Source organism: Festucalex cinctus, chromosome 1 (genome assembly GCF_051991245.1).
Source record: "Festucalex cinctus isolate MCC-2025b chromosome 1, RoL_Fcin_1.0, whole genome shotgun sequence".
NCBI classification, from domain to species: Eukaryota; Metazoa; Chordata; class Actinopteri; order Syngnathiformes; family Syngnathidae; genus Festucalex; species Festucalex cinctus.
The window spans coordinates 21,220,695-21,509,052 of NC_135411.1; the positions used below are offsets into that span (position 1 = coordinate 21,220,695).

Below are 288,358 nucleotides of genomic sequence, written 5' to 3' on the forward strand. Positions count from 1 at the left end.
ATCCAATGATTCATCTCTAGTCGTATTTCGTCTGGAAATACAGGATAAATCTTTTTTTTTTCTTTTTTTTTTTTTGTAAGCTGCATCTGGTGTTGGTAATATTGCCAAGTACGTTCTTCACGTCACATGACTTTCAAAGTGTTTAGCTTGCTCCAAGTGCTGTAAGGTTGTTTTTTTGTGTTTTTGTTTTGGTGGCTGTTTCCCAGCAGCTCGATGCTTCTCTTCCCTAACACATACTTCGCTGTTTATATCACATGTTTATTGGCCTTGTACGGAAGTAGTCATCTCCGCATCTTGGTCAGCATCAAAGATCTTAGGAAGCATTGACACAAAAATTGTGAGCACAAGCATGGATTCGATTCCATATGGAAAACACATGAGCTGTGGTTCTATTTCGTTCCTCCCGACCGCCAGGTGGCGGTGCTGTAACCAGCACGGAATTCCCCTTGTCGCGACGGACTCATACAACCGTAGCTACATTCGTAACTTTCGTTTTAGACTTTCATTGTTAATTTGTATATATATTTTTATGAAGTTTTTACACAATAGTTGCCCAATAAGAGGCACATTACATTCCACTATTCTTCAAAAAGTCTCACTGACTGTATTTTTCAATTTGTTTGTTTGTTTGCTTTACTCCACCATGTTTCTCTCGCAGGAATCCAGGAAGGCTCCGAGTGCACCAAGTGTAAAAATGATTGGGCTCTGCGCGCCGCCATCGCGCTGCTCTACGTCCTGTGCGCCCTGCTCACCATCGCCGTGGCCATCCTTGGTTACAAAGGTCGGTGACGGTGGCTCCTCGTGCGTTATAACTGTCACATGATTTCGAAATCAGATGTTGACAAGAGAATGACACTTATCTTAATGTAATGCCAATTAAACACTTTTTAAAAGGTTACATCATTGCCAAAAATACTCTGCAAGGCATCTTCAAAATTGGAACAACTGAAAATCAATTTGTTAAAAAGAATAAACCCAAATGAAATCCACGTGATGTGTGTATGAAAATGATTTTACACTGGCACAGTTTAAACTAAAGTGTGTCCAGTCAATCCAGCCAATCGCAGCAGATTGCAGAGTAGCAAAATAAAGCTTACGGTGTAATGATACCGTGTAAGTGCTGTTTGCAGTCTGTGTGTTTGCAATCCTTTGGCTCCATAATGTCGACCAGATGAGCCTGCAGTGACTTCAATGGCTTAACGAGGCCTGACCAAAGTTTATGGATGGGTGGTAATTTGTTGTCTCGTGAACCACACTTTGACTCATGGGCGTCAGGAATGGTTTGCGTGAATGTTTAATGGCTACTGTGTTGTCTATTTGCTCATCCACGTGCTGTATTTCCTCAAATAAACATACAAACAAGTTTCTGGTTCAGTTTTCAGGATGAATTCAAATGCAGTATAAACTTTACAGGTGAACTTCATCGGACCTTCATTCTTCTTGTTGACGTTCAGCTCTTGTGAAATTTGTGCAAAAAATACAAATCGGGTTAGAAACATTGTAAGTTTAGAGAAGGTCAAATTAAAAACTGTCAAACACTGTGCGTTTTAGGTGCATCCTATAAAATTTCACCCAAAAGCCAAATATCCTTTAAAGAGGAAGTCAACACCCCCCAAAAAATCTTTGCAATAATGTGTTCTATGCAGGCCTAATAGTCTAAATATTAATAAATACGGCACATCTTAAGTCAACAGCAAGTGGCACAATGGCCGCCCCCTGAGATGGATAAAAACGGCTTGATTTTGCTTCATAACTCATATTCCACAAATGTAATATTAACCAAAATGTCATTTTTAGACTAGTAAAACACCATATAACATATGATTGTCAAGAAACTTTAACTTTTTGCGAGTATACAAGTCGTTTATGCAGAGTTGTTAAGAATAGGTGGTGGCACGTGGGTTGTGAAAAAAAAAAAAAGTTGTATTTTCCTATCAGTTTGTAGACACTATTGTAAACATACAAAGAGAGAGTTAACTACTAATCCGATTGATTAAACTCAGTCACAATGTGAAATATGGGCCAGTTTAGTTGAACACGAACCTACTTTATTCATCTGTTGTATGAATTACAACAGGTGGATATATGGGTCAAGTGTACTTTCTTTAATCTACTGGAGCAACATTTAATTATTCTGCCTCTCCAGTCTCACTATATATTGCTGGCAGGTAAAGGAGCAAATATACATTATTTATAGGGAATAAATTATGTGAGCGATTTTGTGATAATGGATCATTTCACACGGCACATCTGATGATCTCTCACTGCCACCACGCATGCTAATATGCCACAGTACAGTGGATGGCAATCACTTTTCTACATACGTAAAGTGCAATGTGCATATTGTATACTGTTTTTTTTGTAATATGGTGCCCTCTGGTGTTAAACAGCTTGCCTGACTGGATATATATATATACCGGTATATATTCAGTAAATTTGCAATATCCGCTTCTTTTCATTGATGTCAGTGGTCCAGAGAATGGACAGCGTCACCGAGGGAATGCAGAATTATGGCGGTAAAATAAACGCTGTGGAAACCAACTTAAAGAAAATTGGTGAGTTTGATGTAAATGTAAATGTAAATGTATATACTGTAGATGGATTTGCAACTAATGCACTGCAAACGTATGGGGGGATTACTGTTTGTAGTCCTCTAGGCTGACCTGAGGTTTTGCGAGGTAGGTCATTTTTTCACCTTTTCACATTTCCTCTTCAGACTATCAGACGGGTGAGAAGTCGGTAAACAGCACCAGCGACATCAAGACATTTAAGTCGGATCTGGAGGCCTTGCAGAACCAGCTGAACGACATCGCCGTCAGGTCGACCCAGAACAGGAACGTGCTGAGTGAACTTCAACTGACCGGCGACGACACGCAGGACAGCCACGTCTCGCTGCAGAGTTTACTGAAGGGCAACGCCGCCTCGCTGCGCGGCGTCAACCGGACCTTGACGTCCTACGGCGGCATGATCGGCGACCTGCAGACCGACACGGCCAGGCTCCAGTCCGAGATCCAAGGTCAGGCCAAAGAGCAGGGCCGGGCTCAGGTCAGTATCAGCGCGCTGAACATCACGCAGGCCCAGCAGCGCAATGTGCTGAGCTCGCTGCAGAAGACGGTGGAAGACGCGGGGCAGGCGGTGCAAAAACTCAAGAATGACTATCAGACTCTACAACAGACCGCCAGACAAACTCGTGCAGACACAGACTGGCTCAAGGAGAAAGTCCAGAACCTTCAGATTTTGGCGGCAAACAACTCGGCGTCGGCGCGGTCCAACGGCGAAGCCTTGGATGATTTGGGGACTCAGCTCAGCACGCTAGCGAGCCAGATCCAGAACACCTCCGTCCTCACTGAGGGACACGATCAGAACCTGCGGGAACTCATGGACCACCAGAGGGACCACGATAACTCCACCTCGTCCAGGTTTGACCGGGTGGAAGCGCGCCTGGACAAGCACGAGAGCAACATGGACCGCGTGACGGGCAACGTGAGCTTCTCCACGCAGCTGCTCGGATCCATCAGCTCGGACCTCAACAGCCTGAGGTCGTGCGCCGAGACGGTAATACGCCAGTCCGACGTGCTTCTGGGCTTGAACAACAGCGTCAGCGAAGCCAGGGCCGAGAGCAGAGACCTGCGCGCACAGCAGGACGAGCTGGTGGCTCGACTGGACAAAGAAGTCAACAACCTGTCTGTAGTGATGGAGGAGATGAAACTGGTGGACAGCAAGCACTCGCAGCTCATCACAAACTTCACTATCCTGCAGGGTAAGAGGAAGAAATCGGCAAGAAATCCATATATAAGGCGCTACAGTAGAGGCTGGGGTTACGTTATGCATCCATTAGATGGTGCTGCGCTAAAGGGAATGTCAACAAAACAGTCAGATAGGTCAGTCAAACTTTATTAACTCATTCACTCCCAACCACTTTCACTTAAGTGTTTTCCTGGATTTTGACTGATTTTTCAAGGCCCGCGAAATAGTATGTTGTATTATTATAAAAATATGGTAGATACCAAAAGAGAGATTCGAGTCTCTTCTTTTATCAGGGAAAAAAAGTACATTCCTATCTGTTTCCGCTGTGCAGCAATTAGCAATAGAACATAGCTAGGTTTCGTCGTTTTTCACAATTCTGCCCAGAACTGTGGGAAAACTGTGGGAGTTTTAATATGGCCTGGTTGATCTCTTATACTCTGCTGCCACTCAACCATTTTCTACAGTAGAGGGACTGCATCAAAGCCTTCTCTATGCTCTGGCATAAAAAAACAAAAAAACACACGTATAAATACGTCTTTGGGGCACTTAAAACATTTAAAATATGACGTATTTTTCCGTTTTTGGGAGCTAATGAGTTAATAGATTACAAACCAGCGTTCTGACAACTCCATTCACTCCCAAAATGAATAAACAGCTGTTTTATTATTTTCTCTCGGGTAAAGTATTAGTATTAGCTAGCGATCCAAGATGGCGGGATCTTCTGCGCATGCGCGTCACCGATCGTGCAGGGTCACCGATAGCGTCTTGACAGCGAGACCTGTTGCGGCTCAATATTGATCCATATATAAGGCGCTTGGTCAGCTTTTGAAAAAATTGAAGGGTCTTAGGTGTGCGCCTTATAGTGCGGAAAATACGGTAGATGAAAAAGTTTAAGAAAAGAAATACCTAAAAAGGTGCCCAAAAAGTGACCATAAAATGTCCAAAAATGAAGAAGAAAAGCAGAAAATGTGCATTAAAAATGTCCATTAAATTGCCAGAGAATTAAATTAAAAAAAAGGCAGAAAAAAACATTCTAAAAGTAACCATGAAATGTCCAAAAATAAACAAAACAAAAAAAGAAATCCCAAAATTGACCTTAAAATATCGACAAAATTGCCAAAAGTGTCAGAAATTTCACAGAAAGGCAGAAAAGCCTAAATATGTATTTAAAAAAAAAATTACACACAAAAAATCCCACAACACAAAATGAAAGGAAGAAGAAAATTAAGCTCTACGTATTGGATGCTGCATATTTTTTGCTACACACATTCTGGTGCAGCACTAATTAGCTCTTGGGCCCTCAGTCTACATATAGACTAACACTAACACTGTTTAGTTCATCACAATGTTCAAATGTTTTGCGGCTCCAGACAGATTTTTGGTTATTTATTTGGCCTAAAATTGCTCTTAAGGCAGGAAAGGTTGCTGACACCTGCCCTAAATTGTCGCCTCTAATCGTCAAACCCTGAACCTCAACTGTAACCTTACATTGCAACACCAAACCCCAACACCTACATTTTCATGAGGAAAATTAAAAAGTAACCTGTGTTTTGTGTATGCAAAAAAAAGTCTCTGTGGTTATGACTCAAATAATGAAAGAAAAAAAATGTTTTCATGAAAGATATTCACTAGTAGCCATACAACTGAACACAACCTCTTAATTGCTTCTAATTGTCTTTCAGGTCCACCAGGTCCGAGGGGCCCCAAGGGAGACAAGGGGCCCCAGGGCCCGGTAGGCAATCCAGGCCAGAAGGGTGAAAAGGGAGACAAGGGGTTACAAGGAATGGCAGGTTCTAAAGGGGAGAAAGGTGCTGCTGGCCCACAAGGTGGAACGGGTCCAAAGGGTACACCTGGCTCACGAGGGCTTCCTGGGGCCAAAGGATCAAGAGGGCCTGGGGGTCGACCTGGAATCCCCGGAGACAAAGGAGACCCTGGAGCTCAAGGTCTTCCGGGCAGAGATGGACTAGCGGGTGTGCAAGGGCCGCAAGGCCCTCAGGGTCTCAGGGGGGCTGCGGGACCTGCTGGCGCAGAGGGACCACGTGGGCCTGTCGGACCCATCGGCCCTCCCGGTCCTCCAGGGTTGCCCGGGTTACCTGCACTGGTGCCTCCGATTGTTTTGAAGCCCTCTGCGGCCCCCAAACCAGCTGAACCACAAACCGCGGTGACAAAGCAGGCTCAGATGCCGCGGCCTGCCCCCACGTCAGCTCCCGGTTGGTATAATTTGGTATCATTTCAACATACCTGTACACTATATTAACTGAAAACTGAAAATTAATTGCAAATGTTGCAAAAGTGTGGGCTAAAATAGGTGCCTCCAGAATTTGCATCTGAATCATTGAGGTTTGAATTTGAATCACCAAACTTGAATAATTGCATTGAAAATTTGAATTAGTATTACACAAGTTGAATTTGTGTTGATAAGCTGGCACAAGAAAAAAAAAATGAAGTTTCCCTGATTAACTTAAAACTGCTTGAGTGAAGAAGAAAAAAAAAATCTTATAAGTCGCATGTTGTCTAATGTTAGCTTGACTTTTACGCTACCAAAATATGTTTCATAGTTTCATGTTGTGAACTGAGTAGCAAAAAAAATGCTCACCTAATTCACAATAACTGAGGAAAAATATGTCTTTTCTGATTTAAAGTGAGATTTTTTGGGGATGCTACAAAGTGTTGGGTTTTAGGCAAATCACTATGAATCATTCATTCTTGTAGGCAACAAAATGAAACAATTCTCTTGAATAAGAACATGGATGGTGATGATCTTGCTTCTCGGAATCTGTTGCATCATCCTCTCTCTCTCTCTCTCTCTCTCGCCACATCTTTTGACATTTTGCAGTCATACTTGGAGTTTTTAAAAAGGAGTAAGACTGTTTTGACAAAGTAGCGAGTAGAAGGTAACTGTTGTCAAATGTAGAAAGTAGAGCTAAAAGTACAAGTCATCAGAATTACAAATACTCAAATTAAGCTCAGATAACCTGAAAAATTAGCATAACATCAGGATTCCTTAATTCCTACTACTGATTGATTGTCAAGTAAGTGATTAACCGTAATGATTTATTTTTAGGTTGTCCAGCAGAATTTAGGAGATTTGGAGACAGCTGCTATTACTTCTCTGCTGTCACTGTGAAGGTCAACTATGATGAGGCCAGCACTTTTTGTTCCAACATGGCAGCTCATTTGGTCATTATCAACAACAATGAGGAGCAGGTGAAGGGAAATGCGCGTTATTACTTGTATATATATATATATATAAAAAAAAAGTGTCAAATTGTCAGTCTAAACGGCGTGATCCTCCTCAGGTGTTTGTGAAGAACACGGTCACAGGCAAAGGTTTTTTCTGGCTGGGCCTGACTGACAAGGAAGAAGAAAACGTGTGGAAGTGGGTGGATGGAAGCATCCCAGTTTTTAAGTGAGTCTTCGTCCATCTTCCCCTCGCTTTGAAATATCCAAAAACTAAACTTTGTGATCCATGTATGGCTCTCAAAGGAAATGGAATCCGGGCCAGCCTGATAATTGGACGCGTGGTCACGAACACGGTGAGGACTGTGCTGGCCTCATTCAGAACGGCAACTGGAACGATTTCTACTGCACCGAGCGCTTGGGCTTCATCTGTGAACGGACCGCCAGTGGTCAGTATCTCCTACTGTATATCAAGAGTTGGGTTTTCCAATACTTTCGGTTACCTGTTAAAAATGTAGTCAGCACCATAATATTAGTTTTGTAACTTGATTTCATTAAATTACGGTGGTGCCCGGAGATCCGAGTTTTTTTATTTATTTATTTTTTTATTTTTTTATTTTTTAGGTACAAGCTGTTTTTTTTCCTCACAGACTTGAGCCAATACATACATATAAAAACAGCCCCTTAGCTTAATGCTGTTGCTAAATAGCATACACTGCCCGTCCCTGTCCAAGTTAAACATTGGCCATTCAATTTTTTATATCAAAATACACATTATAGCAGTTTTGTTGTTATAGTATTGGATGGGGTTGGAATGGATTAATGGCATTTTCATTCATTTTTAACCTGACTAAATTACAGACGTTTTTTTTTGTTTTTTTTTTTTTTTTTTTTTTAGGAAATGGAGCAAATACCTTATAAAACTGTATATTAGGGGTGTTCCATATCATACCTTCTACGATATTAACGGTGTTTTTTTTTTTGGGTGATAAGAATTTGAAATATTGCGAAATTGACGTGGTGACGTAATCCATAACATCATGCGTCATGTTGTCCATTTGGACGTACACGCGTCGTTTGCTGTTGCATAAAAACAATGCCGGAGCGTGTGACTGTGAGCAAAAGTTCATGATCAGACGCACTCCTTATGAAAAATAAAAAAGTAGACGGTGGTTGGATAATACTGAAGCGGTCGCGTATTTTTTGGCTAAGATAAACAACCCGCGGTGGTTATTTTACCGTGACTGGTAAGTCGCCGCCGAGTTGACGTGACTTTGTGATGCTAACCGGATGCTAAGCTAATATGCTCTCGACAGAAGGCGTACACGTTGCTATCGCGCAGCGCCCTAATAGTGTACATTTGTGTTATTCATACTCGCTAGTAATGTCTACAAGAAATCATGGCATGTTCTCGCTCCTCTGATTGACCAATCAGAAACATTCACGGCAAAATAACGCTCGGAGGAGGGTTGCCAATTACGGCAAAATAACTATTGCCTAAACAATCCATGTTGGGGGACAACAGGAGTGCTAAACCACACAGGAGAAAAATAATGGACTTTCTTGACTCATGCAATTTGCTACTGACTTCTGAAGGTTTTTGTGTTTGTGTTTTCTTTGTATCTGCTAAGTAAATGTGCTTCGTGCTTTAAGCGGTTACTGTATGTTACAATTAGACCTTTCTGGGTAAAAACTACCTGGCCTGTTTTATTAATTTCCATTTCATTTCATTACGGTTGCTATATTTGCACTTTGTTTACATTTCAATTGTGGGAAAAAAAGATGGTTTATATATTTTGCTGTAATAAAAGTGTTAAGCACCAATCACAAATCTATTGTTCAATAATTATTACCAAATAGCGTCAAAAATATCGTCACCGCAAATTTCTTCGAAATATCGTAATATTATTTTTAGGCCATATCACCCACCGCTACTGTATATAAATGCATACTTCTTATGATTTATTTGTCTCATTTTCCACAGCATCAGCAACGGTTTCATAGCATCATCTTGGACTGCACGAGCAGCATTTAAGAGTGTGCAAGAAAATTGCAACAACAACGAAGATGATGAACTTTGTTGCTCAAGCGGAGCTTCACTTGGAGAGACTTCAATGCACTTTTTGTGCTGCAAAACACATAACATGGACACATAGAGTGCACAGCCCACATTAGTCTGTACTGATGATTGAAGGACTTGAAGATGTGTGTCATCTAATTCGTTCATTTGTGCAGCCTCCTTATTTGATAATCATCTTTCACCATGTCATTAATCTTTATTTAATCCAAAGATATACAACAGACACCATAACAGGAACCAGACATCTATAGGAAATGCTCAATGTGAGTTGTGCTGCTGTTTTAATGGAATTTTTTTTTTTCGCCCTTAAAGTGCCAATGTGAAATTAAAGCGTGAGGCACAAAGACACAAGATGCAATTTTATATATATACATATATATTTTTTACAAGATGATTCTTTCACCACATACCAAATATAGCATGTCCAATATGCCACGTGCTTATTAAATGCATAATCACTTTTCATATAGAATTGATATTTGCCATTTTGTGTATTATTCAGGGAATACTGTAGTTTAATCAGCACTATTTAAAATATCTTCACAACATTTATGACAATAAAATGTTTTTATGGCGGTGTAAGTCTTTTGTCTTCAATAACAAACTCACAAAATGATCACAATCAGTGGTGAAATATTTCAGCTCAATGCCAATAAATAAGCAGCCTCACATTAAAAAAATAAAAAATAGATCAGCATTCGTTTCATGCACATGATAATTGACCATTCAGAAAATTACCGGAGAGTGACCAGGGGGTGGTCATGGCCACCACATAGCTCCGCCCCACTTGTACTTCTCCATCAGGATTCTCATCGCGAATCTGGCCCATGTGGTTCTCTTTCTTGGCATCGAGCCAAGAAACCACATGCAGTTGCACACAATTCTCCACTACTTGTCTCAACCGAGCCTCTTCTGCTCTTTCCCAAGTTTTCATTACAGCTCATCAACTTCATCCTCTGTTTGTTACAACTCTGCCAAGATTGTTCATAAAAATGGACACGATCACACTTTTTTTCTCTCATTCTCTAAGAGCATATTACTTGTAAAAAATTAAATAAAATAAAAGCAGATTGTTAGTCTGTTAGAGTAATTGCCAAACTTATTGAAAGTTTCTTGAAAATTATATCACAACAAATTCAACAACCAAGAAAAATAATTTTGTCCTGATTCAATCATTGCAGACAACCATGAATATATGAAGAATATAAATAAATAAAAAAAGTTTTTTTGTTTTTTTTTATCCAGTACATTGTTTCGTTCTATCTTCCCCAGTCACCACACCCTTTTTTGTTTCGAAAATACATTTCATATATGGCAACTTATTCATTGAAAAGGAAAAATCTGAATGTATAATATGCAAACAAAAATACACAAATAATACGGCCAACAGGCTTCACAATTTCATCAAAAAAAAAGTGTGCGCTGTCAATGTAAAAATAAAATTAAACAGGTCAGGAAATACACAATCCGTATATATAAAATATGAATTACTAAATTCGTTTGCCTGCTTATTAGTTTTTCTTTTCCTATTTATTAGTTTTAATATTCATTGGAACAAGTCACATTTTCTCGCATTACCGGACAAGACGACGTCACATGATCGCTGTCGTCATGTGACAATGACATATCTTTTTTTTATGACAAGGACCGGGGATAAGCTATATGGTTACGTCATCTCTAGCAGACTTCCACTCTTAAAATATTAGACAAATGAGTTTAGTGAAATCAAATGAGTGATATTCGAGTGTTATTTTGATTGTCCCCCAAAGTGGACTTTGACTCGCTTTCCCAGCATGCCTTGCGTGTTTGCTGTCCAGCGAGAAGGAGTGACTGTGTAGAAAAATCGGCCGGGCGACGCTTTTTCACCTTCAACCGTGTGGTCGCTCGCTACTATGCATTTGTATAATTCCAAATAAGGACGAACAACAACAACAACAACCGCGGAAGGTGACGTTTGTTGCTCCAGCGATGCCGCTGTTCGCGACCAACCCATTCGACCAAGATGTTGGTGAGTGAAGACCAACCGGGGAGATGCTACATGCTAACATTGTTTGGCTAGTGTCTCGACTGGCCGAGGACTTTTGTGTGAGGCGACTCAAGCGGACAGTTATTACTTGTAAACTTGAAATTGTGTGCCGTCGTGCCGTTTGAAATGGCGTAGGGAGACACGTCAGTCACGTGGTGAGTGTGTGTCGTTAGCCAGCGGTTGTTAGCGCTGTTAGCTCAGCTGGCTAGCTTAGCAATCCTGACACATCAATTCATGTGATGACGAACAGGGAACGTTTTCAACAACAGAAAATTTAAAATGAAGCAAAACAAACGAGGCACTTTGGCCAATTTTTTTTGTCGGCAAATCGGAAATTAGCCGGCATTCCGAAGCCTCATTTAAAGTTTGTCTTGTTCTATAAACGAAGTGCGCAACGCGTTTGCTCATGCGTTTGTCAAACATGTTAAATAATGTTGACTACCAAACAAACAAGTGGCCATTGAACGTTTTCGTATGCTAGTATAAAAGTGTATGTGTAACTGTAGGTATTATCTCAAAAGCTTTTAGTTACAAAATAACAGGTGTATTTTGGCCATATTTAGCTGCTATTGTAGCGAGCAGTGACGGGAGTCGGAGGCAGAGTGTTGAAGTCCGGAGCCAAAGACCGGCGGTTTATTGATATCAGCTTCTCATCGTTTAACAGCAACAACCACTCACTCTGTGCGAGGCTCACAGACCTACCAACATTTTGTTCTTTTATCCTTTCATCCTTTCATCCTTTCATCCCAACAAACTCCCCCTTCGTCCCAACGTTCCGTGGGTGAATTATGTTCTGATCACTACACAAGCCCCCCCAGAATTCACCCACAATCAAACTCCGGATGACGGGGCGGCAACTGCCGGACCCCTGCGGGTACATGACCCAGGGAGCGAGGGCGGGAGGGACACAGCAGAAACACCAGAACAGACCCGCGCACCAACTGGCGGGGATGCAGGAACAACTGGAAGGGACCCCACACGGTCCACAAGGCGCAGCGGCGGGGGGCGGCAGCGGCGGGGGGCGCGGGGTGGTCCAAGGGGTCAACATGGTCAACATGAGCCGGTTTAACTTGCAACCCGGTGTCGGAGCCCCGAAGCGACTGGGTGTCATGGTCGGAAGCCTGGTCGGCCGACATCCGGGAAAAGTCGAGGCCCAGCGGTATCGTGTTGACGGCTGCCCTGGACAGACAATCCGCGACCACGTCGTCCTTGCCAGCGATATGTCGGATGTCCGTGGTGTATCCAGATATGAACGGCAACTGTCGCTGTTGCCGCGCGGACCACGGCTCGGACAACTTCGACATGGAGAAGGCGAGCGGCATGTGATCGACGAAGACCGTGAACTCACGGCCCTCCAGGATGAAGTGGAAGAGGCGGATGAACCTATCACCATCCCGAGGAACTCCCGAAGACCCTGGGCCGTCCGGGGTCGAGGAAAAGCGGCAACAGCTTCCACTTTTGCCGGGAGCGGGGTGGCGCCGTCCTCGTTGATGAGGTGGCCGAGGTATTGGATGGAGGGCACACCAAAGACACATTCTGTCGTAGTGCCGTAGGTCCGGATCGGTGCATCGTTGGCCGCTGACAGGTGCGGGCCGTGAGCGCCCCCGGCAGCATCTTCAGCCGAGGCAGGCAACACGCTTCTGCGGGCGCCGGAGTCACAGAGTCTGGAGAGGGTGTCCACGACAAACAGCAGCCGGCACTCTGCGCCCCCACTCACAGCTGCAACTGAGTGGAGGCGTCGCCGTTTCCCGACGCAACAAAGGAGCAAGGGGCGCGGCACCTCTTCGCCTTATGAGGTGCCGTTGCGGCCGCCGGGACTGGGAAGGCGCGTGCAGAGGCCAAGACCTCGTGGTTGTGCCGCTGGGTGGCCAGGAAAAAGCGGTCGGCTTCTTCCGCCAGAGCACGTGGCTCGGAGATGGTAGTGTTCGCTAGCGCCGTAGCTCTGGCCGCCGTGGAGCTCCCGAGCGCGGCCTCGACGTGGTAGTAGCGCGTGGAATCGTCCGTAATTCCACGGATGGCAAACTGAGCTTCAGCTTGTACAAACCACGTCGCCGCGGCCGACTCCCAAAACTCCGGTAACTTGAGATCAGCGGAGTTCGCCATGTCGCTCAATTCGATCAAATTCTCAGCCTCGGAAACGTCAACGAGGCGAATGTCGGGGTCACCAATGTAGCGAGCAGTGACGGGAGTCGGAGGCAGAGTGTTGAAGTCCGGAGCCAAAGACCGGCGGTTTATTGATATCAGCTTCTCATCGTTTAACAGCAACAACCACTCACTCTGTGCGAGGCTCACAGACCTACCAACATTTTGTTCTTTTATCCTTTCATCCTTTCATCCTTTCATCCCAACAAACTCCCCCTTCGTCCCAACGTTCCGTGGGTGAATTATGTTCTGATCACTACACTATAATAGATTTTATACGTTTGAATGTTGGCGTTTCAAAGCTTCCAAGATGGAAAGAAGAAATGCGTTTGTGGACCTCCGTTCATTCTTCACAATTTTCCGACAGTAAAAATGGACCAAAATTGTAAATTTCTTGAACATATATATTTTGTCAATATCTTGAAACCAAGGGAACAGATCATAGGTTTAAATAATATTAAATCAGCACCTAATTAACATGCCATCACATTTGATACTTTTAAGGCCTTATAAATGAGTAGTAGTACGAAAAAGTGGGTTCACTTTTCGCAAATTCAACTAATCGCTTCAAATAAACCTTCCCTATTTAAACTTTATGTAAAAACCTACAGAAATGACCTGCTCCCTCTAAGGCAGTGATTCCCAACCTTTTTTTTTTTGTCTTGTGTAGCCCCAGAAACCTTTCATCATATCATGAGTACCCCCTCACTTGATGATGACCTCCAAAAGTAGAACGTGGCATAACAGGTTATTGACATCCACATACAAAGGCATAAATGGAGTATTCGCAGAGCTGTACTTTGACGACAGGTTTTTAAAAGAATTGTTTTTAATGCCGTGTAAATGACAACAGTCCAGATCATAGAAAAATATCTTGGTTTTGTGAGATACCTGCTACGCGTGGGCAAGGCCCAAGAAGGTGGGAATCTTGGCGACATTTTAAGGCTATGCATTAGAATCCTTCCAGGGGTGCTTGTTGGTGTGGCAGACGAGGCTTGCAAGGTGAGTTAGACTCCAGGGGGACTACTTACAAGAAGCACTTGTAGTTTGGATTTGAAACGTTCTAACTCCAGTCCTGTAACTTGTCGTCTGCAGAGCAAATAATCTCCATTTGATGGTTTTATTTTTAAATCAACTGCCTTGTGCACATGTTTCCTCCCAATAGAGAAAGCAACCAGTGAGATGAACACGGCAGAGGACTGGGGCCTCATCTTGGACATTTGTGATAAGATAGGACAGTCGCGTACTGGGTCAGTACATATGCAAAAGTGTTACATGTGTCATGTGTAGAGGTTCAACAATGAATCTACAACTTATCAATCATCAAATTAATTTATAATTAGTGTTGATGTGATTAATAATCATTTAGAGATCTTGTTGAATTAAAAATGGAAATAATGGGCAACATTTTTGTTTGTTTTCTGACATGTTACAGCCCAAACCAGTAACTGGATCTTAATTAATTTGTCTGTACATTTTCTTCACTGTCAAATTCAAACAATGTCCTGTTTTTGAGTATAGGGATGCAAAAAAATTGCAGATTCATCGATTATTAAAATAGTAGTCATATGTATCTTTGTTGCTTGGCAGGCCTAAAGAATGCCTGCGCTCTATAATGAGACGAGTGAATCACAAGGATCCTCATGTGGCCATGCAGGCACTCACTGTAAGCACACACAACAACCTTCTTTCTCTTTTAGGAAAACGAATATTTCTGAGGAACACTGAAATACTGTGCCACAAAGAATTCTGGTTCGGAAAAAAACTGATGTAAAACCACAAACTATTATGTGTGTGCTGAGCATGTACCTGATGAAGTTTACTTTTGACACTGAGTGTCATTAACATGTCATTATGCGTGTGTGCATGTGCTGGCAGCTTCTTGGTGCATGCGTGTCAAACTGTGGCAAGATCTTTCACCTGGAGGTGTGCTCCCGAGAGTTTGCCAGTGAAGTCAGTAACGTCTTAAATAAGGTATCCTATCATCTCTATGTGCATATTCTGACTTGATAGTGTTGCATTGCCTCTAGTTGGATTATTATTGCTCCAAGGGTCACCCGAAAGTGTGCGAGAAGCTGAAGGCGCTGATGGTGGAGTGGGCCGAGGATTTCCGCAGCGACCCCCAACTCTCCCTGATCTCTGCCATGATCAAGAACCTGCGTGAGCAGGGCGTCACGTTCCCCGCGGTGGGCTCCCAGGTCGGATCACATCCCAGAAAGCCGTCCGGTTGTTGGTTTTGGATCGAGTACAGCGTGTGAACTTCTTTCTCTTTCAGGCGGCAGAGCAGGCAAAAGCGAGTCCCGCCTTGGTGGCAAAAGACCCCGCCGCCTCCTCAAACAAGAAAGAGGAAGAAGACTTGGCCAAAGGTAAATTCAAGCGTCTCCTCAATGCGTGTCATTTAAGTCATCTAAAATATCGAAGTAAAGACTGCTTGTTCAGTTGTGAAATAAAACACAGCCAAAATATACTGCTGACAAAGGGATAATAACACAATAAAGCCATTGGTTTATTTATTTCGTTGTGCTCTTTTAGGATTTTTTTCATGTGTAAAGAGAAAACTATAACATATGTAAGATGATGTTGTGGAATATAAATATATTATTCATTTACTATAAATAAAACTTTATTTTTTTTTCAGCTTGTAATTAATGTTTAGGAAGTTAGCTTGTTTTAGTTGTTGCACGTTATTAATTATGAAAGTATTTTACCATTTAAAACAAAAACAAAACGCACCACATTTGAAAAGAAACTTAATGGGACTAGTTTCTTTTCAAATGTGGTGCGTTTTTTTTTATAATAATAAAATAATTTAATAATTTAATGGGACTAATTATTTTTCCCTTTTTTCCCAACTAACTTATGTACGATAGTTGAGGATGCTTTAGTAAAGAAGAAGCATAATGTATATATTTTTTTGTCTTTCTATTTGAACCATATGTTTCCACAATCTTATTTGTTGCAACACCAAATGTCCTCCTGTCTGTGTTGTTAACTGCAGCCATCGAGCTGTCCCTGAAGGAGCAGCGGCAGCAGAACCAGACGTCCTTCTCCGCCCTCTACCCCAGCACGGCCTCACTCATGACCGTGCACAGGTCGGACGGACGCAAGGTGCGCGCCATCTACGACTTTGAGGCCGCCGAGGACAACGAGCTCACCTTCAAGTCGGGAGAGATCATCACCATACTGGATGACAGGTCAGCGTGCACACACAAAACGGCAACAGCATGTTGGTTTATGCCATGTGACTAATAAATACGTTCTTGTCTTCATTTCAGCGACCCCAACTGGTGGAAGGGGGAGACGTATCAGGGGGTGGGCCTCTTCCCCTCCAATTTTGTCACTGCTGATCTCACAGCAGAACCTGAGATGAGTACGTACATACACACACACACACACACATTAGTAGCACAGTAATCTCTAAATTAATACAGTTTGTCATGGCAGTTGTGTTTCAGGCCCACCAATGACATAGAGACCATATTAATAGTTGAATTTATAAAGCCTTAAAATACTACTCCTACACATTTGAAAACTTCTTTTAAAAACACATTGTTGACAATAAGCATATTTTAAGGTGTTTTTAATAAGAAAAAAATGGCACACAATGTACGTTTTAGTAATTTAGTAATTACATAAATACAGTATGTGAAGAATTTAACAATTTTTGCATCATGATTTGATGCTTTAATTCAATGCCTTGTGCAGTTCCTTCTCATATGTGCACGTAGGCCACCAGGGGGCACTGTAATGCATACAGCCATACGTGAAGATTTGATGATGAAACTCAGGAGCCTGGCAACTAATTTGCAATATTAGGTTTTTTTTTTCCCCCAAAGCGGATAAAAAAAATGTTGTGCACACAACACTCGCTTGTCTCACTCGTAAGTTGAGGTATCAATAAAATTAAAAAAATAAATAAACAATTGTTTTATCAATCAAGTGTTAATAAAATACCCCATACACAAGTTGTAATCACATTAAATTTTGTTGAAACAGTTAAAGCTAATGTATTTTAATGAGTCAAGTAAAAAAATGTTCTTTACAATATGTTCTACCGTATGTGACCTTCCTCATCTAAACAAATGTCTTCTCATTTGTGGAATGTGAATTAAACAGAAAAATCCACCTGTTTTTTTTTTTTCCATCGAAGGGAGCGGCCATTTTACCTTGTACTGCCACTAATTAGTGTCAGCTGAAAATGACATCACAGTGCCTAAGGGCTCAGTAACGACAGTCACAGCTCACCTGTTTTCTCCGTTTGGTCATGTGACAATCACAAGATGAGCCCTGAGCAACTGTGATGTCAAATTCAGTGGACAGCAAGAGGCAAAATGGCCGCCCTGAGATGGATGCATAATTGCTGCTTAATTCATTAATCACAATGCCCTGTTTAGACTAGTGAGGGTGCATAGAACATCATATTGCAAAGAACATTTTTGGCTTGGCTTCCCCTTAAACACAAAAAGATTGTGTAAGAAAAAACGATGCTATACGAGGATCACAATAGGTGACCCACAGGAAAGTGGGGTGTTACTGTATTTCTTTCCATAACAAGGAGCTTGTTTTGCACCAGTGTCTCCTCTTGCCACAGTGAAGACGGAGAAAAAGACGGTGCAGTTTAGCGAGGACATTCAGGTGGAGACCATCGAGCCGGAACAGGAGCCTGTTTTTATCGATGAGGTAAAAAAAAATGAAATGATAAAATGGCGACTACTATATTTATCCAGGCATTACCGTGCTTCAATAAACAAAGTGGTTATACTAAAAATGTACTTTCAGGACAAAATGGATCAATTGCTGCAGATGATTCAGAGTGCAGACCCCACGGACAACCAGTCAGACAGTGTTGAGTTGCTCCAACTGGAAGGTAAACGACATGCTTATGAGGAGGCGGAGTTACGAGTCATAGGAGCAGTTTGAAACGGGGTTAGGAATTCAAATATGGAATAGATATTCGATTAGTCCTGTGAAGGAAATTGAAGTTGTCAAAGGATGAATATTTTCTACCTCTAGACTTGTGTTAATAATATATTAAATATAATATATATAATACAAGGAACAAAGTGCAAACAAAAGTAGGGCATAACTGAGGAAAGATTAAAAAATATCATACGTAATGTTTTGTTTATGGAGGATTTTAGAGTTGCCTGTTGGTGTTTTTAAGTAATGTAGTCTGGTTATGCTACAGTAATATTTGTGCAGTGGGTAATAGTTAGCTTGTTTGTATCAAGCATCTATTTGTTTGCATAACACTTTTACTGCACATTAAAACGTGAAAAGGAATTAAAATCTGCTACAAGTGGACATTGTTCAGAGTAATTGTAATGTTAATATTTTTAATACCTATACTGATTGAAATTGTCATTGAAATTCAACTTTTTGAAATTTTAATTGAAATTTAGATGTTAATTTCAAGTTCAAATTTGTAATTGTAATTGAAATATGTTTCATTGAAATTGTAATAGTCAAATGTGCAAATTGATTACATTATAAAATATTAATTGTAATCAAACTTTGAATTGAAGTTTACAAAATTGTAATTGAAATATACATTTACTTGAAATGCAACTAAGAATTAAAATGCCAGTTAAATTTCTATTTCGATGACAAACTGAAATTAAAATAGTAATCAACATTGAAATCTAATTTCATCCTAGTTCCGCCCCTTTGGTGTCGATGTAACTTGAGTTTTTCCGCAAGGTTGAGCATGTTGTATTCTACCACTAACCTGCACCTAACACAGTAGTAAAGTCAGAATAACATTTCTAGTAAATATACAAACAAATTGTAAAAGTAGCAGTAGCATATGTAAGTGGAATAACGTTTGTTCGTGTGTGTCAGGAGCGTGCAATCAAATGGGACCCCTCATTGACCAGAAACTGGAGGACATCGATCGGTACTTCCCATCATCAAACACTCGCAAAGTGTCGTTATCGGTCATTCACGTTGACGTGTCTGTTATTTGTGCGCGCACGCGTGACCAGGAAGCACTCTGAGCTGTCGGAGCTCAACGTGAAGGTGATGGAAGCTCTGTCGCTGTACGCCAAGCTCATGAACGAAGACCCCGTGTACGCCATGTACGCCAAGCTGCAGAGTCAGCAGTACTACATGCAGCAGCCCCCTGCCGCAGTCACGCAACAGCAGCAGGTATCATCATCATCATCATCATCAATCCCTCAGTCAAAGTGTCGGAATCCTAACGTGCGTCTTCCGTACCGCAGGTGTACCCGGCCGCTCCCGTCTCAAGTTCCTACGGCATGAGTGGCGGCGGCGTGCCAGGTTACAACGTGCCCGTGGAGCAGCTTCAAGGCCAGACGCCCGCACCCAGGTCAGATGAGACCGCCAAACACAATGACAAGTACTCATGTTAAGACCTGTGAACTCTGCCCGGCAACCACCAATTTTCATGAATTTATTTTTATTTTTTTAATGAAATTGTACCTACATGCCTACTTGGTCGTACTACTACTATTACTACTACACTTTAAACTGGCATTGCTAGGCCAGTGCTACATTGAGATACAACAGAACTGCAAGCCATTATTTTTTTTTTGTTTTTTTTGTTTTTTTGTATTGACTTGGAAGCACAAACTTGAGATGCGCGTGCTGCATGATGGCACTGAGCTCAATTCAACTGGCTTCAGGCAAAATAGTAGATAATTCATCGAAAAAGGCCTCAAGCTGTTTAAGGTCAATACCACTTGAAGTTTACTGTCAAACTAATCATAAAACAAGTACAATTGCACATTTTGTACTGAAAATGACCACAGTTTTGCCTTGGTTAAATGCCATTGACATGATAACACTCTATCAATAGATTTGAGATAAACAAAGTTGGACAGATTAATGCAGTGCTTCTCAATTATAAACCAAAATGAAAATTTTATATTTTGCGCTTCTCAACTTTGTTTGTACCGCTAATACTCCTTGTGCACTAACAACAAGAGTGCCACTGCCACCTTCTGTTTTGGATGTGCAAATGCACTTTATTCTCATATTGCAAAAAAACAAAAAAACATTTCTGCTTATATCTTTGTAAGGTACTGTACAACATTTTCATTAATTTTATGTGTTCTAAATAATAATTAAATAAAAAAAACAAAAGTTTGAAATAGCCTTAATAAATTAATAGTTAATTACATTTGTACATTTTTGTTAGAATTTCCAATTAATTAAAATGTAATTTTTCAATCTATTTAATTTATTTATTTTTTCCACTTAGTTCAAATTAAGTTATTTTAAAAATGAAATACGTTAATTTGAAAAGGTTGAATTGGATAATGGGGAAAATAAACAAAGCAAAAAACAAGAATAAATATTGGAAAAAAATATGCACTGGAAGTGCTGAACCGCAAGTATGTGAGGGTCCACTGTACAGTAAATACATCCACACAAAAATCAGCACACGTTTGATCTTTCTTTTTTTTAAATTAGTTTAAAAAACTTTTTATTTTTTCAGACATCTAACAAGGAAAATTTGAGATACAACACTAATTCTGTTTTTTACATTTAATTTTAATCTTCCCCCAAATTTTTTAACTTAAAATGAAGCATTTGTTGAATAAAATAGCATTGCTTACTTTAGCTGACTTTTAAATGAATGAAAGTGTTTCTTCAAATTGTCCATTTCGATGCAGGTTTACTACATTATGACGTACATTTTTCTCCAACAACTTGTGTTCCTTTCCCCAGTGAGGCCCACATGTACATGGCTCAGCCTGCCATCTACGCCGCGCCAGGCGGCATGCCGCCGGCCGACGCCTACCAGGGCGGGCCTCTTCCCGGCACGAGCCCCGCCGCCGTCACGCAGGCGCTGCCTAACTACGGCGCCCCCGCTGGCCACATCGCGCCGACCTCCGCAGAGCCTCCGCAAGCCCCCTACTCAGAAAAGGCCTTGCTATAAAGGCCCCCAACTCCCCACAAACACTCATTTACACCAAAAGTCCGCATAGTCGCGCCAGATCAGACATTTCGTTCATGTTTATTTTGTGGACAATGCTGAAATCCAACGTAAAGATGCCGAGCTTCCCAATTTTCCAAAATGGCAAAATCAGCACAACGACCAAAATGTATACTTCCGCGTAACATTCTAAAACGTTTGGTCAACGTGAACACAATTTGCTTTCAGGGGTACAATTATTGTCCCAGGTCAGTTTGTTTGTTTTTCGGGGAAAAAAACAATCCCAGTTATAACATTGTTTATAAATCATCCAAATTATTAGTTCAACTTGATTCAACCATTTCCGTAATTACTACAGTATATGTTGATTACACTTCTTAATAAGCAGACGTTTTCTCCTAAAAATCTTAACATTGGTCACTTTGGACTGCAACCTTACAGTAATTAATTATACTGAATACCGGTATATAATGTTAAGAAAAAAATCAAGTTTGTTATTTTTCCAAACCTCCTGTTCACTTGTTTTACAGAATCTGCATTTCCTGCACTAGCTCAGTAAACCTTGTTTAGAAATATGAACATACGTTGTTAATTTTGTCTTTGTTGTTTTCACCTTAAAATGAATCTCCCAAAACATTACTTCACATTGACACAACTTCAAAATGTGTCAATTTAACCAATTTCATTGTTTTATTAAGTAGCAAAGCAGAAGTTTCCTCCAGCGCAATGAATGCAACATCACAAACTTAAATTGAAAATATTTCTTAGTTCCTACTTGGCATAAATTTAGCTCAATTAATTCAAATGAATTAACAAGTGAATTCTAAACCAATTGTCATCATTCTGTATTCATTGTGCATGTGGCAAGAGCAAACATGGAGATACACGTATCGGGACTCGAAATCCGTAACTGCATGGGAGTTGTGCTAATTTGTGACATCAGGGCAAATTGGAAGCGTTCTGCGGCACTGTCATTTCTAGTTGCACTTTTATGGTGTTGATTTGTTGACGTAACATGTCCAGTCTAATCTCTACCGACACTTACATGCGACAGCAGCCTTTTTATTCACTCACTCACTACTCGACAGTACACGCTACTCTTGTGTCATACAAAAGTGACATTGATTTAGTCTACATTCTGTATATATTTTTTCCAAGTACTGAAAACTGACGCCACTTTTATTTCTGGGGCGGAGCAAGATGAGCAAAGCTAAGCATGCACATGGCTCTTGTAAATATTAACACAGTTCGCGCTCGGCCTCAACAACACCTCGGTATGTTTTGTCTTTTTCTTTTGTAGAGTATTTTAATTTATGTGTTGATTGTTATATTATATAATGGGGCGAGAGGGTGTACGTATTCCAGGAAGAGCGGAACGACGGGTGATGTTCCGATTCCGCTAGTTGTACATTATAAAAGGAAGGAAATCTCTTCATGTTGCTGTTTGTGATTGTCGTACTATAGGATGAGAACACAAACAAACAAACCAACCTCCTTTTGTGTATTTCAACGCTTAACTGAATAATATGACTTTAAATCCCTCCCTATGCTGTCTTTACTCCACACAAGGTGAACTTGTGTAATTCGGAACGACTGGTGATGTCATTCCCTTGAAATGGAGAAACAGTGGAATCACTTTCATTTCATTTTTGCCTTTTAATTTGTATGAAATTGATTTGAGGGCTAATATGTGTTGATTGAAAGCCAACTGGAAGGTGCTGCCTGTTTTTTTTTAAGTTTTTTTTTATGTTTTTCCTTTCTACAACATGGTTACGATTGATTATTTTTAAAAAGTAAAATCGTAGCCTGCTCTTTAATGCATTCTTTTAAACTTACTTATCAATTGGTAGTCACAATAAAAAGACAACAGGCCAAATGTATAGGAACGTGTGTGGTGGTGTTTTGTGTAATTCAATTGTTTAGCTTATAGTCATTGAATTTAAGTATATAAATTACAACTACTTTTTACATTGCAAATCCAATTTTAATGTCAAACACAATTTCAATTTTAAATAAATTTCAAATTCTTTCAATTACAAATGTGATAAATGTTTCAATTTATGACTATTTGAATTTTTTCAATGCCAACAGTTACAAATACCTTTTTAATATTGCAAATGTTCCAATTTAGATTGCTATTTAAAGCAAATCACAATTACAACTTCATTTTCAAATGTTAAATTTAGTTACAAGAATTTAAATTAATATTTCAATTAAAAGTATAATTTCAAGTACTATTTGAACTGAATTGAGAATTAAACCCAATCAATTTTCAATTTCAATCACAATTTCAATGGGTATAATATAAATTACAAATATATTTTAACTACTATTACAATTAGTCCAAATTAACTTTGCTTGCTATTTCAATTAAACTTCTAAAACTATTATGTATTCAATTTTCATTGCTATTTCAAGCATAAATTACAAACTGAATCAAACATTAGCAAGCGTCAACATAAAATATGAAACATGCATTGGATTAAAGTCCTTAGGAACTATGTATACAATTAAAATGCAAACAAATTTAAGTTCGATTGCTGTTTCAATTAAACTAATTAAAAACTATAGGATTAAATCCTTATACGAACTGCTAGCATGTAGGTCATATCTCAGCCATCCATAAACTGAAAATGTGAGGTTAAATTGAATTTCAAAAGAAAGTATTTCATCACGAAACTTAAAACCAGTCCTGAAATTAGGACATACTGTCTGTCTTGTGGTTCCAACAACACCTGGAAATCATGAAACAAAACGTGACACGTAAACAGAGTTTGCCAGAGATGCATTTTTCATTGGCCCATTCTATATGTGACAACAAACCCCAAATCACTGAGACATGTTGCCCCAGACTATCATAGTTCTTGTTTAATGTTAGCTTAAAACAGCAACACCCTGAATCCCTCCTCGAACGAGTCTCCATGATTTGCTGCTGGAATTTTTGTCTATATACGACGCATGTTTCAAAATATATCAAGTTTAAATATTTTACTTTGGGTTGTGCAGCTCACAATGTGCTACTCTCTTCCCAGGCAGGACACAATTACACTGACCATATTTTATACCAAGAAAACTACAGTAGTTCGTTCAGGTATTTCAGTTTTTAATTGCACCCTCTGGTGGAGAAGAAAATTGCAACGTAATGTAATTTTAAACACAAATAAAATTTCAATTCAAATATTGTAAAGTTTCAGTTGTATGGTCGCCTGATGAAGACCTTTGAGTTCTAATTGTTCACCTGTGTAATGTCGCCGTTGGCTCATTATGGGATGGAAGTGCCTCGTAAAAAGTGAGCGCTACCGTAACAATAAAGCAGTCGTGCTGTCAGTGTGCAGCGTAAAGCTCGCTTCGTTCCCGGAGCGAGCAGAGTCCACATCGCCGCTCCGTCGTCGTCAACATCATTTATCGCCATCATTTTTCATGGTCTCCTCTCGCCATGATGACTTTGGCCAGGGCTAAGATGCTGAAGCTGGCCACGTACGAGCTGCTGCAGTTCGCCGCGATGGCCGTTCCCTCGTTGGTGCTTGCCGAGCGCTTCGCCCGACTGCTGAGCGACGTGAGGGGACGCGACGACACCGCCTACTGGCTGGCCGTGGCCTCTTCGGTGGCCTACGTGGCCTCCGGCGCCCTGCTGGTTTGGGTGCCTCTCAAGTATCACGTCATAAGGGGGCGGAGACTAAAGACCACACGGTGGTGAGTACGTTGCGCTGATGATGTCATGCGTGCAACGATAACCATAGAAGAACCGGAAGTGCAAAGCTGTGTTGAACTGTTAATAAAGCATTTAAAAACAAAAAAAAACAAAAAACAAACCGGAAGTGCAACTTACCGGGAAAATGTTTTTACTTTGGTGATTTGAGTTACGAGTTTAAATTGTGCTGTGACCACGCTCTTAACTCAAAACACTCATGTTAAATCATCTTAAGCCATTGAAACACATGTAAAAATAATATTTTGCAGCCCCCTTCAATAAATAAATAAATACAGATAGCACTAGACTGTACATAAAAACATTGCATAATAGAATAATTACTGTAAATAGAAGTAAAGCATTGAACTTTTTGTGCGTCATGAAAAAGTTGCTCCAATATTGTCCAAATGTGTTTTTCAATCATTTGTTTTCAAATATCTGTTGCTGAAACTATTGTACAATTGTGACTATTGATGCTAACCTGAACATGTCAATGGCACTTTCCATTTATGTTAGCATTAAGCTAGCAGGCTGGTATCTTCAATTCACAAAGTGTAATTTTCCCGTTTAGCTGGACAGTAATGTCAACAGAGTGGAATTAACCAGGTTGACAGCTCTGTTTTGAAGAATTGTTCACTATTTGCAAAAGTACCGTGATTATAGTATTGAGTTTCGTTCATTCATTTGCCCTCATATGCAGGCTAGCCCAAGTTTAACCTCACAAGTCAAAGCAAAAAAAATCATCTGACTGATGGCTCGTATCTCAAGGCACCATTAATTATACTTTATTGAATTGTAACAGCAGTATTGTCTTCAAAAATAATTATGAAATGTTTGACTTTCAGCATGTGATAGATTTTGTGTGTCTCCCCCCCCCATCACCTAGGAGACCAACAGCACTGGCCTATCTCCTCTTGTGCACGCTACCTTGCTTTGCCATTGTAATAGCAAGTTCCCAGGTAAAATACATAATACAATATACAATATAATACAAAGTTAAAATGCAAGTCAAAAAAAGGTAACTAGACATGTCAATCCAAATTAAGGATTGTCAAATTTATCCATATTTCGTACGGTATGTTCTCGAGTCAATATGAAGCCAACTGCATGCTATTCATTTGCAATGAGGACTTAAGTCTTTCAACAAAATAAAAAACAAAAATTGCCACTGTCACGAGAACATGCGAGTTATTCAGTAACAAAGTCAGTAATGTGACCAGTTGCCCATTAACTTTACTATCAACATACACTTGTTATTTCAACTGTAATCTAAATGTTTTTTTCCCTAATGTTTGAAGTCTTTCTCCCTTTCTCCGCCTCTCAATAGGTGCAAGTCAACGCTGGCGTGCGTCTGGACCACTTTGCTGAGTTGCCCGTCTCCTTAGTGATGTTGTCGCTCATTTGTGTGGACCTGGTGGAGCGACTGCGGCCCTGCAGGCTCCTCGGACAATGTAATGTTCAGATTAGAGACCAAAAACAGGTCCAATGACTTATTTGTACAATTGTGTGACCTTGCATAATTTACATGACTTTTGAAATACGTCATATATATATATATTGAAAAATAGGATGTGATACCTCTAATAACCTATTTCTTATTCATATGTCAGTAATATCCGATGTTTGAAATGACCCAAAGCTGGCTGTTGTGATTTGCAGCAGACAACATGGACCTGACCTTTGAGCTACTGAGCCCGGTTCTAACCCACCTGGAAACGGTCAGCTCCATCTCCAACACTGCGCAGCCTGATGAAGCCCAGAACGGTGCCCCACCCAACCCCCAAGCGGAGCCCCCCAACAAGGCCCACGCCCCCCACGGGCGTAACGACCTACCCGCAGGCCGTTCCACGCCCATCACCTCCAGAACATCGGGCGCCGCCTACCCGTACTCTTCCTCCAGAGCCTTCTCGGGCCGCTTGGGCTTCCTGGGGAGGAGAGACGCCAGATCGGAGGCGTTTGTGGATTGTTTCCTGTTCTGGTTGGACACGGTGGAGATGGTGCGGGTGGCGGGCGAGCCGAACGTCTTCTACTCGGCTTGGGTGTACCCCGTCTTCATCCTGGCCTTCCTGTCCAGCCTGCGGGCCGTCCTCGCCCCTCACGGCCCGCTCTCGTCCTTGGCCGGGGTGGCCCTCCAGGACCTTCCCTTCTTGGTGACGCGGGTGTCCCTGCTGGCTGTCTTCGGACCCGTCACGCCCATCTTGTTCCCTCTGAAGAACGCCTTGGTCAGCCTGGCCTTCTTCTATTTCACCTGCATGACCAGGATGAAGATATTCAAGAAGCACAGCATGTTCTGACCACACGCATCACATTGTAAATATTCACATGAAATAATGGAACACTTTTGTACAACACACGGGAATCCAAGGAACAATACTTGGTTCTTGAAATTTGAGAAAAAAAAGTGGACTTCTCCCAGCAAAATTTAGTATGTTCTTCGACGTCTATACCAGTGAACTTATATCATTCTGAGACAGAATTAGTAGATTTAGCGCCATATACATCTCGCTAGTAGACTGGTGACATCCGTTTAGCATGACGAGCCCGCTGAGTTTGACCACCTCGCTAAAATCATGAATATTAATTAAGTGTGGTGACGTGTATCGTGTGGTTCCCCATTGAGAGCAAGCGACGTAGCCTCCCGTCTGCAGAGCCCTTATTTTATACATGTATTTAAGGCAAGTTGTAAAATGTCTGAAGTACGGAGCCCCTAAGGTACGGAGCCGCAAAGATTGCGAGGGAACGCAAAGATTGCGTGCCGTCGCAAAACATTTTGCAAGAGAACGCAAAGTTGTTTTGCGAGGGAACGCAAAGTTGTTTTTTTCGCCTACCATGTCACCTTGGCTGCGACGTAAACACTTCCGGGTCATCTCCCATGTGAACAAAAGCGACGAGGATGAAACGTTTGTAAACATGAAACAAAACAGTGGGAAAGCTTTCCAAAAGCGACTAGGATGGAGCATGTATTTTTCCACTGCTTTGTTTAGATGTCGCTTTTGTTCGCATGGAAGATGACCCGGAAGTGTTTACGGCCCAGCGAAGTTGACATGGTAGGCGAAAAAAAACAACTTTGCGTTCCCTCGCAAAACAACTTTGCCTTCTCTCGCAAAGATTGCGTAGATTGCGAGGGAACGCAAAGTTATTTTGCGAGGGAACGCAAAGTTTTTTTTTCTACCATGTCACCGTAGGGGCTCCGTACTGAAGTCCTCTTGTTTATGCATAACAAATTTAAAACAAATCTTTGTTTCGACTAAGTACTGTCTCAAATGTTCTCCAATTTAAATACCGTAAATGTATGGATCATATGCCGAGAAACTACCTTAGGGGGAGCAAAATCGCGGCCTTGCGGCTTCCAAAAGTCTTGGCCTATCGGCTATCCAGTCATATATTCAGATCATGTGGTTCATCGTCTTCGCTGATTCTTCTTCTACGCTTTTCATCATTACCCTGTGGCTGCGCTATAGCGCCACTCCAGACTTGGCATATACATAACAGCCGTTAAATGTCCTCAGCATCTTCTTTTGGACTGTGTACAAGATTTTTTTTTTATTTTTTTGAGGAACCAAAAACAGGACTTTGCTTCCTTGTGAACAGGGACTTAGTGCTTTCCTTGTGTTCCTCTTGTCTTCCTCGTCAAGTTTTATCAAGTTCACCTATGCTTGTCATCCTGGTTTTGTCAGTTTGTATGTCAATGTCCTTGCCATGTTTCGCTCCTCGTGTGTTGGTTACTTTGAATTTGGTTATGCTAATTTTTGTGTGTGTTTTGGTAGTACCTTGTTTGCCTTTTTGTGTTTGTTGAATGAAATTTCCTTTTCTTTGAGCACCTGTGCCTCCTCGCCCTGCTTCCCTGCGTTAGGATCCACCGCCACGTTCACGTAAACCCGGCAGGCAGAACAACCTTTTTATGGCAGCCATGGCTTAGGTAGTAGTACAGAGTAACCGGAGAGTCCGCTATTGTCCCAAATTCCTGACGCAGTCGTCAGTTAAATGTTTGCCATAAACCAGGGGTGGCGAGATCCGGTCCTCGAGGGCCGCAGTCCTGCTGGTTTTGGATATTTCCCTTCTTCAACACAGCTGATTCATGATCAGCTCATCAGCAAGCTCTGCAGAAACCTGATAACGAGCCTGTTAATTGGAATCAGCTGCACTTCGAGTAGGGAAATCTGCAAAACCTGCAGGACACCGGCCCTCGAGGACCGCAGTTTGTCACCCCTGCCATAAACTGTCAAGGCTGCTAATCCTCCTCACGACCGGGTGCAGCTACTGAGATTGACACCCCCGTACCGGTCGAACTATAAGTCCTACGGGGAAAATGAACACATCCCGGGAACCGGCTCGACCTCGGCTTTCCAACGGCGTCGGTGTCGGCCCTCCACGACCGTCCGGTCCGGAGATACGGGGCCGCGAAATCGGCCACCTGACTCTCGGGAGATGGATTGAAACACCCGTACCGGTCGAACCATAAGTCCTATGGGGAAAATGAACACATCCCGGGAACCGGCTCGACCTTGGCTTTCCAACGGCTTAGGTGCCGACCCTCCACGAGCCTCCGGGCCAGAGATAACGGGCCGCAAAATCGTGGACCATGCTGTCCTCCTCCTGCTGCTGTTTGTTTGCTCCGGCGAGGGGGAGGGGTTTAAAATTGTGAGGGTGGAGTTCGCGCTGAGCTAGTGACGTGTAAAACCGAAAAAGGTGGGGTTAGTGACGTGTAAAACCGACCAGCTGAAACTGCCCATTTGGGAGTGCTGTTTGAGCTAATGTGATACAAACGCCCGTAAGAAAGGGAAACATTTATTAACGTTTATTTCATAACTTTGGGGACTTAGGCTATGGCAGTGCTTCTCAATTATTTTCTGCCATGCCCTCCCAAGTAAGAATGAAACCCCCCCCCCCCCCCCCCCATAAATAGTATCATTTGTCTATAAAATTGTTCTAAGCACACCTCTGCATAACACTGTATTCGCATTAACGTATAAGAGAATAAAAAAAGAAAGAATTATGGACCAACTTAGACCAACAAAGAATAACTTTATTAACTGTAACAGAAAAGATTTAAAGTGCATCTGAAATTAAAAAATAAAATTAAATCCTTAATTAAACTATAAACATTTTTTTTACTGACCATGTCAAACCATATGATAAGATGCAGAAAGTATGCAGACTTTGTGAAGGAGGAAAAGGGGGTGTCGCTGTTGTGGGTGGTTCGGAAGGGGGGGGGGGGGGGTCTTAGTCATTTGAATTCAGGCCGTGTGCCTCCTGCGCTCGCCCTGATGTTACCTGCTGCTGCGCCATGACAACAGAGGCAGGGAGGCAAGGGCATTGGCTGCAGCGTTTACACCAACACAAACGAGAAGGAGCACAAACTCTGTGACACAGGTAAGCAGTGAAAGAGGACCCTTGAAGGGAGTGGGAGGGGGGGGGGGGACTCCCCCCCAACATGTCTGATTGATGGGGAAGACACGAAGTGTGATGACACCTTGTTGGACCCGCTGACTCCCCGATACTTCCCGACGAGAACCTGTGGGCGACACGGGCAGAAGTCCCTGGCGCAAGAAAGTTCCTCACCCGCAGCGCAGGCACCTTCAGCCTCGTCTTCCTCCCAATGCTGATGTCTTGATGTATTGCTGTGGGCTGGGCAACTGGCGGCGAGTGCAGTCCACTTATGTAAGTGACCAACGTTCGTGCATCTGCAACAGGAAAACTACAACATTAGAACACAAATGACTCATGAGGGATGCATTTGACTTTGAAAATTGGGGCTGATGGACGTAGATGAGAGAGGGAAAATAATATCAACTAGCCAATTACAGTTGTACAGGACAACTCACTTCTCAACAAGCAACACTTTGGTAAATTTTAAGGGTGTGCCAAAAATCAATCGATTCTCATAAGAATCATGATTCTCATTTAGTATAATTCAAAATCGATTTTTAAATGTCCTAAAATCGATTTTATTTAAATTATTTTATACTGTCTTCATCTTGCCCTTGTTTACTGGGAACACTGTTTATGTTGTACCCGATTTGGCCACTTAAGGGCAGTGTGGTTCCGTGCCTTGTGATATACAGTTAAGTTGGAGCTACATTAGAGAGAAGAAGGAAAAGGTCATGATCAAGTTATGCCAATAATAAAAGTTAATTTTTTGCAGCGTAGCATATGCCAGTGAGTAATGTTAAGCTTCTGGATATACATTCCTGAAGCGTTTTGTATGAATAGCAATTCTTTTGATCGATAATAGTGCCCTGAGTAGCGCGCTAATTAGCATTAGCGAGTTAGACTGGTATAGATCGTGACAATAATATGCTCATCTATAAAATGAAGCAGAAATAATTGTCAATCAAATCATTTTCAATCAAAAATCGATTCTGAATTGAATCTCAGACCCAAAAATCGTAATCAAATCTTGAGACAATCAAAGATTCCCACGCCTAATAAATATGGAACAATTCATTAAAAAAAAAAAGGAAAAAAAAAAGGCTTCAAATTGTTTAATGCCACTCCCAGTTGAAGTTTACTGTCAGATAAACATTAAGAGAATTACACTTTTAAAGTATTTAAAACAACCACATAGCTTTGCCTTAGGAAAGCCCACTTAGTTTAATGCTAACAAATCCATGCTAACTGTGAAGCAAGTAGCAAGTACGTGTCACGGTTTTAGAACAGACATTTAGTTAGGTCTGACTGCTGTTTTAAAGGGGCTGTCTGCCGGATTCACTCAGGAAAATGCACTGTTTAAATACAGGATGTACACACTTTAACTTTCTCTCAGTCTGCACATCTGTGTTTTTGTTAGTGTTTTGTGGTAATTTCGTCCTTGTAAACGGGATGTTTCTGTGGAAAGACAGTGTTTACAACCCTCCTGCCAATCGCAGCGCGGGGGGGGGGCGTGTCGCAAACGGGCCGGGCGAACGTGTCAGCCGCGTGACGTCACTCCCGCGGCAATTTGAAAGCACGCACGGATTTTTTTTTCTTCACTCACGCTAGGGCTGTGGAATTAATCGAAATTCAATTACGATTTCGATTATTACACTCTACGATTACAAAATAGGCATAATCGTACAAAATCGATTATTAATAGTAGAGCTGAAACGACATTTCTGCCTCGGATAGCCACTGAGATAGTCGTAGTCAAGCTAACGGCAGTATGCATGACAGTACACGGGACTGTGAGAAACCAAATTTCAAAATACACTTTTATTTTGAAGTGTTACCGGAAGCGCGTCATCGGTGCTGTAGATGTGCGCCTCTATTCGAAGTTTTTGAACAATGGCAATATCAATGTGCACCAAACTGCTGGGTTAAAGTGTGTACATCCTGTATTTAAAAAGTGCATTTTCCTGAGTGAATCCGGCAGACAGCCCCTTTAAACTATTTTCTCTCTGTCTCTGTCTCTCTCTCGCTCACTCACTCACGCACAAGAGGACATTCTGCTTGTAAGCAGCTTAGGGACAGATCAGATGTTTCATTTATGTATGTGCGCACGTACCCGCGGTCACATAATGGCGACTGACTGGAAGCGATCATATGACTCAAGGGAACTCCACTCCATCCTACTGCATCACAACGTCACGTAACATCACTTCCTCGGCACGTTGCTGAGGAAATAGTTAAGCGATGTATGTGACCCTTGTGGGGAAATTCACACAGATCACTTTTAAGTACACTTGCACAACTTCATGACATCCGAGACAAGTAAAGGAATAGTGCACTAGTGTCAGAGAGGTGTTGGTGACCTCTGCCAAAGAGGTTATGATCTATGGATCATTTAATCAAAAAACATCTCAAATTAGTAGACTACCTCTCTGACATTGTCAACCAACAGTGCATGATAAAAGAAGAATTGTCTTAATGAGGTGGTCGTGAGCTGCAGTGAGGGACTTGGCTGCTCGTTTGTTGATGCTTATAGGAAGTTAGTGGAGCGCTTGCACGCTTCACCGCATCCGGGCGAGCGTTCAAATGGCGTGTTGCTCCACTACTTCAGCGTATCATAGCTCCTATCATCTCCATTATGTAAGAACTTCTTCACAACATGCAACTCCAATCGCCTTGTAATTGGTACTAACCGGACACTGGAATAAAACTACAGTGGTGCCTTGAGATGGGACTTGAACTTGAAGCAACTCAAATCACCATCTCCCCATAATATTGAAATGAAACAAGGAAATGCCATCGACCCGTTTCAGTCTTTCTTTCCACAAAAAAACCCCAGCACCAACTAATAATATATACTAAAAAAATAATAATAATGTAATAGGCTATCAATATAATTAAAAATAATTACAAACAAATTACGTAAAGAGTTTTGAGTTCCAGCAAATGGATTGCCATTGTGCTGCTTCCCGCCTTGGCCACCTGGGGGCAGTATTGGATACTGTACATGGACGTCTATCCAGTTTAGACGTTAGCTGTGCCTCGCGCAGGATAAATAATAATATGACTCTTAGTCTAAATGTCTTGCTGCAACATTTGTGTTCAAATATTAGTTGCTCCAAGGATATGTGTTTCCTGTTAAGAGTTAGCATTAAGCCACTTTTTTTTGAAGAATTGATCACTATTGGCAAAAATGCTGCATTGTAAAGCACATTATCTTGTGTATAAGTAAATAAAGTTGCCTTGCATTGTCTATTGTGGAGTTGCGTTGAGTTCACATCTCATCATAATACAACTTTACTCATGTTACATTACCATCAAAACTTTTCTCAAAACTTTAACAACTTTTATTAGTGCTGTCAAAGTTAAAGCGTTAACTAATTAATTAATCAATTTTTTTTTTTATCGTATTAATCATTGTATTACCACAGATTAATCACACTATTAATTTTGACCGCAAATGATCCTTTTTAGCCACAGCAGATGGTTACGTTAAAGGTCGCTGTTGGAACTTGAGCAATAAACATAACTACATGCATTAAAGTAAAGCATTTAATGTTTACATATGCCGTAGTTCATTTTGTTCCCATTTTAAATTATGTAATTATTTGACTAGAAAAAGCAGGATGAGCGTATGCAGTAGATATAAATTTTTGAAGACGTCCTTATAACATTACATGTCGAAAAAATTAACACATAACTGGCGCGCTTCAAATTTATCGGGCAAAATATGTTGGGGAAAAAAAGCCTTTTTAAGTCAGTGATTAATCACGATTAATCAAAATTCTAAGATGTGATTAATTTGATTAAAAAATTTAATCGTTTGACAGCTCTATTTTTAATACAACTTTACTGGACTTTAAACAATTTAATAAATATTTGCAGTTAATTCTCTGAACTTCCCAACATTTTCCTCATAATACAATTTTAATCTCATAAATATCTGGCAAATTCTTATCACTTTCTAACTTCCTATTTAATTATTTTTTTTCTTGACATTTTACTTTTTTTCAGAGTTCTACACTTTATTTGACGCTGCACAAGAACCAATATATGACACACAAAAATGGAATAATGCAGTTTTATGGAATCTACCTGCAATAATTGACATGAACTAGAAGTGCTTGCAGTGTCGTAATTGTTGAGTGAATTAGATTTGACACACAAAAGACTATCACGTTTGAATGCTGTCACTCACTCACTCACTCACTCACTCACTCACTCACTCACTCACGCACGAAACATGGCTGACAACCCCAACGCGCATGCACTGGCGGGCTTATTTAACCGGCGTGCACCGCGCGTCGCGACAGCTCGGTCCTGCAGGACGCGCGCAACAGATGCGCACCGGGAATAAGCCGCTAATACCCGGAGGACTCTCAGGAGAAAGCCACCCACCCTCACGCAACTTCTCAGTCCCACGCGTCTCCGTCTCCGTTGAGGTAGCAGCAGAAGAAGAAGAAACATCGTTCGCTTTTGTTGTTGTTGTTGTTCCTTTCATGTTTTGAGAGCATTTTACGCGTGTCACTGGACAACGTGCACAAGTTCCCCTTCCCGGTCTTGCAGCATAGTGGTCCATATGTGTCAACCAATAGGCGTCGCAGGTGAAACCCAAACTCGGACACGCATGGAATGACAGAAGCGCTCGTTGGTAGGCAGGATGCCGCCCAAGAAAAAGGTAAAAAAAAAAAAAAAAAAGTCAATTTGTCGTGTATTTTTTGCGCGTGCGCGTGGAACAGGAAGTGTCACAGAACGCGCCATCTGTTGCACTGTGCGCTAATCCCTGTGAGGCCTTTCCACTCCAGTGAATCAACCAGTGCGCGTGTCCGTCCGCGTGCTGAATGTCCATCACTGTGGTGTGGATGTAAAAGGAGTTACGTAATCGGAACCACAAGTTGATGGAGCCTATGAAGCCAATGCAAGGGAGGGTTTTGATGTTGACGTTAATCTAAAGTGGATTTTATGACTATTCCACTCAAATTAAATGCAGGTTGACGTTGGTTTTTCCTGTGACGTTCAAACTGAAACTCATATTGTGTTCACAACATATAGTGACTGTATGCCTGCTTTCTCGGATTGATATCAAGAACAGCACTGCAAATTATGATTATTGAGATGATGAGATCGAACTACAGCGGTGCTTTGAGATGACCGTTATTCGTTATTCGTTGTTTGTTTTGACTTGTAAGTGCAAAGTTGTGATTTGAGCACTGGATGGTGGCAGTGAACTCACTTCAACTCACATGAGCAACAGTTTGACAGCTAACAATGTAAAAGAAACTTCAAGATGACTATTTCCACTCCTATTCGAAGTTTACTGTCAAACTAAACATGACGCAAAGATAATTGCACAATTTGGATTGAAAACAACCACATAGCTTTGGATAATTGAGAAAGTCTGCTTAGCTCAATGCTAACAAACAATGCAAAACGCCACTGAAATGCTAAAAATTAGCATCGACAGTTTCTGGTTGAGAAGCAAAAGATATTTGAACACAAATGGTGGAGCAACACATACAAACAGATTATATTATAATACTCACAGGTAGGGCAGTCAATATCGGATATTTTTAGGATTGATTATTCTACTGATTAGTCCATCAATTAATCTATTTATCAGATAACATTTTATTATGCATTAAAGTTGATTGCAAAATCATCCTTCCCTGATTACTGTTAAATAAAAATTAAATCAACTACGCAAAACAATTAAGCAATATCACATCAAGGGATCGATGTTGAATTTACCAACTGCTCTGAACTGTAACTGTTTCAGTTGCTGGTTCGGTCATTGTTTTCTACAGATGTTTGAAAATGTCTTATTTTGATCAAACACAAAAATAATCAGTCAATACATAAATATGAGAATACTTACTGTTACATTCTCTTTGCATTCATATTCTGTTCTTCTAAAGTGCAAATTTTGTAGTTATATTTTTCTCAGAATCAAAACAGATTACTGGTATTTCCATTCATTTAAGTGGGGAAAGATTATTTGAGATAGTGTTTTGAGTTATGAGCGTGGTCCTGCAACTAATTCAACTTGTATCTCAAGGGACCAATCGTCACCAATTAAATTTTGAATTGTACAGAAAGCGGAGTGATTGAAGGCAGCACATTGTACTTGTGGTTTGCACATCCGCCTCACATTTCAGAGGTTCTGGGTTCAATTCTCAACCTTTCGTGGGGTTTACTCGAGTGTCCTCACACATAAAAAAAAAAAAAAAAAAAAAAAAAAAATGCATATAAGGGTGACAGGTCATTAGAAACCGGATAAACGTGAGTTCCAATGGTTGTCCAGTCCCGGGTGTAACTGAACTCAGCTGAGAATAAGCAATATAGGAAATGGATGGACTTGCTGACATTTATCGTTTGAATTAGAAGGTAGCATGGGGTGCTACTGTTTAGCACGTCCTCGTCACAGTTCTGAAGTTCTTCGGTCAATTCTCAGACTTAGTGTGGATTTTCCCAAACATACATGTTGCCTTCTTTGAATGCTAAAATTGTCCATAGGTGGGAATGGTTGTTTGTCACGTGCCCTAACGATTGAACGGTGACCAATTCAGGGTTTACTTCCCCTCTCATTCAGTCAGCTGCCAACTGCGACCCTGATGTGGACAAGCAACACAGTATGATGAAACAGCTAGTTAGCATGCTAACTGGTTAGCTGTCAATTCGGAATGACATATAGCGGTTTTGATATATGTGATGAGAATGATGACATGCGGCGGGTGTCGTTTGAGTGTCGAGGGGAAAAGTTGGCAGCGTGTCTTTGCTTGGCCTACTGTCGGCGACATCTTTTAAGCCTCTTACACCGCCTTTCCGTCCACATACCTGCTCTCCTTTCCGCGATGGGATGTGGGGCAACAATCTGGAAGGTTCAAGAAGGAATACTGTGATTTCCTACCAGATTATCAAACATTTTCCTGTACGAAATAACGTGGGCAACATGGTTCAATGCTTGTGGCTAGCTTTTTTTTTTTTTTTTTTTTTAAATCCTACTTATATCACCGATTATTTATATATTAAATTTTTCAGTGATTTTTTTTTTTTCCACTCACAGCGTGTTACGGCAGGCTCAGGTAGCAACAAGCACTAGCTAGGAGGAACGCGTGTGAAATAACAGTGAATGTCCAAAGCTTGGAATAATTTTGCACTTAACAAAAGAACAATGCCTACAATGCCACGCCATGTGCCTGTTGCAAAGTACAACTGACTTAAGTTACACAACTGCACATCTATGCTAAAGCAAACATGGTTAGCTAATTTAATTTCGCCTACCGTTTGTTAGAACAAAATGTTACCCCTCCACAGGTTGTTAGGATAGAAAGAATTAATTAAATCGCTTAACTGAACAAATGCTAACAAAATAGACTAAACACAAACACATTAGATGACATGCCGATGGCTTCAACTGACACCATCACTTAACACGCAAAGTGGCTAACGCCGCTAAGCTAACAGCAAGCCAACCCTACATTCTCAGTCACTCACGCACATATAACATCACAGATACTACAGTGTAGAATGTGAGTCAACACCAAGTGACAAAAAATAATACCTCTACCTCACATGAATATATTGTTACTATATGCAGGAATCTTTAAAATGAATATAATAATATTTGGTTGCTATTTTTCAGATTTTGTCTATATCCCCGCCATAAACAAGGGATTACTGTACTGTACTCAACTTACATTGCTTGTTTGGGAAAGCCCATGCAGGGCTTTTTGCCTTTTGCAGGCTGCTTTGCTCAACATTTTTTCATCACACATCTGTCCGTCTCATCTGCTATGTGTGTTTGCCATCACAAGCACCTGTCTGTGGTGGGATCACGAAAAAAGGCAAAGGAAAAACAAAATCACAGCTCAATGTTCCTGTTTTATGGTTTGCATCACACATTCCTTTGTGCTGTTGGCTGTGCCCAAGATGTACGTGTATTATGACTGTAAATGAAGTGTCTCCATAAAAAGTGTAGAGCTGGCCGGGCTTAAGGTTAAAGATAAAAATAATAACATTGTAAAGCTATACTGTATTTCTTATCTAATGGCTGACATGAAGTCGCCCCTATCTTTCCCTCTCTCTCTCTCTTTAAATCCCGTATTGGCGTGTGCTATCTTAATCTCCTTACTGCGGCACAATCATGACCCAGAGAGCCAGAGAGGTTCTTTATCTGTGAAGCCTGTTGATTTTTTATTTCTTATTTTTACATTCTATAAAATACAGATTCGAGTATTCAAAGTGTTGGTGTGCTGTTACCTTTCCCAAGTTAATAATCACGTCACAACACAACAGGATTGTGACGTGCACAGTATGTAAATGAACCGAGCCAGCTAATGACGTGGCATTAAGATGAGATGCCAAGTAAACGAGAGTCAGTTAGCACCAGACACTTATTTGAGGGCCAACAGGAAATGAGTCACAAGAGGGCTGCTTGACAGCCAATCAGGTTGGCTTATGGACACACATTATTTGCATGAGTGAAAATGTCGTTGACTTTGCACACAAAAAAATGCATTTGATGAAAACCACACATTTTGGGGTGACCAGAAAAAAGTAATGTTTTCTAGTCAGCGCTCGAGTAATCAATATGTTTCTAGTCAGCACTTAAGTAATCAGTTCATTTTTGTAGTCAGCATGCAAACGGTACATTTCTGATCAGAGCTCGAGCAGCAGCTTTCAAGCAGCCAGTACATGTTTGTAGTCAGTGCTCAAATAGTCAGTATAGGTTTAATAGTCAGCACTTTAGCAGCAAGTCATTGCTGACTGCTTGACCAAGCAGTACGTGTTTTGTTTCTAGTCAGAGCTTGGGCAAATAGTGTGTTTCTAGCCAGTCTTCAAGTCAGCGCACAAGCAAGTAGTAATATATTTGTATTTGGTACATGAGCAAGCTACTGAGCCCCTCTGGTGTCAGGGTCTGATTTTTTATTTTATTTTTTTCGCTAATCTGTACCCACAGTTTGGTAAACTGTACCCACAGTTTAACAATCTGGACCCAAAGTTTTGTAAACTGTACCCACAGTTTATCAATCTGTACCCACAATTTAGTAAACCGTACCCACATGCATGCGCACGCAACGCTCGAGTGGTTGCTTGACAGCAGTATTAGCAGTGAACGGCTGCTTTTTTTGATGATGATTATTTTTTATCTTAAACTGTAGACTAGTTTTGGCAGTTTAACGATGCATTCGGATGAATGGATGACGGAAAGATGAAGTTTCTTTAGCCAAGTATGGCGTATTAATTGCGGAGCACAACAAAACACGTCTGCATTTCACCAGCTTTCAGGCTTAACATGGAAGTAAAAGAAAGAAAGAAGAAAAGTGTTCGAGCGGCTCACAGTGGCACAAGCGCAACATTACACATTAACTGAATACATAAGTCTACAGTTTAAGATGAAACGAAGCAGCCGTCCGCTGCTAATACTGCTGTCAAGCAACCACTCGAACGTTGCGTGCGCATGCGTATTACATAACGCCACAGAAGAGCTAAACCGTGGGTACGGTTTACTAAACTGTGGGTACAGATTAGTAAACTGTGGGTACAGATTAGTAAACTGTGGGTACAGATTGCTAAACTGTGGGTAGAAATTAGCAAAAAAAACATTTAAAATGCAGACCCTGACACCAGAGGGGCTCCGTAGCAAGCAATTCGCTTCTATCCAGCGTTATAGTCAGCACTCAAGCAAGCAGTCAGGGTGTTCCAAAATGTTTTGACCCCAATTCGTAGGCCAATAATTTTGACAATTTTCATTGGAATGACCTCAAATTTTCACAGCTTGTGTAGAAACGTTTCAAGTTTTTGTGTGTAATGTTTGGCATTTATATCTTTTCAGGTTAAGAAATACCGTTCACTTCAAAGGAAAGGCATTTTGCGTGTTAGAGTATGCTCGAACTCAGTCACCGAAGACAGTGCAGCGTGCCTTCTTCACAAATTTTCTTTTCTTTGTAAATTTAACCAATAAAACTTATGACCTTCAACATAAAGTGTATTTAGTTTCATTAAGATCCATCAAGTAGTTTCCGAGAAATGGGCATTTAGAATGGGGTCAACCATTTTGTATATTTATTTCTAGTCAGCGCTCAAGAACATAATTTACAGTATCCAGTCAGCACGCAAGTATTCAGTATGTTTCTAGTCAGCACACGAGCACTCTTTACGTTCTAGTCTGCGCTCTAGTCAGCATTTGAACAATCTACACATTTTTAAGTCAGCGCTCAAGCAAGCAATACATTTGTAGTCAGAAATCGAGTAAGAAGGACATATCTCATATCAGCATTTTGGTACATGTTTCTTGTTAGAGCTCTAGCAGCCTGGACTGTTAGTCGGAGCTTGAGCAAGCAATATGTTGCTAGTTAGCACTCTAGTCAGCATTTAGTAAGCACCTGAGCAATCAGTGCATATTTCTAGTCGGCACTTGAGCAATCAATACATGTTTCTCGTCAGTGCTTGATGATTTTGTACAGAGGAAATTGGGTAGTAGAGCAATGGTACGTAAGAGATAATCACAGATGCAAGATGATTTGTTCCAGGCACAAGAAGACCTCTGAAAAAGTCTTCGGCATCATTGAATAATTCAGCGGTGGCTTTGTGTCTGCGTTATTGGCCGGGTGACATTCGGAGAGCCGGGTGCCGTGCGAGCAGATGTCGAGCAGAGTCAACAGAATACGGCCTCGGGAGAGCCTGAAAGTTGTTTCTGGAGGGCTGACTTTGCGCAGTGTTAATCAAAGCGGAGGAGTAACGAATGCACTCGTGTCCTTTTTCAGGGAGAGCGTCACGACTCGGATGCCGTTGAGGAAAGAAACGCCCAGGTTCAGTTGGAAAAAGCAAAGGTAATCCACACTCACAATAGCCTTCTTTTACTCTCTAAATAGTCTTGCTGAGAAGAATTAAGATTCATTGCAGAAATTAGGTTGATTCATTATTTAAGTTTTTGTGCACACGTTTCTGTAGTACCGGCGTGTGGCTTTCGCCGTACGCTGCAACTTCTCCTACACGCCAGCAGATGACGATAACGTGCCAGTGCCGGGCCAGGCCATCACCTTTGAGGCCCGAGACTTCCTCCACGTCAAAGAGGTTGGGAACATTTGTTCTGTGTTTTCTTCTGGTGCAATAGTGCCTTGAAGGTATGAGTTTTGTTTGCTCCTTGACCACATTCTTAACTCAAAGCACTTGTAGCTCAGCTAATCTTTATCCATTAAGTGGTTGATTTAAATGAACAACATGTTTAGTTTGGCAGTAACCTTCAGACGAAACAGCTTGAAGCCTCTTTTTTTTTTTTTTGTAATATTATTTACAAGTTCCTGTATATGTGTCAAAATGCTGCTTGTGAAGTGAGTTGAGTCACCTGCCACTATACACGGGTCATATCTGAAGTTTGCGCTCACAGCAAGTCATAGAGAAAAAAAAAATAGATCCACAGCATGTATCTCGGAAAAACTCGTAAGTCGTATCTCAAGGCACCACTGTGTTAACAGAAATTTAATAACGAATGGTGGATCGGCCGGCCGGTGAAGGAGGACGGCGTGGTGGGCTTCATCCCCAGTCCCGTCAACCTGGAGACCATCCTGATCAGGAGAGAAGTCCAGGCCAGGAAGGCGGCCAAGGCCTTAGCCAAGTACGGCATCATGAAACTAACGACTTTCAAAGTGCTGTCAAATGAGCTCAAATCAAATCTCGATTGTTTCAGCAAAGCAGCATCACAAGTGGCTCAAGACATGAACTCAAAGAAATACACACCTCCTTCGCAAGGTGAGAATGAACGGTCAGTATGTTGCCAAATTTATTGACTGTATGTACTGTAATTGTACACCCACTGTCTCCTTCAACAGCCAATCAGCAGGTGAAAAAGAAGCCGGTAAGTCAATTCTTTATCTTTAACGACGAAGACTTCCAACTAAGGGTGCACAGTTTGTACAGAATATGCAGGAGGACGGTATAAACTTGACCTACAGTATAGATTTGGACTACTAAGCAATCGCGATAGCGCTTGTTGATGACATCATTGTATTATTGACTGAGCGTGATGGCCTCAAGCAGGTCTGGCTGGAAGAGCTGCCAGCCATACGTGTGTTTATGTCCAACATCAGTCCTCTCTGTTTTCTTGCCTGCTTTGGAAATGACCATGCAATGTTAGGCGCTAAGCTAACTCGTTCTGCATCAGCTGTGATGTGCAGTTGGCTTGCTAAGCAGTGAAACACTTTACTCACCTATGGCGGCGAATGTATTCTACACGTCTGACATATATCATTATTATTAAACGGAGATAATCATGTGGCCTATAGCTAATCATGTGGTGGGAAGAAGCAAGAACAGCAGCAGATGGCGAAGCCATGCTAACTGCTAATCTAACGTCAAATTCAGAGTACTAGCGTAAAACCAGAATAAGTGTTTAATCGGTACAGTGCACTCTAATGCTGCATTCAAGGAAGGTGGGAAGTCGGATTTATCGCACTCGGATTGTCCCAGTTCTGACTCCAAAACGTTCGAGGCGAACGTAAACAACAAAGATGGCTTATTCCGATAAATTTCATTTGTTGTTGTAGTTCACACAGTGAACCGTCGGGAAAGTCGAATGCAGCATTAGAAGTACAGTCAGCTGAGAGTTATCAATTATGAACAGCAAATTAACAGTTATATTTAACAAGTGCTAAGAGAAAAAAATAATACAACAAGCACACGTACGGAAAACGTAAACGAATCAGTACCAGACATCAGCCAGGAGAATCCTATAAGTCAAACTGGCATTAATAGAAACATTTACAATTTCCCCTAATCCGAACCCCTGCCTACGTGGCACTGTTTCAAAATGTAAACAGTGCGATATAAAACAGAACTGATTTTTTGTTGTGCTGACAGGGGGAGCAGGTGTCCATGTACGACGTGGTGCCGACCATGCGTCCTGTGGTTCTCATGGGACCTTCACTGAAGGGCTTAGAGGTGAGTCCTACCCTCTTAAATTCCCCATTTTAATCCCCCACTTTTTTTTAATATCTCTATGATGAATCTGGAATGCCCTTTCCTGTCATTTCAGGTGACAGACATGATGCAAAAAGCCCTTTTTGACTTTTTGAAACATCGATTCGAAGGCAGGTCAGTTAAATGTGATTGGGTTCAGGCAGGAATAAAATATTGCAATACATAGCCTACATATATTGGTGTCTTTGGTTTCCATCTCTGTGCAATGTAGTCTATCCTTGAGCTACGCTATGTCATGGCTGCAATAACAAAAGTCGTGCATTATACAGTAAACTGGGAGGTGCCGCAGTATATTGCGAACAGTCACCCTGTTAGCAAGCTAACTAGCTAACAGGGTGACTGTTCGCAATATACTCCGGCACCTCTAACTCTTAACTAGCTAGCTAACAGATCAAAGCAGACTCTCTCTTCCAACATAATTCATTAATTTAGTACTCAGCTAGATTTAAAAAATAAAATTAAAAGGCATCCTCGATTTCCTTTGGCTTTCCGTTCCTACGACAGCGATGTACCTGAATGTGAACGTTTATGTAAATTGGAATGTGCCATAGTCTAGCACTAATCAAGGCAAACTGGCTGCTACTAAAATCACAATTACAGTAAATACTAAACAGAATAGCAAATTCCGCTGCGTGGACACGTAATTAGTTCACCGTGCACAGATTGTTAAAACCAAAAGCACTCATGTTGGTATTGTTGTAAAACCGAGGACCCCCTGCATATTAACTATGAAACGTTACTATTTGTTTAATGCAGAATCACAATCACACGGGTGACAGCGGACATCTCTCTGGCTAAGCGGTCCATACTAAACAACCCGGGGAAAAAAGCCTTAATTGATCGCACCAATACCCGTTCCAATTTAGGTACATAAGTTTATGCTAATGCGGGCTACCTTTCAATGTAACACTACTCTTAAATCGTGTTTTGTACTGTACTCTGTTACCTTACATTTTGTCTTTCTCATTGCTCTTTTGTCGCAGATGCTGCTGGTACGGAATGCATTTCCATATTATCAGTGTTTGAATGCTTCATCGTCCTGCTGCTCTTCCCTGTCGTGGCCGATCATATAATCAACCTTGTCTGCCTTTGGAAAATGCTTTTGGTGTTGCTTTACAGCTCTTGGGTCTTGACACATTGACTGTCAAGTTATTGCTCTTATGTTTTTACTCATTAGCAACATTGTGCACTTGCACAATTAAAACACATCACCACAAATAAACGTGTTTTTTAGCGCCTGGCTAACTTCTAACATTAGCTGTTATTAGGATTTTCGAAGAGTTTGACTGTATAGACACACGAGAGAGGTCCCCGTGTCGATGTTACAGGTCCGCGCAGGATACTAGCAGGATAGCTATTAGCGTTGTTAGCAATTCGTTCAAGCTGCAATCAACCATTTTCACATTTCTCAATCCCGTTCGCTCCCGGCTGTTTTACTGGATTTTGACTGATAATGTGAGGCCCACAGAATATTGTGTACTATTGCTATAAAAACATGGAACCTATCAAATGAAAGATTCGAGTCTCTTCTTCCATCAGGGAAAAAAAGTATATTTCTATCTGTTTCTGTTTTGCAGCAATTAGCATTAGAATATAGCTAAGTTTCATCATGATTCACAAATCTGGTTAGAACTGTGGGGAAATCAGCTCGTTTTAACATGGCCCTGGTTGATCTCTTATACTCTGCTGCCATCTGCTGGCCGTTATTGTAATAACTAACATTGCTTCAACCGTTACCACTAATATATACCAGATACTCTCTGAATGAGCCGTCAAATTGAAATGCACGTTTGGAGTGCTAATTCAGAAAAACAACACCAAACTAACTGTAATGTAACTGTTTACCTTTGTAATGTTCAGTATGGAGACAATTGGTGAGTGACTGAGCCATGAATTTCCTCTGAGGTGTGCTTCTGTCATTGCAGCCCAGATCCAGGGGGAGGTGGAACGTATATTTGAACTGGCCCGCAGCTTACAGCTGGTGGTGTTAGACGCGGACACCGTCAACCATCCTTTACAGGTGTCCAAGACCTCCCTGGCGCCCATCCTCGTCTATGTCAAGATTTCCTCTCCAAAGGTAAACTCCACATGTGAGGAGTTAGTGTGAAGATGTTATCTTCAGACATGATACGAAATGGTGCCTTGAGATACAAGTGACCTAACTTAATCTTTTTTCGATATACGACTTGTCATTTGGTACAACTTGCTTCATTTTTGGGCGCAGAATTGCATACTGTAGTGTCAATAACTCGATTCACTTACATTGGCAAATATTAAAAAGTCCTTCTAAAAATAAATAAATAAAAAAATAAAATAAAAAAAAATAAAAAAATAAAGAAAAGAAAAAAAACAGGCTTCAAGGCAGTGACTGTGGTGGTCCGATTCCCGGCTAAAGAAGCTGACTCTAGGAACATGGAAAGTTCATAGCTCACATAGCCAATGACTAAACTCATATCCCAAGGCATCCTTCCCTGTATTTACTTAAATGTACTGACTTTTCTCCAGGTGTTGACCAGGCTAATCAAGACCAGGGGAAAGTCTCAGACCAAACACCTCAACGTTCAGCTGGTGGCTGCAGACAAGCTTGCCCAGTGTCCGCCGGTGAGCGCCATCTCGGGGCCAAATATGGGTATTTGTCAGGCCTCATTAAAACAGGAAGTATCAGCAATGGCTGGATAAATTCATCAAATCAAATATTACATAGACTTCATAAAGCAGAAATAAGCACACTTCAATTGAAGTTAAATGCTACAGGAGAGGGGGAGAATGAAACTAGATGAAATGGGCGGGCTATTTAAATTGAATGTGGAAGTACAGTGGTGCCTTGAGAGACCCATACATACATAAACAGTGTTTTTTTTTTGTTTTTTTTTTTGTTTTTTTACATGGAAAAATATATAATTTTAATGTACTTGACAAAAACAGAATATTAAGAGAATGTAAAGAATTAAACCGTTTGTGCGTCAGGAAAAGTGCTTCTTCTACTACTACTACAGTAAATGACTTAGTAAGGTGCTGTAAAATTAGCCATTTTTTTTTGTAAAGGATAATAAATATATGCCCATGGCCATGAGTATTGTTATATTAAGTGTTTACATGTTTTCCTTCTAAAACAGCGACTATAATGCTAAATGTTGTCAACTTGTCATGTTGCATTTTTTGTTAGCATCAAGCTAAACAAAATTTCGTGTCAAAGCCATGTGGTTGTTTTAAGTAGACAAGGTGTGATTGATACTTTTGGTTTGATGTGTAGTTGGACAGTAAACTTCCACTGCAAATGCCATTGCAGCTTGAATCCTCTTTTTTGATGACTTGGTTATTATTTGCCAAACTGCTGCTAATTTCGAAATGTGTTCACTCAGTTCACTGCTGCCACATAGCGCTTGTATCTTGAGTTTGCGCTCAGAAGTCAAAGTAGAAAATTGGCTGAATGACAGCTGGTATCATAAAAAGTTGGGTCATTCATATCTCAAGGCACCACTTTAATTTTAAAGGTAGATTTAATGTTCAAATCTTGCATTGGATTTCATGAACAGGTGTTCCTAATGAAATACCCTTTGATGTTATTTATCCTGTCAGAATGACTTCATGTCTGTTTAAATTTACATTTTTTTTTTGTGTTGATTTTTTTCTTGTCCATAGGAAATGTTTGACGTCATCTTGGACGAGAACCAGCTGACGGACGCCTGCGAGCACATCGCCGACTATCTGGAGTCGTACTGGAGGGCCACGCACCCACCTGAGATGGAACCCGCCAGCGATCTGGTGGCCCGGCTAGCCGAGAACACGCTGCCCACCAATCCAGCCGTCCTGGCGGTCAGTAACACGGAGCACACGTGACGCGTCATAACACCCAGTGTGATGTCATGTCCTTTCATAACATAACAGAATCCCCAATCTGATACAGTGTACAGTCAAACCTCGGTTTTCGAACATAATCCATTCCAGAAGGCTCTTCCAAAACCGAATTGTTCGAAATCCGAAACAGTTTTTCCCATAATGTAAATAATTTTAATCCGTTCCAAGTCAAAAAAACGTTTTCTGTTTTTTTTGTTGTTTTTTTTGTTTTTTTAATTTACTATTTTACACCATAAACTGCACTGTATACTGTTTACCATAAATAGAAAAGGGTAGAAATAGACAATGTTTTATTTTAATAGAAGATATCCTATCTACAATGATGAAAAAAAAAAAAACGCACTTACAGTATTTCTTCAATCTTCATACATATGTTCATTGTTTGCAGCTTTTGGTTTAAGTTGTTTGTGTCTGTATGCGTGTGTGTGTGTGTGGGGGAGGGGGGGGGTGCGTGGGGGTGTGTGTGCGTGCGTGTGTGTGTGTGTGTGTGTGTGGTTTCCTAAAGAAAGACAGAAAATATGCCAAATGTATAAACGAAAATTAAGGCACTCACATTAATAAAGAAAGCAAATTAAATTAGCGCAGTTAATCAAACGTCATTTAGAACATAACTTCCGGTACGTGCTCTTATTGTGAAACTAAATGGTGACATTTCCGGTTTCGAGCTTAGCAGCGCAAAATCAATTTACGAGTGCTATGTGGTAACGTGCGGATTAGGAAACACCGCCCAAACATTCGTAACAAACATTTTAGAAGGAACAAGCTACAGCTGATTCTGGCAAGAAGGTTACAGACAAGAAATAAAGACAACAGGACCCACCAGTCATTGACACACACGCTAGCGCCAGACTTCCTGCTGCTATCACTGCTGGCGAAGACTGATTCTGTTCAAGCGGCCACACGCACGAACGCGAGAGTAAATTGTGTCACGTGAACTCGCTTTCCAATGAACAGACTACAAATTATGCAAATTAGGATTCAGTTAAAGTTGAACATATCAGACTTAAGGAATAGACAGCTTTGTAGCCTTTTCTGCACTCGGCGAGTGAGTCGCGTTCAGGTACGCTCGGCTTTTTTCACTTCGACAACCGATTTTTTGGACGAGTTCTGAGACATAAAATTCTCGAATTTTCTGGTCGAAAACCGATTTGGTCGAGAACAGAAGCGTTCGAAAACCGAGGTTTGACTGTACTATAAATATAGCAGGAATGCTTATATTTAGTGAACATCACTTCCATTCGTTCATCTGTCATCTCATTTCTCCCTATCATCCAACTCTTCCACTGGAAAGATGCACAAGTGATGTTTTCCGGTGAGTGACAAATCATCCGAGTCATGCATCATTGCATTGTTTTGTCTCCTCTTTCTACTATCCACAAGGTTTTAAATCTTAGCTTGCAAACATCACATGACCAAAGCCAGAAAGCAGGTGAGCTGTGATTGGTCGTTACCTGAGCCCTTAGCCCTGTGATGTCATATTCAGTCAACAGCGAGTGGAAGAATGAAAAGGGTTTTGCTGCTTAATTATATTGCACAAACGCAATGTCGTGTTTAGAATAGTAGCGGCGCATGGAACATATTGTAAAGAACATTTTTGACTTGACTTTCCTTTTAATACAAAAATAATAATACATTCAATTACTTACCTGTGTGAACATGTTGATAATGATGGTGGTTTAGTGCTTTTTGTTTTGAATTCCACGTTTTTCCCTTCCCTTTACCAGGATGAGCAAAAGAGCAAGAAGTCGGCAGCGTCCAAGAGGAAGGGTCCCCACGACAACCCCTCCGGCCCGGAGCCGCCCTCCTCGGCCCAGCAGAAACCTGACGAGGGTCGAACAGAGGACGAGGAGGAGGAGCGTCTCCTGTGTAGCGAAACCAAGCGAGCCCAGCACTCTCGCCACCACCATCATCATCACCACCATCACCACCACCGCAGGACGGAGGCCAGTCACACCCGCAGGCTCGAAGAAGAGGAAGACGAGGAGGAGGAGGAGGACGGTCGCTATAGCCACGGGGACCGCCACCATCATCACCGTCATCATCGCCGCGACGACGACTACGATTACCACAGGCCGCACCAGCATTTCATGGCCGACCATGACAACCAGCACGGCAGAGATCGAGAGCGGGAGAGGCTCCGGACTAGGGACAGGGACAAGGACCGAGGCAGAGACCCCAGGCTGAGCCACAGGGACTCGCATTTACATTAGCTTCTGCTCTGACTTTATACGAAATGTAAACTAAAAATAGGATTGACAAACATTTGTTATTGTATATTTGGAGTTATTTTTTATTATTATAACATACCTTATACTCTAGTTTTGGTGCAAACAGAGCACTTATAATTAAATCACTTCTTACTTGCATAAGTGGCTATGTTGCTTTTGTGGATAGATATTCTGGATATAGAAGCAATGTATTACTATTCTTCTTAGTACAAACCCTAGCAAGAATTATGGAATCGCCAGTCTTGGACGAGCACTCAGACGTTTTATTCTGTAGATCAAACTCAGATAAAAAGCATGAAACAGTCGTAAGGTCATTCCAAAGTGCAACATCATGGCTTTCAGAAACACGAAAAAAAATGAAGAAAAAACATCAGTAAATGTTACTTTTATAGAGCAAGTGCAGGGAAATAAATATGGAATCACTTCATTCTGAGGACAAAATATGGAATCATGAAAAACAGATAAAGAAAAAAACTAGTATTTAGTTGCACCATCTCTGGCTTTTATGACAGCTTGCAGTCTCTGAGGCAAGGACTTGAGTGACAAACAGTATTCTTCATCAATCTGGTACCAACTCTCTTTGATTGCAGTTGCCAGATCATCTTGCTGTGGACCATTTTTCTCAATTTCCACCACAGCTTTTCAATTGGGTTGAGATCTGGGCTATTTACAGGCCATGACATTGACTGGATGCGTCTTTCTCCAAGGAATGCTTTTCACAGTTTTTGCTCTGTGGCATGATACATTGTCATCTTGGAAAATGATTTCATCATCCCCAAACATTTTTTCAATTGAAGGGATAAGAAAGCTGTCCAAAAATGTCAATGTAAACTCTTGACTTTAACAACCTTCCCATGCTGTTTGTACTTGGTACAGATCTTCGATACAGCTGACTGTGAACAGCCCACATCTGTGGCAACCATACGTGTAGAGTTACCTTCTTCAAGAAGTTTGATAATCCTGTCTTTGGTCTCAAGAGACATCTCCCTTGTTGGAGCCATGATTCTTGCCAATCCACTTGGTCCAGCAACCCTCCAAGGTGTGATAACTGCACTGCTGACTAACGGGCAGATGTAATTTGAGGCAGGCGCCCAATTAAGGAAAGGAAATTGACTGGGTGTGTCCTTATTTTCTGCTCAAAATGGATTGATTCCATATTTTTTCCCTCAGAATGGAGTGATTCCACATTTATTTCCCTGCACTTGCTCACTAAAAGTAGCATTTACTGACCAGCACAATGTTTTTTCTTAATTTTTTTTCTTAATTTTTTTCGTGTTTCTGAAAGCCAAGATGTTGCACTTTGGAATGACCTTACGACTGTTTCATGCTTTTTATCTGAGTTTGATCTACAGAATAAAACGTCTGAGTGCTCGCTCAAGACTGGTGATTCCATACTTTTTGCTAGGGGTTGTAGTACTACTCATGGTTCGTTACACACAGGGCTGGACTGCATGAACAACTCTGCCCTGACATTTTTGGATTAGACCAGCCAACATGTGCACATGCACAGACTCACTTATACATGCTTGCAACTCTTTTGTCAGTCATACGATGGCCAACCAAGTTCCACAAGTCAGGCTTCATGATATTAAATGCACACGTATGCTTAACAAACTCAATATAAACAGGATTAAAAAAAAAGAAAAAGCAATGATTTTATCATATCTTAAAAATCCAATGACAGAAATCAGGGCTCGTTATTGCCAACAACCTCACGATACGATACAGGGGTCATGATACAATATGTATCCCAATATATGATCTTCGAGGCAATATTTTACATGAATTTGCTTGCATTTTTATTATGACAGTGATATGTATACCTAAACGATACGTTTATTATGCTGGATGGCAAAAATGATTTTGTTAGCAGCTCTTCTGCTTTTTCAAGGTACCTGCTGCAAGACCGCTAAATCCTTCAAGGGGAAACTCAATATCTCACTTTGCTGTGATCTGTATGAATACATGGCAGCTCTCGACCAATTTTGTAGGAACAGAGAGGACTGACAAGAGACATTTGAAGCCACCTTTAATTGTCATTTAAAGCCATTTATACACAATTGATGAGCACAAGCAATGAACAGTGTGTAATCTATTTTATACATTCATTTGCAGAATAACAAAACAACAAACAGATACCAATCAATTGCAGCGAGTCATCCCAGAGCCTAAAAAGTTCAGTTCCGTAGGGTCAGTCAGACATGGCTGAAACTCACGCTTACTATTATTAAATAACTGAATACAAACCATGTACAGTAGAACACAAATACATGGAACGTGCCAGTGTGATACATTTGCCTGAGATGAGCACGTTCCTACCGGCCAGCGCGGATCACAGGGTGATAATCGGCTCGGGCGTCTCCTCCTCGGCCTTCTCTATCAGTTTGTTGGTGTCCACCACGTCGGGCTGCGTCCGCTCGCGGCCGAAGTAGAGCGGGTTGTCGAAGGTGGGCAGCGAGCGCGGCGACTTCTTGTACAGGAAGAAGGCGAGGACGGCCAGTGCGGACGTGATGGTGATGATCAGCACCACGATCAGGCTGGTGTGCCTGCGCGAGCCGCTATTGTCATCTGTGTGTGGCTCTGCACAAAAATTGTTCGCACAACATGGGGTTATTTTCATAAGTTTGTAAACTATTAACTATTGTATTGCTTTTAAAAGAGTTTTGGTTATATATATATATGTGTGTATATATATATATATATATATATATATATATATATATATATATATATATATATATATATATATATATATATGTGGTCTTCTCCGGGTACTCCGGTCTCCTCCCACATTCCAAAGACATGCATGGCAGGTTAATTGGGCGCTCCGAATTGTCCCTAGGTGTGCGTGTGAGTGTGGATGGTTGTTCGTCTCTGTGTGCCCTGCGATTGGTTGGCAACCAGTCCAGGGTGTCCCCCGCCTACTGCCCAGAGCCAGCTGAGATAGGCGCCAGCAGCCCCCGCGACCCTTGTGAGGAATAAGCGGTCAAGAAAATGGATGGATATATATATGTGTGTATGTGTGTATGTATGTGTATATATATTAGGGGTGTCAGGCGATTAAATTTTTTTAATCTTAGTTAATCGCATGACTTCAATAGTTAACTCACGATTAATCACAACTTTATTTCTGTTCTTAATGAACAAGAAAACATTTTTTTTAAGTTTTCATACTCTTAACAAAAACAGAAAAAAAATATTAAACTAATAGAAATATGGATACATCTTTTAGTCATTAATACAGCAAGTTCATAATTCACAAAATTGCATTAAAATTGAAAAGATGTACTGAAAAAAAAGTGCTAGTGTGATATTGATTTGTGTTGGTCATTTTTCTGCCACTAGATGGCATGATTGCATTTTTTAAGCTATTGGTGACGGTTCAGTGCATTTTTCTTTTCATATTAATAGCAATCTAATCTTTAACATGAAGTAACTTGTGAAATTCTGCAAATTTTTTAAAATTGCAAAAATATAACTTGACCCCAGTCTCCACAAATATATGCATTATTAATAAATGTATTACTGCTAAATTTTGACTGGATGTCTGCTGCGTTGCGAGTGGAATTGTTACTTTCCAAGTAAGGGGCGGTCAAAAAACGAGTGCCATTAAAGGAACTTTAAAGTAACTCAAAATTAATGCACTAATTTTGACACCTCTAATATGTGCTGTCAAAGTTAAAATGTTAACTAAGTATTTAATCATAAAAAAGTATCGCATTAATTAATACTAATGTATTAACGCAAATTAATCACACTTAATTTTGATCGCAGATGGTCAAAATTCTCCTCACAATGGGGTAAGTAGGAGCTTAGAACTTCACCCCAAAAAGCTGCCACCAACTAAAAAGGGCAACTTGCACATTTGTTATTGGGTAATGGTTCTTGAGACTTTTTTTTTTGTGTTTTCAAATTTTGTGTCGATCAGTAAAACTGGTGAAGCGGAAGTATTTTCTTTTGATCACCACCTCTTTCATGGCGATTCCTTGAATCGGTCATCAAATTTGGTCCCCATGCTTGGCCCACATTACAACACATACAAAGAAAAATCATCTTCACTGATTCCTAAGTATGGGCTCTGGAATTCCCTCAAAATGACTACTTGAAACTCAACTACCAGATTTCCTGTTCAATCTGACATTATGTTGTGTGGCGTGTTCTGAATGTCCTTTTGTGAAAATAGTAATAATAATAATGAGGATGAACTTACGATAGCCAGGTTCCGTTTCTCTGGGCATCACTGTCGGGCAACAAGAAAACAAATATCACTTACAGGAGCTTGAAGCTGCTTTTCAACACGTTTGACACGAGCAGGTGCTACCTTTAGGTGTTTCGCAGATGTACGCTCGGTCATTCCACCTCAAGCCGGATGACCACTCCCCATCCGAGGTTCGGATCTCCGCGTAGTCCCTCTCGGCAGCATCTACACCCCAGTTGGTGTAGTCCAAGACTGTTTTGTCCAACCACTGCCACGAGCCTGATAACCAACAGAGGATTTAGGTGAGGCGCTTCAACGTTTCTTTATTGAAATGACCCTTTTTAGAAACGCGTGCCAAGTGTACCTTTGTGCGTTTTGTACAGCCCGATCCAGAAGGAGCTGTGGCTGTCCTGGAAAATTTCCAGATTGCTTTGAATGAACGCTTGCTCGTCAGGATCTTCGATGCTGGCCAAAAATCCACCTTAAGAACAGAAAGTGATTTAGTGTTTTAGTCCTTCGAGCAAATGGGATTCAAATTTGGGAATGGGGTGGCAAAACGTTAGTGCTCAAGGATCACCATGTATAAAACGGGAGGATGGAGTCTAAAGAACCGTGTGAGTAAAATATGTCAAATTATTACTAAATTATCTGACCTTTTTTTATTCATAATAGGGATGTAACGATATCCAAAAATCATGATATGATATTATCATGATATGAATGCCACAATATGATAATTATCACGATATTGTGGGGGTGTGGCGATATTTAAAAAAGGTCACAACATTGAAAAAAAAAAAGAGCTCATACCAAAAAAAGTACAATATTGTGTTTTTGTACAAAACCGCAATACATATAAACCACCTACAATCTCTAATAAGACTTCATATTGAGGCCCTTACTTGTTAATGCACGCACACATTGAGTTCCTCCACATATTGACTCGTTTCACAAGCATATTACCTTACCATTCATCTGACAATTAGCATAGATTTTAAACATAGAAGGCCAAAACATCCCGAATGAAAATTAAATTACACTAATAAAATAGCCACCAGAGGGTGCTAGAATTCACAAATGGAAATCAACCTCACTTTTTTAACGGATGTGTTCCTTTTAAATATTGTGAACATAACGACGATATTGTGGCAGTTTTGACATCACAATATCATGATATTGCCCTTGTCGTTACATTCCTAATTTATAATATACATTGGTGTCTTGAGATGAATTTAATTTGTACCGTGACACCTCGTGACTCAAAACACTCGCATTTGCCAAATTTGTAGTTATGATATATTTTATCCAGACTCCCCTCAAACAAACAAACGAAAAAAGTATTTTAATAAGGAACAGCACCCTACCATTTTGTATTTGTTAAAAACAGACAAACTTCAGTCATTGTTCATACGCAGCACAGTTCAAAAGGAGTAAGCGTCTGTAAGCGACAAAGGGAGGCATTTATTTGTCTTAAGAAGTTCATAACTCAGCAACTTCATTGCGGCATAAAATTGTGACCGCTGTCCTAGGCGCACACACAAAACACATCTTACCGTGTCTGGCGCAGCTCGTGGCCGCATCCGCCCACTCGATTTCATCGGTGACAAACATGTAGCAGTGACTCTTATATGGCAGCCATGTATAAGTTTGGCTGTAGTCGGCTATGGTGTCATCGGGGCAAACTCCCGGGTAGTTGGCTGACTGTGTTGGCGGCACATCTACGAGAGACAGTTGGCGACGGTGAATGTAACCTATTATATTGCTCATTATAAGCTGATGTGCAAAAACACGGAAATAGGAAGTCCCGCCTCTTCTGTGGCATATACCCCATTTTGTTAACGAAATAAAATAAAAACGAAATCTAAATGAAACTACATTTTATGTTTACAAAACTAAAACTATAATTATAGCAAAATGTCCTTTGTTTTAGTCTTTGATAATTAATTTAATGCATGAGCCTTTGAGGATGATTTTAATTTTATTTATTTTGATATTAGCCTGTATAAGGACAGTTGAAAGTGAGTCACATGGAAGTGATGTCATCTAGCAGCAGCCAATAAAAAACCACATGACTTCGCTCCCATGCTGTTTTTTTTTTTTAAATATTGCGCACAAGTAATACACATTTAAAAAATAAAAATAAAACTAATACTGATACTAACTAAAACTAAACTAAAACGAAGCATTTATTAAATAACTAAAAGTAATAAAAACTGGGAAAAAAAACACACCCCAAAAACAAATTAAAACTAACTAAATTTAAAAGAGAACAACATTCAAAACAAAATAACAACTAAAGTAGTGAGCACCCCGCCACAACCCATCCCCCTTAACCCCCCACCGCCCCCGGCCTCATACTAACTGCTCCCAAGCTGTATATGTCTCGTCTGTATGTACGTATAGCGTATAGTTTATATAGTCGTCTGCTGGCGAGGTGGGAGGACCAAGATGGCCGCCCTGTGACAGCAACGGCTTGCACTGGCATGTATGGGCTATCGGCTATCCAGTCATATATACAGGTCAGTGGTTAAACCACACAAGCGAAGAGTTTGCAAGTACAGTGGTACCTTGACTTGCGTGAGTTTAATTTGTTATGTGACTGAGTTCATAACCCAATTTATTCAGATCTCTTACCTCTCAACAGCAAAAAAAAATGAATCTAGAAAAGTTTACTTGCATCTCTGATTACAATTTTTTGAAAAAATTGACTCTTTAATTCATGATACGTTTCGTTATTCATGATGTCATTAGTTGGTTAGTCACCTCGTTTACTTCATTTGCTTGCTCTTTCATTCATTATTTGTTTATTGGGTGGTTAGGTAATTAGTTTACTATGATTTGTTTTGTTTATGTTTGTTTTTTTAGTTAGCCGTTCATTGGTTATTTTAATCATTCGTTTGTTCGTTAGCGATGCATGGTGACGGTTCAACCTTTGTCTCAAAAATTGGAGAGAAAAACCGTGTGCGCGTGCGCGCATGTGTATAATCTGCTCGCACCTGTCGACTGCATGCAAACGCCGTACATGGTGCGATCGCAGGAGGCCGTTTTAAATTTTCCATCCACGTCCAAGTATGCGCAAGGCCGGTCCTGGCTGGGCTCCCCTTCAGCCCAGCTGGCGAGGTTCATGTGCCAGCCGTCGATGTATCGGAAATAACCGCCGGTCTGAAAGCCAGATGTACGTTATTTACCAAGACAGAATACGTTTTCACCACCACGACGTTTTGGCGGCGACGCACCTTCTCTTTGTTCAGTCCGATCCACAAAGGGGAGTTGAGATTCAAGGCCAACAGCTCCACGTAGGCCAGCGTCCACTCGTTTCTCAGGCTGGCCAGGTTGGCTTTGGTGCCATCGCAGTGTTTCTTGGCGTCGTCCCACGTCATGTTGACAGGCACGGCCATGATGCTGTCGTTTCCCAGGGATACAAAGATGTTGGGAACGGCCGGTTCGCTTTGGGGTGGGAGAAGTGGGTCTGTTGAGGACAAGGAAGGTACTTCAAAAACAATTCATGTGGATGAGGTTTGATCCAGGGACCCTTAACTCATTGACTGCCATTGACGGAAAAAGACGTCAAATAATGCATTTTTGCTGGGCTGGCAGTGAATGTTTTAAACACAATGTGCCAATATATTTTGTGATTATATTGCAGCATCCTTTTTTCCCTTTTTCTTTTTTTAAGGCAAATTTTGCTTCAAAATCCGTCAATTTTGGTTACATCTCATCTTAACTCATTGACTGCCATTGACGGAAAAAGACGTAAAATAATGCATTTTTGCTGGGCTGGCAGTGAATGTGTTAACAGGGGTGATATGTACTTGTTTTCCAAGCACAACCTCATTCTCCCAATGTCAATAAAGTTTAAATACCACATCTCACCTTAAATGTAAGAATTGAAAAGTTGCCTATTTTTGAGAAAAACAAAAAAAACATGCTGTTCTGTAAAAAAAAAAAAAATCTTTTTAGAGAAAAATGTTAGAAGATTAAAAAAAGTTTTCATTTCCATCCCTATATATATATATATATATATATATATATATAAAAAAAAAAACAGGTCAAGTTCAAGGGCTTCACAAATACACAATTATTAGCAACATCCCATAATTTAAGCCCCATAAAAGGGCAAGAATAAAAACTAAAAATATATATATATATATATATATATAAATAAAAATACTACCACTACTACTACTACTACTACTACTAATAACCTAATTGTGGAAAGAAAAGAACAATAGTACATTTCCAGTTGACAGTGCAGAAAATGCACCGAGTAGTTGTTTTCCAAAGTAAAAGTAGATATTTGCAAATGCTTTATTTGGAATCAAATGGATTACAGAAATTGAGAAAACATTTACTGTTGACAAGTTGAAATTCCAAGAATTTTTCAAAATAAATATTGATTATCAACTAATTGATTAACCTTTGGACCTCTAGTCACAAGTCATAACACCTGTTAGCCAGAGAGGCTGAGCTGCAATGTATTTGCTTACTCAATTGACGTGGCTAGATCATAGAGATGTTACACTTCCTGTCCCTTCCCTAATACGTTCCGCATGAGAACTCTAAATGTTACGAACCAGAAATTCTTCAAGTATACTGTTTCGCCCATATTTTAAACATGATTTGCATTGATTTAATTTTAAGGGTGTGTGCTAACTCCTTTTTAGTTGCTAAAGATGGCGCATGGCTTAAAACTTTGTTTGTAAACGGCTTGTTTCAGACATTGTGTACATACCAAGACTTCTGGTACATATGAATCCATTGGTGTCATTGCAGGACTTAATCAACCATTTGCCAATTCCATTAGTGGGGTTGTTGGTCATGATAACACAACTTTCCTAGTGGATAGAGACAAAATATTAGTTGTAGGTACTGTAGAGTCATCAACAGCGGATGCTCTGACTGGCTGATCACGAATTATAAGAAATTACAACGATTTTATAATGCAAACATTCAAATTGTCTAATTCTTGAAAGTGTACCTCGTTCCATCTTTGGTAAAAAGTCCCTGGACGACGCCGATGAACCTAAAAACAATTGAAATATTTAGATACAAAGCAGCAAAAACCCATTACAGTATATTCCATTCATACACAAAATTTGCACTTACAGAGTAGCCCCAGTTGGTGTATTGCCTCGGTTTCCCGTCGCTCCAAAAAAATGCATCTTGCTTTAAACTGTTCAGGCCGATCCATAGGTCTGCTGCCACTTCAGCCATTTTGGTGACCAAATATGCTGCAGGTTTTCAAAGACAGACCTTTATTGACCAAGGATGAACTATGGCACTTTCTTTACAATGTATGTAATATAAACACAGCGCACCTTGCACACGCCTCGTGGGTATAGAGGCTAAATTCCCACCCATGGAGTAGCACTGTTTCCTTGCCTCTTCCCAGGTGGTCTTGCGATTACTGTTGATGCTGTAGCACTGGCGATGTTAAAAAAAGGAGTACATTTAGACCTTTACTAAAAAAAAAAAAATCCCATCAATTAGTACTAGTGGAAGTCCAAATAGTCCAGTACAAGCCTCTAAGTTTAAGAAGTTCTGCCACATCGAAGACGGGCAATATCCTTACCCTGGAGTCAAATTGCATCCACTTGAGTGGACAGCCGCCTTTGGGTGCAACCGTGGGGGCCGCGGTGGTGTTGACAGGCGCCGTTGTCCCGCGTTTGCAAATAGACTGATGCTCTTCCCCGCAGTTGAAGCCGCGCCACAAGCCTGTGAACGCAGATGATGACGAGATGAGGTGAAGAGTGGTTTGCATGGAGAATGTCTGACACGGTGGTCTTTAACCTTGGTGGAGGTACTGAACCACACCAGCTTCCTATGTGCATTCACAGAATCCTTCTTTTTTGAAAAATAAACGTATTCAAGACATACACAGTAAATACTGTAGAGTAAATTTGACTATAGTGGGACCAAATAAACTCAGTTTTAGAGTAATATTTACACTTGGAAGAGAGTAAAATAAAGATTTGAAAATGAATAAATAAAAGTCACTCAAGGGCTTGAGACAGTTAATCTACTCCCTGATGTTTGAATTATTTTAACTGTATTTGAACCTAGTATTTAAGTTTTAAAAAATGTCCTCTGTAGTAAACACATCATAGCTTAAAAATAAAAACTTTTTTTTTTTCAAAAATTTCTTTTGCAGTATTCCAGTTACTTCACAAAGATTGGGGAATATCAAAATAAACATGATTGGACAATATATTTTTTCCTGGTAGTGAGGAGGATATGTAAGTCTGTGCATGCTGTCGAGTCACACTGCGAGTGACGTCATGCAGTCGACAAATTCGGCCTTCGGAGGACCCAGCCTTGTGAATCTGGATACAGGCAATGTGTTTGGTCTCCTCTTGAATATAACCAAACAGTAGGCATGGCATAGCTCAGGTAGTAGTGTGGCATTTTCCCAAGGTGAACATTACGAGTTTGTTCCACCACCCTTGAGCGACTTTTATTTTTTTTCCCCCAGTTCTTTATTTTACTCTCTTCCAAGTGTAAATGTTGCTCTAAACCTGAATCTATTTGGTCCCACTCTAAATAGAGTTAAATTTACTCTGCAGAAGTTACTATGTAGGTATAGGGCTTACTTGTGAACAAAATGAACAGGGAGCGTAGCCTTTTCCTCGAATTTGGCTATTTTCACCTTGAACTCACAAAGTGTTCTTGTCGTCCCCATTTCCGTCCAGCTCGAGTAAGTGTTCCTTTAGTTTTGCTAGAGAGCTAGTTGAAATGCTTCGAAGAACTCAGACAGACACACTCACTCCTGTCGACGTGAACGCGCAACTGGGACACGGCCCACACGTCACAAACAGCAACTGGAAACAGTGCTGATGTGTGAAACCCGGAAGTCCCGCCTCCTCTGTGGCAAATCATGCAGTTAGGACATTGACTCCCATCACACAACTCTATATTTTATAGAGCACTTTCAAACAACCACTGCTGTTTTCTTAAGATGGAGCAGCAGATGTCTGTCCCTTTTCAAATTACATATTAGCAGCTGTTATTGGTATATTTTGTTCCTAGTTTTCGTTGCCCCTTTTGTTGTCTATCCTGTCTCCAACTTCATACAGTATAAGCAGGTTAAGGTGGTATTGTTACTGCTGTCATGCTGAATACTTCTGATGTCTTAATCTAATGTGTACTCACCCATAAAGTAGGACATAGCAACACAGTTCTCATCATAGGTATTTGTATTAGGTTGGTCCTCGTCCCATCTTTGGTACCCCACTGAAGTACCATCCATCCACCTTGAGTGACAAAAAAAAAGGAGAGTTATGCTACAGTGCTTTTACAGTTTTCTTGATTTCTCGGTTGCTTTCATACATTTCTCAGATCAGAATTGTATTTCTCAACACTAGTAATTAAATTTTTATATCATTCTCACATTCATCCAAATGATTATGTATAATTTTCTTGATTCCGACATTATCAACTGATTATGTCGTGTTGATCAAAATGTATTACAATGGGACTCACACCTCACAACATTTTGGCATCATTCGTTGTTGTGATGTGGATGACAATTTGTGCCCCAAAGGAAGTAGGAAGAATGGACTGTAAGTCTGACAGTGTTGCATGCACAATTTCCCCTAAGAAGATGGTCACCAATTAGGGATAGATCGATTATCGGCCGGGCCAATTATCCGTCCCGATATTGAGCATTTTGCCAAACATCAGCATCAGCCGTTTTTGAAGACTCCATCCATCCATCCATCCATCCATTTTCTTGACCGCTTACAAGGGTCATGGGGGTGCTGGAACCTATCCCAGCCGTCTTCAGGCAGTAGGTGGGGTACACCCTGAATTGCAGTTTTTGAAAACTCATAAGGCCGATATTAAATCCATTTATTTATTATTAAATAATAATATCATTAAATAAATTTCACAAACTCCCGACAATACATCTTGTATCGAGCCTGTTGATTACCACCAATCTGAACCACTGGTGGTTCGGACGAATCACAGAGCGACATTGTGTTTGGGGCGAACGGGGCGATAAAAGAAAAAGGGGGTCTATAAAGCAGCACATACCCTCCACTTGTCAAACTTTTTTTTTGTTTTTTTAACTTGTTAAAAAACAGTGACCACCACAAACCACCCACCCCGCCTCTGGCGTTATACTAACTGCCTACGAGCTGTATATGTCTCACATGTACGTATACCGTACAGTAGTCTGCTTGTGAGGTGGGAGGAGCAAGATGGCCGCCCTGTGACTTCAACAGCTTGCACAGGCGTGAATGGGCTATCGGCCATTAAGTCATATATTCAGGTCAGGGCTCAGTCATTCCTACTCACCAAAAGGAACCATCGAAGTCCACTGATAAACCAATGTAGTAGGTTCCATAGCTTCTGGAAACCTGCATTGACAAAAAACTAAATAATCAGCTTTAAAGCTGCAGGTTTTCGTACCCACCGAGCCACAGTAAGCGTCGGCACCTGTTTCCATATGAAGATGTTTTCAGCTTCACTGTTTATCGTCACCAAGTCACCGTGGTGTTGCTTGCAGTAACGGCGAGCATCTTCCATAGCCATTGAGACTCCGTTGACAAAGTACTGACTCCCTTTCCACTCAAGCCAACCGTCGGAGGTCGTGTTAAAGTCTGCTGAAGGGAAGGAGGTCATAAACATTAACGACACGGCCCAACCATAACGTGTATTTTGATGGCTGCGGAGTGTCACATTACCGACAGCAGTGTCGTTTGGAGGTGGCCTTGGAGTCAGTCCTGTACAACAAAGACACACAAGAAATGACTCATTTGTAGCGGAATAAGGCAACTGTACACCCACTGGTTTTAAGACAAAGTCATCATTCTAGCACGTTCATTACCCGCGCGGATCTCACAAATCCAGTCGTTGTAGCTCTCACAGTGGACGTCGTTCCATGAGCCTGTGTCGTCGGCTCGATATATGCGGAACTCGCCGCAAGATTCAGAATTTTGAAAATTGTTTGGCTCGCCCTCCTGCCAATGCAGGAAGTTTACCTGTGGGCGAACAAAAATAAATAAATAAATAAAGCAAAAATAAACAATAGTGTAACGATATATCACGTAAACAAGGTCATTACGAGAAGCACCTGTGGCTAAAGCCAAACTGTGGCAGGTTTTTAACTTTCTTGACCTGGTTTTCCCATCTCTGATTGTCACACCCACCTAAGTGGGGTGAAATTCATACTCAACAATTGACCCATCCCTTGAGGGAGCAGAGAGCAGCAGCCGAGGCTGCGCTCACGAATCTTTTTTGGTGGTCTAACTTCCCAATTCAAACCCTTAATGCTGAATCATAGGGAAGCAAATGGGTCTCATTTTTACAGTCTTTGGTATGTCCCGTCCGGAGATTGAAGCCACAACCTCCAATCTCAGGGAAGACACTCTACTACTAGGCCACTGAGCTCATACAATGTTGTAAATTGGACATTAATATACATAAATAAAGGAATGAATGGGGATGAAGGGAGAAATCACACTTTTCTGGCTTGTTTGAAATATGTTGTAATGAATGACTGGAAATAGATAAGCCAACAAATAATGCACTAAAAATGAATAGATCATGAGGTTACTTACATAATAGATTAATTAGTTAATTAAGCCTCTTTACAATATTTGTGGCTTGTGTCAATTGCAGTGCACTTACCGGGGATCCATCGCTCCAGACATAACCTGCACTTGGGTCAGCAATATGAAGTCCAATCCAGGCCTTTCCATGGCTGCATTAAAAAAAAAAAAAATGTGAATACTATAATTCGTTCTACATTCCAGTCCTGTTTGCCTTGTTTCCCCGCCCCCTCAAAATGGTGCGTACCGTCCCACAAACAGCTCAGAGCTACTGTGGATGCTGAGGAGATCTCCTCCAATGGCCCGACAGAAATCTCTGGCCTCAAACCAGGTCTTCTCGAACGAACGAGGACCTGTGAAGAACTGGAGGGCGAGACATTTTTTTTTCTTAAAAAATTGAACAGAGAGAGACAGAGAAAAAAAAAACAATTTCCTGACTGATGGAGGTTATGAAGTCACTCCGGAATTGTTATGTTCTGGGGTTGGATCCCAAGCACGCAGACACACAAATAAGATTTTAACTCTTTATTCTAGTGATGGCAAAATGAAGCCCCGTAAAGCAGTGAAGCCCTGCAGTGAAATGCTTCACACACACGTAGGGGCTTCAAGATGTTTCATTTCCTCGACTACGCCATCATGTGGACAGAAAAATGTATAACATGCTTGGTGCATGCAATAAAATGGTGGGGTGTAAATCATGCTCTAAATACAAAAGAATATATATTTGAAGAGTGTTTTAACATGAATTGTTCTGTGTTACTTTGTCTATGTTTGTGCTTATGCAACAAGTGAAAATGTGAAATAAGGAGGTAAAATAAAGTGCTTATTCATTTTTATTTAAAAACTATTTTTTCCTAAGTTTTTGGACTCAGGCGGTTTCTTTTTTTTGCAGAGAATTTCACCTGCTTTGGAAAAAAACTCTTTCACATGGTACTGATGAAGCAGGGGTGCATCGATATGAGATAGCAAGTTTGTATAGAATTGGACGCGTATATTTCTGTGATTCCCAGTACTGAAGGGGACTTTCAACTGTGAACAGAAAAATGTGAATTTTATGTGTTGTCACATTTTATTTTATTTTATTATTGGAATCTGTTAAAATAGTACCGTAATTGCAGTGCATTACCTTCTGAGGTGAGATCTGCTCAAAGTGCTCCTAAACAAGGGAAAATCTCTTTCTTGCTGGTTCCATCGCAAAAAGAGGCTCGTCAAATCGAATGCCAAAAGCAAAAAAAGTAGCGCAATAAGGGACCCGAAAACACAAAAAGTGAAGGGGAATCCTTGGCGTTTCTTTGCCGCTTTTATTTCGAACTACACTCAAACCGAGCGAATCATTTCCTGAATCAGTCACGTGGTACACCTGCTTCGTGGGGCTTCAAACGTCACCACGTACGTCATCAACACACGCATTGACAGGCCGTTCATGAACCACTCACCTGCATTACTCGGCACACGCTTCAGGGATTCGACCCGAGAAGCACATCACTACTTTATTCGCATAACATCGAGAGGCGTAGAACAAACTTGACTAAACGAGTTAACCACGGGAATGTATCGAGAATCACGAGACGATAAGCTAACTTGGGCCATGGAGTTGCACAGAGGAACAGAGGTAATACTCTGACAAAAACACACCCTTCTCAGACAGGCTTATATAGACAGCGAATCAATCTGATTGGTTGTGGCTAGACATGTGGGTAACAGGACTGACATGTAATTATCTGATTGGCTGACCAGATAAAGAGATTAAAGATTCTTGACATCACATAACTTCTGACATCACATAGTGTCTTAACAGTTGAAACGAGATGCTGGTTACATCAGTTCAAAAACAGACACTTCACCGCACGGTCATGACCCAAACATAACCCTTGCATTGCCCAAGCATAACCCTTGCATGACCCTAGTCATGACAGTAAGCATAACCCTTGCATGACCCTATTCATGACAGTAAACATAACCCTTGCATGACCCTAGTAATGACAGTACCCCCCCTTCAAGGAAGCCTCCTGGCGGACCCCAAGGTTTAAACATAACCCTTACATGACCCTAGTCATTACAGTAAACATAACCCTTGCATGACACTAGTCATGACAGTAAGCATAACCCTTGCATGACCCTAGTCATGACAGTAAGCATAACCCTTGCATGACCCTAGTCATGACAGTCAGCATAACCCTTGCATGACGCTAGTCATGACAGTAAACATAACCCTTGCATGACCCTAGTCATGACCGGAATATGGTTTAGGGTTCTGTTCCCTATGAATGAATACATTATCTAGCTATAACAACAACATTAATTTGAGCAAATACATTTCAGCCCTATGTATTAATCAGTACCCAAACAGTAGCACTCCTCTTTAAACTGAAAACCCACATTATCACGGGAAGAACATGCAAATTCGAGTGAGGTCCACCACTGAGTTTTGAACCTAGAACCTCAGAACTGTGAGGCTGACATGTTAGCCACTCAGTCACCATGTCGCCTTTTGCACCATTTTTAATCGTGAGACTTTTCAGTCATTTACTCTGGGAACAACTCGGAAGTCAACCAGTGTCACAATTTCATTCCCACAAACTCAATTTTCAAGACAAACCTTTGAACAGATGTTGCTCGTTCCTGCTCTTATCCAGCCGTCTGCACACTGTGGTGGGGTGACGGTAGGCGGGGACGGCGTCAAGACCGCCCCTTCGGCTAGATGCTTGCAGATGTATTTCTCCTTATTGTCGCAGGGCAGCAGATCCCAGAGGCCAGCGAAAATGCCAGTTGTCATGGCCACGCAGCCTTGTCTACTACCTTAAGTGATAAGAGAAATAAAAAGTATTTATTCTCTCTCTACTAAATTTTTTAGGTCACGAAAGAATGTACTTCGATGTAACGGACAAATCTGAATGCTACGATTGATAGCTTCACCATCTATACACCTCCTCAACTTGTAAGAAAACACATACCAGGCATCTCATTATTCCAGTGAGTAAACTTGACCGCGTTGTCATTGGTCCACACAAACTCATCAGTGTTCTTTTGGTTTGAAAGGCCCAGCCAAAAGTACTTCTCAGGCCTTGCCCCCACTAAGCTGATCAAGAAGGCGTTGTCCACCCTGTAGACAATTAAATTCATACAGTACTGTACTTTACGTTCTAGTTCAAGGATGCATGCTGTGAGTGGGTCAGTGGCCCATCACAGCCACAAATTGGTGCTGTGGTGAAGAAGAAAATCTATTTTCATTCCAATAGTGATTTTACATTTAATTTTGTAATAAAAAAAAATAAAAAAAATAAAATAAAAATAATAATAATAAAAATAATTAAAAAAAAACAAACAAAGTTCATCATCATAGATCAAATCGTCTTTCTCCATGAAAATGAATGGTAATGACATTAATCCGTTCCAGGTTCCCCCTAAAGCGCCCAAAACAAGAAAGACTTTGTGTTTTTATTGACAAAAATAACACTCTATGAAAGTACACTTTAGAAAAACATAAAATAATGAAAAAAAAAAAGGAATTAAAAGTAAGTCACAGTTTTTGTCACACTTTTTTAAATCCTTCTATTGTTCTGCTCATTATGGTGTGTATGCCTTGGGGGCAGCATAAGACATGCATACGGATATACTGTGCTGGAGGGTCAGCTCCTCTCTCACATTCTCAGTACAGCAGTAATATTACCGGTAGTCATTCTTTGCAGATAATAAACAATATATGCCAGTGAGTATTGTTATATGGTCTTTCTGTGTTGCAGCTAGGGCTGGGTTTAAAATATTGAGATAGTGATATTGTATCAATACGCCTTTTCATATCCCAATATCGATACATAAAACCATGTACCTCTTTATCTTTTTAAAGAATATTTTCAAATGATATTTGCCAAATAGGTGTTTGTTCTGAAGTGAGTTCAGCCTGCCACCATGCCGCGCTTGCATCTCAAGTTTGCACTCACAGTTCAAAGCAATAAACAATTAAATAAACAAAAGAAAATCAGCTGATCCATGGCTTGTATCTCAAAAAATGTGTACATTAGGTCATGAATAGGTATGATCGTATCTCAAGTTCCTATGAAAGATCCCACAGTAGAGAGAGATCCTCTGGGTATTTTGTCAAAAGCAAGTCACATACATTTTTTAGGATACCTGAGAATTGTTTTAAATTGTGGAGAAAATGGATAACTGTGTCATTAAAACAGAAGTCAAATCAAAAATTATATTTATAAATGTGTGCAATTTTAGAACCTATTTTTATAAAGAAAATGTTTGACTTGACTTCCCTTTTTAAGAATGCCGCTTTTCCACTGCATACCTAGCGACTTGACTCAGCATGACTCTACTTGGTTCTGACATTGTTCTATAGCCAAAACTACCGGTAAGTATTTGCTGGTACTGCAATGGCGTTCTCCTCTTCAAACAGCCACACATGACCTCCACTAGGAAGAATATTACATCATTTCTACCAGGTTGTGCTGTTCTTTTAAGATGGGTTCACTAATATTGAGAAACCGCTGAAGGAAAATATACAGTATAATAACCCCATTTCGGTTTGTTAGCGTATTTCATTCTGACAGATATCAAATCAAATTTGTCAAATCAATGTGCAGTAGAGGACATTGGTTTAATTAAGAGAAAATACTGTTGTTTTGTCTGTCTCCTAATCAAGTGGTTAGTAGCCCACCAAATTGATTTTACATAAAAACTGTCATGAAATATAAATTACTCCTACCCGTTTGACACATCAACCAAGTAAGACTCTGTTGCCTTGCAGTCATTCTTGGCTTCGTCAAATGTTTTGGTCTCCGTCCCCACAAAGTAGCAGTAGGAGCCATGTCGTTTCCAACCCTGGAAAGCACATTAATTCAAGCCAAAATGTCATCATATTGGGTCAGTAAAATCAGTGGTGGGAGCTAATGTAAGTAAAAATAAATTGTTTCAGTACTTGAGTATATTTTTCAGGTGAGTATATTTTTCAGGTATCTATCTATCTATCTATCGTTAGCAAGCTAATATTGTTACCTATGTAACAATATCTATCTATCTATCTATCTATGCATGCTTCTATTCCGATCTGATCAGTTTTTGTGTTTTGCCATCTATGGATTTTACTTGAAATGTCACTCACAGCTTTGCAGCCAATATCCACATGAACTTCATCTGGCTGGTGGTTCGTACTGCTCTGCTTCATGCAGACGAAGCCGTGTTTCTCATCACAGGAGCGATCTGCCCAGTTGCCATTCTGTGGGGCACAAATAATGTTGCCTTTTAAATAATGTGTTCAGAACCAAAAACAAACAAACAAACAAACAAACAAACAAACAAACAAACAAAGCAACATTTTGCTCCTTGCCTCGCCCCGAATTAGAACGCAGTCCTCGTCGTCCGTAAAGGGGGTTGGCTCTCCATACTCCCAGGTGGTAAAAGAGACATCGGCCATGTCACTCCACTCGAAAAAGCCCTCGATCCTCCTGTCGTTTAGGCCGATCCACAGCTCGTCGGTGGAGGCTGCACACAGTGAGTGAGTGCGACCTTTTTATTTCCAACACGTTTTTTGGAACATTAAATCATTAATTCAAGTCAGTCTCTGAACCGCTTGTCCTCATGTTGAAGTTTTTAAAAATGAACAACAACGGCACAAACGAACAGCACTAGCATCGTAGCTCGTAATTTGATATTAGCGAATACAATACATTAGATAGCATGCACGTTGGACAATAGAAGTTTGAACATTTACATTTAGAGAAACAAATAAAATATGCCTATATTTTAAAATTCACTTAAAAGTTTAATAATTGACTGCTCATAAGTGAATTTAATGCAATACAGTAAGCTAATTCTAATTTTGTGATTACCAAACTTTACAGATAGGGGACGTTTGAATATTTTCATTCATCGTAGCTTGTTTTAAATGTGCCTATGAGAGCAATCAAACGAACTGTGCATTAGAGTGGGTGAATCTTAGGTAATTGGTCATTACGCTTGTGTATATAAATGTATTTAATATTTTAAAATGTAGCATTTAGTTAGCATATCAGTGCCAGTGTTTCCAAAACTTTTTTGTCTTGTACCCCTCACTCTCCCAAGTGTAGAATGTAACACAACTGATCATTTTATATTTATTTCTCTAAAAAAAAATATATGTTGCTTTGGAAATAAATAAGTAATGTAAATCTTAAAAAAATAAAATAAAACAAAACAATCTAAATAAATAATAAACCTGCCTTTGTTAACTCAACATTTACCACAAAACAAATGGAAATCCTTTGAGTCCCATTTAAACAACACTTTGTAGTTACTTTCTTTTAATCAGTCATTGTGTTGTCTTGTGATTTTGGTGTGTCTGTGCCACAAGTTATTATCTGCCCAGGAAACGAGTTGTATTGCACAATACCATTTTATTAAATCTATTGCAATATGCTTGCGTACCTGTTACTGCACATGTATCCCTGGTTGAGGAATACTGCTACACATTATTGTTTTGTAATTGTTTTTGGTTTATAAAGCAAAATGGTCACCGAGGTCGATATGTCAAAAACATCTGCACATCTGTTGAGTTGAAGCCCAGTTCAGTTGACTGTGATAATGCTAAGTGCAATTAACACAATGCTTCTTAATAACTTCATGTAGCAAAAAAAAAATAAAAAATGTCGATAGAAACATTATTTCAATACCATTGCAGTTGGTCATTTGTTTACAAGTTTCAAATGAAGAATAGCGAATACGGCACTAAATGAACGCTAGTATGTAACCTCAAAATGTCTCCCAATGTAAACCAAGGGTCATGACTGGGTCATGGTAGGGTTAAGTTTGGGTAATGCAAGGGCATGACAGTGTTATGTTTGGGTCATGCAAGGGCATGACAGGGTTATGTTTGGGTCATGGTACTGTTATGACTGGGTCATGCCAGGGTTATGTTTGGGTCATGCAAGGTTTATGTTTGGGTCATGACCGTGTGGTCAAGTGACTGTTTTAAACTGATGTAACCAGCATATAGTTTCAACTGGTAAGACGCTATGTGATGTCAGGAGCTATGTGATGTCAAGAATTTTTAATCTCCTTATCTGGTCAACAGCCAATCAGATAATTCCATGTCAGTCTTGTTACCCACATGTCTAGCCACAACCAATCAGATCGATTAGCTGTCTATATAAGCCTGTCTGAGAAGTGTGTGTTTTTGTCGGATTATTACATCTGTTCCTCTGTGCAACTCCACCACCCAAGTTAGCTTAGCGTCTCGTGATTCTTGATACATTCTTGTTGATTCTCATCTAGTCAAGTTTGTTCTACGCCTCTCGATGTTATGCGAGTAAAGAGTTAAAATCTTATTTGTGTCTGCGTTTTTGGGATCCAAATCCAGAACATAACTCCAAGGACCCTGTAGTAATATTTCAGAATAATTTTCAATAGAGCATTACAAAATGGTATACGTTCCTATTTTTTTACATTTTCAAACTTCTAAAACAGACCACTACAGTTTTTGATCTCTAGTTTGACTGCCACCAAGTTTTGTGTTCGCTCACCATATCCCAGTTGAGAGACAACAAAGCTGTGGTCCTCAATGTTGCGCATGCTGACAAGCTCCCCCTCCTCCTTGCGACAGTCCTTCTGCGCATCAGACCATGTTTTGGGGGTCCGAATGAGATGGAAGCAGTGGCCGTTGTACGGAATCCAGGGGCTTGAACAGAATCCTTGCTCAACTGAAGATAAGGAAAGAAATAGAAATATTGCTCAATGACAACCTAACAGGAAATACAGTACCCAGGACTTATGAGTTGAATGTGTCTTGCAACTCAGTTTACTCATACACGAAATTAGTGTTCCCCTTTGAAATGAATGCCATTAATCCGTCCTAACCGTCTCCGCAAAACTGTTTTAGATCAAGAAAATAACTCTAACTTGGTCAGGTCCGTTAGCTCATAGCTGCCCAAAAATTTGCCCAAAAATATCTTTACAATAGCCAGACCATTTGACCATTTATGACTCAAACATCTTCTAATTAGCAGTTTAACACCTTAGCTGTTTACAGTGGATACTCCTGCAAGCCTCTGGCTAATAGTTTTTAGACCGGATTCGGGTTCGACTTTCCCACCCTCTGTCTGCACACTAGGGATGTAACGATATCCAAACATCACGATACGATATTATCATGATATGAAGGTCACGATACGATAATTATCACGATATTGTGGGGGGCGTTGGCGATATTTAAAAAAAGGTCACAATATTGTAAAAAAGAGCTCATACTAAAAAAAAAAAGCACAATATTGTGCTTTTGTACATAACATCAATGCATATAAACCACCTACAATCTCTAATAACAATATTGAGGCACTTACTTGCTTAATGCAAGCACACATTGATCGCTTCACAAGCAAATTAGGTTCCCCTTCATCTGACAATTAGCATAGATTTTAAACATAGAAGGCCAAAACATCCCTAATGAAAATTACATTGCACTAATAAACTAGCCACTAGAGGGTGCTAGAACTGCACAAATGGAAATCAACCTGACTTTTTAACAGATGTGTTCTTTTTAAATACTGTGAACATGACGACGATATTGTGGCAGTTTTAATATCATGATATCACGATATTGCCCTTATCGTGACACCCCTACTGCACACATCATGCACACATTGCATACTTGAAAGAGGTAGTGTGCAGTTTCAATTTTTTGGCCCCACGTGGCAGTAGCGATCCATTCTCCTGCTTTGAGAGGCTTTAATGCCAACACACAATGTACAATTTGGTAAAAAGCCATAGATTGATTCACAACAAACTAGCATCAATGTTGTACTGTTATCTGATTTGGAACAATGGATATTCATCACAGACAGTGCGGCAACACATGTAGACAGACAAACATACTTACAGACATACGGTGGAAAGGGGACTGAAATTTTCATTCATTGCAATAGAGAAATATATTTGGAGATACAAATGGTTTGTGTAACTCATTAAATTCATAAGTGAAGGTACCACTGTACCAGTAATGTTTGATAATATTTCAGTCATGGTTTACATATTGCTTTGCCTTTAGATATATATTGCTTTAAATAGATGCCTTTCTCAATTTACACGAGTAAATAAATACCCACTGTGGCCACTGTTTGTACTAGGAGTGAAAAGTTATGGCGTACCCTGTGGAGGAACAGGCGGCGCTCCGGCTTTGTAGCAGATATAGCCGATCTTCTTTGAGCAGGGAAAAGTTTCCCACCTGTGCTGCCCAGCCGAGTCCAGAAGTGCGCAGTTGTGACCCGGATAAGGAAGCGGGAATCCTAAAACAAGAGCAACATCCTTCTTTTTACTGGAGCAGAATGTTGACATAAAAAATAAAAGCCTTATTTCCGGAAGGAAAACGTACCACTAGCCCATCTCAGGAATCGCATGGGCTTGTTATCTGTCCACTGCCAACCATGGTCGGGGTTCAGCACCAGCCCGATCCAAAGCTTATTTTTCACATTTCCTAATAGTCCTGTATGATGACAACAGAAGGGGGCAGGTACACACAAAAAAGAACAGGGTAAAGAATCTTCCGCTTTTTCCTCCCGCCAGTTGTTCCTCATTTTTCTTGCTTAATCACAAGGTCACCAACAATCATAAGAACTTCTCAGGAACAATTACGTAAAACTAATAGGGAGATAATAGCGTAAGTAAGACTAGATTGCCTTCCATGATGACGCTGGAGGGTGCCCAGGACAAATAGTGCATTTCTGCATAACTGTATAGATTGTTATATTCGTCTTGGTCGTCATGGGTGTGAAGTATGACTTGGTAGCTTTATATGGCACTTTTAAATACTTTTCACCTATGATGAGAACTTAAAATTGTTATATAGGTCAGAATCTCACACTGACCTGACCTGCAGGAAAGATGTTGTATTAATAAAAATTGAAACCTTATCATTTGCCGATGTTACAATTTATCATAATCAAGCTGTACAATCGTCTGGCATCTAACAAAAAGTAGTTTTTGTTTTGTTTTGTTTTGTTTTTCCTGTGGCTTTATTTTTGACAGATAGATATTAATGATGTCAGTTGCATCTACCTGTGATGATGAGTGGTTTGACTACGAGTTGTATTTGGTGTTATTATATCGTAGTTAATTTATTTTATACTTGATAAAATGCTCAAAATGTTGCCAAGTTCTACATTTTATAATGGTGACAGTTTGCATTGATGTGTTGCATGTAGCATTGCAGCTTTTATTTAATAAGTTACATTAATAAAACACTATTAAATAAATAAAATGTTCATAAATGAATAAAACATCAATAAAATTACAAAATCTATGAATTAATAAAAATAAATCTCTTTATACCAATGAATTAAATTCCAACACATTCAATTAAAATGTGTCATAATAGCTGTTTAAGTGTGTCTGTGTATTGTATTTAATACATGTAATATAATAATTATAATTTTACAAAATATTTCACAAATTAATTCTTAAGTTGCCTTTGGCACAAAGAAGCCTCCATGTTAAGTAAATAAAACATCTTTTAATTACTCTATCATTAATTCTATTAAATTAAATTAAAATGGAATTTAAAAGATGGCATTCACGATTATTTTGAATTATATACATTTAATAAATGAGTATTCAATAGGTTCACTATAATTATTAAATATACCATTTCACAAGTATACAAGTATACAAATATTTTTGGTTTATTTAATTATACCAACTTGGTATGTTATTGTATAACTATAGAATCAGAACAACCTGGAAGTCACACTTTGTAGGTTCTATTACATTCGTGGGCTCTACTGTAGTTTTGCTGCTACAGTTGAAGAACAGCAAAGTTCCAGAAGGTTGGGCAGGGTCTCACCTGAGATAAAGGCTTGCTCGGCGCGATTGGTGACGCTGACCAGGGTGGCTCCCTGTTGTTTACAGCTCTCGTCAGCCTCTGCCCAACTAAGAACCGCCTGAGCGTTGAGCTGGTAGTACGCTCCTGTTTCGGTATTCTTCTTCCAGTATTCTGTAGCTGGGCATTGACACAAAACAATAGATTATTCATTCTGTGACCACACTCCTCTAACTAAAAACACTCATATCTCAAATCATCCTTTGCCAATGAAATGAATAGAAATTAAGTGGCATTACAGCACTCTGTTCTAGGAAAAAAAAAATCTACTAGCGTGTTTTAATAAGCTTTACAAAAACAAAACAATCATGACATGATTAATTAAATGTAAGTAATGAATGAATGAATGTAAATGAATGTAAAATATTTGACCATCATGATTTAATGCTTCATTTTAGTTTATTCTCATGCACCTTCTCGTGTTCCTTGGCCACTAGGGGGCAGTATAATATAATAAAATGAGTGGCTCTTCTTTGTTTGCCTGTATTCACATTGTCAGTATTCTCAGTGATTCAGTAAGTTGCAATATTATGTTTTTTTTTCTTTTATATGATTTTGTCTGTCTACATCCATTGCTTAAGGGTTTTAAAACTGCCACAGTGATGTTAATTGAATGTCAATGGTGTTTTCCATTGTATGTTAGCATTAAGTTTGAGGGGCTGATTTTTGGGCAGTTTTAAAAACTCTCTAAGTTTGATGATTACTTTGATAGTTAACTTAAACTGGTATTTGGTAAGTGCTGAAATTTTGAGGGGAGATGAGCTGAGCTGAGTTCACTAACTTCACTGCCACCAAAATGTTAGCGTTTGTTTCTCAAGTTTGTGCACGCAAGTCAAAGCATATCTTGACAAACTCCTAAGGTGGATCTCGTATCACTCGTATCTCATAGCACTGCTGTATACTTTGTTCTGGGGAAGAAAAACACCCAAAGTGTACTGTACATTAAACTCACATGTTGTCGGGCAGTATCCCCACTGCTCATGTTCATATTTGGTCCCGATGGCACACCAGGGGCGCTTAATGGAGGAGTCATATGGTGTACAGTCTCCAAACCACCGATCTTTATACTGGAAGGGGAACATGCATGGCTTTCCATACGCATTCCCATCAATGGAGTACAGTACTACAATGGGAAGAAGAGATTGCCAAAATTCATTAGGAACTTTACATTCAAAACTTTACTCACAAAATGCTTGTAATAATTGACATTTCCTACATTGTGGATCGTGCATTTAATTCACAAATGTCTCACTAAACATGTTATATTGTTGAACGTACAGTATAAGTAGGATAATAGTAACTTGTTAATTTTCAGATCACAATATTATGGAACTTTTTTTTTAAAGTGCAATTTCATCATTTATTTGCAACCGAAGAACAGACACAACATACATATATTCAATTTTAGTTTCTTGAAGAACACATATTTAGACTAGGGGGGCACATACAACATATTGTAAAGAACATTTTTGGTTTGACTTCCACATTTAACCATGTCGGAACATCAATTGGAACTTTTTAAAAGAGAATGTGTATAGAGTCAATACAAATCATCAGAAACAGAAACGGCCAGCAGGTGGCAGCAGAGTATAAGAGATCAACTAGAGCCCTGTTGAAACAAGTTTTCCCCACAGTAAACAGATTTGTGAATAATGTTTAAACTTAGCTAGATTCTAATGCTAATTGCTTTCCTGATGAAAGAAGAGACTCTAATCTTTCTTTTGATATGTTCCATGTTTTTTTTTTTGTTTTTTTGTTTTTTGTTTTTTGTTTTTTTTTTTTAGCAATAGAACACAATATTCTGTGGGCCTTGCAACATCAGTCCAAATCCAGTAAAACAGCCAGGAGCGAAGTGGGTTCCTCCAGTGAAAATGGCTGAGAGTGAATGAGTTAAAAAAAAAGAAGCTCTGAACGATCTCATGGCACTCTGCAAATCTTCCCCAGTGATTTGACATTAAAGCAAGAACAAATGTGCCTGTTGATCCCGAGAATTTTTCTTTTCTTCTTTGTTGTAAGTCAAAACACTTACAGTACAACAATTTTCCAAGCTGCTCAAGACATTATGAAATGCTACGGGATCATTTCGAAAAATGAAGCAAACAAGTATATTGCCTTCACTCTGAGTGAGGAGTTCCGTGATGATCTCTAAGTTGAGGCCCTGATTGTAAAGTAACATTGTGCCGTGGCTTGTACTGTACTGGAGCTGCATAACTTTTCAAAATTGCTGAAGAATTCAATTATTGAAATGAACCTATAGGAGCAAAACACACAGCTTGCTCTATAGCTAATACATGTTATATCTGGTCTCCGCAACTAGCTACTGTACCAAGTAGCATAGCATGCAGGCTAACCCATCCAGCATTCAAGATGTATCCCAAGTAACCCACCCAGATTCTACCGTTGGCTACAGTGCAATGCGAGATTCTACTTAAGGTAAGCCATTTTGAAAAGAACTACACCGAACTATTTTGAAGTTAGAATAATGCTGCAGCAATGTGTCTACTGTTTATGATACATTTTCAAATAATTGAATATCAGGCTTTATGAAACAATTATCATACGTCTTCTCCATTTACTGTTTAGGTAAAATGTCTTTTCCGGGAACTAGATCATAGCTCTGAATCGCGGTTCCTGAGTATCCAGACGGTTTTCCATGTCTCCCACAAGCAACACAGGAGTTTCAAACAGTTAGCTAATTAGCAAGTTCTGCATGAAGACTGATAACGATCGTCAGCTGTGTTGGCTGGGGAGACATGGGAAAACAGTCTGGAAAGGGGTACTCGAGGTTCAGAACCAGTGAAATAGATCATACTAATGCTGCATTCATGTAGTATTGAAATTATGATAAATATCACATCTTGAGTAGAAAATTGCACGTGAACGCCCCTGGGAATTTATTTTGAGTTTCCGAGCTGAGAGAACTATTCAAGTTTCAACATGGCGGAGCACGCCGAACGATTCGTGAATGACAAGACATATTAGCGCTTATGAGGGTGTTATCGTCCGCTAGCAGGTTGTTTTAGAATATACACAATTAGGTAGCATACACAATTCAATGTCCTGTCCTTTGCCACTCATTATTTGCCTTAACTGTTCAGTTTTATGAGTAAAGAGTACATCAGCTTCCATGTGTATTTATTTATTTATTTATTTGCTACAACAACAAAAGCACATGAACAGAACTCAGTTAGGAATTCTCAAGTGGCAAGGTCCATTTTTCCCATAGCACATGACGGCAGGGTAAGTTACAATTCAAGTCAAAATTTGTTCTCTGATGTCAACACCATTCGTGAATCAGGATTTTAGGCACGAGTCCAGCCCCTATAGCCAGCATTGTTGTCAGTTTTTTTTTTTTTTGTTGAGAAAATTGTTTGAGATTTTTTGTTTAAAATGGCTGAAGTCGTAAAATAAATAATATATTTAACAAAAAGATAAAAACAATAAGAATTTTAAAAAAAATTCTAACTTTAAAGGCAGTCAAATAAAAAATTTAAAGCAGCATAAACATTTTTTTAGACAAAAATATTTCGAAATATATTTTTTTAAAGTGGTCAAATACAAATGTAATTAAAAAGATGAAAAGAGCAATAATAATGTCAGAATAAAGTCTTGAACACATTAAAAAAATATATAATATTAAACTTTGAAATACTGAAGTTGAAAATATTTTTAAAAATCTATTTAAAAACAAAACACAAAAATAAGACCAACAGAATTTGTATTATTTTTTTTTCAACAGTAATCGACCTTCGTGCGTATTGTACCTCTGTGAGTTCTCGAGCAGGCGCCGTTGGCCGTTCCCGTAATCGTGAAGCTGTTGCCAGGTCCCGTCGTCCTAGAAAGCGAAATACCTCCATCCGACTTGAGTTCAATATACAACTCTGGTTTTTGGCCTTTTAGTGCCAGCAGTGTCCCGTTCACGCATTCCCACTTCTGCAGGTCGCTCTTATCGTCGCAATCGTACACGCTGACCTCGCTGCCGACGCTTTTGCCCTGCGAGCCCAGGCACTTTTTGGTGGAGGTGACAAAGATGCGGTTGCCGCTCGTCCAACGCACGTCTAGGCAGCGGGATGACCTTTTCAGTAGACACATGCTCAAAGCTTTGTTGTACAACGTGAATGGAGAGTCTGCATGGGAAAGTGAAAAAAACAGGCATGCATTTACTTCGTGAAGATTTTTCAACAAAACACCATAAATGTCCAAATGCTGGAGGTCTATGTTACGGTTTCAATTGACCTATTATAAAGTTCAAAAGAAATGATTAAAAACTGTTTTTCAGTTTGAAAGGTGCTGTTTGGTCAGGACAATGTAATTATTCCATTTCATTTACTTTAAGAAATGCATTTTTTTATGCAGAATGAGTGACTTTTTCTCCTCAAACCATTATGACACTTAAATAATTAAATGCCTCGGGGAAAACTGACCCAGGAATACTGTATTATTGCTGTTCTAAGAAATTAGCACAATAGGATGATTAAGATTAGACTTTTTTGTTGTTGTATAGCCTACAATGCATTTACAGCAACCTCTTATAATTCAACACACATGTTCACCAAAGACTTAGACTTAGACTTGACTTTACTGATCCCTTTGGGATGGCTCCCTCTGTGAAATTTACATGTCCAGCAGCAATGAGAAGAAGATAATAAAATAAAAAATAATTCAATCAATCAATAAATAAGGTTATTACACCAGAGATTTAATTAATAATAATAATAATAATAATAATAATAATAATAATAAAGCATACCCCCGAGTTATTTTTCAGCTTCCTGAGTCGCTGTTTATTTAAAAATAAGCGATTATTATAATTAAACATTTGTCTAAATGACATCAACTCATACATTTGACCTGCTGATTAAAAAAAAAAAAAAAAAGTGGATTTTTTTTTTTTATGGCAAGTCATTTGACACTCAGAATAACCTACACCAACATATTGGACCTGCAAGAGATGATAGCTCACAGAGAGAAAAGAGTGTAGTAATATGAATACTTTACCATCTAATAGCAAACATGAAGACATCGGGACAAGGAGCACAACGGCAGCTAGCGTTATTCCGGTATTCATTTTTCCGATAAGTGCCCCAGACGTGGCCCGTATGTTGCAAGCAGCGGACTTGTGAGCGTGACCATGAAAAGGAAGACTTCTTAAGAAGAACCGACCCCTTTTTTTTCCTTTTTTTTTTCTTAGACTAGCTTCATTGAGAAAGTGGCTCCATTCACTTCCTGTCCTGGTGCAAGGATGAAAAAAAAAAAAAATGCTGTGGAAGGCGTTTATGCTAAACATGACACATCAGTTACAATTCAGTACAGTGCTCCACTCATCATTGATTCAAAAAAATTCGGATAAAAGTCAGTTTGATTGTGTAATGACTAACGTTTGAATACAGTTATCGCAACACTATTTGAATTTTGCTGTCATGCTCATTTTTTTAATTTGTCGGAGATTTTTGTCCATTTAGACCATGGACCTGCAGTCTTTCCCAACATGGGTCTTGGATCAGTTTTTATTCTGATTATTTGGAATTATGGGATGTCCTCTTGTCTTGCGATGGAATAGTCACTCACAGAAAATGATTCCAGATAAAACAAAGGTGAAGCAATTCTCAAAAATAGGAGACAAATGCAACTAAATAGCATGCTGTAATAGTGGTTAGTAGCGGCGTGAAAAAATATTAATTACTCATTGCATTACAGTACCTCGATATTGATTTAGCAACTTCCGCTCACAAATGATTATCGATTCAGTAAACGGCCGCATTCATATGCAATGACATTTGATCATACGGTGTCATGGAAAGCCAGTGGTTCAAAATTGTGTTATGGATACTTGAACCATGACACGCAATACCAACATGAAAACACGTCAGACTTAGAACTCAAAAGTCACCGTTTGGAAGCATTACACAGAGTTGAAGTCAGTGGGTTTGGAATTGTTGAAGTTGGCAAAAGTATTGCCTTATAGGGCTGAAGTTACTACGCAATGCTTCTGAACCCAATTAGGACCCGACCATAGCAAAGATGGCAGTGGATGTTTGTGCCGGAGTGTTCGCTATATTTTAACAAGAAAATAACAAGTGTATGTGCTGCATTGAATACCCCCTTTTTCTCTTATCGCTCAGTTCCTTAGACCCCAATATTAGATTTGGCAGAGGCATCTTTTGTTGAATTATAGTTATAATTTTTTTTTATTAAAAAAAATGTTTCCACTTTCCTCCTGTAAACATCATTAAGCATATAATTTATACATGTATTTAAGGCAAGTTGTAAAATGTCTAAAATCCTCTTGTTTATGTTTCACAAACTTAAAACTTCATAAATCATGCTGTATTGCCTCAAATGTTCTCCAGTTTCGATACTGTAAATGTATAAGATCGTTTGCCGAGAAACATTTCTTGGGAGGAGCAATGTGGCGGCTTGAAAAGTCTTGGTCTATTGGCTGTCCAGTCATATATTCACATCAGCTAGGTAGCGCTAGTGCTAACGCAGCGCTAGCCAAGATGGCGGCATACATGGTTTCGCAGGCGAACAGGTATCCTATTCTGTGCATTTTTTTTTTGGTACCATTTAATTGCTTGTTCATGCACTGCCTAGGGCTCTGTGAACATTCACTATGTCCACCACGAACTTAAAAATACTGGCGAATATCGAGACTAGCATACAAGTCTGTATCGCTGCAATTCATGATCTGAAATGAAATGAAATGTTTTTTTTATTTTTATTTTTTATTTTTATTTTTTTATTTTTTATTTTTTTGCTTTAATCCATGAAAAAGTGTATTGCTCTTAAAAATTATATGTTTGATTTGATTTATTTTTGCTCTTATATCACTAGTTATTGTGAAGTCCAGTAGTGTTTGTACAAACCTTCAAGCACATACACTCAAATCCAGTCATACACTTGATGCGCTTCACTGCAATGGCTTACTGGGTGGATCGTTTGGAGTTGTTCTGGTTATTTCTGTTGGGCAATATTGTGGTTAGCTTACATAACCAGTGGAAAACATTGTTTGCTTGGTCTTTGATTGCTGAATTATTCCCAGCGAACTGTCGTGGACTTTTTTTTTTCCCTCGGATAACTTGTAACTTCCTCTGGACAGATTCAGCTGACTTCCTGTTGGATATCCCCTCCCATATGAATGGCCCCGTATTTACTGACACAGCACAGTTAAATGTCGTTTTTAGGGGGCTTGTAAAACATGGAAGCATGAATGAATGAAATCAAGCTTCAAAATTGCTGCTTCAGATTTATCTTGCATTTGTCCACCTGTGCCTTTTCTACAGAAACAAACAAAGCAGGATATTCCTGCAGATCATCCAACAATCAGATGATTAGATGAGTTAAAAATAATGCTTATTAATGCTTATTATCTTTGGTTGCCTAATGCTAATATTAAATCCAAAAGTTAGCAAAATAAGTTTAACTCTTTGACCGCCAAAAACATTTAATGACATATTCTAAAATCCTAATGAATGCCGCCAAAAACGTTCATTTACGTTTACGTTTTTTTTTCTCTTTCAATGGGCAGCGCAACGTCTTGTGCAGTGCTGTCTTGTCACTAAACAAAAAATATTAGTGTAGTGTCAAAGTCACTGTTGTGAAAAAAGGTATCTTTTCACAAAAAGCTCGTTTTTCTCTTTAATATTTTGGTATTTGCTCTTATGTCACTCAAATGGTGATTACTAAAGAACGGAATAAGGTAGAAACATACTTTTTTTTCTCGTGAAAGAATGGAATCCAATGTTTCATATGGTATCCACCATATTTATATCGTCATAGCTCACAATATTCTGTTTGCTTTGAAAGATGAGTGAAAATACTCCAAATCGGCTGGCACCGTTGGGGTTTTTTGGATAACGTTTGGCAGTCAAAGAGTTAAAAACAAAAACAGACATGCAGTATTTGGAAAGTTTCTTTGCAACATGGAAAAGGCCAAGTGAGACAACACAAGAACTTTTAACCAAGAAGAAAAAGAAAGGTGCATTCGCAGGAGACCTACTTGAACTATGGATTTACTGCGACAGGTGATTCACACGCACAATTCACAATTATATGCAGCAATCAGCAATGGTTTTGCGGTGACTTGTTGGCACGTTTCGGGACGCCGCTGCTAATATAGTGACATAAAAATGTGGTTTACTTTCACATATATTGTTTTACTGAAAACACCCCTCGTATGGTAGCATTCATAAGCGTTACCATAGTGACCATATTAAAGCATTGTTGTTCCCCTTGTTAGTGTTAGTCAGTTTTGTCAATGTAAAATCAGTTTCAGTTCATTTTTGTTTTATTTAAAAGCATTTCGGTCATTTTGTTTCATTACTGAAAATGTTTTTCAAATTTCGTTTATTTAGTTCGTTTTTATTCTAAAATAACGTTTGCAGTGACAGCGTGTTGACTGTTCATGGTTGTGTCAATTGCATATATAGCAGTCTTAAAAGACATTATTGCTTTGTTGCTGATAAGGAGAACACGTGTGCGTGAAGAGTGTAGCAACATAATATCCTGTTTTGGGTCATTCACAAGTTAACGCTCTCGAACATCTATCGTAGCATTTTGTAGTTTCGCTTCCTCCCTCTTGAGTTTGTTGGATGGGGCTGAAACATGCTCACTTCTTCCTGATTGCTTGTGTGGGCTAGAGTGTGTTCTTTGTTCTTTTCAGTTATCACAGATCCCTTTGATTGTACTTTGCAATACGTGACCCGAGGAACACATGCAAACCTTTGATCAGGATTATCACCGGCAAAGGTGCAAACCTGACACACATGATTGAGGGCTGACAACTGTTTTTTAAAGGGAAACAAACAGTAGTTTTTTTTGGAGCACAAAAAGCTGATTAAAGAAGTTCTCTTGTCGTACAAAAACCTATGTCCGAATTTGGTCAATTTCATGTTTTTTCACCAATCTATACTATTGGTCAGTCCACATATGGGTCTGTTATTTTTAGAAATGATTTGCTGGTCTAAAGTGTGGAAATGTGAAGGCAAACAGCGTTGAGTGGCGATGGAGACTCCTGTATTCATTGTGGTCATGAAAATGTCGGTGATTGGGAAACGTGAAAACTGTCAACCAAGTTGAATATCTGAAAATTGTGGGCAGCACACAACAGTATTGGCTGGAGGAGCTATCTTAACATTTTTGAAAGTGTAAACCAAGAGTGTCCAAATTTTTTCCTTTGAGGGCCACATACAGAAATGAAGGACGCAAGAGCCACATAATGTTATGTAGAGAAATTGTGTTTAGTCCTAAAAATTGTACAAATAATTTATTTGTGCTTTTTCATATTTAGAAAAATACTACAGTATATAAACCATTTATTTGTAATATGGCAGTAGGCTTAATGGAATTTTTAATTTTTGTCAGTTTTTATTAGTTTTCAGGGTGGTTCTGTTACTTTTTATTAGTTTTAGTTCTTTAATAGATGTTTAGTTTTAGTTAGTTTCAGTATTAGTATTAGTTTTATTTTTTAATGTGTATTACTTGTGCGCAATATTTCAAAAAAACACCATGGGAGGAACGTCGTCTGAAGGTGCTTTTCTATTGACTGCTGCTAGATGACATCACTTCTGTGTGACATACTTTCAAACGTCATTATTCCGGTTTATGTAAAAATAAATCTACTAAAAATCACACCAAAGATTAAAACGAAGGACATTTTTTTCCTATAATTATAGTTTAGTTAGTTTTGTAAACATAAAATGTAATTTCAGTTAGTTTTCGTTTTTTAACTCATTCACTGCCAGTCATTATAGAAAATTTTTACATTTCCAATACTCACGTGATATTCCATTCAATAATTATATATAAACCGAATCTACCAAATAACAGAATAGACTCCCTACTTTTTGTCCCGTCCCGTTCTTTTATAATTGAAAGCAGAAAAATGTAGGTTTGCCAAAATACAGCCATTTCTCCCATGGACTCTGAAACTGTGTTTATTTCCTATAAAATGGGGCAATGATGTCATCTACCGGTGGTTGGGCATCAGTAAAGTTGTTTCCAAGTTTGATATTTACAGTGGAGCATGCTCAGATTCGCCCCCATTTAGCACCGCTCTAAAAAATACAATTGACAAGTATACTTGTCAAAGGCAGTGAATGAGTTAAAAAGCATTTTCGTTTTTATTTTAAGTCGGTAACAATATTGTTTTTTGAATTTTACTTTTAGTTATTTTGTTAGTTTTAGTTGACTAAAATAACCTTGAATAGCGCCTGTGTTTTTCGATACCCTCCCTTCTTACTTTGACCATCTCCAAACATTTTTGTTTTTATTTTATTTGAACTGAGTCAAATGCCATTTTTAGCATATGTCGCGGACCACTGAAAAATGGACGGCGGGCCGCAATTGGCCCCCGGGCCGTAGCTTGGACACCACTGGTGTAAACTTTTGTTGCCATTTTGGCCTTAAAGTACGTGCCCTGAATTATTTAGATATACATGAATATATAGAATTACATTAACATCGGGTTATCACACAATTAAAGACAGGATATTTTTCAGTGAGCTGCCGTGGCTTTTAAATCGATATATATGCTGATATTTTACATTAATGTGCATATATTATTATGAAAATGGACATATGCTTGGCCAAATTGTATTTTAATTATGTTGGATGGCAAAATCGTTTTCTTCTTCTAACGTTAGCAGCACTTTGGGACAGCCAGTGTCGCAATGCAGCTTTTGGCGATGTGCCACGGAACTTTACAACTGAATGTGCAATATCAACTCTGAAACCTGCGTAATATAGCCAAAGTGTATTGTAAAGCGGTCCAGGATTGATTTTTTTTTCTTTAAGCACAGACCATTCCTTCCTTGTAGTTTCCAAATCATTGATGGAGCAGATGAGAGGGGGCGGGATTATGTAAATTGGATTAAGAGCGCGACTCGCTCATTTTTAGAAATAAGCGACAAACTCATAAAGATTTCATTGCTAAATGTAACGCGTGTTGGGTGTGCAGGCACTCTAGAGAACACACATTTGTACACAAGCGATTCATAATAATTTTTTCCACAATATGTCCTTTTTAAATCCGAATGTTTTTCTTTTTTTTCTTAATGTGTCTTTCTTAATGTGAAGTCTTGTAATCTAGATCTCTTTCAGTGCCAAGAGTGAAGCTGAGCACTTGAGGACCATAAAACTCGCAACAGAACCGTAACTTTGCTCAGTCAGTTACCTCAGTCTGGACTTTACGCGCAGGTCTGCCATTTCGGACTCACTTCGCATAGCTCGCTGGTCGTAATAAAAGTTGCACTCCTGCAAATACAGACACAAACTGTTCTGCGTTAGCTTTGGATAACGGTGCTGTAAATGTCTTACCATCGCTTAGCATTAAACCCCGTGTCATGTTTCTTCACACAATGAGGCGATTGCTTGTTCTACTCACAGGTAAGATTTCTATGTTTGTGTTTATCTATAACAGGGGGCAATTTAAATTTTTATGGAGACCTCCAGGGCCAGTTTCTCTGAGCTTTTTATGGTTTTTAGAAAGATGTATTGCCCACGATTAGGAGGTTGCCTACCTCTGCTAAGATCTCTATAGTTTACAAATTTACACAATTATTCAACGCAGCATTAGGTAGTAGGGTTGGTCCCATTCGATCCACTGGGTTGGTATCGAGTCCAATCCAGGCCAAAATGACTGGATCGCTATCAGATTGTCTTAGAACCAGTCTGATCCAATCCATGAAATAGGGCTGTTCAGTTATGGAAAAAATAATAATCACGATTATTTTGGCAATAATTGAAATCAGGATTATTCAAACAATTATTTATTTTTTGGTACAAAACAAGAATTTGTTTTTCAATAAAAAAAAACCCATTAAGACCAATTAAAAAAAATAGAAACTCTATAATTATAGAAGTTCCTTTTGGGCCATACAGAATTTATGAATTACTGGTATTGTATCGGATATGAAAAAGTAGTATCGAGCCATCCCTATTAAGTATGGAGGCACTATTATCTTTTAGCTCCAAAGTAATAGGTTTAAATTAGTTAAAATAGCGCTTGAATTTGAACATTAGTGCTTGAGTTGTAAATATGCATTTTCATACTTTAAATGTCATTAACAATGTGAGCTTTTCACATCATGTACAAATGCACTATCACAATATAATAATATCTTATATTTATATGGCACCTTTCATGCCAGGACGCTTATATAACAGGTTATTACATAGTTATTATATACCGGTAGTTGTAACAATGCTTGACTTTTAATGCTGCAGTTCCAACTCCATGTTTAAAACATGCTTAAATGTGGTCGGCAATCTGAGCTTTTCACAGCTTTAGAATTTTAGATACAATGCACGATCACACTGTGGCTCTCTAACAATACAGTATGGAGTTATATGATGCTTGGATTTTAATGATACATTTTCAATGTTTAAGACAGTTGTTGACAATGTGAGCTCTTCAAAAATAAATTGCTCTGTTTGAATAATTTACCTGTAATTTAGCAAAATAGAGCTTAATTGTAATAATTATGTAATAACTGTGTGATTGTAATAAATAAAATCTTAATTGTAATAATAATAAAAAAAAAACTTTAAAGTGCTTGGAAATTGGTTTTAAAAACAGTCTGCTTACATCCGCTCTGTGTTATCTCTCTGTGGTTAAAAAACAATCCAATACAGTCTATTTTGTCGCCGCATCCTCATGCCCTGATGGACAGTTTAAGTGCATGAACGGGGAATGCCTTCCCGCTGAAGTCGTGTGCAATTTCCAAAAAGACTGTGAGGATGGCTCAGATGAGTTCTTTTGCGGTAAGACTTGTACATTCATCTGATTTGAAATCCTCAACTAGATGGTAAATTCTTCAATACAATCGTATGTGAACTTCCCTCATTTAAGGCTCATGTGATTTTGAGGATCACTTGTGTGGTTGGAACAGCACGTATGCTTGGACCAGACAGTGGGCAAATGTCACCTCTGTTCCCGGACAGGACCATACCTTAGGGAGCCCGTGGGGTAAAGTCGGTTATCATTCAGCTGTTTTTAGTGTTTTATATGTGGCTATACTATCTTGTCGTTTGTTTTCAACAGGGCACGTCATGTTTATTGATGGCGAAGACTGTGATTTTTTATCCAATGCAATTTTGGAATATTCCATTGACAAAAGGGCAGCTGTGGGGTGCCAGCTCAGGTACTACTGCAGCTTTACAATGACACATTTTAATGACTGATGATGCCAAGCAATAAATAAAATGCATTTTCAGCTTCTGGTACCATATTCATGATGAAAACTCCCCGACATCAAACTCACCCATTTTTGTAATCATGGTTCGAGGGACAACTACATACAAACTGCTGAAGGCTGAGAGTACAACGGACGGCTGGCAGAATGTCCGCTATGTTATCGGGAATCAGCCCGGAGGGTACAAGGTATGATAATAATAGATACATTTTTTTTTAGATTGTGCACAGAAATTGATTGTTGATAAATGGCAAATCTGTCGAGACAAAAATGAGCACAGTATTGAAAAAGCTATATGCACCAGTGTTATATATTCAGGATTAGAGGTGTTAAAAAAGTCGATTCGGCAATATATCGCGATATTACATCGCGCAATTCTCGAATCGATTCAATAGGCGGCCGAATCGATTTTTAAATATCCATTTTTGATGGAAAAATATTCACCAAAACGTCTTAGGGTTCACACCTTAAGCATGGAAGAATGTTATTTTAATGGAACATTAAGCCATAATATTTTATTTTAATGCTGCTCAAACATGAAACAGATTACAACCTGTATAAGGCTGAATTTCAGATAAATAAATAATACAGTTTCATACAAATCTTACACTGTACAAGTTTACTGATTAGTGTTTTCTAAATTTAAATTGAAAAAACAAATCGCAACAATCGACTTGTAAATTCGTATTGGGATTAATCGGTATCGAATCGAATCGTGACCTATGAACTGTGATATGAATCGAATCATCAGGTACTAGGCAATTCACACCCCTATTCAGGATATAAAAAAATTTAACTGTAGTCCGTTACAGTTACAGAAAAAAAAAAAATAGAACTCATAATAGAACATCCTTTTGGCTTTATTCTACAGAATCATACTTATGAAAACAAATATAGTTACACTTGGAGGAAAATATAGTACTAATTACTCATAGTCTGCTGGATCAGGGAACAGTTCTGGAAGAGAAGTCATAATGCTAGCATCACCGTGGTTTTCTTTCTTTTTGAATTTTTGTAGAAAGGTCCATTTGCATCGTTATGGGAGTGAACGCAACTGACTTGATTCCCGGTCCACGGATTCATTCCCTTTAAATGTAGCCCAGGAGAAGCAAACGGTAAAAGCAGCAGCAGTCGACTCGTTAGAATCCATGCAGGGAATTGACGCACATAAAGTATGTTCACAAGGAACTGCAAGAAAATCTCCACTTGCGGATGATGTAAAGTTGGCAAAGGTGGTTACAGATCACCACTGTGCAGATCACCTTTCCACTCCAATCGTGTGTGACCCCACGCCCCCCCTACCCCCATTCCCCGACTACATAGATATTCACACACTGGAGGAGTTAAAAAAAACGTATTTTAAAAAATGATCAGCATTGCAATAATGGCACATACAATATTGTGTATGTGTAATAAATTTATACTTTTATATGGAATTAGAATAATCTTTTTTTAGGTAGGCGTTAAATATAATATCTATATTCTTAATATGAATATTCAACATTAGGGGTGTGAATTGCCTCGTGCCTGGCGATTCGATTCATATCACGATTTATAGGTCACGATTCAATTCGATACCGATTAATCCCGATAAGAATTTATTAAGAATTTCGATTGTTGCGATTTTTACCTAAAATTTAGAAAATACTATTCAGTAAACTTGTACATGCACACTAATATTTGTATGAAAATGTATTATTTATTTATCGGAAACTTATAACTGGGAGCCACAGTATTTAACAAACGGGTTGTGATCTGTTTCATGTTTGAACAGCATTGAAATAAAATATTAAGGCTTAATGTTCCATTAATATAACACTCTTCCATTTTTAAGGTGTGAATCCTAACCCGAAGAAAGACGTTTTGTTGAATATTTTTCCATCAAAAATGGATGTTTAAAAATTGATTCGGGTGCCTATTTAATTGATCCGAAAATTGTGAGCTGTAATATCGTGATATTTGCCGAATCGATTTTTTGTAACACCCCTATTCAACATGCACATCGCGTAATGCATATGGCATGTCTTTCCAGTATCATGCAGCTTTAATGATGATGCGTTTAATGAATTGATTTCTACATTGATTGAGAAGATTTAATACACGCAGCTGTTATATTTCTGAATGAGATAAGATGACATCCACCACATATTGTATGTACCCGAAGTGCAGAATCTGTTTGCTTGCACCATGATCAAATTCACCAAAATCACGTTTCACCACCAGCACCGCCACTTAGACCTGCTTTGAGCTGGTCTTTAGTCTAGCCTTCTTCATTCACCAAATCAGGTGTGCCGGGGCCATATAAAACAAAATGCCCGCTGCCCAGCGGAGTGCCCGTCATGGCGTAGTATAGTCTGTCAAATTCCCAAACACAGTAAATTAGACTTTCCCTGACACGAAAATCAGGATGCACCAATTTTTACGATGAGCACATGTACACTGTCTATGAAAATATATTGCCCAAATTGACAAATTAATTTGACATCGACTGACACCTGGGAACTGTTTTAAATAGTGAAAAACTCATGTCTCCTTAAAGTCTGTTAGATGCATCTCACAGGCACCATCTCACAAAAATATCTCATTCAACAGCTCCAGTTTTACTTCAGTTGTCCTTTCGGTGGATCCACGGATGTAATGTTGGACGACGTCAGCTTCGACAAATGCGCAGAGGGAGACATCCCTGACGTGTCACAGCAGCTCTCCTGCCATTTTGAAAAAGACACCTGTTCCTGGTACCATGAATACAGAGCCAGCATCCTTTGGCAACGGGTACGAGGGGGCTTTGGATACCCCGAAGGCAACGGTTCGTATTATTAGCTGCAGTATGTGCTTTACTCAGATTGTCACATGGATTTGAATTTGGACGCTTTCTGCCTTCACCCACAGGCACTTACATGCTCATATCCAGCAAAAGTGGCCTTAATGTCTCATCTGCAGCAAGACTCGTCGGCTTTGCTGTTGGTCGAGTCATTTGCGTGAGCTTCCGTTACCACATTTTTGGTAACAGCATTGGTAGGCATCTCCCTTTCAAAGTCATTTCACTAGAATATGCTTTTGGCTTACAATAGTAAATGGTTTGCAACTATATATCGTTCTCACCAGGTTCGTTGATGTTCATCGTGAGGCGACCTGGTCATGCAGAGGATATTGTGTGGATAAGGAGTGGAACTCAGGGAAACAAATGGAGATTTGCTGATCTTACCTTCTCCAGTGACGAACCAATACAGGTTTCTTCTTTTCCTCCTTTTCATTCACTCGCAAGCCACAATAATGGGCCAATTTCAGTGAAGTATAACAGCAGGCATAATATTGAACCTTGGGGTGCACCTGATCAATATAAGTGAAGCATAACGATTTTGATCATCGACATAATTGTGACTCGTCAACTAATTTTGGCAGCCCTATACTGCATAACAACATCGGAGAAAGCCGTAGGGGTGTGAATTGCCTAGTACCTGGCAATTCGATCCGTATCACAATTCATAGGTCACGATTTGATTTGATACCGATTAATCCCGCTACGACTCAATAAGTTGATTATTGTTTTGTTTTTTGTTTTTTTTTACTCATATTTAGAAAATACTAATCAGTAAACTTGTACATGTACATTGTGTGAAAATGTATTTATCTGAAATTTGAGGCTTATAACTGTGAGCCACTGTATTTAACAAACGGGTTGCAATCTGTTTTATGTTTGCATTGAAATAAAATATTAAGGCTTAATGTTCCATTAATATAACATTCTTCGATGCTTAAAGAGAACGTTCGGATTTTTTAACATGAATCTCAATTTCATCCTCACCTCCAGTGTGTGCGATCATCAATGACTTACCCCTGACAGCGTTCTGTGACACGAGTTCTGGTCCGGTGTTGGACGAGAGGAAAATAGTCCAGCAAGCTGGCTGGGGTCACGGAAATAAAGTTTTTTTCTTCTAAAAACAATTTGTGTTCAAAAGAGCGATACATTGGCTGCAGTGCGTCGGTTAGCGCTCTACAGGGCGACGCGCAGTGATACGAACAAACAGAAAAGTAGTGCCGGCGGTAATGGCGTCTGACTTTTTTTCAGAAAAGGAGTATTGTGATCCAAATGTATCACTCTTTTGAACACAAATTGTTTTGAGAAGAAAAACGCTTTATTTCCGAGACCCCAGCCAGCTTGCTGGACTATTTTCCTCTCGTCCAACGCCGGACCAGAACTCGTGTCACAGAACGCTGTCAGGGGGAAGTCAGTGCTGATCGCACACACGGGAGGTGAGGATGAAATTGAGAATCATGTTAGAAAATCTGAACGATCCCTTTAAAGTGGGAACCCTAACCCTATGTTTTGTTGAATATTTCCATCAAAAATTGATGTTTTAATATCGATTTGGTCACATATTGAATCGATACGAAAATTGTGCATTGGAATATCGTAATACATCGCCGAATCGATTTTTTTTAACACCCCTATGAGAAGGTGAGCTGTACTGCAACTTTGATTTTCTCTTCAAGTGAGGATTTCCTGACTAAAATGGGAGCCACCTCTGTCGCGTGGAGGTGGTTTGGCTCCTAAAGGTCCGATTTACAGGAAAATACAATCATTTGCCAATTATGCAATGAAACTGTCACTGCGAAAGGTGGAGACGCAAATGAATGTTGGTTGATGGTGGTATAGGACTAGGCGCTAATTCTCTATCAATATGTATCGTGATAGACATGCGATCAATGTCAATGCAAAATGTGTTCGGTAAAATGTTGGATAGAAAAAAATCAGTAAGCAAATCTCGACGCCAGCATTGTGCGTGTTGTACAATTACAATATTGACCAGTTTATTTGACTTTTTCATTGTTGCGTTGCCCTCTTAACCAGTTAAATATTACATGTTAAAATAAAATTAGCTACAATTGTGCTCTTTATATGCCGCTTGTGTATGTAAATTACTATTATCAATGTATTAGACTTTATCAGTTATCAGACCTTGTTTATGTCAACAATTTGATACATGTGTATTTTTTGCTCCTCTTCATACAATACTGTTGACTTTTCTTGCTGCTATTTTACATTCACTGCTGTATATTTGGTATCTATTATTGTTTATCCATGTATGCATTATGCTGATGTTGTCCACTTTGCTGCTACTCTAAACAAAGCAATTTCCACACTGCAGGACTAAAAACCGTATTCCATTCTAATTTGATTTACCTGACAGCGTCAATGAAAATTAAGCATGATTTGTACTTCCATCTTGTACATGACTGTTGCTGATGAGGTTTTTCGTGGTTCTCCAGTTCATCATTGAAGCTGTAGTGGGTGGTGAGCAAGGCACCATCTCCATAGATGACATCATGGTGTCAAGTATGGAGAATGGCTCATGTCCCGCTGAGCGCGAGTGCACCTTCCAGGGCTCCCTCTGCGGCCTGCAGCCCGTTCCGTCCGTAGACTTCAGCTGGAGTCGAACCAACGGCACATTCCAGCCTGCCAACTCCTCGGGCCCCCACACGGACCACACCCTGGGCACAGAACACGGTTAGAACCTCAGCACTACAGAAGATTTTGCAAATTGAAGCATCAGAACCAGCACCTCAATCACATGTGCAGGGTGTTACCTCAGTGCTCAGTTATGGAGACACCCGCCGGGTTCCAGAGGTCAAATAGAGACTGCGCTGATGGAGTCCACGCCTGCTCACGGTGAATGCTTAATGTTCTGGTACTACATGGAGGGAAACGCGGTGGGCCAACTCAACGTTTATCTCCGGACCGCTGACACTCCCGTTAAGCTCTGGAGCAGAAGTGGCAATCAGGGGAGCCGCTGGAGGCATGGACGAGTCACTCTACTTAGCCCGGATACTCCTTATCAGGTAGGAATGGTGACCTTGGGCTTGTATTTCCTCAGCTGTAGATGGGCAGAAGCCTTTTATTGATCCAAATGCATTAAATAATAATAATGATAATAATAATAATAATTTTGCTAGTGTTTCGCAATTTGTCAAGTGAAACGTGATTTTTTTTAAAGAGGTCATTATGAAGAAATGCAAAACAGCAAGAACTGTGGCAGATTGAGCGTAGCTAATGGATGCACTCAACATTGTCGAGCGATCAGACATCAATCTACTGGAATGCTGATTAATGTAATAGAAGCCATTTCCATATATATATTTGCCAGTATGAAACGTTTCATACTGCAAATGTTTACAACATGGGTTAAGATTCCACATGCCGTGGTTGGTGCTACTGTTTTGGTTCAGTGCAAGATCGTAGATAATTACAATTTCTGCGGGAGTCGTCCATTTGAGGATATTAAGTTAGTATATGTATTACTACTATTTAGATTTATTCAATGTGGTACACGAGTGTACTATTTTTCCATATGGAACATTATATAATGGACAGGACAATTTTCTGTGTCACGCTCTTGTCAGCTTTCTATAGCATATTATCTGAGGTGGCTAATCAAGATCTGACACGACGAGAGGAGGTAGGACTCAGACGCAGATGTAAAGTTGGCCAACAAGGCTGCAGCTTTAATAACACGAAACTCAAGACGCCTCTTAAAGAGGGAAAAAAGGCTGAACAAAAAGAGCTCCAAACTGGAGAGACAAAAAGGGCACTCAAAAACAGGGACAACAGAAAGCGCTCCACTAGGGAGGAAAACAAGGGGCAAACTAAGGGCGCAAGGCAAGGCAAGGCAAGGCAAGGCAAGGCAAGGCAAGGCAAGGCAAGGCATAAAACAAGGACTGTGATTCAAGGGCTGTGAGGACGCTTTCATGCACTGAACTGACACTTCGGCACTGAGGGGAGAATGCGGGTGGCTTTTATTGTCTGGCTTGATTGGTGGCAGGTGGTGATGATCATGGGCGGGGACCGGTAATTAGGGAGCGGCAGGAAGGGCAAGTGACCTGGGGTGAGAAGGGAATCAGAATATCAAAATAAAACAGGAAACATGACTATGAAAATAAAAGCATGGCCCGTCACGCCGGTGGCGGCGTGACAAGATCCAGAAAGAAAAAACCCTGCCACAGTTTGGCTAACCATTGATAGCTAGCTAGCTAGCTACCTAGCAGGTAAATGAGCACCATGGAAGCTAATTAGGGAGCTAGCTAGCTGGCTAACTAGCTAGCACCTTGGGATAAAGCCAAACTATGGCAGGGTTTTACTTTCTGGACCTGGATTTGCCACCTCTGCATTTCACACACACAAGCAAAGACACAATACCTACAAGTAGGGTTGCCAACTGTCCCGTATTAGCCGGGACGCCCCGTATTTTGGGCTAAATTGTTATGTCCCGTGCGGGACCTCAAAAGTCCCGTAAAATAATTCTCAATTCTTACACGAAATGCAGCAAAATGGCACCTTTGCCATTTTTGGACCACGGCTGCTCCCATAGGTTGACAAGTGACAAGGAAGTTGCTCGTAGCCAATAAAATGAGTCGCTGGGTGTGACGGTTATGTAGCGATCTTGCAAGGTAAGAAGGCAACTAGAGAGAGAGCGAGAGGCACTTCCTGGTTTCGTCACAGCTTCATGTTGCCTACACTCTAAATGCCGATCTTAATACATCGGCTGCGAACATATCAGCGGGAGCAATATAAGATGTATTCTCGTACTATTTATGAACAAATACTGCGAGAATTTAGCTTGCTTGCAAGTTTCGCAGTCAGCGCTTAACACAGCAAACTGCACTCTACAGGTCCTAGATCAGCTAAAACTGCAATGTCACTAAGCACGGCACCTGTCAGCCAATCACATGCATCAGGCATCGTCACGTGCATTTGTTGTAGTGGTTTATACTGCACAAGTGGCTAGAAAATAAGAATAATAATCAACTGACTAGGGGAGAGGTCGGCTTTCCCCACACACATGAAAATTTTTCATTGTAAACATGTTTAATATTTAAGATTGTCAGCCCTGACCCATTTATTACTGGGATAAATCCACTCTTAATAGACCACAGACCAAATGATAAACTTATTGGACAATTTTATAGGACGTCAGATAGTCGGGCCCAAATATATTATAGCCTACAGCGAACAGGAACACGCCACCTGAAAACAGCTCTCAACTCTCCCGCTTTGCTCACAAAAGGGACAATTCCTTTTCAACCAATAATCAGATTTCTTTCTCTCTAACTCCACAAAATTTTGCCAAATATGTGTTTGTCGCCCTGACAGGTGGTATTTGAAGCAGTGGCAGGTGATGGGCTGAGACGAGATATTGCCATTGATGACATGACGGTTCAGAATGGGGCGTGTCCTCCAGAAGGTTAGTGATGACATGCAAATGAACAATTTACACAACAATAAGCCTACATTGATGTGTGTGTGTGTGTGTGTTTTTTTTTGTTTGTTTAGGTTTTTGTGACTTTGAGATGGACTTTTGTGGTTGGGTGAACAACGCGCCGCCAGAGTCCACGGTCAAGTGGGACTGGCTCTCTGGAAGCGCCGGGGGCCAATTTGTCCCAAAATATGACCACACCACAATGTCCTCTCTTGGTAAGAGACAGAGGTACCCTTAAGACAGTGCTTCTCAAATCTTTTCTGTTACGCCCTGCCAGCGGAAGAACATTTTACATGCACTCCCCAACTATAAATACCGGTAGTATCATGTGTCTCTAAAATTGTTATGTACAACTCTACATAACATTGTATCTTTGTTAACATTAAAGAAAACAAAAATAGAAATATAAATGTGCCAAATAACTTTATTAACATTGTTTATACTCCCTGCACATATTCTAACGATTGGAGAGGCACTGCAACCTAATGTAGTGGAGGTGCAATTAAACTTTATTCTAGTATGGCAAAAAAGCCCTGAGGTCACATGTGCCCCACCGCAGTAAATTCTGTAGTGTAAATTTGACTCTATTAGAGTCAATTTTGACTTTATTTAGATAGGGACCAAATAGACTCAGTTGTAAACTAAGATTTACACTAAGAAGAGAGTAAAATAAAAAATATTGAAAAAAAAATAAATAAAGAAAACTCACTCAAGGGCTGAGGTTCGAACTCACAACCTTCAGCTTGGGAGACTGCCACACTACCGCCTGAGCTATGCCCCTCCTACTGTTTGCTTTTCTCCAAGAGACCAAAGATCGTTTTTGGTCTGTTGGAGTTAGGAAAATTCCACGCAATCATGGAATCAGCTGCAGCTGACATGAGCGATATACTACCATAAAGCAGGAGCTGTGTGGCTCAGGGAGTAGATCAGCTGTCTCCCAAGCTGAAGTTTGTTCCTACCTTGAGTCACTTGTATTTTTTTCCCAATTCTTTATTTTACTCTCGTCCAAGTCCATATAACTATTACTCTAAAACTGAGTGTATTTGGTCCCTATCTAAATAGAGTCGAATTGACTCTACAGAATTTACTGTGACCTATTAAAAAGAAAAGACTTTTTTTTTTAGAGGGCTAAAGTTTCCAGAAGTGTCGCTGAATGCTTAGTAGCCTATTTGTATTGCTGATGAATATACATAAATATTTTTTTAAAAGGGTTGTTGACAAAGATTCTCCTTGTTTTATTTGTGGCTTGAGGCCACTTTGTCTTATTCAGGCCATTTAAGTCTGACCGAGAGGAAGTGGCTCGACTGGATAGCGAGTGGATGGAGGCTGTCGATCAAGCCTGTTTTGAGTTCTGGCACCACGCTGATGGCTGGTCATCTAACAGTAAGCCCAATCTGGAATTGTATGATACCATATCTCTGTTTGCCTTATGAGTAGCTGTGTACACAAAAAAAAAATCACACTTCAATATCTCATCACCCTCTTAAAATAATTGCCTAATTTGAAGAGAAAAAAAAAATATATATATATTTTTTGCCGAAATCATCCATGACTTACACTATTATTTTAAGAAGGCGTTAATATGCACCTTAATTTTAAGGTCATGTTTGGTTACCATTGAGTAAACCACAAAGAGAAAATCCTCAGTGTAAAAGTGCTTCTCATTTGGGTACATGAATAGAAACACATTTATTAACACAATTAAAAAAAAAAAAAGTAAAGAAAATAATGTGTTCAACAAAATTCAGTTTGTTTTCTTTTTTAGAAACTGTAACATGTAGTTTGTCGTCTTCTTAGGTACATGATGTGGACAGTTTAAATAGTGTGATTGCTATAAAAACAACAATGACATTTTTAATGTTCTGGCTCCATGTAAGGATCCTGGAAGGGGGTGTTTAAAAAAAAAAAATTCTATACAGCAAATTATGGTTGAACTGTGCTTAATCCACCCTCATATCTTTGCGATGCTGCTTTGAATGAGTTAACAAGTTTGAGGTTTTGTTAGAAATCGTGTCGCTAGCTATGACGTCTGCAAGCCAGAACCTGAGCTCGACACTGTGTTTGTTTACTGAATAGCTTTGACTTTTTTCACGTTGCATTGATGTCCTAGTGTGATGCCGTTTCAAGTGAGTTAACAACGTTGACATACTGGCAAAAGCAAATCGCTAGCCATGATATCTGCTAACCATAAGCCGAGTATGTGCTGAGCTAGAGTGCAATGCACTGACACTTGTGTCATTTATTCTGGGGAACTTGCTATATCTGAATTCTGTATCAAATGTCCCATACTGAAATCATGGACTGTTACACCCCTATTGAATTGGTCATCTAAAGCTTCTTTTGAGGATTATTATTATTATTATTATTATTTTTTATTTCAGAGACATCAGATGTTACGCTGACTGTATTTGTGAACGAGACCTCTGGCCTGCGCCAGATTTGGACTACACGTGGACTCACCAACTCCGGTTGGATCCAAGATAAGGTTAATTACAGTGCATTGGGGTATCACCAGGTAAGTCAGTTCAGCGTCAAGGCCTGAATAATTCAGTGTAACGTGCATGAACTATTAACCTTTTAAAACAGATTGTATTGCAAGCCAGCAGTCAACCTTCAATGGGTTCAAGTTTTTCCCTCGATGATCTCCACATCATAAGAAACCAGTCTTGTCATGTTATAATCCCCACCACCACCCCGAATCCAGCCACCACCACAACCGCTCCTCCAGACTATGGCGTGCATTGCACTTTTGAACAAGGTGATAGGAGTGGTTTCAGTAACACTATCACAGAGATCCAATATAAACACTTCTTTCCGCTTAGTAATGCTGTTTGATTGAGACCAAATTGTATTCTGATTATACTCCTTCACAGTCCTACAAGGAACCCCATTGAATCTAAACACATCTTTTTAACATAGATCTGTGTAACTGGCTCCAAGAGGTTGATGACGATTTCAACTGGACCCTCAGTAGAGGACTGGATATGCATGCGCCTTGGGATGGACCTCTGTATGATCACAGTCTAGGAAATAACCAAGGTATACATGACTGCTAACACTTATTAAAAAAACAACAACAACAACAACAACAACAAAAACATTTGTGTTTGAAGTGTTTCACAAACACACAAAACCATCCAGCATCTTTAAGAGCTTTAATGCTGCTGATTCTTTCCATTTCTGAGGGCTCTCCCATGTTTCACCACTACAACATTTCTTTTGCTTTGGCATTCAATTAAATAAATGTTATTTGTGATCATAGTCAAGACTTGATCATTTGCATTACTAAATTAAGGTGAACATCATTCTTTGTTAAGCCTTTTTGGATCGGGCCACAACGAACCAAATTGTGGCTGGCTGAATTTGGTCAATTTATTTTTTTTCCCCACAAAGAATCTATACTATTAATTGGTCTCCACATATATGTGATACTATTGACAAATTATTCACCAATTTTGAGAATTGAAAATGGCTTTTTTCTTTCTTTGATGATGCAATGTCAATGATTGAACAAACGTGCAGTTTTTGAGGACACTTCATCACCACAAGCACGACGCCACTTCATAACATAAATAATAATTCATAATGTAATAATAAGATAACAGAAAAATATTCTAGATTATATATTAACTCATTCATTCCCAAAAACGTGTAAAAACGTTTTAATACTTTGTCCTTCTCTCCCAAAAACGTGTTTACACGTTTGGTTTTGTTTTTTAAATGCAAGAGCATACAGAATGCTTTGATGCAGCTTCTGACATGAAGAGGTGGCTTAAAGCAATGGTCGTTATTAAAAAAAATGACCAACAGGTGGCGGCAGAATAAAAGATATCAGGCAGGACCATGTACCAACAAGCTCTTTTTGCCAGTATTTTCACCAGGAATGTGAATATTGATGAAACTTAGCTATATTCTAATGCTAATTGCAAAACCGAAACAAATACAAATATATTTTTCCTTCTGGTGAATGAAGAGACTCTAATCTTTCTTTTGGCAGGTCCATATTTTCTAGCATCCATCCATCCATTTTCTTGACCGCTTGTTCCTCAAGGGTCGCAGGTATTTTCTAGCAATTGAACACAATATTCTGTTGGCCATGCAAAATCAGTCTAAATCCAATAAAACAGCAAAGTGGGTTGCTTCAGTGAAAATGGCTGAGAGTGAATGAGTTAAAAATGTTTTAATCACATTTATTTATGAAATTTGTAGGGCCATTTGTACTTTCAATGCTGTGTCCAGACTATATGGAAAGTGGAAACCCTGTAGAATACAGAATAAAATTAATTTTAAGAACTAACGAACATGGAGCAGATGGCGCTGTGCAAGCTTTAACGGTGACAGACATGTCATGTCGACCGATTATCTGCGGTTCCCAGAATACATTGTGTGGCGCAATAAATTTTTTTTAATGACGTTATCAGAGTTAATCCTTGTTAATCCCTGTCAAATGTGTTGCACTATTTTTTATTTTTTTTTTAAACAATCCTTGACTTTCGGTTGTGCGTAAAATAATGACATTCAGGCCAATTCCTTGATCACAGTGCAATGTCATAAGCATTGCTTGTGAAAGATAGTGTTTTAAGTGAATGCCATGTCAATTGATTGATCCTATTAATAACACGTGTCATAAATGATACTGAGGGCTGTATTTGATTGCTTAATTAAGAATTTAGACACTTAAATGCAGACTGCAGCTGCTGTAAATAGACAGCAAAGGCAAGTAAAATTGCCAAATTGGCTTATTAATAAGTTGACCATACAAGTTTTTAATGGACCACCATAAGCGAATTTCAAGCGGCCCGACCGTCCTGTGGTGAATTCAGTATCCAATGTCATCATGTGATGATTTAAAATGTTCAATATAATTTAAAAAAGCTCAACCAATGTCATCAACCTGAAATAATCAGGCTTTTTCCCTTCTTTTTTTTGTTTCCAAGGATTTTATTTACTTGTTAATGGATCTGGATTTGGTGACAATATGAGAGCAAGCATCTCTGCTGCCGTCAGCCATTTGACGTCGCAAATCTGCATTGGCTTCTGGTATTACATGTCTGGACCGTCGGTATCCACCATCGATCTGTTGGTTGAAACAGTAAGTTGCTTCTGTTTGGCCTTCGCAACACTTGCAATATGTGATTAAATATTTACTTTCTTAAATAGAAATCCTCCAAAGCATTGGTTTGGACTCGCAGAGGGACTCAGAATCCAGGATGGATCAATGCCCAAGTAACCATCGACATGGAAGAAATGATGCGGGTAGAGTTTTAAGTGTGCACAATGTATTGACCAAGATGACTGTCCATATATCCATTTTCTTTCGTCTAGTCAGGGTCGGGTCGCAGAGTCAGCCTCTTCAGCAGGGAAAGCCATAATTCGCTCTCTCCCAGCCAATTTGTCCAATCAACAGTTGCTTTGGTGTGATTCACTGGTTAAAATGTCAGCGACTCATAGAATGGAGAAATATTATAGTTACTTAAGCTACTTTGCTGAGTAACTAATTACTTTTACAAGGCAGTAACTGTGTTGCTAAGTGATTTACTTTTTGTAAGTAATTTGTAACTGTAACTATTTTCTTAGGGCAACATGCCCAACACTGTAAGTGAAGTACCATACCATTTACCATTAACCCCGCCTCAACCTAAATGGTGTTCTGTTATTGGACTTCTGCGCTCGTCAAGGATTGTCATAATCATACATACCATGTTCATGAATTAAATGAATTACAACATTTTTATTCTCTTTATAGGTAATGTTCACTGGCCACAGAAACAGCAACAGTGAGGGATTTATTGCGCTTGATGATGTCACAGTGAGCAAGGGGGCCTGCAAGAAACAGAGTATGTGAATTCAGCCTTCTCTCAACAAATTGCGAAGTGCAGAATCATTAGGGATGTCACAGTCATGTATTTGTATCCATATTTCTAGGTACTAAATATTTGGTACACTCTGAGTGCCCACAAAGAACATATCGTCACAGTCTTAAAATAATTTCAAAAATCATCTCCTCATGATGCAAATGGTTCAATTTTTGTGTTTTCTGAAAAATCTGGGGGGAAAAATGACTTATGCAATTATTTTAAGAAGGCATCGATCTTTGTAACTGCCTTGCACTTCGTCCATAGCCTACTCTCAAAACTATTGTTAATAAACGTTCAGTGCCATTTAAACAACCTCTCAATAACCAATACTGTATGTGTGTTTTTATGGCATGTCTGCATTGTAACTCCGGATCAAAAAAAGATTTTGTTTGTTTTTTTAAGGATCTTTCTTCTATTGGAGAATGTATAATTTACTGTTAGCAGTTTGCATTTACAATTGAAATTAAATTAGATTGCATTCAATTTTACATACATTCTTTTTATGTGATGCATTTTGCTCCTTCTTTATTGGCGTACCGTTACACCTCTTGGTGTAACCATGCAGAGACACGAAATATTCCAGTATTCCTTTTGTTCTCCGTCTTTTTCAGGTGTCTGCGGATTTGATTCAGACTGGTGCGATTTTGAGAACGATGTCAGTCACATTGGTCATTGGGCACGCGAAAAAGGCACCAAAGACAATGTGGATCACACCTATGGAACTGTGAATGGTGAGTGTAATCATTAATGGCATGAAAGAGCAAGCAAAGGCCGTCCGTCACTGCAATAAACAATAATCACACAATCTGATAACGCTTTGGGTCAAATTGTACAACTTCCACTCAGCAAGTTCAGTGAAACATAATGGACTCTTTCTTTTAGGTTACTATATGACTTCATTCATGTCAAATTCTGAACAACCTGTGGTCGCTCAACTGTTGTCACCTGACTTCAGTTCACCTGTGGAGACGTGTGTACGATTCTGGTGAGTCCAGTGTTGCCGTAGTGCACCTTTTAGGCCTGTTTCACACCGCATATAGCAAAGTACAATGCAGCATCAACAAATCTATTTATTGTTTATTTTTGCTCTTACATAAATTTTAATTAAATTCAGTGGTATTGAGATTTTAGACTGAAAAGAGTAATATAGTTTGGATACAGGCTGGGAAAAGCTTGAAGAAGCCTAAAATACACCCTCAAAGTGGTTCTCAAATATCTAGAGCCTGAACTCCCTGACATCCTGCCGTGTCGTTTAATCAGAAGAACCATTCCCCTTTTTTTTTGCTGCCATTGGTCGACTTGTCCTGCGCTTCCATAAATGTAAAGCCAAGGCTTTTCATTTATGGAAGGTGACAAATCTACATTGAGCCTAATTCACATCCATATAAGGGGGAAAAGACACTTAGCTACTTCCTGTTTGGTAGCTTGACAACCAGTGACAAAATATAGTAACGCCCATCCTCCCTGCGCTCTACATCAAGGTGAATTCTGCGATATACAAGTGCGGTGTGAAAGCCCCATGATTTGCTGTTGTCTGAAGATGAAAAATATAGTTAAATATATGTGCATGGCCATGTCGCATTTTTAACCAGGTATCGGCTGCCTGCTGGAGCATCTAACATGCTTTCTGTCCATGTGCGGAGCGGCGAAGTGGGTGAGGCTCTTTGGCAGCGGTCTGGAGCTCCCTCTTTGGACTGGGAGGTGGCAGAAGTCACTGTGTTCTGGCCAACAAAGTTCAACGTAAGACCTTACATTTTGGAAGTACGGTGAAGTAGTGGTTGGCACGTCTGCCCTTTGCATGTGCTGTGAGTTTTCTCTGGGTATTCTGGATTCTTGCCACGTTCCAAAAACAATCATGTAAAGCCTCTATCCCACTGACGTTTTTGAGTGTTTGCTAATGTAGTGAATGTTGATTCACTAAACAGTCGCCAACAGCTGTCATGGTTTTTTTTCTTGTCGCAAGGACATTGTGAACATGTTCAAGAAAATGATCGTTCTGACCTTGAACAAAACCTGAAAGGAAATAAACATTCACTAACTTCAAAAACACTCACAAATGTTTGCCCCCTCAGTGGGATGCAGATTTAAGTTTCATTGGAGAGAATTTAAATAGGAGTTAGAATACTTTTATAGCAATACAGTAGTCTAGTCTAGTCTAGCATGTCTGTAAATTTGGTAGACGCTCTACCCCTCACTGGGTAGATGCCACACCACCAGCGCAATTTGGTGACAAAATGTAGACTAGATTTTAGACTCGCTAAAATCACATCTTAGTTGTGACAAGGTGGTGATATGCGATTTTTGGTGGATTTGTACGAGGTGCAGGCAAACAGATTTTGAGCTCCGCGGACCTGTGAGGCATGCCATCCTATTTCATTCATAAACATGACAGCACCCTGGATCAATTCCTCTGAATCACTGTAGAAATCAATTCTTTGAACGAGTAAAAGAATACCAATAGAAAGAAAACTCCACATGTGCACATAGTTAGACCACACTTTGTGCATCTCAGCACAAACATTCTAGAAAATGCATGAATGAACACAACACAAAATGTACTTCCTCCATTCTACTCTCCCAAGGTGGCGTTTCGGGCATCCCACGAGCCAGGCATAAATTCCACGGTCCAACTAGACGATTTTTCCGTGACGGAAGGGGCTTGCTCTGCCACGGCCAACTGTGACTTTGAATCGGGACCGTGCAACTGGCTCAACAGGCTCACTGAAGATGGACACGGGTGGGTGCTGGCAAATGGGGGCTTCCAGGGTCCACCTGCAGACCACACCACCGAATCTCCGCAAGGTAGAGCCCCACTTTGTTTACTAATGCCTTCAAACTGAGACACAGACGAAGGGCTTTATTTTCGTGACTAACGTAAATCCTGAACTTCGTAACTTTACAGAAAATACAAATATTAATGCATGTACCGTATTTTCCGCACTGTAAGGCGCACCGCATTATAAGGCGCACCTTCAATGAATGACATATTTTAAAACTTTGTCCATATATAAGGCGCACCGCATTATAAGGTGCACCTTCAATAAATAACATATTTTAAAACTTTTTCCATATATAAGGTGCTACAGTAGAGGCTGGGGTTACGTTATGCATCCATTAGATTGTGCTGCGCTAAAGGGAATGTCAACAAAACAGTCAGCTTGGTCAGTCAAACTTTATTAATAGATTACAAACCAGCTTTCTGACAACTCCATTCACTCCCAAAATGAATAAACAGCGGTTTTATTATTTTCTCTGCGGTAAAGTATTAGTATTAGCCAGCGATCCAAGATGGCGGGATCTTCTGCCGATCGTGCAGGGTCACCGATAGCGTCTTGACAGCGAGACCTGTTGCGACTCAATATTGATCCATATATAAGGCGCACTGGATTATAAGGCGCATGGTCAGCTTTTGAAAAAATTGAAGGCTTTTAGGTGCGCCTTATAGTACGGAAAATACGGTACTTAAAACGTAATATAGAAGTTTAATATTGAGCCTCAGGTAGTCTGACTTAAATCATCTGCTCGCTGATGTAATGAAAACCCCACAATGTGCAACAGATGATTAATTCTCGTCACGTTAACCATTACGGTGAGTTACTCCCGATTTACTGTACATCCTGTGGTCATCTCCTCCCTGTCCCAAATGAAATTATTGTGTGGGAGTATTTGACAATCCAATCAAATGTGCTGGATTCAGTCATAATACTGTAGCAATTGCTTGTGTGTTTGCATTCAGGTCTCTTCCTGTTGAGCTTATCACCACGCACCAGCACCAATGTGGCTCGCATAGCATCAGAGTGGATCCAACTCAAAGATGCCACAGTCTGCCTCACCCTATGGTACCACATGGATAGCAGGTCAGCAGAAAACAAAACCCACACCAAACGGTGTTTTGACATTTCCGTGGATGCACTTTATCTTGCTTGTTTCCTCGTTGACTTCCTCAAACTGTGAGCATAATCACCTGCTTCACTTTGTGCAAAACAACACATACACTGGGTCAGAGTTCAGTGCACAGAAAATAAACTTACACACACATGCACACCCGCCCCCACCCTCACACACTCAAAAAAAAAAAAGCATTTAAAAAAAACAAACCATACTAATTAGCCATAATAATTAGATTTGAATTATCTGATCATAACTTTTTTTTAATACTGTATGTAACACATAAATAATAACAATGAGCACCACTTTGGTAAATAATGAACAGTTCTTCAAAGAAAGGATTCAAGCTGTTTAATGCCACTCCAGGTTGATGTTTGCTGTCAAACTGAATATAAAACAAAGAGAGTTACATCTTGTGTTTTTAAAACAACCACAATTCTTAGCCTTTCAGTTTGTTAGCTTAATGCTAATTCTAAGTAGCATCTGTAGTGTTCATAAGCCTTTCAGCAACTTGGGCTCTGGGTGGAGGAGTGGACTTGCCTTGGGTGCCGGTTGGCGTGGGTTCGCTTCCCCGTCTGGGAGACCATGTCTGTTTGTGTGCGTGTTTGTGTGAGTGAGTACAACAACAAAAAAAAAGCCTTTAGGCAGGGTTAGTAACAGTACTTAGGTTAGGGCTGCTTGATTATGGAAAAAATAATAATCACTATTATTTTGGCAATAATTGAAATCATGATTATTTAAACAATTATTTTTTTTTTAATACAAAACAATAAAATGTTTAAGCATTTAAAAATATTAAGACCAATTAAAAAAAACAAAAAAACAGATATACTATAATTCTGTGCGTTCCTTATGGCCCAAACAGAATTTATAATAATTTATATTTATTTATTTATGTTGGCAAAAACTTGAAGTTGGAGTGCAGCATGTGCACTGTGCAGTAGGACATTTTTTGTTGTTGTACAAAACAAGAAAATGTTTCGTAATCGAAATCGTAATTGAATTTCAATTAATTGCACATCCCTAACTTAGGCATGTATATATTTTTTAGATTCTGAGAAGCACAGCTAAATGGCGCAAACAGTATATCCGTCCATCTGTTTTAAGGCAGGCATACCACAAAGAACACAACGACCAATTAAAGCCGTTTAACAAAAATGGTTTAATTCTGTCCTAAAACACCATAGCACTTAATGGCACAAAAAAATGAAATATGCAAACTGAATGTTTGGCCGTAAATTTTTCAAATGATGCCACCGTCCAGTCACAGAAGACAAACAGAGATTACATCATTGTCAACCGAGAGTCATCAACTGTCCTATACAGAATATACAGCATGTGGAATAATAAAAAGAGAAACATCCATCCATCCATCCATCCATCCATCCATCCATCCATCCATCCATCCATCCATCCATTTTCTTGACCGCTTATTCCTCACAAGGGTCGCGGGGGCTGCTGGCGCCTATCTCAGCTGGCTCTGGGCAGCAGGCGGGGGACACCCCGGACCGGTTGCCAACCAATCGCAGGGCACACAGAGACGAACAACCATCCACACTCACACGCACACCTAGGGACAATTCGGAGCGCCCAATTAACCTGCCATGCATGTCTTTGGAATGTGGGAGGAGACCGGAGTACCCGGAGAAGACCCACGCGGGCACGGGGAGAACATGCAAACTCCACCCAGGAAGGTCCGAGCCTGGACTCGAACCGGAGACCTCAGAACTGGGAAGCGGACGTGCTAACCACTCGACTACCGTGCCGCCCAAAAGAGAAACATTGTAAGAATATTTTATCATTCTTGTGGTTGTTATTTAACATTGTCAAACTAGTTACTGGACTGTAATGACTCTTCATAGTCAAGCGCTCAGGTACTCAAGGCATCACTGTATTGGAATATAATATTCACGTCGTTCACCACTAATGGTCTTGTTTATTAAACGAGAGGCCATGCATTTGACTCTTAAACAGTCTTAAATGTGACTTCTTTAAGCCCAGAATTACTTACAGTATACTTGTTTTCCCTAAACGGATTGAACGCAGCGAGTCCGGGATCTTGCGAGTGCTCGTTCACTCAGGCCTGTCGGAGGACGAGGTGGTTTTCCAGAGAAACGCCACCAGTGGACACAGTTGGAAGAGCTTCACTCAAAGTTTAGAGCAGCGAAAACCTTTCCAGGTAGCCCAAAGTTAGACTTAATAGCTGATCGAATTTGGTCGCAATGCTGCAGATGATCTGTCTCATTATGTTTAGTTGCTGATTGAAGCACAGACAAGCAAAGGAGGCTTCATTGCCATCGATGACATCAGTCTGACACCCGGTTCTTGTCAAGGTACTAGCTTAGTTGTGTTTATCTACTACAGTCCGTCTCAATATATTTAAAATAATTCATTTTCATTTGTCCTTGCAGTGAATGAAACAACATCGACGTTTGTGGGCTGTACATTTGAAAACGACACGTGTGACTGGGAGGACGTTAGCGTCGGCCAGGGTCAGTGGCAAAGAGGAAGGAACGCCACTGGGAACGCTGGACCGTCTGTTGACCACACACTTGGAACGCTGCTTGGTGAGACCATACATCCAAACTGCCCTTCTGTTGTTGTCTCTACTAATAAGTGCAACATTGAATATTCAGGGGAACAATGGTTTGTCATTGGGGTGGTAGGTACCTCATAGTCTTACGTAAAACGGAAAATACCAATAAATACCAAATGTAACTTTTTGTGAGATGCCTATTTTGTTGTGCTGTAATTTCTGAACATTGTGGCATTTTGACAAATGCATGTGAGGACTGATTTTAGGATTTGGGTTAGAATCTCAGCTCGATGTAGAGGTTACACGTTCTTCGTGTGCTTGTGTGGGTTTTCCCTGTGATTATATTGTCAATAGGTGTGAATTTGAGTATAAATGGTAGTTTGTGTATAAGCAATTAACTCTTTGACCGCCAAAAACTTTTAATAACGATCAGTAAAATCACGACGTATATTGCCATAAACGTTAAATAACGTCAACAATTAAAAAAATAATAATTCTCAGTGCAACGTCTTAAGTGCAGCGCTGCCTGGTCAATGGGTTGTGGAATCTAAAACACTCTAAACTATTGCCAGCAGATGGAAGCATTGTATCTTTTTTCATCAATGATCAAAGCCTCTGTCATATCAAAGTTTTTCTTTAATAACATCTGGCAGTAAAAGAGTTAATGAATTTATTAGGCTGTAGCTCACCATTGACCTGATTGAGGACAAGCACTATAGATCTGTCTATCTCGTTTAGCCTGGCCTTACTGACATCAAATTCTGTATTTTCCAGGCTGGTACATGGCGGTGACTCCAAACAATGGGGATCACATGAGCCCTGCCGCCTTGCAGAGTCCCACCATGAAACAGGCCGGCGTTGACTGCACGCTCCACTTCTATTACAACATGTACGGAGAAGGTGTGTTACAATGTCGGCTACCATTATTAATCCAATTGGCGAGTTTTCTCTAAACTTCACAATTGCTTATTTTTAACCCATAGACAGCTCTCTGGTTTTCGTGTTGTTTACAACGCGACTGCTCAACGTAAGGTGCACAGGCAAAAATCAAATCTTAACAGCAGCAGCTTCCGTCCTAGACTTTTAAGTGCATGCCATGTTCTGGAAGAAATAAAAACCCAAATGTTCAGTCTTCCCCTGTTTAAAAACAAAATCATTCCAACCTGTGCAGACACGGAGGAGTTGAAGGTGCTGCTCGGTGAGAGCTCTCGCACCACTGTCCTGTGGTGGCAGTCGGGTGGCGGTGCCGATTTGTGGCAGCGCGGCGAGGTGTCGCTCGGTAGAAGGCGTCAGGATTTCACCGTCTTCTTCGAAGCCACCCGCGCTTTCGACAAGCCAGGCTACATTGCCGTTGATGACGTGAACTTCACCAGCTGCAAACTGCCAGGTAATAGATTAGACGGTACGGACACTCGGTGTACTTTTGGGGTGAGATGGTCACTGTTCTTGGATTTTTGTTTTTTCTTCCAGAGCCCCAACCTAGTTGCTCAGACAATAGGTTTACTTGCGATAATAACGTGTGTGTGGAGAAGAACCGAGTGTGTGACTTCACAGATGACTGCGGTGATTGGAGTGATGAGAGCAATTGTGGTAAACCTTTTTTATTGGTTTTTTTTTTTGTGATAGAGCCTGGAATAAGTTACTGGAATTTCAATGTGAAAGATTTGAGATACAAGCATTCTCACAAATCTAATAATAGTCGAATCTTAAGGCACCAGTGTACAGTAGTCTGAAAGATATTAAATGTGTATTCGGTGATATTAAGCATCACATAATCAAATAAACACTATTTTGCATTCACAGCATTTACATCAAATTGTGCTAAACCCAGTAAACAAGAACAACTACACTTACGTCTCCGGTCTATATTTGTGCCCAGCACAAGTCTGGTATGCTTGTAGTTAACTCTGTGTATGGCCGGGCTACTAGTTTTGGCCTTTTTGCAGATGCACAAAGATTTCTGCAGTTAGAAAAAGGAGTTGTACGCCGCTGTAGGCGTGAACAAACTGTCTTGATTTGCAACAAATTGAAATGGTTCCTCTCATTTTCCCTTTAAACCGGCACACGAGAGGTGTGTGCTGCTTGATATGGCGGAAGCAGAAACTGATTTGTTGGAGTCTATGCAGGAGATCAAAGCTGTCTGTGATGTGGGCACTTGAAGACTGAATTCCACCCTGATTGTTCATCTCCGTATGTGACCCCACCCTTTTAACTCATTTACTCCCAGCCATTTTCAATGAAGCAACCCCCTTCCATCCTGGCTGTTTTATTGGATTTTAACTGATTTTGCAAGGCCCACAGTATATTGTGTTCTATTGCTATAAAAATATGGAACCTATCTAAAGAAAGATGAGAGTACCTTCTTTCACCCGGGAAAAAAAGTATATTTCTATCCGTTTCCGTTTTGCAGCAATTAGCATTAGAATATAGCGAAGTTTCATCATGAATCAGGTTGATCTCTTACACTCTGCTGCCACCTGCTGGTTGTTTTTGGAATAACTACCATTGCTTCAACCGTTCTCTTCAGTTCAGAGGCTGCATCAACGCCTTCTGTATGCTCTAGCATAAAAAAAAAAAAAAACAACAACATATAAATACATCCTGCGATTGGTTGGCAACCAGTCCAGGGTGTCCCCCGCCTACTGCCCAGAGCCAGCTGAGATAGGCGCCAGCAGCCCCCGCGACCCTTGTGAGGAATAAGCGGTCAAGAAAATGGATGGATATAAATACATCTTTGGGACACTTAAAACATTTTTAATAGAACGTATTTATTCGTTTTTGGGAGCAAATGAGCTAAAAACAGAATATGGATGATAATAATTTGTCCAAATAATTGATTTCTACTGTGACTCAGATTGTTCCATGCACGCTCTTGTCAGATTAATGAGTGAAATATGATGACATCCATTAATGTGGAGCTCCGAATCTGTCAACCTACATCTCAATCACATTCACCAAGTTGGGGTTACACGACCTGCGCCACAACTTCCAGCAAGCATAAAGTTTAGTCTACGTTCTGCCATGAAATTTATCAGGGGCACCAGGGACACCCAGCATGGTGCAAAGTCGTTTACTAAATTCCCAAACACGCTAAACAAGGCTTGCACCGGCATGAAAATCAAGAAGTTTTACCCCGGGTTTTCACTGGATGCGGTTGCGGTGCGGTTGCGGTGCGGTGCGTCTTGACTGCGTGCTCCGGACGGGTCAATTTTTTTGTCAATCCACACCGGCTCCGCACAGCTGCGGTCCGGCAGCTCCGTCGCCGCCCACTTCCCAACGTGTCTCGCGGGACCGCGCGCGCGCGATCATGTGGCATTTCACAACGACAAACATACAGAAAGTCTGTGCTCAACAGAGAAGCAGAAAGAGAGGTGGACTTCTTTTGATTTAACCTTTTCTTCTTCTTCTGCTATGAGATTCCATGCAGCATCCTTTTTTTGGTTGTCCTTGTAAAGTATATTAATAACGAGAGTCGGGTCAGTGCGGGTCCACTCTTTATTTCTGTCTTCCCCGTCCGGCTGCCGCTCAGTACGGCAAGCGAGACGGGCACAACAAGCAATCGCGAACATCAAACTCACAATACATTACAGTCCTTATAAAAAGGATGTGCCGTGTCATATATTATTTTGTGGTTTTCCACCTCCAATATAAACCTCTCCTCGTCCATGTTCGCTGGTGTCTAAACCGTGAATGAGCACATGGCCCGGCGACGCCCACGTCACGTTTTGCTGAAAACTTGCGAAATAGGAGCTGGCGAGTGTTTTATTCTGAAAGGTAACCGGAAATTTATTTTGAAACTGCCTCGGTCTTCCTGTCCCGCTCGATGTGTTTTGTGCTAGCTTGCCATTTGCCGGAGGCCTACCGCTGCGGCGTCCGGCAAAAATAGAAAATAGGTCTATCCTTGCGGAAGGCTTGCGGCACACCGCAGGCCTTCCGCAGTCGACACGCAACGCACCCGCAAGCGGTGTAAACTGCACCATTCGAATGAATGGAATCTAATTGCTTGCGTCGCCTGACCGCACCGCAACCGCACCGCAACCGCAACCGGTGAAAACCCGGGGTTATATGCACAACCGCACTTGTGCGTTCTCCGAATATATCGAATACCAAATATAGTCTCAATGCTGAGATTAAAGTACACATAGTGCATAACAGCTATTTTTGCTTCGTTGACTTTTCTTTCGATATTTGTCGTTCTCAAGCACTTTCTGTCCCCGATTGATTAACTACAGAGCAACAAGGTGTGACAGAGCGCTGCAGCTTTGAACAAGGTCTGTGTTCTTGGGCTGACAGCCATTTGAACGAACCCGGAGCCAGATGGACTCGACAAAAAGGACAAGATGCCTGGCCTGCTGATGGACCCCCCCGGGATCACACCCTCAACAATGCTGCGGGTGATTGAAGAAATTGCAATGCACCAAGCCTGTTATGTTGACATGCTAGTCATGAAATTGGCTTGTTGCTGTGTCATTCATTGGTCATGTTTCTTCTTTGATGTGTCAAATGTTATTTTCTCAGGTCACTATATAACTCCAGAGACTCATCTCATGGAGAGGGGGCAGATATTGGAGATTCTCTCCAAAACTTTACTCCCCAGCTCAAATTGCACGGTGGGTTTAGTTGGAATTCATGTTCCATTTTGTAACATTACAGGAAACTTGAGTAAACTTATGGAATCAGCCGCACATGAATGTGAGTTATCGGAACCAAATCATCATGTACAGTAAGAGTCAGCAAGTCTTGCTCAAGTGAGACTTCCACTTTGCAAGTATCAAGGATTAAGTCCACCAGCATTTTTGTTTTTTTATTTAATTATTTGATTTGATGAAAACAATTGAACCAGCAATGCAACTTACTGTGACTCAGAAAAGAGCCTCGCAATTCAGGTCAATAGGAGTAAAACTATCAATTTAATTTATACTGAATACACAAGTGAATTCTATCAAGCATATGCTAATTCAAATATATTGTTGCATAAAGTATATTAGCTAGTGCGTCTTCAACGGATGCATAGTTTTACTTTTTTTGTTTGTTTGTTTTATTAACAGTGGTTAAGAGTTACTTAACCCCTTATCATACGAGCAATTTTGCCGAAAATGCTTTAAAAAAAAGTTGCATTCAAAAATAAATTTGAAGCTGTTCCTGAATCGCCATAGTTTATATATATTTTTTAAGAATGTTTGCCCGCCAGAGACCATCTGAATTTTAAGGGGTTACATTGTCTGCACAGTTAATAAAAATGTTATGATGACAAATTAATTCACTTTCCATTGCAAAATGTATTGGCATCAGTACAATTACGTCCTAGACTAATTTCACAACTTTCTGTTTCCATTTTTCAGTGTTTGGAAGCCGAAGTTATCCAGTAATAATGTGACTTGTGCATGAATGTGTGTCCATGCAGATCCGATTCTTCTACTACAGCCTGCAAGACAGCACAGGAAAACTTTTAGCACATTCCAGGATGTTCCGCTCCGGTACTGACGACACCGTACTGTGGCTCAGGACGCAATCATACAATTACAACTGGCAGAGTGCACATGTCACCTTCTCATCCTCTGTCAAGTGCAAGGTGAGTGTGCTGGAAGCTATCTAATTTGATCTAAATGTGCACCGTAGCACATGCGATAATAGTGTTGACATTACTCATGTTCACTTCTTGTCACCTGTCTTTTAAAATAATAGATTGCACAAATGCAGTTTATTCTTGGCCTAACAAGTGCTTCATCCATGTTAACTGATACAGGCAGCTTTATTAAGGGCAATATTGTGATATCGTGATATTAAAACTGCCACAATATCGTCGTCGTCATGTTCACAATATTTAAAAGGAACACATTTGTTAAAAAAGTCAGGTTGATTTCCATTTGTGCAGTTCTAGCACCCTCTGAAGCGATCAATGTGTGCTTGCATTAGCAAGTAAGTGCCTCAATATTGTTATTAGAGATTGTAGGTGGTTTATGTGCATTGCTGTTATGTACAAAAGCATAATATTGTTTTGTTTTTTTTTTTGTTTTTTTTTTAGTATGAGCTCTTTTTTAAAATATTGTGATCTTTTTTAAATATCGCCAACCCCCCTCACAATATCGTGATAATTATCATATCGTCAACTTCATATCGTGATAATATCGTATCGTGATGTTTGGATATCGTTGCATCCCTAACAATCAGCTAACAATTTATGTACATACACCAACTTGAAGGGATTAAAGGCATTCCCCTTAATTCAAGTGGGAAAATGATTTGATATAAAAAGTACTGTAATAGTGTTTTGAGTTCCAAGCGTGCTCACAAAGCAAATTAAACTCGCAAGGCAATGCTGTAGTTTGTGTGCTTTTTTTCCCCTGATGCCATTGATGGCAATGAGGAATGTTTTGACGACCTGGAAATAGAACTTAGTGTGGAAAAATCTAGTTACTTTCAGGGCTACTTAATAAAGGATTAAATATAGAAAAAACAATAAACAAATGGGATGTTTCTTCCTCAGGTGGTTTTCAGGTATGAGCGAGGCGCTGGTGTCAGAGGGCACGTTGCACTAGATGACGTGACCTTCTCCAAGGAGTGTGCCTTCGACCCCGACAACAGCCCACTGCCTGACACGTCGCCCACTTCAGCCTCCCCGACCACACCTGTAACCTCCTCTCCGCCCACCAACCCGTGTCAGGTAGATACTTCGAAAAGGCTGTGACATGACAAAGCATGCATTGTGTGCAAATGTATTTGTGCTTGTGTTACATTACAGGATGGTGACTTCTTTTGTTGGCGTTCAGAAGGGAAAATGTGCATTCTTTCCACATTAAAGTGCAACTACCGTCTTGACTGTCCCCAGGGGGAGGATGAGGATGGCTGTGGTAGGTTGCATGATGCGTTTGCTCTTTTTTTTTTCTTTATCCTGAAAAACAGTTTCAAAACATGAATGAGAGGTTGACTTTCACACAGGAAGTTACTTTGATTGTTCATCCGAGCACATTCACTCCCTTTCATTTCGTGTTGAAATAATGCGGCCAATCGTTTTATTTGTGATGTTGATTGAGAACATTTGGGTTTGACACTGAAAAGATGAGCATGAGACAAAAGAAGAACAGTTCAAATTTGACTTCCACATATTTAAAACTGGACCGGTTATACAAGAATTCTGTCTGTTACTGAGCTAATAATCTGCATGCTCTATTGGGTTTAACTATGGAGATTGATTATTTAAAAAGCAACAAAAGGAAAGGAATAGTATTAATTTTGTCAACGAAAACTTTAAAAAATAAAATAAAAAAATCAACACATTTTTTACCGGACTACTCTAAACTAGCCTAGACTAAAACCCTCATCAACAATAACTGAGATTAAATCCGTATGCATTTTCATCCACTAATGACGATGAGACGAAAATGTACTACACTTAAAAACTGGACTAAAATCTATGGATCTTTTAGTTCATGAACAAAAATGAGATGAAAATTATATGACTATAAAATCCTGTGTCTGCTAATCTGTCACTGTGACACTGTTATGTGACACATAGTGACACACCCCCTTTCAAATCTGCAACTCACGAGTGCAACAAGCAGAAACACGTGGGATAGACCGGAGGTGGATTCACGGTGAAAGGTTAAAAAAAATAATAATAATTATAGTTATAACGTAACATTAATCCAACGGATATAACGTTCCAACAATAATGTTAATCCGACCGCTAACTAATGCTGGCTAATTTACTAGCTTGTAGCATGGAGCCATAGTGGCCATTTGTTAATGTACTGTAATTTTGTGTGAAATTGTTTTTCATCAAAAAGATGAGAAAATTTTATGTGAAATAATTTCAGTTCCGAAATGTTCATAATCTGTTAACAAAAAATATACAGGGCTAAAATGATTGTCCTGCCTAAAACTAGACTAAAATGTTGACTAGACAAATTAAATTATGTTTCCTTGGATTAAAATAAAGTAAAATGCTAGATTTATATTTGACTAAATAAAAATGGAATGAGGTTGACTAATTATGATTAAAAACTAACAAGTGTGATTGAAACTGAGACTAAATTCATGTAAAATTAACACTACACTACAAAGGAATTAACCTCACTGTTGCAATACATTTGGAGTGGTTTATACATGTTTGTGATGTAAAATTATCACACTCGAGGGACAGGCCTCTACCAAGGCACCTGCCATCATTAGAAAATAGAGGGGAATGTCCAGAAATGCTGGTAATGTGAGCAAAAGCTGCCAGCAACATCAATCCTAGATATTCCTTTTTTTTTAGCTTCCCTTTAGCCAGTAAAATGCACTCACTATTGGATTTAAGCCGGGTGCAAAAATACTGTTGCAGTACTTTTGGAGAATGGTGTATGAATGTTTGGATTGAGAAATGAAATGCTATAGTGACAGTGTCATCTAGTTATTCAAGGGGCAAAATTACTTTTGATAGACCCCACAGGATAAGCGCTCAGGATAATAATAATTTGAAGAATTCGAGCCTTTGCTGGCCTTGATGAAAAGTGAGGAAAAACGATTGACAGTACAGTGTGTGTTATCAGACATCAACAAAGTGAATCACAGTCGGCTGCTGCGTCTCATCAAACGCTAAACAGCAGCTGCGTTGTTGTCGTCTTTTGTTTGCTGTTATTCTCGAAAAGCGTATGACTCAGGTGCGCATCCTTGCCTTGTTTCCGACATGCCTGCTCCCGTTCGGCCTTTGCACGTTGCAGGTCCATGCACATTCGAGAGGGGCCAGTGCGGCTGGACGGACCCCGGCGAAGGGCAGAGGAGGTGGCGCAGGCAGAAGGCCGGCAGCGGCGCTTGGCCGCCCACCGATCACACCACTCACACAGGTGGAGCCTCGTCTGGAGGGGAATTAGAGACAACTTGTGACCACTGAGTCAGAGGCTGACACTGTTTTTTTCTGTGGCTTCTCAGGCTTCTACATGAGCGTCAACTCGAGTCGGGCGTCGGCGCCGAGCGAGGCCCGACTCCAGAGCCCCCGTCTCCCGCCCTCGTCGCCCTACTGCCAGATTCTGTACGTTCGCTGTCAACCATGTTGTTGAATGTTGGTGTGACACACAAGTCAACACGTCCGCCCCGGCGGGTTGCTCAACGCCCCCCACCAGCTACCTTCACAAATCCAACACTCCAACTTCTTCCTTCCTTCGTTCGTTCCTCCACGCAGGTTTCACTTCCACATCAGCGCCGAGTGTGCTGGCTCGCTCAGAGTGCTGACGTGGCAAGCCGGTGGAAGTGAAGAAATCCTGTGGTCACGCAGCCGCAACACCGTCAGCCACTGGACGCCTGAATCTCTGGCCCTGGGGCCTCAGCCGCAACCTTTTGAGGTGCCCAACCCATAAACATGACTGCTTGTTCTCCCGCCTTGTGTTGCATTCAAATTTTGAAAAGCATAACTACTGCATGCACTCGTTTATATTGAATTAGCGAATTTACAGCACACATTTAAGCGTCATCACCCACAACATAAGTTACACCGGCGCAATCAAATAAGCATCAATGCAAACTACTGGTCTATAATAATTAGGGATGGGCGAGTACCGATACCAGGTATCGGTATCGGGCCGATACGAGCCTTTTTTTAAGTACTCGAGTACTCATGACGCAGACGAGTACAAGCGACTGATGGCAGAGGGGGAAGACGTTAAGTGAGTCCTCCTTGCCTGTAACTGGTGCTAGCTTGCAGCATTTTTTCACCAAAACTTCACCGGTTTGGAAATACTTCAGAATTGTGAATCTTAAATTAAAAGAGCATTTTTATGTTTTATTTTGAGCGTTAAGACTATTGAAGAGTGACTGTGCTGTTTTTTTGTTTTTTTTTGTCAAAATTAAAGGAAATATATTTGTTGAAAAATATCTTTTAGTGACTTTTTATATTTGTCAAAATGTACTACTGGTATCGGCAGTTGGTATCGGTATCGGTGAGTACTGAAGGTCTGAGTATCGGTATCGGTCTGAAAAAAAGTGGTATCGAACATCCCTAATAATAATTATATAATAATTGGAAAACATTGGTTTCATGTAGTTTTTTGAGACCTTTTTACAGTATCTATATTCTCTTTGAATTTCAAGATGCATTTAAATAAGCAAGCCTTAAATTAGGTCATGTATAAATCACTTTTTTTTTGTTTGTTTGTTTGTTTTTTTTAGGTTATATTTAGTAGTTGGAATAATGCCACTCGTAGAGATGCGGCCACTGATGCTTGCGTTGCCGCTGTGGACGACATCTCCTTTCTCAACTGCTACCAATCCTTTCAACCTCCAGGTAAATGACATTTGGGAGTCCTCATTTTAAAACATACAAGTGGAGTCTTGACTTTTTTTTTTTTTTACTATTTTTGCCACCTCCTCCTCAGGCCTCTCCACTTTCAGTTGCACTTTTGAAGACGGCCTTTGCGCTTGGACACAGGGGGCCGATGACCAGCTGGACTGGCTCACTGGGTCGGGTCCAACTGAGACACCCAACACTGGACCTGCGGGGGACCACACTACAGGAAAAGGTTTTTTTGACACTATAAAATGGTGTTGGGAAAACTTTTGTGATCAACGGCCACATTTCTTTTTTTTCTTTTCTTTTTTCCTCTATTTTTTTAAAGGGACCAGGTGATTTGCATATGAATACAAAAAAATTACATTTTAAATTGTATATTTTAATAAGAAAATAGTGAAATTATAGTTGATTAGACAATTATTTAATTGAATTAAAGAAAAAACAAAAGCCTATGCAACAAATACTCTCGGAGTCTTCGTAATGTAAATGTTCTTTGAGCATAAAGAATAGAGCGTGCATACTTTCCCCACCCCTGCTGTAAAACCTTGCAGCCTTGGGTATCATGGCAGAAACAGCACATATAGGCATTTGGCATAAAATTCTATAATTTGTTCTGTGTTGATCTCATATGCACTTCAATGCTATTGTTGTACCACAGGGAAGTACGTCTACATCGAGAGCTCCCTTCCAAGTGCAAAGAGTAATGTTGCCCAGCTCAAGTCTCCACTGCTACCACCTGCAGTTCAACAGGGATACTGTCTCATGTTCTGGTACCACATGTTTGGAGCCACCGTCGGTTCTTTGCGGGTGTTCCTACTGGCAGCCGGATCAATGGAGAAAACGCTGGTAAAACACACAGGAATTGATGCATATAGGATTTGATATTTTCTACATTGCCGCCTCACAGTTCAAGGTTAGAATGTGCACGTTCTCCTCATGCTTGCATGGATTTTCTCTGGGATTTTCACTGGGGACAAATGCTATAGGAAATGAATGGATGTTTTAAATCCCATTTCCAATGCAGTTGGACGTTATGTTGTGTAAAACATGCATAAAAACTTCAGGATATTTCTCAGTCATCTCAAATGTACAAAACCCAATACCAATGAAATATAATCAGTTAAATACAATACAAATATTTGCAAATATTCTGTGATTTTCATTGTGACGCCTGCAACATGTTTCGAAGAAGCTGAGACGAGGGTAACAAAAAAGCTAATAAAGTTGAGGAATGCGTCAATTTGAGTGTCATGGCCGGGTATAAATCGAGCATTGTTTGTTGCTACATCTACAAATGCAAGCTAAAACGCTACCATGCAAATCAGAAGCCATATATCATCAACACCCAGAAATGCCGTCTTCTCTTGGACCGAGCTCATCTGAGATGGGCTGACGCAAGTGGAAAAGAGTGCTGTGGTCTGATGAGTCCATATTTCATACTCAGTGTTTCCTCCATATTCATTTTGCAGTGGAGGCCTGCTGCTCCTAAATATTAGCCACTGCTCCTTTTAGGCTGGAGAGGTGGGGCAGATGAACACAGTGGGAAAGATGCCCCTGTCACGTTTTTGGGAATGTGTTGCAGGCATCAAATTCAAAATGACTAAATATTTAAAAAAAAAAAAAAAAAAAAGGAATAGTACTTTTTTTTTTTACTTTAAACAATAAGCATATTGTCCTTGTAGTGTATTCAAATTAATATTTGGTTGAAATTGATTTCCAAATCAATAGATTCTTTTGATTTATTGGACTCTAGGATTTGTACATTGAGATGAGAAATTTAATCTTTTATTCGTTGGGATGTATGACTTCCCTGTACTGCGGTGTTGATTGAGAAATATACAGAACTCTCCCATAGACTTTCTCTGCGTTATGCTTTTATCACGGTTGTGAAACAGCCGGGTTACAAAACAGCTGCAAATTGTTCTCTGTGCAGTTTCGGTGTATACTGTGGTGTTGCACAAATCTCTCCTCACATCCTCATTGCAAGGAGTGACTCAGCCCTCTGTCTTTCCTGTAGGTGTGGCAAAAATCAGGGAACCAAGGGGATGAGTGGCGGCCGGCACAAAGTCACGTGAGCCTGCAGCAGGTTCACCAGGTGATTGTGGAGGCCAGTGTGGGAGGCGAGGCAGGCGACATCGCCGTCGATGACATCTCGCTCGTCCCTGGAGCATGCCCCGCCTCTGGTGATGGTTTTGGTTTCCTTGAATATTTTGGATGTTTTTTGTTTTTTCAATTACTGCTTCTCTAAAGGGCGTTTAATAAATTGAGTTAACTGAAGAAACTACACAACATACCTATTGTTGCAGTTTTGCAGTGATTTACAACTGCACTGCATCAGATGTTAATGTAGTTAACAAAAAAAATAAATAAATAAACAGCTAAATAGCTAAAACTAATTGAACAAAAGTTTGGTTCACAAAATAAAACCATAAACATTTAAAAATAATAACTGAAACTTCATCTTGCAGTACGTTTATAAAATTAACCACAATTAAAATGGCCTTTGTATTAGGGTTTATCATTTAATGCCATCCATAGCTTTCGGTGTTCATTTTTAATCCATTTATTTTGTTAATGCTTTACATCCGTATAGATGAATGATAGTCAAACAGTTGTTTGAGAATACCTCACATTCCACAAATAATACTTTAATATATATATTTAAAAAAAAATATAAAACTAGGACTAAAACTAATAAATACTAAACAAAGCTTTTTCGAAAGAAAAAACATAGAAACTAACAAACCAGCTCTAAAAACATTAAAAATAATTGAATAAAAAAAACAAAAGTCAAAACAAAATATAAACAAACATGAAAAATCCCAAAATATTATAAGTACACACACACACACACACACACACACACACACTTATATATATATATATATATATATATGTATATATATGTATATATATATATATATATATATATATGTATATAAGAACATGTAAATGTCTTTTGTAGATGTGTGTGATTTCGAGGAGGGAAGCTGCAACTGGCAACAGCAGAGTGACGATGACGCTGACTGGACCCGACACTCAGGCGCAACCCCGAACAGCAACACAGGCCCTGACAGCGACCACACCACCAACACGCCCGTGGGCCACTACTATTACCTGCCCTCCTCCAGTCAGGACATCCCTGGTCAGACTGCCGCTATGTTGTCACCTGTCTACCCCCCAGGTGAGTCCATCACTCTTGACTCAAAACCGAGGGGCTGGAATTCCAGCCAACAATTTATTTTTTCCTCTTGTAGGAAAAGGAGCTTGTGTCCAGCTGTGGTACCACATGTACGGCAGAAGTGTTGGCACGCTGAACGTTTATCAGCAGAGCGAAGACGGGGTACGAGATCTGATTTTCTCCCAGGTAGGAGACCAACGCAGCATGTGGAGGTTCGCCCAGGCTGCGCTTCTGCCTCGGCTTCAACCGTACAGGGTGAGTCACATCCAACATACAGGCATATTTTTCCACAATATTTGCGTTGAACTTCAAATTGTTCATCTAAGTTCTGCGTGACTCTGATGATTGTGTTGTATGTGTTCAAAGACATGAGGTAATGAACTCACTGGAATCACCTCATACTCACATTGTTTCCTTGTTATTAGGGATGTTCGATACCACTTTTTTTCAGACCGATACCGATACGCAGACCCTCAGTACTCACCGATACCGATACCAACTGCCAATACCAGTAGTTCATTTTGGCAAATAAAAAAAATCACTAAAAGATATTTTTAAACAAATATATTTCCTTTAATTCTGACAAAAAAAACAGCACAGTCACTCTTCAATAGTCTTAACGCTCAAAATAAAACACAAAAATGCTCTTTTAGTTTAAGATTCACAATTTTGAAGTATTTCCAAACCGGTGAAGTTTTGGTGAAAAACTGCTGCAAGCTAGCGCCAGTTACAGGCAAGGAGGATCCACTTAACGTCTTCCCCCTCTGCCATCAGTCGCTTGTACTCGTCTGCGTCATGAGTACTCGAGTACTTAAAAAAAGGCTGATATCATCCCAATACCGATACCTGGTATCGGTACTCGCCCATCCCTACTTGTTATGCTAGCAGACTGGCTGGAAGACTCACTATTTGTTTGAAGACTAAGTGGATTCAGTTGTATCAGTTCACCAATTCAAATTAGCATACGAACTGGAAACTACATTTCCAGATGATTCTGTTGTATTGGTTTTTCTGACTTTAAGTTAGCTGACCCCCCTGAAACATTGCTTATATGGTTCGACTAATTTGAAACACTCTGTAACCACAGTTAGCTAACTCACAGTGATCAGGTGGACTCAGAAGATTGAGTTTAGTGTTCTTGTTTACGTATCAGCTTGTGGTTGAGGGCGTAAAGGTCGGGCCCACCCAGGAGGGCGACATGGCCTTTGATGACGTCCACTTGTTGGATGCCAAGTGCCCCCCACACGACACCTGCGACTTTGAGCTCAACATGTGCAGCTGGAGCAACGTCGGCGGAGGAGTGGACCAGGGCGACTGGCTCCGCGGCAGGGGAGCCACCTCCAACCCCAGCACGGGGCCCAACGTGGATCACACCACAAACATGACCCACGGTTGGTCACATGGGAACTTTGTAGGTGCATTTTACACAGCAGGGGGTAATAAGTTCACTTCCTTCCTTCAGGCTACTATCTCTATGTGGATAGCTCAGTGGGAGAGTGGGGCCACGCCTCCTACCTAATTAGTGACGTGCTCCAACCGGCCACCAGAGGGCACTGTCTTACATTCTGGTATCACATGTTTGGTCCTGATGTTGGAGTCCTTCGAGTCTATGTTAATGACAGGTATTACAATCCATTCCATTCAGAAAAGCATCAGCCTTGATTATGACTGTATATTTCATTTATTTGTGATGGATTTGAATTGCTGTTTTATAGGAAAACACATGAGAGTGGTAACAAGGTGGGTGAGCAGAAGTGGGTCGAGATTGGAAACAAGGGAGACAAGTGGCACAAGGGCAGTTTGTTTGTTGAGCACAACGATGCATTCTGGGTAATAATTTGACCATTTATTTATTTATTTATTTATTTTGTAACACTTCACTGGTACATCACACACACACTGAGGCGGTTTGAAAGACACTGAATGGTTTGAGTTTACATGTGGGACTATCTTTGTTTTTACCCTCCATCCATCCGTTTTCTTGACCGCTTATTCCTCAAAAGGTTCGCGGGAGGTGCTGGCGCCTATCTCAGCTGGCTCTGGGCAGTAGGCAGGGGACACCCTGGACTGGTTGCCAGCCAATCACAGGGCACACAGAGACGAACAACCACTCACACTCACAAGCACACTTAGGGACAATTCGGAGCACCCAATTAACCTGCCATGCATGTCTTTGGAATGTGGGAGGAGACCGGAGTACAACGGAGAAGACCCACGCGGTCACGGGGAGAACATGCAAACTCCACCCAGGAAGGCCAGAGCCTGGACTTGAACCGGAGTCCTCAGAACTGGGAGGCGGACGTGCTAACCACTCATACACCGTGCCGCCCCTTTGTTTTTACTTTTTTTTTTTTTTTTAAATATATATATACATATTACTTGTTTTACTGTTAAAAATATGGTTTAAAAAAATTTACACTGGTGCCCAGAGATCCGACTGACCTGACTTACGATTTTTTTTTTGCGATGAACACAACTCACAGCAAATTGGCAGATAGTGAGCAATTCTTCAAAATGTGGCTTCTAGTTGTTTATGCCACATTGCCACTTTGAGTTGAAGTTTTATTGTGAAATAAAATTTCTTGTGTAATCGTTAACTTAATGGTAACAAAATTCAAAATGCCACAGACTAATGAATAGCATCGGTGTGATAGTGGTGTTACCTTTTACGATTATTTGAACACAAACAGTGGAGCAACACATGTAGGCAGATAATACAACCCAGGGGTACTCATGGGCGTTCAGAATTGAATATTGTGCTCATGTTCAATTTTGTCTGTCAGACCAGCCTCAATTCAAAGTCAAATCAGCTGCCATGATTGCTACTGAAGGCCAAAAACCAACGCTAAGTAAGGCATTGACATTCATGTACAGTATTACTTGTTTCGCTGCATAGTAGCCTATGAACTACCGCTGGAGCAGCTGGCTTGACTCGGCTGGCTCCGCAGAAGGGCCGCAAGCGAGACCGTTATCTCTGTGTCGCTGCGTCACGACAGTCCGTCAGAATACGTCTTTACGTGAAAGCGGTCCATGGCTCAAAAAGAGATCTGGACCGTTGCCTTAGAGACTTTTGCTAAGCAAGCTAGTTGATCACAGGCATAATGCAAGTCAGAGGTGGCAATTAATTTTTAGAACGGGGCAGGCTGTACAACTGAAGTGTGTTAAATGTGAATTTGTATTTTTATAAAACATTATATTGGATTGTTTTAATATTTTTGACATTTTGTAGCCCTGTTATAATAATAATAATAATAATAATAATAATAATAATAATACATAAATCTATATAATATAAAAAAATATTGTAGTTGTTCTAATTAAGAAATAAAAACCGGAGGGGGGAAAGAAATCAGAAAAAGGTTTTATTAACGATAAACGTTGCTCTGATGTGCTGTAAATCTGTAAGTTCACTCGTGAAATTGGTGTGTTGGGGAAAACTGAGCACCATACAACCACCTCTGATGCTCATGGGAGAACAGTCAAAATTTTAATGTGCAACCCTGAAAGTAACAATACTCGGTAACGTTTTCCTAATCCTCTACTAAATATTATTAGTATAACTGTTGAGTGTTCACCATTGTCTCCATGTACTGTATACATCTTTACACATATCATATTGCCCCCATGTGGCCAAGCCGTGATAATCAGAAGTTAATTGAGGCAAAAAAAAAAAACATAGCAGAAATTACTATTTCTTACAGTATTTCTTTTTTTTTGGGCGTGGTGGTCTGGGGGGTAATGTACAATATTATAGCATTGTTGTTGTTGTTTTTTTTATTTAAAAACACACTTTTTTTGTCTTGTTTTTATGGGGGAGAGTCTAGATTACTGCCATTATTTTCACTGGGGTAAAATTATTTCCAAGCATGGTCACGGAACCCATTAAACTCGTGTCCCAAGGCACAACTGTATTGCAATATAAATTTGAGCATGAGTTGAAGACTAATAGTTGTGTGTTTTTGTTGTTGTTGTTTTTTTTTTTGGGGGGGGGGGGTTGTGTGTGTGTCACCCCCCCAACACAACGTTGTGGGGCAACTGTTTTCAAGAGCTTCTGCTCACTAGGCTTCTGATTTGCAGATATTCAAAAATTTAATAACAATTGCACAATGTGGTAACATCATAAATTGCAGCCATTCAAAATGCACAGAAGCTTTCACACACCCTAAAAATATATTTTGTGGATTTTGACACAGACACAGCTGGCTGCCGCTACAATAAGCCATGGAAATATAGTATAAACAAAGCAATGTACAGTAAAGGTGTAAGTATAAGGTGCTAAAGATGTGGTACATACCACGCCCTTGACTTTCAAGTGAATGTTAGTGAGGCCCGAATTTTAATATACAGTATCCACAATTTCTTCTTTATTCTCGCCCATGCCCTCGTTCTATAGCAACCCGCATTTTCCTTGACAGACACTCTTACCTTTTTTTATGGATTAAGAAAAGTGCTACAGGGCAACGTATTGTATGTGGACTGTGGCACCTCAGAACCCAAAACAGGGCCGCACGAGAAGTCGGGTTTGGAAGAATCGCGCAGTGTGCGCCAACCCGATCTTCATCTTGCACAGATGCTCCTAGGGAAACAGTCATTGAATTCACATACAACAGAAAGCGTTGAGTCATGTTCTACTAAAATCATTGTGTTGTTTTGTGTCCCAGTTTGTGTTCGTGTATCAGAGGGGGGAAATCGCAGGTGGGGATGTTGCTCTCGACGACATCACCATATTCCATGGACCCTGCCACACCAATCCCACCGTTGAGCCTGCTGTTGATCAACCAGGTATATATTTATTAGTGGTGTGCACGAATGGGCAGTAATTTGGACAATTATTTTGAAAAAGGAAGCAATACACGTGCATTTTAGGCAAATTGTGATTGTTGACATCTATACATAGAGCCTACACTCTGAGTGGGGCCCTGTTGAATAGGGAGTCACGCGTGGTCTGTCTGTTGAAGCCCCCGATTATAAAATGAGGCGTGGTTTGTATTAGTGTTTTTCCGATACCATTTTTTGGCCCCCGATACCGATACCCAGCTTTGCAGTATCGGCCGATACTGATACCATACCAATACTTAAGGCTTTTTTTCCTCAACATGAAAAAGCTGTCCTGCTATTGGTTCAGAGCATTAAGGGCCAATAGGATATCTTAGATCGGCATGCAGTGAACATGTCACATATCAGTGAATGTCGTGCACCGGCAAGACACAAGATGCTGCATCAAAAAATCCTACATTAGCTTTGGAATTAATGGTATCGGCATGTTACTTGTGAGTAGTCACTGATACCGATACCACTGTTTTAATGCAGTATCGGCACCTCTGCCGATACTAGTATCGGTATCTGAACAACACTAGTTTGTATCACAGCTGCAGGTCTGATGTTTGTAACAAACCAATCCACGTCAAAGCCGCTAGAACTCGAGTTATCAGTGTTTCCGTTGTATTCATTCAGCAGCGGCGTAGCGCCGCTCCTTCAATCCGACCCGCCACTCTTTTGATCCAGCAGCAGAAAAAAAAAAGTGCGCCTTTTGTGTGCAGTTCTGAAGTGAAAACGTTAAACTTCAAGTCAAGAATCTGGGCTTTTGATTGGTGGGCACACATTCTTGGTTGGCTGCTTCCTCAAGCCACTGTGAATGACTGCGTATGACGTGTACTGGAGCGAAAATGCAGGAAGAACTGTACTGTACTGTATGTACTCGAATATGGAGATTAAACAAGAACGTGAATAACGTGAATAAAAAAAAAGGTCAAATAAAACACCAAGCTGCAGTGTGACCTCCTGTCTCCTGCAGTTCATTTCGTCTACCCCGGCGTTTGGGATAACTGCAATCAGTTACTCATTTGTACATGGAGGCACGAGAGAAGGTGGAAGAAGCAAGAAAAACAACTCAAAATTGACATGTGTGCCGAGCAACAAGATGGAGCGGAGCGGATACATAACGCTCACCCGCGGTGTATTCCTGGGGGCAGTTTGTCATCATTCTGGGAGGATTAACGAAGGAACTCCAAGTCTCCAACTGCTGGACATTGGTGTAAACTTGGCAAATTAAGTTCCGAGTAGTCGTTGCGCGCTGGATGAGAGACGGCGAACACACTTTCACCAAACTGGGAGACAGCGTTGGGCGAGTACGCCACCGTATGTGAATAGATTGTGGACGCATGGGCTCGCAAAAGCCGCCATCATTGCTAAATAGCCACACGGCAACGAGGCTGACTCCGATAATGACGAGCGGGAACCTGGCATGTTGGAAGGAGAAATTGCTCAGCTGTTCAATTTGGATACAGAAGATGAGGAAGTTGATGGATTTGTGAATGAATTGAAAACTGATCAAAAAATAACGTGAGTAGATTGTTAAATCGTTGAATAAAGTAGAACCGTAGTCACTGCATTTCTCCAGAAACCCATTTGTTTTAACAAGCATACGGCAAATAGACTGTGTGCCACGTTTTTTCAACAAGTCTACATTCTTTTATCGGATTGTGTTTTAATGGGGCACAAGATCCAATTGTAAGCCGCAAATTGTGATGCCAAACCCCTTATTTTGAATATTGTACTTTGTGCAGGTATGCTGATTGTGGGCCTGGCCGTGGGTCTGATTCTCCTTGCTGGAGTCGTCGTCATCAGCGTTGCCAGGTGGGAAATATAGGATTATCGTACCATAGACTCAAAATTATCGTATTTTGATGGAAATTATCGTACACCCGTCGTAACCAAAATACACTGATTCGCGACAGTCAAATACAGTCGTTCTTGTGTTTAGCTCTTTGACTGCCAAAAACGTTTAATCCCGATTAATAAAATCACAATGTATGCCGCCATAAACGTTAAATGACGTCAACTACGTTTTTTTGTTTTTTTGTTTTTTGTTTTAAATCAATGGGCAGTGCAACATCTAAGTGTAGCGCTGCCTGGTCAATGGGTTGTGGAATCAAAAACACTCACTAACTATGGCCACCAGATGGCAGCATTGTATCTCTTCAATGGGCTGCCCGTGTATCAAATTGCAATGAAAGATGCCGAAATCTGATGAAATAGAACGTTTTCAAGGATGACGTGAATGATAACGTGTGGCAGTAAAAGAGTTAAAAGTGCTCACCGTTGTGGGTTAACGGCACTGATCTGTATATATTACTGGATAGGTGGTTTGATCTTGCACGATTTCCTGTTTGGGAGCGTCTCCTGGGGGCAGGCACTTACCATTCAGCCAAACAATGCATGGACGTCTTTCGTTTTTCATGCTCAGCAACGCGCGATTGGCCGTTATTATGTCACATGAGAACAGATACCTTCAGGGTTCGCAAAAAAAACTATGGCAGTTTCAGTTTTGCCGCCAATAATCCAAAATGATCAAATTATCGTACATTTGCCATTTTTTGGGATTATTGATCGTACATCGTACAGAGGGTCAAATTATCGTACAAATACGATAATTATTGTACACCTGGCAACATGTGGGTGTCATCGTCCTCATTAGATCGAACTGGAAGCACTGTGCAAAGTATGACATATTCCAGAAGATGCAAATATTTATGCATACAAATATACATACTTGGTATCTTAAATGGGAAATCATCCCCAAAATGTTCTTAATATGATGTATGTGCACCCATTATTGAATTGCATTCTGATTAATATTGTGTTTTTGGAGTATGAATTAAGCAGCAAAATCCACACGTTTTTATCCATCTCGGGGCAGCCATTTTGCCACTTGCTGTCGACTGAAAATTAAATCACAGTTGCTCAGGGCTCAGGTAACGACCAATCACAGCTAACCTGTTTTCTGAAGCCACCTCAAGAAATGGATAAAATTGGATGCATTTTTCAGCTTTATTTATATTCCATAAGCGCAGTATTAATCAGACCGACATGTAGGGACACATTCCCTTTAATAATACTTAGTTTTTCTGTAGCAGGTCATCTATGCATAACCTCTTTGACTGCCGAAAAAAAGTAAGTCATTTTTAAGTCATACAATTGTTATAATTCAATGAACCACAATATAATACAATATGTTGTTTCCTTACAGGTCACAAGGCGCGCAAGTGTGTCCAGCATGTCTTTCTTTAACAATTTGTACGATGGCTCTCCAAGTACATCCAACACTGATTTTTTGACTACCGACACTGATTCTTTGACTACCTAGCATTACCATTATGTCTGTTTAGCAGTCTATTTCAAACATGTAAAAGAATGAGAAGAAGGAATACATTTTATGATAAAGGATATAGCTGTTTTGTTTGTATGTTCCATATATTATCTATCTGTTAGTCAACAATTTGTCAAGAGATGTGTTGCATATTAATGTAGAGCTTATTTGCTTTTTTTTTTCCGGAATTGGAACATTTTTTTTACGTATATAAAGTATAATCTGAGAACCCCTGGTATCTTTTAAATTACTTCCATTCATCCATTTTCTATAGCAGTGTTTCTCAACCGCGGTCCTCAGCGTCTAGCCTGTTTTCTATGTCTCTCTATTCCCATTGCAGGTGGTTTCCAATGTCAGCTCATCAGCAAGCTCTGGAGAAGCCTGTTAACGATCCTCACCTGCGTTGGAATCGGGAGACATAGAAAACAGGCAGGATAGTGTGACCCGAGGATCAGGGTTAAGAAACACTCAAAAATCCCCCACTGGGGAAAATGGGCCTCTGACAGTGTGTGTGTGTGTGTGTGTGTGGGGGGGGGGGTTAACTTGCGGAAATGGGCTTCCATATAATTATTTAATAAAATATAGGTTACAAGCTTCCTGCTGTAAACATAATTAAGCACATAATTTATACATGTATTTAAGGCAAGTTGTGAATTGTCAAATCTTCTTGTTTATGCACATTTAAAACATCATGAATCATATTGTTTCCACTAAGTCTCAAATGTTCTCCAATTTTGATACCATTAGGATCATATGCAGAGAAACTATGTTGGGAGGAGTAATATGGCAGCCTCGCGGCTTCAAAAGTCTTGGCCTGTCTATCCAGTAATATATACAGATCAATAGTGTCAGATCCCTCACAACCCCCAACTTGGCTTGGCTGTCCCGAGTGTAAGTAAACATATTGTAACTAGAAGCTCCTGTAAAAATGTATTGTCACTTCTGAATAGTTTTTGCTACACTAAATCAGCATATAGCCTATGACAAATTTACAATGTTGCTGGAGTACAACTGTTCAGACTACAATAGCCACTTTCAATCTGGATGCTCTAAAATTCGGATTTGGGCTGGCAGTCTAAAAGGCCAAAGTAATACCTTTTTCATGTGCTATATGCGAACTACGTTGTAACCCATGGTAACCGTTCAATGGCGTTTTGCATTGCTTGTTATTAAGCAGATAAGACTTTGGACACTGATTTACATAGGCTACATGATGTGTAATGTCACTCGCAAGGCACAAACTTAGATTAAGGCACCAGTTTTGGTTGGCCAATTCTTCTACAGAGATGGTATCGCTTCCCCCTGACGACTCGCCAGTCGCCACGAAACAGCAAGCATCAGGACAAAAATGGGACAAACGCACCAAAGTGTAATTCATACTCCGGAGTACAGATGTCAGTAATGCGCCCACGGAGGCGCTGCTCATACGAGAAGTTCGAGAACGAGCAGACCCACCGGAAGCGTCAGCCCACACGGCCACCGCCCTGGCAAAGCGTGTCAAGAGGCCCTAGTCACTTCGCGAACAATGGGTGTTACCGTTGAGACCATAAAGGAAGGAGATGGTAAAATCATGCTATTTGTATCATATAATAGATATGGAAAACAAAACCCTATTAACGCCAGTTTCTCCTTTCAGGCAAGACGTTTCCGCGGAAAGGCGAGAAGGTATCCGTGCACTACGTCGGTGAGCTCCTATTGTTTTCTCCACCTCCGCTGCTGCGAAAGGAAATACTCGTTTTTTATTTTGTTTTGTTTTACGCCTAGCAACTTTAGGTCAACATTACGTCGCAGTATCTTACATTTATTTTACTCCATTGTTTGTGTATTTCATTGAAATATTTTAGTGCTTCAGATTTTAAATGGCGAAGAGCGGTGTGTTCTTCTGTCTTTTTAACTTTCAGGCAGTCTGCATTTACATTAAATAAATCTTGTCATCGCTCTCTATTTGCATTAAGTCATCCACTAAATTGATACGTTTGTCTATTATTACGTCAGTCTAAATATAGTAATATGAATGACTAGCTAATTTTATCCAGCCCGCCATTTTAGCAACATGGGGAAAATCACAGATAGGAATATTGTACATATGACACGCCCCTTTGAGCTATGTGCCGGCTGCGAGGCTAAGCTAGTGGGGACAAAATTTTATTGCAGTCTGATTTTACTCTAAAGACTAAAATTAAGCGTCATAGGCTACATCTGCGGAAAGCCTTTTCTAATACAGTAATCCAATGTAACGTTTTTATCACTCCTGGATGTTGCGATTTCCATGAAACGTCTATGAAATGACGACACGCCAGTAGCAGCGCATCATCAACAGGTCACAAATGAAGCACAAAGTAAATTTCCACTCTTTACTCTTTTAAGTGGGATGGAATTAAAATAAAATCAAATCCAGACTCTTGTTTTGATTTGGTGTGTTACAGAATTTATAATTATTGAATTAATGTTTATTTCTTGTGTTTTGTAGTGTTAAAGGGGTAGGCACAGAAATGAAAAGCTTTTCTTTCTGCCTTCAGCCTTTCAGTTGATTATGTGTGGAATTTTTTACTGTGTTAATTTTTTTTTTATTGTCAATAAACTGAATAAATTGTTCATTCATTCATTCAAAATCAAATATGAACTCAATAGAAATATATTTGAAGTTTAAAAGATGATCTCGTTATGATGATGGTCCTTACAAAGCTCCCCAGCCCCAAATGCACAACTAGAGCGCATATTGACTTGTAATAATGGACAGTAGTATAAGAGGACTAAGTGTTTATTGTGTTGAATTTTATATAAAAGTGAACCATCAAATTTATTTATGTGGCCAAATGTATTTGTGAGAGAATATATATGATACAATCTGGGGAGACATTAGATGTCTACTGCAAACACCTGTCTTATCATAGGTAAACCTTGGCCTTATTGAAATGTTGTCATTGTGTTGTAGGCACACTGGTAAACGGCGACAAGTTTGACTCCTCCAGGGACCGAGGAAAACCCTTCCAGTTTACGATCGGCAATGGTGAGGTCATTCGTGGCTGGGATGAAGGTGTAGCTCAGGTAAGGAAAATAGACAGTGTTAGAATGCATTGTAACGTTTGTGAGTGTTTTTTTTTTCCTATTTTATTAAATTACTCCCATGAGGTCAGTAATGTGGGTGTGTGGGTGTTTGTAAGACTATATACATAGCCGTTATTAATTAGATTTTCCATAGTGCTTATTCTCATTATGGTCTCAGGTAGGGATGGGTGATATGGTAAAAATGTCATCACGATTCTTTAAAAATAAATTCACGATCTTGATTTTATCACGATTCTTTTTTTTTTTTTTTTTACATATTTTATATAGCCCTTAATCACACAAAAGTCTCAAAGGGGCGACATCCCCTCATCAAACCACAAAAGGGCAAGGAAAAACTTGCTAAACTTAATAGTTAATGATATTAAACATTAGTACTAGAATAGTGCAAAAGTCCATTGAGGAAGTTGAAGCACTGCAAGAAGACGTCGTCAGGGAAGTGGGAATCTTCACATTTCTGAACATTTTTGTAAAATTTAAAACATATTTAAAATGTATATAAAACCTGAAAGAAAAAAACAGACATCTTAAGCCAATTAAGCTTTCTGAACAGGTTTCAATTGAATTATTATTATTTTTTTAATCAAATAGTGCATCAAATGTAAACATAAATGGTAATGAACAGCCTCGGTTACTTTAGTTACAGTGCCAACGGTGTATGAACAGCGCTTAACACCACAATAGAAATTGAAAATGTTTTTCCTCAATAAACTTATTGACAAAAACAGTTTGGAATGAGTTAGCCAATTAAATAAAACACAGAATTGGAAAGTAGCAAGCACTGTTTACGACAGCGTTTGCTCGTCCGCGACTCCGCGTAGTTTACAAATTCTTGTAGGTGCACGTGGGCAATGTGGATTGTGGACATGTCGCGACGCGGGGAGAGTTGCGTACCCGTCGGGTGTCGGTTCCAAGGTGGCCGCGCTGCCACCGGCGGGGGGAGCGTCTCTGCCGCCTCCCCACAACTCCGGACCACCGCGGCCGGCCGGGTGGTTGGAGCTCCCGCGAGCATCCGACTCACGTCTGCGGTCGCGCGCCCTCGTGAATTTTCCATTCACACTTTTTCGTATTCCCTGTCATTATGTGACCCTCCCCGGTTACAGAGTAAAGGAAGTACGGGGCTACTTGCTTTTTTGCGTTGGAAACTGCCTCCCAAAAATAACATAAGTCTTTTTAAGCACCAAGCGATTTAGCTATAGAGTGAAGACTGCTGCTGCTCCAGAATTCATTATCATTGCATGAGATGCAATTCCCCCCCAGGCAACCAGTGATCCAACAACATACGATGCACGTCGTTATTGTAATCCATCCATCCGCAGCGTAACACATGTAAGCGCACACACCACCAACACCAAATGCCCAATCCCGCCTGATGAGCAGAGAGAGATGTTTTTAAAAATAATTGTAACAACTCCGGGTGTCCGTCTTCCGTAAACATACATGAGGCATGTTCTCCCCGTGCCTGCGTGGGTCTTCTCCGGGTACTCCGGTCTCCTCCCACATTCCAAAGACATGCATGGCAGGTTAATTGGGCGCTCTGAATTGTCCCTCGGTGTGCTTGTGTGCGTGGATGGTTGTTCGTCTCTGTGTGCCCTGCGATTGGCTGGTAACCAGTTCAGGGTGTGCCCCGCCTACTGTCCTGTTCAGCACCACCGCGACCCTTGTGAGGGATGAGCACTTCAGGAAATGGATGGATGGTTGATTTTTGCCTCCTTTACCCCTTAACGTCCTCCATTTTGTTTTTCAGATGAGCGTGGGCCAGCTGGCGCGTTTGACCTGCACACCGGACTATGCGTACGGCAACAGGGGCTACCCTCCCGTCATCCCACCCAACGCCATTCTGCAGTTTGAAGTGGAACTCCTTCATGTTTGAGTGCGTTTTGATTTGATCTCCACCCCTCCCCCCAATACATACATCCCCACCCTCACATTGACCTCATCAGTCACAAATGAAGATGCTGTCAGGGGCATTTACAATCATCATTCTTCTCCCACCATTTTTAATCTGACGCGTACCGTCCAATGATTATTCTGTTTGTTAGATGGATAATGTAGTTGAGCAGGGTTTATATTGAAATTTGACTTGACACTCAGGTGCCCATCCAAGCATTGTGCTGTATCAAGAGCAGCTTTTGTCATTCCGCAGTGCCATCAATTAGCGGTAGATTAACGCCAAATGCGTTTGACAGCTTTGGCACACATGCAAAAAAATAAAAATAAAATACAAAAAACTAACACAGACAAAATAAACTGAAGGCGCATAGAGAACTGACTGACTGACTGAAGCTCCGCTTGTGTCGTACCGGGAACTCAAGTGTCCTTGTTTTGTTGCGCTTTTAGTTCCTCTGCAGGCAACCAGTAGAAGTAGTCCCACTTTTGTGTTCTTGCAATAAAAAATGAGTTCACCACATGGATGTCTCCGTTGTTGTCAATAAGGGGAGATTTTCATGGGAGTTGGTGCTTAGGAAACCTGAAGGGGACCTAACCGATACACACACACACACGCAGACCACTATTGTTTCTTCAGTTTCCTTTTAATTTTAAATTCCTACTTCAATGAAAGGTACATTTGTCTGGATCAGAATATCGGTGACAAAAACATGTACAGCTTTTTTCTTCAGGACATGACCTGTATAATCATAACTTTTTTCTAAAATTTGATGTCCTCATTGCATGTTTTTTTAATTACTTTTTTTTTTTTTTATGTACAGTATGACATTTTTATCAAAATGGACAAATTTTCTGAAAAGTAAACCTTATGAAATAACTATCAAAACCTTTTACAGTTATTCTTTTTCCTATTAAAAAAGCTTCTTTTTTTTTTCAAAATATGCATAATTTGTCAGAAAATACATTTTTTGCAAAATATACAATAGCAAATACTTACATTTTCACCCGAAAAACACCTTTTTTCTATTTTTTTTTTTCTGAAAACATGCAACTTTTTTGTCCAATGCACTTTTCTTCCAACAAGAGTACTTTCTCTTGTAAAAACAAATCTGTCTTTTCCTCAAATATGCCTCCTGAAATTTGAAGGTTTGTTTTCTGAATTAATCTATTTGAAAATATACAGCTTCTTCTGACTTTCCTAGTAAAATATAGCTCTTGAAAGCAGACTTTCCGTCCAGTGTCCAGTGTAGATTTTCCTAAATGACTTTTATTTTTATTTTTTTTTATTTTATTTATTTTTTATTTTATTTTTTTTATATACGGTATATGAAGGGGAGGGAGAGACGAGCAAAAACTTTCTCAAATATAATCCAATCCCTTTTTTTTTTTTTTTTTTTTTAATGTTTACACTGACGTGACACCATTTTTGTGAAAATATATAACTTCATACAACTTTTACCTTTTTTTTTCTGGAATATAAAATTATGTTAAAGGCATAATTGAGTGCAGTCTTTTAGTTTGAAGTTTATTGAACATATGCATATATACACGTATAATTATATAAACACATAAAGTTAAAAGTAAAAAAATAAATAAAATAAAAGAAACATCCAATAAATATCTATGTATATGTTCAAGGGAGTAGGAAGAAGTTGAAAACTTATCCAGTCCTACCCCTTATTCTTCATATCCTATCACTTATTTATAATAAATTACATTTTTAATAAAAGAAAATATAATGCTACTCGTATAAAAAAATAAAATAAATAGAAAAATAAATAGAAAAATAAAAATACACAATAGTAACACACATATATACAAATTTCATTACACTCATATTAATACATCAAAGAAAAATAAGTAAATGAATAAATCATTTCTCTTTTAAGAACCACTTGTCGGCGATTACAATGACAGAAATGGAAAAACTCCTCTAAGACCATCTAGTGGTTAAAAGTAAAACTACAGTTGACGCTCGCATGTTGTTACCTCCATACATATTTGGTAATTTTTTTCTTTTTAAGCGTACAGGAACATCGGTTTTACTTCGTTAATTTGGTATTTGTTGATTCGGCTTTTAAACGTTTTCCGAAAAAATACCGGGGCGATAGGGCACCGTTTTGTGACAATATAAGATAAATGTCTAGTTTTGGCCGAATGAGTATTACTAATTCCAACGGTCCCTGAAGTCAGCGTGGACCTCACGTTGCCTTGATCGTCACTGGGGTTGATAAAAGTGGCGGCCAGCTTGTTTGCCGCAGGTTTGGAAGTTTTGACATTTTTAAACAACTCGCCGAGAAATTGTCGTTCTTGTACCGGATCTTAACCTGACATGGAAAATAAATAGCGTCTTTATTTAGGAGAAAATAATGAAGACACATCGTGTTATTATGGGACTGCTGATTCTTTTCCAGCTTCTAGTCAATTGCGTGACTCCAAGATCTGCTTTTGGTAAGTCACACAAGTGCACAACCTCAACATTTTTTATTAAAAAAAAAAAAAGACATGATTTGTATAATTTGCATTTAATAATCATAAAATAAAATCATTTAAAAAATGCTACAATGTCAATAATCAGTATGATTACTGTAGAAAATACACAATGCACAACTCTTCATTTTATCTGGCTTTAAGTTTTTTGTTTTCAGTTGTGAAAAAATATACAAAAAAAATTGTATTTATAGTTGTTATAAAAAAAAATACCCATCTTTTACGTTATCACTTTAGTTTATGCATAAATCTAAATAAAATAATACAAATGTAAATTAATTAACGTTGAATGCCAATCTTTTTTAAATTATTTATTTTTTAAGTTTTGCTAATAGGAGCCCCCATGAATCAATCATGCAGGCTGTTTGCAATACTCAAAGTTTTGAAATTTTAATAATGTGACAAAATCACAGTATGAAAAGCATAGACTATTTTTCTCAATTCAAATGTTTTTTTTATTAGACAGTGACAATAGGCTTTGTATCAATCTTCAATGTTAATTTGACTGAGAAAAACAAAATAGAATCAAGTTTATGTTTATGTTAAATACAAATAATTCAATATACAACATGTGTCAGTATACTGCATCCTGTTTTCGTCCAAGCGTCCATGTCACAGTACAAGTATGGCCATGCACAAACAGTAGCTCATTGATTTAGCATGATGTGACAAAGCCGCAACTACAGTAGTGGCAGCACCCATGGGTGCCTCGCGAATCAGAATTCTGAGAATAAAGTGAGAATTCTCACTTCTGACTTGAATCTCAGAGTTTAATCAGAATTGTGACTTTAATCTCAGAATTCTGACTTTGTGTGACGTAGGGCTATGAATTGTGGGAGAAAGTCAGAATTCTGAGAATAACGTCAGAATTCAGTTCAGAATTCTCACATTAAAGCAGAATTCTCACTTTAACTCGTTCACTCCCGGTGACAAGTATACTTGTCAATTAGAATTTAGATGGGAAGAATCTGATTATGCTCCACTGTAAATGTCAAACTTGGAAACAACTTTACTGATGCCTAACCACCGGTAGATGACATCATTGCCCCATTTTATACCAAATAAACACAGTTTCAAAGTCCATGCGAGAAATGGCTGTATTTTGGCAAACCTACGTTTTTCTGCTGTCAATTATAAAAGAACGGGACGAGGCAAAAAGTATTCTATTCTATTCTGTCATTTGGTAGATCCGGCTTATATATCATTATTGAACGTAATATCGCGTGGGTATTGAAAATTTTGAAATTTTCTAAAATGTCTGCTAGTGAAATAGTTAAAGTGAGATTTCTGCGAATAAAGTGAGACTTCTCACTTTAAAGTTAGCCAGAATGCTTAGAATAAAGTCAGAATCCCTAATCCTCTTCCATAGTAAAACACACAAAGTACAGTAATGTCTTGTGTTTGTACTCTCAGGTTTTGGCCTATCACAATCGACTGTTGTGGAAAGCCCAACCGGACCCCCCAAGAAGATGAACAGGGGGAAGAGGTGGCCGTCCGGCCCCACTGGGGCTGCGGATCCCAGGGGCCTCTACAGGGACCGACACCACCCGGACAACTCGGAAGCTGACCTGTTAGAGGAGGGGCACGACAACTCCACGCAGATTGTGGTGAGATCCCCACACCAACTTTAGCTAGTGCACAAAAGTGCACTGATAATTGTGGAACAGAAAGTCGAGTTGAGTCATTTCGTATAGAATTACATACAGAATGCAAATGAATTGGCTCAAGCAGATGCACAACCTAATAGCATGTAGCTGATAGCATGGTGGCTAACCACCCCGACTTATATGACCAGACTGCAAAACATGATTCAACTACTTGCTTTAGAGCACCTCGCTGTCAGCCACAATTGTCTATTCCTCTAATTTCTAATTTCCTGATCTTAAAGGCATACTTTACTTATTTAGCCATTTTTGGCAATCAAACATTTGCCTATAATAAATGTGATATTTTTATTATTTTTCAGGTACAATTGGTACCTTTAAAACCACATTCTGCAACTTGCTGTCGACTGAAAATGACATCACAAGGGCTCAGTTAACCAATCACAGCTCAGCTTGTAAATGTCACATGACCAAACCTAGAAAACAGGTGAGCTGTGATTGGTTACCTGAGCCCTTGTGATGTCATTTTCCGCCGACAGCAAGTTGCAATATGTGGTTATAAAGGTACTATTTGTACGTGAAAAACAAAGAAAGTATCAAATTAATTATAGACAAAATATTAACTTTTTATTGCAATAATGGGCTAAATAAGTGAAATATCCCTTTAAGATGGCCACCGCCGCGAGTACCAATACGTTTGAAATAAGGCCGGCTACTCGGCCATTATTAATGTTTGAATTTGATGCATTTGGGCCAGAACGTGGATCACGTCTACTACACATCAAAAATCGTCGGCCCTGGAGATGCAGCCGACACGTGGGTCAACACGGAGCAGGCAAACAAGAAGGAGTGGAAGACTCGCGGCTTCCTGTCCAGCACGCACCGCCAGGCTGAGGTATGACATCATCGTCATCATCACCATCCACGTCATCGTCATGTTTATGCATGATGACACTTTGTACTGTTCCAGAGAGTCAATCTTTCCTTTGAGTTCCCATTCTACGGTCACATGTTGAAGGAAGTTACCGTGGCAACCGGAGGCAAGTACATTCACACTCACTGGCTGCTTCATTTGGTACAACATCTGTAAACAGTACAATGAAGTATATTGTTTTCCCATGCAGGCTTTATTTATACAGGAGATCTCATCCACCGCTTGCTCACCGCCACTCAGTATATCGCACCACTCATGGCCAACTTTGACCCCAGCCTCTCCAGCAACTCCTCCGTCTTTTACTTTGATAATGGTGACAACATCTTTTTATTATTCAAATAAATTATTTCAAATGGATCTGTTTTATTTGGAAAATTAATTTAAAAAAAACTATATTCTTTTCATTTTGATCTAATATAAAATCTATTTCAATATATTTATTTTATTTGACATTTGTGTTACTAAACATATTTAAATAAATGCGTATTATATTGTTTTGTTTTCAATAAATCAGTTCCATTTGAAATTTTTCAATACTTTTTAATTAAATATATTTGTATTTTTTTTCCATTTATTTAGTAATTAAAATATAACGTTTACACAAAAATTATTACATGATAAACAACTTTTAAAAATCAGTGGAGTTATGTTATTGCAAAATTTTATTGAAACATTTATTTTACCATTGTATTTTTCTGTTGATTTTTTTTTTACATTTATTTTTTTGATAAAACATTATTGGTTATGTTTTTAGTATTTTGCTGTTGAAATATAAATAAATATTTTACACAATCTGAACAAAGTTTTAATTTGATTTGATCTGATTGAATTGAAAAGTACACATAAATATAAGCCAAATTATTTTGTATTTGTGTTGTATTTTTATAAAACTGAATGAATCTGTTTTACATGGAAATGTATATATAAATATTACTTATTGTTATTTCTTAGTGTTCAGAAGTCTCACATACAATACTTAAGAGTATTTTAAAATATGTAATTTAACAAAAAAGTCTAAACATATCTAAAATACATTTTTAAAATTATTTATGGTTGTCTCATTTTATATGATTGAATTTTCACGTCCCCTACTCGTGTTGAAATTCTATTCATAATTCATGCACACATTTTTAGGAAAAAATTATAGTTGAAATCCTCTCTTCTGTATTAGCTATAAAATGTGTTCCATCGTGCACGTTGATTCCTTATGCTGTATGGCGCCACTGCCAGGTTCTTCCCTGGTGGTGCAGTGGACCCGCCTCCACCTGCAGGACAACGTCCACTCGGGCACGTTCACCTTCCAAGCTGCTCTGCACAGCGATGGACGCATCGTCTTCGCCTACAAAGAGGTGGCCGCCATTTTCATGTCATGCCCTCTTACTTTTGTTTTTTAGCTTTCTTAAACTGCCAATCTATTTTTTCTGCTCTATAGATTCCTATTGACATCATCAACATCAGTAGTGAGAATCATCCAGTCAAAGTCGGCTTGTCGGACGCTTTTGTGGTGCTTCACAAGATTGAACAGATTCCGAGTGAGTACGACTTCATACAGCCTCATAATCTGGCACGATACATTCATGGTTGTGGTTATGCTATTTTCTTTATCATGATATTTACTAGGGGTGTGAATTGCCTAGTACCTGGCGATTCGATTCGTATCACGATTCACAGGTCACGATTCGATTCGATACCGATTAATCCCGATACGAATTTATAAGTCGATTGTTGCGATTTTTTTCATTCAAATTTAGAAAATACTAATCAGTAAACTTGTAGAGTGTAAGATTTATATGAAAATGTATTATTTATTGATCTGAAATTTCAGTCTTATAGAGGTTGTAATCTGTTTCATGTTTGAACAGTATTAAAATAAAATATTAAGGCTTAATGTTCCGTTCATATAACATTCTTCCATGCTTAAGGTGTGGAAAAAAACAAAAAAAAAAACATTCCACTTTACAGCATCTTCTATCTGGCAGATGTGCGGCGGAGAACCATCTACGAGTACCATAGGGTAGAAATTCTCAAAACCAAAATCTCCAATGCGACCACGATAGAGATGCAACCACTCCCAAGTAAGTAAATAGAGCAATTTATTATTGAATAGTGATGTGTGAAAATATATACACTTAAAATAGAGTACATAATTGTAAAAGTGCACTATTTGCAGATTTTTTTTTCATGTCTTTAAGAAAGCATTTATTTTGAATGTCTGTATTGCATAGAATTGTCATCTAAAAATTAGTGCTGTCAAAGTTAAAGCGTTAACAAATTAATTAATCACAAAAAATTATCGCATTAATCATTGTATTACCACAGATTAATCACACTATTAATTTTGACCTCAGATGATCCTTTTTAGCCAACAATGGATGGTTACATTAAAGGTAGCTGTTGGAGTTTGAGCAATAAACATAACTACATGCATTAAAGTAAAACATTTAATACATGTTTACATATACTGTAGGTCATTTTTTCCCATTTTAAATTGTGCAAATAATTAATTGATTAGGAAAAAGCAGGATGAGCGTGTGCAGCGGGCAAAAATGTTGGGGGAAAAAAAAGAAGCTTTTTTAAGTCAGTGATTAATCATGATTAATCAAAATTCTACGATGTGATTAATCTGATTAAAAAATTTAATCGTTTGACAGCTCTACTAAAAATACTAATTAATTAATGTGAACAATCTGAAATACGGTATGTTAATAAAGTTAAACATTTTAATTATATACTTGTTATATGTATCATTAAAATTTGTTGTAAAATTAAATAGACTGGTACCTTGAGATATGACTGACCCAACTTGCGAGTTTTTTTTTTTAAGATAGCAGCAGAAGCAGATATTTGAACGCGATACACAGATAATATAACAATGCTCATTGTCTGTACTTTAGCCTCTACAGAAAATGACTAAAAAGTAGTAGCCCCACTATTCTTCTTTGTGTGTGACTGTGGTACAGTATTATGTTGCCTCCTGGTGACCAAGATGGGTACACCAGAAGAAGCGGCATAATGAATTAAACTGCTGCAATAAATCATGCATGTTGTTGTTTTTTTTGTTGTTTTTTGTTGTTGTTTTTTTTAAAATAACACAATATTATAGAGTGCATGATGGGGGTTGGGGGTGAAGGGGTTGTTACAAATTAAACTCAAAAACAGAAAAATGAAGTGAAAAAAAAAAACCTGAATCTCCTCGACATTACTTCAGCATAAAAAATACTAGAGGTAAACACTTCCATGTTGTCAATTCCCGTCAATGGTGATGCCCACCTTTTGCTGATTGCTTCCGCATTTTCCGTCAATGCTTTATGATGCGAAGCCTCACAAAAAAATACATCGAATGAGAAGGTTTGACTGCACTCACGCCGATCGACGAACGTACTCCTATTTCAATCAGTGTCCAGTCCATGTATTTTTGCAGCACTTTGCATCATTGTGCCCTCGCCAAAAGGTGGGCGTCGCCATTGACCACTGACGGAAGTGCCCACCTGTGAAAAATACTAACAATCTTTAAGAGTGAAGGGGAAAAAAAGAAAATATTGTAAACAACATCAAAGCAGTGACAACGATATAAACAGATAAAAATGAACACATCTTTGCAAATATGAGTTTTCGAGTGCCTCTTAACTCATTCACTCCCAACCATTTTCACTTAAGTGTTTTCCTGGATTTTGACTGATTTTTCAAGGCCCGCGAAATATTATGTTCTATTGCTATAAAAATATGGAACATACCAAAAGAGAGATTAGAGTCTCTTCTATTATCAGGGAAAAATAGTATATTCCTATCAGTTTCCGCTGTGCAGCAATTAGCAATAGAACATAGCTAAGTTGCATCGTTTTTCTCAATTCTGCTTAGAACTGTGGGAAAACTGTGGGAGTTTTAACATGGCCTGGTTGATCTCTTATACTCTGCTGCCACTCAACCATTTTCTGCAGTAGAGAGACTGCATAAAAGCCTTCTCTATGCTCTGGCATAAAAAACCCCAACAAAAAACGTATAAATACGTCTTTGGGACACTTAAAACATTTAAAATATGACGTATTTATACGTTTTTGGGAGCTAATGAGTGAATGTTTTGTGTATTACTCTTTGAATGAAACAAACCAACCATCTTGAGTATCTATGAAGATGTTGAGCCTGGGTGGCTTGAAAAAGCCTTCCTGACTGTGTGTGTTGGTCCTCAGCGTGCCTGCAGTTCTCCAGCTGTGCTCCGTGTGTCACTTCTCAGATTGGCTTCAACTGCAGCTGGTGCTCTCGCTTGCAGAGGTCAGACGGAAAAGCACACACAGCACGTCGCCTCCGGAATGCGGACCATTCCTCACCATCCGCATCACCACGTCAACCTTTTTTTTGGGGGGGGGGGATTTTGTTTTGTTCCAGATGCTCCAGTGGCTTTGACCGGAACCGCCAGGACTGGGTGGACCATGGATGCCAGGAGGAGGTTGGCATTCCGTGCTGTACAAAGCGTAGTTTCTAAACAGTAAAGGAGTAATACAATTAAAAAAACAAGAAAATGACAAATAAGGGCTTAAGTTTCATGCTGTGTATTTTGTAAAATTTGACTAAAATCTCCTGACAAAGCCTCAAAAGAAGCGTTTGGGCCCAAATGTGCCTGCAGAGACGAGATCGCCGTTGCCTGAGAGAAGCCGACGTCACAGACACGTCATCACGCCAGCTGACGGCGGCACCCACTGCTGGGGCGTCGTCGGCCGCGACATCAGGGCAGCGGACGAGCTCCATCCCGACTGCCGCCCCTCTTGGCGAGACGTTAGCTGCCAGAAACTCGCCGACACGGAGCGGCGGAAAGGCGACGTCCAGTTCTTGTTCCTCCACCAGCCAACCTGCAGGTCTGCTTCACGGTTTTCTTAAAGGGGAGTCAAGTCAAAAGTGGTCTTTACAATAATATTATGTTCTCTACGCCCACATTACTGTCAACATTCTGATTCATGCGGCGTTTGTGGAACAAGAATTAAGCGACAAAATCCAACCATTTCTTTTTTAATCTATCTCGGGGCGGCCATTTTGCCACTTGCTGCTGAATCGCCGGCTCACCTGATTACTGGGTTTGGTCATGTGACGTTTCCAAGCTGAGCCTGAGCTACTGTGATGTAATTGTCAGTCAGCAGAAAGTGACAAAATGGCTGCTCCCGAGATGGATTAAAAACCGGTGGATTTTGATTCTTAATTTATATTCCATAAACGCAATACTAGTCGGAATACTGTTTTTAGAGTAGTGGGGGCACATCGAACATGTTATTGTAAAAAACATTTTTTACTCCGAGACCTCAGCCAAACCACAAAAACTGAAGCTTTTACAACACATAACACAACATTTAAATAGACATATTGGACCCTTGCATATATTTGCAGTTCAGCAGCCACAGATTCACCTATTCGCAGATTTTTGTTCAATATCCATCCATCCATTTTTTCAACCGCTTACTCCTCACAAGCGTCACGGGGTTGCTGGAGCCTATCCCAGCTGGCTTCAAGCAGTAGGCAGGGTACACCCTGAACTGGTTGCCAGCCAATTGCATGACACACAGAGACGAACAACCATGCACGCCGACAAGCGCTCCTAGGGACAATTCGGAGCGTTTTGTTCAATATTTAATTATTTATTTATTTATTTATTATTGTATGTTAATAACAACCAAATAAATAATATAGAGTAAACTTATCATTACAATCGGAGTTGCTTTCAAATAAATGAAACCAAATCAAATATAAAGTGGAGATGCAAAAGTCCTTGTCATGCAGATTTTTTTCATGTTAACATTAGAATATTTTTTAATGATAAAATAATCCATATTAATTTGCTGCAGTATTAAAATATAAATGTGAAAATATTGAATAAAAATATACTATTAAGGCCTTTTTAAAAAGAGTTTTTCCATTATAATCCAAATATAATATTATAAATAAAATGTAATAAATATTTATATAAAACATTTTATTTACTGGTTTTATATCACTGTGGTGAGTGTGGGGAAAAAAATAAAAATAAAGTCTGTATCATGCTGAATTTTAAATTGACAAAAAATATACAGTTGTGAAAAATATAAAAATAAACATAATTAAAATTAAATACTTGCAAAATTTTTGCTATTAACTCATTCACTCGCAGCAATTTTCACTGTAGCAACCCCCTTCGCTCCCGGCTGTTTTACTGGATTTTGACTGATTTTGCAAGGCCCACATAATATTGTGTTCTATTGCTATAAAAACATGGAACCTACCAAAAGAAAAATTAGAGTCTTTTCTTTCATCAGGAAAAAAAAGTATATTTGTATCTGTTTCCATTTGGCAGCAATTAGCATTAGAATATAGATAGGTTTCAATTCATCATTATTTACAAACCAGTTGAAAACACTGGGGAGATTTACTTGTTGCAACATGTTCTTGGGTGATCTCTTATACTCTGCTGCCACCTGCTGGCTGTTTTTTGTAATAACTAGCATTGTTTTAAGCAATATCTTCAGGTCAGAGGCTGTATCAAAGCCTTCTGTATCCTATAACATACAAAAAAAAAAAGAGTCTAAATACGTTTTTGGGACTATTGCAATATTTGAAATAGAACATTTTTATACGTTTTTCGGAGCAAATGAATTAAGAAAACATAACTGAGTGTGATATTATTTATGATTATAAATATTTATCTAAAAAGTGAAAAATATTTATCTAAAAATATTTATTTTTTAGATCAATGAAAACATACAATTGTGAAGATTACACATTTCGAAAATAAAATATTTGCATACGTTTTACAATTACAACAAAATATAAATATAACTTAAATATTTGGTAGCTTATATTCATGATAGGATACACATTTGTTTTTTCTTTTTCATGAAAAAAAAAAATGCATATCCTGAACAAAAACCTGGAAATATGCCAACCAATCCTGTACAACACAATCAATCACAACCATATAAGTAAACAAATAAATATTTTTAAAAGGAAATACTTGGAAAATATGGGGTTTAAATGTCACTCTGTGTAGGAGGACATCATCATCATCATCACGCCATGCTTGTTGTGATATTTTCATGTGCAGTGTGTGTGTGTGGTGGGGTTGAGGGGTGTTGAGCTATTTGCCAGTGTTCTGTTAGCACATAGTTGAGTGTATACAGCGCCATGTTAAATACTGCATAGTGTCCTCAATGTATGTGCGGCTATGCGGCCGCCTTGTGGTTGACTGACAACATGGAGGGCAGTTATTTATGGGCCCCCAAAGAGGCTGTTGTTGACCACCATCACGTCAATCTGATGTTCTCTTCTTGTTGATGTTAGTCAGCTCAAAAAGGCAAATTTAATAAGAACTTATTTTGTGCGTGTGTTAGCTTGTTTGTTAGGAAGCTGTTTAGTAGTTTATCTGTCCAGTTTGTTCATTAGTTTTGTTTCTGGTTAGTTCACTCATTAGTTAGTTAGCTGTTTAGTTTGTGTTTTTCTTAGTTCATCCATTAGCCAATTAGTTTGAAGTTTAGTTATTAGTTTGTCCGTGTGCTCATCAGTTAGTTTGTGTTTATTAGTTTAATCATTCATGTTAACTTCCGGTGGCACGGTGGATGACTGGTTAGCACATCCACCTCCCAGTACTGAGGACTCGGGTTCGAGTCCAGGCTCCGGCCTTCCTGGGTGGCGTTTGTAAGTTCCCCCCGTTCCTGCGTGGGTCTTCTCCGGGTACTCCGGTCTCCTCCCACATTCCAAAGACATGCAGAGCAGGTTAATTGGGCGCTCCGAATTGTCCATAGGTTTGCTTGTGAGTGTGGATGGTTGTTCGTCTCTGTGAGCCCTGCGATTGGCTGGCAACCAGTCCAGAGTGTACTCCGCCCACTGCCCAGAGCCAGCTGAGATAGGCTCCAGCACCACCCGCGACCCTTGTGAGGAACACGTGATTCAGAAAATGGATGGATGGATGGATGGATGTTACCTTCCTCTCATTACTTAGTTCTTTCATTAATTAAGTAGTTTCATTCGTTCACTCAAGAGATTTTTTAGTTACCTCATTAGTTAACTAGAAGTTCATTATTTTGTTTTTTTGTTGCATTAGTTCATTCATTAACTTATCTCGGGAGTTTTTTTTTTTTTATTCCCTCATTAGGTAGCTTGTTCGTTTTTTTGTTCGTTAATTAGTTTGTTTTTTTCTGTTGTTTTTTTTTTTAGTTTATTTATACGTTATTAGTTTATTTATTAGTTAGTTACCCCCTTAGTCAGCTAGTTTGATTATTAGTTTCAACAGTTAATTTGTAAACTGGTTTAGATCATTGGAATTTTAGTTAATTTATGCGTTGTGTAATTTGTTTGTTAGGTAGTTTGTTCAATCACGGGTTAGTTCATCATTTTTTTGTTTTTTTTTAAATTAGTTAGTGGATTAATTAGTTTGTGGCGTTATGCAAAACCTGCAAAAGGCACACAATCTCCGAAAAAAAAAAAAAATCCATTTCATTTTGGTGCACATCTGAAAAATGGTGCAGCGGTAACAGTCTGATAGCATTGAGGCCACTGACCCTCCAGATACAGAAAATGGAGTTGTGGATGCTGATGCAGGCTCGTCTTGGATCTCATTCTTATTATGTACTGTATGTGTGCATCATAAAGTGCCCCATAAGCCGTGACACAAATATTTGTTTGATCTCATAACAATTCATTTCCTCGTGTGTGTTTTCACAGCGAGTGGTGAGGACAACGACACAGGCCAACGGGAGCAGGCGGGTCTATTGGTGGGTGTGGTCATGGTAATGGTTGTCATGGTGACGGGCACCCTGGTGTCCGTCTATGTGTACAATCACCCGACGTCTAGCGCCAGCCTCTTCTTCATGGAGGTCAGTAAACAACAACAACAACCGATATGTACAGCTACACATCTCATTTTATTTGTTATGTATAATGATTATGAAAAGTTTCGCAATTTGGAGTTGCCCATCTGTCTTGTACATGTGCTTCAAATTTGGTAGGAAATTGACAAAACTTCCAGCACTTCATTATTGAAGACCACAGAAAATGACTAAAATTACTGTCTCAAAACCAAAATGGCAGACTTCCTGTCTTTTTTTTTTTTTTTCAGGCATTTTTGTGGGTCCACTCATGATAGACATGCCTGCCAAATTACGTCTTCCTAGTACAAACAAAACTTTTTTTAGGCTGAACTTTCAAAATGTCCGTGACAGTGCTGCGAGACATTTTTGTTTTGGTCAAAATTTGGTGCCATGATCCACCCAGGCATCCATCTCATTACTGATTTCATTAGTTCATTTTTGAAGGACCCCTAAAACTGACCCTAAAATGGCCGCTTCAAATTAAAACAGCCAATTTCCAGTGTGTTTTGAAGGATGGCGTCTTTAGACTTTTTTTTTTGTGGATCTACTTATAATAGATATGCCGACAAATGTCATCCTGCAAAGTAAATTCTTGGGGATCTTACCAAATACAAATTTTCACCGAAGTGTCCATTTTAAACCAAAATGGAAGACTTGACCTGAGTCTTTTCAGGCTTATTGAGTATTTTTTGTGGGTCTACTCATGATAAACCTACAAACTAAATTTCATGTTATGTGTAACTGAAATAAATGCTAGTGAATGTAAAATTTCACCAAGAAGACTCTGAAATGGCCGCTTGAATGAATCAAAATGGCAGCCTGACTTTGTCTTTTTACTAGACATGGCATCTTGAGTCTATTTTTGTGGGTCTACTCGTGACAGACATGCCTACCATGTTGGATCATGTTGCCAAATGTTCAAATAACATGCCAGGCATACTACCACCAAATGTACATTTTAATCAAAATGCCACTTAAATTTCGACTTCCCACAAAAATGACTTCCTGCAATTTTTTAGGTTTTGGTTTATGAGACTTTTTTTTTTTTTTTGTGGGTCTACTCGTGACAGACATGCCTACCATGTTGGAACATGTTGCCAAATGTTCAAATAACATGCCAGGCATACTACCACCAAATGTACATTTTAATCAAAATGCCACTAAAATTCCCACATAAATGACTTCCTGCAATTTTTTAGGTTTTGGTTTATGAGACTTTTTTTTTTTTTTGTGGGTCTACTCATGATAGACCAAATTTCATGTTGCTGTGAATAACTTGTTCTGGGAGCTGAATTTTCCAAAAATTCCAATGATCTTAGCTAAGTTTCAATCGGCCAACATGTTCCCTGCGCTCGTCCGCAGCGGCGTCCGGCCCGTTGGCCCACCATGAAGTTCCGCCGCGGCTCGGGCCACCCTTCCTACGCCGAGGTGGAGCCACCCGGCATGGATCGAGACGGCGTGGCGGTCATCGACCCCAAGCAGTCCTTTGTCATGGCTATCAGACGAGAGAGCGAGCAGAAGGAAGGCTTCATCGTGCCCGACCCCAGGGAGCGCTTCCTCTGCTCAGAGAGCTCCTGAACTGGACTACGACTCCCAGAATGCTTTGGGACGCAGCTCACTCTCACAATTTATGCCTCTATGAGGAAACGGGAGTATTTTTATGGGGGCTTCGCCTTTGCCGGTGGACTGCTTTAATGTTATTTGTGAAGACAAACATGGAGTGACGTTGTGGACAAGATCGCTGTTATGTGTCAGCATTCCCTCAGGCGAAACTTCCTCCCGATGGCGGAATGTCTTCACCCTTGTGTCATTTCCTCTTTTGCAAAATACAAACAAAATTCCTCACGTTGTCATGTTGCGCCTTCATGCGCAAGGTTCAAAAGGTCTTCGCTGCCATTCATCTTCAAGCAAAACTTTATTTTTTTCTACTGATTTTTCTGCTGTACAAATATGTACACTACTATGATATATAAACATTGGCGGAGTCAAAATATATGTTTGTTTTACACTTGTTCATGTATTATTTTTTTCTAGACTGTACTGTGATAAAAATGATCTCTAAAATGATGACAAATTTGCTATGTTGTTTTTAGTCTTTTCTTTCTAGTGAACATCAAACAGTAGCAGAAAAGGAAGGCACCAGTCAAGAAGGCACTGCAGAAGTCCTCGGTCCTGAAATTAGCTTTTCTTGTCTTCTGAAACATAATGAAACAAAACAAAACAATTCAAATGCTGTATTCCTTGTACAAGGCCTGGCATAGAGGTGAGTAGAGTAACCAAAAATGATTTATGCAAGTAAGAGAAATACATTTAAGGGCTGTTTTTTTCTTTCCTCCCCCCTCTCGGTTTTCGAGGCTAATGGCTGGGGTTCATATGAATGAAAGTAAACAAGTACAGCATAGTTTGTGTTGCGCTGACCTGGACGTGGGAGCGCCGGCAGTCGTCTCCTCAGCTGTCTGGATGAGCTCAGCGTGAGAGGCTGGAGAGACAACGTTGACTTTTGTGTGAGACCCATGACATCATGCGGGTCAAGTCGCATCGCACGCGCGTGTGAGAACGCAAAACGCGCCGTACTGCTTACCATGACCGGGACGGTCCTGGCCTTGGCGAAGCGGGACTGCGGGTCCACGTCTAAACCGGCGCTCCTCAGTGCTGCGATCCTCGCAGAGATGTCGCTGATCTGCGATAGAATGTACTCAGTTTGTAGATGCTATTGATCACAGACATGAACGACTCTGTTGCTGACCAAAACAGCAGTACTTACAGACGCCTCTCAGGTCGATTAAATGTAGAGCTTTATTATATTATTTACAGTACATTATTTTAGCCTTCACCTGTAGCTCGGACTGCTGAACCCGGGCGGCGGCCGACGCAACCTGCTCCTCCAGGAAGAATAGCTCCGTATCGGATGTGCTGCTGGAGATGCCCCTGGCGCGCTCCTCCAGCTCGCCAAGCTCAGCCTCCACGCCGTACACCGAGCCTGCCGTCATGTACACCTGCGAAGACCTATGTTGAAAGTATCTGTCGTCGCTAAAGAATGCACCGCCTCATCCTTTAATCCACTTATATAAATTCTAATACACATATTGACAACTATGATCCGGAGCATCAATATGTTTTCAAATCCAATGTGGTCCTTGTGTAAAAGAGTTTGCTCAGCCGTGATGTACAACCTACTTTCTCTTCCAGTGCAGAAAACTGCTGATCCAGTTTCTTGGGGTCAGCGTTGCCAGGCAAAGAGATGGCAGAGTGATGGCGCCCTTCCCGGCCCTCCACCCCTTGGAGCAACTCCTCTGTGGCGTTCAGAACCTTCAGGACCTCGGTTGTGATGCTGCACAGGGACGCTGCTGAGTACCTCTGCACGCATATACAGACACGAGTTACAAGGAAGAACAGAAGCTTTCGGTCACAACACCAAAGATTTTGTGAAGAATGAGTTGCCTGGTTTTGCTAAACGATACAGTTTGGTACAACATGCTAAATTTTTATGTTGGAGTATCAACCACAGTTGTACGGGCAAACTGTAGTCTGTTGATTGTTACAATGGACACGGACTCGGAAGATATTTAATCCAACTAATCTATACCCTTAGCCACAGATACGTCGACTCAACCGGCAGGTAAACAAGCTACAACAAGCCGGTTGAGTAGAAGCACCTGTGGCTAAAGTCAAACTGTGGCAGCACAGTGGACCTTTGTGGAGTTGACACCTCTTGAGTGTGGATAGGTAGCTCTGTGGAATCAGGTGATTAACATGATTGCTTCACAATGAGTAGATCTACATTTGAATGTCTGTAGGAACAGCTCTCTTAGCATGTTTGCACGGGTTTTCTCCAAGTATACCCATTGAAGACTCTTGATTGTCTATCTGTCCCCTGTGATTGCCTGGCAACCAGTCCAAGGTGAAACCGCTTCTCGCGCACAAAGTCAGCTAGGATAGCTTCAGCTTCATAACCCCAATGAGGACAAAGGCTATTTAGGTACTTGGGTCCTCCCATCTGTCCGAGTGCTAATCAAACCAGGGTTTTGCCGTAACCAAACTGTACCGCTCGTTCTGCGTAAATGCGGCTAAGAAGTCTGTCTCACCTGTTCAAGCAGAGTCGATATGAAGTGTACCGCGTGGTACACTTCAGCGTCACTAGCCTACAGGGTACAAGAAATGCAAGCAGGAAGGGGAATAAGAAGTTAGTAAAGAAAGCGCTTTGTTAGTTGAAGCTGAAGCGACAGATATGCGAAAAGGTTCCTCACGTTTCTGATCTCCTCCGGCAACAGGGAACCATCCTCCATGGTGGCCATGTTTCCTGTTCTGGCCTCATCTTTCACTGCTGCCGCTTCTTGTACCTTTTCTCTACTAGTTGGACGACTGAGTGGAAGATCTGCGTTTTTGTGCGTTTCTCCCACTGTTTGCTTCTCAGCATCTTTGATTCGACTCATTTGGTCTTCCTGAACCTGTTTGACACTTCCTGTCTCATCCGTCTGTGCGTCCTTATCCTTGTCCTTACTTTCCCTGTTACTGTTGGTGGCCTTGTTCATGTCCGTTTCCACCCTCTCTTTGTCTGTCTTGTCATCCCCACTCTTGTTCTCCTCTGTTTCATCATTCCAGCCCTCATCTGTTTTGACCTTTTTCCTGCTCTTATCTGATTTTGAGTCTTCATATCTCTCATTGTCTGTCTTCATATCCTCTTTGTTCTCCTTATCGGTCTGAATATTTTGATTCCTGTTCTTGTCTGTCTTTGTATCATTTTCTCTCTCTTTGTCGTTTCTAGTATCTTCTTTTCTGTCCTTGTTTGTATTCAAGTGCTTTTTCTTCTCCTTGTCTGTCTTGGTTTCCATGTTACAGATTATGTCTGTCTTTGCGTCCTTGTCTGCCTTTGTGTCATCGTTATTGTCTTTCTTTAAATCCACACTCCTCTCATTGTCTGTTTTCCTATCCTTACCCCTGTCCATATCTGTCTGTACATTGTTGCTTGAGTCATGATCCTTGTTTGCATCCTTTTCTGCCTTTCCATCCTTCTTCCAGTCAATGTGTCTATTTGCATTCTTGCTCCTGCCGTTGCCTGTCTTGCTTTCCTCACTCCCATCTGTGTCTGTTTTTGCATCCTTTTTCCAGACCTGATCTGTTCTGGCTTCCTCATTCATGACCTCGTCTGTCTGTGCATCCTTGCTCCAGTCCTTATCTATGTTTGCATCCATGCTCCTGTCCATGTCTGTATTTGCTTCCTTGTTCCAGTTCTTGCCTGTCTTGACTTCCTCATTACTTTCTGTGTCAGCCTGTGCATCCTTGTTCCTGTCCTTGTCTGTCTTTGCATCCTTGCTGCAGTCCTGGTCTGTGTCTGTCTGTATATCCTTGTTCCTGTGCTTGCCTGTCTTTTCATATTTGTCGTTGTCGATCTTGGCTTCCATGTTCCTGTCCTTGTATGTCTTGCTTTCCTCATTACTTTCTGTGGAAACCTGTACATCCTTGTTCCTGTCCTTGTCTGTGTTTGCATCCTTGCTCCAGTCCTGCTCTGTAATGGCTTCCTTATTCATATCCTTTTCTGTTTGTCCAATCTTGTTCCAGTCCATGCATGTCTTTGCAATGTTGTTCCAGTCCTTGTCTGTCTTGCCTGCCTCATGACTTTCTGCATCAGTCTGTATATCATTGTACCTGTCCTTGTCTGTCTTTGCATCCTTGTTTTTGTCATTGTCGGTCTTGGCTTCCTCATTACTTTCTGTGCCAATCTGTACATCCTTGTTCCTGTCCTTGTCCATGTTTGCATCCTTGCTCCAGTCCTGGTCTGTCATGGCTTCCTTATTCATGTCCTTTTCTGTCTGTGCAATTCTGTTCCAGTCTGTGCATGTCTTTGCATCATTGTTCCAGTCATTGTCTGTCTTGCCTGCCTCATGACTTTCTGCGTCTCTCTGTATATCATTGTTCCTGTGCCTGTCTGTCTTTTCATCCTTGTTTTTGTCATTGTCTGTCTTGCCTTCACCATTACTCTCTGTTTCTGTCTGTGCATTCCCATTTCTGTGCTTGTTTATTGGAGCATCCTTGCTCCAGTTCTGGTCTGTGTCCCTGTCCTTGTCAATCTGCAAGTCCCCTTTTCTCTCCTTATCTGCCTTCACATCCTTTTTCCAGTCTTTGTGTGTTTGCAGTTCCTTGTTTCTCTCTTCATCCATCTCCATATTGTATGTTGCCGCCATATCTGTGTTTGAAGACCTCTTCCTGTCCTCTTTACATTCCTTTTCTGTTGTTGTGTCGTCCTTGTTCCGGTCTGTCTTTATGTCTTCATTCTTCTCATCTGTCTTGTCTTCCATGTCCTGTTTTGTCTCATCATATGTCTCATTTTCTGTATTTACATCCTTGTTTCTAGAATTGTCTGGATTTATGTCTTCTGTCAAGTCCTCAGCTTCCTTGCTCCTGTTCTTGTTTGTCTTTACATCCTCATTCCTGTCCTCATCTGTCTTTGTGTCCTCACAAGTTTCCTTGTTTGTCATTGTTTCATCTTTCCTCCCCTCACATTCGTTTGCATTCTTGTTCTCAGCTGTCTTTGAGTCCTCTTTCTTATCATCTGATTTCTTTTCCATCTTTACATCCTTTTTGCTCTCCCTTGTTTCCTCTTGCAGGTCCTCGTCTGCCATGTTCCAGTCCCTGTCAGTTTTTGTGGCCTCTTTTGTCTCATCTGTCTTGGTGTCTCTGTAACTATTTTCACCTGTCTGTGGATCCTCTTTCTTCTCATTGTCTGTCTTTGTGTCCATCTCTGTGTTCTTGTTCCTGTCTTTGTCTGTGTGTATCACTTTGTTCCATTTCTCATCGTTCTGTTCTTCCTCTTTCCTGTTATCAGCTGTCTTTGCATCCTCATTGCACCTCCTGTCTGCCTTGATGTCCTCATTGCTTTCCTTATTTGTCTTTGTATTCTCATTCCTGTCCTTATTAGTCTTTGCCTCCTTATTCCCGTTCTCATCCTCATTCATCGTATCTGTCTTGGTGTCCATTTTTCTGTTCTCACCTGTCTTTGTTTCACCTGTCACTTCACATGTTTTCTTGTCCAGCTTAACATTTTTGTTCATGTCCTTGTCTGTGTCTTCACTCATTTCTTCATTTGTCCCGGTGTCAACTGTCTTCTCCTCAGTGCTTTCATCCTTGTTCCTATTCTCATCTTTTCCATCCTCTCTCCTTACATCTTCTAACTCTACATCCTTGTTAGAATCCTGGTCTGTCTTTTTGTCCTCTTCCAGGTCTACAATTGCCTCGTTCCTGTCCTTGTCTGCCTTACTCCTGTTCTTCTCTGTCTTTTCATCCTGTTTCCTCTCATCTTCTGTTGTAGCGTTCTCAGTCATTTCCTCGTTTGTCACCATATCATCGTTCTTTGTGTCCTCTTTGTTCTCATTAACTAAATCCTTGTCTGTCTTTCCATCCCCATTCCTGTCCTCATCTATCTTTGAGTCCACATTTTTCTTGTTGGTCTCCTTCAGTGTCTTTATATCATCGTTCCTGTTCTCATCCTTCTTTTTGTCCCTGCTTGTTTTCTCGTCTGTCATCACATCATCTTTTCTCTCCTCATCAGTCTTTGTGTCCTTCTTCCTGTTGCCATCCTCATCCTTGTTCTCGTTTGTCTTCTCATCCTCGTTCCGCTCATCAACTGTCTTTGTATCCTTATTCTGCCTCTCGTCTATCTTTGTGTCCTCCTTCCTTTCCTCGTTTGTCATCGTATCCTCTTTCCTCTCCTTGTCAGTCTTTATATCTTTGTTCCTCTTTGCATCTGTCTTTTCATCATTTTTCTTTTCTTCGATCTTGGCATGTTCCTGCATATCCTCCAGTGTCAATGTTAACATGTTGCAAATTATTTTCTCAAGCTCATCATCTTCCTCCTCACTCTCGCATTTCTCAAAGCTGTCCTCTCGGAGGTCTTCCTCTTTCTGGCCTCCTTTTTGATCTGACAACTTCACCTTCAACTGATCATGTTCCTCGCTCATTATTGTCTCCTCCTCTTTGGATTCCATCCTGCCACCATCTAATTCTTCCATTGCTTCATCTAACAAGTTTTCACTCATTGGTTCTTCTACTGGTTCTTCTCCCATGGATTCCCAATGTTCTTCCGCCGCTTCAGCCCATGGTTCCTCACCTGGCATCATCTTTCCCTCGTCCTCTCCGACTCGATCTAGCTCGTCCTCAGTGGATGAAAACTGTGAGGCGCTGACAAGACTGGCCAGGTGGCGCACCTGAGTGGCCTGCCCCGCCTTGTCCTCCTGCAGCCTCCACAGCGTCTCCTCATGAGCCGCCTCCTCGCGGTCAAGCTCATCCTCGGTGGAGGAAAACTGAGTGGCGCCTGCTTGATTGGCCAACCGGCACAGTTTCACCTCCAACGCCTCTTCCTCCTCCTCCTCCTCTTCTTCCTCTTCCTTCTTATCCTCCTCATCCGTGACTCGGTCTAGCTCCTCTTCTGTGGAGGAGAACATTGTGGCTCGGACTTCCTTCTCCAGCTGGCTGAGTTGGTGTGTGAGTCCTTCAGTGTCTTCTTCATGACCCTTACCATTGCAACCTTGGTCCTCCTCGCTCCTTCCTGCTCGGTCTAGTTCATCGTCGGTGGACGAGAAGTACGCCAGTCTGGACTTTGCCACCAGCTTGTACAACCTAGATTTCACCTCCTCCTCCTCTTCCTCCTCTTCATCTCCCTCCTCTTTCTCCTCCTCTGCTCTCCGTCCTGACAAGTCCACCTCCATGTTGTCACCCTCATCATCTTGCCTTCTCATTTCTTTCTCCATTTCACCATTGCCTTTTGCATAGCAAAGACCTTCATCTCTGACTGAAGAGTTAGAGATGTGTTCTGCGTGTTGTGATGCATCCAACGTAAGCTCCTGGTTCAATTGACTAATGCTGATATCCTGGTGGAGCAGATCAGGAGTCACAGCCTCAGGTGTCAAAGTATCAGGCGTGTCGGCGTCAGAGGGAGAACAGGAATGGCTGTCTTTCCGGTTATAATCCTGTCAATGAGAAGAAGGTATAATGTGAGTAAAAGTAAGTGAATGCAAATTTGTGATTCACTCAGCAAATCGAGGTTCAGCTTAATTTTATTAGTGGAAATAATCGGGAAGTAAGTGCAGTATGCCAGTTGGCTCCTGCAGTTTGTACATTGGTGCAGTGTGCTGATTGATTAGTAGGTTGCAGGTTTGTCCAGCTGGCAGGGGAATGTGCAGAACTGAGAAGTACCTGACAGGTTAATGCATTGTAGGGCTTGAACCGACTAGTCGATGTGTCAAATTTACTACTATTAGCAACAACATGGACACCTTGCCTAAACCAACAGGTGGTAGATCCACCTGGTCCATTTGTGGGGTCTATACAACTGAGGGTGGCTTGGGATTGAGTGGGTCAGCTTGTGCTTGGAGGCAACGATGAAATGAAGATGTCATTGATTAGTCAAAGTCAACTCAACTCCCATCACCTTAGCGTTGACTACAAAACTCTGAAGTCGTTCATCTCCTGGTGCATTGTTAGATTAGCACTGAGAACTGCCATGGTTGTAGAAAAGATTGATGGTGCAGTAAACTGGTTGGTTAGGTTACAGAAAAGTGATTGAGGCTCAACTTTGTCTTACCATGAGAAGTGGTCCAGAAAGTGTTGCTCTTCTTTTGCTTCTTCTCTTCTTTCGGGATCTCTTCGCTTTGCCAGATGCCGCCTCACTTCCGGCTCCGCTCTCGTCTGCAGTGACCTTCCCGTTGAAGCTGATGTCGATGATGCTGGTCCTGTGAGACGATGGCCGCTTGGCCTCTATTGGTGGCGTCTGCCTCTTAACAAGAGCCCCTGGTGATTTTTTCAACTTCCCCTCAGAGTCGGACCGAGCGCCTTTTCTGTTGTCGGCATCTCGACGGACTCTGGAACCCGTCAGCTTCCTGTGGAACTCCTGCAGGATGGCGCCCCAGGATGAGTCCGGTTCAGGTTTGGCTTCGTTGTCTGAGTCCATGCCCTCGTAAGCGGACACTGCTCCGGACTCTCTCTCCAAGGCGCTGTAGACCAGACTCTTCCTCTTGGCCAGCAGGCTGGGCCGCGACAGCTGAGCGCTCTGCAAGGCGATCCAGTTCCCATCTGGACTCTTCAGCACAGAAGACACGCCTCCTTTTGCAGGTAGGTGCGCACATGTGGAGACAAACAAGAAAATGAGGACACAGTTGTCCCGATTTATCTTTTTCGAGGGTTTAACGAAAAACAAATGCGACGTACCAGAGTTTTCCAAACGCTCAACGCTGGTCCAAGGAGACACGGCCGGTCCTCCTTCCTTAGGTGATGTCTGACGAGCGTCTCGGGTGTCGTCCATCAGCGAGAAGGCAGACTGCGACCTCTGAAAATTAGACAAAGCAACAACAAGCGGTTTATCAAATGAGGTCAGCAGCTGTCACCATTTCGAACTGAGGTTTGTTGTTACCCACCCAGAGGCCTTTGAGGTGTTCAAAGGTTCCGCCGCTCTGTTGGTGGACGTTGTGTTCCAGCGACCCCTCCTGCTCGTACTCGTCCTTTATGTCAGCCAAGGTCTTCCTCCTAGAGATGATCTTACACGCGCGATTAGAACGTCAGCTGGCGTTTTTGTATGAGGTCACATGAGGTCTCCACACACGCACAATAATCTCATCACACTGCATCAAACGTGTTCAGCAAATCTTCCTCCTTACTTTTTCCATGATTGTTTTGGCCAGCTCTTCAATGAGCTCTCCTCTGTGCTCACGCAGGTAATGGGCTTCATTCTGAGTCTCCTGAGGTACACGAAAAACATAAGATGATTACTGTACCTTCTAAATATATATTATCTCAGGTCAAAACTTTGCATTTTTGCATTAGCGAAACAGATTGGCAACAGGAAAATCTTAACGTACAAACAGTGGCCGGTTTGAAATTGGTAGCAAAGAGGAGATTTCACATAGAGGGTGAAATAAGAATGCCGAGCAACAATAACCTGACTGGCGGCATCAAACTCCGCATTGGAAATGGCCTCGTCTATGGCCTCCTCCGCCACCCGGAAGGCCACAGTGAGCGTCTCTGCCATGCTGTGCTCTGAACACCAACACGAAAAACGTCAATTGAATTGTCATGTTATTGCATGTGAATGGGTAGATTGTTGTAGTCATCTGGAAATTAAGTGAACTGAAATATGATTGCAGTGAATTTGTAGAATAGGAAACCGGTAGGAAATGTGTCAAGAACTGGTCGGTAAATACAAAGAACTGGCACATTAGTGCACCCACTCATGGTAGGTGGTAGCTTTGGTGCAGAGATTTGGTTAACTGGTACAGTCAACTACAGTAATTGGTTATTTTGGCGAACTACTATGCATAAGCTATCTCAATGTATTCTTAGTTTATTGTTGTAACTACTATGTATTTATTTATTTATTTATTTATTTATTTATTTATTTATTTATTTATTCATTCATTCATTCACTTACCTACTTCTTGTTATTAATTTATTGATGTAAATTTTATTCACTTGTGTAGTTACATTGTTTGTTTTGTTCTTGTTTTACTTATCTTATTCTTTACTGCATGACTGATTTCTGTTCCATGTACAACACTTTGTATACAGAAATGCTTGTTTTATACTGCTTTATAAATAAAGTTGAGCTGAGTTAAGTACTCTAGACAATGTTAAACTATTGGATTGTGATGGACATTTAAGTTTGCATTTGGTCAAATTCAGATAAAAGCATACAATTCCATATTGCATGGGCCAATACCGCAAATAGATACTTTTTTCCCGATATATTATGCAGTCATACTGTGAATTGGATTGTGATTAGTTACAATTGTGCTTGTGAGTTTACATACCGCAATGTAAACTTACAAACACAAACATAACTGGCAGGTGATCTTAATTAAGCATTGCTCAAGCATTAAGTGCAGTCAGGTTGGTACAGTGAACTGGTAGTTTAGTGTGGTGAACTGGAATATTATTGCAGTAAAATGGCATTTACTGTGGGGGAAAAATGACCACTACAAATAATCTAGAGAATTCCAGTTTAGTGCAGTGACTTTGCCTGGTTACATGACGACAATGCAGTGTGACATTAATGCAGTGAATTTTCACATTAGCGCAGTGGACTGGTGGATCTGCACGATGAGCTTCCAGTTTAGGGCATTGAAGTGTCTTTCGGTATGTAAATGCAGGGAACTGGTAGGTTTAGTGTGGTACACTTTCAGCATGATTTAGATTTGAAATCAGATTTTGTTTTCCAGTGATGAACGTTGCCATATGGCCATTGGTCACCTTCAGTTTGTCTGTAGAAGGCGGAGTCACTGCCACAGACGCTGCCGTCATTGCAGATGCTCTCCTCGTAGGTACTTCCCTCTGCAACACACAAATACACATTTTCAATCTGGAGAAAAATGAGAACGAGTTGTTGTTATCTGCCTCCGGGCCACGAATGAGCCGAATTCTCGGAGGGTTTGGGGGTCGTGAGCGAGGGAGTTCTAAAAAAGCTTTGAGCTCCGACCACGTCATGTCAATATTCATGCAACAATGCGGCCGTTTGTGCTTACGTAAGAGCATTAGCTCAGCTTCGTGTGTGGTATTACCGGTCGCCGGGTCACAACAGAACACCGGGTCGCTCCCAATCACGTTTGCGGCGGGTGGGGAGGGAGGGAGGAGGGGTCCAACCAGCCACATCAAATAGACTGGACACACTTCGATGCTGTGCATGCTGTGTCATGGTGCTATTTGGAAATTGTACGACATCGCAATGTCGATTTGAATGCAATTCCTTGTTTGGCCCGAGCCAGTAAATACAAAGAACAGACAACTGAATGCACGTTGTTACAGTCAATTGACAGGTTTAGTTTAGTGAACTGGCAAGTGAGTGTAAATATTGTCCATTACTTTACGTGATGTGAACTGGTTTTAGTATTTACTGGCTAGCGGAGAGAAATGACACAAGTTAGCGCAATGGCATGTCATTAGCGTAATCCCTCGTTTATTGCAGGGATTACGTTGCAACAGACTCAGACAAATCTGCAAAGTATTTACTGTATTATTAACCATATATTGGCATATACAGTGGAGATTAATTTGTTCCGTAAATGAAAGCACTCTTATCTCAAATCATCTTTTCTCAATAAAATTAACACATATCATGAATCCATTCCAGCTTCCCCTCCAAAGAAAACACATTATTTGTGTTTTTTTAATGAGGAAATTGCACTCTATAAAAACAGAGTCATGACAATTAGATTAGATTTTAAAAATAATTAAACAGTATTTGTCACACTGCAACAATTTAATTGGCATTCTGTTGCTCTTTCTGGTGTGCCTGCCTTGGCCAACTGTGGGCAATATAAGCCAGACAGATGGATATACTGTTCATTGAGACACCTCAACTCCTCTCAGTTCATCAGTACGGCACTCATATTAGTTGATATTCACAGAGGATAAAGAATATATAAATGTAAGTAGTAGGGATGGGCGAGTACCGATACCAGGTATCGGTATCGGGCCGATACCAGCCTTTTTTCAAGTACTCGAGTACTCGTGACGCAGACGAATACGAGCGAGCGATGGCAGAGGGGGAAGACGTTAAGTGAGTCCTCCTTGCCTGTAACTGGCGCTAGCTTGCAGCAGTTTTTCACCAAAACTTCACCGGTTTGGAAATACTTCAAAATTGTGAATCTTAAACTAAAAGAGCATTTTTGTGTTTTATTTTGAGCGTTAAGACTATTGAAGAGTGACTGTGCTGTTTTTTTTGTTGTCAAAATTAAAGGAAATATATTTGTTTAAAAATATCTTTTAGTGATTTTTTTTTTAACTCATTCACTGCCAGTCATTATAGAAAATTTTTACATTTCCAATACTCACGTGATATTACATTCAATAATTATATATAAACCGAATCTACCAGATAACAGAATAGACTCCCTACTTTTTGTCCCGTCCCGTTCTTTTATAATTGACAGCAGAAAAATGTAGGTTTGCCAAAATACAGCCATTTCTCCCATGGACTCTGAAACTGTGTTTATTTCCTATAAAATGGGGCAATGATGTCATCTACCGGTGGTTGGGCATCAGTAAAGTTGTTTCCAAGTTTGATATTTACAGTGGAGCATGCTCAGATTCGCCCCCATTTAGCACCGCTCTAAAAAATACAATTGACAAGTATACTTGTCAAAGGCAGTGAATGTTAATTGTCAAAATGTACTACTGGTATCGGCATTTGGTATCGGCATCGGTGAGTACTGAAGATCTGAGTATCGGTATCGGTCTGAAAAAAAGTGGTATCGAACATCCCTAGTAAGTAGTTATATTGTCTGGCTACATGTGTTGCAGCACTGTGCTCAATCTGTTGAAGGGTAATAGCACCGCAACATAGATGCTAGTTAGCATTAGCATTAGCATTATGTCTAGTTTGACAGTAAATTCCAACTGGTGATGGCAATAAACAGCTGTAAGATTCTTTTGGGAATAATTGTTCACATCTGCTAATGGATTCTTGTTGTGAAGATGGTTGAACTGAGTTCACTGAGCAAAAAAAACAAAACAAAACAAAAAAACATCATCAACAAACTCATAAGTCGAATCACTTGTATCTCAAGGCAGAACTGGATGTTGAAGACAAAGCCGCACCAGCGAACTTTGCATTTCTCATTTCAACGCACCACATGAGGTCAAAAACAAACAAAGAAGCAACTAAAATGGGAATCCGGCAGCGCTCCGAGTAATCTGCAGAAGTTATGCGAGTTTAATCCTTATTACTCCCGCCCCCCCCCGCCCCTCTCATAAAGACCAGCATTCCCGCTCAAGACAGCGGAAGCGTACCTGTGAGCTCGGAAACTGGACTGTGCTCGGCCAAGTGTCTCCTGTAGATGGTCTTCAGCACTTTGGCGCTGCCGAAGCGCTTGAAGCGTCCCTTCACGTGCGTGTAGAACCAATCCAGTGACTGCTTCTTTAACAACCTGAAAGACACGCCACCATGTTCACCGACGATTCTCCAAGAACGCTGGGAAGCAACCGGGTGCTTAAGTCGCCTCCGCCGGTTCTCCCATTGACTCAAGTGTTATGCACATTCATGAAATGGTTTGTACCGATGTGCGGACGGAACGGGGGCACACGTGTCCAATCTACCAACTGACCAACAGCTGTATACACTATGTGCCATTATATTATATTAATTGGTAAAAAAAAAAAAAAAAAAAAATTGGAGTTGAAACGCCAGCCACAAACTATACAGTCAATGTAATAATGGGCCGTGAGTTACACAAAGTAGTTTTTGTTGTTGTTTGTTTTGATGCACCAAGTGTGCAGTGCGTTGCTTGGCAACCTGGTCAACTCTCAATTTGCACCATCTCCTAAAACATTAAGTAATGAGCAAGGTTTTCTGACGAAATGTCTTGTATTGGATTTATTGAAGAGGAAGTCAACCTTAAACATTTCTTGACAGAAATGTGTTATATGTGACCTCACTAGTCCAAACATGACATTCTGATTAATATTCCATTTGTGGAAGTGAGTTATGCAGCAAAATCCAGCCGTTTTTATCAATTTTTGAAGGCGGCCATTTTGCCATTGGCTGCCAACTGAAGATGACATCACAGTTTTCAGGGCTCAGGCAATGACCAATCACAGCTCACCTGTTTTTTGAAGCTGAGCTGTGATTGGTTGTTACCTGAGACCTACGCAACTGTGATGTCATCTTCACTCGACAGCAAGTGTCAAAATGGCCGCCTTCTGATATTGATAAAAATTGATAAATATTCATCAGAATGTCATGTTTAGACTAGTGAGGTCACACATAACATATTTTTATCAAATTTGTAAAAAGTGAATGCAAATCTCACATGCAAAGTGTGACATATTTTCAAAATGGATCTCATGAAAATGCCTCAATCTGGGAATTAAGGGCTACAATTAGACTTGACCGAATCGCGCCTCTTTGGCATGAATTTCCAAGTTACGCATGGTCGCAAACTTGAAAGTGTGCCTGAAAGGCACGTAATGAATTGATTCATGTGTAAAAAAAAAAAAAGGAGAAAATGTGCAATAACTACATCTACATACTGTAGATGCTAATTGTTAGTTCTTGTGTCTATGGTGCATATGCAGGTGGAGACTAAGTAGATGTTAAAAAAAAACACAAGGTGTAATTCTCTTTGATGTTTAGTTTGGCAGTTTAGTTTTAGTTTGGATGTTTAGTTTTCCATGCTACTTTTTATTAGACCGATAGCTATACTCAACTCTTGAGTAGTCACCGATACCAATACCAAGTACTGATACCACTCGTACTTTTGATATATAAAAGTTCCACAAAAAAAAACAATGACAGATCATTTTAAAGAATGACCTACAAATCCTAATATAGCATTTCCCCTTAAAATTGCATGAAATTAATAAATACATTTTCTATTCTATTCTTCTGATTTCTACTTTCTGATTGCAAAATACTGACACTGGTATCGGCCCGATACCAATACTGGTATTGGTGCTCGCCTATCCCGAACAGGAACCTAAAGGTGGCAGTGAGCAGCTTGGAGCCACTTTATTATTTAGTCATTATTGTATCTGACACTGCCACCATATAGTGCTCATATCTCAAGTTTGCACTTGCAAGTCAAAGCAAAAAAAAATAAAAATGCAACAAATAGCCTCATATATTGAAAGTAAGAAGTAAGGTCACTCGTATCTCATGAAGGCACCTTTGTAATTGTTTCTCATGATAAAAAAAATAAATAAAATAAAATAAAAAATAGAACTGCAATGATTAATCAACAACTAATCAATTGTAAAATTGATCACTGTTTTTGATCATCAATTAATCATTTTGATACTTTTGTGAATTAAAAATTCCCCAAATCATCAGAATCTTGGCTTGTAATCATTAAATATTCTCAGATTTATGTTGTTCTCCAACCGACTGATAAATAATAAAACATTTGCTTTTAATTTGGAAACAATTGATCCACATTTTTGTCTATTTTCTCACATGTTGCGTGCAGACCACAACATAATTAGTTTGTCTTCTACACTGTACATTTTTTTATGAAGATATATAATTTTTTTGATGGAGCAATTTTTCAACAAAATAACAGATTAATCGATCACTAAAACAATCACATTTTTATCTAGATGGAAAATGTGAACGTACAATAAACAAAACAACAAAATGGTGCTGTTTATCCTACTGACTGAGTCGGTTGTAATAAATTCTAAATCCATTTCTGCAGCAGAGGCCAAAGACCGAATTAATATGCGCTGAGGTCACGCACGCATGCAGGCGCGCATGCGCGCACGCGCACACCGCGCCGGCGTCCGAGTCATCGCTTACCTGCTCCTCTGGCAGGCGCAGCAGAGCCAAGCTTTGTCGGCCTTGCTGTACAGCCTGCAGGCCTTGCACACGTTGTACAGGCAGTCGCGACACTGACGCTTGGGGTTGAGCAGGAAGCCGAAGGGCGCGCAGCAGCGGATGCAGCAGCGCCGGTTGAAGTATTGCTGGCGGGACAGCAGCAGGCAGCGACTGCCCTCCTCGTCCAGCGCCTGCTTCAGCTCGCTGTGCGGGGGGGAGGAGGAGGAGGGAGAGCACGGAGGATTTGGACACGACAACACATGAGAGTAGATTTTAAAGAGGGAGATGAGGCGGCGAGAGAGGCAAGAGGAGTTCCAAGTTCAGCGCTAACTTGTGATGTCGTTCGACATTCAGAGCAGGTGTTGTGCGAGGTGCTGCATCGACACAAAAGGTTGCGCGTTAAATTCTCCCGCGCAACATGATGTAGCCAATCGAAGGATTTTTTTAAAACAGCCTTAGAAGTGGAAAAAGGTGGTGCATTTTCAAGGAAGGTAAATGGTGAGCAAGTTCAGCTTTAACGGATAAAGTCACGGGACATGACGTCCAATCAAATTGCTTTCGGTTTTTTTTTTTTTTTTTTTTCCCAGTTTGCTAGTGGAGCAAATGAGTGTGTGCGAAGCAGGCAAATGGTGCTCAAGTTCAGCTTTAGCAGAAAAGGTCGTGCATTACAGTCTTCCCTCGCTATAACGCGGTTCACTTTTCTAGCTGTATCGCCGATTTTTTTTTAAGTGCAATTTTGCATATATTTTTTTTACAGTAATATACCCATTTTTATCAAATTTATGAAGTTTTGAACATTATCAATGTTTGAACAAGAGAGAAATGTGAGAACATGTAAATGCCTCAATGAGAAAAGTGTATAAATTGTGCGGTCGGGGATTTTAGAGCCTTCAAACATTTATTTTAAGAGTTGTAAAACATAAAGCGAACTACTTTGCGGATTTCATTTATTGCGGGTATTTTTTGGAACCTAACCCCAGCGGAAAACGAGGGAACACTGTATAACTAGTGTTGTTCCGATACTGATACTGGTATCGGCAGAGGTGCCGATACTGCATTAAAACAGTGGTATCAGTATCGGTGACTACTCACAAGTAACATGCCGATACCATTAATTCCAACGCAAATATATAATTTGGGATGCAGCATCTTGTGTCTTGCTGGTGCACGACATTCACTGGTATGTGACATGTTCACTGCTTGCTGATCTAAGATATCCTATTGGCCCTTAAATCCTATCGGCCGATACTGCAAAGCTGGGTATCATTATCGGTATCGAGAGCCAAAAAACAGTATGGGAACAACACTAATTATAACTCCTCTGATGTGACACAACTCAGTCAACAACAACAACAACAAAAAAGTACTCAGAGCAATTTTGCAAGTTGGTGCCAGTGGGACAGTTTTCAGTCTGAGAAGGCCTTGATAAAGACTTGAAGCTGCATTGTGCCAGATGGCCACGAGGGGGCAGTCTTTAGTAAAGTGTTGGAGACGTATGATTTGTCAGTGATGAAGAAACAACAGGAAAGGGCTGTGGCTTCCTGTTTGCCATTTGGATCGTCTGTTTTATAATCTTTGCAAGGCTCGGAATGAAATGGAGCCCACACTAATAACATACTGGTAGGTTAGAATTTGATTCAGATTTAGATTAGATTTCAATTAGGATGGTTTCATAATCTCTCGGCTGCAGAAAGGGAAAGGAGGCATGAATAAACACAAGCAAGGAAAGCCCGAGAAGGACACATCCATTGAAATAATTATGAAAACAATAAATGCAGTCATTTTACAATTAAATGTATTACAAATGATAAAAATACACATCTTAGATTTTCATATTTACTTGCTAATTGTTTGGATGGTGGTTAGATGGTTATATAGTGAGGACCGGTATATAGCATCCATTTTGGCTCAATTTTATGTTTTCAAAAACGGTGCCTGAACCTGCAGCTTTTATACCTAAATCTTTTATGTGTGTTTTTTTTAAATTATTTACAAAAGTTTCAATTTTACTAAGAACATTTGTCACTTTTAACTCATTCTATATACATCCATCCATCCATTTTCTTGACCGCTTATTCCTCACAAGGGTCGCGGGGGCTGCTGGCGCCTATCTCAGCTGGCTCTGGGCAGTAGGCGGGGGACACCCTGGACTGGTTGCCAGCCAATCGCAGGGCATCATTCTATATACATTTTTTTTATTAATCTAAAAGGACAGTGTTTAACATTTAACATCACCATCACCATCACCATCTAGTGGTGAACAAATTCTTTCATTTAAAAAACCCACAATTGATTTTAATCCATCCATCCATTTTCTTGACCGCTTATTCCTCACAAGGGTCGCTGCTGGAGCCTATCTCAAATGGCTTTGGGCAGTCCAGGTACACCCTGGACTGGTTGCCAGCCAATCGCAGGGCACACAGAGACGAACAACCATCCACACACACAAGCACACTTAGGGACAATTCGGAGCACCCAATTAACCTGCCATGCATGTCTTTGGAATGTGGGAGGAGACCGGAGTACTCGAAGAAGACCCATGCAGGCACGGTGAGAACATGCAAACTCCACCCAGGAAGGCCAGAGCCTGGACTCGAACCGGAGTCCTCAGAACTGGGGGGGACGTTCTAACCAGTCAGCCACCATGCCGCTGTATTGATGTTAATAATATGCAAAAAAAAAAAAAAAAAGTTATTCACATCTTTTTTTTTTTTTTTTTTTTTTAATGTAATCACAGGTCTAGTAATCGCTATTTATGTTCCATAGGTCATGCAGTCCTTACAGGAGGCCATTATTTTTTGCCACCATCATCCTGCTACAGATAACGTAGTTAGCCTTCGTGGCACTTGCAGCTTTTGTGTCGGAGCCAATGCGTCGACCGCCACTTATTAGCTTCCACGGCTACCAGCAGACGGTCGTCGTGAGTCCTGTGATTTTGGCTCCAGACACTTGTTGCTTTGCTCTTGCAAGCTTTTAGGAGCTGTTTTTCAAACTAGCTTCTCCCGCTAACTGCTCGTTAGCCACTCTGGCCTATGACTCCAGCTCACTCCCACTAGCCCAGCCGTGTCCAAACTACGGCCCGGGGGCCATTTGCGGCCCGCGGCAAATACTAAAAATAATTTTTCAATGCTGTTTAAAAAAAAAAGGGTGGATTAAACATTTCTAGCTGTGCAAAGACAGAAATTTGCAGCTAATAATTCAGTCTCAGAAATAAAAATAGTTTCATCCACTTGTTGCTTAGTGTCAAGGTACAATTTGTGAAAAGATCACATTAGATTAAGGGTTCTTAACGCATTTGCTCCCAATAACGTGTAAATATATATATATTTTTAATGTTTTAAGTGTCCCAAAGACGTATTTATACGTTTTTTTGTTTTGTTTTTTTATGCTCGAGCATACATAAGGCTTTGATGCAGCCTCTCAACTGCAAAGAACGTTTGCAGAAGTGGTAGTTATTACACAAACGGCCAGCAGGTGGCAGCAGAGCAAAGGAGATCAACCAAGGCCATCTAGAAAAAAATGCTCAATTACAATTTTGAATAGATTTGTGAAAACTGATGAAATTTAGCACTCTTCTAATGCTAATTGCTGCAAAACTTAAACATACTTTTTTTCCTGATGAAAGAAGAGACTTTAATCTTTCTTTTGATAGATTCCATGCTTTTATAGCAATCGAACACAATATTCTGTGGGCCTTGCAAAATCATTCAAAATCTAGTAAAACAGCCGGGAGCGAACGGGACTGCTTCTGTGAAAATGGCTGGGAGTGAATGAGTTAAGTGTGTTCAGTTGACGACCAATTGTTCTAGTTGTGGTTCAGAATGTCAAGTTGGGATCAGCTGCTGCTCAGTGGAGAGGCATAGCTATTATAGTGGCACACAGGGGTCACTATTTGCCTTGTGACCGTAAGCAGTTTTCAATAAGTAACTGCACATTATATCAACAATTTATAATTGCATCGCCTATTTTTACCATGTTTAACTCATTCACTGCCATTGACGGAAAAAGACGTCAAATGATGCATTTTTGTTTGCTGGTCTGGCAATGAATGTGTTAATAAATAACTTTTAAAAAAATCAAAGTGGCCCTTGCAGCTTTCTATTTTTCTGTATGTGGCCCTCAGTGGAAAAAGTTTGTTCACCCCTGCCAGCACTCATTGATGGCAGTCTTGCACAGTGGGGTCTCTCTGAGTCACTGTAGAATCGACATCTAGTAGTGACATTTTCTACACTCGGGAGTCGGGAGCACAAATCACTTTGATTGGCCTGGAGAAATCAAATTTTGGGTCAAGTTTTTAATGGTCCCAAAACAGTTCTTGCTCTGATTCTAACTGACGTGTGCAAGATGTGAGAGCTGCAAGGGAGGAGGGAGGTTGCGAGCCAATCGGTGTGAAGCGAGCGCATGCGCTCACCTGAGTCGCTCCTCCTCTTTCTTGCGCAGCTTCATGTCGCGCTGCACCACCTGCAGCACGTGTTCGGCCTCGTTGTCACTTAGGCCCGACAGATCCAACTTGCGGCCCATCGCGCACGAGCTGGAACGTTTGCTCAGCCCGCTGTCGCCATCGCAACAAGAGCATGCATGGGAAAATGGACGGACTTTGGAAATAAAATAAATACATAAATAAATAAATAAAATCAAGATTAATATTGAAAAGTCATAGTTTTTTTATGTTGCGCATGTAACCTACTCACACAGAACAGTTTATATACTACAGAAAAGTACCAAAAGTCATGTATATATATATATATATATATATATATATATATATATATATATATATATATATATATATATATATATATATATATATATATATATATATATATATATATATACACATACATACATATATATACATATATATATATATATATATACACATACATACATATATATACATATATATATATATATATATATATATATATATATATATATATATATATATATATACACATACATACATATATATATATATATATATACACATACATACATATATATATATACACATACATACATATATATATATATATATATATATATATATACACATACATACATATATATATATATATATATATATATATATATATATATATATATATATATATATATATATATATATATATATATATATATATATATATATATATATATATATATATATATATATATATTCAAATTAAGTTAAATTAAATTAAAAAAGGAATACCAATTATTAAACCAATTAGTAAACTCATTAAATAATAATATATAACATTACAAAAATAAAATATATGCTTTGAAATACCAAATGTGAATTACAGTAAATACAATAAATACCTTAAAATAAAACTAAACTAAAATGTATAAACGCACAGAATATAATGAATAAATTAATTTAAATAAAAACAGTTGAAAATGTTTTCAAATTCCCATCTTATGAATATCATTAATTGCTTGCTGAAACACAGACATATTTCGACAGTGAATCTTTTTCACGATAAAGAAAATAACTAATTTAATTAAAGTAAAAATAGAAATTTAAAAAAGTGTAATACATGTTGCGGATAGCAATTCAAATGTCAATACGGTTTAAATACACTCTGGGATTAGGACAGAAATATTTTAGGTCCTGTAGCCTATATGGACTTACCAAGTTGCTGTCAGAACAGAGAAGAAAGCAAATGTTTTTTTTAGAAGTCTTATTTTGAAACTATAAGCATGTAAAATACAAGTCACGAGCCCAAAAGTGTTATTCCCACTATGAGAAAGTGTAGCAGTACAGTACGAGTTGAGGACCGCCCTGCTTCTCTAATCCTTCTCCAGAAAAAAAGAAGAAAATAAGGATAAGCTTCCTCCACCTAAATCACTTTGCACAATAAAGTAGCAGGAATGAGCTGATGATGTCAAGTACGCTGCCGTACAAATCTTAGGTGGGGACAATAGTCTTTTACGTAACAACCCGTTTGTTTTGTCTGGCCGCCTTCCCGACTCACTCACGGGTGCCGGATGCAGTGTATTGCCTCCCATTGTACCAGGGTCATCATTCACGTGAGAAGAAAACATGTGTGAGATGAGCACTTGTGGAATGTTTTGATGGCTTCTGGTAACAAAGTGCAAGGCGGGCCACGCATGGCCCTCGCGTCCCCTGCTCTAATCTTGATAAGACACGTGGCTCCAGCTCAAGAACACACACGTTTTGTAAGCAGAAATAAATAATGAGGAAAAATCGGATTAAGGTGGAAACACGCATGCGCACACACGGACACTAGCTCATAATTCGTAGTGGGGACGTCTTATTGACATCATGTATTTCCTAGTCCCTTACACTAACCTTAACCAACTGATAATTGTTAACCTTACCTTAACCCAAACCAAAACCCAATTAAAATCTGAACTCTAAAACCAAGTCTTGACCCTCAAAATGAGGTCTGAACTAACGGGGACCACCAAAATATCCCCACAATGATACTAAAAACTAGTGTTGTTCCGATACCGATACTGGTATCGGCAGAGGTGCCGATACTGCATTAAAACAGTGGTATCGGTATCGGTGACTACTCACAACTAACATGCCGATACCATTAATTCCAACACTAATATAGGATTTTGGATGCAGCATCTTGCGTCCTGCTCGTGCACGACATTCACTGGTATGTGACATGTTCACTGCATGCCCATCTAAGAGATCCTATTGGCCCTTGAATGCTCTGAACCAATGGCAGGACAGCATTTTCATGTTGAGGGGGAAAAAAAATAGGTATCGGTATGGTATCGGTATCGACCGATACTGCAAAGCTGGGTATCGGTATCGGTATCGGGAGCCAAAAAACAGTATCGGAATAACACTAGTAAAAATCCAGCAAATGTTCCCCATGATGTGATATCACCCCCTAAAAAAAAACAAAAAAAAACAAAACATAAACACACATCTCTTCTGAGTGCATGAGGAAGAACTCACTGAGGACAACTAGTGGTCAGGTTACGTATAATCAAAGCAAAACATATCAAAACAAATCAAACATTGGATATAAATACATAAAATCAAAATATATTAAAATAGAGACAACTCAATTGAATTTACTGAGAACAACTAGTGGACAGACAACAACACGGAAAAAAAAATCAAAGCAAAAAGAAAATTATTTTACGTGAATACATTTTACAAACAATTCCAATGAAGTTGGGATGTTGTCTTAAACATAAATAAAAACTGAATACAATGCGTGCAAATCATGTTCAACCTATATTGAATTGAATACACTACAAAGATAAGATATTTCATGTTTAAACTGCTAAACTTGTTTTTCGCAAATAATCAATCACTTTGAATGTTATGGCGGCAACACGTTCCAAAAGCGCTGGGTCATGTTTACCACGTTGTGACATCACCTTCTTTGCTTTTTGTTTTGTATCACATTCAATAAACATTTATGAACTAAATACACGACTTGTTGAAGCTTAGTAGGTGGAATTCTTGTACAGCTATTCAACAGTCCAGCATTTCTGTTCTCGTATTTGATGCTTCATAATGTGCAGTGCACAGAACGTCCAACAATTTTTCGTCAGACCACAAAACACATTTGCACTTTGCTTCAGTCCATCTTAGATGAGCTTCGGTCTAGAGAAGTTTCTGGTTGTAGTTGATGAATGGCTTTTGCATGATTACATGCATTACATTTAGATATTCATAACTTTGCAAATCTCAAGTTAGCTAATCTTAGCAGCGTGTCGCATCAATTTTTGAGGTTACCTAATATGGTTCCTTGCCTTGTCTGTTCCTTATTCAATACAGAGAAGAGAACAGAGGAAAAAATAAAGCACATCGAGGAACACGAAGAACTTTATGTCATTTCAATCCTCTCATGTTGACTTCCAAAGAAAACTTGTGTAAACAGAACGCGGCTCATTAGGGAGCTCGAAGGAAGATAACGTTTTAGATGTCTCGCACTTTGAGTAAACAAAGCAAACACGTTCGTTTTGCTGATGATGCGCGGACGTGCTATTTGGCTATCTGGCTATCTGCACCGTGCGTATATAAGATGGACGAAATCCTCAGTCAGCCGCACGAAAAGGCCGACATGGACACACGCGTGCTGGTGTTGCTGTTGTGCGTGCAGCTGCTGCTGCTGTCAACCTCGCAGTCGACGCACGCCATGAGCATCGTTGGACTGCCGGTATGTATTTTTTTATTGAAAAAAAAGTTGTACATAAAAAAAAAAAAGTGTGTTTGCCCCGGTATATGATTAGCGCAATATCCTTAGTGAATAGGTTGGTAACTGGGCGCAGACTGCAGGTGCAGTTGTGGTGCAATATTTCGCGCTATTGCCGGACGCAGCGCATTCTTAGTGAATATGCCCCAGAGTGGACAAAGTTGGTGACCCTGATGGAAAAGGCTAAAATATTACATTTCTTTTCATTTGTTCATTTATTTCAGGCAATAATCAACATTAACAATATATCAATTTTTCTAAACAAATTAGATTAGATTACATTAGATTAGAAAAAATTAGATTCTGACTTTTAATCATCACAGAGGCCTCCATGTTTTTTCCCAACAGAACACACACACACCTTTTCTTAAGAATGCAAACCATTTTCGATCAAATACTCTACATTTTTGTCAGATTTTTTCCTTCAAGATATTTTATTTCTGAAAAATGTATTTTTTGTTTTCTCTCAAAATAACTTCTTTAAAACCTGACATTTCCACCACAATATTTTTTTTCTCTAAAATACACAACTTTACTATTTCTTTTCCACTTAAAAAAAATTTTCCCCCATAAAAATATGACATTTTTTTCCCCTGTTTTTCTTTCAAAAATACTGAACTTTTTTTTCTTGTAAAAATTTTTTTTTAAATTACTTTTATCAACTTTTTTCTTTTAATTATGTTAAAAAAAAAATCATTTGTCTTTAAAATATTTTTTCCCTTGAAAATATTGCGAATTTTTATTCTAAAAATATGGTATTTTACTCTTTAAAAATACATTTATTGCATGAAATATATGTAAATAAAATGCTTTATTTTACGTTTTACTTTCAAAACATTTTTTCTCTTCAAAAAATACACTTGGTTTATTTAGTTTAAAATCTACATTTTCTTAAAATATAAAACTCTATAATGACAAACATGCTAGGAAAATATTTCAACGGGCCCCCACTACTCAAAACGTGGCATTCTGATTAAGATTGCATCTTTGGAATATGAATTCAGAAGCAAAATGCACCCGTTTTGATCCATCTCCTGGGGGGCATTTTGCCACTTGCAGCTGATTAACAACGACATCACTGGCATACGGGCTCAGGTTGCGAATGTCACATGACCAGACCCAGAAAATAGGTGAGCTGTGATTACCTGAGCCATTTTACTTCTTAATTCATTTTCCAAAAATCTAATCTTAATCAAATTGTCCTGTTTAGACAACTGCGGGTGCATAGAACAAATTGTAAGGTGAATTTTTAACTTGACTTTCCCTTTAAGTAAATTTATTTCCTAATTGTATGTTGTTGTTTTTTTGTTGTTGTTGTTTTTTTATAATGTTGGAATAAAAATGTTGCCAGTGTGATTCTTGTGTTGTATGAACGTGTTTCAGGGGCGAGAGAGACAATGGTGGCTGGAAAAGAAAAAATGGCGCTCCAACTGCAGCTGGAGACCCGGAGCGTGTGGCCCTTCTGCGTCGGCGGTGATTGTCGTTATTCGTCACCAATTTGTCTCGTATCGATGATGCTAACTGTGTTATCTGTATGTTTTCCAAGCAGGGTTGGCCTATCGATTTCGATACCACAACTTCTCCGCCACCGCCAGTGCCGACTACGACTACTACTCCTATTATTTGGATTAGATGTCTTTTAGACGCTAACTACAATTTGAAACGATGCATTCGAAGCTCTTTTTAAAATCTTGTTTATCACATTAACCCAAACATAATCAAGTTGTATTGTAATCACCCATACATATGCATCATCTTGATCTTGAAGCATGCATGGAAAGCTACAACAAATAAAGGAACTATGTGTACTTGCATGCTGTGTCATCTCACAGTATATGTTTGTGTGGCCATCATATCATCATATGAAGACGCTTTGAGCAAGCGATCGCAGATATGGAAAGCGCTCATCGAGATCTTTCAGAGGATGTGGTAGTTGGTGAGGTTTCATTTTTGACAGACCGATATAAAGCCATATCGATATATTAGTCGTCAAGGAGGATGAAAACCGATATTTCAAGGCGATATTCACTTGCAGTAAAAAAAGAAAATATTGGCATCAAAATTTTAAAAGTGTACTTTTTATTTTAATTTTAAAATATAGCTTAAAATAGCTTTGTTTAAAAATTATAACAAAAATTGCAGGGAGCTTCCAGATTTATCAGCATGTGTTAAGATAAATTAAAAACTTAAGCCAGTAAATAGTTCCCGAAAGTTTTTAAATAAAGTTTTCCAAAATGTCAACACAATTTCTTAATTTTAACATTTTTGTTTTATTCTTAAGAATAAAAAGGGCAGGGAGTTGCCAGTGTCAGCATCATTTTTTATGATGTGGAAATTTAAATAGATCCATAAATGAAAAGTTGCTGTATGTCACTGAGCATCAAATGCATGTGAATGGAGCAAATTTGCGATACCAGCTTTATCGGCATTCAGATTTGTATTAGTGTTGTTCCGATACCGATACTGGTATCGGCAGAGGTGCCGATACTGCATTAAAACAGTGGTATCGGTATCGGTGACTACTCACAAGTAACATGCCGATACCATTAATTCCAGTACTAATATAGGATTTTGGATGCAGCATCTTGTATCTTGCTGGCGCGCGACATTCACTGATATGTGACATGTTCACTGCATGCCGATCTAAGCTATCCTATTGGCCCTTGAATGCTCTGAACCAATGGCAGGACAGCTTTTTCATGTTGAGGAAAAAAAAACAACTCAAGTATCGGTCTGGTATCGGTATCGGCCGATACTGTAAAGCTGGGTATCGGTATCGGTATCGGGAGCCAAAAAACGGTACAGGAACAACACTAATTTGTATACAGGCAGATATTGATATTTGTCAAAATGCCAGATATTGGCACCGATAATCGGCCCGGCTGATAATCAGTCTATCCCTATTTTTTTTTCCTTCTTGTTGAAGGTAAATGTGAGAAACTAACAAAAAAAAGGAAGATATTTGTTTTTTTATGTGTGGTTGCATTACAGGTGGTGAAAGAAGACATGCAGCTTGTTTACCTTCTTGTGCTTTAGTGTCATTATTGGTGCCACTTCCTCTTTTGTCTTTCTGTAAATCCGCATGCAATTTAACGTCACACTTCAAATGTTCTCAAATGACGTGTTTATTACACGTCCATGTTTTAATTCATTGTATTTTCTATACATGTGGTACGTGAGGACACCACATTGGGTACGTGGAACCATTTCATAATTTATTTCGAACATCAACAACCTGTATGTCTGCTCAAGTCTCTCATTAAAGTTTAGACGGTTAAGAAAAACAAAGTGAAACTGTCATAGTGGGGTTGAATTTTCTTCAGTGTTTTGTTCCTGAAAACGTTTCGATGTCTGTTCAAAGCTCAAAAGAGTATTTTGTTGTAAGCGTTATACGCAGAGCTGGGCAAAACCGTCGTTACGTCTGCCCTGAGTGCTTTACGATGCAAAGCCTAAAAAAAAAAAGTTACTTCATTATTTACTGATTTCTCCAAAACAAACTGTTGAAATTGAAAATTCAAGATAATGTCATTTTCCTGATGAAAAAAAGACATAAAGAGAGCTTATAAGAGAAAAATGGGCCATCACTGCTCGAGTTTCCCTTTAATTAAGCTGATTATTGATATATGATCAGATCATCAGCAAGCTCTGCATAAGCCTGATAATGATCCTATTGATTGGAATCAGCTTGTGTTGGAAGAGGGAAACCTCCAAAATCTGCAGGACTCTGGTCCCCGAGGACCAGGTTTGCCCACCCCTGCAGTTTAAGGTCATCTTAGCAGCATGTTATCTATTTTTGAGTGTACCGAATATGGTTCCCTGTCTTTATACAATACACAGAAGAAACCAAAGGCAAAAATAAAGCACATGACTGAAGTATTTTGTTTCCATGCATGTCAGTCCTCTCGTGTTGACTTCCAAAGAAAACTTGTGTAAACAGACAGCGTCTCATTAGGGAGCTCCAGGGAAGACAACATTTTAGAGGGTTTTGCAATTTGGGTAAACAAACAACTTTGCTGATATGTGGACGTGCTATCTGGCTATCTGCACCGTGCGTATATAAGATGACATCCTCAGTCAGCTGCACGAAAAGCCCAACATGGACACACGCGTGCTGGTGTTGCTGTTGTGTGTGCAGCAGATGCTGCTGCTGGCCTCGCAGTCGACGCACGCCATGAGCATCGTTGGATCGCAGCCGGTATGTAAATATTTATATAATTACAGCTTCTTTTTTTTTTCAAGCATCTTATTATGTTTTTCAAGCATCTTATTATTCATCAAAGATATACAGTACACAAGTATTTTTGTTTTTTTTAAACAGAGTTCCATTTAGAACACGCAGCTTTTTTTTTTTGCTTTTTAAAAAAAGAAAAAAAAAAAGCCCGATTTTCTTTTTTCTTTTTCTTTTCTTAAAAAATGTTCCACCCCCTATAAAAATAAACCCCCCCAACCCTGTTTTTCTCTGAAAAATTATTAAAGGCGCAGTCTGCCGGATTCACTCAGGAAAATGCACTTTTTAAATACAGGATGTACACACTTTAACTTTCTCTCAGTCTACACATCTAGGTTTATGTTCATCTTTGGTGGTGATTTTGTCCTAAACCCCCACCACCCCCCAGCCTGTATTTTGCCATTTTGTGTTTGTTTTGTAAACAGCGGGACGTTTCTGTGGAAAGACAGTGTTTACACCCCTGCCAATCGCAGAGCGGGTGGGGTGTCGTGTCGCCAACGGGGCTGGGCGAACGTGTCAGCTGCGTGAAGTCACTCACGCAGAAATTTGAAAGGTATAGGACGAAATCATCACCAAAGATTAACATAAACACAGATGTGTAGACTGAGAGAAAGTTAAAGTGTGTACATCCTGTATTTATAAAGTGCATTTTCCCTGAGTGAATCCGGCAGACAGCCCCTTTATTATGACTTTTTAGTATGACTTTTCATCAACTTTTTGCTCTTTCTCTTTTAAACGTATTTAAGAAGCCTCAAATTTTGCAATATTTTTCTTGAAAATACTTTCATGTTAAAGAAGATTTTTTACTCTGGAAAAATAGAAAATCTTTCCTATACATTTTTGTTCTCAGCTTAATTCCAATTTTTTTGTTTGTTAGTTAATATACAATTGTTTTCCATGTGTAAAGCGTAATTGGAAATATGACAAACTGTTCTGTAAAATATTTCAACTACGCCTGAAGAAAACCTAAAAAATGCACGTCATCAAAAAGTCATAATTTTCCTCTCAAAAAAAAGTGCACTTGTGATTGACATGTTGTATGGTTTTGTTGCAGAGGAGTGAGCTAGAGCGGACATCACGGTGGCTGGAAAAGCAAAACCGGCACTCCAATTGCAACGGGAGAGCTGGAGCATGTGGTCGGATGGGCTTCCCGGTGATTGATTGTTGCATTTAACATGCACATTTTTTTTTTTATTGAAACTATTTGGACTTTTATGCTAAAAAAAAAAAGAAAGATATTTTGCTCTTGAAAAATAGTCAATTCTTCCTTCCCAATTCAATATTTTTGCTCATCTTTATGCTTTTTTTTTGTTATTTTTTTTTTCATTATGCACCTTTTCTTTATCGGGATTATGACAAACTGTTCTGGAAAATTTTCAATCTGCCGCCCAGAGAAACAATGTCATCAAAAAAATACATACCATACATATTCTTGTCAAAAAAATGGAACTTGTGATTCACGTTGTATGAATGTGTTGCAGGAGAGTGCGAGAGAGCGGACATCACGGCGGCTCAAAAAGCAAAACCGGCACTCCAACTGCAGCAGGAGACCCAGAGGGTGTGGCTATCCTGGCTACATGGTGATTGATTGAAGTTATTCGGCACCATTTTGTCTCCTATTGATAAAGCTAATCCTGTTATTTGTCTGATTGCCAAGGCGCCTTTAGGCCGCCGTGTTGCACTACCTTCACCACCACCACCACCACCACCTCCTCCTACTCATCCTACAGTGATTGCATGTTTTGGTAGACGCTGACCACAGTGATCAAGGATTTTTGTCCTTTTTTTTTGTTACACATATATTATTTTGTATCATAGCATGCATGGAAAGTTACAATAATAAACAAATTACCTGCGGCTTGGATGATGTGACTCATTGTGTCATCTCACAATCTGTTTGTGTGAGCAAGCGATCACACTAAAATGGATAGCACTCATCGAGACCTTTCATAGGATGTGCTGGTGTGTTTTGCCTTTTGTAGATTTTTTGACAATGTTGTTGAAGGTAAACATGAGAAAGTTCAGTTTATAGCAGTGTTTCTCAATTCCGGTCCTCAGGCCGCCCTAGCCAAGCTGTTTTCCATGTCTCCCAATTGCAACGCAGGTGAGGGTCGTTATCAGGCTTCTCCAGCTGGCTGATTAGCTGTCATTGGAATCAGCTGCATTGGGAATTGGGAGACATGGAAAACAGGCTGGCTAGGGGGGCCGAGGACCAGAATTGAGAAACTGGTTTATAGTCACCATTCCCATCCTTTGCTGAAGCACAGAGAGGAAGATGTTTTTTTTGTTTTTGTTTTTTTCCGTGGTTGCGTTACGGGTGGTGAAAGAAGACATGCAGCTTGTTTACCTTCTCATGCTGTTGTGTCATTATTGGGTCCACTTCCTCTTCTCAAAACAAATGTTCACATTACTAAAACTAAATGAAATCATTTTAATTTAATAATCCAATATGTTATGTTCTACTTTTGAAGAACACTCAACATGTACATACAAGCCTTTACCAACAGGCTTGCTGGGCTGGAGCCAATTCGCATCACCAGTAAAGGGCCAATTAGAGGGGGGGGGGTTCCAAATGCTGATTCTTTTTACTGTAAATCACTTTACATTCTTGGTATGAGCTGACCAACCCGCATGGCGATTCTGTGCAGTGCCGTAGCCGTAATTATAGTGTGCGACAAGAGAGGGCCTCTCAGCTGCTCTATGTAGGATTTTGCCCCAAAATATATTTACAACAGCTTTTTTATTTGACCATTTATGACTCGTACCTCTTCTAATTAGCAGATGAACACATTAGCTGTTCACAACGGGTACTCCTGCAAGCCTCTGGCCAATAACTTTCAGACTGAGTTGAGGTTCAACTTTTGCGCCCTCTGTCTGCAGATGTGACGTTATGCACGCGCTCGTGTTAGCGAAAAGGTAAGTTTGCTGGAGGTCCAAATGAGTTTTGAGGACAGAAATAAAAAACAATTGATCACTATCCGCCATTTTGTTTGTTTACTTTCGCCTCGAACGCTTTCAGGTTGGAACTGAGAAAAAAAACAACTCTGATATATCCGACTTCCGACCATCCTCGAATGCAGCATTTAAAAAAAACATAAACAAAAAAAAACTCTTAACTATACAAGTTTCTTCTTTAAAAAAATCGTTTTTTGTTTTTTTTTAAATATGTATGCTATTAAAAAAAAAGCAGACGGAAAGGTGACTTTACCCCAAAGAATACCTGTTTCTAAAATAAATATAACTTTATAAATATTAATAAATAAATATTTTCTTGAAAAATATAACTTGATCAAACATATACAACTTTTCCCCTCAGAAAGATAAAAACATTCTCAAAAACAAAAGCATTTTTTTCCTGAAAATATTCACCCCCCTGTAAAATAACCCTTCCTTGAAAGTAAACTATCCTTTTGAGATTTTGCACACACTTTTGGACCTTGACGCTCACAAGTATTTCTTGATCGAGTGAAGTTTATGGAGTTGACATCCACAACATATTAGCACCTGTCTGGAACATCGAAGACTATTGATGAACTTTTACGGTTTTCTTGTGGATCGTTTCCTCTTATTGTAATGAAATGTTGACGTGTCATCATATTCGTGATGTCAGCATAAGTGTACTAACAGGAAGTTATTACTGCTGCCTTTTGTTTTTGATGGGAAGTGTGCATGTGTTTATTTCGCTTGCTGGCTTATCTATATATAAGGAGCGATGTGTCGTTCACAGCAATGTGGAGCTTGGTGAGCCATGGCCAAAAGCGTGTTGGTGCTCCTGTTGTGTCTGCAGGTTTTCCTGTTGGTGGCGGCGGTGGATTCAGCCGACGACACCCCTCAGTTGACAGAAGATGAGCAACTCAATTTGGTGAGAAGCTCGTCATTGGCGCTTTAAACATGTCGCTGTTGAGGAAGAAGGTGATGATTGTTTGTTTTTGGTTTGGTTTTGTTTAAAGGGAACAGCTCCACCAATAGGAAGCGCTAATTATCGATTTAATATAAATTGTTACCTGAGACCAGGAGCGTGCTATCTTATAGGAAAGGTATGAAAACATTCTTGAGGTTGTATTTGAGCACACTGAAAAAAAAACAAACTATTTTTAAGTAGGCCTACATATTTTGCACCAAAAAAAAAAAAAAAAAAAAAAAAACATTTTCTGGAACCAATTCAAGATTACAAATTCAATCTCTGAGTGCACCAGCAATTCATTCTGTTCTTGCTCAGTGTGGCCCAAATATGGCAAGTGGTCAACCTTTTTTTTTTTTAAACTGGATTTTAATTCAAATGCTTTTGTTTTGTCTCTTTAGCCAGTTCCAAACAATGACAACATCAAGCGGCCAGTCGCCAATGTCAAGCAAGCACGACTTGACGTGTTTGACATGAAGACTTGACTTCGTTCTGCTCTTTTTTTTCCCCTCTCTGCTATCTGAATCTGGCTTTTCAAAGATATTGTGATATTGTGTTTGGGAGATGTGGAAATGTTCAGGAAGTGTGCAAATATCTTACCAAGCATATGCTTTAAAAATCACATGTATTCTTTAAAATCGCATGCCATGTGCTGCAGATTAAACACCTGGAACAAGCACTCACGTTGACTTGTTTTCAATCAATACACACAATGTTCGAACGTGAAAAGTATGAAGATTCCCGGGCTGGAAAAGAAGGTAAACTTAAAAAACTGACACACTAATTGCTGACGGAAGCTCGGGTTTCCCTAGTGATGGAAAAATTGAACTTCATGAACCACTTACATTTTTTTTTTTTTTTTTTTTAACACCTCTAAGATGGTATGTTTGCAGATGGACTGGAAATTAAATTCTCATTGCACTAGCATTTATCTTTAAAACAAGAGCACCAACTTGAGGAATAAAAAGACACAAAAAAAAAAAAAAAAAAAAAAAAAACAGCAAGTGGTTCATGAGGCATCATTTTCCCATCACCCAGATAAAAATAAATAAATAAACAAATCAGATGGCAAATCTTGTGCATCCTGGCATTAAAAAGGGGTCAGGGATGAAAAATGGGAGATGTATACGACTACTCTAAAGGATACAAGGGCATGTTTCCTTAGAAAAAAAAGGGCATTATTTCACATTTAAATGCATCAATTTGATGCTTTTGAGTTGTTTTTTAAGCAAAATTAAAAGGGCAACAATGAATAATAAAGAATCTATCCATACATGGTCACATTATGCTATGGGTTGGGAGTTTCTAGTTGCCTGTTTAAAAAAAAAAACTAGTTCGTAATGTAACTACCATAATAGTAAAGTAATGCAACTTGAGTAATATTTATGTCTTATGGATTAATCCAATTCTAAATCTGATAATGAGGACAAAGTAATATTTAATATCACTACAATACAGTGGACAGCTGTCCACTGTATTGTAGTGATATTTATATTTATATTTATTTTTAGAGACAGCAACTACAGATAATTGACATAATTGACATCCATTGAAATGCATATTTTTGATGGCTGTTAATTGAGCCCTGAGCAACTGTGATGTCATTTTCAGTCAACAGTAAGTGACAAAATGGCCGCCCATGATATGTATAAAAACGGGTGGATTTTGCTTGCATATTGTAAAGAACATTTTTGACTTGGCTTTTTAATACAAATAATAACCTTGGAAAAAGAAAGAGAGTGAATGAGAGAGACAATCACCACCATCTTGTCTCCCAGTAATAAAGCTCATTTTGTTACATGTCTGATAGCCAAGGCGTCTTCAGGTCATCCACCACCACCACCATCAACACCATCACCACCACCTCCTACTTGGGATTGCATGTTTTGGTAGACGCCGACTACAAAGATCAATGCTTTTGGTCGTCTTTCTAAAGTCTTTGATTCAATCACGTTGACCGAAACATAATCGAGTGATATTGTCATCCAGTAACTCTCACATATGTACACATTTGTATTATTTTGAAACATGCATGACAAATTACAATCATAAAGGAATGACGTGTGCTTGGATGCTAGGCTGATTGTGTTCTGTCATCTCACATTATGGTTAAGCCATCATTCCCATCTTTTGCTGAAGCAACAAAATGTGTGGTTGCATTACAGGTTGTGAAAGAAGACATGTAGCTTGTTTACCTTCTCTTCTTGTGTGCTTTTGTGTTATTATTGGTGCCATTTCCTCTTTGGTCATTCTGTAAATCCATGCAATTTCTTGGATGGCGTCATACTTCAAATGTTCTCACAACAACATGTTTATTACACATCCGTGTTTTAATTCATTGTATGTGCTATACATTATGCTTATTGCCTTGTTGTCTTTTGTCAACAGCGTTGAGCCAAACTTTCCATTAAGTGTCAATGTGTTAGCATAGAAACAATAGCTAAAGGTTGAGCCTTGAGCAGTGTTTCCCAACCAGCGTACGTCAGCACATCGCAGGGCCTACGTGGGAACATTTCATAATTTAAAAAAGGTTTATCAAGTGTTTCATGAAGGCTTTTACAGCCTTAAGACGGGTACATAAGTAATGTAAAAATTAAAGCTGACTTTCACGGATTTCGCCTATTGCCAGTACTTTTGACAAGTAACCCCTACTATAAACGAAGGGACACAAATGGCAGTTTTCGGAAAAATTTGATGGCTATTTCTTTTTTTACATATTGATTTTTGTTTCATTTTAGTTAAAACAAAAAAAGACAATGAGTTAAATAAAACAATACATAAATAAAATGATTTCCATTTAATCAGTTGTCTTGCATTCTACTTTTGGAAAATCACCGCCTTAAGTGAATGACGTGTAGTGTACTCATATGACAACAAGGTTCAGGGTTACACAAGCCAAATAATAGAGAATAACATTTCAACTTTTACACAATGTTCTCAGCAGATTCTGTTTTTCCCCTAGCAGACACAAAAAGTATATATATATATATATACATATATATATATATATATATATATATATATATATATATATATATATATATACATACAGACACATATATATATATATATATATATATATATATATATATATATATATATATATATATATATATATATATATATATATATGTGTATATATATATATATGTGCCATCTTAAGGTTCAACATTGAGATAACCACAATTTGGCTCTTTGTCCTCTCATTACACGAGAAGTTGCCGACTACGTCACTTGTGGCGCATGACGTGGTCAGACTGGCTCAGTCTCGTACCTTACTGAGTTGCTGGGGTCAATCACAGCCAGACCACGCCCAACCCAACCAGTGCCCCATTCGCAACTCGAAGGTCATCCAGGCAACGCCCCCCCTTGAGCGCCAATTTCTAATCTTAGTGAGGGATAAAGCAAGAGTATGACTTCCTGTTGAGTTACCCTTTAATAACTTGTCTAAAATACATTTTCCTTCAAAAATAGGCAACTACTGTATTTCCTCAAAAACATGTTAAATGTTTTCTTGAAAAACGACTTTAAAATATACAACTCTTTCACTCAGAAATAAAACCACTGTCTCTAAACTATTTTTCTTAAAAAAAATAAAAATAAAAAAAATAATCAAAATTGAACAGGTTTTAATATCCCGCCCCACCGCACCAAAAAGATACCTTTCCTCGAAAGTAAATAACTATTTAGTTAACACACAAAACATTGAAGCTCACCAACTGTTTATTTATACAGCGGTGTTTATGTAGCTTACATCTACAATATTTATGTACCAAAAATATTGAAGACTATTAATGAACTTTTCCATTTTTCTTGTGGCCCGTTTCCTCTTTTTGGAAAAGTACTCTGTTGTGAAATCTTAATGTGAAATCATCTGTGATGTGAGCACATGTGGACTAATAGGAAGTTGTTACTGCTACCTTTCGCTTTTGCTGGTTAACCAACTATATATAAGGGGCCGTGTCGTTCCAGCAACGTGAAGTTTCATGAGCCATGGACAAAAGTGTGTTGGTGTTCCTGTTGTGTCTGCAGGCTTTCCTGTTGATGACCGCAGTGGATTCAGCCGGCGCCGCCCCTTGGCTGAAGCAAAATCGTCGACTCAAATTGGTGAGAAGCTCGTCATTGGTGCTTGAACATGTTGCTGAATTGCAGTTTGGGAAGAAGGTGATGATTGTTTCTTGTTGATTTTGTTAAAAGGCGAAAGGTGCATCCAAAAGACTACAGTATCACTATAATCGATTCTGTTACATGAGACCAGGAGCATGCGCTCTTTTAGTAAAGGTACGTAAACATTCTTGAAATTGACTTGTACCAAGGAGTATTTGAGCACACTGAAAAGAAACAAAAAATACACTATGAGATTAAAATTTGAAACCTATGAGAGTAGTTATATTTTCATTTAAAAAAAAAAAAAAAGTTATTTCTTTTTAGGAAAACGATGTATATTTTTAAGAGAAAAAGCTTTTACTTGAGTAAATTTATATTTTTGAGAAAAGTAGCATATTTTCAAGAAATAAAGGCAGTATATTTTCACGATTTAAAAAAAGCCACAATCTTAAGAATAAAATTGTCTATTTTCAACAAAAGAGTAAAAACTCTATGAAATTAAACCGTGTACAGATATTTTCATGACCCATCCATCCATTTTCTGAACCGCTTATCGTCACAACGGTGGTGGGGTATTTTCCTGATATAATGTCCTATATCATCTAGAACAGGATTCTTCACTCCTGGAGAGCCGGAGTCTTGCAGGTTTTAAATGTTTCCATCCTCCAACACAGCTGATTTTAAAGATCAGGATTGTTGCTGATGGGCTGATTATTATGAATCAGCTGTGTTGGAGGACGGAAACTTCTAAAAACCTGCATTAATATTTTCAGGTAAAGGAAAATTGAATGTTTTCGAAAAAGCAAAAAAATCTATGATTTTTTAAAATTTGAATATGATTTAAAAAAAAACCACACACCTTTCTCGTAAATAAGTCAACAAGTCAGCCATTGTCCTCTTCTACTGAGATGACTAACTGACTTTTTATTTTTATTTGAGAGAACTGCTTCATGTGGTTAAAACAGTTTGTATTGTTTCATATGTATTGTTCAATGTTGTAAAACAAAATAAAATTGGTACATTGAAAGTATATGCTGCTAGTTATGAAAAGAACTAAACAAGATCTGCAAAAATCAAGCTCAGAAGGTCAGACAGTCAATGTTGGGCATCGGTGATCGGCCAGAAAATGTGACCTGTGCACCGGTTATAGACAACATTTGGGAGAAAAATAATCAGAACAAATTAAACACTTCTGGAAAGTTGATCACTTTTTTCTTGAAAACAAACTTTTTTTTTTTTTTTTTTACTTAAAAACAAAACAAAAAAAAAACCTCCCCACTAACTTTATTTTTATTTTTTATAAAACTGAAATCATTTTCTGGAAAACAACTAAAGATTATTATATAAATCTCTGAGTGTAATTCTTTCTTTTCCTTTTCAGTGTGACCTAAATATGCTAAGTTGTCAAATATATATATATTTTTATTTTAACTTGATTTTAATTCAAATGCATTTGTTTTGTCTTTTTAGCCACGCCCAAAATTAGACAGAATTGAGCGGCCAGTCGCCAATGTCAAGCAAGACTTGGACATATGAGACATATGCAATCAAACACATTTCCACCTTTACAATGTCAATGCTGATTATTAAACCCACCTGGAACAAGCACTCATGTTGACTCAAGTTTTTACACACACACATATATATATATATATATATATATATATATATATATATACACACACACCAAACACTTTATAAGCGTCACATTATGCTTTTGAAAAAGAGTTTAATCTTTATATTTACCAGTTTGACTTTACCATAGTTGTGTTGACCTCTTAAGGTTAAATGCATATTAAGATAAAAATAACTAGATTCAGCCTTTTTCAAAAAAAAAACAAAAAAACAACAAATCATGATTGATAGACTGATATTAAATACTTATAATACAATTATAATAATATACTACATTTTTCTTGACAATGTCTGACTTTCTACTGTCATGACTCGAGTCATGCAGGAGGAAATGTTTGGGTCTTGTCTCATGTCTAGGGTCACGATTGGGGTTGAGTTCATGACCTGTTAATCTAGTTTCAACTAGTTTTAGGCTATATGATGATATATGATGTTTGGAACTCTCTGTAAGAACTATGTTATGTCAGGAATCTTTAATCGCGTTACTGAAGAATCTTTTATGCTATATGATGTTTGTTGATGTCACGAACTATCTGTAATTACTGGGTTAACAGCTAATGAGAGAATTCCATGTCAGTACTGGTACTCACATGTCTAGCCCCAACTATTGAGATTGATTGACCGTCTATATAAGGGTCTGAGAAGAGTGTGTGGTCGCCGGATTATTGCTCACTGTCCACTGTGCTTCTCCGCAGCGCAAGGGGGTTTGGCGTCTCATGATTCTCGATGCATTCTCGTTTTTCGTTTAGTCAAATTATGTGAATAAATAGTAAAAATTTATTCGTGCCAGAGCTTTTCCCCCTTCATTTATGAAACTTTTTTTTCCCTCTTCAAGAGATTTTTTTTTTTCTTGAGGTAAACTTCCTTAAAAATAATGCAACTATGCACACAGATTGATGAAGTGAATGGAGTGAGGTTCTGCATGGCTGGGATAGTGATCAAGGTGTTGCGTCTGCAAACCCTCAAGTTAGAAGGCAAGTAAATTGAGATTTCACCCATTTATTGAAAAAGAAAAAAATAATCCAAAAATGTGCAAATAAAGAACTATTGCAATCAACAAGTCAACTGGCAATTGAGATCAAAATCCTGGCCAATTCAATGACAAATAAGGCAGATTGAGCATCAAACAAACAAAAGTTTCGTTTTAAATAGTTAAAATGACTGGTCAAATATGAAACAAAACAAAACATACTGCAAGGCCTACAACGGCGGTGTCACATTCATTTAGGACTCCTGGCAACTCATTCAAGAGTCAAACACAAAAAATGGACATTTCATGGTTTGCCAAGAATGTTAGCAATACTGTCGCAGTTCAAAACATTATAGCCATTTTTACCCTGTAAACCTTCAACAGGAGGCGCAGTCAATTCATAAAGAACAATGTCTGAAAGCCCAAAATGAGTCAAAGGAAAGAATAAAGGTGTACTCCCTGAGTTTCATCCATTAGTAGTTGAGGACCTGCACATCAAACATGTCACACACACCACCGCTGTCATCCAGGGTGAAACTGTAGTCCATGTCTAAAAAAAATATAGCATAAACATAAGGATTGATATTTTTGATGGGGGAACAGAATCAAAACCTTTTAAGATAAAAAGTGGTATGTTTTTGAGGAAAAAAATATATATAAAGTGGAACCGCAATTTAACCAATGTACGTCAGATGCAACAGAGAGAAAATAGTGTCCACTCCCATCAAAACGCCCCTTTGTAAATCTTTTTAGGTCCGTTAGTTTCAGAATTGGCTGTAATTTATTATGGCCGGGGAAACGATGTATGGACATACGTGTTGGGCAGGTTAGCAGGGAAGAAGAGCCTCGCCAATGATATGGAAACCTGGACGTTACCTCATCATCACCGGAAGTACGCAGCTCAAATGCTGTTTTTCCATTAGAACGGTTCCACACCAAGTCGGACTTGGTTGGCCCCGGATGTTCGCATTTCCATTTGACTATTTCGGGGCGGAGCGGTTACAATGGAACCGCTTTTCGGAACCATATCAGTGGTGGCTCTGAAATGCCAGTCGCCTGGGGCCGAGCCGTCACTATCATCTGATTGGCCGACAGTGATGCCGCGACCGATTTCTGTGGCACACGCCCATTTCCTGGATCTACATGAGCGAGCGAGAGGCGCCCGCCGGTCGTCGCCAAAGTTATAAAACTACATCCATCCATCCATCCATTTTCTTGACCGCTTATTCCTCACAAGGAGGGGTGCTGGCGCCGATCTCAGCTGGCTCTGGGCAGTAGGTGGGGGACACCCTGGACTAGTTGCCAGCCAATCGCAGTTATAAAAATACACTACATACAATACACATAATGGTATTTTACAACACTAAACCATATGTGCAGTGTAAAATGTACTACTAGTGGATGAATTTTTCCTCATTGTGGTAAAAATAATGCACACACCGCTCATTCACTTGAAACGGGTATGCTCCAGACGTAGCCTGGAGCCTCGTCGTTCCCCCAGCCCACAGTCATGGCTCTTGCCTCAGGGATGGCTGCTTTTGCTGGCTGCCGGAGGGCTTGGGAGGCCGGAGAGTAAGAATGACGAGCCGTTGACTCGCAGAGGCAGCCAAATGAATGACACTGAGCTCTCCATTAAGAATGAATAAGCTCTCACGGGGAGCTTCGAATACAAAATATTTGTATTGTATATTGTGTATTCTCGGTTTAGTGCTGGCGAGCCTGGAGGCGAATGTGGCTCGCTGGTTGAATCCTGGAAATACAGTAGCTTTTTCATCAACTGTATAATTATGTGAAAACTTCTGTGCATTTGACAGGCTGTACTTTGCAACATCGCCAGATCATGCAACGGCAATTCACATTTTGAATCCCGGCAAACCCCCCCCCCAGTTGTTGAAACAAGTTACCAAGCTGCGCAAGACATTTTTAAATTCTTTGGGAGCTGACGGTGGTTTATAAAAAACGAATCGCACCTCTGGAAATGCTCAACTCTCATTTAGTCTGACCACAACATTAGTTTGCAGTTTTCAAAACACACAATAGAGGCAACATCACATTACTAGCCTTTAAAATGCTTACCATCAGTTGACATCAGCTCATCAATTAAGTCAACAGCTTCTTCAGGAAAGTATAAGGAGATAAAAAACAAAAAAAGTACATTAGGAATTAACTGCTTGATTGTCAGGCATGCAAAATCTGCATGCAAAATCTGTAATGATATAATTTTATATCATCCTTTGTCCAAAGCAAAGAAAGGCAGTACCATCACTGTACTCCTGCATGTGCTCCCCGATGCTGTTGTGCCTCAGCAGGCTGCTCATGTCAAACACAGACTGGAACTCTGGGCCAGCCAGGCCCATCTGCTCCAACTCCAAAACAGTCACCGACTGATCGGGATACCCTGCAACGGAGGAGGCAGGAATGCACAGAGGCTTAAATGAGGCTCATTTTGAGACCAGGTTGTGTACTTTCTTGTCCCAAATTGTTCGTCAACTACTTCTAAAATGTGAAAGATGCTATTGCTTCATTTGGAACATCTCCATTTCCCCTGCACACACAGTTCTTACCCATGTGTGCATGTGTGCACACTGGCATCAGCATGCCATCGTGCTCAGACAGCGCCACCTGCTGGTCTGAGTTAAGCGAGTCCTGGCTGCAGAATGAAGATGCAGCGGTGCTGGAACCCGGGGAGTAGGCAGCCGTCGAAAAGGGGAGGCAGTGGGGGCTAGCGGACAGCCTGAGGGGCGGCGTGAGCAGGGGGCAGATCACGTCGGTGGGGGGCACAGGGAAGACCACGGGTGCGCTGTGGTCCGAGTCCCGGTTGATGAGTGTGACTTTGATGGGGGCCACCTTGCTGCGCAGGTTCACCTGGTAGTTCTTGTGACCAGTCTGGCCCTAAGACAGAACGAAAGCAAAAATTAGAAAGCATTCAGAGAAATGTATCAAATTTTGTATTTTTCTTTTGAGAAAAAAAGTATATTTAAAAAATGTTTTGGGGATTTCAGACAAAAGTGGTATAATTATAATTATTATCTAAGAAAAGTAAAGGCTCAGAAAGTGTTGCAGACTGCCTGGCAATTTCCCCTTTTTCTTTTTAAATTTTCAACTTTAACTTCATAAGACCACATTTTCTCCTAAAACAATATATTATATACTGTAAAACTTTTTCACTTAAAAAAAAATCTTTCTAGAAAAACACTACTTTAATACTAATACAAAATTGTGTACCTGAAAATATAAAACTTGTGTTAACTTTTCCCACAAAACCAACTTTACTCTCCAAAACATATTACTATTTTGTTTTGCCATATTGCCGTATTAATATCGATTCATCCATCCATCCATTTTCTTGACCACTTATTTCTCACAAGGGTCGCGGGGTCTGCTGGAACCCATCTCAGCTGGCTCTGGGCAGGAGGCGGGGTACACACTGAACTGGTTGCCAGCCAATCGCAGGGCACACAGAGATGAACAACCATCCGCACTCACAAGCACACCTAGGGACAATTCGGGGCGCCTAATTAACCTGCCATGCATGTCTTTGGAATGTGGGAGGAGATCAGAGTACTCGAAGAAGACCCATGCAGGCACGGTGAGAACATGCAAACTCCACCCAGGAAGGTCGGAGCCTGGACTCGAACCAGAGTCCTCAGTATCTTGCAAATCATTTCTCAAAAATATATTTCAATTTAAGTACACGGTCATTCTCAAAAAATATGACTTAAATTTCTAGGAAATATAAGTTTTACTTCCAAAATAATAATAAAAAAAAAAGGCAAATACTGTATACAAATATTTTCTAAAAAATATTCAAATATTTTTCTAAAAAATATATAAATAATAATATTATTATTATTAATAATAATAATAAATTATGGCAAATATGGTATACAATTATTTTCTCAAAAATATCCAAATATTTTTCTAAAAAATATACAGAAAATAAAATTACTTTTGACAAAATACCTTCCTTGAAAACAAAAAAAACTTTTTTTTTCCCCTTATAAGATTGCAATGTTTTCTTTCAAATATACCAAAACATTGTCTCAACTTTTCTTCCTCAAATATACAACGTTATTGTAGTAAGATTTCAATTTTGCACTGTCGCAATTTTGTTTCTCCCCAAGTAATCTTGGACCTTGCAATGTTTTGCTACCTTCTCTGGCAGCAGCACCTCCAACTGCGTCCCAGACGGAGCCATGACGACGAGGAGAGTGTCGTCGCTGAAGGAATTGCAGATGTCCTCATGCGTCACAAATTTATAATTGGGGAAGTGTTAAGCAAAGAGGATTACAAGTAAATTCAAAGGGGGGAGACAAACGCACACAGAGGCAATAAACCTGAAAAACAAGACCGAGAACAATTTGGGATTAACCTGGAAGACAATAGCAATTATATTTATTATCCGCTCTTCAGCACATTTTCTCTGTTCTCTATTAAGAGGATGAAGACGGGATTTTTGTTCTGGGACTGAAACGAACAAGTCAATAGTCCCGAAGAGGATGTGCATGACTTTGTATAATTGTTCCGTGACAAGCATAGAAAATATCGATCAATTGCGTCTTGCTGAAAAATCAGAGCAGAAAGAGAAGGTGAGGCAATCACTTATTTGCTGTCATATACGCCACCTCCAAATTTGGATGCACCTTATTATATACTGTTAGGTTTAGCTGCAATCACTGACTGCAACCGACTGGGTTTCTTATCCGCACCATGGCAAATTATGTGACACTTTAAAAATCTCGTTGGGTATCCGCAGTATTCACAGCCTGTCACATTTGGTCATCACATCTCCCTGGATTTTCTCACAACCCTGCTGTTTTTTTCCATAGTGGCCTGAAACAGGGCTGACGTGAAAACAACTGGGTCACCATGACATCACTAATAATGCAAGGATATTTCCTGGTTTCAGGATCGCCATTCAGACGTTCGTGGTTCTCCTGTAGCCAGGTCTTTTGCTTGTCCAGCTCTTTCTCTTGGGCCTCCAACTCAGAGATCTGAGCTTGCAGGACTCGAACCTGGTCAAGAACTTCCGGGTTCTGACTTCCCTTGTTCTTGCCCCTGCAAGAGAGCAAACCAAAAGGAAGCAAAAGGAGCTTTCATAGGACTGCCAGTGGATATTATATCTGTCTTTTAATGCTGCACCTCATGCCTTTTAAAATAACCCTCAGGGACAAATAGTGTTTTGAATTGAATGAGACAATCTAGGAAGATGTTGGCAGTGACACTTCAGAGCAAACAAATACATGCAGCATATTTACTGCATTTCCGCCATCACAGATCGCTAGTTTCCTGGATCTCAAACATGGAAGCACACAATATTGTGGCATGATCACACGTCAGAGTCTACTGGGATGCTAATTAACATTAAATATGCCATCTCTACTCCCTTTGTAAGAGCATTTTCTTTTTTCCAATCAAAAGTAGTAAAGGCGAGATCGCTGGCCGTCTGTAAAAAGATTATCCTATAGTAATGGGGTTTATTTAGAGGGATTTTTCCTCCCTGTTCTGCTCAGGCAACATTTGGAACTGACAATTGTAACTCTTAACCCTTCTGATCACATATTATTTTTTGTGTGATCAACACCAAGTTGGGCCAAGCAACAAACTCCACATTGTGAGTTTGTGACATGAAACAGAATAACAGTCAATTAGAGAACTGTGAAAATCAGACAGACAAGCAAATGGTTGTGTTGCTTAACGTGTCTCACAAGTCATTCACTATAAAATGACAAGAACGAATCAATTGTAAATCATCACGAAACCATCAGGGTTCGGCAGAAACTTCCCATGTCCTAATTTAGGTAAATAAATGGTTCATAAGTATTTTTTCAAAAATTGACACTATTTCACAGTCCACATGTTTTTTTGTGTAAATTATTGACTAATATAAAGTATTGAAAATATGGTAAAGCCTTATGTTACAAGTTAAAAAAATAAAAATAAATAAACTTTTTGCCCCCTGGGAAAAAATATGGATTAGGAGATGCAAGGATTCCGACAGAGTGGCAATGTCCACTTGTGGAAACAGTAACTTAACCTAAAAAGAACAATCCTAAAATCAAATACATGTTTTTTAATCCCCAAACCTCCACTGGATGACATTTTTGTTTTTCTTCTCAATCAAGCCCACGCCTTCCAGCACATTGGTGATGTCGTAGATGCGCCTCTTCTGCTTCACTGCCAAGCTGTCTGCAGCCTGTCAATTTAAACACAAAGTATCAATAAAAATGTAGGTAGCAGAATTTTAACAGGACCATATCACAATTAATGCACACGCCACTGAAGACTACTAAATAAAAACCACCTGAGGTGGAGGAAATCTCTGAGGTGATTTGGCAAATTAAGCCACAAACAAATTTAAACGTGTTGGCAGAAGAAGATGGTTGTACAATGGCAGGATAATGTGTGTCAGGACAGGGTGCGTGTGCGCGTGCGTGCGCGTCTGCAGTGTAAACATTAGCAAGCTTGGCGCTTAAGAAGAGAGGGAAAACGAACAAACTTGTGCACAATAAAGGGTATGATATTTCTACCCTTTTGTAATACAAGGGTTAGGATCGGGTCATGTTTTTGTTCATGCTGTTATGTTGATCTGGAAATAGAATGTACAAACACATGACTGGATATAATCTTTAAACAGTAAAGCTACACATGACAATAACAGCTATCGATTAAAGCTGCAACTAATTATTTTATTAATCAATCGGTTGATTATTCTCTTGTTTTAACCAATCTATTGGATTAAAAACATGTTATCAAGACATGCTATTCAAAAGCAGTTCATTATTTCATATAGTGCAAAAAATACTTATGTATGTATGTATATATATATTTATTAGTGCCGTCAAAGTTAAAGCGTTAACTAATTAATTAATCACAAAAAATTATCGCATTAATCATTGTATTACCACAGATTAATCACACTATTAATTTTGACCGCAGATGATCTTTCTTAGCCAACAGTGAATGGTTACATTAAACGGTAGCTGTTGCAGTTTGAGCAATAAACATAACTACATGCGTTAAAGTAAAGCATTTAATAAATGTTTACATATGCTGTAGGTCATTTTTTCCCCATTTTAAATTATTCAAATAATTAATTGATTAGAAAAAGCAGAATGAGCGTGTGCAGCGAGCAAAAATGTTGGGGAAAAAGGAAGCTTTTTTAAGTCAGTGATTAATCGTGATTAATCAAAATTCTACGATGTGATTAATCTGATTAAAAAATGTAAATCGTTTGACAGCTCTAATATATATATATATATATATATATATATATATATATATATATATATATATATATATATAATTCAGTCATTTAGCGACATCTAACGACTTTTAGGAAAGTCAATAGCTACTTTCCTACTGGGGAGTTGGCCACACTGTTTATGAGAGTCGCATGGGACATCTTTAAAACATTTTGATTTTTGAGGCAGTCTTTTTGGCACGAATTGAGAAAAAAAAGAAAGAAAAAATACTACAGGAGAACTTTGGCTAAATTCCAGTACACAAACTTGTAGTTTTATCTATTATTATATGACAAGGGTGCTGTAGTGTTTGATAGTGGAACGTCAATTTGTCAAACTTGTCTCACTACTCAACAGTGATAAAATGAGGCTAATATAACAAGGCTCTTGCCAATTAAACGACGACATATTTTGAGTAATAAGTTTACACAACGTTCCATGTAGGGCTACTAACATTTAGAACGATAAGGGTCTGCGTAATGGCGGCTCCAGCACCTGCAGCAGTGCACCTGACCACCCGGCGACCCCCTCCCACGTTGAGTAGGCGAGTGACGGCTCTTTGTTTCACATCTTATGCTGGGGAAGCATAGTGCTTCTAAACGTAGCAAAACACTCTTGTTTACACTCACCACTTTCAAGTCGAGGACGCCATCGTTGGCTTGTTGGAGCAGACCGACAAACTTCATGGTGAGGAGCCCCAAACTTTTCTCGTGGCGAGTCGGCATCGAGCGAGCCGCCACCGTCGTCTCGCACTCCATTTTTGAAAGTTCTTACTTTTCTCCGAACATCAAAGTTCACCTCATAACCTTTTGCTCATAGAAAGAGTTCAACTCACAAATCAACCGCTTCACCTGTCTGTCTGTCTGTCTGTCTCTCGGTTCTCTCAACCAATAAATGAACACGCGCTACATTCGCCTGCTGTTGCCATGGGAACCACGGTTCCACCCCTAACCCGGTCACTACGCCCCTCAAAAAGAATTGACCCTGCCCCTCCACTTCCGCATGAGAAACCCCATGGAGAGACATCTTGTCATGATGGACTTTTACTCGTGAACCCCCCCACCCTAAAAGAGATTGACGTAGAATACTTATGACAGGACTTGGCCCAATTATGTTTAATTATGTTTAATTATGTATTTAATTACGGTGTTTTGGACTGGTTACGACTGAAGTGTTTAGGACATACGTCTGCCTCACAGTTCTGAGATTCTAAGTTCGGTTTGTAAATTTCCCCGTGATTTCAACTCCCTTTCACATCCCAACATCACGCATTAACATTTTAGTTCTTGCATGGGCAAGTGGGCCAGGTGAGGTCAATAAGTATAACTATGAGGTAAAAAGTAAATGTGTATGTATGTACGTAAAAAAATAAATAAATAAATAAAAAATAAACATTCAAATTTTACAAAAATAAATGGATTTATGCAACAAATATTACAGGACTCTTGATTATGTAAATGCTCAATGAAATAAAAAACAGACAGGATGTGTGCCCTGCGATTGGCCTGCAATCAGTTGCACTTGCACGTGTCCGGTCCACGAGGGCCGGAATCCTCCATGTTTAGACATTTCCCTTCTCCAGCACAGCTGATTCAAATGATCAGCTCATCAGCAAGCTCTGCGGGAGCCTGATTATGATCCTGATCATTGAATCAGGTGTGCTGGAGTAGGAAAACCTCAAAAACATGCAGCACTCCGGTTCCCCGAGGACCGGACTTTGACACTGGTGGTTTAGGGTGTATACTGGGATTAGGTTCCAGGTGACCTCCGACCTTAATGAGGATAAATGCTGTGTAGAAAATAGATATAGGGATGTTTTTGGCTAGCTAGCTTTATTTAAATCCTTTACAATCTAAATGAGCGTGTAGGAAAATGGATGGACCAAAAGTTGTCATTTGTTTTTTGAGTTTGTGAGTATTTTGTAAAATAAGGAATTAATTAAAAACTAGTAATTTTGTGCAGATGTGTAAAAATGACTCATGTAAAATACAAATTTAATTTAATTAAAACTAGCTTGTTAAAAACTAAATTGTTGCACACCAGCATTTTTTTTTATCAACACAATACCATGACATTTTACCAGTTAAAATCTTTTAATGCACTGTGAAGACGTTTCATTTTCGCCTCTGTGATCCTCTTGCTGGCTTCCATCTCAAGCAGCATCTGACACATCTCCTCCTCCACATTGAATACCTGAAACAACCAAAAAATAAATTAAAAAATTAAGGCATATAGTGCAGCAGATACAAAAAGAAAACAGTATAAAAATACGATTAGTAATTGCACATAAACAATAAGGCTAATACTGTTTAAAAGGCTAAAATACAGAGGTAGCAATACTGCCAAAGAAAACAACAAAATGTGGGCATCAACAAAGAATGAGAGAGTGGGACGAGAAGAGAAGAGAAAAAAAGTATTAATTATAGGAGTATCTACAATGTTAAGGTTTTCTAAGTACAGTACTGTGGACTTGCATCACGGTGCAATTTTGCATAAGTAAAGTGCATTACTGATAGCAGGTGCAAATTAGCATTAGGTAGATGTACATGTGAAAGAAACATTCAAACATACAGTTAGCAATGCTTTTAATATTTTGGATTTGAGGCACAGCACAGCTTTAGGCACAAAAGTGGTCTTTGAGTCCTGCAGGCGAGACAGCGAGGCCATTGACCTGATGGCAGCCGCTCAAACTTTAAAAACAAAGCATGTGCATCATCTTGAACAATGTGGCCTGCTAGCCTGCGTGTCAGATGTTCATAAAGATTCCAAAAAGATCTAAGAGGAGTCCCAATTATTTTAGAGCAGACAGCCATCGTTTTCTGTTGATGTTTATCCTGTAACCTCACAAGCCAGATTGATAATTGTGATTCACTCAAGGCAGTTCTTTACATTATCAATCTGGGACTTCACTCGGGAGATCCACTCAGGAAAGGAGGGACTTGCCTAAAAAGGTTGGCTGCAAACGTTTTTTTCTTCCATAATTGAGCAGCCCTATGTTTATAACATTACATGCTAAACTAGAAGCTCCACCTCGCCATACAGAATTATTATGGTAAGTCTCTCAGTCGAGACACATCACTCCAAATATCTCATTAAATGTGTTCTTATGTTCCTGTTTGTTAACTTACTGTACACTTTAGCTTCAATGAAAAACATATACCGAGCCATTATTTTTGGGTGTACCATTATACCGCTAAGTAGTCAAAACCATCAAATTCTGACCTGATGCAGATGAAAAGAGACCTCTAATCTGTGTTTTACCTTCAGATTGGCTTCTTCTATCTGATTGTGCTTGTCAGTCGCCAGTTGAAGTAGCTCAGCCTGATGGGCGGCCTGGAGGGACTCCATCTGCGCACGAAAGGCGTCGTCCATGCAGCGCAGCTTCTCCACCGCCTCTCTGAAAGACGCAACGCGATGGAAGTTTAATAAGGCGAGCTCGTCTTTTCCGACACCTCGCCGCAAACGCACCTGTGTGCTTTGGTCAATTGCTCTTTCTCTTCTAGGAGCGAGCGTTCCTTGCTCTCAAAGGTGTCCTTCATGCGCTTGACTTGGCTCTCCAGTTGAGTGAGCAGCTGAGTCTTCTCCTGCCACTTTTTAGTGGACTCGCTGAAATGTAAGAGAAATCGTATAATAACCTGCTGAATGAAATATGAAGTTGTATGTTCTTCAGGTACTGTTTGTGCTGCATGAGTGTCTATATTTACAAGCTATAGCTCGTTTTGTTTTATGGTAAATGTGTTGCTTGTTTTGTACTCTTTTATATAGATACTCCCGTTCAGTGCAGGGGATGCATTATAGACGTTACTGATGAAAATCTCTAATATTAAAAAAAACAAACATTTAAAAACATTTAACTTGTTAAACACATTGCAAATGTATTTGAGCAACACAAAAAATAGCAGGCATAAAATGGAAAGTGTTACCTTGTGATACAGGTGACCCAACTTCTAAGTTATTTGAGATACAAGCAGTCATTCGGCCAGCTTTTCTTTTTTTTTTTTTTACTTCAACTTACGAGTGCAAACTTGAGATACGAGCGATGCAAGGTGGCAGTGAATTCAACTCGCTTCAAAATAAGCATTTGAATATTCTTTGGCCACATTCATTTAAAAGTACTTTTATATCGAACATGCTTGTGCTGTGTATCAAAGCTGCTTTTATTGGGGGGGGCTGAAGCACCTCCTTATAAAGCACATGTGTCAAGATCCGGTCCTCAAGGGCCGCAGTCCTGAAGATCTTGGATATTTCCCTTCTTCAACACAGCTGATTCATGATCAGCTCATCAGCAAGATCTGCATAAGCTGCAGTTTGAGTACGGTAACCTCTAAAACCTGCAGGACTCCGGCCCTCTGCGACCGCAGTTTGCCATCCCTGTTATAAAGTAACCAAAGTGATGAAAATCTATTTTCTAACACTCTGCGTATTGGTCAGACCCTCCCTTAGCACTGGTAGAGAGACTACAAAAAAATTGTGATACATTATATATTTGTATCTGATGTCTGTACTGGCCCCAGTAGCAAGGAAGGCAGGAGCAAAATAGCCATTCAATTGGTGAAGTGAGGGGAAAAACAACAACCGTGATTTTTTAAATTTTTTTAATTGTATTCAATTGTTGTTATCGTATGTTTTTATAAAGTGAAATATTATAGAATGCTGTTTTAGAACAAAATATTTTGGAGGCTGGAACGGATTATAGCCATTTACATTAGTTTCAATAGGGATACAACAATATGAGTCACCAACATCGAACAAATTAACATTTAAGAAGTTAGAAGTCAAGGCACCGCTGTATTTACTGTTTCATACATCAAAACCAGAAGTGTGAAAAGTCACTCAAGACTGTGAATTTACCTGTGAACTCGTTTCACTTTTTCGACTTCAGCTTCCTTGTCCTCCAACTGTTGCTTCAGCTCCTCCTTGCGCAGTCTCAGGTGTTCAACACGTCCCTCCAGCTCCGACAGCCGAGACGTCTCTTCCTCGAGCTGCCGCTGGAACGTCTTCTCAGCTTGGGTCTTGTCATCGCGGAGCTTGCGGGCCTGCTCGTCGCGCTCCCGCAGCGTCTGCGGAACATGAAGATAGAGTAACGAACCTGCTGCATTTCAACTTCACTTGGATGCCCTCTTCTGCCCTACTTCTTTGAGTGTGCGGATGGATTCCGTTTGATCCTCTATAATTTTGCCTTTGATTTTGAGGCCGTCACTGTCCCGCGCAATCTGCTTCTTCTGCGCCTCCACCTCAGCGGCGAGCGCCTCGATCCTGGCTTCCAGACGTCCGCGGTCCTGAGCCAGAGATGCGCCTGTGGTGAAGACATACACAAGAAAGTGATGCATCGCCATTTATGAGCTCCACCCAGGAGGATCTGTTTGTTTATTTGAAGCCCTCAGGTTCCCCTACTGATGCCATCCCTCCTCGTTTGTTTAAGGAGGTTTTTGACACTCTTGGACCACATGTCCTTGAGATAATTAATTATAGCCTTTTTACTGGTATAGTACCAGGTGATTTTAAACATGCAGTCGTACGACCTCTACTTAAAAAAACAGGCCTTGACTCCCTCATTTGTGCTAATTTCAGGCCCATTTCTAACCTCCCATTTATTTCTAAAATATTGGAGAAGGTTGTTTACTCTCAGTTGTTACCGTTTTTAGAGAAAAATGGTGTCACTGAATTATTTCAGTCTGGTTTTAAAGCGCTTCATAGCACAGAGTCTGCTCTTTTGAGGGTATCAAATGATATATTTTTATCAACAGACTCTGGAAAGTTTGTTGTTTTGGTTCTCCTTGATTTGTCTGCTGCGTTTGATACCGTAGATCATGACATTTTAATTTCTCGTCTTGAGCATTATGTGGGCATTCAAGGGGTCGCCCTCGAATGGTTTAGGTCATACTTAAAAGATAGGAGCTTTTGTGTAAAAATTGACGATTTTGTGTCCTCTCAAGCTCCTCTTCCACATGGGGTTCCACAGGGGTCAATTCTTGGCCCTCTTTTATTTGCTCTCTATTTATTACCTCTTGGTTCTGTTTTTAGAAAACATGGTATTTTATTTCATTTTTATGCTGATGACTGTCAGATCTATTTTCCCCTGGCCCAGAACAGTACAATACAACAACTCACTGACTGTCTAAATTAGGGGTGTTAAAAAAAAAAATCGATTCGGCGATATATCGCGATACTACATCGCACGATTCTCGAATCGATTCAATAAAAAAAAAATCGATTTTTTTTTTTTTTTTTTTTTTTTTTTTGAGAGCTCAGAATTGTTCATTCGGTAGTCTTACTGATTAAACGTCTTATCATCGTTGCCTTTTTTTGTGTTTTTTTTGTGTGTGAATCGATTTTTAAACTTCCATTTTTAATGGAAAAATATTCAACAAAACGTCTGACTTCGGGTTAGGATTCACACCTTGAGCATGGAAGAATGTTATATGAATGGAACATTAAGCCTTAATATTTTATTTTAATGCTGTTCAAACATGAAACAGATTACAACCTCTATAAGACTGAAATTTCAGATAAATAAATAATACATTTTCATATAAATCTTACACTCTACAAGCTTACTGATTAGTATTTTCTAAATTTGAATGAAAAAAAATCGCAACAATCGACTCATAAATTCGTATCGGGATTAATCGGTATCGAATCGAATCGTGACCTGTGAATCGTGATACGAATCGAATCGTCAGGTACTAGGCAATTCACACCCCTAGTCTAAATGATATTAAATCCTGGCTTTCTTTTAATTTTTTGAGTCTGAATGACGAAAAGACTGAAGTGATGTTGTTTGGACCAAGTAGCTCTTCCTCTGCTAGTGTGGACCTTGGTCCACTAGCACCTTATCTCAGGGACTGTGTCATGAATTTGGGTGTTAAGTTTGACCCTGGTTTTAAATTTGAGAAGCAGATTAGTTCTGTTGTACAGAAAAGTTTTTATCAGCTTCGCCAGATAGCTAAGGTGAAACCAATTTCATCAAGACTGGACTTGGAAAGATTGATTCATGCTTTTATTACAACTCGTCTTGATTATTGTAATTCTTTGTATGTAGGCATTAGCAAGACTGCTCTTGCCCGTCTGCAACTTATACAAAACTCTGCTGCTCGTCTGCTTACTCAGACACGTAGACGTGAGCATATTACTCCTATCTTAGCATCACTGCATTGGCTCCCTGTGCACTATCGAATTAATTTTAAGCTTCTGTCGTTTGTTTTTAAATGTTTGAATAATCTTGCACCTCCCTATTTATCTGAGTTGCTTCACCCTTATAGCCCACCCCGATTACTAAGATCAGCTGACCAGTTGCTTCTGGTAGTTCCGAAAACAAGGCGGAAGCTTAGGGGTGACAGAGCGTTCTCGACTGCTGCTCCCAGGTTGTGGAATCAATTACCACTGTATGTTAGACAGGCCACTTCACTCCTGGTTTTTAAATCACGTTTAAAAGCATATTATTTTTCCCTGGCCTTCAGCACATAGTATTACTGATATTTACAAGCAGTAGACTGGCATGAATTTGTTTATATTATTTTATGTGTTTTGTGATTTCTAAGTATGTTTTTATATTTTATCTGGTTTTATTATCTTATTTTATGTGCAGCACTTTGGTTCCATTGTGGATTTTTAAATGTGCTATACAAATAAAGTTGATTGATTGATTGATTGTTATCTGTTGGGTTCGTTTGGGGGCTCACTTCCTATCTTGTCTGTCTTAATTGAACATGAAAATTAATGTATTTATCTAACATGTTCAGACACTTCTTTTCCTATTCGAGGATCACCGTTTTACAGTGGCATGAAAAAGTATCTGAACCTTTTGGAATTTCTCACATTTCTGCCTAAAATCACCATCAAACGTGATCTGATCTTTGTCAAAATCACACAGATGAAACAACAGTGTCTGCTTTAACTAAAACCACCCAAACATTTACAGGTTTTCATATTTTAACAAGGATAGCATGCAAACAATGACAGAAGGGGGAGGAATAAGTAATTGAACCCTCTGCCTAAGGATACTTAAAGAGCAATTGAAACCAATTTTTACCAAACAATTTAAGTCAGGTGTGTGCCCAATCACTGATGAGTGGCTTAAAGCTTCCCTGCCCACTATAAAACACACACCTGGTTAGAATTGTCTTGATGAGAAGCATTGTCTGATGTGCACCATGACTCGCTCAAAAGAGCTGTCGGAAGACCTGCGATCAAGAATTGTTGGTTTGTATAAAACTGGCAAAGGATACAAAACCATCTCTAAAAGTCTGGATGTTCATCAATCAACAGTCAGCGAAGTTGTGTACAAATGGAGAGAGTTTGGCACTGTTACTTCTCTCCCAAGGAGTGGCCGCCCACCAAAGATGACGCCAAGAGTTCAGCGCAGACCACTCAAAGAGGTAAAAAATAACCCTAGAGTGTCTGCTAAAGACTTACAGAGATCACTGGCACAGTCCAATATCTCTGTGCATGCATCAACTATATGTAAAACATTGGCCAAGAATGGTGTTCATGGGAGGACTCCACGGAGGAAGCCACTGCTGTCTAAAAAAAACATTGTGGCTCGTTTAATGTTCGCAAAAAGGCACTTGGGCACTCTACAGAAGTTTTGGCAAAATATTTTGTGGACTGATGAAGCCAAAGTTGAATTGTTTGGGAGGAACACACAACGTCATGTGTGGAGGAAAAATGGAACAGCTCACCAACATCAACACCTCATCCCCACCGTGAAGCATGGTGGAGGGTGCATCATGGTTTGGGGCTGTTTTGCTTCCTCAGGGCCTGGACAACTTGCAATCATTCATGGAAAAATGAATTCAAAAGTTTATCAGGATGTTTTGCAGGAAAACCTGAGGCCGTCTGTCAGACAGTTGAAGCTAAAAAGAGGATGGATGCTGCAACAAGACAATGATCCAAAACACAGAAGCAAATCGACTTCAAAATGGTTTCAGAAGAACAAAATACACGTTCTGGAGTGGCCAAGTCAAAGTCCAGACTTGAACCCCATTGAGATGCTGTGGCATGACCTCAAGACAGCGATTCATGCCAGACATCCCAGGAATCTGACTGAACTACAGCAGTTTTGTAAAGAAGAATGGGCCAAGATTAGTCCTGATCGATGTGCCAGACTGATCTGCAGCTACAGGAAGCGTCCGGTTGAAGTTATTGCTGCCAAAGGGGGGCCACAAAATATTAAATGTGATGGTTCAGTTACTTATTCTTCCCCCCTTCTGTCATTGTTTGCATGCTATCCTTGTTAAAATATGAAAGCCTGTAAATGTTTGGGTGGTTTTAGTTAAAGCAGACACTGTTGTTTCATCTGTGTGATTTTGACAAAGATCAGATCACGTTTGATGGTGATTTTAGGCAGAAATGTGAGAAATTCCAAAAGGTTCAGATACTTTTTCATGCCACTGTATATGAGCCTTCCTCAAATGTTTCTGGTGCGGGTGTGCCTTTCATCCACTTCTGTCTCTTTGAGATCTGATTAAATACTCGGATTCCTTCGATCTGTTTCTTGGTCTGCCTCATTTTCCCTGTACTTTCATCTCCACCACTTCTCTTCCTAACATGCTGTCATTCAGTGCTTTTCATCTCAAGTCTAACCTACCTGAGTCCTGCTTCATGTACTTAGTCTGAAATGTTGGTTACCTTCACTGACCCCCTGTGATGTCGTCATTTTTTTATTCTGCCTTTGCAAGTCACTCCAGATATGCATCGCTCGTGCTTTTCCATTACATCAACGTTCATTTCTTCTACTTTCTTGTGCTGTTGTTGCTTCCAATCAATACATGATGGCTGGTCTAACCACGGTTTTACAGAATTTACCTTTCAGTTTTCGTGGGGACTCTATGGTCACATATTAGCTAATCCATTCCCCTACCACCAAACCAAGATACAGTATTTAAAATGTTATCCTCTTTACTAGGTTGTGGCCTAAAAAATCATGTTTCAAATTAGTTTGAAGCGTTATGGAAGATATTTTGTTGTCTTCTCTCAAATGGAGAAAGCACTCTAAATAAGCATGTTAATCTTTCTTTGAAAAATTCCACAAATTGAAACGTGTCAAAACTATCTCTAAAATCTTGAAATTTAAAGAGGAAGTCAACCCAAAATTTTCCTTTAAACTTCTTTACACTATGTTGTATGCACCCACGCTAGTCTAAACAATATTAATATTGTGTTTGTGGAATATGAACTCAGCAGCAAAATATATTTTGTTATATTTTATACAAATCAGTCCTCAGTCGGAAAAGGGTGGCGTGTCCACCCCGTGTCGGGGATGAGATCCTGCCCCAAGTGGAGGAGTTCAAGTATGTTGGGGTCTTGGTCACGTGTGAGGGCAGGATGGAGCAGGAGATCTACAGGCGGATCGGTGCAGCGTCTGCAGTGATGTGGACGCTGTATCGGTCCATTGTGGTGAAGAAAGAGCTGAGCCAAAAGGCAAAGCTCTCGATTTACCGGTCGATCTACGTTTCAACCCTTACCTATGGTCACGCGCTGTGGGTCGTGACTGAAAGAACAAGATTCAGGATACAAGCGGCCGAAACGAGTTTCCTCCGCAGGGTGTCCGGGCTCTCCCTTAGAGATAGGGTGAGAAGCTTGGTCATCTGGGAGGGACTCAGAGGCGAGCCGCTGCTCCTCCGCATTGAGAGGAGCCAGCTGAGGTGGCTTGGGCATCTGGTTCGGATGCCTCCTGGATGCCTCCCTGGAGTGGTGTTCTGGGCATGTCCCACCGGCGGCCTGGGAACGGCTTGGGATCCCGCCGGCGGAGCTGGTTGGATTGGCTGGGGAGAGGGAAGTCTGGGTTTCCCTCCTGAAGCTGCTGCCCCCGCGACCCGACCTCGGATAAGCGGTAGAAGATGGATGGATGGATATTTTATGCATCTCTGGGAATGTTTCCACTTGCTGTTGACTGAAAATGACAACAGTTGCTGAGGACATAGGTAACGACCAAACACTGCTCAGCTTGTGAATGTTACATAAGCACATTCAGGAGATAGGATGAGCCGTGATTGGTTGTTACCGGAGCCCTGAGCAACTGCAACGTCATGTTCATTCGACAAGTGGCAAAACGGCCATGTGATGTGATGGATAAAAATGGGTCGATTTTGCTGCTTAATTCATATTCCACAAACACAGTATTAATCAGAATACCATGTTTGGACTAGTGGGGCTGTATAGAACATAATTATTGTCAAGAAAATTTGGGGGCTGACTTCCCCTCCAATATTGAAAAATATCTGTGATTTCTATGTTTTTGTCATTTTAGTAGCATTTTTACAAAATGTATAATGGTTTCACTTATCAAAGCAATTAACATCTCCTAGCCTAGCACCTCCTTTTCAATGACAAATTCTTAAAATGCTAATCAAATTTTGATGCCACGCTCCACCCACATTAGATGGTACATAGAAAAAATGTACATTGCCCATCTGTCTAGGATATCTGCTCCTGACTGGCACTCCTTTGGACACATTTTAATGAGGCATTTGTAGAAGTCATGGAATTCACACAAAATAGTCTTCTGCAAGTTCAAACCAAAATGGCTGCCTTCCTGTCCAATTTCAGGCAAGTGTCCTTGAAACTTTTTCATGTGTCCTGCCGTCCTCGGATAATAGACATATCCACTGAATTTCATGTCGATCTGTGAAACTGGTGTCAGAACTCTGGGCTAATTTTTTCAAACTTTCAGTTCGATTCGATGCGCTCACATCTTTTAAATCAAAACCGATTTTACGAATCAAATTGTTTGTTTTTTTCCTTGCACCCCCTACAAATGAGTATCAAGCATCTGTCTAGAACAGTGTTTCACATTATTTAGTGTATTGAGCCAGGGTACCAATTTTGCATAATACAAATATAACAACAAACAGTATCAATCTTGAAATAATAGTGTGAAATTTGGGCCTATTTAATCCAACACAAAGCTGATACGAAGCCATGACTTACTCTGCTGTATGAAATGGCAACAAGTGGAGGTAGGCAGGTTTATTGTGCCTTCTGCAATCTAATGAAAGAGTAATTGTTCAGCCTGTCAATCTACATCGCTGGCATAGAGAGAGGAACAAACAAAAATTTGTAAATAACCTTCGGGCATATTACGTATAATTAGATGAATTCCCACAAGTCCTGATTTCTCGCGGCATGGTCTAGACTCTAGGTCCTAGACCGTGACAGATCTCAATCAGATGTCCTAGAATCTAGGACACCTGATTGAGATCTGGGCTCATTTGAGCAAATTACATAATAGAAATTTATCAAAATATGAGCCCTGGAGTTTGATCGAAAGCACCGCTTCAAACCAAATAATCTGACTTCCTGTTCAATTTCGGGCATAGAGGCTTTAGAATTTTTCATAAGCCCCTGTCATGATAAGACTCGTCACCCAATTTTATGCCGGTAAGTACAACTGGTGTTAGTGATCATTTTTTCCCTAACTTTCTTTCTCAATATTTTTTCCTACTAGATCCCTTTCAAATGTACAGTACATATCCATGCTGTTGATTGTTGTTCACCCACCTTGCTGAGCGAGTTCCTGCCCCCAGAGTCTCCTCTCTGCCCTGAGTCCATCGATGAGAGATTCCTGCGCGCCGAGCTGGCATGACAGTTGTGCTTTTTCCTTCCTGAGCGCTTCCAGCTGAATGCGCATACGCCGGTCCTGATCTAGGTCGGCCTCCAGAGCCTGTGCGCGCCTCTGCGAGGAGACGGGGCTGATTTCACCATTCTATCCATCCATCTTATGATCTTTTGATTTATGCCCTCGGCTACCTTGAACTCAGTTCTAGCGTCTCTTTTGGCATTGACGAGGTCTGAGATGCAGCTCTTCTGCTCCTTGACCATCGCTGTGAGCTCCTGCACCAGGGAGGCGGATTTCTTCTCCGCCTGCTGCGACTGAGCCAGCGTCGCTCGCAGCTCCGGCAGCTCTCCCTTCATTTGATCGCACGCCTGCTTTACCTGCAAGAGGGGAAAGGAAACTGAAAAACCGAACCCCGGAATGACTGATCCATATCTGTTGTGCAAGGTGACAGGCAGCTACACTGAATAACCATCAGGACATGATAGCATGACAGTAATTGTATGACACGTCCACATTTATTGTCAGACCTCAGAGAAGCGCGCAGCCTCAATGGTGAGCGCCATGCGGAATTCATCCTCCAGGGCGCCGTACGCTTTCTTGCCCTCCTCCACTTTGTCTTTCAATTCAGACTCCCTCTGAGTGTGGGTTTGCCTCTCAGACGCCATTTCTCTTGCCACTGCTGCCAGGAAGTCTGTCCCACCCGGCTGCAGCCGCATCTCCAGTTGCTTTCTAGGGACACAACATATGTAGAAATGAGGAGCTGTTTGTCTTGTTTGTTTTCTGAGTACAATCGAGGGCGTAAAAATGAATAAATGGATGTGCTTTAAAAGCCAAGAAGCCACCTGTGCTCTTGTTCTCGGCACGCCAGCAGTTCATGCAACTGCTGCACTTTGGCTCTATGGACGTCCAACTCGCGCTTCAGAGCTGCTTCCTTGTTCTCCAGCTCCTGCTGCCGTTTCATCTGAAAGTGGAGACAACGAGTCATATATGGATATTAGCAATGAATTTTAAGAGTCAGTCAGGTTTTTTTCCAACTACTTGAAGTCCTTTTTTTTTTTTAAAGTAAATTTTGTAACCTATTTTTATTTGTCTTCCTCTTAATGTTAACCATTATTTGTTGATGCTTATATGTTGCCTTGCCTTGTGTAAACACATTGAGTTGCCTTGTGTATGAAATGTGCTATACAATAAACTTGCCTTGCCTTGCCTGTACTCCACAAAATTAAAATACCGGTAATTTGCATAAATGTGACTAATATTATTATTATTACCATTCCCTGAGATGGGTCAATGATTGGCATTCATTTTATGCACCGTTATTCATGTAATACTGTACATTGTTGCAATTAGCTGGGGACCAGTTCAGGGTGTACCTTGCCTCTCACACAAAGACAGTTAGGATAGATAGGTTCCAGCATGCCCGTGACCCTTGTGAGGATAAGTGGCGCAGAGAATGGCTGCATGAATGCTGTAAATTATTGCATTTTTATATTATTAAATAATCATAGCTAGAATAGAACTCAGCACGTCCGCAACCCTGAACAGGATAAATGGTGGTGAAAATTGATTGATGGATATGTTATAACTGCTTGGATTATAGTTACATTATATTTAATTCCTTTAATCATAACCACAACATAAATATGCCTCATTAAAAAAACACTGAAATACTTTTTTTGTTATCCTAAATACTGTACACAAAAACACACTCAACATGACTGTTTCAATTTGGACTACTGCATTTGTCCACCAGATGGAGCTAGTTCCTCCGATTCAAGGCATGCAGCAACATCATATTGCACAACTTTTACTGTTTTCTGCAAAGGCACCTTGCAACTGAACTTATAAGCATGTCACTCTTTGAAGCGTCTGACGTGTAAAAATCCACACTCCACATTAGAAACTAGTTTGATAACAGTTAAAATACACAAAATATAAATTATACATTTTACCATGTGATGTCAAAATTTTACCTGTTTGTATGTAGTGTAATGGATTAATGTGCAAACCAAATCGAAAGCTAATATCATTACCTTTAAAAATAACACAGAAAAATAGACTAATAAAGAAATACACAACTATAATCGCTGCATAGATTTTTTCTTTGAAAAAAAATCCTAAAAATAAAGTATCATAACAAAAAATATTCGACAACAAAATATCAAACAAATACATAAATACAAGAGGACAAACAAAAAATTTCAAATATGAAAATATTAAAATATATATATAAAAACAAGTATTTTAGCAAAATATTTGTAGACAAAATGTTAGCCAAAATACATAAAAGCAGGATGAAAAAACAATCAAATACTGTATTACAAAAGTTTTTATTAGTTTTCCGTTATGATGGAGCTAATTGTTCAGCGAATTCTTGTGTACCTCTTGGGCCTGCTGGCGAGCTCGCAGCGCCTCCCCGTGGGAGACGTCCTCCTCTAGTCGCCGGAGTGCATGCTTGTGACGCTCCTCGCTTCCGCGCGCTTGTTCCAGCTGTTGGCTCAGTGAGCGGCACCTCCCATCAAGCTGCTCCACGCGCGTCTCCAGCTCACAGCGTCCCGATCGCTCCTTCAGCAGCAAGTCTTTAAGCCTGGAGGAAGACGTGGAGTCACCTCACATATGTGGACGTGATTAACGTGTGGCGTCAATAAGACAGCAAGGGCAAAGACGGATGCAAGCAATAGTGCTGGCATATGCTTGCCATCCTGCGTCTAATTGAGATCATACTGGAGATTTATCTGTGTCACACACACACACACACACTGACTGCCTGGCTTCCCTCACATTACAGCTTGGGGTGGAGTGGGGGAGTCTCTGCCAAATAGCATCACAGTATGGAGTGAGAGAAATTCCTCTGGAAGACTTGAAAAGTCAAACAAAATTTGGAAGGTCAAACCATTGTGTCATGATACGAGATGAAGACGACATTTGAGCAATTTCCCCTGTTCCAATCAAAGTCATCAAAGGCCCAATTGATGTCTCTGAAATATTATCCTAAGTGAATATCTTGTCATGTTAGTTGTGTAAAGCCCAATTCACACTGGCTGCGGAACGGATGCTGAGCATTTTCGTGCGGACGGCGCAAGGACTGCAATTCACACCGCGTGTGTTGCGTGTCCGGAAATCTGCTCCAGACAGACCACGAGATCACGTGGGTTCACGCTGGCGAGTTGAGTTCACCCAATAACAACCGTGTATAGAGACGTGTGTATATATAGATTTGTAAACAATAGCCACGCTTGCCTGTCACATCGATATGCTTTTTGGACATTATGTCTGGGACTTCTACCATGGCTGTTCTACCATGGGTAAGTACGTTTTGGGTTTATTAAATAGTGTCATTTTGTCGCGTTTAATTTATTCTGAGCTCATTTTTTTCTGAAATGTCCGACTGATGTCATGCTATGTAGCTAGCTAGCTTCCCTCCCCCCCAAAAAACGAGTTCGCAAACGGTTTTATTTTGAAATATACCGGATTTACCTTGATGCGAGACGCCTGTTTTCCTGTCCGGCTCGTGTAATTTCTTCAGCTTCATGAAAATCCGCATGCGGCGTCTTGAAGAAATAGAACGCTTGTGGAAACCTTACGCATCGCCGCAGTCGTTCAGCACCACAGATGCACCGAACCGAAGCTGGTGTGAATTGACACGTAGACTTGAATGCGTTCTATCCTTGCGGCGTCCGTACGGAGAACACACCGCGTCCGTTCCACAGCCAGTGTAATTGGACTTCACCGGATGCCTGTTCGTCTCCGCTCTGCTGCGTCTTGACTGTGTGCTCTGGACACGTAAATTTTTGGGCCAACACACACCGGCTGCACACAGCTGCGGTCCGGCTGCTCCTTCGCCGACAACTTCCCGCCGTGTCTCGCGTGATCACGCGCGATAATGTGGCATTAAAAACAACGTCAAACACACAGAAAGTCTGTGCTCAACAGAGGAGCAGAAAGAGAGGTGGACTTTCTTTGACTGAACTCACCGTCCACTCCCATAGCTTCTGCTATGACGTTCCATGCAGCATTCCTTTTGAAGTTGTCCTTATAAAAAGGATGTGCCGTGTCATATCGAATTTTGTTGCTTTCCACCTCGGTTATTAATCTCTCCATGTCCATGTTCGCCGGTGTTTAAACAGCGAATTAAGCGTTAAGCAGTATGACGTTTTGCTGACATGATTGCGAAACAGGAGCTGGCGGGTGTTTTATTCTAAAAAGTAATCGGAAATTTACTTTGAAACTCCCGCTCGATGTGTTCTGTGCTAGCTTGCCATTTGCAAAAATAGAAAATAGGAGGGCTGCGACACGACGCAGCTGAGACACAGTCGACACGCAACGCACACGCACTCGGTGTAATTTGCACCATTCGAATGAATGGAAACGAATTGGCTGCGCCGCCGGAACGCACCGCAGCCGCACTGCACACGCATCCGGTGTAATCCCGGGGTAAGAGCGAGTTATACTCAAAAGTGGATTTATAGTCATTTAGTTGTAAACCCTCCACGGGTGGAGGCTCCACCCATAGGCATATAGAAACAGCCACCTGTGCGCAATAGTTTTGTTGAACAAAAATGACAAAAAAAACAAACACAAGCACATATTCATACACAACCCGCTGTTTGTTATGATTGACACTGATTCACCCAAAATGCAGAGTGACTAGCAGTTTGTCTACTTAACAAGCAGCCAGTCACTGATTCACTGACTCTCTCCTCTTCACTCACCAAGCCAGGTCTCGCCTTTTCAAGCAACACGCGATTCAGTCACAGTCACAGATAACAGTACTTTAATGCTATTTAATTTTGTAATTAAGTACAATATTATGGAGCCCTGTCTTTCCTTTCCTGTCTTTCCTAAAAATACACATTACAACACTTTATTTTGTACTGTTCTGAAACGGCTGGAACAGGTTAAGTGCATTTCCATTCATTTCTATTGGAAAACATGACTTGATATAGTGCTTTGATTTGCAAGTGTGGTCATAGAGCAAATTAAACTAGTCTCGTATCAACAAGGAGCTTTGTCTGGCCTCTACTGCAATCTTCCATCACACAGCAGTGCGCTGTTAGCTGGTTGCCAACACTGGCTGCTACTCCGCTAACATGGCGCTCTGAATAAACTCAACATTTAAATTACGTACCCTTATTATTACGCGACCATAGGTCCACTGATAGGTCTTATAGAAATTTGGCTATTATTGTATCATATTATTAAAAACACCAGCAGTCACAACTTCTTGCCACCTGCATATGGCAGTTATTAAAAATATTACTTGAAACATTGCCAGTGAGTAAAAGTTTATGAATGGACACAGCTGGAGCCTGGAACTGATTCATCCACTTCACACAGAGCAGTTAAGACAAACCAACTTAAGACCATAAAATATTGGGAACAAATATCAGCATGGGTTCTGTGCGGGTGCAACTACAGAACCACAATTATAGACAAACTGTTAAATACGCTCTCTCTGACAATCGAAACGAGTCAGCTGTTGAACTGTGCAAGTCTAACTAATGTGATCTCACGTACCGGTCGGTAGTGTGCATGGCCATGCTCTGTAGGTCTTTCTCCTCGCTGACCTTGGTCTTCAGGCACTTGAGTTCTTCTGTCAATTTGGTGACGGCGTGTTCGGCCTTCCAGCGCCTCTCCCTCTCCAGGTCCCGCTCTTCCACAAGAACCTGGTGCATACGTAGATTCAAGTGCATCAAGACATAAGCCGGACAAAGGCAAATACACAGCCACGACGCACCTTGTATGTTTCAACCTCACTAGACTTGCATTTTACATTCATCGGCTCCTTGCCCGGTCTCCTCATCAAAACTGATGCATCAACGCCCCCTTTTGCGGTGGAAGAAGACCACCTGACGGAAGGCTTTGTAACCCTCTGTTTAAGATTTTCCCGGACACTGTAGACAAAACAAATGGAAATGTATCAAACGGACTAAAAATAGACTCATTGGGTAAAAATGCAGAATTAAAAAAAAAAAAACATTTAACAAAAATGCAAGATGAAGAATACCCCAAATTTACGTTAAAATATTTTAAAATGTGATTGAAATAGACATTTTGGGTTAAAATTATTAAAACATTTAAAAAATTGGAAAAATGACAAAACTATCCAAGAAAATCAGATAATAAAAAAACAAAAAAAACAGACTATTGAAACATAAATAGAAACTATTAGATGAAAAATATTACGAAAAAAATAATATGTTATAGATATATATATATATATGTTATAGATGAAAGAGGACAGAATCAGTCTCCTTTCAGAAGTTGATTTCAATTTTGCGATATTTCAAATTTGTATCACCTAAAAAAAATACACCGGTAATATCGTAGACGATATTTTTTGGAACATCCCTACTGACAGTAGAGCTCTCACTGAAAATTACTGAAGCTTGTGTGTGAATCTCTGATGAAGCAAGATGAGGGAGTGGACCAAAAAGGCACAATTGTTCATCAAAGAGAGGATACTTTCTCCCTTTCTAATCTCTCCACCTGATGATATCGGCCAAAGCCGAATCAGGCTAAGTGAAATTGAAATATCAGTGGTATGACACCAAGAAAAGCTCACAAAATAACAAAATGTATTATTAACTGCAGCAAACAAATCACCTGTCTGATCTCTTGCTCATCCTTGTCGATGCGGGCTCACGATATTTGGGAATGGCGGATCGAGCTTCATTTTCCTTGCTGCTGTCACACTCACTTTCCGATGTACTGCCCGCGTCATTCCAGGCCTTACGTGCTTTGATCGCAGAGTCGCTAGGTTGACTGGATTTGTGCCTAGCAGGAACCTGAGAAAAACAATAAGATTTATTCAATGAATTTCTGTTGACCTCATTTAAATACTTCTGAAACCAAACTTTTACAGACACCATTACAAATTAATAAAACACTACTAATAAAAATATTCCTATAACATTTGTGTGTGTAGTGTTAAAAACAAAGCACCTGCTGAATAAGGTGAGAAACCTGCTGCTCCAGTTTCTTGACCCGCTCTTCGGTCAGGGTTTGGTCCACATCTTGCTTCATCAGCTGGACGCGCTGCCTGGTGGGTGCTGCCACTCGATCGGCGAAGGATTCACTCTGTCCAAAGTGGGTAAGAACTTCCCTGATATTGGGTGTGGTCAGAAGAGCATCCTATTGACCATTTGCACGTGACGTCACTTCCCCCATGGGAACACGCCCTCCTGAACGCTTGGATTGTAACAATTGAATTTTGTACAGCGTGAAGTCCTTTGTCTAGTCGATTAAATTATAAAATGGTTATATCTTGCTGTGCGGCCGGTTGTACAAACAGACAAGGGAGTAAACCAAATGTTGCTTTTTACCGAATACCTACTAATGAAGACAAAAGACGTTGATGGATAGCGGCAATCAACAAATAGGACTGGCAGCCCACAAAGCATTCACGGATTTGCAGCTCGCATTTTTTATAAGGTTAGTAGATCAATGTTCATTCATTTTACGAGTAAATGTACACTTACTACATGGACTAACAAAGACTGTAACAAGGGTGTCGAATTCCGTGTTTCAAATCACATTAACGATCGTTCATGTGAACTTGGCTTGAGCCACGTAGTTGGCGTCCACTCCAACTGCACACACACAACTTAGTTTTTAAGTGTACCTTCTAAAATCAAAACTATTAAGTGCATCTGACTGAAAATACTTCATGCATACTTGACATAACCAAAGTGTTTCAATATAGGACAGAATGTGTAAAAATAACATTTAAAAAAAACAAGTCAGTTAGCATGATAAACAAGTTTTACTTTTGCCATTACGAGGTAGATTGTCCTTCGGGTGTGATCGTAGCATCTCGTTGCAGACACCCAGCCAGCAGCAAAAAACTGGTATGCGTCTACTCTAGACTTTTATAAGCTTTTAAATCAGCTCCGGTGTCAGGAGATACATTATTGACAACATAGTGATACAGGTCGTGCACCGTGGATTCAGGCAAAGTCGGCGACTTGATTAGCTCAGTGAAAACAGCAGGGGACAAAAGGTAAGTCTGTTTTCAAACTAGCCATCTCCAGTTTCTGTAAATATCGCACTCTATGAGCACCTACTAAAATGTTCCACTTCTGCCGACAGGCGAATGTCAGTTGAACTAGCAGATTCCATGGTTCGATGGGCAATAATAACTTTTAATTTGTAAACTAAAAGTCGCTAAGTACCTAAATCGCTCCGCGGCCCGTCCACTTTCATTCAACCGTCATTTCCTTCTGCCGCTGTCCATGGTGGGGCAGTCACGTGATCACGTGACGTCGGTGCAAATGGTCAATAACAAGGAAGACATTTTTTCCCATTTAACTAGAGATGAAACAGTAAGAACATTGTTGCGATTTCACAAAAAAAAGATGATGATGAAATTCTCATCACCATATTGCTAAAATAAATATATCAGAGATTTGCTAATGAGACTATTTCAAGTCCAAACATTACGTACACTTGCACATTCTGACAAAAAGAACAAATATTAGACATATAAAACAACGCGATAAAACCAGGAGAGGTGTTTAAACTCACCACTTCATTGTTGCCGGCATCGGAGGGCAGGAGGAGGTCCACGTAGTTCTCCAGCCCGGGTATGTCGCACGGACTATCAGTCAGGGAATACGGCGGCTGCCCCAGACGATCCAGGCCATCGAGAAATGACACCTGTGGCAGCGACTGCATCACCATCTCACGATACCCTGCGGCAAATCACACAGGTAGTGCTTGGCGCCACTAATAGAAAATTGTGTGGAATTCCTCTCAAGTCATGTAAACTTGGAAAGCTTTGCTTTTTCATTAGCTTATGTCACTACAGATGATTACCAGTGATGGCAAGGAGGAAATGGTGTCAATAACCACAGTATCAAACTCAAGAGTTTTCCTCAAAGTAACCTTTGCTCCAATAGATGCCGTGCCTGTATTAAACACATCGTCCAGTTCAACAAATGAATACACTTAAATTTATGAACTGGTGTGTGTGTGTGTATGTAGAAGATATATCGTGATAAGATTGATAATCTGTTTTCCTGTTATTTTCTATAGGAAAGTGTATTTTGTATGACAGTGATTTAGGGAGATTATTTTCACTTGTTTGTCCGAAAATTATATGTAGAAGGTGCAAAAAAAAAAAGGCCGTTTATCCACATTCATACAACGGCTTATATAATAATATGGCTTCCTGTGAGAACATCAACTCAGATTTGACATAGAAGTAAATTAGAGAATAAATTGAGACAAGATCTTGCTCATATAACGATTCGGAAACACTGTAGAAATTCAGGGTGAAGCAGCTTCCCAGAACAAACTTAGGAAGATCCAAAGTATCATTATGACAGTCACGGTCTCACCTGTCGTCAAGCACAGCGGGTTGTCCTTGCCGCCGCGGCTCAAAAGCACCTCTCTCAACTCCTGCAATCCCAGCAGACACTGCAGGAGGTGCTCGACGCTGCCAAGGCGGTTGCTATGGAGACTGAGGTGCATGAGTTTGCGTCCGGGGCCGTGGAGATGCAATAGGCCTGGCGGGCACATCACAATCACCACGACTGCCAATAAAAGACAATTGGGGTCCTGCAAAGTCCCGACTGAACTCACCGCTGAGGTCGTTTATCCGATTGAAGGACAAGTCTAAGCTTGTTAAATTCACTAGGCCGTTCAGTCCTGTGGGTCACAAAAGAGTTATGAAAAAAACAACAGTCATTCCAGCAGACGTGTCTTCTAGCGCAGTGCTTCCAAAAGTGCTACGAGTACAATTTGAAACAGAATCATTGAAATCAAAACACTGGCGCCTTCAGATATGAGTTTAATTTGTTGCAAGGCAATGCTCAGAAAACTCGCATCTCTCCTCATTAGTGAAGGGTGGAGCAATAGTCTAGTTGGGGGTGAGTTACACTTTAAGACAGTAATTACTGTATTTAAGTTTAATTGCAATATATTTGAATTCAATCACTGTTTAATTGCTTCCCTCACATACTGAAGTGCAATGTTAATTGTCAAACTTTGCATTATTTTACAGTGGCCTTCAATAATGTTTTTTTTTAGGAATAAAACCACTGCCGTGTTATTGCTGAATGGCGAAAACTAGGGCCTATGCCGTTACTGTATTTGTAATGTTGGTCATTAGGGATACACAGACTACTTTTTTGAGACCCACTATGAGTAGTAAGTACCACCACTTACATTTGAATACTTGCTGATACCGAGTACCAATACTTGATAATGCCATTTGGACCTACAATTGTGATGAAAATGTGTGAACATAGCCTATGTTTATAACATAACGTACTGCCATACATTTTTTTTTAATGTAATGTAACCATTTCAGTTGTGCCGCCGCAGTTGGAACCCAGGGTGATTATGTAAATGTCTTGTTGTCCATGACAACCTTAAATTATCTACACACAGCAGACATGGCCCCTACCTGGAAGGTTTGTCAAACTGAGATTTTGAAGGGGGTATCAGTACATTTTTACGAGCATAAGTACTGTACAGAAGTGCATTGATCCTGGTTATTATGTGGCTATTTGGAAATTATTTTTTGAGCCGGTACTTTGTTAAAAAAATAAAAAGAAAAAGTTTGAGAACTGTTCCAGTGCATTATGCGATGTTCTTACCCTCAACCTTGGTGATGGCATTGCAGGATAAATTTAAAGTTCTCAGGGCCGTGAGAGTAGCGAGACCCTCAACTTTAGCGATGCAGTTGGAGGAGAGGTCCAAGTGTCTCAGGAGAAACGCAGATTTCAAGCCCTCGATCCTCGGGATGCGGTTGCAGTGCAGGTTGAGCGACGTGATAGTGGGATGCAGGGGAACCTCCAGCAAGCTAGACAAGAAGAGACACTGCACTGCTTATTCCTTTATTAACAAACTGTCTAAGTGGGGTAGTTTGCAGTCTAAAGATGAACAACATGGAACAAAATGCAGTAATGCACGGTTAAAAAAAAATGCACAAAAGAAAAAAATTAATTAAATAAAATAAAAACACCAATATATTACCACAAAAATACAAAAACCGCAATAGCTACAAAGTACACAAATATGAGACAAGCAATTAAAAAATATCAGGGCACAAAAAAAAAAAATATATATATATATATATATATATATATATATATATATATATATATATATATATATATATATATATATATATATAAAATATATAAAAATGCACAAAAACACACGAGCTGGAAAATACACAAATCTGTATACAAGCATTAGAAAACACAAAATACTATGACCAAATGTCAAATATATCAGAAAAGGTAATTATAAAAAATACAAAAGTGTCATGACAAAAACAGAACAATACTAGCTAGCTGGAAAATAAAACAAATACAATATTAGATAAAACCCACGAAATATTAAATGACAAATTGCGCAAATATTTTTAAAAAGTAAAAATATTCCATGTAAAATATGATAGATATTTGAAAATATGACAAAATACTTAAACATTAGAATTAAATTAATACAAAATGTTAGTAAAAGGCAGAAATATTTATACAAAAATATTTTTTAAATTTGTATGATGCAACAGGCAAAATTTAGAAAACTACATTAACAATATATTAATATCAGAAGCAAAAATGAGGGTAAGGGCTAAAAAAAAAAAAAAAAAAAAAAACTACACAAGACGAAAATAGCAAATATTTCAAACATTGCGCCAATAAAATATACTAGACAAAAAAAACTTTAATGAAATATAATAAAATTAACGAACAAATACGATATCTTCTGTTGTAGTTATCTTCTGTTTACGTGCTTCGGTAACGAAAAGAATGAAATAAAATGACAACATCAACCAACCTGCATTTTTAGAAGAACACCGAAGTACTGTACAATATTTTATTGTGGCTGGATGCCTGACTGTGCCACTGGCATGCATCATCGACACCGCGAGGGGCGATCTCGACTCGGGAAAACACACAACAACGTCGCTTACCTTGAAATATTCTTGTCGATGAGGCTTATTTCCTTTTCTTCCATCACATACAGCCGCCAACGTAACGTACGTCATCAATACTAAAAAGTTCACTTTTATAGTGAGTAGATGGTAACAAAACGTTTACAACGGAGTTGACGAATAGTCAACAAATCACGCAATATGTTGTGAAATATTTAAACAAAATAAAACACAAATGTTGCTGCTTTTCATTGTAACCTGGCCAACACTGCATTTGAAAGCTTGCTTGGTTTAGCTTCCTCATCGTTGAACTGGCCGCTTCTTTCCTGTTTGCGTGACGTCACAAAGAGCAACTTCCGGGACGAGTCCACTGCCTCGCCCCCTGCGATCAACGCATGCGCATATGGAGCGGACCGTTTTGAGCGTTCATACAGTTGAAACGTCCCAAATGTTGGAAAAGTTTATCGCTAATAAATGCAGGTAATTTCTGGGCTCCATAAAAACATCTTTCGTTAAATAAAATCCTGTCACAGTGCCACTCTTTAAAGGTGACTAATCCCTTTAAAAATATAATACCTCTAAAATTCTGAAACTAAGTAAAGTAACACCCCCAAAAAATACATTTTCAAAATGCTTAATTTGCTTGTATTAAACAGCTTATTCTGTCTACTTTTGTACAAAAAAAAATCAAAGGGATCATCTTTAAAAAAAAAAAAAAAAAAAAAAAAGCATTAATTTAAATAAATTCAGTACATGCACCCAGGTAGTAAACAGAACTTGTATGGGAGGAACTAGTTTATTCCAAAAACTCTTCGTATCCATAGCTGTACAACCAAAGCAATGAATACACATGAATCATGAGAGTCACTTTGTTTGGTTACTACATGCTGATTGTAAAAAATATCCATCTTTTCTTTAACAGAACATAAATAACAAGAGGACAGTGTAAGATGGATACTGTGTGACAGAAAGAGAGAGACAAAATGGCTGTACAGGTAAAACAAAGCACATGAAGTGTTCCACTTACAATCATAGTTTTAACATACATTTGCTGTACAACAGAATTATAGACAATACAGACCATAGTTGCTGAAGCACACAGCATATACTTACAAGTTAGCATTTGCTGACTGCTTTTTTTCACTTGATTTTGCCGCTCAAAACGAGCAGTGTGGATGACAAACACATTGGGAGTGTCAGTTTTTTGTTTTTTTGTTTGTTTTTTGGGTGGGTGTGGGGGGGATAAGATGAGGCAAACACGAACAAATAAGTCTTCCCTCCATTGCTGATGTTTCATTTCAAAGAGTCTTGGCTGACGGAGGCTTTGCTGGTTAACTCTTCTGCAATCTTTGTGCACCGCAGGCTCCCCTTCGCTTCACTGGAAAACACATCAGGGAGACTGCATGGAAAATGATTGTCTTTTTTTTTTTAGGTTGTTATGTGCGCTTGGTGGGAAATCAATTCTAAAATAGAAAGACCACAAATACAGTATTCTTCTAACAAAAAGCAAAATGCCTAACCTCTCATAAAAATATGATATTCTCTTAAGGTGTGTCTAAAAAAAAAACTCCCTGCAAATAAATGCTTGGTACACTCAACAGATAAATAGAAAAACATCATCCATCCATCCATCCATCCATCCATCAATCCATTTTCGTGACCTCTTATTCCTCACACGGGGTCGCGGGGGGTGCTGGAGCCTATCCCAGCCGGCTTCGGGCAGTAGGCGGGAGACACCCTGAACTGGTTGCCAGCCAATCACAGGGCACGCACAGACACGAACAACCATCCACACTCACAAGCACACCGAGGGACAATTTTAGAGCACCCAATTAACTAATTATTTCACGGTCACTGTGTTGCGGTGTTTCTTGAATTTATTTTATCTGTCTATCTCGCCCATCAAAGTTTGGTGGAGAGGTCCTAACACCTGATTGGTCACCCTGATCACCAAGTCAAGGCAAATCAATTTCAGAATAAAGAATTGATGCAGAGTGAGTTGCTAGTTAACACAATTCAATAGGCTGGGTGGTGCTATGCACCTCAATAGGTGTGTTTCCATTCCACTCAGATTTACACTCTCATGAGATGCTTTTCGAGACATGTTGAAATGGAAGTAGTGTACTTGATTGAAATAGTCGAAATATCGCTTTTATCTTGATGTTGGCTTTTATCTTGATGCTGGTTTTACACAACAAGCCTTGATCACTCTATATCAGCAAAAATAAATAAAAATAATAATAATCCATCACCGTAGCCGCCATGTTTCTAACCATTTGAGACCGAAGCAGTAGATTAGACAAGATTTGAGTGAATCAGGCATTAGCCCCGCCCACTAACTTTGATGGGCGAGTTGGACAGATAAAATAAATTCATGAAACGCTGCAACACAGGACCATTAAAAACCTATCCTTAATAAACACTATGCACTCGCTCCAGTTAGAAAAATGCCTCCTTTAAAAAAAACTTTAAAAAACAAAAACAAAACTAAACCAAATGCCTTGTACACACAAGAAACACCCAAAATAAAGGCCTCAACCCTTTCAATACTGACCTTGCTCAGTTGTCGATATCTGATATGTGGTTCTCTCTCTGCAATTACAAAAACACAATAATAATAATAATACTAATAATAATAATGATTATTATAATTATTATTATAATAATAATTCCTTGGCATCCAGAGGGGAGACCGGGGCTTGTATTACTGCTAGGATTTTATTTGATTTTTTTTTAAATATATTTATTTATTTATTCATTTATTTATGGAAGAAGTTTGTTAGCAATGTTTACTTTGGGTTGTGCAAAATTGAAAAAATGTTAATTGGGACTCATCTAATCTCAAAATGTACTATTCTCTTCTCAGATAGTACACAATCCCTGACCATATAAACAAAGAAAACTAGTATTCCACTTTTTAGTTGTGCCCACCCGTAGAGAAAATAATTGTAATGTGACTTACCCAAGTGACAACAAGCCCGGTCGCCTCCTACTTTCATATAAGCCAGGGCTATGATGCCCAAACAAGGACATCTTATCACCAAGAAAAAAGAAAAAAAATCCCCTTTTTTACAGCTAACTATAATGGTGAAACACGACTTCAAAAATTGTCTGTAGAGTTGATAAAGGTTTTATGATGATTTTATATTATTATATAATTTTCTGCGGGAAACTGAAATTAGACTGTCAATCAAAAGTGAGCAGTATTATTATTACAGGTTGTGTAGATTGGATGTCATTATTCTGACATCTCACCATGTCACCGGTGCCCTCGTCCTCAAAATAATCGTCGCCGCCGTCTGTCATCTCCCCTGCCTCAGCCTCGGCTGTCGCCCCCAGCTCCTCTCCGCCGGAGTGGTCGGCCTGGTCGCCGTGGTGACACTCGCACGCCTCCTCGTGTTTCCTCTGCATCTCTGGAGAAGGGACAGAGCACCAAAACCCCAACGTAATATGAATAAACTTAGCCAGCATATAGTATACTGTAACTTTTGTTCTATTTAATTAATGTCCTACCATGCTGCCTCTCAAATTTGTCTAGCCTCCCCAGCAGGGAATCGATCTTGGTCTTGATCTGCGACAGTTCCTTTTTGATACTCAGCAGCTGCTCTGTCTTCACTATGCGATGCACATGCCAATAAAACAGCAGGATTACGATACATTGTCGTTTTGGTACTGTCAGTAGGATCTAATTATATTTTTAAAAAAAAGCAGCACTTTACACATCCTTTTGAATTGATATTTCACTTTTCTTTAAAGTGGAAGACACAACCCATAAAAATTCTTGACAATATGTTCTCTGCAGCCCCACTAGTCTAAATAAGGAATTCAGGTCAATATTGCGTTAGTGGAATATGAACCAATCAGCAAAATCCAGCAGTTTTATCAATATCAAGAAGGTGGCTATTTTGCCACTTGCTGTCGAGTGAAAATGACATCACAGTTGCTCAGGTCTCAAGGAACAACAAATCACAGCTTAGCTTCAGAAACCAGGTGAGCTGTGATTGGTCATTGCCTGAGCCCTGAGTAATTGTGATGTCATCTTCAGGCGGCAAAATTGCCGCCGCCTGAGATGGATAAATACGGCTAATTTATATTCCACAAATGTAATAATCAGAATGTCATGTTTAGACTAGTGAGGTCACATATAACATATTATTGTCAAGAATTTTTTAAGGTTGACTTTACCTTAAAAAAAAAAAAAATCATAGTTTTCACTGAACCCATAGTATCGTTATTGTATCTTGTCAAGATTACTCGCAAAAATATCGAGATATGAAATTTCGTCCATATCGCACAGACCTACCACAAACATCAAATATTGGTACTCGGTCGTCAAATTAGTACTGTACATAGTGAATCGAATCATTACAATTGACCATTTTAGAAATTAATGGCAAAATTAATGCTATGAATATTACAGGAATGGAAATAATGTTAATGCTCGGTGGTCATACTTTGCCCACCCTGATTTATCCATACACAATCACACAGTAGCTGTACAGTATGAGAAAAAAGCTGAAAAGGGAACTTACGTTTGGGCCCCGTGACAGAAGACGGCACGTTGACAAGCCGGGAGGAAGAGGAGGAGGAGGAAGAGGATGGGGAAGTGCAGCCCCGGACAGTGAAAGAGGACTTGATCCTGCGCGGGGCAGACGGCACCACGAGCCGTGAGCGTTTGACTGGGATGACAGCCCGGGTGGGCGGCACCACGCGACCATGGTACTCAAACAATCTAAATACACAATAAACACAATTAAGCAGAATGTAAATGAACCATGTTAAAACAAACATATTTTAAAGGGACAGTGTGTAGAATTTAGTGCCATCTAGTGGTTAGTGCTGTCACTATTGAATATTTTTAAAATCTATTAATTTCGCGATATTGAATCGATTAATCGACTAATCGGATTCATTTTTAAAGGGATTACACCACGGTATTTTAAGCCCTTCCAAACGTTAACTATAGGCATATAATGATTAAATCTTACCCTTGATGCCATGGCAATGTATTTTTTTTTTTTTTTGAAATATTAGAAATATATTTTGCTGGTTATTTTTATAACGCAGAACACCCAGTTCAGTAAAACCCCCGCCTCTCCCCATGTGATTGCCGCGCCCCCGGCGAGCTGACTGCAGTCTGCTGTTGGAACTCTGCGTTTGAGCATTTCTCTGAATGCAAGCCATCTATTCTTCAATAAACATTTGAAACAAAATGGCCCCTTGCCGCAATAACTCGTGGTGGAGGAGAGGTAAGAAGAGAGAGGAAAAAAAACAAAACAAAACCTGACCTGGTTTCGAATCAGGGAGTTGCTGTGTACAGAGCGATGACACTAACCACTATACTACTTGTTCAGTTCTTTATTAACCAGTGATTGGTGTTTATTTGGTACGTCATTTGGTACTAGTGATTTAAGGATGTACTATGTAACCGCTCTTATCATATCGACGTTCTTTTTTTATAAGATCGTAGGTCTAGTAATCGTTAATTATACCACATAGGACGCGCTGCACCTTACATGAGGCCGAGAGCTTTCTGCTACGGTTACTCGAAGGAGAAGAACTTGGCAAATGTAAAAGTTTAAGCCGCTTTTTTTTTTTTTTTAATAATTTGCCAAATTGCTTCTTATTGTGAAGTGAGTTGAGTTCGCTTTCCAGTACTTGTATTGTAACTTTGTGCTTGAAAGTCAAGGCAAAAAAAATAAAAAATCAGCCAAATGAGAGGTCATATCTCAAACAACTAATAAGCTGAGTCACTTGTATCTCGAGGCATCACTCTATGTCTTAATAATTTGAAACACCACAGAGAAGTGGGCCGTGCCAAATTTGAAATCGACAAGTACAGGACATTAAAAAATTAAAAAAAAGCGGCTCTAAAATTGTGATAAATCAAGCTCTTGTCCTGCGATTGGCTGGCGACCAGTTCAGGGTGTACCTCACCTACTGCCCAAAGTCAGCTGAGATAGGCTCCAGCACCCCCCGCGACCCTTGTAAGGAATAAGCGGTCAAGAGAATGGATGGATGGAAGCTCTTGTCTCCGAGTCACACTCCCAAGGCTCCAAAGTAAGTTGAGTTTTTTTTCACGTCAAGTCACAAGTCATCAAAACAGTGACTCTTTTCTCCATGCCCTCCTAAAATACAGGTAATGACTCAAAGTCGGCATGCAAACACTCTGGAATAATCCAAAGCACAGGAAGTAAACAAAGCAATGAAAATGTCAAAAAGGAAGATAAATGGACACGAATGAGCAGCCGGGGGACAATCTGACAGTCGGCGCTTGGGTAAAAGCGTCATTAGCAAGCCCGGAGTGGAAGAAATAAAAAGCTCCCGATATGACGTTCATTATGCCTACATGCTAATACGCTCGCTTTGCCTGGGATGCTAATTCTAATGAGGAAATTCTACTGCCTCCAGGAAATAGAAACGACAAATATCAGGAATATATGAGAGCAGTGGTGGGGAACCTTCTTTTATAAAGTCCTCCAAAGGCCTTGTAAAGAATTTATTAGGGGTGTTCTGGAAAGCCAAAAATCAAGGTCTGGTCGGTCCATTTCAACTTCATCATGTTTTCCTCGGTTCACAACGGATTAAAGATCAAAATCTAAATTGAATGGGCTTTCACGGGTACAACAGTTTTCCACCTATAAGGCACTCAAACCGTTTCACACCAACTCTTCATGATGATGTAGCATCACATGCAATTCGGGGTTCAGTATCTGGCTCAAAGACATTTCAATATGGCCACAACAGCCAGGAAATCGAACTCACAACCTCTAGGTTGGGCGACGACCACTCACTGAGCCATGTCACCTTAAGAAAAAAATAGTTTCTCTTATGTAAAGAGCAGCACTCCCTCAATAAAAAGCACTTAACTGCTCGAAGCTAATAATAAATTGTAAATAAAAAAATGTTGTTAATAAACAACATACCTGCTGTAGAAATCATCTCTGTAGTAGTCGTAGTCAAACTCATAACCACTGCAAAAACAAGTCAAAAATGAAGTTAGACGTCCCAGATGAACTCAGAATGAGGCTGATGATTAAAGGAGTGCTCCCACATGATCAGAACCCCTTTTGATTGACAGGTCATTTAATGATAGCAAATGTATGGACACGGGTGCTCGCTGGTGGCTAGGAAAAGCAGTCTGGATTTACTCAAAATTATCCTGTAAACACGGCCAGCGAAGGGGGGAGGGGGGGCGTTTTCTTTAAGGATACAAAGTATGGTAGAACCTCGATTTATCAGACTAAATAGGGAAGATCTAGGACCAGTTATCTGTAAAAGTACTTAATAAGACCCAATACAGTACAAAATTGTTGTGTTGTATTTTTTTTCTCATAGCCTAAAAATGGCAAGAAGGTTTGATTGGATAGGAAAAGTTAACCCTGCCAACATGGTGTGTTTGTTTGTTTGTTTGTTTGTTCATTTAAAGCTTCCTCTAGTCCAGGGGTGTCCAAGTTCGGTCCTCGAGAGCCCCTATCCAGCGTGTTTCCCATGTTTCTCTCCATTACCACACCTGATTTATGATCAGGATCGTTATCAGGCTTCTGCAAAGCTTGCTGATGAGCTGAGCGTTAGATTCAGCCGCATTGAAGGAGGGAGACATGGAAAACAAGCTGGATAGCGGCTCTCGAGGACCGAACTTGGCCATAGCTGCTCTACTCCACTATATGTTTATCTACGATGACAGGAAGGAACAGTCTCTGCCTGTTGATGGCGCAAGCAAACGTGCAGTGCTGAAGTGTAGCCAATTCTGGAACCAAAAGATTTAAACAACTACTTCAGGAAGGGTGTTTAGAGTGGACTGACCAGTTTTCTGTCTGTTGAAAAACAAGCTTTTACTGTATGTTGTTTTGTGGACAGTAGTGTTAACAAAAAGTAGACAAAAATAGTTTCGTCAACACACATTTTTCACCGGACTAAAACTAGACTAGACAAGACTAAAACCCTCATTAATAAACAATCACTGGGACTAAATCAGTATGCATTTTCGTCAACTAATTATGACAAGATGAAAGACGTCACGTGACGTCTGTGACACTGTCATTTGACACAGCACAAACACATGGGACAGACAGGAGGTGGATTCACGGTGAAAGGTAAAAAAAAAAAAAAAAAAAAAAAGTAAATTATAGTTAGAACTTAACATTAACAATCGGCTATAACGTTCCAACAATAATAATGCGACTGCTAGCTAATGCTGGCTAACTTACTAGCTAATAGTATGGTGCCATACTAGCCACTGTAATTGTGTGTGAAGTTGTTTTTCATAAAAAAAAAAAAAATGAGAATTTTATATAGTTTTAGATTAAAAAGATTCAATAAATCTGCTGACAAAAAAAATGTACATGGGTAATATGGTTTCCTGACTAAAACTATAGACTAAAATGTGGACATTTTTTGTTGACTAAAACTAGACGAATAAAATTACGTTTTCTTGGACTAAAATAAAAACTAAAATGCTAGATTTATAGTCGACTAAAAATGGACTCAATAAAAATGGGATGTGATAAAAACTAACAAGCGTGACTGAAATTTGACTAAAACTAAGACTAAATTTAAAAATGGCAGACAAAATTAACACTAGTTGACAGTTTAACTGGTGTGTAAAAATGACACCTACTATAAGTGAATAAAGAACCAACGCACACACAAAACAAAAAGCAAAACAAACAAACAAACAAACAAACAAACAAACGAAACAAAAATGCTCAATGTTTCTGTTTCCGATAGAAATATGAGGGGAAGAAAAACAGTACAGAAATAGTTATGACAAAATTCAAACAATATTGCACAAAAACATTGGATTAACAATACCCAAACATTTAACAAAAATAGAATATGTATTAGATGCAATGAAGATGCAAATATTAGATAATAAAAAAAAATACACACGTATTACAGATACAAAAGTATGTGACAAAAATAAAAAATGTACAAAAATATTAAAATGTTAGATTAATTCATCTTGTCCGTATTGTGTCTTAGAATAAAGCACGTATTAAAATCCAGACTGTACAAAGTATTTGAAGAAAATTAAAAAATAAATAAATAAAAAAAAACTATTGTTTTGTCAACGTTATGTTTTCCTTCTGATATAATCATATTACATTTATTTATTGATTTTCTTAACGTGCATCCAGTGGCTGGAATCAGATGTATACATTTCAAACTCATTCTTATCATAATTATTATTGTTTCTACATTTTGTGCTCATCTCTTCTGCTTAGATTTTTTATTTTATTTAAAAAAAAATCAAATTAGTTAAGTAGTTTGTTAACTAGTAATCCATGAAATTAAGGGTCCAACCTGTAAAGGGTTGAAAGTGGCCTCTTGGTGGCCATCTTCGGCCGATATGGTTTGGGCTCTCCTGCCATGTTGATATCTGGGAAAACAAACACATCCGTGTAGTAGATGAGCCATGTGACCAATCTTTTAACCTTTGGGCCAGAAAAACATGCCAAAGGAGTCATGGTGAAACTGTGTAAAAATTTCATATCACAATGATCACAAGCAAAAACAATGGTTCTCACTTATTATCGCAATATTGTGAAAAGAAATTAAATAACTTGTATTGTCATACGTCAACACACATTTCCACATATGGCATAAAATTCGATACCTGTGGTACCAAAGGTTTTGAAATTATTGATATGTTTACTTTTTATGTCCACTGTGTGCATCTGACATTTTTTTTGCTCACTTTATCTTCTTCTATAGTTTGTTTGTTTGCTGTTAAAGCACGCAGAAGATGGGAGAAGCCAAAAAAGACGATTATACCTCTCAGACGGAATTAATGATAATCATAATTAGAAACGGAGACACTAACCGTTTGAAATTTCATCACGGTTTACCGGTAAAGCGTTTCATGCCTACAAATGAGTCACACTGATGCATTAGCAGATGAATCTGCACACAACGCCCGTCTCATTGTTATGATTGACAGCTCCTTCGACACGCTCCAAAAATGTCCTGGCTTCTGCCCAATCAGCCTCGAGTGTGTACTGCTCAAGGTCGCACATGACGACGCAAACAAATGGCAGACAGCCTGACACGACAAGCCAAGATGTACGTCTGACGGATGACTCACCGCCGCCGACACCTGCGAAAAAGTTGTACTGATAAAATATTGACAGGCTCGGCAATCAAGGGAGAGGGAGTTATTTAGCCTGAAGAATGCTTCCGCGGCACTCGAACTGGAGCGTGTGCGGCAGAAATGTTCATGATACAGGCTGTCCCATACAGAAAGTAAACTACACTTTTAAAAAAATTGATTTCAGATATCATTTGGACAGACATGAGGCCATCAGCATTTGACAGCTCAGGCTTGCCAGTTTGTGTAAGCATATTGTATCATTCCCTTGCCTGTGGCTTATGTAGCACCTATGCTATCAGGCAGAGGGAGATAAGCTACTGGACTAGTTCGAGATTCGATGAGTGGTGAAATTGGAGAAAATACCAGAGGCAGTAACTTGAACGTAAGCCGGTAATTTACTGTGAACAATGAACAAGACAGACAAGACAGTAGGAAAATATATACAAAAATTGGCACATCAATTTACAGACTCAAATTCCACTTTCTGTTATGGAACACCTTATGTTGATGTAAGGAGTTATACAAAAAGTTTTAAGTTCAATCTATTTTCTGATCCTGTTTTATTTCTATTTTATTTTATTGACCGGTCAATTAGTTTAGTTTTGGGTAATAAGCCTATTATTAGTCACTTAATTTTAGGTTTAAGCACACCAATAGGTTCACAGTATTAATCCAAATCAATTTCCAAAATGTGCAATAACACTTCAAAATTCACCTGAGTGCTCATTCACAATATCACAATTCAACAATAGGAAAATGCAAAACAACAATAGAACAAATTTCAAATGTCCTTTAGCTTTAGCTTAGCAACATCCCATGTGTCCATTCGCAATGTGTTGATTGCACACGCTGTGCTCTCAAAGTTCTGTATATCCAAAGGAAAATTCCAATTCCTTGGTAGCAACAGGGTTACAGTGAAGATGAAATCACGTGTTGTCCTGTGATGGTTGTCGGAATCGTAGTTCGTTGGGTAGCTCGCCACTCGGATCACCGAGACTTGTGTTCGAGTCCAAAGCAGGTTTTTTCCATCCGGAAAAAAAACCTGGCCAAAACTCGTCTAGTTAAAGGTTTTAGTCCTTCAATAATCACACCCTTCCTCAGGTAGGGATAAAAAATGAAGGCTTTAAGTAGAAAAAGTTCTTTAGTTCAACGATGTTGCACCAACGGCAATCTGTGTTCAATGCGCACCTCTCAATCCAGTCTGCTCCGGTAGACTGTGTGGTGGGGGGAGGGGCATTGAAAACTTTATTGTTCACGAAAAGTACAATTATGCATCTAAACAAAATTGTTTATCTTTTGAAGTAGTATTACATATTCACGTATTTATCACGATATATTTCTCAATATTGTTTCACATTTTATTTAACTATTTAATTATCTTATTTATATATTTATTTATTAGTCTTTCACATGTTACTCCTAACAGGGGTTACACTTACAGTCGACAATGGAACAGCACTGGAAAATTGCTACCCGGCAAGAAATGTATCTGCCCACGACTTCTGTTTGACGCAAGTTTGAAAAGATTTATTGACTTTGCACTGGCCCAACGTGTCGTACAATTCACGCTATCCTTGGCAAGTTTCTCAAAACAAGATTTGTTCTTCATGAATCACTCAGCAGAAAGGCTGTTTCACTACTGTTGAAAACACAACTTCTAGAGCAGGCATTTGTGCAAAGATGGCTGCACTAGAATTAGTATCGACAAAAGCTCAATTAAGGGTGACAAAGCTTTACCCATCCCAAAGCCAGGTTGCGTCAAACCGAACATTATATTGATCAACAAGCTGAAGTTGGTACAGATAAAGTTTTAGCACTCTCAAAAGCATTAGCTAAATCAAAATTTTGGTGCCAGGGAGTTCCAGTGCACTCACATCATGGTTCAGCACACACAGACTCAGCTTTTTTCTTTTCAAGATAAGATATTTTTAAATATTTTTGGTGTTTTTTATGTTTTTTGTCCCTCGGTGTGCTTGTGAGTGTGGATGGTTTTTCGTCGCTGTGTGCCCTGTGATTGGCTGGCAACCAGTTCAGGGTGTACCCCGCCTACTGCCTGAAGCCAGCTGGGATAGGCTCCAGCAAATTCCCCGCAAAGCCACCCCTCAGCGACCCTTGCGAGGAATAAGCGGTCACGAGAATGGATCTATGGATGGAGTAATAGTCAAACTAAATCAGGGGTGGCAAACTGCGGTCCTCGAGGGCCGGAGTCCTGTAGGTTTTATAGATTTCCCTACTCGAAGTGCAGCTGATTCCAATTAACAGGCTCGTTATCAGGTTTCTGCAGAGCTTGCTGATGAGCTGATCATGAATCAGCTGTGTTGAAGAAAGGAAATATCCAAAACCAGCAGGAATGCGGCCCTCGAGGACCGGATCTCGCCACCCTTGAACTAAATAAACAAATATTGGATAAAAACAAAAAAATTACAAAATGTATTGAAAATAATAAAATAACATCTAGCAAAATGCACAATTAATATTATATAAACTAAACACACAATTAGATGAAAAAAAAACATAAATTTGACAAAAAATAGAAAGACAAAAATGAAGAAAATACAATATAAAATATGAAAAATACCAGTCTTAGTGAAAACACGCACAAAAATTAAATATTAGATATGAGACATATTATTATCATCATCATCATAGCAGAGCATACTATAAAAAGAAAAAAAAACTGTTGAGAAAAAACAGACACAAAATAAAAACTATTAAGAATTACAAAACAGAGAATAATACACAACTTGAACAACAAATACTGAATATGTTTAAAAATTAAAAAAAAACAAAAAAACAAAAAACAAAAACAAAAAACAAAGCACAAGAGTTATATATTAAGAAATACGGGCTTGGGCTTTCACTTGTGTAGTCGTTTTCTTTTCCCATCTCCTCATTTCCCTACCTTTGACAAGCATGACAAGGTTCAGTATCTTGCGCAAAGACACTCCCAAATGAGAGAGAGAGAGAGAGAGAGAGAGAGCGAGAGAGAGAGAATATACAAAATAATGGGGAGAAAAATACACAAATATAAGAATGTTAAATGGTTAAAATGAAACTTCCATATTGATCCTTATTACTACACGTGTCTCTCTGACTTTCTGTTCTTGACCCAGAGAGGGAAAATTGTTAGAAAAGAAGTTCCATGTCCAGAAGATATAAACTTTTTCAAGCAGAAATCACAATTAGTTTTCCAGTAGACTCTGGCAAATGGTTGCTCCACAATGTTAATGTTGTGTGTTGAAGTTCTGGGTGCTAGCACACTTCTTTATTCTATATTTGACTGGAAATGGCTTTGACGTTGAACCTCGTCTATGTTCCAAATTCTGAGCTGTCTCAAAGGCAAGATAAAAGTCTGCCCAGCAAAAAGTGGCCAAAAAAAGTCATCTCTCATTTGAAACAACACGAACCATCTTTTTCTTTTTATCGAGGACTAGTCCTCACATCTCCCGGATGGCCTAAAGCAGTAGAAGGAAGAGGAAGAGAGGAGGAGGAAGGGGGGATGCATCCGTGGCTCTCAGTTGCACAGGGACAACTGCATCCTTGTAATTAGGCTGCAGGAAGACATGAGGAATGGCTCCCGTAACAAACAGCGCTCTCCTGTGGTCCCCTCCCCGCTCAGGTCGTAAAAACACTCCGAAATGAAACACTTCGCGACCGCCCCCCTGATTAATTACACTCATTATGCGGGTAAAAATGGCGCAAAAGTGTGTACTTGTTGCCGTGAGCATCCGTTAAAAGTTGAGGTGGGAGAGCGGATGGAAGGGCGCCGTTGCCAAGCAATAGCAGCCCCAAAAGTCCAGCTTTCAAGAAGGGCTTAAAAAAAAACAAAAAAAACCTCTTTCCTCATGTTCAAGTTATTATGGGAACAGTACAGCACAAGAACAGACATACGATGAGTCATATGGAAGAAAAATAATTCTCCCTCGCTATATCATGGATTCACATTTTATGCATTGTATTTTTTCAAATCCTACCTGCAGTATATTGCAGTAGTTTGCAGTAATGATTTTTTCTCAATGGAAGAATACTGCAGAAAATTAAGTGTAAGCCAGGAGGAAAGAGTGGGTAAAAGAGAGAGAACGTAAACAAACGTCACAAAGAAGCTAGCTTAAGTTCCACAAGCGTTAGCAACAGCAATTTAACAAAAACCACAACTTAGAACAAATTGCAATCCCTCCAGCTGAGGTCATGGACACAACCGGTGTCCCACTTTCAATCTTTTTTATTTTTTTTTAACAAAAGTAACAAAATAAACAGGAGCACAAATCACACATGACCTGCCGATTGCCACAGATGATGCTGAGTCACTCAATACTAGGGGTGTGAATTGCCTAGTACCTGACGATTCGATTCGTATCACGATTCACAGGTCACGATTCGATTCGATACCGATTAATCCCGATACGAATTTATAAGTCGATTTTTGCGATTTTTTTTCATTCAAATTTAGAAAATACTAATCAGTAAGCTTGTAGAGTGTAAGATTTATATGAAAATGTATTATTTAATTATCTGAAATTTCAGTCTTATAGAGGTTGTAATCTGTTTCATGTTTGAACAGCATTAAAATAAAATATTAAGGCTTAATGTTCCGTTCATATAACATTCTTCCATGCTCAAGGTGCGAATCCTAACCCGAAGTCAGACGTTTTGTTGAATATTTTTCCATTAAAAATGGAAGTTTAAAAATCGATTCACACACACACACACACACACACACACACACACACACACACACACACAAAAAAAGGCAATGATGATAAGACATTGAATCGGTAAGACTACCGAATGAACAATTCTGAGCTCTTTAAAAAAAATAAAATAAAAATATATCGATTCAGCCGCCTATTGAATCGATTCGAGAATTGCGAGATGTAGTATCGCGATATATCGCCGAATCGATTTTTTTTAACACCCCTACTCAATACAGAGTGGCAAGCAAATCTGCCAGTAGTCAGCCTACACACACTGACTTCCACATCAAGCACAGGCCCCGCCTTTGAAAGCCACACACATTCAGTCACAGATAGGAACTGATACTACAGTAGCATAAAAGACTGACCAACCAAAGTAAGTGACATAATGGACTATACGCACAAATCACTTCCGCATTCGCCGCATTAATGCACCCAACCTTCCGGTTTGGGGAGACTTCAGTGCAATGCATTGTTTATGAATTGTAAAACTCTTATCCTAAAACCTTAACCCACTCAAAAAGAACAGCTTGCTTTAACACTATATTTATCAGAATTTTAAAACTACTAATTAGATCTCCCAGTGCCGTAATTTTGACGGCTTGAGCTCTGGTAATGGCGTCATTGCTTACAATGATTACTACATGGAAATACAAGCCATTTGAGTAGCTAGTAAAGCTATTTTATTAATTGTTTAAAAATGTAAATTATGTACTGTCGTCTCTCCTCTACGGGTCCACACAATATCCTACAGCCCCCTCCAGTCAGACACTATAAATGTGAAGAAAAGTGACGCATCTGTTGAGGAAGGACGCATCTGTACTTGCTCCTGCACTCGCTCGTGAATCTAACTACTTGTTGATTTTTGCATTGGGATTTGTAACTACATTGTTGCAGAATGCCTGGCGGAAAAAGAGCCGACGAGATTGAGGAGATAAAATCTTCTCTTAAAAAACTCAGTGGAATGGTTGCCGAATTACTTGAAATGAAGAAGAGCATTGAGCCACTTCTTCAGGAAATACAGCAATTGAAGAAAGAGACACAGGAAAAAGATCGACGCATTGTTGCCTTGGAACAAAAAGTGGATGATTTGGAACAAAATCTTCGTATCAACGATGTGATAGTCACCGGTATCAAGATCAAGCCGCGCCGTGGCCCTTTGAGAGCTGCGGCTAGCACGAGCACGGAAGATTCTGACCAATATTCAGGGAACGAGACTGTGGAACAGCAAGTGACACTTCAACTCAGAGATTTGGGATTAACTGTTGATCCTGCGCACATTCAGATGTGCTTTTCGCTTCCAACTGGAGGGACACGACCACCGGCAGTTCTGATCAGGTTTGTTGACAGAAAGAAAAAGATTGCTCTTCTGAGAGACCGTCACAAGCTTCGTGGGAAACATGTCTACATCAACGAAAACCTCACCAAACGAAATGCTGACATCGCCAAAAAGGCTCGACAAATGAGAAAGAATGGACTTATCGAAAGCACGTGGACAAAAGACTGCCGAATTTTTATTCAAACTAAAGATAACTCTGGTCAACTAAAAGCACGAATCGTGAAAGGAGCTGAGGAATTGGCAGCGCTTGAGAGACAACAGTAATTCACAATATCACAACAACAACAACAACATCACTAATTACCCAAAGCTGGAGTTGTATATGATTATTTGCTGACTTTGCCAAGGCTAACTCTTGTTTATACACCTGCATTGATAACATGTATTGCTGTTCCCGTTTGAATGTAAATATTGTCTGGCTCGAATTCCGTTTGGACATTTGTTGTAACCGTCAAGGCTACATGATAAGGCTGTATTGTGGCTCCAATGAATCTGCTGTCAATACGCAAAATGGGGGTTGGTGGTCTTGTTCCTGGAATGCAGCTGGCGTGGGCCGCTCTGCTGGGTGAGCTTGGCTGGGCAGCGCACAGGAGTCATCAGATCCACAACATGCTAGCAACCAGTGGTGCTACCTGACCAGAATCGAGTGCTGAATTTGCTTGAAAGCAATGGGCCGAATGCAAGCCGATCTACTCTTCTGGAAAGCACAACATGTGTGAAAGCTGATCCGAGGTCAGCGAAGACCCTACTGGTGAAAGAGAAGAATTGCGCTTGCCTTGGCTGCTCGCCTGGCGGGGTGGGCTTGCTGGTGGCGTCTGGGGACCGACTCACCAGTGCCAAATGACTGGGACTAGCCACAATCTACACACGGACATTCAAGATGAACTGAGCGAGCAGTGTCTGGGATAGTATGGGATGGATAACGATAAAAATTAATGACTATTCTAAATAATGTATATGATTGATGCGTTATAGTAATGGTGACAAGGCGGGGTCAAGTAGGACTCAGACGCAGGCGTAAGGTAGGCCACCAAGGCAGCAGGTTTATTTCCGGCCAACAGTGGTCTCCTCTCAAACTGAGAGGAGAACAGGGAGGGGAAAAAGTGGAGAACAAAAAGCGCTCCACTAGGGAGGAAAAAACAGGCAAAAGGTACTGGGGACAACAGAAAGCGCTCCGCTAGGGAGGAAAAAGGGCACAAGGCAAAAGGGGTAACTAAAGGCGCTCCAAAAGGGAGGAAAAGGCACAAAAACAAGGCAACAACGCTAGGCAACATGAACGAGGACATAAGGACTGTGGACGCTTCCATGCACTGACGGTGACACTTCGGCACTGAGGGGAGAATGCAGGTGGCTTTTATTGCAGTAGGTGATTGGTGGCAGGTGGTGATAATCAAGGGCGGGGACCGGTAATTATGGCGTGGCAGGAAGGGCAAGTGACCTGGGGTGAGAGGAGAGTTAGGATTTCAAAGTAAAACGGGAAACAGAGACACAAAAATAAAAGCATGAACCGCCACGCCTGGTGGCGGCGTGACAGTACCCCCCCCTCAACGGCCGGCTCTTGACGGCCCAGGAATGTCAGGGTGATCCTCATAAAATTCATCAATTAACGAGGGATCCACGATGAACCGGGAGGGGACCCATTGCCTTTCCTCCGGGCCGTATCCCTCCCAGTCCACCAGGTATTGTCTTCCGCGGCCCCGATTACGAACATCCAAAAGTTTTCTAACCTTGTAAACGGGGCCGCCTTCAATCATCTCCGGGGGGGGTGGGTCGGGTTCGGAGGGCACCAGTGTGCTTTCATGAACAGGCTTGACTTGGCTGACGTGGAATGTAGGATGAACTCTGAGGGATAGTGGCAGACGGAGTCGAACGGCGGCAGGTCCTATGGACTTGGTTACTGGAAAAGGCCCCACAAATCGCGGGGCCAACTTTGGACATGGTACCTTGAGCCTGAGGTGTTTGGCTGATAGCCAAACTCGCTGGCCTGGACGGTATTCAGGAGCCGGTCTCCTCTTCCGGTCGGCGGCCCTCTTTACCCGGTCTCCCTGGCGTTGAAGCGCCGTCCGGGCCGCCGACCAGACCTTGTGGCACCGACGGATCATGGCTTTGACCGAGGGGACCGTTACCTCCTCTTCCAGTTCGGCGAAGAATGGGGGATCGTAGCCATGGACACACTTGAACGGGGTGAGACCTGTGGCAGATGTGGGCAAAGAGTTGTGCGCGAGCTCGACCCATACTAGATACTTGCTCCAGGTTGTCGGGTTCTGGGAGACGAGGCATCGGAGACCGGTTTCGAGCTGCTGGTTCAGCCGTTCTGCCTGCCCATTGGCCTCAGGATGGTACCCAGAAGTCAGGTTGGCTTTGGCACCTAGGGCTTTGCAAAATTGAGTCCAAAATCGGGAGACGAACTGTGGTCCACGGTCGGAAACGATGTGTAAGGGGAAACCATAAAACCTGAATATGTGGTGGATCATGATGTCGGCTGTGGTCTTGGCGGATGGGAGCTTGGTTAATGGGATGAAACGAACCATCTTAGAGAATCTGTCGACGACTGTGAGGATTGTGGTTTTACCATGGGATGGTGGTAGTCCGGTCACAAAATCCACTGAAATTTCCGCCCATGGTCTGGATGGAATTGGTAGTGGCTGGAGTAGACCCATCCGGGACTGGTTTGACGTCTTGTTGCGGGCACAGGTAGGACAAGCAGCTACGTAGTCCTTGATTGTGGTCTCCATTGCCGGCCACCAGAATCTCCGGGCGACAGCATACACGGTCCTGCGAACTCCAGGGTGGCAAAATAATCGTGAAGTATGGGCCCAGTGTATTACCTGGGCCCTCAGTTCCTCAGGCACAAAGAGTCGGCGTGGTGGGCATGACGTGGGGGGAGTGACGTTCCGTAGTGCCTCTTTGACGTCGTCCTCAATTTGCCACCTCATGGCCCCGACTATGCAGTCCCGGGGCAGAATGGTCTCAGGCTCGGCTTCCAGTGGTTCGGACTCGTGAATTCTTGATAAAGCGTCAGCCTTGATGTTCTTACTGCCGGGTCTGTAGGTCAGAGAGAAAACGAAGCGGTTAAAAAACAAAGACCATCTGGCCTGTCGAGGGTTGAGTCTTTTGGCCTGGCGTAAGTATTCCAGATTTCGGTGGTCGGTCCAAATCACGAAGGGGAGTTCGGCGCCTTCCAGCCAGTGTCTCCATTCTTCGAGAGCCACCTTCACAGCTAGGAGCTCCCGATCACCGACCGAGTAGTTGCGTTCCGCTTTTGATAATTTTCGTGAGAGGAAAGCGCAGGGATGTGTCTTGCCGTCCTCTTGACAACGCTGGGACAGGACTGCCCCAATACCAATACTCGAGGCGTCCACCTCCACCACGAACTGGCGCTTGGGGTCAGGGACTCTGAGGATAGGGGCATTAGTGAAGCGAGCTTTTAAGTCCTTGAATGCCCCTTCAGCTTCCGTGTTCCACCTAAATCGAACTTGCGGGGAGGTCAAGGCGTGCAGGGGGGCAGCAATGGTGCTGAAGTTTCTGATAAATCGCCGGTAGAAGTTGGCGAATCCGAGGAATTGTTGTACCTTCTTTCGTGAGTCCGGCGTGGGCCAATCCCGCACGGCGCTGACCTTGTCCGCTTCCATCTCCACTTTTCCGGGTGACACGACGAATCCCAAGAAGGAGATGGAGTTGACGTGGAACAGGCTCTTTTCTGCCTTCACGTAAAGCTGGTGATCCAGCAGGCGTTGCAAGACTCGGTCCACGTGGCTTCGATGGCTTGCTTGGTCAGGAGAGTAGATTAGGATATCATCCAGGTAGACATACACAAAGTGGTCGATGAAATCTTTGAGTACTTCGTTAATCATGGCCTGGAAGACTGCGGGAGCGTTCGTGAGGCCGAAAGGCATGACCAGGTACTCGTAATGTCCCCGGGGAGTGTTAAAACCAGTCTTCCATTCATCTCCCTCGCGGATCCGGATGAGGTGATAGGCGTTGCGGAGATCGAGCTTCGTGAAGATTCTAGCTTGTTGCAGCTGGTCAAACACAGAGGACATCAATGGCAAGGGGTACCGGTTCTTAACAGTGATGTCATTCAGGGGACTGTAATCAATGCATGGGCGTAGGGATCCATCCTTTTTACTCACGAAGAAAAAACCTGCGCCTGCAGGTGAGGAAGACGGTCGGATGAGGCCGGCCTTCAAGGAGTCGTCAATATAATTGTTCATGGCTTGGCGTTCGGGTCCTGAGACCGAGTACAGTCTCCCCTTGGGGATGGTTGATCCGGGGATCAGGTCAATCGGGCAGTCATACGGTCGATGGGGAGGAAGAGTCATGGCCTTGGTTTTGCTGAAAACCTCCCGCAGGTGGTGGTAGCAGGAGGGAACGGTGTGCAGGTTCGGGTATTCCTCTTGAGCGGACGAGGCGAGGGACACCTGGTGAACCTGGGCTGTGGTGTTCCGGGGTGCGGGTTGTTCCAATCTGTGAGTCATGCAGTCCTTTCCCCACTCCAGAATGACTCCAGAGTTCCAGTCGATTCTGGGATTATGTAGACGCAGCCAAGGGTGACCCAGAACCAAAGTGGGGGAAGCAGAATGGAACACATGGAAGCGAAGGGTCTCGAGGTGCTGTCCGATGTGCACTTCCAGAGGTTCAGTGATGTGGGTGATTCTGAAAAGTTCCTTGCCGTTCAGCGCTCGAGCCTGGATGGTTGACAGAAGTGGCTCGGTGGAGACTCGTAGTTGCCTCACGAGCTCCCAGTCCATGAGGCTCTCGTCGGAACCGGAATCGATGAGGGCTGACAGATTTGTGGTGACATTGTGGTGGTTTATCTGCATTTGCGTGAGCCTGTGGTTCTTGGCGGGTCGGGGTGACGGAGGACTCACCGGTGACCCGCTCTTCGTGGTGCAGGATCCCACTAGGTGGCCAAGACCACCACAATAGAAGCATCGGCCCTCTCGGCGGCGGCGCTGTCGCTCCTCGGGCGTTAGCCGGGCCCTTCCCAGTTGCATGGGTTCCTCTCTGGCGAAGTCCACCTCTCCTGGTTCAGGTCGGGAAGGAAGGATGGGTTGCGGCCTTCCGGGCCCCGGTGGTCGTGACCAGGGGGTGGGTTCCTCCCTCCTTCGGAGTCCGCCGATCTTAGCCAGTTCCCGGCGACGATGATCGGTGCGGATGGTGAGGGAAATCAAGGCGTCCAAGTCCGCGGGGAGATCTACGGTAACCAGAAGCTCTTGAATGGCGGGTGAGAGTCCTTTCAGAAAATGGTCGTGAAGTGCGATGGCGTTCCAGCCACTGCTCGTTGCCAACGTTCGAAAGCGAACTGCATAGTCGCTGACAGATTCGTTGCCTTGCTGAAGTCGGCTCAGTGCTCGTGCCTTCTCTCGGTCATTGTTTTCTGGATCAAAGACTTGGCGCAAAGCGATTCGAAAGTCCTGTACGCTTTGGCAGACCGAGGAACCCCTGGCCCATTCCGCGGTCGCCCAGGTTTTGGCCCGTCCCGTCAGGTGAGACAACATGAAGGCCACTCGGGATCGGGCTGTGGGAAATGCCTGTGGTAACTGTTCAAAATGAATGTCACATTCTGTGAGGAAAGTCTGACAGCGTCCGGGTTCACCGGAGTATCGTTCTGGGGAGGCCAGTCTCAATCCTACCCCGGTGAATGGCGTGGTCGGTACAGAGAACTCAGGGTGAGGAATCTGTCCAGTGGGAGCTGGCGCTCGACGCCGTGAAAGGCCTACCAGCTCGTGGACCTGGCTGGTCAATTCCTCCATCCGGGACAGCATGGTCTGTTGGGTCCGGTCCTGGTTGTTGAGCCGGGCCTCCTGGCTCTGCAGTGCGGCCTCGACCATGCCTGCTGGGTCCATGCTGGCCGAAGTGTACTGACAAGGCGGGGTCAAGTAGGACTCAGACGCAGGCGTAAGGTAGGCCACCAAGGCAGCAGGTTTATTTCCGGCCAACAGTGGTCTCCTCTCAAACTGAGAGGAGAACAGGGAGGGGAAAAAGTGGAGAACAAAAAGCGCTCCACTAGGGAGGAAAAAACAGGCAAAAGGTACTGGGGACAACAGAAAGCGCTCCGCTAGGGAGGAAAAAGGGCACAAGGCAAAAGGGGTAACTAAAGGCGCTCCAAAAGGGAGGAAAAGGCACAAAAACAAGGCAACAACGCTAGGCAACATGAACGAGGACATAAGGACTGTGGACGCTTCCATGCACTGACGGTGACACTTCGGCACTGAGGGGAGAATGCAGGTGGCTTTTATTGCAGTAGGTGATTGGTGGCAGGTGGTGATAATCAAGGGCGGGGACCGGTAATTATGGCGTGGCAGGAAGGGCAAGTGACCTGGGGTGAGAGGAGAGTTAGGATTTCAAAGTAAAACGGGAAACAGAGACACAAAAATAAAAGCATGAACCGCCACGCCTGGTGGCGGCGTGACAAATGGGTCGATGGGGACGGGTCTCGAATAAGCTTCGGCTTCTACCCGTCAGCCCTTCTTTCGGACGTCAATGTTGCAAATGATGTGATGTGATTGATGTAAACTGTAATGTGTCCGAAAGGAAAAAATGAATAAACAAACAAAACTATATAGGTGAGGTGTTCAATCTTCAGATGGAACCTGCCAGCTAACTGTTCATAACATGTTTGATTTTGATTGTTCCATTTCTATTTATTTATTTTGTTTTTCTTTTTTATTTTAACAATAAAACTTATTGGATAAGAATAATTTATTATTACATTAACGTGATAGAACAGGGAGTAGGACTAGATAAATGATTGCACTTCTTCCTACTCCATTTGAACATGTAAATAGTGACATTGATGAATTATTTTCTTTCTTCAAATTTTTATTTTAACTTAAACTATTTTGTAATGTGTTTGTAATATGTTCAATAAACCAACCGACCAACCAACAACAACAACAACTCTCTGGTCTGTAGCCTCCTCTTTGGCCAAGTCTTCTCCTCTTCGCCGACGGGATCCGACGATTTCTGCCTCATCAATATTTTGAAGCAGGTGTAATGCCTCTACTGTTTATTTTTTTATGTCAGCCCACGGTGAAATTTCTCTTAATGCCTTGTTGAAAAGTGGTTGCTATCAAAATCCGACAGCCTTGTTAGCGGTGCAAAAATAATGACTCGTAAATATTTTCATGTTTTTTAATACAATAAAATGGCAGCATAGGAATAATATAAATCCAGACACATGAAAAGTCAAAACGCCAGAAAGGCAGAAACATTAGATAATTTTGTAAACAGAGTAATAACACATCAAAGTTTAACTACAAAATACAGCTCTGGTTCTACTGTTAACAAACGGCGCCCTTGTGTGATCGACAACTACAGAGTTATCCCTGCGAATCCTACAACAAACTGTCTCCGGTGGTCAGCATAAGAGGAAAAAACAAGGCAGAGTTAAACCTGTCAAGATGCGAACACAGCAGTTATTGCTCGATGTACTGTCGTCTCTCCTCTTCTTCCATGCCTTGACAAATGCACGCAACCACACTCATAAAAAACAACGACGAAAATATACTCCAAAACGCTGACAACTGGTCGAGGTTCGCTGAAGGAAAACAAACGGCGATGGCCATTATCGGAAAAGGCGGTGCAATATGAGATTTTCCCGGAAACACGTCACGGCTATTTGTGCATAGAGTCCATTGACAACTGCTGATGTTGCGGATACACAGACGGGCCCTTTTAGTGTGAGTGATGTAACAACCAACACCTGAGACATAGACTGACTAATGTAGTAATCGACATCATCAACCAACCGTTAGTTGAGTGTAATTACTAACACATGAGCAGGCAATTGTTGAAAAAATTGAACACTTGTCAACAGCCAAGCCAACATGCTAACTGCAATGTCTACGTTAATTTTAATGTATTTAGAAAAAACATGTCAGGTGAATAGAATGACACAATCAGACTTCAATCAGACTTTTACACTATTTCAGCAATAAGATCAGAAAAGCCATTTAAAAACAACCTTTATGGTGTTTGGGTAAACAACAGCATCCAGCACCGTTCCTCCTCCAACTGCCTGATGTTCGCAGGGAGTCCAGGCCACAGGAGTTCAAGAAATCTCACAAAATATAAGTTTTGTTTACCAATGGGCTGGCATTCATTAAGCCAATACTGATGGCAGCTGGGGGCCGTGTAACAAAAAACTCGGGGCAGCATCCTCAACAGTTGGAGGTTCGCCCACAAAAAGCAAACCAAAAAAAAAAAAAAAAAAAGCCAAAAAATGGCTCGTATCACAAAAACATTTTTTTTAAAAGATATTTTTCTGTAACTCCTGTATAAGATTGCTTTGGATGAGTGCAGGTGATTGTACTTGCCAAAGTGTTCACAGGGCAGTGATGTATAACACCACATGAGAGTCTACATGACGTTAATCCCCAAAGATAATCTTTTGGCAGGCAAAGTCAGAACAAAGTCAGTGCCGGCTGTGACTGGCGTTCTTGGGATCGGGTGAGCGCGGCGCATTTGATGATGCGATCATGCAGAGCACCTGCACCAATACAAATGCGTTTGTAAGAAGCATCGCCACAACGCTCCCGAGATTTCAATCTACGCCGTGTTCCCTGTGCCCTGTAAATTTGACAGGCCAGACTTCAATAATCCCCGATCTTGTCTCAAGGGCACACGCAACGACGCTTTGTTTTTTTATTGCACCCGAGAGCGTGTTTCCTCTTGGAAGGACGGCATGACAAAGCTGACACTTTCAATGAGTGATTGTGGCAAGATTGAGAACACATTCAAAATGGGACCAACAAACGAGCCACGCACAGCATTGTGAAGCGACCGCATATCACGTCCTGTTTATATATATATAAAAAATAAAAAATAAAAAAAAAATCACCATTAAAAAAGGTAACACACATCACATGCTCATCATTGGTCAGTCTACCGCATTTTCCAGATTATAAATCGCTCCGGAGTATAAATCGCACTGGGCCATAAATGCATAATTAGGTAGAAAAAAACAAAACATACATAAGTACTGGACTATGTCGCATTTTTTTGCGGGTAATTTATTTTACAATCTACTTGGCCAAAAACAGGCATTACCTCATCTTGGAAGGCAAGTTATAACTTTAATAAAATAATAGAAAATAAAATGAATAGGTGTAAGCTATGCTAACACAATGAATAACGGTTCAATACTTGCATCTTGTAATATTATAATATTATATAATTGTAATATGATTTTCTTTTGGGGTGCATTTATGTTCAGTCCTCAGTTGCCTTTGTAAGCTAAAGTTTACTGTTTAATTGCTAAGGTGTAGGAAATATCGGGGCGTGAGTCTAGAGTGCACTCTGTTTGTTTGTTTTGACCAATCACGGCAACGCATAAAAATGTCGTCTTCGGTCTCGTCTTAGGGAAAAAAAAAAAAAGCACAAGCATCTTTACCAGATAAAAATGCACAAAGCGCTTCTTCCTGTTCAACATTCAACAAGGAAACGGTGAGGAATTAATTGCAGCGTCCATTCGTCTGATAGGTTTGTTCGTTTCCCATGTCAGTGTTTCCTGGTTTCGTCAGAGCTACATGTCCCGCCCTAAACAACGCCTGATTGGTCCGACCTAAAAAAAAAAGGTCGGTTGCGCACGGATTAGCTGGAGCAGTACAAGATGGATTCTCCGCAAAAATTCAGCTTGCTGGCAAGGTTAGAGGCAGTATGGACAGATTTTTTTTTCTACACGGGGAGGGGGGAAATATTCGGTTTTAAAGATACCCTGCTACATGTGTCCAAAGCTGCCTGCGGCCGTTGCGGCCCACAGTAACAAAACTGAAATTACTTTGCCGCCCACTAGATGGCACTCGCGGCTCAATGGTTAAGAATCACTGCATTACAGTAATCCAGTCAATATGTAGTGAAGGCATGGATTACTTTGTAATCTTTCTAAGTGCTGTTGCGAAAAGAGAGGCTTTACTTTAGCCAGCTGCCCAAGACCAAAACTTAAAAAAAATCAAATAAAATGGTGGTCCAATGTAAAATTACTGTCCAATTTAAACCCCACGTTTGAGACTGCTGGCTTAAGATTCTAAGAGGTTCAAATCAACAAGGTGTGATGTACAAGGGGACCAAACACCATAATTTATGTTTACTTCTCATTGAAATTTCAGGCCCATCCAGTCTAGTTTGATGTCATTCAGACAGGACAAAAGTGGCATTTTTTGCTTAGCGAGATACAAACCTGACTGTCATCCGCATAGAAGTGAAAAGAAATACCATGCTGTCTTAAGATGGAATTCAGCAGCAGCAAATACAAAAACAGCAGGGGACCCAAAATTGAACCCTGTGGAACACCACACAGTAGGGCAGAGTGGCACTCAGAGCAGCCAAGGCTGACACAAAAAGTCCTTCCTTCCAAGTAGGATATAAACCACTCTAGAGAGCTACCACTAATGGCGACCTGATGCTGCAAACGAGTCAACAGACCACTGTGGTATATGTATCGAACGCTGCAGTCAGTTCCAACAGAACCAGACGCACGTATTCTCAAGTGTCATTAGCCAGGAGGATGTCACTACAAATTTGTAATGGGGCTCACTCTGTGTTGTGCAGCATTTTAAAACCTGACTGGAAAACCTGTTTGCTCAAGTCACTTTTCGTTGGTCAGTCTACCTGTCAGTCATTTCCTGGAATAATAGTGATTGATCAATAGCATAGCTCAGTCGTCATTATTCACAACACTAGGGATTGATCAATTACAACAATCGTCATTGAACGATTTCACGTCAGTCATTCCTTGTTACATCAGTAGTTGGTCAATTACCTCACTCGTCATTGGTCAGTCATAAACCGCAGCTATTGTCGTTCAATATAGTTGTTCACCATTGGTCAGTCTAAATGTCAATCATTATTCACAGCACCAGCAATCATTTGTTAATGTCACTTTACATTAGATAATCCACATCTCTGTCATTTGTGATTGCATCAGCAATTGTTCAAGAACCTCAAATGGCATTGGTCAATCTTTATGCCAATTATAACCCCTAATAAAGATGACTTGACTTCACTTGGTCAGTCTTCACAAAAATCAATGTGTGAAAAAGGGATGAACAAAACCGGTGCACACAATGTTGTGGAGCAACCACGCCATGTGTCTACTGGAACATTAATAACTGTCACAGACACATAACAGCCAATTTTATCAAGTCCAGGAAGAAGATGCCGAGGGAGAGACCTCACCTTGTATTGAGTGATCTCCACTATGTTCGGAAGGGGACATGTGGATTAATCAACACCTTGTCCTTTCTTAATGAATTCTCTGTACTTTGCTCTCGAGCCCTCGTGAGGAAAATGGCCACTTTGGCAGCCCGTAAATTTCACCCTGAGCTCCTAATGTGATTATTTTTTATGAGATAGGCCCAAGTATGGGAATTTGAAGGGATTAATACATCATGAGCACAGTGCCACACTACAGGTTTTAGTGTTCCATTTGGGTAAAAGCTGACGAGGCAACATTTTCATGATAACTCATTCTTCTACGGCCTTTTAATCAAGCCAAAGAGGCAAAACAAACTCTCAGTATACGACCCTCAGATGCAAAACGCTGTTTATGGGTCATCCATTTTGAAGACGAAAATTAAGCTTCAACAAAGTACAACTTACAACTTTTCAAACTTTTTTTGAAGGCCATTTTGACCAAATTTATTCAGTAAATATGGGGTCAATATGCATATATGCAAGACTGTGTACAGCACCAATCTCCGGCCGATCACTGATCACCTTTTTTTTTTTTTTTAATAACAGCATCTATACAATACACCTTCAGTGTTCCAATCTTGTTTTATTGTAAGACATTGAACAATATCTGTGAAACATTACAAATGGGTTGTTTTAACTGCACATGAAATAGTTTTCTCAAATAAAAATGAAAAGGCTATTTATTATAGTCATCGGCCGACCACTGAGTGTGGGTGGTTGTATGCATGGTGAGCAGAATGTAAAGATAGGGTGGGGTCTTTACAATGAGTGTTTTATAGATAAACATTATCGACCAGAGAATTTGTCTATGAGTGAAGAGAGGGCCAGTTGGTCAGCGAGTACAGTTCAGAGTGTTAAAGGTAGCTCCGGTCAGTGTGGTATATGGTGTTGAGTTTGTGGAGGAGAATTTTTGAATATCGATTGTCTGTATTCCAAGACTGGGAGGACGGTCATTTTAATGAGAAGCAGCTGAACGGAATGTGTAAATGAGGATTTATTCTGGGTATCTAATTTGATTTTAACTTTAGAAAGAAGTTTGTTGATGTGGGCTGTATTTCAAATGTAAGTGAACGAGCAAGCCAGATTCTCAGGTGTTGGTGACAAGTAACTAATTGAACAGGAGAACTATTAAGAGACTGAATAATGCCGGGGTGCTCCATTTGCGGGAAGTTACAGATTGTACATTTAGTTTTCCCTGTGTTCAGTGATAACTGCAGTCTGTAAAGAGCATTTTAAATGTTAGTAAAACTCCATTGAAGCATAGACAGGGCACTGTGGGAGAAAGAGCTAGAAGTATAAATAATTGTGTCATGGTCTTAAGGTTACCAATAAGAAGGGTTATATTGTTGATATAAATACTGATATCAGACCAAGTAAGAACCCGGGGGACACTCGAAGATGTGGTAGCAGTGATACGTATTATCCATCCATCCATCCATCTATTTTCTGAACCGCTTACTCCTCACAAGGGTCGCGGGGGGTGCTGGAGCCTATCTCAGCTGGCTATGGGCATTAGGCGGGGGACACCCTGAATTGGTTGCCAGCCAATTGCAGGTTGATACGTATTATGATTTGCCAAAGTCTCATGAGGAAAGAGGTTTAATTTATTGGTTTTGTTACTACTTTAAAGGGTTTTTTTTGTGTGTGTACAATGGGGTATATGCCACGGAAGGGGCGGGACGTGATTTTGCACATCAGTTTATTTTCGGTCCGGGTTGCGAACGCGCAACCCAGGGGCACAAAGTCGGAAGCACAAGTATTTTTAACGCAGCCCACATGTCGCAAACCGAACCGGAAACAAACTGATGTGCAAAAGCAGTCCCGCCTCTTCTGTGGCATATACCCCATACAGCTACTTTCCAGGTAGTGTTAGCAACTAGCATTAGCGTTTGTTGAACCGACTTCCAGTGAGGTATCCTGAAGCCAAAATTGGCCAAAGTTCTGTGATATTCCTGGTTTGATTACTGTGTTTTTAAAAGGCATATTTTCCTCTCGCTTTTAGTGCTATCCCAAGTGTAAAGCAATTTAGGTAGTTTGCAGCTAGTGTGAGTGATTTAGCATTTTTTTTTTCAATTTTTTTTCCAATCCTGCCATGAATAGCAAATGTTCCTTTGTAGCCTCCCCGAGGCAGACATTATTACATATTCATAATTCCAGTTGTTGCACATACCACCTGAGAGCCAGCCATCTTACGCAAGCCCACTCCTCACTGAGCAATCAAAAGGCGAGTACACAGCATGCAATACGCACATCATTTTCCCATTCACTCACCACTGATGTATGCTTTAAAGCTGCCTAAAACCTGCAACAAAGTCAGTAAGACAATCAGAAAGTCTGATTTATTTAAAAAATATATATAAAAAAGATATTGATATTGTGGGGGAAAAAAACTATCCAGATTAACACTGCAAACAAGACAAATGAATTATCTACAAATGCATTATCATTTTGACTTACATTTGCAACAACTACTATGAAAGGGAGTAATTTTGTTTAATATTACTTTCATTGGGCTTTACGCAATCAGCATTTTTGGGGCCAATCAACGACCAGTGAGTTTAAAAAAAATAAACCGATAACCGATCAGATGAGAAGATGGTGCAATACGTCAATTTAAATGACTTGTTTACTGTATATTTAGAAACAATTTGGCTTTACGCTATCAGAATTTTTGGGCTCGATCAGCGAGTTTCAGGAAAAACAAAAAACATGATACTTGATCACTGATGGATCATACGTTGGAGAAATCTATCTAAAAAACTTGTATACTTACACTAGGGATACATGATAATGCTATTTTCAACAGATACCGATAAACCAATAATTTAGAAAGTGCCGATGTCGATAACAGATAAGTAAGCCGATAATTGTTTGCAAAATTAACTTGAATACAAATATACTTTTGAGTCTTACTTTAAGTATAACATGTACAAATAAATTGAAACATTGTGTAAAGCACCATGATGCTGAATTGTATTAATATCTCTGCTTCAAAGACAATCAGTAACTCATTTTGAGTTTTCCAGAAAAAAACAGTCACATTTTAAAAATGCAACCAAAAAAAAACTGCAAGGGTAACATCTTGGGGAATGTTGTAGAATTTTCAGTAGTTCGGCGAGATGAATAAAACAGTCTGGGAAACAATTTGTCTTTGTCAGTGTGTGCGCAGTAAATCATCATGGGAAGATTTTTACGCAGCCTGGTAAGGTTTTGGGAGGAGAAAGGGAGGGTCAGCTAGACAGGAAAGCGAGCAATCTGTTCCAAGCAGACTTATCAGTCAAGGTCACTTCGATATTGCTTCATGTACAAGAAGTGAAAAGCCCATTGTTAAAGAAAATACAGGTGTCCATTAGGGTTGTTGAAAAAAATCGATTCGGCAATATATCGCGATACTACAGCACGCAATTCTCGAATCGATTCAATAGGCAGCCGAATCGATTTTTTAACATCCATTTTTGATGGAAAAATATTCAACAAAACGTCTAACTTTCACACCTTAAGCCTGGAAGAATGTTATATTAATGCCTTAATATTTTATTCAAATGCTCTTCTAACATGAAAAATGTTACAACCTGTTTGTTAAATACAGTGGCTCACAGTTATGAGACTGAAGTTTCAGATCAATAAATAATACATTTTCATACAAATCTTACAGTGTACATGTACAAGTTTACTGAATGGTATTTTCTAAATTTGATTTTAAAAAAATCGCAACAATCGACTTGTAAATTCATACCGGGATTAATCGGTATCGAATCGAATCGTGACCTATGAATCGTGATACGGATCGAATCGTAAGGTACTAGGCAATTCACACCCCTTGTGTCCATAATACAGTATAAACACGTGGTAATACGTGTTAAATTAACAGGACAGTTAAAAAATAAAAAAAAGCCACACTTGTGACTGCCATGTCACCATGATGCATCTTCTGTGAACACGAGGTCGTGCGCATTATGATGTCACTAATATGTGACACTACCATAGGAGAGGGGAGGGGTTGATGACTTGAGCCACAACCACAACAGATGAACCAACGTGGCAAGTCTATTATGATTGGCGGATTTCTTTATTATCTAGTTTATCTGTGTGATGTCAAATTGATCGATAATTGAAGGTGTTTGGCTTCAGCTCAGATTCACAACAATTGTCGCAAACTTTATTATCCTTCTCAGTAATCACATCGCAAGAACAGCTTAACTAACGTTCGGTATGACCACAGTTTATCTTGTATTCTCATTTTAGCAAAAGTGTGCCAGCATTTTCATTTTAGTTCAAACAACAAGCCTGCTTGCTGGTTGCATCTGATTGAATGCGGATGGCTCATGGCACATAGACGTTAACGAAACTTATGCCTATATATCCTGAAGAAAGATTTTTGAATTAAAGAGATGTTAAAATTAAATAAATAACGCATACTATAGTTAGTTCTTTTGTGGTTTTCAAACTTTATACCAGTCAAAAAAAAAAAATCATAAACACTATTACTTTGTGATTGGATGGGGCACGGAACTTCCGCCTCCCAGCGCAAAAGCTAAATTATGACATTACAGTCGATCACACATTTTGCATAAAATGCAAAATATTGTTAGATCACGATCCAATCGATGGTGTAAAGTCTAACTAAGCTGTTTGTGATGGCCATGATTTCATTCATTTTTTTAATGAGGGAAAAAAAAAAGTTTGTTTTTTTTTTGTCATGAAAGCATGTTTTTTTTTTAATGTGGTAAAAATAAAGTAAATTAAAGAAATTAACACAATTAATCACAAAAAAAAATTTAATTTTGTAAAAATAACATTTGGATGTGCGATGACTAATTTGAGTTACTGGATCTATTAAAGGGTGTCTATATTTTTGCGGTGGGGAGTGAAAATTAAGTAAACATTTTTTTTTATTAAACACCATGTAATTTAAAAAATGAAACTACATTAAAATCATCATTTTTGATCAAGACGAAGGCGACCTTAAACATTCATCAAAACAATCAGGTTCCAATGACACAGTAAAAAAAAGTATTGTTACCAACAAAACATTCCAACATGATCCAAAGAAAAAATCTGTAAATTAATACTTTTGACAGATTATATGTCCCATGCATGTTCCCATTCTTGCAAGATATGAACTTTTATTTAAATGCCTCGGTCAACATAAAAAAACAAAAAAAAAACCTCATCAATCCAATATAGCGTGCCCTATTGACATGCAAAAGACATGTAGTAACTGTTAGCGCAAAAGCTATTACATTAAAACAACTTTTGAGACTATTGCTAATATGTTTTCATCCAACATGGATTCTAATTACTCTCCTCCTGTATAGTATATGTACTCACATCTCTGAATACGACGGCGCCTGCCTTTGTACATGTCGGGAACGGACAGAAAGACGGGAAAAGATGCTTGACTTTGCCTCTTCTTCCTCCCTCTCCTTCTCCCCAAAAACAGACAGCCTGTGTGTGAGTGCGAGTGTGCTTCCAGCGCCAGACTCCCAGCAGAGCCGCTTCAGACCATACCATTTGTCAAAGTATCCTGGGGGGTAAAGTGAGGGGGGGGCCTAAAATACCCCCACAATGAACTGGCAGTTGCTAGTCCTGCCCGTCCGATTTTTGTCGCACAGATTAGGTGCCGATGTATTCCTGTCTTTTTTTTGTTTGCCCTTGAAAAATGCTACATATGCACTGGCTTAATTATCCTAATTCTCAAATTCTGAATTCCGTGATTGCTACGCACTGACTCGGGAACGGATCATTTCATTTAAGAGGTTGGGTTTGGGTTTTAGAATATTTTTTGTAAGGTAAAAATATATTTTTTTGTGTGTGTAATAAGTCATTTTTATTGCTAATTGCTTATTGCCTATCTTAAGTCTTTTAAACTTTTTTTTTCATGAACATGGCATGTCCTTTTGACAAACGATCTCGTTGATGAAGGTGCACTCTAAAAAGAGAATTGCTGAACCTAATTAAGATAACAAATTGAATTGTTGACCAATTTAATAAAATTGCTTAAATTAGTAACACATGATTGAATTAAATTAATTTAAGTGAATACATTAAATGTAATTCATTATGAGTTCATTAAACTTTATCCATCCATCCATTTTCTTAACCACTTGCTCCTCACAAGGGTCGCGGGGGTGCTGGAGTCTATCCTAGCCAGTTTCGGGCAGTAGGCGGGGGACACCCTGAACTGGTTGCCAGCCACTTGCTGGGCACACAGAGACAAACAACCATCCACACACACAAGCACACCTCGGGACAATTGTGAGCCCACAATCAACCTGCCATGCATGTCTTTGTAATGTGGGAGGAGACCGGAGTACCCGGAGAAGACCCACGCAGGCACGGGGAGAACATGCAAACTCCACCCAGGAAGGCTGAAGCCTGGACTCGATGTTGCATCCTCAGCACTAGGAGGCGGACGTAGTCAAAAAGTTGTCAATTTCCGCACTCATTAGCCAACAAACACATCTTTAAGGCGTTTATGCACCCCTTGAATACATGTAAGACCTCCCTTTCATTAAATGTGACCACTAGCATGGGCTTATATTACAGTCTTTAGAAATGTTGCTCTATGTTTACATAGAGCAACATTAATTAATGTGTTTTGACATGGTGACTGTAAAAATAAAAACAGCCACCTCGTGGTACTATCTTTTCTTTGTTTTAAAAAAAGAAGGCCTCTATTTAAGATGTTTATTTGGTCATGTAAGTCCAATAGAGAAACCATGTTTAATAATAAAGGGTATACACACTACAGGTTTAAGTGAAAGAAGTGAAAAATAATACATTACGGCCTCTTTGAATAAAGTGAAGACCTCCCCTTCACGAAATGTGACCAGTGAACACTATGAATGAGACTGAAATTACAATATCTTATATTACAATATTGTTGTTGTTTTTTTATGACATTTTGCAATTATATATTTGCCAATGGAGAAACAAACAGGTACCACCTGTTCTTTGTTTAGAAAAAAAAAAGTGAAAGAAAATTAATTTTGCAATCACACATTTCTCACATTAATGTTGTGGGTGATGCTATATGGACTGTAAAAGTAAATACAGCTACCTAGTGACACCACCTGTTATTTGTTTTGAAAGGGTCTCCTTTTTGAGGTCAGCAAGGTTCGTGTCAGGCATGTGAACACGCCGTGACTAATTCAGTCACTGGTCTGTAAATAGCGAAAGGCAAGTCCAACATTTTCTTTGCAATATGGACTGTACGCCCCAACTAGTCTAAACCCAGCATTGTTATTTATTAATATTGAATTTGCGGAATATGAATTAAGCAGAAAGAAATCACCCAGTTTTATCTATCTAGGGTGGGCTGTCATTATGTCCTGTACTGCCATCTGCTGTCAACTGAAAGTGACGTCACAGTGCCCTCAGGCTAAGCTTGCAAATGTCACGTGACTAAACCCTGAAAACAGGTAAGCCATACATCCTGTGTTGGAGGGAAGGCCATTATTTGAAGAGCTGCGTTAATGAATAATTTCTACGAAAAAGTTTGAAGATATCTCTTGTAAAATTCATGCATCTTTCTCATTGCTGCCCTTGAAGCAGGGATGAAAAAAACGGGCTGGCCTCTCAGTGAAAATGTGTGCTTCCATCTTCTTCTAAATGAAATGTCGGTGGCTTTTGTTATGCCCTTCATCTGTCTCGTCTCTTTCAATTGATTTCAAAGACAGCAGACATATCAGACTTAAAGAGTTCCACAGCTGTTGCTGCCTCTAAGGCACCTTCGAACTGTATATTATTATTAATGTATCTGTTACCATCATAATATGGGATTTGCAGCTCTACTCCACTCCCCCACAAAATTCTTTCCCAAAGTATTGTGTTTAATACGAGCACCATCTAGTGTTCACAAAGGTGGCAAATGCATATTTAATAGAATAAGAGGTTGATTCCAAAAAAGGCCCAGACATATCAAACCTTATTCATAATTTAAAACAAACAAGACAAATCATGACCTTCTATTAAGTAAAAATTTAAAAACAAATAAATATATTGCACAAAATAATTCAAATTTAAAATATATACATATTGTCGCTGCACTATGAAAAACACTTATGTCCATTTTTGTCATTTTTATTTTTATTTTTTACATTTTTACATTTATGGGATGCAACTAACTGCAGACATCTAAAAAACGTTAAAAAAAAAAAAAAAAAAAAAAAAAGGACATGTTTTTCACAGGACAGCAACGATATTAAAAATTTGCAATATATAAAATATATAACAAATTTTAACAAAAGATAAACAGATAAAACAATCTAAAATATAATAGGAAGATAGAAAGGAATGTATAAAAATTAAATTAATCAATAAGCTAAAAAAATAGCAAACATTTTTTTAAAAACTATTTAATACTACAGTATAAATCAGTCTTTCCCATTTCTGGGCTTTGTGGGCTGAACTAGCAAGTTTCAGATGTTTCCATCCTCCAACTGATCTAAAGATCAGGGTCATTTTCAGGCTTTTACACAGCTTGTTGATGATCTGATTATAGGAATCAGGTGTGTCAGTACCGAAACAAGTAAAACATGCGTGAGTCCGGCTCTCGAGGACCTGGATTGGGTAAGCCTACTCTTAATAATAATAAGTACAAGTGTTAAAATGGCATGATCAGTGAAACTGCAGTGTCGCGTTTCATCCACAAAGAGGCACTGCAGGACTATTACACAGTACAAGAAGCCGCTCAGGTAGCAAGGAGTCATGTGATCGTATTTTAGAAGCCATATACTAAAAACATAATCAAGTCTCCATAATGCATAAGTCAGCAGCAGTTGCCACCCATCTGACATTAGCTAGTCATAAGTGAATAACCTTAAGGTAGCACGCAATATACATAACAGCATCTCAGCGTAGTTTGGACTTGACCTCGTCAACTTTCGCCAGGATTGTCTGTCATCAGTGCAAGACCCCTCGACAGCGCACCTCCACTGCAGCCTAAAGGGAACGTCATGTTTTAAAGATAAGATGCATTAGGTGAGAGCGAGGGCTGACCCAGTCACACCTGCAGCGGAACCCTCACACTTCCTATGCATTCTTAAAACTAGTCTGTATACTGTATATACAGGGTGGGATGAAGGAGGCTTACAAGGGAAGTGCAAGGAGGGAGGGATGGAAAGACATTTGGAACTTATAGGGATACAGGAAGGGCGGCAGGACGTTGAAACATTGTGCAAAGCACCATGAAGCTGAATTTTATTGATATCTCTGCTTCAAAGACAACCGGTAACTCATTTTGAGTTTGCCAAAAATCATGTTTTAAAAATGAAGAAAAAAAAACAAAACCTGTCAGGGTAACATTTTGGGGAGACACAGTACAGAAAGCCCACTGGTGACTGCCACATCGCCATGATGCATCTTCTGTGAACACGAGGTCGCGTGTATTATGATGTCACAAATATGCGACACTGCCATAGGAGAGGGGAGGAGTTTGAGCCACAAACACAAAAGATGGAGCAAGTCCATTATTTTCGGTAGATTTCTTTATTATCTGGTGTATCTGTATGCCATCAACTTGGTCGTTAATTGTCGATAATTATCGGCCACCGATATTATCGTGCATCCCTGATAAGGATGTATGAAAGGAATGAAGGGAGGCTGTGAAGAAAGGAGGAATGAAGATAGGAAGTGTGGAAGGAGGAAATGATAAACAAATGGAAGAAAAGGAGGAAGTGACTAAAGAAGGGAGAATGCCATGCTGAAATGGAAGGGAAAGGGAAGGAGGCAGGAAATAGAATGAATGGATGGAAGGATGAAAGGTAAAAAAGGATGACGTAGGTGTAAAAGGAATTAAGTAAATAGATGAAGTATAGAAGAAAGAAGGGAACGAAACATGAATGAATTTACCGCACTTGAGCCTTGAATGTAATGAATGAATGAATGTACATTGAAGGATGCGCAGTTCGGTGATTAGGTCAATGCACGCCATTTCCTACGCCTGTTGTTCCAAAATGAGCGGGTTAACTCCAGTTGGTGTGCTCGGTGGTAAATTTCGCTTTCAAAAACACCCCGACGGGACTTTAGATAAAACAAAATTTGCGTTTAATTAATTAATAACTGCTGAATTGCAACCAATTGTTATGATGCTGTTACGTTTTGAGCAATACACGCATGCATGCAATTGCGTACATGCATTTAATCAATGTTTGCAAATGACATTCAGATAATAAAATGCGTTAATGTCAAAATATTACGGTATTTTGGATTTATTTTATATTACGCAAATACGCCAGTAATTTAGCTGATTAATTGTGATTAATCAAAATTAAAAAGTGTGATTAATCAGTTTCAAAATTTTAATCGTTTGACAGCACTAAGGGAGGGAATGGTGGAATACATACATACATACATACATATATATATATATATATCCATCCATCCATTTTCTTGACCGCTTATTCCTCACAAGGGTCGCGGGGGCTGCTGGCGCCTATCTCAGCTGGCTCTGGGCAGTAGGCGGGGGACACCCTGGACTGGTTGCCAACCAATCGCAGGGCATATATATATATATATATATATATATATATATATATATATATATATATATATATATATATATATATATATATATATATATATATATATATATATACACACACACACAACAATCTAGTAGGTTAAGATCATATTGGCTGGATTAACCATGGTCAGACATTGACCATTCCGGGTGGTTACCAGCATACCAATTTTATTGGTTAGCCAAACAACCAATGAAATAGGTTAACATAGAAAGTCATTCTAGATAGATCACCTGGAAATATATTTAATGTATCAATTTATTGTATTGTAAATGTTTTTATTAATTATTATGAGTGACTATAAAATATAACATATACATTAAAGATAATATACTGTTTAAAAATGGAAACATCGCGATATATCACGATGCACGACCAGTTCCATGGCGTAGTGGTAGAGTGTCTGCCCTAAAAGTGGGAGGTTGTGGGTTCAATCAAACCAAAGACTAGACCCATTTGTCTATCTGCTTGGCACTCAGCAATATGGGCTGGATTTGGGAGGGGTTAGATTACCAAATGATTCCCAGCCATTGCTTCTGCTCACTGCTCCCTCAGTGGCTGGGTCAAATTCAGAGAACACATGAAATGGAAGGAAGGGGAAAAAAGGTCACAAGTAATGTAGTTTCAATGTTTTACATGAATTTTATACACTTGTTTTTACATTTGTTTAGCAGCTAAAAATGTGAATTTCAAAAATTGCTTGTGCGGTTTACAAAGATCTTATGGTGGCTAAATTGTATTTGGATTTTTTTTTCTGTTTTCTATTGGCCTTTTTGGCGTATTTGTACAAAAAAAATTGAATTCCACACTGCGTTACTTGGCGCTCCATTTGTCCTTCATTTCACTCTTGACAAGACTGCTGCATATTTGACTCTTTTATTATCTTCTTACTTTACTTTGCTGGGACAAGTTAATAATGATCTTTAATACAGAAGGGGGCAAAAAAGACACAGCGGGGTGAATAATTGTGTGACAGTGGAGCCTAAAAGCTTAATTAAAAAATCATATGCTCAGTTGCTTTAACAGCACACAGCTCCTAACCTTGCAGAGAAGAAAAAAGAAGAAGAGCCGCCAGCTCTTCTGAGGCGAAAATTCAATTTTTACACACGTGAGTGTTCAATCAAGGACACCTCAGCAGCAAGTTGGCAACTGTCCAGCAGCACCAAGAATTTGGGACAATTTAAACAAAACATGCACAAAGTCTGCTCGCTGCTGTTCAAATGGCAAAATGTGCTAATGCGGCTAATGTCCACAGTTGTCGCATCAATTGGCTCCAATATGAATTTACAAACTGCTTTGGGCGATCTTAGCTTGGGTGTGAGTTGCACTAAATGACGTAATAGTGTGATGCAACTTCACGTAGAGTGCGCTAATCGTCAAACATTTATATAATCGTTTACCAAAAACATCTGTCTCTGACCAAAAAAGGGGAGAAAACAAGCATTTGTGAAAAGAAATGCCTATCAGAAGGGTGACTTTGCGACTAACACTGTTTTTTTTTTGACCAGTCAAACTGTAAAACAACAAAAAAACAAATGAGAACGTGCTGACAAAAGTAATGTTTGCAGATATTTTACAATAAAAAGGAGAGTGAGAAACGATGGCTCACTCATGCTGAATGTATGTAGCGTTCCTCATTCGTCATTCTTTTCTGATGATAATTTGTGACATTCGATACAGCTACCTACTGTCAGAAAAAAAGGTGCTAACTTTGTACCAAGGGTCCAGTGGTTTGTTACTGGGTCAGTCCCCAACTATTGCGGCCTTTTAACAGGGTACATATTGGGACCCTTACGATTAGGGATAGACCGATAATCGGCCGGGCCGATTATCGGCGCCGATATTTGTCAAAATGCCAAATATCGGCATCGGCCATTTTTTTAATCTGTAGGCCGATAAAGCTCACTGAGCAGGGAATACTTGCGAACGTAGCGAATTTGGGGTTTTCATCAGGATTTGTAAGATGTTCGCAGTCAGTTTTTATTTGTCGAATACACATTTGGAACATATTCACACAATTTTTCACCGCGAAAATCTTTTTGAAACGTTTTTACGAACCCTAACAAAAACCCCAAATGAGCTACATTCACATGAATTTGTTACTCAGTGAGAAATTATATATAGTTTGAAAGAATTCCCCCCCATTTTACTGCAAATGAATATCGGCTTGAAATATCGGTTATCGGCCGACTTGACTACAAATAATCTGTATCGGCATCGGCCTTGAAAAAACCATATCGGTCTATCACTACAGTTACGATTACCATTTTTACATATTTTTTTATATATCGGTATAAACCTTCAATGGGTACTCTCTAGACCAGGGATGGCAATATTATAGAAATGATGCCATACCCTGGTCATATGCCGCTTAAACACATTTATCTTTATTTTTTAATATACAGTGCTAAACTTCATTTTACACTTGTAGGATGGTTTAGAATGTATGCGACTTAAATATTGCCTGTAGTTAAAGGTTTTACGATGCGGATGGAAAGGATGTTTTCACTGAAGTTGTCTATGCAATTGGTCCCTAATGAACATGGCACACACACACACACCACCTCAGTCCAATTAAATAAACACCACTCACTGCAGCGAGAAGTCCATTTATATTCAACGAGAGCTAGAGTGAGGACTGTGGACGAGCCACTGAACAAATCAATAAGTAATATCGAGAGGATTTAAGTAGGGGCTCCACTGGACGCACTGACGTGCACCGGCCCGTCTCGACTTTGGCTATCGTCTTCGGATATTTGTTTTACTACTATTATTGAGGCCTTCAAGGTCACATAAAGACTGCAAACAAAAAATGTGTCAAAATATTCAATAGGAGTACAAATCCTGAGCTATGCAGATGGTACCTGTCAAGGGTTTTATGTTTTGGAAGTAATTGGTCATCGACCTTTCCTTCCTACTGCAGGTTTGCCTCAAATTAGTTGGCGGCTGCCCTGGCCCCAGAAACCTCTGACATCATCAAAAGTGTTTTTGGCACTAAACAGAGTGTCAAGTCAAGAATTATATTTAGTATAGTCGTGCCAAGTCACAGCACGAGTTATCTCAAGGCACTTTACACATGGAGCAGGTCAAGAACCTGCAGTTGCTCAACCGCTTGATCCTTGGAGGGGATGAGAGAACAATGGGCACAACAACAGCAGCAGCAGTACTGTATGCCATTTTTAACAGAAAGTTGCAAAACGGGTGAAAGTCACTTCTTAAAAATGTTGAAGAAGAAGAAGAAGAAGAAGAAGAAGAAGAAGAAGAAGAAGAAGAAGAGAAGACATTTTCTTTGCGACATAATTGTGCTTGTGTCCAAATTCACAAGGCTGGGTCCTGCGAAGGACTAATTTGTCAACTGCGTGACGTCACTCCCGGCGCGACTCGACGACAAGCACAGACTTACACATGAATGGAGTGTCAGTCAATGCTAGGGGTGCTAAAAAAAAAAATCGATTCGGCAATATATCGCAATACTACAGCACGCAATTCTCGACTCGATTCAATAGGCAGCCGAATCGATTTTTTAACATCCATTTTTGATGAAAAAATATTCAACAAAGCGTCTTAACTTTCACACCTTATGCATGGAAGAATGTTATATTAATGGAACATTAAGCCTTAATATTTTATTTGAATGCTGTTCTAACATGAAAAAGGTTACAACCTGTTTGTTAAATACAGTGGCTCACAGTTATAACACTGAAGTTTGAGATCAATAAATAATACATTTTCATACAAATCTTACAGTGTACATGTACAAGTTTACTGAATGATATTTTCTAAATTGAGTAAAAAAAAATTGTAACAATCGACTCGTAAATTCATATCGGGATTAATCGGTATTGAATCAAATTGTGACCTATGAATCGTGATACGGATCGAATCGTCAGGTACTAGGAAATTCACACCCCTAGTCAATGCACTACCGACAAGCAATATTTACAATCCATTCATATGTAGGTCTGTGCGTGTTGTCGAGTCATGCCGGGAGTGACGTCATGCAGCCGACAAATTCGGCCTTCGGAGGACTCAGCCTTGTGAATTTGGACACAAGCACTGTGTGTGTGTTTTTTTTTAAAGCATGTTCAAGTATAGTTTAAGGCACATATGTCAAGATCCGGTCCTCGAGGGCCAGAGTCCTGCATGTTTTCGAGGTATCTCTACTCCAACGCACCTGATTTTAATGATCAGGATAATTATCAGGCTCCTGCAGAGCTTGCTGGTGAGCTTAAATATGAGTCAGCTGTGTTGAAAGTGGGAAACCTCGAAAACCTGCAGGAGGGATGCAGTTTGACACCTATGGTTTAAGGACAGATTTACCCCCCAACAGAGATGGGAAATCCAGGTCCAGAAAGTAAAAACCCTGGCTCAGTTTAGCTGGGGTTAGGTTACAGGTGCTTGTCCTCAACCGGCAAGTAAACGAGGTCATTACGAGACACACCTGTGGCTAAAGCCAAACTCTGGCAGGGTTTTAACTTTCTTGACCTGTTTTTTCCATCTCTGCCCCCCAAAATATCTAACGGTAACAATCCTATTGGAAAAATCACAGTTAAATCTTGCGATATACACTACCCACAAAAAGTTAGGATACTTGGCTTTCAGGTGAAATTTATGGAAAATGTAAAACGTTTACGCTACAGTGACATTTAAGTGGAAAGATGCACTGGTGATTTCCTCATCTCAAACAATGAATTGAAACAAAAGTTAACAACAACGGTGGGTACACCACAACAAAAAATGCCAACGACTCAATAATTTGTCATGTGCCTTTGAGCATCAATGACAGCTTGACAACAACGTCTCATGCTGTTCACAAGTCGACTTGTTGTCTGCTGAGGAATGGCACCCAATTCTCCTTCAAGTACAGCCCTCAGGTCATTCAGGTGCTGGGGTGCAGAGTTTCCAGCCTCTACACGGCGACTCAGCTGATCCAGCAGGTTTTCAATAGGGTTCGGGTCTGGAGAAAGTGCAGACCATTCCATTTGGGATACATCCTGATGATGCCACCTCCATGAGAGGAGCATTGTCGTTTGTGAATTTTACCGTTAAACTCCTCAGTAGACAACAGCAATTTGTGCAAAAAGTACTGAAACATTTAACAATTGGACATGTGTATTCAAAAGCTTAGAGAAGGTCACATTAAGTTCACCTGAAAAGGTTTGAATGCATTTTAGGCTTGTTCTGAAATTTAACCTGAAAGCCAAATATCTAATATTTTGTGAGTAGTTAAAGTATTACAGATAAAATCCACGATGCAAAGACGCGGAAAAAAGTTACAAGTGCTATAGCGAGGGATGACTGCATACAGTGATCATTGTAGTACCTCATCTGCATCAATTTGAACCAGGAAAACCCTGTTGCTGTATTAGAATGTATTAGAATGAGATCAGAGTAAAGATGCAGATTTGTATTAACTGTGACCCCGGGTTTTCACCGGATGCGGTTGTGGTGCGGTTGCGTTGCGGTGCGTCTTGACTGCGTGCTCTGGACGGGTCAATTTTTTTGTCAATCCACACCGGCTCCGCACAGCTGCGGTCCGGCAGCTCCGTCGCCGCCCACTTCCCAACGTGGCTCGCGGGACCGCGCGCGCGCGATCATGTGGCATTTCACAACGACAAACATACAGAAAGTCTGCTCAACAGAGAAGCAGAAAGAGAGGTGGACTTCTTTTGATTTAACCTTTTCTTCTTCTTCTGCTATGAGATTCCATGCAGCATCCTTTTTTTGGTTGTCCTTGTAAAGTATATTAATAACGAGAGTCGGGTCAGTGCGGGTCCACTCTTTATTTCTGTCTTCCGCGTCCGGCTGCCGCTCAGTACGGCAAGCGAGACGGGCACAACAAGCAATCGCGAACATCAAACTCACAATACATTACAGTCCTTATAAAAAGGATGTGCCGTGTCATATATTATTTTGTGGTTTTCCACCTCCAATATAAACCTCTCCTCGTCCATGTTCGCTGGTGTCTAAACCGTGAATGAGCACATGGCCCGGCGACGCCCACGTCACGTTTTGCTGAAAAACTTGCGAAATAGGAGCTGGCGAGTGTTTTATTCTGAAAGGTAACCGGAAATTTATTTTGAAACTGCCTCGGTCTTCCTGTCCCGCTCGATGTGTTTTGTGCTAGCTTGCCATTTGCCGGAGGCCTACCGCTGCGGCGTCCGGCAAAAATAGAAAATAGGTCTATCCTTGCGGAAGGCTTGCGGCACACCGCAGGCCTTCCGCAGTCGACACGCAACGCACCCGCAAGCGGTGTAAACTGCACCATTCGAATGAATGGAATCTAATTGCTTGCGTCGCCGGACCGCACCGCAACCGCACCGCAACCGCATTCGGTGAAAACCCGGGGTTAACGTCTGCCTAAATTGGGGACAAGCGGAGGAACCAGCCGTTTGTTAGGACTGTTTGCTATTGGTGGGTGGCGGCTTTCTATATTAGAATTTGGAGAAAATCTAGATAAAGGTACAGATTAAGGGATTGTTTTCAGTCGACACTCACTTTATAATGCACATTTACTGCCACCTATAGGACTGGAGTGGAACAGCATCAGCCTGCAAGTCATGATTCTCAATGACATGAGTCAAACTTAGTGGAGGTCTTCTAGTCATTCATGTTGTAGAGATACTAGTAACTTAAAAAAAACCACAATTTCAATATTTAAATATAATTAAAACTAATCATATTATTGTAATATTCTATTTTGTCCCTTGAACGGTGCAGATTAATTGAGGGGTACTTTTCATGCATAATGTAACAGGAGATCAACGTTACCCAACGACTGCCCCGCAAGGACCCTGTTGTTCTCGCCTGCCACGGCTGCCCGGGCGTTCCTCTCGCTGGCATACTGGACGAAGGCGTAGCCCTTGTGCACGGAGCATCCCACAATCTTGCCGTACTTGGCGAAGATGGCTTCAATGTCGGCCTTGCTCACCACCGCCGTGTTGAGATTGCCGATGAAGACGCGGGAGTTGAGCGAGCGCGGGTCATTCTTGTTGGTCACGTTGCTGGTCTGGCTCTTGCCGGTCATCCTAGACCTGCCGCAGTGCCTGCTGGGTAAATATAAGGGATACTGTTATTGCTGTGAATGTATGCAAATTAGGGCGTAATTGTTCAGCCCTAGTACAAATTAAACATTTCATAAATATAGACCTGATGCATGTCAATGCATCCACTGAATAGCACCACATAATGTAAGATATTCTTTAATACTGTAAGGGTAACTTGCTAAGTGTCTACATGTTAAAGGGGAAGTCAACCTTGAACATTTCTTGACAATAATATGTTATGTGTGACCTCATTAGTTGAAACATGACATTCTGATTAATACATTTGTGGAATACGAGTTATGAAGCAAAATCCAGCCGCTTTTATCCATCTTAGGAGGCGGCCATTTTGCCGCTTGCTGTCGACTGAAGACGGTATCACAGTTGCTCAGAGCTCAGGTTAACGACCAGTCACAGCTCACCTGTTTTCTTAAGATGAACTGTGATTGGTTGTTACATGAGACCTGGGCAACTGTGATGTTGTTTTCACTCGACAGCAAGTGGCAAATTGGCCGCCTTCTTATAATGATTAAAACTGCTGGATTTTGCTGCTCAACTCATATTACACAAACATAGTATTTATCAGAATACTGTATTTAGATTCATGGGGCTGCGTAGAACATCCATCCATCCATCCATTTTCTTGACCGCTTATTCCTCACAAAGGTCGCGGGGGCTGCTGGCGCCTATCTCAGCTGGCTCTGGGCAGCAGGCGGGGGACACCCTGGACTGGTTGCCAACCAATCGCAGGGCACACAGAGACGAACAACCATACACACTCACAAGCACACCTAGGGACAATTCGGAGCGCCCAATTAACCTGCCATGCATGTCTTTGGAATGTGGGAGGAGACCGGAGTACCCGGAGAAGACCCACGCGGGCACGGGGAGAACATGCAAACTCCACCCAGGAGGGTCCGAGCCTGGACTCGAACCGGAGACCTCAGAACTGGGAAGCGGACGTGCTAACCACTCGACTACCGTGCCGCCCCTGCATAGAACATATTATTGTCAATATTTTTTGCGGGGGGTTGACTTCCCCTTTAATGAATGAGATGGTTTGTATTCGTGGTGGGAATCTTTGACTGTCTCACAATTCGATTGGATTCCAATTTTTGGGTCTGCGATTTGATTCAAAATCGATTGTCGATTCAAAATGATTTGATTGAAAATGATTTCTGCTTCATTTTATAGACGAGCATATATACTTGTCATAATCTACTCCAGTCTAACTCGCTAATGCTAATTAGCGCGCTACTCGTAGCACTTTTATCCCTAAAAAGAATGGCTCTTCATACAAAACACTTCAGGAATGTATACAGAGACGCATCTTAACATGACTCACTGGCATATGCTCTTCCTACGCTGCAAAAGCAGCAACTTTTATTGGCATAACTTGATCGTGACGTTTTCCTTCGACTCTAATGTGGCTACAACTTCTTAACTGTGTATCAAAACGTATTGCCCTTGTTTGTGTACTGAGTACACAAACAAGGGCAATACAGTATAAAATAAATCAAATAAAATCAATTTAAGGACATTTAAAATCGATTCTGAATTGTACTAAATGAGAATCACGATTATGAGAATTAATTTTTTGGCACACCCCTAGTTTGTATGGTTCACATTGTGCTACTATTTTGGTTAATAACAGAACACCAATGGATATCTTCAAGAGCCGCGTGTGACAACTATGGACTGATATGGTTACTCTATGTGCCCCCCACCCCCCACCCTCCTTGATGGGAAAGTGTCTATTTGAGGAAGGCTTTTATTTTGCTGATTTTTTAAAATTAAATATGGTAAATATGGAAAATTCACACAAAATTGAACTTTAAAAATTTATACAGTGGTTCCTTGGGAACCTCTGTAGAAATGTTTAAATCGCTAACCTGGCAATAGCCAGATGGCTATGCGCTTCACTCAAGTGAGTTTCTCCGCAATATCCATCTGGTACTTCGCCACTGGTAATTTGCTTGGGAATTCTGTACAATAATTCGAGCTGATTGAACGACACGACATTCTACACGTTTGTTTTAACCAATCATGGCCACGGGTGAAAATTTCGTCCTTGCCGAAGCGGGGAAAAGCACGAACATCTTACCAGCTAGAAATGCACGAAACGTACCTCGCTGTTCAACATTCAACAATGAAACGGTGGGTCATTCTGTAAGAACAGAATGAATTGTAGCGTCCATTCGTCCATGTTAGGTCTGTTTTTTAGCCCCGGCGTCGGCGCTGGCTTCCTGGTTTCGTCACAGCTGCATATCCCGCCCCCAAACACAATGTCGCTCTATGATTGGTCCAAACTACCAGTGGTTCGGAACGGCGGATATCAGCGGGAGCGGTAGAAGATTTATTCTCCAGGGTTTGTTAACTTACAAATACCGCGAGAATTCATCTTGCGAGAGAAAGGTTATTAAATTGCGCCTTAAGACTCATTTTTATACTCTTGCATTTGGCTGAATGATGTGCTCCTGGTGACTGCCGCTACTTTCTTTTACTGCTTTACGGTTTCTGCACTGGTTGACCGGGATGGAAATAGCTGCCCCGACCTACCAGGCTGGATTTGGATGACGACGTCTTCTTGCAGTGCTTCAACTTTTTAAATGGACTTTCACACTATTCTAGTCAATATTGTTTAGTATCACAAACTATGTAAATTGTTGCCTGTCGGCAGCCATTGCAGCCTGATCATCCTGGAAGGGGAATTACCACACTTGCGGTCCCTTCTCATGGTTACTCATTTTTCCCCTCATGTTTTTTTTTTTAAGATCTCCTGAGCTTTGCACCAATGACACCAACCATCCCCTGGACGCCATAATACTGCATTAAAAGAAATGTTCACGAAATTGTACCTTGTTGTAGAGTTGCAGTCTCCACTAGGAAGGTCTACTGTTAGCCTAGCATCAAACGAGCGGATTTTGGTGGGCGTGGCCAAGGCTCGCCAGACTTCCGTGTGTTTTTGACTACAAAATGAGTTGGGCGTGGCCAAGTCTCATCTTTTCCGTGTGCTCCTGTTTACAAACACTCTTCACGTCTGCACCTAAACTTCAAGTCCTGAAGGAATATTGGAAATGCTTTTTCATGCTTTACTTTCAATAGTTGGTACCGATCCCGGGGTAAGTGAAAGATGTTCTGCTAATCCACGTTTGTATTGTCCCAAATTCCTGAAGCAGTCGTCGGTAAAATGTTTGGCACAAACTGTCATGGCTGCTAACGCTCCTCGATGCACATTTTCCGGTTACAGCGACTGGGTTTGACACCCCCGTACCGGTCGAATCATAAGTCCTACGGGGAAAGTGAACACATCCCCGGAACCGGGTCGACCTCGGCTTTCCATCGGCGTCGGTGGCGGCCCTTCACGACCATCTGGGCCACAGATACAGGACCGCGAAATCGGCCACCCCACTCGCGGGAACTAACACGTTTTGGGAGTTGCTTGGGCATATTTAATGCATAAACACAGTCCAACCACAAGACTTTCTGTGGCAAAAGAAAAATGCTTTTGTTGTCTTCTGTACAATCCGGTTCAGAGCAGTTCCTATAGGGTTGTTTAGTTGCCAAGCTGTCCTCCTGCCACTGCTGCTGTTTGTTGCGGGTTGGAAATCTCGGAGGCGGGAGGGGTTGAAAATTGTGAGGGTGGAGTTCGCGCTAAGCTAGTGACGTGGAAAGCCGAAAAAGGTGGGGTTAGTGACGTGTAACACCGACCTGCTAAAACAGCCCATTTGAAAGTGCTATTTGACCTACTTTGATACAAACGGCCATAGAAAGGGGAAACGTGGATCGTTTATCTTACAACTTGTGGACTTTGTCAGGCTGTAGTAAGGCATATTTATGACCAAACCCGCCCACCCCCCAAAAGTGAACATTTCATATGAGGGGACCTTTAAAGTTTTTCCTTGTCCTCCTGTGGTTCAACCATGGGATTTTGTTAATATTTGTCAACTGTGGGCATGTGAAGCCCTTTGAGACTCTTTTGTGATTAAGGCCTACATAAATAAACTTGACTTGACAAGAAGGCAGCAAAGCACTATTTTTAAGTCAGGCTGGCCTTTGGCGCCATCTTATGTATAGTAGTTTCACAAAAGCGCAAAACAGTGACTGATTTTGTTAGTGAATAACAGAGGAAGGCTATCTGTGAACATGTGAATTTGTGAATAGGCAGGGGAGCACTCTATTCATTTTTCAGGATGACAGATGTACACACATCTCTAAGTGATAGACCTCATATGGAGATATAACACATTTTCACACTTGTTGTCACGCCCTATGTGCTTCCTGTATGAGGTGTGAACTATCTTGGTTTAAAAAAAAAAAAAAAAAAGATATACTGGGACATTTGAACAAGTTTTCCTGGAGGTGCACGTCAGTCAGACAAATCACCTGCACTGAGTGAGCCCTGCGGCAGGTAATGCTTTCTACGTGTTAACAGTGCTTCATGGCGTGTTTACAGCCTCCCTGCAGCACGACGCGTTTGTTCCCATCATGCCCCAAGCCGCCTAGGGGATCAGCAGGTCTGATTGTAACAAGAGGAAAGAAGAAGTTTTGGGGTCTCGCAGAGTTTATACCCACATTCGTGGATCATTAATATTCATGGTGAAGAGCATATGAGCGTGAACAGTTTGCGTCGTCGTAATTGACAGCAAAGGACAACGATGACAATAGACTTCATTCAACACATGTAAACAACCATCAATCCAATCTACTAGAACACTATTACATCTAATTCAGTATTCATCCATCTATGCAACCACGTCAATCTGTCCTTCAAACCAACCAATTATCCATTCTTTCAACAATGCATCCACATATCCTTCTGATCATCAATGATCATCTGGTCATCAATTATTTATTCTTCTGTTATTCCATCCATCTATCCTTCCATTTTTGCACTCACCAATCCTTGCATCCATTCATTCTTCACACCATCCTCCATTCAACTATCTTACCATTCATCCATCTAGCATTCCTTCACACAATCATCCAATTATCCTTCCATTTATCCATGCTTTTATTCATTCGCTCTCCTTTATTTCCTTTCATTCACTCATCCATCTATTTGAACGATCCATCCAACTTCTTTATACTTCCATGCACCCTTCGAACCATCCACACTTTGAACCATCCATCCATCCATCCATCCATCCATCCATCCATCCATCCATCCATCCATCCATCCATCCATCCATCCATCCATCTTAAGCTGTTGAGGATACTGGTACTGGAGCCTCCTACATTCCATTTAACCTTCTTCCAATCAGTTCATACATCCATCAGACTATTCAACCTCATTTCATCTGTCCCGTCTTTCATCATCTATTCATTATCTAGATAACATCCAACCATCCAGGCAACCTAAAAATTAGGGATATTTGATACCACTTTTTTCAGACCGATACCGATACTGATATTCAGACCCTCAGTACTCACCGACACCGATACCAACTGCCGATACCAGTAGTACATTTTGACAAATGAAAAAAATATATTAAAAGATATTTTTAAACAAATATATTTCCTTTAATTTTGACAAAAAAACAGCACAGTCACTCTTCAATAGTCTTAATGCTCAAAATAAAACACAAAAACTCTTCTTCTTCTATCCTTCCTTCTATCCATTGATCTAGCTATCCAATTACACATCTACCATCCATCCATCCATCCATCCATCCATCCATATAACCAACCTCCAGGATCTAACTACTATCCCTCAAACTATTTGTCCAATCAGCACTTCAAGTAAGCAAGCAGGTGCAAAATATCAGTGACCCAAAGTAAGTGAAGTTTAACTTCTTGTTAGCATCAGTGTATATATTGTCAGTAACAACACAACGGATGGCTAATGTGGATGTACAAAGGATTCCCTCTGTTCTTTCCAAGAAAAATGCAAGTCAGCTCAACATGCCAATGATTTATTTATCCCAACAAACACCGACAGGAATCTGGATTGAAACGTAAGAACCCTAGAAGGATGGTAAGATGTGATACCTATAGGTAACACGAATATATTTCCCAGTGGAGCATGCTGAATGTACAGATTCCCTTTCAACCTGGCAATATTCTCTACAGTAGATTTCCCTTCAGGATACCACACAATCTTACATTAAAACCACACACACCCTGTGCACGCACGCACGCACACACAAAATGGAGGACAACTGCAGCTTTGTTGAGTTGATTAACCTAAAACTTTGCGAGAGCAAAAAGTCCGACAAAGCCCGTAGTTGCGAGCGCTGAGGTCATTAGACGGTTGATTATGCAAGCATGAGCACATTTAAGCAGACTTAATTGGACAAAGCCGGGAGCTGCTGAATTGAAGCCCATGCTGAGCACAAAGGGGTTACAGAGCAGGCCTCTGCTAGTTAATTAGCAGCTGAAAAGAAGAACGTGTGAAGAAATGTACATGTATGCCCAATTATCTTGTATGTACACTAATTGGAATTAGTAATACTTTTGTATACATGATTTCTTATTGAGTATATCGGTTTTTGTAAAAATTTTTTTAGAACAAACTTGCCCAGTTCATTCCAGAAGAACAATATTTGAAGAACAATGATTGTAAAACAATGCATCGTGGGCTAATGAAAGAATCATAGCTGTAGGGGACAATGGCCAGCGCAAGAACACATCATCCATCCATCCATCCATCCATCCATCCATCTATCTATCTATCTATCTATCTATCTATCTATCTATCTATCTATCTATCTATCTATCTATCTATCTATCCATCTATCCATCTATCCATCTATCCATCTATCCATCTATCCATCTATCTATCTATCTATCTATCCATCCATCCATCCATCCATCCATCCATCTGCTCAATAAAATCCCAGACATACTTGACGATTTCGCAGAAAATTTTGCAAGAAGAGTATAGAAGGTGGATTAAAAACTCCATATTTTCTTCCACGTTCACTTCCTGTTGGTGTATCCGTCCTTCCTGTGGCTGTGTTCTCACTCTCGTTTATTTCCCTGCAGGTTTACAATCTTCTCACCCCCCCACCCAAAACATTCCATCTCCATCCTCTGCCTGCTCTCCACCACTACCAAGAGCAGCAGGAGCAGCATAAAAAGCCCGAGGCAGAGTTGAGTGTTATTTTCTCTTTAATCATCCTACAAGTGCTGCTTTATTCATTGTAAATTCCATCTGTTCTAACAGGCTATGCTTGCTCTGAAATATACGTGCTACATAAAATTAAAGTGGCTTCCAAATAAGAATCACCCGACAAACATAAAGTTTCCTGTCTGGGTCAGAAATGTTGGCAGTTTTTAACATTATTATTTTTCCTTTTTAACTCACGCTCAGTTCCCCCACAAGCCCGATGGCAAGGATTCAAAAGATGTGATCTTTGTCCCATGTGTTTACGCCGGGTGGGCTCATGAGACATTTAGGAGGCATCTAACAAGCCTTTCAAGCTGTCAAGCCTTTTGTCGTCAGTTTTTCACTAGCTTCAAAATACATTAATGCATGCTACACTCATCAGCCACCTCATAATGTACACTATTCAATGAGATCCAATACAAGCAATTCGGAACAGGATAATGATTGTCACATTGAAGTCTTTGCGGAAAAAACGTTTAATTTTATGATGATAACATTAGAATGATGTGCAAAAACATGATTTTAGAGGGGAACAGTAATAGAATTTTTTTTTTATTGTAAATTTATTCTTAAAGGAAAAATGTAGTTTTACGAAGAGAAAATATAAATATCAAGAAAAGTTTGTTTGTTTGTTTGTTTTTGACAGGAAATTGGAGCAAGCGGTTCAGAAAAAAAATGTTTTGATAATAAAGTAAAATTTATGTGAAAAGGTCCTAATTTTATGCATAGGGTCTATTACCACTGACACAACCTCAATAGGGTCGGGAGCAGTGATGCTCCTGATGCTGTGTCATCAGTAGGTGGCCTTGTTAGGTGGGAAAGCGCTATATAAATGAAGTGCCATTTACCATTTAGCTGGGACTGGTCGCCAGTTAAATACACAGAAAGCGGAGACAAACATGAAAGGCAGATTGCCTAGGGAAACCCCATATAATCAGTGGTCAAATGAAAAGATACAAGTTGAAATACGATAGTAAAGGAATACAAAGCAAGAACGACATCCATGTGGTGTCCCTTAATGCGACATAGTCCAGCAGCCAGCTGGGTTGTGGTGTAACTAACCTTTTTTCCATGGAGAAAGATGAAATAGGGCGACTCTACTCCACTATTGAATCCAGTCAACTTTGAACATGCAAAATCAGCAACATACAAATAACTGCAAAAACGGGATCACTGACATTAGAAGCCAGGATGCTGCACATGGTAACGGGAGTTGCAGCAGCATCGGGCGACTATTGTGGGGCTTCCGGGACCGTCATACACGACCACGACCCCAAACACAGCAAAACAACTCCATTCCAAAGTATCTAAGATATGTGCTTGGAACATGCGTACACTGTTTCAAGCGGTTTCAAAGATGGATAATGGAATATATGAAATTAACCAAATGAAAATCCAATGCTTAGGCCTTTGTGAAGTACGATGGCCTAATGCAGGCGAGTTCTACAAGGAAGACAAATGCATTTTTGAATCAAGAGGCACAGAACACTAGCAAGGGTTCGCCTTGATTCTTGACAATTATTTTGGGAGCTCCGTCCTCTCGTTCAGGCCAAAATCAGAGCAGGTAATGATGGTTACAGTCCATTCAAAACAAACAATTGTTATTTCTACGCCCACAGCAAAGGCAGATGATCAGACCATTGATAGCTTTTACAAAGAAGTTGAAGGTCTACTCTAGCTGCAAGTTGAACGAAATCAACATCGTCATTGGTGACTGGAATGCCAAAGTCGGATCGAAAAAACAAAAAAACAAAAAAAACGATAAGATTGCAGGACGCCACGGATTGAACAAATTAAACGAAAGAGGAAAAACTGGTCGACTGGTGCAGAAACGATGATCACAAACACATGGTTGCAGACTCACCCAAGACAAAGATACACCCGGATTAGCCGTGGAGATGGAGTACAAAATAAGATTGACTTCATTGCCAAACAGCACTTTAGAAACGCAGTGAAAAACTCAAGGTTTGACCCTGGGGCTGATGCAAACTCAGACCACACACAGACCACTGTTATAATGCACGTCCAGCTATTTCTAAAGAAAATCCATAAACCCAAGCCACAGGTGAAATATAATCTCAATGCCTTAAACGATTCGACAGTCAGAGAGAATTTCAAAAACACCATCCTTGAAATCATGCCAGAGGAAGAAACACATATGGCTCAATATTTTAACTACTACCATAAATGTAGCCAAGCAACATCTTCCTATTCTTGATCCCCGGGTTGCTTGGATGTCTCCATGGATAGCGAAGGAGATAAAAGGGTTGTTCGAACAACGCAGGCTGGTGAAACAAGACAAAGTGCAATATAATCTAGAAGAAAGTGCATCAAAGCCAAGGAAGAATGGTGTGAACATGAGTGCGAAAAAGTTGAGCGTCAAGTGTCAAACCCCAAAGAAATGTTCCGGAAAATCACAAAGAGTACTGGGAAAAGATCCCAGCATCATCAAACTACATAAAAGCCGCCAATGGAACAGTTTTGCAAAAAAAAAAAAAAACGGAAGATGCACACAAAGATGGACAAAATACCTCCAAGAACTTTTCAATGATGAACAGGAACAAGAGCATTTAATTCCTCAGACAATAGAAACCGGATCAAGAATTCTTAATGATGAGGTTTGCTGGGCCCTAAGGAATATGAAAAAAAGGGAAAGCAGCTGGGCCGGTTGAAATCCCAGTCGAAATGATGTGTGGCATGGACCTGCTTTTGTCTTTTGTCCATTATAGACGAAATCTATGAAACTGACAAGCTCTTACAAGACATGTTGAGATCCATATTCATAGCAATACCGAAAGTACCAGGAACCCTGGACTGCAGTAACCGTCGACCAATTCGCCTAATGAGCCATATTCTCAAGATATTTTTGAAGATCGTCTTACAAAGGATCCAACGTAAGATTATAACAGAAATTCTGGACTAAAAGCCAGAGGTACAAGAAACACACTCTTTGCCCTCAGAATGCTTGGCAAAAGAGCCATACAAGTCCATCAGACCTACACAGAACTTTTAGCAATTATGGAAAAAAAAAAAAGGTTTAGATAATGTGAGGCACAAAGAGCTACTCAAAAACAGACATTGGAATTAATTGATGACAAAGGTCTTAAGAATAATCAGAAATCTTTACCTAAACCAGATAGCAGCAATGAGTCTTCCAGACAAAACGTTAACCAAGTGGATCAGAATTTTACGATGAGTCACCTGTGAAATATCTCCAGACTTCTATTATCTCTATGGTGAATTTATTCTCCGAAGTCTTGAGGACATCTCTGAAGGCATCGTTCATCGTTGTCAACGGAACGCAAATATCCAATACGCAGATGATACGGTCTTTATAACTATGTCACAAGAAGGTGCATGTGTCTTTGAAACTGGCAAAAGCAAGAGCTTAGGCATCAACTGTAACAAGACAAAGGTTATGTTATGTCAAGTCAGTACCGGAACCCAAATTTATCCTTACCGCAGGCATCGAAATCACGGAGCAAGTTTCTTCATTTACTTACCTTGGAACCGCAATTACAGCAGATGGCAGAAGCAAGAAAGAGAACAGAAGAAGAAACGGTATGACCAAAGATATATGCATTCAATAAAATCAATCTTATTGGTTCAAAGCCGAAGCTTGGACTCTCACACGGAAACACGCAACATACAAGCGGCAGAAATGTGGTTCTATCGACGAATACAGAGAAGATCCTGTGATAGTCACCAAGGAGGTGACAACTTCAATTCCTGGGACACTTTATTCGAAGAGGAAAATTAGAAGAGTTGATTGTCATTGGAAGGATTGCAGGATCATACGGAGCCCCCTCTGGTGTCAGGGTTTTAATTATTATTATTATTTTTTTTGGTTTACTATACTGTGGGTACAGTTTACTAAACTGTGGGTACAGATTGCTAAACTGTGGGTACAGATTGCTAAATTGTGGGCACAGATTAGCAAAAAAAATAAAAATAAAAAGTCAGACCCTGACACCAGAGGGACTCCGTAGGATTGAGAGCACTAGACGGGCAGAGTAAAATGTTTTTCCAAAATTTCCAGCAATTCAGGTCAAAACAAAAATTATGGGACGCTGCCCGAGATCGGGAAAATTGGCGTCAACGCACAAATTGGTCATTGTTCATTGAAGCCTGAATCGGGTGACACACAAGAAGAAGAAGAAGAGTAAAATTGTGCTTTTACAATATTTACCAGTAGTTTTATTTTATGACACAATTAAAATATTGAGGGGGGGGGGGGGGGGGGCTTCTCATTGTCTAATTAAGTCAAAATATTACATTAATATCCTAAAATTTGACCCAAAAAAATCACAAGTCAGAACAAATTAATAAAAATTGAAATTTTATACAAATAATATTCTAAGATTAAAATGTAATGTTAAATTATTATATGGTCATTGATTTTTTAGGATTGACGATATAAAATGTCAGTGTGTCAAGACATATACTTGTAATTTTATGATCAAAAAGTGTAATATTATGCAAAAAAATAAGTATTTTTTTTAAAGCAGCATTTTATTGAATCAAAGGCAGAATTTCTTTAATTAAATATCTGTGCAATGGCACCTAATGAAGAGCCTGCGTGCGTTTAAACCCTCTACTCTCCATTTGTCCAGCGCTCTTTTTATCGTGCCTTCAAATAATGGCAGCAGAAAGTTTCTACTTCTTCAAGCTCATTGAGAGAAAATAAGGAAAAACACATCAAAAGCAAATCCTTTTGCCATATTCATGAGTCTCTGAGATCCTCAAAGCCTGTTTGAGAAGAAAGAAGAAAAAGTATGCGGCATACAGAAAATGCTGGCAAACTGTGGTGGAAAACAACCCAGCGAGCAAAGGCGTGAGAGGAAAAAAGGCATGCAGGCATGTTAGTGGTGCCTTGAGTTACAAGTTTAAAATATTGCATGACCACCTAACCTAAGTCAACACACTTGTATCTCAAATCATCTGTCAAATCATCCCATAAAGAGAAAATGTTTGTTTTGTTTCGGAAATACAGCACTCTATCGAACTGTTCTTGAAAGAAATCATAGCACAATGACATAATTAAATAGAAATGTAAATAATTAAACAGCTTGTGCATCCTAATTTAATTCCACAATTCAATTTAATTGTGCTGCTCCTTCTTTTGTGCCACCCATGGCCACCGAGAGGCAGTATAATACAGTAATTCAGCTACAATCAAAGAATAGCATTTCCTCTTCAATTTAACCAGTCAAAAGTAACAACAAAATGCTAATTTTACAAGATGAAACTAGTAATGTTATGATAATAAAATATAACTATTCGACAAGCATTTTAATGTAAAAAAGTTCTAATTTTCAGAGAATAAAGTGATGATAATATTGCATGAAGACGTCAAAATTTTGCAAGTAAAAATGCAATGTGGCAAGTTGAAATGTCAAAATATCATGGAAAAAGTAAATAAAGTAGATAAAGGACAAAAAAAAAAAAGAGTTAGTTTATTGTCACACAACGGTCCAAAAAAAAAGTCCAGATTTTGTTAAATGTTAAATATCGCAATAATATCGATATCGCTATGTTCAGCAAGTATATCGCATATCGCATGTTTTTCCAATATCGTGCAGCCCTATTACAAATGTAATCTTTGGTAAAAGTCGACTTTTTAAAACCCCTGCCAAAGACCACTAACAAAGGTCATCTGATGTGGCAACGACAGAGAGACTTCTCTCCTTAATACGACCACTAAGTTGTTATTTTAGGGTCATCTTGCGACATACGGCGTGCTTAATGACGCGCCAAAGCAAAGAGTCTCACCTGCGCTGTCATCATTAGTGTGAAATAAGGTTACGTTTAATTTGCCGACGTCTTTATGAGCTGTCTGCTGTGACACATTAAACATGTCACTTGCGCTATCATCAAACCGCAGTGACAGACAAGTGTAAAGAATCAAAGCGCCACAGACTGCGGATATGTGGCTATAATCATCTTTCTTTTTTTTTTTTCTTTTTTTTTTTAATTACTTTGAATGACAGCCAAACACATTAGGGACTAAGTGTGAACTCAAATCTAATTAAATTTTTTTACTGTCTTAATTTAAAAGCTACAGCACGGCGCAAGTCCGCTCACTCTGCTTTTATGCACTGACGTGTCATAAAATGCGGGGAAGAAATAAAAAATAAAAAAAAGAAGAAAAAAAAAACGCTGCAGCAAATTACATAAAAGCGGACGATAGTGATTAAAAGCGCCGGTCCTTCGTGCCGGCTGCATATAATTCATGACCTTACGCACAAAGGCAAGGGAGTGAAACTGATCAACACGCATTAAGTCAAAATTAAACAATGGATTGGGGAGTTAAGCTACATTAGCGCTAAATGAAATGTAATCATTGAGCATAATGGATCAAAGCAGGGTGGGGGACTTACGTCCTGAATTCAAGCTTACAAGCGGTGATGAATCCTCGAAATGATCATCAAACTTTGATGCCATTCTCCACCCACATTTGATGGCCTCAGGGAAAAAAGCTCAGCAACTTTAGCATCGCCGTTTGTCTAAGATCCCGACTGAGGCTCATTTGGCCAAATTCCTTAGTAAGAAATTCTCTAAATATTTGCTACAAATAGCTCTGTTAAACCAAAATGGCTGACTTTATGTCCAATTTCAAGCATGGGTCCATAGATTTTCATGTATCCTTTTTTGATTGGCATGCCAATTTCTTGTCAATTGGCCAAATTGGTCTTCTGGGGAAGTGGGGGATAGGGTCATTTTTGTACTGTTTTTCATGGTGAATACAGTAAATAGTCAAACTTTGACATATAGGCTACTTCGTCTGTCTAGGATACATGCATCTGTTTGGAACTCAAAATTTGAGTGAATTCCCTATAGTCGGAGTTTTGGAATTCGACCACAATGGCTGCCTCAAACCAAAGTAGCCAACTTCCTTTATCAATTCCCCGGATGGGTCCTTGAGACTTTTTGATGTGTCCTGTTATGATAGAAGTGTCTATGATTTTTTTTTTCCCCCGACTGGTGGAACTAATACTTTTGAAGCAATACTTGACTCATTGAGCCGTTTTCAGCAGTAAAAATTAAAAAGTTAGTATTTTATCCAAAATTAATTTGACAACTCCATTATTTTTCATGTACAATTAATACCTTTAAAAACTAATTTTACCACTTGCTGTTAACTGAAGATGACATCACCTGTGCTGAGGAAGTAGGTAACAATGAATCACGGTTCACCTGTTTTCTGGGTTTGGTCAGCAAACTAAGCCATGACTGGTCGTTACCTGTTTCCTCAGCACAGGCGATGTCATCTTCAGTTGACAGCAAGTGGGAAAAAAAAATGTTTTCAAAGGTACTAATTGTCTGCAATTGTCTGGCAACCAGTTCCGGGTTTACCCTGCCTCTGCCCGAAGACAGCTGGGATAGGCTCCAGCACCTCCGCGTGAGGAGTAAGCAGTTAAGAAAATGGATGGATGCGTACTAATTGTTCATTAAAAATATAATGAAGTCATCACATTAATTATAGGCAAAATATTATCTTCTTACTGTTGAAAAAGTATCCCTTTAACCCCCTTTTTCATGGCCAATCCTTGAAATGAAATAATCATCCATCTTTGACGCCATGCCTATATTAGAAGGCCTAATAGAGAGAGAGAAAAAAAAAAAACTTCAGCCATCTCCCGAGGATACCTACTTCCGACTGGGGATTTTTTTGGCTGATTTCCCTAGTAGGGAAAGAACTTCAAACTTCATCATCTTCTAACCCAAATGGCCGACTTCTAGCCCAATTTCATCTGAATGACCCCTGGATATCGTGTATTTGAAAACACTGGAAATATTTTGGTTGTTTGTCTCTGTGTGCCCTGTGATTGGCTGCATGGCAACCAGTCCAGGGTGTGCCCCGCCTACTGCCCAGAGCCAGCTGAGATAGGCGCCAGCACCCCCCGCGACCCTTGTGAGGAATAAGCGGTCAAGAAAATGGATGGATGGATGGAAATATTTCTGTGCAGTAAATAGCCTGCCTGTTTGTATTCAGAATGTCTTTAAGTGAAGGAAACAATAATTTAAGGGGTTTATTTATGTTTGGAATATGTAAAGTGAGGACCAAGATAAAAAATGCAAATGTGTTTCAGTTTTGGGTGTAAAATTGTGAAATGGACTTGGTGATGCGTTGAAGCTGTACTACTCTGTTGGGATTTCAGAAAAAAATTAAATGTACAATAACTAATGCTTATAGTGACATTGGTAAAATGTCAAACATTTAGGAATTATAATTTGAGTGTAGTAGTTATTTATTTTTTGTTGTAATTTTATCTAACTCATGGGACTATATAGGATAGGGAGGCAATAATGAGCCTGGTGCTTCAGCCTATACCTTTTTCGCTTAATTTATTTGTTGGAGTATTTGTGTGTATTTCTGTGTTGTATGTGGAGCCAAAAAAAAAACAAAAAAACATCCATTCATTTAAACATACTTGTTCCTCAAATCACCATGAAATGGTGACTTAGTTCCAACCAAAATGGCAGATTTTCTGTCTTTTCAGGCATGGAATCGAGTGACTTCTTTGTGTGTCTACTCATGATAGGCACTCATATTAAATTTCATGTTGCGAAGCAAAACTGGCTTCGGCGGCAGATTCTATTTCATTTTTTATTTTATTTTTTACAAAAGCCATACACTGTAAAAAGAGAATTATTGAATCAATTTAAGATTACAAATTGAATTGTTGACCAACTTAATAAAAATGCTTGAACTGGTAACACAAAATTGAGTTAACTAAATCATCACTACATCACTTGATCAAGACATTTTCCAAACATTTTCTTGAAAATAACCGACATAAAAAGCTTGTACTTCCAAAAATGGAGCTTTAATTAAGGTATTCTATCATTTCTTTTGTGTCATTCACTTGATACACTTTCAGTGACACTGACTAGACATTTAAAATGAACAAGAAATTGAAGAAAACATTGCAGTCTCTTGTTTGTTTTTTTTCATGGCTGTATGTGCTTGAGATTTTTTGTGGGTCTATTATATGGACTTTGCTTTTACATAGAGCGAAGGCTTTCCAGGGCCTGAATATATAATATTCACAGTAAATTGAATATTCACAAAATCTGTCGGAAAAATGAACCAAAAATAGGCGCTTCATGGAAATGGCAGTTACTGTGTCTTTTCAGACACGGCTTTAAATGTACATTATGTTTAAAACAGAAACAGTGCCCTTATAATAAGACCGCCTTTCCATTATCCATTTGTTTCCGTTCCCTTGCTAAAAGCGCAATGACTCGGCTAATGCATGGTGGAAACATTCCGACACTCAATTAGCAATTACGGGCTTAATGAATAGACGCCCTCGCCGGCCCATGTTGCTCCCGGCGGATTCTAATCTCCCTCTTTGCACAGTAAACAGCAGCTAATGCGGCAGGGACGACACAACGCTGCCGGTTATTGTGGGAATATAATAAGCAAATGCTGTAGTTCTGTTTACCACGGAAACGCTGACAGGACTGTTGAGTGCTAATGCGCAACACTGAGTCATTAAAAGTAAGAGGATGCCGAAATCAAACAACTTTTTGTGAACAATTTTCATTAGGTCATTTAAGTCCATCTGTTTGTGCTAATTCTGGTTTCATTTTGGCAAGTTTCTACTTTGTTTTTCCGTAGAATTGGACTCTCAGCTCAAGTCTGTGTCAACCAATTTTTTTTTGTGAACATAGACTTCAGTTTGGATTTTTTCTGAGCAGTGTCCGGCTTTTGGATTCATGTTTGTGCTACTACTGGTTCTGTTTGGGTAGTTTTTCCAGTTTTCTGTTTTCTTACCAATACAGCTGTCAACCGACTTTTTGTGAGAATGGGACTTTGATTCAGATCTTCTGTGATTGGTGTGGTACATTCGATTCATCTTTTTGTGTTGCTACTGGTTTTGTTTTGGTAGGGTTCTGCTTCCTGTTTTTATTCCCACTTTTGCTGGCTTGGTAAGATTCAGTCACTGTTGTCAACCAACTTTTTGCGAGAAAGGAAGTGAATCTTCATTTATCTAGCTTTAATTTAAACCTTCTGTGAGTGTGGTGCATTTTAGTTCATCTGTTTGTAATGTTTGACAAGAAAGGGCATTGACTACAATGGCTACTTTAGCTTCTCACATTAGCTACTAGCTAACTAGCTGCCACTTGTGATCAAAAACAGTAGAACAGGAGAAGGAAAGGGCACAATGGGAAAGGGTAAAAGGCAAATCAATTGCAATGTCAAGCTTCTTCAACCAGCTTAGACATCGACTATCAAAGATGAAGAACGAAGGCATACATCAAGCGAGGTAGGTGGATATTAACTTATAAATTATTACTCTCTCATTTTTTATGTTCCCGCCATCAGCCCCCGTCATTTACATATTACTCATACCTTTAATGAGCTGGCTTTTTTGAGCGCCGAGCTGCTGTTTGGCCACGTTAGCGGGTGGACCCGTGACCGTGCCGACCTTCTATAAAGAGAATACATCACGATTTCAATCAGCCTCATCTTCCACTTTCCCGCTGAATTTATGCCGGTGCTGTGAGGCGTAGCGACACATGGGGGGTACCCGGCGCTTAAAATGAGCCACGACCGCCATGATCTGATTGGAAGCAACCTATAGGATCGCCCAAGCTGACGATAGTCGGGAGATAAAATCAGCAGGACCTATAGATGGAGTATAATCTTTGCAACACCGCTAGCTATTTTGCACCTTCTCATCATAGTCACTTGATGATTATCGGGGATTTTTTTTGTCTTTCATTACATATCACCGACCTCATCTGTAAGGTCCATGCTGCCGGTGGTGCGCATTTGAGACAACTGGGAAATAAAAAATCTCACTCCACAACATTCACAGATGATGATAATTGTTTTCAACAAGTTGGGAAGCATCACCTCCAACAGAGTATTATCAGCAGGAAGAAGAACGTTACCAAAATAAACACACAAATGTCTGGACTTAAATGCACTGCATCAGTCATATTAGATACAATTCAAAGTGCCTTCACTAACAAAAAAATTGGACATTAGCAGCCCTAGCTAAGACTCCTATTAAGGGAATTAAACAGGAAGTATGAGCCTATCAAAATAAAGGCAGGGCATCTCAAACAGTCTCAAATAATGCATCATACCATTTATAGAGGATCCAAACCAAAATCCTTCGTTCACATGAAGTTGTTCAGTGTTGGATTTGATTCAGGTTCAAGTCAACAAGCATGGTAATAAAACAAAAGGAAGGAGTCACCTCTCAAAATAAAACCAGTAGCAGTGCAAAAAGATGGACACAATGCTCCACACTAGACATAGAAAATCCAACTTAAACTCCTTTGTTCGGAAAAAAAATGTTGCTTGATACAGTTCCAGGTTTAGCTGAGAGTCCCAGCAAGCCAACGAGAACACAGAAATTACAAACTTCCCAAATTATGACCTGAATTCTTAAAGGGAAACTCAACCTTAAACAGTTCTTGACAATAATATGTTATATGCGACGTCACTAGTCTAAACCTGACATTCTGATTAATATTACATTTGTGAAATATGAGTTATGTAGCAAAATCAAGCCATTTTTATCCATCTCAGGTGGCGGCCATTTTGCCACTTGCTGTCGACTGAAGATGACATCACAGTTGCTCAGGGCTCAGGCAATGACCAATCAAAGCTCACCTGTTTTCTGAAGCTGAGCTGTGATTGATACCTGAGACCTGAAACACTATGATGTCATTTTCACTAGACAGCAAGTGGCAAATTTGTCGCACCCTTCCACTAATGCAATGTTAACCAAAATACCGTAGACTATTTACACTTATGGGGTTGCATAGAACATGTAATTGTCAATACTTTTTGGGGGGGTTGACTTTCCCTTTAAAATGTTCACTTTATTCTCAGAAGATACACTTTTTTTTCTGTTTTATTGCTTTTTTTTTAGAACGTTTTTTATTTTACTTTGAGATATGAGTTATGCGTTACGTGTGATCACATTGTGAATAAAATTAGTCTCTCAAGGCATCAATGAATTAATGATTCAGTCATTTCCTATCAAGGATGTACTTTCAGCGCCAATATTATAAATGTATGAAATGGTGAAATAAAACATTCAGATAAAAAGGCGCACCGAAGTGAAGATTTCCACATTAGCATCTTGCTCTAGGTTAGCAGCAATAAGTAGCAGAGAGGTAGTCCCTGTAGTTCCTAAAATGAAATAATAACCTGAGAATCACACTCGCATATTCTGTCACCCGCTTTTCATCTGTCGTCCAAAAATATCAATCCCGTCCCGAATGATCACTTTGCGTTGCAGTTTTTCTGCCATGAACATTAGCATGTTTGGCTACGAGCTAATTACTTGCTGCTCTAGTAACCCACTTTGTTAAGCCTAGTGGAGGAGAGCCTATATTTGGCAGCAAAAGTGAAGAAATCACTCAGAGCCAGGAAATAGGAGGAAGTCACGGCATACTGTATGTTAGAATCTCACAATCTCAGAATCACCTGCAGGTCTCCCGCCCTCCCTTCTTTCACACTAGGAGGACGAATAGGAATAATACATCGGTCTCTCTCCTTTGTAAAGAAAAATTTTGATTTATTCAAATGATGTAATTTCGAAATTAAAATTGATGGCAAAGGCTGCTGCCGCCTAATGTTCCCTGAGGCCATTTTACGAAGATGAATACTGCATCCACGAAAGTGCAACCACAAGAAAGACTTGCGTCAAGGATTTTTAAGTGGTTCTATGAAATTGCATCACAAGAAAACCAAGAAATGGGAATTTTCTTAACTGACGAGGAATAATGTAACAAAATGCTATTTCAAAGATGGAGCGCCTATTCCAAATTCAGAAGAAAAAAAATGGTATGTGTACAAAACAGCAAGGCAATATAAACTAGTATCAGAACCTCTGCTCAGGGCCAAAAAGGAAATGAGAACAAAAAAATTACAAAACATTTTGTGTTTCCATTCTAGTTTAATTGATAAAATTCTCAACCAGAGCTAGTACTGGCCAACTTTTTGACAAAAAAACTTTGATTTGGGTCTTCTTGACAAGGAGGTTTTTTTTTTTTTTCACACTCACTCACTCACTCACTCACTCACTCACTCACTCACTCACTCACTCACTCACAGAAGCTTACGTGTTTGAATGAGTGAGTGAAGAAAAGTGCTTTCAAATTGCCGAGGGAGTGACGTCACGCAGCTGACACGTTCGCCCGGCCCCGTTTGCGACACGCCACCGCCCGCTCTGCGATTGGCTGGAGGGTTGTAAACACTGTCTTCCCACAGAAACGTCCCGCTGTTTACAAAACAAACACAAAATGGCAAAATACAAGCTGGGGAGGTGGGGGTTTAGGACAAAATTACCACAAAACATTAACAACAACACATATGTGTAGACTGAGAGAAAGTTAAAGTGTGTTCATCCTGTATTTAAAAAGTGCATTTTCCTGAGTGAATCCAGAAGACAGCCCTTTAACAAGTTAACACAAATGTCTCCGGTGGTTACCATAAGATGGGAGAAAACAAGGCAGAGTTAAACCTGTCTATCTGCGCACACAGCAATGATTGCTCGATGTACTGTCGTCTCGCCTCTTCTTCGATGCCTTGACAAATGCACGCAACCACACTCACAAGAAACAATGACGAAAATATACTCCAAAACGCTAACAACTGGTGAGGTTCTCTGAAGGAAAACAAATGGCAATCGCCACTACCGGAAAGGGTGATGCGCTCATAAATTTTCCCGGAAATACGACACGGCTATTTGTGCATAGAGTCCATAGAGGTAGACTGTGGAGTTAACTTCTCATGCTTTACTTATAGTTGTTTTTTGTAAAGGTAAGGCTCATACGTAATTACATATTTTGTGCGCCCTCTCATTGCATCACATTGCTTATTGTGGACTAACACAGCCACATATACACACCTAAATCGTTTTCCCCTCTGTCAGATTAAGAAAAAGTAATTCTAAAAGGAACACAGGAAGCCATTGTCCCCACGTGAATTCTCATTTTGTTTCTTATCTGGGGATGAAACCTCTTTTTGAGCCCTCTGAATGGGGGTCACAGAGCTTGAAATAGCATCAGACTCGTGCGGTGCGTCGTGGCGGCGGGGCCAGGGGTTAGTGAGCAAAGACGCTCTTGACGCTGAGGCGAGAATGGGCGTAATAAAGTCCTGGCGGCTGCCCACGGTGCTGAAATCAAACGGCATCTCCTCTTTAAAAAAAAAAAAAAAAAAGGAGGGTGTGGGGTGGAGGTGGGATGATATGCCGGTGCTGAGATGAAGACGCCGCGGGCCTAATGGCACTGCCTCGCGACAGACGGCGCTCTCACACTGAGCCTGTTGTTTGTGAAAAGACGGCCCGGGAGCCGTGTTGAAAGATACATTTTAGCGTGGCGGGAAAAAAAGAGAGTGGCTCTAATAGGGAACAGTGGGCATTGGCACATGCATAATGGAAGACGATGCCAGTGGTCCGCTTGTAAATGTTGACACGTTCTCTCAGCTTCTTCGTCTAGCGGAAGTACGTCTCCCTTCCCGGTTGCTGGACTCCCAACGTGTTATCTTCCACATACGGTGAATGGAAAGACATGAGAAACTAATCTTTATTTTGTTCTTTCTACTGGATCAAAGCTAGTTTTAAACACTTTCCCAGCACAAGGCGCAAGGAGCAGAGGTTATCACCAACCCACAACTGCGCAACACAAAAAAATTCAAGAAATGGGGCTACAACATTTCCGTGCTGCCTGGTAGCACATATGGCCAAATATAACTCTTATCCCCACCTTCCAGACACCACGAGAGTTCTTTCAACCAGGCATGTCCCCAAGTGCACCCGTACACTGACCACGGCAGATTGTATACACAAAAGAAAAATGACCAGATTGTTAGGATAATAGTTTGTACCTATTCAAGGGGCCAAAAGGAAAAAGGTACGTTCCTTAAGGCTTCTTTTATTCTGCGAGTGTAGGCCTCCACTGGGCCAGAAAACAGGCTTAAGTCCAGCTTTAAAGATGTCTGTCTGCCTGCCTTAACTTCATTCCCTGCCTGTGGCTCATAGTGATTCAGTGCATGTGTACCTAAAGCTGGCTATTGCAGAGCCTCATCCCTGGCAAGAGATAAGCATTGTTTGCTTAGCGGCACATTTCATGCTCAGCTAGCCTGACCTGATGTCCAGCATGCAAAAGTCTGCCGGCTGGAAAAGATGTCAAATGTCTTGTCTTTAGAAGATGATTTAGGGGAGAGATGGTGAGAAGTTACAACGCCTTTATGCTCAACCCCCAGGTGTCATCTTCATTCCATTACCTCCGCCAAGGATGGGAAAACTATGATAAATCCAAAACAAAATTTAAAGTTGTTAATAGGGATTTTTTTTTTCTTTTTTTAAATATAGAACCAAACATTAGGACACCTCAAATTACACAAGAGACTGACAACATGTTTTCTGCTCATTGATTTGTGTTTACAGTGGTCTGGTCATCCTCTTTACAAGATGCATTATTTCCACCTACAAGTCTGGAATAAAAACTCACAATTTTATAAAAGTATTCCTTCTCTCTTGCAAAGGTATCGAGTCAAGTTTATTCACAAAAGAGTCTCAAAGGGATGCACACGACAACAGTTGACAAATATTAACGGCATAGCCTGATCAAACCACAAGAGGGCAAGAGAAAAATAAATAATAAATAAATAAGAATAATAATAATAAAGTATCAGGGGGGGAATAAGAAACCGAGACAAATGTGGAAACTGCAATAATAAACTCTTGGGCTCAAATGCATGAAAGCGGAATAGCGGCGGAAGAAACACCAAATACCAGGTATAAATCTTTTTCTTTTTTTTTCTTTTTTTCATTATTCTGAAAGGATAGGTTTAAGAACGGAAAAAAAACAATTTGCAATTTGACAGTAGATGTCTGATAATTACTTTCTGTCTGGAGGATACTGATGTGTGATGATTGTCAAATTAAAATGATCAAGTAAAAATCAGGTACAATGACATTCAAATTTTCTGCAATGCCAGTGTTTTCATCCATTATACTGAAGTGAATCCGTCAAACAGGTTAACGGCAACCTGCATGAAAACGGTTTTCTGTTTTTGTGATCATCTCTCTAACCCTCCCAACCCTCACCTTTTGACATAAAAATGTTTGGGCAACAAAATGTCTTTTGTCGGGCAATACACTATAGACACATGTCAAACAGAACAACCGCAAAAAGTTTCTATCTACAATGGCATTTTCATTCATTTCAATGGGAAAAGATTTGAGCTAGGTATAACAATTACATATTCCTCCACCAGATGGCAGAAAGTCTAACGTGTTGCCACTTATAGATACAAACAATATTTGCTGTGTTCAACTAAACAGGACTAGATTTCACACTGTGTTAATAAATGTGTGAGTACATTGAGATGAGATCATTATTTTTCCAGTAAC

General features: G+C 40.1%; 11 protein-coding genes and 5 long non-coding RNA genes across 33 annotated transcripts in view; 11 read left to right on the forward strand and 5 right to left on the reverse strand.

Moving 5' to 3' along the window:
• The first annotated feature begins 368 nt into the window (after positions 1–368).
• Positions 369–22,955, forward strand: LOC144000416 (collectin-12-like). Its single transcript, XM_077512936.1, has 22 exons — positions 369–470; positions 659–781; positions 2,469–2,555; positions 2,717–3,760; positions 5,430–5,957; positions 6,812–6,954; positions 7,047–7,156; positions 7,234–7,376; positions 10,839–11,015; positions 14,341–14,425; positions 14,766–14,841; positions 15,054–15,149; positions 15,227–15,373; positions 15,451–15,541; positions 16,174–16,369; positions 16,451–16,545; positions 17,749–17,855; positions 17,955–18,042; positions 19,017–19,071; positions 19,160–19,322; positions 19,397–19,503; positions 20,868–22,955. The coding sequence occupies exons 1-22, from the start codon at positions 377–379 to the stop codon at positions 21,076–21,078; spliced, it is 3,966 nt and encodes a 1,321-aa protein (XP_077369062.1). The 5' UTR covers positions 369–376; the 3' UTR covers positions 21,079–22,955.
• Positions 22,956–24,494: 1,539 nt separating this feature from the next.
• On the forward strand, positions 24,495–27,188 carry tmem236 (transmembrane protein 236). Its single transcript, XM_077520313.1, has 4 exons — positions 24,495–24,768; positions 25,653–25,725; positions 26,094–26,217; positions 26,426–27,188. Exons 1-4 carry the CDS (start codon positions 24,512–24,514, stop codon positions 27,058–27,060), a joined length of 1,089 nt encoding a protein of 362 aa, XP_077376439.1. The 5' UTR covers positions 24,495–24,511; the 3' UTR covers positions 27,061–27,188.
• On the reverse strand, positions 25,530–28,168 carry LOC144018187 (uncharacterized). Its single transcript, XR_013283363.1, has 3 exons — positions 28,083–28,168; positions 26,600–27,014; positions 25,530–26,204 (listed from the first exon to the last, which is right to left on the reverse strand). It is a non-coding gene; the product is annotated as an uncharacterized LOC144018187 (long non-coding RNA).
• Positions 28,169–30,196: 2,028 nt separating this feature from the next.
• Positions 30,197–49,338, forward strand: cacnb2b (calcium channel, voltage-dependent, beta 2b). 2 transcript variants are annotated; one of them, XM_077522781.1, is made up of 14 exons: positions 30,197–30,427; positions 40,900–40,965; positions 41,087–41,209; positions 41,611–41,750; positions 41,823–41,884; positions 41,965–41,990; positions 42,992–43,072; positions 43,167–43,225; positions 43,868–43,977; positions 44,095–44,103; positions 45,037–45,188; positions 45,617–45,712; positions 46,754–46,927; positions 48,694–49,338. In XM_077522781.1, exons 1-14 carry the CDS (start codon positions 30,380–30,382, stop codon positions 49,177–49,179), a joined length of 1,632 nt encoding a protein of 543 aa, XP_077378907.1. In that variant the 5' UTR covers positions 30,197–30,379; the 3' UTR covers positions 49,180–49,338. The 2 variants fall into 2 exon arrangements, with proteins under 2 accessions (XP_077378907.1, XP_077378913.1); XM_077522787.1 differs by lacking the exon at positions 30,197–30,427 and adding an exon at positions 34,420–34,811.
• Positions 49,339–51,209: 1,871 nt separating this feature from the next.
• On the reverse strand, positions 51,210–78,925 carry mrc1b (mannose receptor, C type 1b). 2 transcript variants are annotated; one of them, XM_077522840.1, is made up of 31 exons: positions 78,800–78,925; positions 77,566–77,928; positions 74,754–74,924; positions 73,766–73,921; positions 72,299–72,409; positions 72,075–72,212; positions 70,455–70,631; positions 68,285–68,439; positions 68,060–68,173; positions 67,664–67,779; positions 65,904–66,052; positions 65,549–65,748; positions 63,197–63,312; positions 63,029–63,101; positions 62,226–62,379; positions 62,083–62,121; positions 61,835–61,998; positions 61,694–61,755; positions 60,545–60,645; positions 58,968–59,110; positions 58,714–58,819; positions 58,502–58,626; positions 58,374–58,418; positions 58,128–58,230; positions 56,632–56,864; positions 56,392–56,557; positions 54,949–55,113; positions 53,760–53,876; positions 53,519–53,674; positions 53,408–53,437; positions 51,210–51,777 (listed from the first exon to the last, which is right to left on the reverse strand). In XM_077522840.1, exons 1-31 carry the CDS (start codon positions 78,867–78,869, stop codon positions 51,530–51,532), a joined length of 4,266 nt encoding a protein of 1,421 aa, XP_077378966.1. In that variant the 5' UTR covers positions 78,870–78,925; the 3' UTR covers positions 51,210–51,529. The 2 variants fall into 2 exon arrangements, with proteins under 2 accessions (XP_077378966.1, XP_077378955.1); XM_077522829.1 differs by having other exon boundaries at positions 61,835–62,001.
• LOC144019624 (MAM and LDL-receptor class A domain-containing protein 2) lies at positions 68,345–129,354 on the forward strand. 3 transcript variants are annotated; one of them, XM_077522801.1, is made up of 51 exons: positions 68,345–68,452; positions 86,435–86,563; positions 86,652–86,768; positions 86,844–86,943; positions 87,017–87,182; positions 89,587–89,800; positions 89,884–90,009; positions 90,100–90,224; positions 92,266–92,503; positions 92,576–92,835; positions 95,144–95,234; positions 95,324–95,464; positions 96,501–96,632; positions 97,631–97,764; positions 97,836–98,007; positions 98,169–98,288; positions 100,187–100,341; positions 100,410–100,505; positions 100,996–101,086; positions 101,719–101,838; positions 101,990–102,092; positions 102,700–102,847; positions 103,690–103,909; positions 104,844–104,964; positions 107,042–107,174; positions 107,250–107,328; positions 107,407–107,562; positions 108,306–108,431; positions 108,703–108,918; positions 109,002–109,121; positions 111,764–111,925; positions 112,050–112,141; positions 112,936–113,103; positions 114,019–114,195; positions 114,274–114,382; positions 116,234–116,356; positions 116,442–116,541; positions 116,692–116,851; positions 117,675–117,789; positions 117,881–118,024; positions 118,454–118,641; positions 119,813–119,978; positions 120,761–120,979; positions 121,053–121,231; positions 122,130–122,367; positions 122,439–122,598; positions 122,692–122,806; positions 125,638–125,758; positions 127,543–127,612; positions 128,890–128,929; positions 129,006–129,354. In XM_077522801.1, exons 2-51 carry the CDS (start codon positions 86,482–86,484, stop codon positions 129,120–129,122), a joined length of 7,065 nt encoding a protein of 2,354 aa, XP_077378927.1. In that variant the 5' UTR covers positions 68,345–68,452; positions 86,435–86,481; the 3' UTR covers positions 129,123–129,354. The 3 variants fall into 3 exon arrangements, with proteins under 3 accessions (XP_077378927.1, XP_077378936.1, XP_077378943.1); XM_077522810.1 differs by having other exon boundaries at positions 128,893–128,929; XM_077522817.1 differs by lacking the exons at positions 127,543–127,612; positions 128,890–128,929; positions 129,006–129,354 and adding an exon at positions 125,170–125,237.
• Positions 129,355–130,485: 1,131 nt separating this feature from the next.
• Positions 130,486–134,601, forward strand: LOC144019650 (uncharacterized). The gene is made up of 4 exons (XM_077522851.1): positions 130,486–130,687; positions 130,762–130,809; positions 132,061–132,173; positions 133,939–134,601. Exons 1-4 carry the CDS (start codon positions 130,651–130,653, stop codon positions 134,062–134,064), a joined length of 324 nt encoding a protein of 107 aa, XP_077378977.1. The 5' UTR covers positions 130,486–130,650; the 3' UTR covers positions 134,065–134,601.
• Positions 134,602–136,357: 1,756 nt separating this feature from the next.
• plxdc2a (plexin domain containing 2a) lies at positions 136,358–149,988 on the forward strand. The gene is made up of 13 exons (XM_077522931.1): positions 136,358–136,532; positions 137,985–138,178; positions 138,933–139,070; positions 139,146–139,215; positions 139,300–139,422; positions 140,340–140,458; positions 140,542–140,641; positions 141,089–141,184; positions 143,297–143,378; positions 143,493–143,553; positions 143,731–143,959; positions 147,786–147,937; positions 149,294–149,988. The coding sequence occupies exons 1-13, from the start codon at positions 136,451–136,453 to the stop codon at positions 149,507–149,509; spliced, it is 1,662 nt and encodes a 553-aa protein (XP_077379057.1). The 5' UTR covers positions 136,358–136,450; the 3' UTR covers positions 149,510–149,988.
• Positions 149,828–171,039, reverse strand: myripa (myosin VIIA and Rab interacting protein a). 4 transcript variants are annotated; one of them, XM_077522900.1, is made up of 17 exons: positions 170,863–171,039; positions 169,636–169,776; positions 165,207–165,428; positions 162,704–162,840; positions 160,166–160,246; positions 158,859–158,956; positions 158,578–158,658; positions 158,338–158,457; positions 158,132–158,249; positions 157,509–158,026; positions 152,179–156,894; positions 152,017–152,073; positions 151,109–151,288; positions 150,766–150,927; positions 150,513–150,611; positions 150,350–150,410; positions 149,828–150,126 (listed from the first exon to the last, which is right to left on the reverse strand). In XM_077522900.1, the coding sequence occupies exons 2-17, from the start codon at positions 169,743–169,745 to the stop codon at positions 150,110–150,112; spliced, it is 6,777 nt and encodes a 2,258-aa protein (XP_077379026.1). In that variant the 5' UTR covers positions 169,746–169,776; positions 170,863–171,039; the 3' UTR covers positions 149,828–150,109. The 4 variants fall into 4 exon arrangements, with proteins under 4 accessions (XP_077379026.1, XP_077379036.1, XP_077379018.1 ...); XM_077522910.1 differs by having other exon boundaries at positions 149,828–150,123; positions 169,636–169,819; XM_077522892.1 differs by having other exon boundaries at positions 169,636–169,819.
• A 2,224-nt stretch (positions 171,040–173,263) lies between these two features.
• LOC144018224 (uncharacterized) lies at positions 173,264–175,236 on the forward strand. Its single transcript, XR_013283414.1, has 3 exons — positions 173,264–173,386; positions 174,806–174,895; positions 174,972–175,236. It is a non-coding gene; the product is annotated as an uncharacterized LOC144018224 (long non-coding RNA).
• A 2,281-nt stretch (positions 175,237–177,517) lies between these two features.
• Positions 177,518–179,512, forward strand: LOC144018326 (uncharacterized). The gene is made up of 4 exons (XM_077520492.1): positions 177,518–177,617; positions 178,705–178,803; positions 179,132–179,230; positions 179,308–179,512. Exons 1-4 carry the CDS (start codon positions 177,519–177,521, stop codon positions 179,404–179,406), a joined length of 396 nt encoding a protein of 131 aa, XP_077376618.1. The 5' UTR covers position 177,518; the 3' UTR covers positions 179,407–179,512.
• A 1,801-nt stretch (positions 179,513–181,313) lies between these two features.
• On the forward strand, positions 181,314–182,230 carry LOC144018437 (uncharacterized). Its single transcript, XR_013283438.1, has 3 exons — positions 181,314–181,512; positions 181,601–181,687; positions 181,953–182,230. It is a non-coding gene; the product is annotated as an uncharacterized LOC144018437 (long non-coding RNA).
• Positions 182,231–185,491: 3,261 nt separating this feature from the next.
• Positions 185,492–187,266, forward strand: LOC144018478 (uncharacterized). Its single transcript, XR_013283444.1, has 3 exons — positions 185,492–185,658; positions 185,749–185,832; positions 187,129–187,266. It is a non-coding gene; the product is annotated as an uncharacterized LOC144018478 (long non-coding RNA).
• Positions 187,267–188,276: 1,010 nt separating this feature from the next.
• Positions 188,277–220,327, reverse strand: lrrcc1 (leucine rich repeat and coiled-coil centrosomal protein 1). Of its 4 annotated transcripts, XM_077522863.1 has the most exons (21): positions 219,999–220,327; positions 218,671–218,876; positions 217,652–217,717; positions 217,408–217,575; positions 216,593–216,759; positions 215,012–215,146; positions 214,673–214,854; positions 213,804–213,960; positions 213,584–213,732; positions 210,449–210,653; positions 208,909–209,027; positions 208,594–208,795; positions 208,258–208,443; positions 208,009–208,183; positions 200,640–200,803; positions 200,359–200,567; positions 198,976–199,113; positions 198,769–198,904; positions 197,588–197,700; positions 194,350–194,459; positions 193,174–193,321 (listed from the first exon to the last, which is right to left on the reverse strand). In XM_077522863.1, exons 1-20 carry the CDS (start codon positions 220,040–220,042, stop codon positions 194,438–194,440), a joined length of 2,943 nt encoding a protein of 980 aa, XP_077378989.1. In that variant the 5' UTR covers positions 220,043–220,327; the 3' UTR covers positions 193,174–193,321; positions 194,350–194,437. The 4 variants fall into 4 exon arrangements, with proteins under 4 accessions (XP_077378999.1, XP_077378994.1, XP_077379006.1 ...); XM_077522873.1 differs by lacking the exons at positions 197,588–197,700; positions 198,769–198,904; positions 198,976–199,113; ... (14 more) ...; positions 218,671–218,876; positions 219,999–220,327 and adding exons at positions 188,277–188,813; positions 190,340–190,375; positions 190,524–190,661; ... (1 more) ...; positions 192,417–192,525; positions 196,137–196,460 and having other exon boundaries at positions 193,160–193,321; XM_077522868.1 differs by lacking the exons at positions 197,588–197,700; positions 198,769–198,904; positions 198,976–199,113; ... (14 more) ...; positions 218,671–218,876; positions 219,999–220,327 and adding exons at positions 188,277–188,813; positions 190,340–190,378; positions 190,524–190,661; ... (1 more) ...; positions 192,417–192,525; positions 196,137–196,460 and having other exon boundaries at positions 193,160–193,321.
• A 415-nt stretch (positions 220,328–220,742) lies between these two features.
• ralyl (RALY RNA binding protein like) overlaps positions 220,743–288,358 on the reverse strand; it is a 75,872-nt gene continuing 8,256 nt past the window's right edge. For 2 of the 8 annotated variants that reach the window (XM_077522943.1, XM_077522952.1), the window contains exons 2-9: positions 264,582–264,859; positions 229,266–229,341; positions 226,886–226,933; positions 224,492–224,691; positions 223,473–223,574; positions 223,215–223,372; positions 222,514–222,551; positions 220,743–221,337 (exon numbers count right to left, since the gene is read on the reverse strand). In XM_077522943.1, coding sequence (XP_077379069.1) covers positions 222,519–222,551; positions 223,215–223,372; positions 223,473–223,574; positions 224,492–224,691; positions 226,886–226,933; positions 229,266–229,341; positions 264,582–264,837 — 873 coding nt within the window. In that variant the 5' untranslated portion in view covers positions 264,838–264,859 and the 3' untranslated portion in view covers positions 220,743–221,337; positions 222,514–222,518. Of the gene's footprint in view, positions 221,338–222,513; positions 222,552–223,214; positions 223,373–223,472; positions 223,575–224,491; positions 224,692–226,885; positions 226,934–229,265; positions 229,342–264,581; positions 264,860–267,711; positions 267,781–285,062; positions 285,221–288,358 lie in introns of those variants that run through there. The other 6 variants (XM_077522962.1, XM_077522976.1, XM_077522985.1 and 3 more) reach the window with 5 other exon arrangements.
• LOC144019745 (uncharacterized) overlaps positions 267,750–288,358 on the forward strand; it is a 27,274-nt gene continuing 6,665 nt past the window's right edge. Inside the window, exons 1-2 of the long non-coding RNA XR_013283763.1 lie at positions 267,750–267,975; positions 271,841–271,947. This is a non-coding gene — a long non-coding RNA (uncharacterized LOC144019745). The remainder of the gene's footprint in view (positions 267,976–271,840; positions 271,948–288,358) is intronic.

Bases quoted from the DNA above. Each gene is read 5' to 3' on its own strand.
- cacnb2b (XM_077522781.1), top strand. From the start codon at position 30,380: ATGTATTGCTGTGGGCTGGGCAACTGGCGGCGAGTGCAGTCCACTTAT. The intron at 41,991-42,991 runs GTAAGTCAATTC...TTGTGCTGACAG, and splicing joins AGCAGGTGAAAAAGAAGCCG to GGGGAGCAGGTGTCCATGTA. The intron at 43,073-43,166 runs GTGAGTCCTACC...CTGTCATTTCAG, and splicing joins CTTCACTGAAGGGCTTAGAG to GTGACAGACATGATGCAAAA.
- plxdc2a (XM_077522931.1), top strand. From the start codon at position 136,451: ATGAAGACACATCGTGTTATTATGGGACTGCTGATTCTTTTCCAGCTT. The intron at 136,533-137,984 runs GTAAGTCACACA...TTGTACTCTCAG, and splicing joins GACTCCAAGATCTGCTTTTG to GTTTTGGCCTATCACAATCG. The intron at 141,185-143,296 runs GTAAGTAAATAG...GTTGGTCCTCAG, and splicing joins AGAGATGCAACCACTCCCAA to CGTGCCTGCAGTTCTCCAGC.
- LOC144018326 (XM_077520492.1), top strand. From the start codon at position 177,519: ATGGACACACGCGTGCTGGTGTTGCTGTTGTGTGTGCAGCAGATGCTG. The intron at 178,804-179,131 runs GTGATTGATTGT...AATGTGTTGCAG, and splicing joins GTGGTCGGATGGGCTTCCCG to GAGAGTGCGAGAGAGCGGAC. The intron at 179,231-179,307 runs GTGATTGATTGA...CTGATTGCCAAG, and splicing joins GTGGCTATCCTGGCTACATG to GCGCCTTTAGGCCGCCGTGT.
- LOC144019650 (XM_077522851.1), top strand. From the start codon at position 130,651: ATGGGTGTTACCGTTGAGACCATAAAGGAAGGAGATG. The intron at 130,688-130,761 runs GTAAAATCATGC...TTCTCCTTTCAG, and splicing joins GACCATAAAGGAAGGAGATG to GCAAGACGTTTCCGCGGAAA. The intron at 130,810-132,060 runs GTGAGCTCCTAT...ATTGTGTTGTAG, and splicing joins GGTATCCGTGCACTACGTCG to GCACACTGGTAAACGGCGAC.
- lrrcc1 (XM_077522863.1), bottom strand. From the start codon at position 220,042: ATGGAAGAAAAGGAAATAAGCCTCATCGACAAGAATATTTCAAG. The intron at 215,147-216,592 runs GTGAGTTTAAAC...CACTTTGGACAG, and splicing joins ATGCCGGCAACAATGAAGTG to AGTGAATCCTTCGCCGATCG. The intron at 208,444-208,593 runs GTCTGACAATAA...CCCCTCTTGCAG, and splicing joins AGGCTGCGCGCTTCTCTGAG to GTAAAGCAGGCGTGCGATCA.
- LOC144000416 (XM_077512936.1), top strand. From the start codon at position 377: ATGAGCTGTGGTTCTATTTCGTTCCTCCCGACCGCCAGGTGGCGGTGC. The intron at 17,856-17,954 runs GTAAAAAAAAAT...ATGTACTTTCAG, and splicing joins AGCCTGTTTTTATCGATGAG to GACAAAATGGATCAATTGCT. The intron at 19,504-20,867 runs GTCAGATGAGAC...TCCTTTCCCCAG, and splicing joins GGCCAGACGCCCGCACCCAG to TGAGGCCCACATGTACATGG.
- tmem236 (XM_077520313.1), top strand. From the start codon at position 24,512: ATGATGACTTTGGCCAGGGCTAAGATGCTGAAGCTGGCCACGTACGAG. The intron at 24,769-25,652 runs GTGAGTACGTTG...CCCATCACCTAG, and splicing joins AGACTAAAGACCACACGGTG to GAGACCAACAGCACTGGCCT. The intron at 26,218-26,425 runs GTAATGTTCAGA...TGTGATTTGCAG, and splicing joins CTGCAGGCTCCTCGGACAAT to CAGACAACATGGACCTGACC.
- LOC144019624 (XM_077522801.1), top strand. From the start codon at position 86,482: ATGAACGGGGAATGCCTTCCCGCTGAAGTCGTGTGCAATTTCCAAAAA. The intron at 100,506-100,995 runs GTAGAGTTTTAA...TTCTCTTTATAG, and splicing joins ACATGGAAGAAATGATGCGG to GTAATGTTCACTGGCCACAG. The intron at 121,232-122,129 runs GTGAGTCACATC...TTTACGTATCAG, and splicing joins CTCGGCTTCAACCGTACAGG to CTTGTGGTTGAGGGCGTAAA.
- mrc1b (XM_077522829.1), bottom strand. From the start codon at position 78,869: ATGAATACCGGAATAACGCTAGCTGCCGTTGTGCTCCTTGTCCCGATG. The intron at 58,627-58,713 runs GTGCGCTGTGTT...GAAAACCTGCAG, and splicing joins ACCCACGAGGCGTGTGCAAG to CATATTTGGTCACCAAAATG. The intron at 51,778-53,407 runs GTAAGTTCATCC...ATTTTTGTGCAG, and splicing joins AGAAACGGAACCTGGCTATC to AGCCACACACAGATGACAAT.
- myripa (XM_077522900.1), bottom strand. From the start codon at position 169,745: ATGGGCCGCAAGTTGGATCTGTCGGGCCTAAGTGACAACGAGGCCGAA. The intron at 160,247-162,703 runs GTACGCTTCCGC...TGTGTGTTGCAG, and splicing joins TCCAGTTTCCGAGCTCACAG to AGGGAAGTACCTACGAGGAG. The intron at 158,957-160,165 runs GTGACCAATGGC...GTTGGTGTTCAG, and splicing joins CTTCTACAGACAAACTGAAG to AGCACAGCATGGCAGAGACG.